The sequence below is a fragment of the Centruroides vittatus genome, unplaced genomic scaffold, assembly GCF_030686945.1.
Source record: "Centruroides vittatus isolate TY-2023 unplaced genomic scaffold, ASM3068694v2 contig_900, whole genome shotgun sequence".
NCBI lineage: Eukaryota > Metazoa > Arthropoda > Arachnida > Scorpiones > Buthidae > Centruroides > Centruroides vittatus.
This window is the reverse complement of record NW_027122591.1, coordinates 632,110-920,467: the sequence shown is the minus strand read 5'-3', so window position 1 is coordinate 920,467 and position 288,358 is coordinate 632,110. Positions and strand designations below refer to the sequence as shown.

At 27.0% G+C, this 288,358-nt stretch overlaps 3 protein-coding genes across 6 annotated transcripts; 1 reads left to right on the top strand and 2 right to left on the bottom strand.

Annotated features, from left to right (window-relative positions):
- The first annotated feature begins 4,370 nt into the window (after nucleotides 1-4,370).
- Rgl (Ral guanine nucleotide dissociation stimulator-like) lies at nucleotides 4,371-40,140 on the top strand. Of its 4 annotated transcripts, XM_067280982.1 has the most exons (17): nucleotides 4,371-4,476; nucleotides 4,660-4,750; nucleotides 23,009-23,113; nucleotides 23,385-23,581; nucleotides 23,712-23,774; nucleotides 23,851-24,029; nucleotides 27,263-27,393; nucleotides 27,472-27,690; nucleotides 31,500-31,603; nucleotides 31,686-31,770; nucleotides 31,850-31,936; nucleotides 32,016-32,260; nucleotides 32,355-32,429; nucleotides 32,511-32,643; nucleotides 35,873-36,052; nucleotides 36,123-36,231; nucleotides 39,642-40,140. In XM_067280982.1, exons 2-17 carry the CDS (start codon nucleotides 4,679-4,681, stop codon nucleotides 39,788-39,790), a joined length of 2,133 nt encoding a protein of 710 aa, XP_067137083.1. In that variant the 5' UTR covers nucleotides 4,371-4,476; nucleotides 4,660-4,678; the 3' UTR covers nucleotides 39,791-40,140. The 4 variants fall into 4 exon arrangements, with proteins under 4 accessions (XP_067137083.1, XP_067137085.1, XP_067137082.1 ...); XM_067280981.1 differs by lacking the exon at nucleotides 4,371-4,476 and having other exon boundaries at nucleotides 4,515-4,750; XM_067280983.1 differs by lacking the exons at nucleotides 4,371-4,476; nucleotides 4,660-4,750 and adding an exon at nucleotides 6,655-6,816.
- A 7,394-nt stretch (nucleotides 40,141-47,534) lies between these two features.
- Nucleotides 47,535-51,971, bottom strand: LOC136984011 (uncharacterized). The gene is made up of 4 exons (XM_067280919.1): nucleotides 51,939-51,971; nucleotides 50,675-50,762; nucleotides 49,783-50,115; nucleotides 47,535-47,623 (listed from the first exon to the last, which is right to left on the bottom strand). Exons 1-4 carry the CDS (start codon nucleotides 51,956-51,958, stop codon nucleotides 47,573-47,575), a joined length of 492 nt encoding a protein of 163 aa, XP_067137020.1. The 5' UTR covers nucleotides 51,959-51,971; the 3' UTR covers nucleotides 47,535-47,572.
- Nucleotides 51,972-59,839: 7,868 nt separating this feature from the next.
- Nucleotides 59,840-257,287, bottom strand: LOC136984012 (tyrosine-protein phosphatase Lar-like). Its single transcript, XM_067280920.1, is given in 38 exon segments — nucleotides 59,840-61,954; nucleotides 62,021-62,156; nucleotides 62,228-62,382; nucleotides 62,469-62,594; nucleotides 62,926-63,060; nucleotides 63,620-63,696; nucleotides 65,734-65,827; nucleotides 68,242-68,527; nucleotides 68,604-68,761; nucleotides 68,855-68,968; nucleotides 69,206-69,511; nucleotides 70,771-71,020; nucleotides 71,343-71,560; nucleotides 71,630-71,812; nucleotides 71,966-72,135; nucleotides 74,249-74,465; nucleotides 76,821-76,915; nucleotides 77,077-77,263; nucleotides 78,476-78,683; nucleotides 81,001-81,187; nucleotides 81,312-81,404; nucleotides 81,489-81,686; nucleotides 82,480-82,791; nucleotides 109,816-110,124; nucleotides 112,938-113,222; nucleotides 119,500-119,695; nucleotides 120,449-120,549; nucleotides 123,749-123,769; nucleotides 131,091-131,378; nucleotides 131,447-131,699; nucleotides 131,701-131,720; nucleotides 138,675-138,785; nucleotides 144,053-144,235; nucleotides 159,688-159,972; nucleotides 160,632-160,670; nucleotides 162,679-162,775; nucleotides 207,604-207,720; nucleotides 257,157-257,287. Coding segments are annotated over 36 exon segments (6,141 nt in total). The 5' UTR covers nucleotides 162,755-162,775; nucleotides 207,604-207,720; nucleotides 257,157-257,287; the 3' UTR covers nucleotides 59,840-61,885.
- Nucleotides 257,288-288,358: the final 31,071 nt, after the last annotated feature.

Below are 288,358 nucleotides of genomic sequence, written 5' to 3'. Positions count from 1 at the left end.
AACTTGAAATTAGCAATAGAGAATTAACAAAGAGTGTATTGTAATATAATGTAATGTATCAATATTTGATACATTAAATATTTGTAGCTAAATGTATTTTGTGTAGTAATAATATCTATCTATATTTCCTTCTCTTGAGCATTATCATTTAAAATTATTTCAAATTTGTCCCAAAGAAAATCTCATTAATAGTAATTGTAGTAATTTTTATAAATAAATATTTAAAGACATGCAATTTATTTCAATCTTTATTATAATATTTCTCGTAATGTCAGTACGATAATAAAGCTTTGATAATGATTAATATTTTGGAAAATCACAGAATTTATTTATTTATTTATTTATTTATTTTTTTTGTCTAAAGAAAGAGAAAGATAAATTTAAAATATATTACATAATTATGTATAATTTGTTTAAAAGCTTTCCTGAAAGTTTTTGCTTACAGCTGAATATATATATATTTTTTTTTTATTCCTTTATTCCACGTAAATGTACTTATTATAATAATAGCCCGAGCAACAGAAAAAGATTTTATATGATAACATAACTTGTAATTTATCTGAGAAAATTCATAAAAATAACATATGTAAACTTTTAAATTCTTTTATCCTCTCATTCATTTGGTTCTTTATACTTTTTTTAAACGTCAGAATAAAATTCTATTCGTTATTTTCATTCCATTAATAATAAAAACTCATTCCTCAAATCACATTTAACAGCAAATTAAATTACGAATTTAAATTAAAATTTCTATTAAAAGTGCATGGACTTTTCATATTCTTATGCAATGTACTTAGAGCGATTTTTGTATATGTAATTATTTAAAACGTTAATGACAGAAGCAAGCACTTTTATATAATTTACAGTAAAATTGAATTCAGAGAAAATTTTATGATATCGAAAAATCGAGACGTGAGTGAGTAATAAAGATTACAATATTGTAGTTTTTAAATTTTAAATATATAAAATAAATCATTCATCAATGAAATTTTTAAAAATAAAATCACTTTTACAAAATTTAAACCTTTATTTTTATATATTTATCTTGAGCAATGAAATGAGAGAAGCAAATTCTAATATAAAGTTTCAAAATAAACATATATAACTTACTGTATATTGATTACTACTAAAATAATATAATTTAAGTATATACGATGAATATGAATATAATGGCTTTAGTATATGTGTGATATTTCAATCTTTTTATGGACTCTTTCCGCCCCGTAGGCACTAAGAGGACCTTTTTTCATACCATGGGCCTGGCCAAACCCATTACGATGGGCCTCATTCCTATCATCCGGCCACCCATTGGTTGCAGGATGATGAGGAATGAGGCCCAGTATATCCGGAACGGACTACCCTCCGAAAAATTTCCTGGAGTTTTTTGATCCTCACAGATCGATTTTGAATTCTCAACTCCACAGAACAGTAGTCAACGCCCAGGGCCGCCACAAGACGGGCGTGTAGAGTGTTGAAGGGTGTTTTGAAATGGCAAGAAAACGAAATAAAATATTACTTTGTAAAAGTAAACATGCGAGCATCAACAAAGTATTAACGCATATATATTTATATGAATTTATAATATTGAACGGTCAAGCATGTGCAAAATTGCCCCGGTAGTGGGTTCCTCGTCCGATAAAGAACTAACTTGTACGAACGAGTGCCGGTACATAACAATATTGCCAGATGTTCATACCATTCAAATTCAATTCAAAGAATTTTTGAAAATAGGACCCGCACGCGGGCGCAAAATACCCTGGCTAAGCTTGATAGTCGAATCGGTTAGTGTGTCAACAGCGAAGGCCTGCCACTTTGAGAAACCCAAGATTGAATCCGGACGAGCATTCCTTCATGTTTTTTTACTTAAAATTTTTAAATCTCTTCAGTCTTTAAAATTATTGTATATTATATTGAACCTTGACCTTTTATCTATAATGTTATATAGTGTTTATAAATGCAGTAATATAATCAAGGAAATGACAAGAAAAAGATTTGCATTATAAAATACAGAATCTCTCCCATAAAAATGAATTTTATAGCATGATATTATGTAGCATCTCTGACAATGTAAGTCATAGAATGTACTGTACTTTCTGAAGAAATTTCTCCCTCAATTAATGTTGAATCACTTGATTCAATATTAACTATGCAAATTCTATACTTATCATATCATTCTTATTTCGTCTTATAATAAACATTCTGTTTCAACATTCCTATTACACAGTTTTGTTGAGTGACAATTTTAGTCCAATGATGGGGACATTGACATAAAGTTGATTATTAATAGAATTCTGTGGAAAAGGACGATATTCATTTGATTTAGAAACAAATATTAAGTTGATTAACATTGTAATGACAGTTGTTTATTTGAAACGTAATACTTGACAATGACTAATATTTAATGCAATAACACAGTTGGTGAAAGTTTGAATTTTACTAAATGCTTAAATACTAATATTTTATAGAAAATGAACAAAGGTGTTAAATTCTTATTGTGATTTTAACTTGTTAACGTTATTTTGAGCGAATTTAAAGTTATTTTGTATTTATCATCTGGGCATTTTCTACAAAAATCCATTATTGACAATGAAGCAATTAGTTACATCAGAGTTATCAGATTTTGAAACAACTGAATAAATATCCGAAAGATCAAAATTTAATATAATTTTAATATTATAAGTTAAAATTATGAAAATTTAACACAAATATTTATTTTATACTATATTATATTTATGAAAACAATTTGTATGAATCATACAGTGTGTGAACAATTAACAGTGGTGTCAGCTCACAATGCAAGAGTTATTATTGTCTAAGGACATTTAAAGCTGATATACACGCTATTATAAAGCTATATATTTTACGTTATATATGCTACATATATATGCTGTATAGATAAGTTATATGTAGAACCTATTGTATATAGCTAATTTAGTATATATTTTGATTTATTATTGCATAAATAATTGTAATTCTAAATGAATTGACTTTTTCAAATTTCTAAATTTAACCTATTTTATTATAAAATGTATAAATGAATATATTCAACATTCAGTTCATTTGAATGTATAAAATTTCAAAATATTTACCATTATCTGTAATTGATATTTATTAAATTTTCATCTGTTTTTATAATCAGTTAAAGTAATGAATGAATAATAATAATAAGTACAATAATTAAGTAAGTATTGATGTGTAACATAATGAACAATAAGTTAAAAATGAAGAGACAACGCTCTTGTGGGATCGTCATTTTTCATTCGAACTCACGTATGGACAATGCCCTTCTTTTGTATACGTGTTTGAATCTTTGTTCTTTCAATGATAAAGATAGTTCCTTTGTAATATATATATATATATATTTATACAATTGTGTTATTAATAAATTGAATTTCGTAAACCGTGGAAAAGACAATAAAATTTAAACATTCACCAAGGTTAAAGCGCATTGTAATTTCATCACTGGAAAAAATTTCAAAAATATCTTCCAAGTATAAAACATTTCAGTTACTCTCACTTTTATAGATTAACATGTGATAAATGAATCTAAATTCCAATTTTTTAAATTTATACTTATATAATATTTATTGTATTTAACTTTAAATGTGAAAAAAATACAAAACTTTTAATATAAAATGCTTATTTTTATGATCTTAGTCAGGGAAATTCAAATTAGCAATAATAATCACTTATATAAATAAGCGGATTATGCTATGTGTCATTATAACACGTAATATCCGCTAATTATACTAAATAATCTATTTAAAAAAATAAAAAAAGACCTTTACTGTTAAAAAAAGAAAGGCGACCTTGATATTCATTTCTTCCATTTAGTTTTAATATTTTAATAATACGTGTTGCAGCAATAGTTTATTTTACTAAACATTGTCTCAAACGTCACAGAATTGAGTAATTAATTATAATAAATTGAATGCTTTATTCGTTTACTTTTGTTAGAAGTCTTCTTACTGAATAAATTCTATTGTATTGAAAATATTTGCTATGCCCCATTAATACTTAATACAGATCACGGAAGTAAAGGGAAAAAATGTATTTTTTGACGATTAAAATTCAACAAACATGAAACAAAAAACTTTAATTGTCATCATACCGGATATTTTTATCAATAAAAGTTTTTTAATTGAAATGAGACAAAATAAAAATTATCAAGATAGATGTCTCTTATTTCTTTTCCTGTGGTTCCCACAGGTAAAAAAATACATTCTAAGTCTATTCATATGTCATCTCTAAGCCGCACCAGTAGTTATATTTATGATTAGATTAACCAACATATTATACTTAAACATCACATGATTTCTTTTGAGAGACATTTACTGCCACGCATAATAAATTCTACTTGGGAATATTGCGTCATAAACGATAATTAAAATTGATGAAATTATAAAGATAAGGTCACCTTACTTGATAAAAACATGCGGTTACAGAATATCCTTTTCTCTGCAATTTCATTCTCTGGTAGAGTACATCACACTTCCTTTTTTTTCTCTCTCTTTTTTTATTTTTTTATTTTTCTCATTTCCGTAATGACGGGAGACAAACGGATATGTATTAAATCTGTATTTCTGACTTATTTTATCAGACGTGTGTTGTTCAAGTGCGGTTTTTCAATGTGTTTTATATTTCTGCTACATCATTTAGGTAACTTATATGAACTGTTATGTACGGGAAGAAAAAAATCATCCTTGGACGTTCCCATTCCGAAAGAATAGTACGAAAAAAATCGAAAAAGGTAGGTAAACATAATTCATTTCATTTTTTAATAATTAAATCTTATTTATATTTACTTTACTTGTAAAAATAAATTTATGCTAGAATTAATCTTGCCTTTTAACATAATAAATACAAGGAAAGATTATATAAAGTATAGTTTTTATTTCCTTTAAGCCTTATATTTAATACAGTACTGTACGATACAATATAGCATATATTGGTTTTCAATGTCAACAGGAAATTAAATGATACGATAAATACTTAAGAATTTAAAAATTAAAAATAACCTAATCATTAAATTAACTAATGACTTCAGTACCTTTTTAGATTGTCTTTATATATATATATAAATTGTTCACTTCATTGAATAATCGGGACAGGATAATACAGTAAGCTGTTCCAGTCTCCTTAATTCTCTCAGCCGTAGCATAAAATACAAAATATAAATATGTTTTAATACGTTTGAATCCTTTTAGGATTTTTATTATAATATTTTTCAATTGCACTAAACGTCTTTAAATTGATTTGATCTTTTCGTATTAATTTTAATAAAATCTGTAGACTAGGTACACTATAAAAGAATTTATTCTGTATAAGTCGGTGACAAAATAGCTATATAATATATATTATATTATATAGCTATACTATATATATATATTATATTATTATATTATATAGCACATATTATATTCATATATATATAATATGTGAATTAAATCTATATACTTATATTCATATAGATAATTAAATAAATTGTTCTTCATAAATTTTTAGGTTATATAAGCGTTACATTGTTTTAATGTTAAAGTTTGCCTTAGTTTATAAATTCAATATTAGTCGTATGTATATTTTCCATTATGTTTACCCTAAGTATATGTTGTACAGTACATACAAATAATATTATGTGAATCACATCTTATATAAAAAAATTTACCTGTTACTTACAAAACATATATACATGTACAGTACAGTACACTGTATACTTATAAACATGCATACATAAATACAAGAAGTTTTAGTTACTAAGTGCTACAAATAATATAGAGTGTGAATGACTCATACTCTATATTATTTGTATATATTAGCGAGGTTGCGGCCGAAGTTTTCATCTCTAAAACGTGAACGTCGAACGTCGAGCGCCGCTGTCTTGTAAGTAGCGCTCGACGTTCGACGTTCGCAACCTCGCTATATTCTATATGTGTATATTTGTGTGTATTTATACACATAAAAAGGCTTTTTGTATAAATATCTGTAATAAAACAAAATTTAAAATCTTGTAAACAAATACTATTGCGTGTATGAGTCATTTCTTATATAAAAAACTGTTTATATAATTCTTGCTTTGTTTTCTTTATTTTTGTTTAAATAAATTTTAAAATATATTCCATCACTCTTTTATTTTAAACTTTATAATATCTGTATTTCTTTAAATAAATAATTTTGATACAAAAAAATTCCAAAATTTTATAAATTATAATTGATTTTTTAAATATTTTACCTCGATCTGCTCCAAATATTAGCAACCGCGTCCCTGAACTGTGTTACGTCTAACTTGTGCAATCTAAAAATGTATTTTTTTTAAAAAAATCAATAGATTTTAAATATATATATATATATAATTAAATATAACGTTATTTAATTACTATTTCCTTCGTTAATATATTTTTCCTTTTTTTTTTGTTTTTTAAATTAATAATCTCGACAAACTTTCAAATTAATAATTGGCCACCAGGTGAGACAATTTCACGTATCTTTCGTATCCAAAGGATATTATCGTAATTAAATCCATTACCATTACGCGTGAAATTATCGAAGACTTTTCCGGAATTTTTTACTTTACAATAATAAAAAATAAATAAATAAACGAAAAATAGTTCCCGTTTAAATGCACCTGTATCCGTCTACGACCATGTGATCGCGTGACGTAAGGCCGAGTGACGTCATCGAGTCTTCAAGGTGGACGCTTGAATCCAACAGGTGATGACTCTTGATCGTTACAAAGACCGTTTTAAATTGTTTATTTAACAATAAAATCTACGGAGAGTAGAAGTTTACCGAGGGATGAACCCCGTTATCGATGGAGAGGTAATAAATACAGTATATTTTTCTTATAATTCTTTATGTAAGCTTATGATTAGGCCTAAGTCACTTGTCTTAAAAGAAGGTCGATGATCAGAAAGGAAAATTAATGTATTTTATATATAAAAATTTTCAAACGTTCCTTCAGTAAACACAAGTTTTAATTACCCAAAACGTATTACAGTATTAAATTGTCTCATCATCCTGTTAATTGTCAACAGTTTTATTAACAAATTAAATCAGAATTTCCTCCTTTATAGATAATTGTAATTTAATATAAATCATTCCCTTCTGTAACATATAACATTTATCTAGAATCTGTAACCAAAAAAATTAAAAGTGAAGTGCTGCCTGGTGTTTTATCAAAAGATGATAATGTCAATATTGATTCTTACCTTTGGGCTATATAATACAGAAAAAAAACAAAAAAAAGGTTCATTCAATTTTAAATTTTGTAATATAAACGATGGAAATATTGCAATAAATCACGAGTTTTAAGTATGTAATAAATACAAATGATTTTCTGAATTTTACTTTGTGTAATCAGCTGATTTAAAAGTCTTGTTAGATCGAGTAACTTTGGTTTTTTGTCCAATGCTTCGACATTCTTCTCTAACTCCAGTTAAATAACAAGCAAACCTCAAGAAAATACCTTTAAAATGTAGCTTTTTATTACTTTTCGAATGTTTTTGGCCATTCAAATGACCACCTTTGGGAATAAAATCGAATGATGGATGCTTGTGCGCTACGATGTCGTTCGAATGGCTGAAAACATTTGAGAAGTTAATAAAAAGCTTCATTTTAAATGTTTTTTTCTTGAGTTTTGGATGTTTTGACATGTAAAAATACTGAACAATCTGATAAATTCTGTATGTGTATATTTAAAAATCAGTTTTTATTAGTTTAAGTAGTTTCTTTATTAAATTTTGTAATATAAAAAGTTATATTATGTGTTGTGAAAAATCATGTGAAAACATTTAACTTAAACTGTTTGATTTTATTATATTTTAAGTAATTTGGGTATTTTAAACTTTGATACAGATAACGTAATGTATTATAACATTGTACTTAACTTATTTTTTTACTGACAATATCCAAAGAAAATAATTTCGCTTAAAAAATATTTTTTTAAGATTCTGTTTATTTACATATTGTCTAATTGTAATTACTAAACTGTAGCGTAATCTGGTTGATATAATTTTTTAAAATTAAAAATTATTAGTTATTTAATGTGTTTTGTGAACCATGGCATTTTGTATGTTAATCAATATCTGTTTGTAGAATGTAGGTATTGCATCTGCATTGAAGGTAAATTGAACTGGAGTTTGTTTAATCATCCTGCGGATTATATATAATAAGCGAATAGCAAAAAATATTCATTTTTAATTTAATTACTATAAAAGTAAAATACATTTTAAATTTTGATGGTTTATAACTTAATTATTTTTCCTTATTTTGATTTCATTGATCGAATTAAAATCAATTAATTTTGTAGCATTTTTCTTGTTTAATTTTATTGGTTTATATATTATTTTGATGTTATTAAAACTTACTTTATGGAAATTAAAATCTATAATTATTAAAGTAGAAAGACCAAAAAATATACAATTCAAGAAGTATAATTTTGTAATATTCTAAGATTGACAAAGTACAGTAGATAAAAAAAAATGCAGTTTTGATTTATTTTAATATTTCTTTATCAATCTAAAATATTATTTAAATTAATAAAGTTAATTACATGAATAATATATGTGATAAACTTTGTTTCTGGAATTTTAAATTAATTTTTGAAGAATATTCTAAGAACTCTTTAACAAAGGTTTTTAATCTGTTATCAGTTTAATTAGCTTATGTACATTTTAAATTGTCAAAGTTACAAAGTAAAATCTGATAACTCAAAAGGCTTAATATGTAATTTGATTATACATATCTAAAAACTTTTAAAAATAATAAATCAGATATTTGTTATATAAGATTTTAACTTAATAATTTAAAATAATGTAGAAAATAATTAATTATTTTATTTAATAGGAAATTTTCTTAATAGAATTTTTGAAACAAAATTTCAGTTAGAAATTTAAAAAAAATTGTTTTTCATTGCTTGTCATATCTGAATTGGCTTTTGTTCCTGTAATAAAAACAGAGTGTGAATAAAGTTACTTTTTGAATTAAATAAAATTTATCAAATCTGGATCAGAATTTTCCTTTTTATTCAGTTAAGTTGATAATTTTTTTTAAACAAAGAAATGCATTTGTTATTCATTAAATGGAGTATTCACTTCTACATGAGTAACAATGCGACTTTTGTTTTATCTTAATTCCTCAACTCTATGAAATAGTAGAGAAAAAAAATTTCTAAAGTTAATCCTTCATATGTAGGTAATCAAGTGTTTATCTCAACAAACCTAGCAGTTATGAATCATTAAAAAGTCACTCACCTAATAAACTGAACTAAAAGAAAATGAATTTCAAATCAGCTGATGTATGAAAAACTTTGGAATATAAAACATATTCAGAAATATTTTTGCATACAATTAATGTATTTTTATTTGATTTCTTAGTACATCATTATAAATCTATTCTTATAATAAAATTATAAGAATGATATATGAAAAATCAATTTTTTTGTATCTGTTTAATTTTTTAAACAGATATATATTTTTTAATAAATAAAATAAAATAGAATTATTGTTAAAAAATTGTTAAATTATGCATTGATTATAAATTTTAATAATTTTTTTTTTTTAAATCAATTTTCTATTCTGTTTCCATAAAATACTGTAGTTTAAATTTTAAGAATTAAATTTTAATGTATAAGATAATTTTTAGTTTTTATTATATGAAATGATATGTTTGATGAAATATTATCTGCATATTTTCTAAATTGTGAAAACATATTTTAATTTTTAAAAAATGAAAACTTAAAGTTGTTATAGCAAATTCTTATTTAAAATATATATATATATATTATTAATGCAATATACCTGTAATTTAAAAACTTATTATTATAAAGTTTTGAATTAGAAAATCATTATTATTATTTTACTATTATTCAAAATTTTATAATTTGTTATGATTATTGTAGTTATGCATGATCATTGATGCTTCAAATAATAAATGCATTACAAAATATTAAATTTAAATAACTTAAATTTAAGGACTTTAGGATTTAACATGAAAATTTTTTGAAGTGACCAATATTGAATAAATTTGTTATATTTATAATGAAAATTCCATTGTAGTCATCATTGAAATAAACAATGAAAAGGTTTAAATTTCTATTAAAAAAATTATTTAAATTCAATATTTTCAATAAAATTTACATGTAATTTAAAATATTATATAGTATGATTTATTTTTTAACAGTACTCTACAAACTTCAAATTTTTCTGTTAGCTGTATATCTCTTGATTGAAGTTTTAAAAAATAATTTTTTAATCAGTCAAAATTCATATAATATATATAACTGTAAATCATGTTCATGTAACATATATATATAATAAGTTTACAGAATGTTTTCTCTACCTAAAACATGGATATGTTATAAGTAGAGAAAAAAATTTGTTTACAATAGTTTTTTTCTTCTAATCATAGAATAAAAAATAACTCTCTTTATACAATTGGAAAAAGATTTATGAGTTTATTTTTTACTAATATTTGTTTGTGTTTATATCAATTACTGTATTTAAACTTTCAATTCAGCTACTTAAATGTTTTTACATATTATGCTCACATGGTACTCTGATGTAGGATGTATTAACTACTGTATATTAAAAATAACTAAAATGATCCAATTACAAAAGCAAAATATTTGTAAATATTGTAGCTAAAGATTAAAAAGAAGCTCAAAATCTCATTCTTTGAAATTTTGAATGTTAAAAATTTTTTTATTAAAGTAAATTTTTTTTCTCTCTGATTGAAATTTGGAATAAAATTGAATTTTCTGGAAATATGGATGTACAGTGCAGTATTAGATATGTTTTAAAAAGATATAATGTATACATTAAGTATCAGATGTTACTTTATGATTCTATGACATGTAAAATTATATTTAATATTAAAATAATATATAATGTTACTTTTTCAATTATTATGAATCAGAATTTTCACAAAATTGCAATGGCATACAGCACAATAATATGTGATAACATACAGTAGATAAACTCAATTTATTCATGTTAAGAATCCCAGTAACTGTTGTATAAAACTCAGTTTTCAACATATATAAAAAATTTTATGAGGAACAATAGTAGATCTTTTGAGTTCTGTATAACAGTTGCTTGTGATTCTTATACATAAACAAACTCAGTTTTGGTGTTAACATAGAATATTTTAATGTCTTTTCTATTTCAGCATTTTTACACACAAAATACAACAAAGAATTTGAAATTTCAATATTTTATGTGTTATTTTTGCAGATATTTTGTATAATATTCATTTAGAATGAATAACATCTTATACAGTAAAACTGTCCAAAACAGATCCTGAATAAAATGGAAACATGCCTAAATGAAAAAAACTTCTTTGGAATGGAGTAATTTCCTATGTAAAATAAAACTGTTTAAAACAGATACCTGCCAAACCAGAAAAAATATTTGGTACTGTATTATTCTGGTTTACACAGGTTATATTCCTATTAAACAGTGACAAGAGTACTGAGTAAAATATGAGGAGTGTTCAAAAAGTGTCATTCATTGGTTGGGAAAAAGTACAATTATCCACCTGGAGATTAGAAACCCTAATTCCCTTTAGAATAGTTTTCTTGGCCTTGCACATGCTTTTCTCAGTGGTTCCTCCATTGTTGGAAGAACTTCAGATCATTTTGGAAATGTTGTTTAACTGTGCCATGACATTCTACGTAATACCTTCTCAAGACTCAAATCAGGTTTCTTTCAGCAGCATCTTCAGCTTTGGAAGCAGCCAAAAATCACAAAGAACCAGATTGGGAGAGTAGGGAATCTGATAAAGCAGAAGAATGTTGTTTTTGGCCAAGAAAATCTGAATCAGATATGGAGAATGATTTGGTGCATTGTCATGGAGCTACCAAGTTCCTGTGTTCAAAATCTGGTTGTTTGCATTGCATAGTGCCAAGAAGGTGATGGAGGATGATCAGGTAGTACTCTTTAATAATGGTTTGGTCTTTTGGTATGTACTTGAGATGCACCACAGCATGGAAGTCAAAGAAAATGGTCAACAAGACTTTAATGTTTCTACACACCCTCTATGCATTTTTGGCCTTCAGAATTGTGAATCTTTCCACCATGACAACTATGTTTTGGTTTCCGTGTCATATCCGTAAATCTATGCCTCTTCCCCAGTGATCACTGCATCCAGGAAGTCGCCATTTGCACAGTTTAGCATGTTCTGTGAGACTTCTAGTCAGAGTTGCTTCTTCTCTGTTAACTTTTTCAGTATGAGTTTGGAGGACACATACTACATGAGAAAATTCTTTCAATATAGTGTCTACCAAACTGATTATCCCTACCTTGTCTGCAAGTGCTTGAATGGTGATGGTCTTGCATGACCAACGATGATCTCATTTTGGCTTGTTGCAAGCATGCCAGAGTGTGGTTCATTCTCCACTGGTGTGCAGCCATTTTTGAAGCGATTGTATCACATCCTAATTCATGAGGGCTCATGGTATTGTTGCAGAAAGCCTGCTGAATCTTTCGAATGGTTTTACACCAAACTTCTGGTAAAATTTGATACAATAATGCTGCTCATGTCATCTAACCATTTCAAAGCAAATGAAAAATAATAGGCATTCTACTATATGCACTCAATCATATGCTGACTGCCAGTGACTGATGCTCTCTCTGCTGGTGGGAAAAATTAATACATATATGAAGGTTCCCTATACCTCTCAGCCAGTGGACATGCCCTGAGTTTATTTGCTTCCTTGGGAAAGATTAATGATCATTACTTTTTGAACACTTCTTGTATTATATTGATTATATCTACACAAATGTGGGAATTAACAAATTTTTATTGTGCTTGGAATATAAATTATAATTTAATATATTATAATTTAAAAATTTTTTATTTTCTATGCAGAAATATGATATAAAATAGTCTGTAAAATAAATTTAATATATTTATTTTTTTATATGAAAATAATTTTTATGTTCTTAGTATTTTTTTTCAATTTCTTGAAACTTGCACAATAGATACTTTGACAAAAATTTAGTGGTAGTTTTGACAATTTTGGAAATAATTACATTGACTTGTCTTGGTTTCTCTTTATGTAATTTTAGTGGTTTTTTTTTTTCTATGGATGGCATTTATAGTCTCTTTTAGGCAATTTTTAGTAACTAAGTTTAGTTACTAAAAATTGTAATTAAAATAAATATATAAATCCCTAATTAAATGCATATTATATAAAACATAATTATTGCAAAACCTACTACTATAAAAAAAATTATTATACAAAACTATGACATGTAACTAAGACTTGAAACATTAAATGTCAGTAGCTATTTTAAAATGTAAAGATTATATCATTTTATTATCAAGATTTAACTTTACTTTTGCCTATTTAGAATTTTTTTTTAGTTTTTTTAACATTAATATTCATTAGACAGCTATAACTGGTGTAAGTAGGTTAACGAATGGATTAAATTCAGTTAACCAGGTGAAATTCAATCAAACGGGTGTAATTCAGTATCAGTACAAGATTAAATCTTACTTTAATATTTCAACATCTCATTAAATACTTACACTTCAAAAACAGGTGCAAGAATTTAATGAGATGCTTTCACCTGTTTTTTTTTTTTTAAGTATAAGCCAATGTGATTTTATTTGCACGTAAGTACTGCTGCTAGAATAATTTTCCCTTATAATATAACTTAATTGTCTGATACATATATGGTTTTTTCCAAATTTTTGCCAATGAATTGTATCTAAAAACAAATTTAAGTTTAATTTCAATTGAAGTGTTATATACTGGGATTAGTGCATATTGGAAAGAAAAAATATAGTATAATATTTGTATTTAAATCAAGATTATATTGATTTATATAGCTTGAAGAGCATCAATATAATCTTTTAATAATTGAATTTTTTTAACAATTTTTTGGATATTTTTGTAAAATTACAAATGATGACATTTTTCCGAATAATTACCTAAATTACCTTTTCATGTATACATACTAGAATTTATTATTATTAAATAATATTTTAAAGTAACAATAATAGAAGAGGTAATTTTTTTCTGTAGTTATGCCTTGACTTTGGTTTGGCATAACACTTGCACTGGTATACACATTGTGTAGGAAAATCTCTACCAAAACCATACCAATAATGAAGTATTTTTACTTTTGCAAATAATAATAATTTTATGAAGAGTATGAACTTTATTTATATTTAAAATGCTATATTCAAACTCTATTATTGAAATAAAAAAAATGTTTCGTTTTGTTTCAGACAATAATAGATTCAAAAGATATGTTATATTTTTGTAAAAGATATATAAATGAATGTCAAAACTGATTTATTGAATAATAAATAAATCAGAATTATAATTAGAATGAATTTATAGATTATTATGACAGTAACAAATTATAAAATTTTGATTTAAACTTCAGACTAAGTAGTTTTATTGAGTAAAAATGATGAAAAAAAATGACTGAAATAACTTACTTAAGTGATCAAAAAAGTCTTTAAACATTCAAGTCTGTATTGACTCAAATGTAGTCTTTAAACAGTTGAGTCTATATTTATTTAATTGAAACATTCATAAACAGAATAGATTGTTCTTTAAGATCAAAGCTGCCAAAACTAGGCTTCCATTGAATTTGAATTTCTAAAAAGAAATACTGAAAATACAAAGAAAATCTAATTAATTAAAAATTCCTATTCCTATTATATATTATATATATATATATATATCCTCACTGGGGACAGCGATAGCTGGCTGAGTGCCGTAGAGGAGATGCTTATTGGCCATGGACGTAGGAGTCATCTCCAGCCAGCACTGTTAGTAACTGTGAAAGGTTATATCGAAATTTAAGTATGTCTGGAAGCAATGACTGACTTGGGGTCTGGGTGGCACAATTGGTAGCGCACTGCACGGCAAGTGGAGGCTGTGGGTTCAAGCCCTGCCCTGGGTCAGCTATTTTCTTCCAGAATGTTCTAAATTATTTATTAAATTATTAAAAATTATAATTATTAATTTAGATAAGAGATGGTGCCTAACACTTACCTCTATACAAAATTCATTTGTATTTATTATTTAATTATAGCCATATAGTAGCTTAATTATTTAGGCATTTGTTGGTTTATTAATTCCTATTCCTTCAATACTAAAATCAGATGTACTGTACATAAAACTTTTTAGAGAATAGTCTAATTCAAAATGTTATGATAGTAGCAGTATAATAGGATCATTATTGCAGATTTAAAGCATATGAGAACTATTGAAAAGGAAGAGATGTTACAGCACTTCTGAAATCCATTTTCAATACAAATGAATGAATAACAGAATGGTCAGGATTGTAAATGGCAACAGCATGGTCCCAGATTTGAATCCAGACCTGGACCCTAAGGAATTTTTTGTGGGAGGATGGACCTGTGTATGTTGGAACCTTCCACTCAACATTTGGTCATTCCCATTCTACAATGGGAGTGACCAAATGCTGAACCCATAATGCCTGCCAAAAATCACTCTCAGTGCCTATAGAGTGGAAGAAACTTAAAAAAATAAAAAGAGAATTGCAATGGGACAGATCCTAAATTGTTTTTGAAAGAAAAAGCACACCATTAGTAACTGAGAATTTATTTTTAAATTTAAAGGTGGTAATCAATATAAACATAGAAACAAGAATTTAATTTCATAGATATGGACCACAGGAAACTGAGGAAAAAATGTTCATTTTAATAGAAATCATATCTAGTTAAGTCTCTTTAAAAATTTGAATTTTTTAAAAATTTTTTAAAGCATTTAAATTTATAGTTTTGTATTTTTTGAGGCAAAACATAATATCAATAGATATAGAACATGTATTAGAAAATTATAAGATATGTTTAAACTGTTACAATTTATTTGGAATTTCTGACAAATTTTTGTAAGAAATTTGAATTATAAACAAAAAACCCACAATGCAATGTTTGAATTTTTGAAATTTTATTCTGTTTGACTTTTTCATCTTCATTCTATTTTTCAGTTTTTATTCGATTTTCCTCAGAATGGCAGAAACTGGATCATTCAAATCATCTTTATGCTATTTCAAAAGTTATAAGAAAAGACAATGTTTATAATACTTGAATATATATAAACCTTGTTAGAATACTTGTTAATACTAAAGAAATACTTGTTAATGTGGGTAGCCATCTGGAGATAGGACAAGGTCGTACCTCTTTGTTGGCAGCAGGTTGGTTAAACCTGCCCACTTGTCAGAGGATGGCTGGTTTATGTTCTATGATCCTGAGGGGTTGGGATTCTTTTTGTCAGGTTGAGTGGAGGAGGAGAGAGGGGTCGTTGTTAAGGCGTAGGCAATAAACGAGCAAATAACTCCATTTAACAAGGAAACAACGATTTATTAGATAACAAATAGATGATTACGATATCTATCGAGAATCTATCAACTTTGTTCTCTAACTTCCGAATACAAGAAGGGGGCCGAGAGAGAGCTTACATGAATTGTTATCATATCTCTTTGATGATTCCATGGAGGTTCAAATTCATTCTTGTTTAATTGTTTGCACAAATTTATAAAAATCGTGACTGAGATACAGATCGCTCTTAGTAAAATGATGCTCGGAGATATGGCTCTTCGGTAGGCTCCTTGATGTCACTGAGCTGGCATTTGCCGAGAGACTCCCCTGAAGGGGAGAGGCTGTGGGCTTTTACAGATCCGTCTTGGGAAAATATGTCATGTGATTAACTGTTGTTGGAGGTAAAGGTTGTTGTAGCAGGTGTGGAGGTTAAAGGTGTCACCGGGACCCAAAATAAAGTGATGAAATCAGACATTAATTGTAAACTTATCTTACAATACTAGCTTTAAGATGTTTGAGACAAGAGAATGTTGACATTTTTAGAGGAGGGTTGTATATTTTTCCAGCTGAAGTTGTTTTTTTCTCAAATTCTTTAAGCAATAGGAAGGAAAATAATTAGAAAAAATATTGATAAATTCCAGATCTCACATTCATATGTATGCTCTATTGTGAGAACAAAATTCATTTTTGTTAGTTGAGGCAGCACAGCAGACTTCAATTAAGACTGTTGTCAGTTTCAAGCACTTTTATTGTGAAGAAAGAATGGAATTGATTATGTAAAAGTGGAGTTGGTGGTTAAAAAGAAATTTCATGCAAGAAAAAGACAAGATATGAAACATGATGAGTTTGTTTGCCATTACCATTAGAAGCACAGTTCATTAATTTTTCTTTAGAAATGAGCTTATTACAATTAATCTGATTATTGATATAGTATAAACAATGTAAAATGCAAAAAAAAAAACAACCACCTTTACTTTATCCAGCAATAAAATTTTAACAAACAAATGTTTTTGAGTCACTTATTGACTTGTTAAGTTCAAATATATTATGGAATAAAACTTGTCTGTGGATGTTCTGTTGGATTAAAAAAAATAAGAATCAACTTGAAAATGTTTGTTCATTAAAATTTTATTGCTGGATAAAGTAAAGGTTGTTTTTGTTATTTTTTTAAACCTGATCTTTGTGAAATAATGATTCTGATTTACCAAAAATAAGCAAGTCAACATTACATTGTCTATTAAAGGCAGTTTATTGTATTTGATTGTCAGAATTAAAACTACAAGACTTAACAGAATTGGTCATATGGAAGCATTGTTATTTGAGAAGTCTGTCAATATAATCAAGGAAAGAAGAGTATTTATTATCTGGATGAAACATTTATTAATGCTGATCACAAAGTTTTTAAATATTGCAAAGACAGTACTGTGGAATCTTACTAAGGTGCCTTTCTTCATGAGTTGTCAAGTATATTAAAAAGTTCAATTGATAGTGCTAAATGCATAATCTGTACCCATGCAAGCAATAAAAACAAATTTGTGGATGGAGCTTTTCCACTTTTTAAATCAAATAACAATGGTGATTATCATCAGGAAATAAATAAATATTCATTTCCTGATGATTTCCTGATGATATTTCTGCTTCAAAGAATGGTCTAAGCCATTTATTACTCATCCTATGTTCTTCTATGGCTAGTGAAATTTTACATTTGGTCTAAGAATCCATCCAAAAATTTGTGAAGAAAAGAAAATTTGTGGCAGATAACTGAGAACCGAAACTAAACATAATGGGGCTAAAAACATCATCTTTCCATTTTATTTATATATAAATGAATTAATTATTAATTAAAAATAGAATGACACTTAAAATATTTTTTAAGGAAAATTCCAGAATTTAAATATAAGAATTTTTAATGCTCAAATTTTAGAAATAGAACAAGAATAAGGTGATTGAGAGATAGATTCGAAAATGTTAGTCAAAACATTAAACTGGCACTGGAAAAGGAAAGGTTGTGTATGATATAATTCTGGGAAAGACTATAATCTGTAATTCTTTCTACCTTCTATGGTAAATGGGAGATCTTTGGATTGTGTCTTGTTAGTCATATAGTATATTCCACATTTATGACAACTGACAAGTTTAATTTTTAAATCGAAGAACTTTGAACTTTATTTATCCTATATTCCCCATATACACAAAATCAAAGTTAACATATACCAATATCTCTATTCTGTACTTGAGGCCATATAAAGTATTTTTACTAATTTTAAAAATATAATACAAAGGTCACTGCAAAAATTTCCAGACATGGAAAATGTGTTAGGTATACAGAAATACCTGTTGCATATATAGTAAAGCAATCCTGTTATGAATATGACAGTTCATAACTTGATAAAACATAACAGACACTGTGAAATAAACATTTAAATCCTGCAAAAATGATTTTATTATAAAGCTAATGTTTTCATCTATACTGAATAGCATCTTCAAGCTTCTAATATAAGCCTGAAAGTTCCAAAACAGAATCAGAACAACAACAACATTCAAAATTATAAAAGATTCCAAAGTTTGAGATTTCTAAAACTGTAAAAACAAAATTGTGAACATTTTTGCTCCCTAAACAAAGACAAAAACATTGGCAATTTTATTTTTACATCAACTTCCACTCTGGAAACATATGCAAGATCAATGTGAATTAATAGTGAGGTTGAGGCCAAAGTTTTAAACGTGAAAACATGTACATTTGACATTCAGCACCGCTTTCCTGTAAGCCTAGAAGCTTGACAATGGTGTTTGGAAAGTCAGTGGAATCATGCTTGATATTCCAAATGCCATTGTCAAACTTCTAGGCTTACAGGAAAGTGGTGCTGAATGTCCTACATACACATTTTTACGTTTAAAACTTCGGCCTCAACCTCACTAATTTTTTAATGGGCTATTCCAACAAATAATTTAAATTATCAGGGAGATCCCCCAGATAATTTACAAGATTACAAACATTTTGCAGATTGGATTGGCAGCAGTGTGCAAGTTAACACACACCTTTGCGTAAGGAAGATCTTATTGCTGGCTGCTATATTCTTTCACTGAAGAGCAAAATAAGATTTGTGTGGAAGTATGTTGCAACATAATTGAAAAATTTGCAAATGGAATGTCAAAATGTTTGTGGGATATCATTACAGGCGAAGAAACATTTGTCTTATCAATACAAGCTAGAAACTAAATGGCAATCCCAAATTTTGATTTTTTCCAATGAGGAAATTCCTCTGAAAGTGAAGCACCCAAGAAGTGTTAGTCATCAAATTGTTGTCCATTTCTTTGGGAAAGCTGGATATATTTGCACCATTGTACTGGTGTAAAGAAAAATTGTTATTGCTGTATTGTTACACACCATTGTTTGCCTAACCAAGGTCTTTGAGAAAATTTGCAAGAGGCAGTCAAAGACTGGACTTTTCTTTACCACAGTTGTGCATGTATATTTGGTATAGCAATTTTAAAGTAGCTGTATAGAGAAAAGAAATAAATACAGTAGTGTCGTTTATCCAAATCAATTGGAGACTGGGGTTGTTCGGATAACCGATTATGTACGAAAAAATATATTAACCTATCCCATGTTGAAATTCTTCTCTGTTGTGTTTCGCTTCACGTTGAATTTTTGTCAATTTTAAGCCTAACGAAAATTTTTATAATAATAATTGTGGCTATTGTATCGTTAAAAATTATTTCTTCATTTTGTACAAACTAAATATAGTGGGGGGGAAAAAATTATACTTTAGAACTTAATCTAATATCAAAAACGTTCAATTCAGCATGGCACAATTCGACTGGAAAGCTTTCAGTTAACCAACGGCTTTCAGATAAATGACACTCTACTGTATACTGAACTCTCAAGAAATGGAAAATGGATAAAGTCCATACCATATGTATTGCTCTCTCTGCCACAGGAGTTATCCTATATTCATTACATAAAAGACAATAAACATAAAAGAAACCCTTCTAACCTTTTTTACCCGGTGTGGTTCTATTTTTAGAATCGCTTCGTTCTATTAGCAAACGTTTTCACAGCCCCTCCTGGGCTCTTCTTCAGGCTTCGTCGAATAGGCCGTTAACATTCGAAAGTATTCAATTTAAATTTCTTTCCGGAATATTATCACGTGCGGCAGTTGGATATTTGTACTGCGCATGCTCGATGCTCCTCTCCTTTAAACGCTGTTTTCTAGGACAATAAACATTTACTCAAATTTATATAGATCCTTATTAAAAACCATCATTCTGGCAACTTGCCATATTGTCAGAAAATTTTTCCAAACTGTTTCAAGTTTCATACCAATTTCACTGATTAATACATTGGGCTTTGGGATATTTATAAATATACTGTATATAATTTCACAGACTTGGCTCTCTGGCCCACCTGTGAGAGCATCCCAGGCACAAGCCAAGAATGATACCTGGTAAAAAATAATAATAAAAATAAATTCGTTTTTATATATTTATTATTTGCTTTTGTAGTATATCGACTAAAAAGTAAATGTCATGGCAGAGGGTGTTAGTAAGGGAAGCACTTGGTTTGGTAATTTTGGCACCTTTTCAGTTAGTCTGACTGGTCTTTTGTATGCTCATGCCATCAATGAATAAAGGCTACTTTGATTTGTTTCTGTGTGTTTTATTGTTTCTTACCCCAGATTTATCAGCTTTACAAAAAAATTATAAAAATTAATAATTTTTATAAATCAAATTATAAGTGTTTATTTTTTTCCTCTGTTTATCCTTTTTATTTTTATCATCTGTCACCTGTATTTTAATTACATGTAGATAATCATATGCGTAACTTTGAGCAATGTTTTGATAACTTTTTTCCAGTTAAAATGAAAAGTTTTTAACCTACATGTTTACTTTTTTTATGATGCATCATGTTCTCATAACTTGTAGCAACATTTATTTCTTAATGACAAATTTATTTGATAAATATAATTATTTATGATTCATGTTACTTGGAAAATTTTTATATACAGTGCATTAAAATATTCCTATATTCTTTAGATGTATTCTTTAATGTATAGAATCTATTTCTATTACTTATCTAATTAGAAACAATTATTTAAAAATTAACATGTTAAAATTTAGTTAAAATATTTAACAAGAAACAGTTTAAAGTTAATTCTAATACATTTTAACTTCTTTATATTCTCTGAAAGTTTTTTAAAAAGTGATTTGAAGTCAGGAAACAAATGGTAAATAAAAATTTTCATTACTTTCTGTGATATTCTATAAATTAGAAATATATAGAATGAGCAGAATAATAAATTTTTTTAAATGTTGAAGATTTATTAAGCATACGTTTGAGGATTTAATATTATTTAGTATTTGTTACTTTCAGTTTATCAGTTCAAAGCATTATGGATATATTAATATTTTAACTTTTATCTGGCAGTGGTTTATTTTTATGTATATGATTGCAATATATTGAAAAGTTTTTAAAAACGTATGCTATTCTATTTAATAAGTTTTTTGATAACATATATATTTTTAATTTGATATCTCATTTTTATATGAACTTATACAATTTTATATCATACTGTAATTAGATTAAATAACATTTTTATTATCATATTTCTCTATTTTTAATTATGAGTAATGAAATATTAATGTGTTTGAAAAGCATATATATTAGCTGTGTCTTGTTAACAGTAATAATTTTTTATATATGTCTACCAGTGATGGGCTCAAATATTAATTTATCATTAATAAATGAAAAGGAAACTGTAAGAGTGATGATAATTATAATTTTGATTAAATAAGTAAATAGTTTTTTCATTTAATTAGATAAAAAATAGACATGCTACTCAATTATGTAAATTTTTTATTGTAAAACACAATAAAATTTTACATAATTGAGTATCATGTCTATTTTTTATAATTGCAAATTTATAAAGCTTGTGTTCTAATTGTTTCCTTTTGATAGGAATTATTACTTTTGATGTTTCAAAAATTAAAACTTAACAGTAATAAAGCTTTCCAAAAGAAAACTTTTTACCACAAAAAGCAATTGTTCTTTTCTTTCATAACTTTCGAGTCAGTGTTTTTATATAATTTAATGCTATTTCAGATTAATATAATTTGTATATTAATCTGAAATAATTTAAAATATATTTTCACGAAGTTACATTATTAGATATTAGCGGAAACAAATACATTGAATAGTTTTATCGTTCAATTTATCAAATCATATGTTTTGTATGTATATATATATATATATATATTTATTTATTTATTATTATTATTAATACTTAATTTTAAAATAATTTAAAACAAAAAAATAATTGCACCTCACAACAAAAAGGATATAATACACAATATAGATTTGTTTACATATTTTTAAAATGAAATATTCTTTATATTTTCAACTTGTCAGTTAGCTTTAAATAGGTTAAATAATATGAATCACAATTCTTGATAATATACTTTAATTGATTTAACTTACAAAAATCTATGATCTAATTTTTTTAATTATCATATTTGAAATTGTGTTAAAGTTCCTTTTTTTTATTTAATTAATTAAGACAAAATATACTCAGGAAAATATAAGTTTAGTGTTTATCATTTTATTAATTAAATTATTTTATACAGATATTTCTAAATAAATTTTGTAATAAAAATCAATAATTTTTTAGTTGATTTACATTAAAAAACATATTTTCCTAATTATTAGCAACCATTATGGCGTTTATGGGGTGAAGAAAAGCAAGATGATGCTGTTTATACTGTATATCTTAAAAAAGTTCGTTATCATCCTGGATCAAGTTTAAGTTGCAATGTAAGTATTTCTAAACCTGTTTATTAAATATTTATGTGTTTTATAACAAATGTGGGTGGATCTTTAATAATTTCCTTGTATGCCTGTGCCTGTTTCTAATTTCCTTTTCTATATTACTATCATTTCCTTTCTCTCTCTTTCCTGTATAATTTAAGTAATTCTGTTTATTAAAGTTTAATTATTTATTCATTTTTATAGTTTTTAAATTATTTTTTCTTAATCTGTAAAGTTTTAAAATTTTATACTAAATTTTCTTTTAAAATTTATACAGGATTCTAATGATGTTGTATCTCATTTGGAATGGGAAACTGTACGAGTACGGTTAATCAAAGCAGGAACACTAGAAAAATTAGTTGAAAGCTTAGCTAATGATTCTGGAGAACTTGAATCTACATATATCAACATATTTTTTGCCACTTATAGATCATTTGCTACTCCTAGACAAGTGCTTATGCTGTTGTTAGACAGGTTAGCCATAACCTTGAGAACTAGTATTTTGAATATAATTGTTTATAGTAAATCGTAGATGACCTGCTGAATGCTTGAAATTATTTAGATAAGTTTTCTTAATGTAAATTATTTTTGAAATTTTATTTAGATATAAACAATTGGGTAGCAAGAAAAATGACATGCCAGATTTTATGAAACAACAGCATAGAAGGTAAACTTATAAGTACTTTTCATTATTAGTCATAAATTTACATAATAATACAGTCTAAAGATAATTTTATTTTTAGAACATTAATTCAAGCACTTCTAGTTTGGCTTGATATGTTTCCTGAAGATTTTTATGAACCACCTCAGTATCTTAGTTTACATCAAATTGCTGATTTTGCAAAAAAGTATCTTTCAGGAAGTATGTTGGAATTGAGAGCACTTAACAGAATTGAAAAATACAAGCAAGAAGAAACAATAGGTATTATTTTTAATAATATAATATTTAAAATGCATGAAATCTTGTTTTTATTGGCAAAAATATTGTTTTGAAAAATAGAAATAGAGAAAACAATTATGATGATATAATTTTCAATTTAATTGATATTATAATATATATATTATTATAGTGCAAATTATATAAATAAGAAAATCTTTGAAATTTAATGTTTAGTGTTAAGCGATGCATAAATAGGGGATTCAAAATCCTTTCACTTTTCTAATCAAAAGAACACTATCATACTACAAAATATTAAAATTATATCTGACGTTGACATATCACAAGCATATGCAAGCATTTAGATCAAACTATTTGTTACCACAGAAAATATGTGAAATTAAATTATTAACAAAGTTTTTTTTCTTTGTATTCATTTGATATAATTAACATATTTTTTCCAATAAATTAAAACAAATTATATTTCAGAAAATAAAATGTTCAACTGTAGTAAATGAAAACATGAGTGCCTATTATTGACAGTTTAATAATGCTGTTATAATTAATATCATGTTCTGAGAGAAAGACAGCAATAATAGGTGCCAAATATTTTCTATTGAATATATTATGTTGAATTTATTTCTGTAATTCTTTCAATAAAATTTGCAGGCCAGAATTATATTTTATTTATCCTCTATTATAATTTTAACTAGATAGAAAAAAGAGATTATCAAAAGTGATTAAAAATAATATCACATACCCTATAATAAACCACCATTGAAGATGTCATCATCACAATTGTATTGCAATGTTCTTCCTAGAAATTCTTAATAATTGGGTTGAGTGAAGAACTAGCCACTTGAAGAATCAAAAACAATATGCAATATTATAAAATTTTTTTATATTTGTAAATACAATTTTTCTTTCTCTAAAAAACACACATGCGTTTGTCATATATAATATCAGTTTCTGTAATCTGATGTCTTCTGATTTGCAAAGAGTTTTTCCACTCTGTTCTATTCATACATATTTTTCCCCTCCATCATTTTTCATCCCTTTTTAGGTATTTCTCAGTCTTAGTCTTTCTTTCTTTCATTTTTTTCCCTTCTGTTCCATGGCAATTTGTATCCTATCCTCATATAACTACACTATATTAACTGTCATATTTTTATCTCATTAATACAGTCAATTTGCATTAATACAAGCAGTAGTTAGTTTGCTTTATCTAAAGTTTGTATTAATGAGTTTTTGGGTCAAGGTCAAATAATTTAGGGAGTTAATGCTTATCAGGTGATTGAAATCTCTAAAATATAATACAGTATTTTGAATTAATTTACTCAATATAGGTAAATAAAATTAAACTTATTATCAAAAGCAAATTCTAAATGATTTTTCAAATCAAACAAATTGAGGAGGAGACAATATTCACTGTTTAAGTATGGAGTAGTATATCAGAGTGGTTAAACAAAACAAAGCTAAAAGAAATTCTTACTTTTTTCCTGTTGAAGGTTATTTTAAAAAGTAGAAAATATTTTTGGGGTCAAAAGAGTAAAAAAAAAAAAAAACAAATTTTGTGCAAAGTAGCAGAATATGCAGCACATTACTGAATATGCAAACTAGCATGTGTTTGCATGGGACCACATCCCTTTTATGAGATGATGTTCTTAAACTTTAACTCATATTTTCTGAGTACACTAGTATGGTCTAATAAAACTAAATGTTTGAATTGCTTTACAATCAGAGGTCAAACTTGTCTTTGTTTACTACAAGGAAAATCTATTCTTCTCAAAATAGAACATTTATTACAGTACTAATTTTTATTGTTTACATCAAAAACTGTACTTCCAGTTATAGTTGTTTTTAGAGTTATTTCTTGAGGGTTGTGGAGTTAATTTACAGTTTGGTTTAACCTGTCCTGTGCTATTTGCTATTCCTGACATCTTGGGGTCGTGACCTCTGACTTCAACTGATTAGCCCGAGATATCTTATTTCAGCATAAATGTCACTAGATGACACTAGAAACTAGATGTCGCTAGTTGTTATAATTTTTATATTAAAACTAAGTTTCAAAATATAATTTTTTTGGTTATTACATTTATTAATATATCTATTTTGTTTGTGCAAAATAAAAAAAATAATTTCAGATGATACAATAGCCACAATTATTCTTTTCAAAAATGTGTAATTTTCATTACGCTTAACACCAATGAAAATTCAACATGGCATCACACACAACGGAGAAAACTTTGAACAATCCGATAGGTTAACAAATTCTGGTAAAATATTGTATGAAAATTAACGTTGTGACAATGGCATTTTCCCAGGGCAATAGCAAACTTTGCTTTATCAGTTTTCACTTTAAGGATAGTTGACTGTAATGAAATGATGAACTTAAAAGAATCAATTAATTTTTCAGTTTTTTTATTTCTTACATAAATAATCTATTTAATCTTGTCAATGCATTCATTTCAACCACACTTAGTCTTCTTTCATCTCTTTTTGATACTCTTTACATCTTGGCTCTATATACTTATCACTATTAAGTTACATATATCCCATTTTTCTTTGAGATTTTGGTATTCTACCAGATTCCATTCAACCTCTTAAACTGACTTTCTTTGCTTTTTTCTGTTGTCCAATTATCTCTCCTGCATGACTTAATTCCACTCCTAAATATTTGTAAAGGATAATTCACACACACTTCTATTGAAATATGGAGATTGTGCAGAATTTAATTTGCCCAATGGACTAGCCTCTGAAAAGTCTGTATGTGAAATTTTTGTTGTTGATTTGATCTCACCACCATGCTTATTAGTTTTGGTTTTCTTAAAATAACTAAAGAATATTGTTTTTTTTTTAAAGGCTTAATTCAAAAGCAAAGTTTAATATATACGAAGTAACAATATTATTTTTAATATGAAAAATTGCTGATTTGTGCACTGACAGAGCTTAGTTCTTATTTGTGGAAAATACTATTGAAAACAAAAAATTTTCAAGCAGGGAAGTATTATGTAAAGGCCTAGTTCTCATTGTGGACAGATTGCACAAATGGAAATGTTGGAAAACAAACAGAAAATAAAAAAGTATTCTATTTACATGTTGTTTCCATTTTCTGAAAATGTAGGATGTCTAGAATAACATCTACTATTGATGCCATTTTAAATGTGACTTTTGATGTATAAAATTTCAATTTAATGATACGTAACTTAACAATTATAAACAAAAAATTGTTATTAATGCTTACATTTGATTTTAATTTATTTTGATTTTTGATTTAGCACCACTGTCAAATAAATTAGGATGGTGTATATCATGTGAAGATAATAACAACACACTCACATGTTTTCCATATGAATTTTTAGAATTACCAGTAGATCATTTTGCACGCCAGTTAACTTGGATTGATGCAGTGAGTATTTTTGTTACGTTTTCTATCTTTGTAACAACCATTAGTTAATGTTTTAAAACTTGATTGTTTTTTACTTAGGAATTATTTAAAAAATTAGTCCCACATCATTGTCTCGGTTCCATCTGGTCAAGAAGAGAAAAGACAAAAGAAATGTATACCTCTTCTACTACAGTAACTGCAACTGTTAACCAATTCAATGCTCTTTCTAGTCGTGTTATTTCTACTGTATTATCTGTGCCTAACATGAAAGTTGCAGCTCGATCTAAAATAATCTCAAAATGGATAGACATTGCCCAAGTAAATTTCAAATTTATTATTATTAAAATTGCATAAATATTTTAATAGGCATGATAAACATTTTGTTTATTATGAATATTAAAATTACTTTTATTATAATTATTTCACTTTACAGAAAAAGGTCAGTTTATACATTGGAAACAGGAAAAAAAAGATAACTTATCTGTTTTTCTTCTCATATACATTTTATATTTTAAAACAACAAAAGAGAAATATGTACATGCTTATGCAGCATTTAGCTACATAAGCATACATCATACATTAACAATCTAACTAACTTGTCAAAAACTTAAAATTATAAACTGATAAGAGATTAAGGAACATCCTGAAATGCAATTTTGATATTTTAGAGAAACATAATTAATATTTATTTAAATTTGAGTTTCTGCATTTAGAAAACTTAAAATAATTGATTATTATCCATAATTTTTTGTTAATAAATATTGTTTTATCAGTCTTCATGATTAGCAATACAGAATTGTGGGTACAAAGTGAGAAAATATGAAGTGTAGAAAAGTAAAATCCTCTACCTTAAGAATGGATGCTTGAATATTGCTCAGTTTCTTTTCCATCTTTTCTGTCCATGAAGTATAACCTAAATGGTTTAATAAGTAAAGTTTGTTTATTTATCATTAGATATTGAACTCAGCAAACAAATGTCTTATTTAACATAGTATAAAATTCAGAGAAAATTTAATTTGGATTTGAATTTAATACTTTCTATAAAAACTTATTTTCTACTAAATATTATATTCAATTCTGAATTAAACATTTTCTGATATATATGGTGGAAAAAATTTTTAAAAATATGTATTACCGGTATTAATGATGTCTGTAATTAAATTCTGAAGTAATTTTAACGTCATTCTAGTAAATTTTTTCCTAAAATTTACTAGAATTACTTTAAAATTACAAACATTTTCTATAAAATAATTAAGAAAGACAATTATGCAAAAAATTGATTTTCAAAACTTCAGTGAAAGTGATTTTATATTCAGGACAAGCCTTAATAAAATTTCAGAAATTAGTAATTACTAACTTTAAAAATATAATGTAAATAATATTACAAAGATAGTCTATGAGGTTTTTCATATTAATTACAATTTGTTGCTGTTGCAGAATAGATATTCTTCTATATTTTATGTAAAATTATGACAGCATACTACATTCTTTTCTTCTGTAAATTAATCTAGTAATTGTTATTACTAGAGAAAATGTTATCATCATCTGCCCTCTAGACATGAAGAGAGATTTAACATTCCATGAAGGTGCACTATTGGAAGGCACAACAGAATATGAGGCATGGAATTTAACATATTTGGATCAGACCATATATTAAATTTTAAAGAACTGAATTCAAAACCAAGTCTTTCAGCAAAAGAAGTACATGCCTTATCTCCCTTCAGCTAACAGTTTACCTGTAAAAAAGATTAAGAAAATACAAAAGTCATACTAGATTCAGGTTAATTATTATAATAGTAACAATGGAGAAATTGCCATCTAATCATTTGTGAAATTTATCTGAACAGATATTTAATACAAATGATTGTGTGGAGAAGCAAACCTGTATGAAAATTGGTACAATGAGAGATTTCATCTGTACAATGTGAAGAAGAAATGTTAGAATAGTTTTTTGATACATTTTTCTATTATCATATTATACTGATTGGATAGGGATTTGTTATCTATTTACTTATTTCTATACTGTATGGAAAAAATTACCTGTGTAAATATATCTTTTTGAAACAAAATTTTAACAATAGATATTATATTTTATTTAGATTTTTAAGTTAATGTTTTTATTAACTTAAAATGTATAAGTGAAATATTAGAAAAAATTACAATAAGGCAACAAGCAATTATTTATTGTGACATTGCCACAATGCTGGGCTGAAATTTTTAATCATATTTTTAATTTATTTAACTTGAAATATATGCTCTCCACCTCAAATTAGTAGTGTCATACCCATATTTTTCTGTTAGCAATAGAGTTGTGTCAGTCATTTATCTAACTCTTTTCAGGGAAAAATTTTTGAATTGAAATAACACGACTTCCAGTTTGCATTGGATATTCATATATAGGTAATTGGTGCCTCGTGCCCCTAAGGTTTCCATATCTGGTCTCATCTTTTATCTATCTAACTCAGTGGTTCCCAACCAGTGTTCTGTAAGCATCTCCCAAGTGTTCCGCAGATTTAGTCGCAAATCGGAAAGTGTACAATCGTATTCCAGCCGCCAAATATCAAAAAATTAAAATCATAAAATTTTCATAAACTTAAATATATATGTACTGTACGACTCGTACTTATGGAGTGTACTACTGTTTCGAATAAGATAAAGGCAATGATAAAAACTGAATGAAATATGTAAAAAACATCAGGCACAAGTTTCCCATTAAAGTTATTTAGGTATATTTTTTCCTGTCTTAGAATTGGCATTAATAATATGAGTAGAGATTTTGAATTATAACTGCTCAATTCTAATAAAATAACTGATGACAAGCTTATGTATTTCATATTAACTTAAGTAAGTGTTCCGCTAAAGAAAATTGCTCACAAAAGTGTTCCGCATCCTAGGAAAGGTTGGGAACCACTGATCTAACTCCATTCTCGAGATTAAGGAAAGACAGACAGATGGACGACAGTGGGAATTTTATAGGTTACAGTTTTTCAAATCGCAGCCTAATAACAGTAGACAAATTGTTCTAACAGTTCTTGTATTGCACATTGCTACATCCTGAATTTGATAAACATGTCTATTTAATAATATCTGTCTGTTTCTTTTGTATTTAGTTTGGCATAATTTTCTTTTTTAATCATTTTCCATAGAAATATTAAATTTGAAATAATTCTAAATTAACAAATAAATATGTAAATAAACATGTTTTCTCTGCAGGGGTATCAGAATATCTAGAATTTAATTTTAGATACCCTCAATATCTGAATAGTGTTTAGAATTAATAGAATATAAAATAATTATCTATACAAAATTTTCAAAAATAAACAGTGATATTTATCCAACTATCTTTTCATTAATTGTAATAGAATCTTATATAAGGCTGAGACTCCACTAGTGTAAAAACAGGCGTAAAACCCCCCTCACCATAAAAACTTTTAATCACGTGACCTGTTTGTGCTTGGATTACGGTGGAGGTCCAGCTAGTGAACTTTTTACGGCAATGGTGCTGTCGAAGTTACACCTGTATGGTTGTTTACGTGCTATGTCGATATAAAGACAACGATTATATTCTATGAGTTTTTTCTGTACTATAATTACAAATGTAGTAAAAATAATATCTTTACTTTCATATATTAACTTTTATTATTGTATTATTAAGATAATATATAGCACTTATAAGCTTAGCTTTTTTATTATATACTCCTCGAAATTGAAGGATTTTCCTTTGGCTGTCCATATCACGTGTTTTAGGCATCCATTATTATAATCAGGATACCTCTTGTCGTAGATACACGAATACTTTCAGATGTTTTTCAATCACAAATCTTTATAGTATTTCCATGATGTATTGTCAATTTTTCTAACATTTCTTGTAATTTTGTTCTTGTTATGGTACCAATTTTTACTTCACATTAAATTTAAAACTATTTTTTTATGATTAATAATATAACTTTTTAGTATTATAAATTTTAAAATTACTTCAATAGAGATTTTACTAAAGTTTAAGAGTGATTTGTAATAATTAGCATTGTGTGAGATTTTGCTATATTTATTGATATAATTATTTTATTTTGAAATAAAATAACTTTATCTTCTTTGCTAAATATAAATTTATGAAACTATTTTTGCAGGAATTAAGATTTTTGAAAAATTTTTCTTCTCTAAAAGCAATTACTGCTGCATTGCAAACTGTTCCAGTTCATAGATTGAAAAGAGTTTGGTTATCTGTTCCAAGGTAGTTTTACAACTAATTTTTATTAAGAATTATTGAAAATAAATTGAAAATTATTAATTAATTCAATTTATATAATTACTAGGGAAAAAGTTGAAGTATTTTCAGAATTAGCTAGGATTTTTTCTGAAGATAATAATCAAATGAATTGTAGGGAGTTATTAATTAAGGTATTACTATTATAGATTTGAATGTATTTGAATTTTTATAAATGACGTTTAAAATTTGATATTTTATTTTATGCTTTAGGAAGGATCAGCTAAATTTGCTGACACTGTAGGAGAAAATGATCGTCAGCTTCAGAAAGCTTTCCAGAAACAGTTATCAAATAGTGCGGTATGTAAATTATGAATTATCTAATATTTCTGTTTTAATATATTTGAGAGTTATAAGTTTTTTTTAATATATATCATAGATGTCTATTATGCAAGGGACCATTCCTTATTTGGGAACATTTTTGACTGACCTGATGATGATTGATGCTGCAATTCCAGATACATTACCAGATGGATTGATTAATTTTGATAAAAAAAGAAAGGAATTTGAGGTTTTGGCCCAGATTAAATTACTTCAAAGTTCTGCAAATAACTATAATATTGTTCCTGATCATAAATTTCAAGCTTGGTTCGAAAATTTACCAACCATTGATGATAATGAAAGGTAAAAATATTTTATTACTTACCTAGGTTATAATTAAATTTTTATTAATCAGTTAAATTTAATCAGTTAATAATTCAATCTTTTGATTTTATAGTTATCAACTGTCATATCTCATAGAGTCCCATGTGCCTGCTAATAATGAAAAACGGCCTTTGCACAAGTCTCGAAGGTTTGTAAATTTTGAAGTAATTTTTAAAACTGTAAATTAATATAAATTTATGTACATAGTTTTATTTTTTTATTTTCTTAGTTCAAACAATACATGTTATCATAAGAAAAATGATTCTACATCATCTACGTCAACTTCTTCATCAAATAGCCAATTTTACGATCAAAGTAGCAGTGATGCTAGTATGGCCAGTATAACAATGGATGGTGTTAAGGTATATTTTGTTATATATTAAATTATTTTTGATTAAAAGCTGCTAGAAATAGATTCTATACTTTCTTTTATTTTTTTTTTAATATTTTTAATAAGTTGTGTCGACATTTTTTCAGAATAAGATATGACTGTAGGAAAGAAATTCTCATATTATATAATGAGAACAATATTATCATATGAAGAATTGATGCATAAATTTAATCAATTAGGTATTAGCTGTTTCATTTAGATGTCATAACAATTTGTAATTTCAAAATAATCTTGCTGAAAGGTTAGCTTGTTTTATTATTATCATCTTAATTGAGAGGAAAAATTAAGAATTACAGTTTATTTTATAGTGAAATTTTATATCAAAAACTTTTGTATCTATTACATTTTTGTATACTTTTTATGTACTATTTTAGATAAGACATTATCATTTTATTTTTTCTTATTTTATACTATCAAGGTTTATATAAAATGTGTTTTTGTAGATTAAAAATCATGCCATATATTTGACCAAGATCTGTCCAAAAAAACAGCATTTTGCATTTGAATTACTCTGCATAACATGTGAAATGCTATTAGTTATAAATTAAAAAATAGATATGATAAATTTTTAATTAATCATTGACATATGCATCATATTAATTTGTTTTTTATAAAATAGCAGTTAAATTCCAAAAAGTTATATAAATCCAATATAATCAGAATCTTTTGACAAATTATTATTTTACAAACTTAATTATTATTACTTCAAAATTTACAGTGAAATCAGTTAGCAACAATATGTAATTTTTATGTAAAATAAATATAATTAATTTTAAAAAGTTATGTATTTGCTTGTTGGAATTTTTAATTTTAAATAAATCAAAAATTCCAAAACAAGACTGACTATACATGCTAAATACAGTAAGACCCTGCTTAATGCAGGGATACATTCCTGGACAACAAAGTACTAAACGAAACAGTGTTAAACAAGGTCATTTTAACACAGAGTAAATAGGGAATGGGGACACGTAACCAAAAATAAAGAGATTTTACTTTAATTTTAAAGTTATTTCTATATTAATTTGCATAATAATATATGTTAAATAACACACAAATGTATGCACACAGAAATCTAAAGTTCATTTTTTGTGATGAAGGTCCTAGCTTTTCTGAAATTCTTGTTTTTGTGATAAAGTAACGTAGTTTCATTTGTCACTTTTTCTTTCCTTAAGCAAATGTCGGTAGCAGGAGATCGCATCCAAAACAACTCATTTTGCTTTTGCACTTCTTTCAAAATCTGCATCATTTGCTACAATTTTATCAACGATTTCGGTTATCATTATCAAACTTTTATTACGGAAATCTGTAGAGAAATTCTTTGGATTCTTCATTTTCAAAATCTCTATTTTCCAGTTCTACATGAATTCCTTGTTCTGCCAGTTCTTGAAGGTCGTCATTGATAAGGCTCTGACCAGAAACCCGCAGTAACTCCTTGATATCCTGCTCGTCTACATCTGATTGAATCTAGTCCTGCTGTATCGATTAGGTTGACAATTTGGTCAATCTAACGATACAGCAATAGGTTCTTCTCGTTGAGAATTCTTGGATAGCTTCTTCCAAACACCATTCATGCATGTATCAATTCTTGCCTAGCAAAGTCGATATTGCCTATGGCAGGGCTTCCCAAACTGTGCATCGCGGCACTAACCTACGGGAGTCGCAAGACAATGCCCACAGGTCGCCTGCATGTGACGCATGTCTCTCATTACCCCGCTATTCCCCTCTCATTCAGTCTTTTCGTCGATTATAAGTGTTCATAAATCAGTGTTTTGATTTCAAGTGTGCTGTATTTAATTTATGCATTGTAAAATGGATAACTTTATTCAAATAAATAGAAAACGTGTCGAAGACTTAGGAAAGAGTACAAAGAAGAGTAACCATTTCAAAACTTCAGCCCCAATTTGAGAAGTTATGCTTAGAAAAGCAAGCTCGTCCTTCTCATTAATTGTACTGTTATGTTTTCTAATAAATAATAATTATTAAGATTCTATATTCTTTGGAGTTTTCTTTGAATAATAAAGTAATTTTAATGTCTGCTAGAGCTACACGTAAGTATCTTCTTTAGAAGGGCGTCGCAAAAAAATTACAGCCTGTAAAGGAAGTCGTAGTATAAAAAAGATTGGGAATCCCTGGCCTATGGCATCCATGACATTATATTTTGTCTAAAATTGCACCAGTTAAACATAGATTTAAGGAAAGTACAGTGCTAAGACAAATTACCACCTTTTGCTGATTGGATCACGTTCGTAAATAATCGTATCATATACGAATCAATGAAATGCTGCTATAATTTGAATTGGCATAAAATTTGAGCTTTTTTTTTTTAAGGTTTCAAGCAGACCGTGTTATATCGAATCAACGTTAAGCGGGGTCTTACTTTATTGGGAACACATTAAGAACTCATTGGCCTGAATCTTTTCATTAGAGGCTACACATCCGTCTTTAGAATTTATCAATGTTAAAAATGTTTTAAACATTGATTATTCACGTGTGTTTCACTTCTTAATTGGCAACAGTGAACCCCATTTCTGGATAGAACAGTAACTGGGGATGAGAATTGGTTATTATACACTGATCTGAAATTATATAAGAATAATGTTTCTTTAAAAATTGAAATAGATTTGTTTTCATGTTCTGTTTATTTCTGTAACTTGATATACATTCATTTTATTATATTGAATAAAATTTTGAAATAATATACAGTAAATCATTCTTTAATACTACAGTAGAGCGTCGTTTATCCGAAATCTGATCAACCGAAACGTCAGTTAACCAAAAGCGTTCCAGTCGTACTGTGTTGTGCTGAATTGAACGTTTTTGATACTAGATTAACTTCCAAAATATAATTTTTTTGTTTTTATATTTTTCAATATATTTATTTTGTTTGTACAAAGTAAAGAAATAATTTTTAACGATACACTAGCTACGATTATTATTATAAAAATTTTGTTAGGCTTAAAATCGACAAAAATTCAACGCAAAGTGACATGCAACGGAGAAAAATTTCAACATGGGATAGGTTAATATATTTTTTTGTACATAATTGGTTATCCGAAAAATAAGTTATCTGAACAACCCCAGTCCCTAATTGATTCAGATAAACGACACTCTACTGTACTAAAAATTTTCTCTTAATTTTTTTTAATAAATGTTTCTGATGCATTGATGAATAGTGCAATGATTTAAAATTTTCTATTTAGCCATCAGCATCTTGTTCATCACTAACATTTGGATCATTTGGTTCAACATTTGCTTTAGCGTCAGATATTGTTAACTCAGGAATTTCTCAACAGGCTCCAGAATTTTATATAATTAGAGTGAGCATTGAGCAAGATGACAGAAAAGAAGTGGAAGGAGTGAATCTTTATAAGAGTATAATGGTTGGTGCTTTTTCTTAATACTAAGTTATATTTTTTTCAAAAATATTTACTTTCTTTAATTGATTTTTAGTTAAGCAACTGTGATCATACACGGACTGTAATATATAATGCTATGATGAAGCATGGATTAGTGGGTAATCCAGATGACTATGAGTTAGCTCAGCTTTTGCCAGATGGAGGTAAGATATTTAATAAATTTTGTAGAGTACAACTAATAACTTTATGAAATTTTAATATCTTTTCTTTATTATAAATAAACTTCTTCATAATTTAATTCAAAAATTTTCTCAAATATCTACCATATTTCTTACATATTGAGAATTATTGCAGTTTATCATTAGTAAATATCCATGATAAACTGCAATAACTCTATAAATAAGATTGCTTTTAAGATGCATAGAAAATGATTATGTATTCTTAATTTGCTTTTAATTTTCAATTGGCCAATAAGTAAAAATCATTCAGTTTGTCTCAATTAGTTTTTATGTGGGCATATTAAATCTGTGCTTTACAAAGCCTTGCTTTAAATGACATTTATGTCATAACCAAACTAAAATAGAGAAGTGTTTATGGAATTGCAAAATACATGATTACATATCATGATTTGATCTCATATGAAATATATTAAAAAAATAAACTACAAAATGCATAATGACTATAGAGTTCCTGTGTTATTAAAAAGCATTTCTAAGATTCAGAAGTTAATGGTGCCAAGATTGCCTCGTGTCATTAGATGTCACAACATGAATCATTGATGACATTGATATTTAAATTAGATTTCAATGCACATGCAGGAAAGATACTACTACTATTTTTAGGTATGCACCACAGTTGAATTTAAATCAAATTAATTAATAAAAACCATGTTAATTGACATTTATGTAACATAAAATGGCATCCAAGAATTCATATTTAAAGATACCTAAGTCAAATTAAATAACAAAAATTTATTAATATAATATATATAATATTACATTGTATTTGTAGGCATTTTTATGCATAAAATACAGCTAAAAAGATAAAAAAGGCTTTATTTTGGAAGTCAGGAATGGATTAATCCATTTTATATTGTTTCATGTGGGAAAATTTGTTTTGATTTTAGAACAAATCTTTTTCAAACAACTTTTAGGAACAAATTATGTTTGAAAAGCAAGGTTTGACTGTAATTAAAAATTCAGATAACTTTATTTTACTACTAGAAATTAGAGTTATTTTGTCATCTGCTATTAGAGTATCTATCAGTATATGGATGAGAAATATTGCTGAAAAATTGCTTGCAATTTTTGGTTATTAGCAGCTCTTTTATGTCTATTCAGAAATAAATTTTTTTTAAATATTATGTTAAACACCCTGTAGACAGTTTTACTTTATAAGATGCTAGAAGTGTGTTTTCCACTTTACTGACTTGTAATAAAAGTTTATTTTTAAAGCATTAAAAAGGCCCCTTGAAAAATATGCTTCAAATAAAAATTTGATATTTTCAAGTTATTGACTTGTAAACCACCTTACATGGAACATCCTGTATTAGCCATTACAAAAGACTTCCAGATAATAAGGGTAGGAATGTGTAAAGAACATGTCAGTGTTTTAAAAACTACACCATTTGCTATCAGTCAGTCTACTTCATATATCCTCTTTATAATTTGTTACTTTTTAGAAGAACAAAATTGAATCTATACTTTGCAATCACCCTGTATAAGAGCATGATGCATTATCTTGGCTGATTAGCCAAGATAATGCATCATGCTCTTCTAGTCAGGTCAACTTTTGGTTCCTGCAAGAGTCAATAACTTTTTGGGATTCATAGCACATTGCAGTTTGGGCTGCAAATATTTATTTAAATTATACCAGAGAATCATCTGTAATAAAAAGAATTCTGGGAGTTTAAATAATAAAAGCATCCTAATTCTCATATATTTTTTAAATGTGAAATAATTATAAAGTTTTATTACATAGAATTCTGTTACAAAAATTAGTTGAGGGACATAAAATGTGCATCTTGTTTGAGTTCTGATAAAACTTTCTTCCTTCTCATGCCATGCTGCAACCAACACTAAAAGCCATGTGCATGCATGCATGTGCAAAGCATGTGTACCACCAAATATTTTGATTGAGTACCTATTAATGAAATTGTTAAAAAAAAAAAAATGGAGTAATTATAGCAGGAGCCAGACATCAGCAACCCACACATAGCTTCTAATCATTACTTTTATTCCTCTCAGCCCACAGAAACATTTGTTTACATATTTAAATGTAATCTCTGAGCTGTTGTCAATTTTAATTCATAGAGAGGCTTCTCTAAAAATAAAGCTCATGGAATAAAATTGTAATTTGTGGCTATCATACAGGCCAAAGGTTTCAACATATTAAATTGTTTGCTAGTAATCCATCTACATTTTGATAATGATAGGACACACTGTATACTTTTGAGTCAACTTCCCTTATTAAATGTTGTTTTCATAGATGTACTTGGATAACAATAAATTTTACATTATTAATATAATCTTCAAAAATTAATCAAACAAAATAAAAATTCCCATTTTCTGAGTACTGTGATCATTAAGTACCATATCTTTGTTTTATTTTATTATTTTGGCTAGTAATTGTTCAAAATAATAAAATTATGTGTAGTAGTATCTGTTATATTTTATTAACTTTTAAAAGTAAATTATGTAATTTTTATAAAAATGCAAATGGCTTAATTTTGAAGGTAGAGATGAGTTTTTTAAAAAAATTATAAAGGCCAATAATGAGTAAAATTTTCATTACGTGTGACACACTTGGGCTATGATACATGACCTCCCTCTTTTTCCCCAACCCTTGACATTTAATTTCAAAATTTAATATCATCATATGCCCTTATACAGATGCATCCATGCCAAATTTCATTTCTTGATCTTTACTCCATCTTGAGATATCAATCAAAATGTCAGCACATACAATCAATTTTTCCTTCTTTTTATTTTTATTTATGGGGTCCCAAAACATCAAGATTTGCAAAAAATGCAGAGGTTCAAATTTGACACGATTCCAATACTTCATGTTATATACATAACAAAAACACTTACTCTAACACCTTATAAACATGCAGCCAAATTTTATTAACTTCTAATGTTTTAATTTTAATTTATCAGGGGAAAATAAGCATTTAAAAGATTTTCCATTGAAATTCTACAATATTCTTCATAAATACATGAAAAAGCTGTTTATCTATAGCAAATAAATTGTATTAATAATAATGTTTATTCAAGAGTTGGCTATTATTATATTTAATTAAACTAGTTAGAGCTTATCTTGTAGCTTAATGAAGGCCATTTCATAAATTCATTAGTCTGTGGGAGATTGCAACTTCAGATATAAGATATAGAGTAATTTGTCCAAACAAGAAGTTATACTGTAAAAGATGGCATATTACATATATCTTATTTCTGAAGTGATGAGATTATTTTGAAAACTCATACAGTATAATACAGAATTTTATATGGTATTATAGTGTACTAATTTTATTTATGTACTTGCATTATTACACAATTAAATGTAAAACCACATTTTGATTCCTTGACATTTAATAATAATTTTTTTTTAACAGAAATAGTTTTTCCCAGTTCTGCAAACGTGTATTATGCTATTAATACAGCATATGACCTGAACTTTATTCTGAGAAGACAAAATAATATATCTCAGAAGAGATGTAAACCTACGCCTCTAGTGAAACGCATATTGGGAACCGTGACGTAAATCGTGTAACGAGAGAGAAGAATTGTAAATATTATTTATGTAAATGTGCATGTAATTGTACATGACTGTTAACGATCATTGCACTGCAGATTAATCGAATCGATGTTAAATGCAGCTGATTTAGTACGAGCGAATCAAAATATACCGAAGATTGTAAATAATTATTTTTAAAGGTGTTTGTATTGTAGCTGTTTTGTAAATATAGAATCATGAACAAATATCACTATGTATATTTTGGTCTTCCAGAAGAACAATCATTGTGCCATATTGTGTAAACACTGTCTAAATATTTGGGACCACAATATTTGTACAGAATGGAAATATATTTTATTAAAATATTTTATCTTTAATTTGGCTAACTGTATTCTTGTCAGATGAAATACAAAATCTTGAATATAGGTTTTTTTTCTTTTTCATGTCTATTGAGAACATGTATACAAAATTATTTTTACAGATTTAAATTTTTGGTTAATGTTGTCTTTTTACCATTAATTTAAACAAGTTAAGTAACGCTGCATCAGCATGTAGTCGGAACGAAGCTGCTCGCACCTTTATTTTCTAGATTATGAGGGAAAAAGAAACAAAGAATCATTCGTTCTCAATAATATATTTGATTTCTATTGGATCATTTAAAGGTACAAATATAAGGTCAGAATAAGCCATTAATTAATTGCTATCCCAACGTTTCACGAAATTCTGTCTATCACTATGGGCCTTGGACTTACAGATTGACTCGTAGCGATCTTTATTGTAACTCTTTAAAAATACTGAGTCGGTTATTTTTTCACTCAACTCAATGTAACTATGTAAGACCGATAGCTGTCTCTTTTTTCCCTATATCTATTTTGATTTTTGGAAGAGTTAATCCCTGTGATTTATGTATAGTCATCGAGTATGCTAAGGTAAGGGGAAACTGTCTACGAGATCACAATATACTGCCATCGTTCAAAGAGCATGTTATGGGGATTATTGGAAACAGATTACCATAGATGAATTCCGCTAAAACAGAGGAAGAGCTGGAGGGCAAGCATTAGGAGCATATAGAATGTAACGTATCATTCCTAGTGAACCATTGATGAGACCTCCTTGCACACCCATAAGTTGACTCAGCATGATTCTGGCATTAACTGAGAGATTCAAATACTTGGAGAGGCCAAGAGCTGAGTCATCTTTGGACGAAGGCAGGGCAATATCTGGAGTGTTTTCAGATGCTATATAAGCAACAGGGTACCCAGTTGACTGCAAGTAGTCTTCGTTACTTTGTTTAACTTGCTCGTTTGTTGGATATAGCCATTTAGAACTGATCAAGTTCATCTCTGGATAAATAGGCTCCATTTCTTGTCGTCAGAGTGTTCAGATCTGTATCAGAGAAATCACCCGAAGCTAGATGTTGTAAGACATCTGTGAAGGAACTATCAGCGCTATTTTGTCTATGAGAATTACTAAGTTCAATGAACTTCTCAAAAGAATCAAATGCAAATGTAATGTAATGTCCCAACAAGGTAGGAACCTTGTTGGGACATTACATTACATTTGCATTTGATTCTTTACAAAAATGATCCGTTTTTATAGAACTGGAGATAGGAGTTTTCCTTTAGTATGGATCATTTTTGAGAGTTGAAATTTTAATCAGTTCGTCCTTGAGTGATGATGAGTCGTCCAAGAAAATTTCATCAAGATCGGACAACTCATTCCAGAGTTATTTTGTTGACAAGGAATGCACGAAGTCAAGTATTAGTCGTCACTACGCTCCAACAATTACATGAAATAGTTTCTACATATCAGTTTCTGTACACTTCTAACACACAGGTCACTTACAAAACATGTGTTCACACGTTGAAACATGTCTAACTAAGCTTGTAGTTGTAAATGTACAGTACTTCTAAACTTTTTGCAAGGTTCGTTGTGAAATTTGAAATTGTCAACAAATATAAACAATAATAATAATAACAACATATCTATGTTGTTATTATTATTATGTAAGTCAAGGCAATTCAAGCTGGCCGGTAAGTATTTAGCTTTTTCGATCAAAGGCATTAATGGAATTAATCTGATTTTTTCGATGTTTACAATTCATATTTTGTCGTTAATTGTTGTAATGGCGGATCTCGGAAACATCAACATTTTTTGGGCAAAAGTGTGCTTCAGGTTTTTTTTCCATTTTATAGTATTGGAATATCCCGAATTTAATTGTGACGAGAAATACTTCAGTTGGTATGTTTGCCACGAAGTTTTGTATGCAATCTGCAGATGCAGAGTGTTCGAAATGTGATGGTCGTCGTAAAATTAAATCATCGAAAGGATCGTGATTCAGTTTCTTTTAGATGTCATAAGTACAACAAGATGTCATTTGAAGTAATTTTTAAACGTAAATTTGGGGGAATTTCTCGGGGAACTACTTTTTCGTTTATTTGGCATCTAATTTGCATAGAATGCACGTTGAGCGTCAGTTGTTTGGCTGTGGACGTGAGTAGTCGAACAGCTGTTGACAGGGCGAACTTCATACTACACATTATGATTGTTTCGTAGTCTAATTTTACCGAAGTGAAAATTGGATGGACCTGGAAAGGTGGTCGAAATCGACGAGATTGTTGTGAGCAGAAGGAAAAAACTAAGAACGGTTCGACCTGTTTGTTCAGCATACGAGTAAGTTTTATCCAGGAGCGAGACGTGTTTTAGTTTGGAAAGAGCCAGATATTGTACCTTCAGTTCTGAAAGTAAGTGCCAAATAAATCCGAAAATCGTAAGAGGAAGAATGTAAACTTGTATGTTAAGAATGAGAAAAAAGTTTCTACCACGGAAAAGGACAAAGTTACGATAGAATCATCCGAACCATGTTTTTTACCGAATAAATCGGAGAAAAAGAATTAGAAATACGTCAACGGTGAGTGAAAGATTATTTCTTTAATTAAATGCCGGTGTAGTAAGTAGCTGCGCCGGTCGCCATCTTTATGGACGTCGCGTTCACAAACAAGATGGCGACCGGAAGTGTCGTCATTGGGACTACCTAGGTAAACTTATACCAAGAATTCTTATAATCAATTATAGAAATTTACTTTTTTTTTTTTTTTTTTTTTTTTTTTGAAACGCTTGGTTATTCTATACTATAGTATATCCAAGCGTTTGCAGTGATTCTTAACAGGGGGGCCGTGGCCCCCTGGGGGTTTATAAGAAGTTTGCCGGGGGGCGCCAAATTATGCAATATTTCCTTCGGAATATAATAATAAGAAAATTGATGTATAACCGAATATCGTATTGAAAAGTGAAATAAGAAAGATAAAGTTTTCCTATTTAGTTTTTTTTATTTATTTTTTATTTCTTCTTACATACAACTTTGTTAGTACAGAAGAAATAAATGCGAATACGCTACTTATACCGCAGTATTTACTTCTTTTATTCCAAAGCAATTCTAAGAAACTATTAATGCTTGGAATTTTAAAAATAATTAGGAAAAACAGTAGGCTTTGAAAATTTAAATATTTTTGCAAAAGATATGCAAAATCCTTACGACAAGTGGGCGTTTTAGTTTTAGTTTAGTTTTAGCATCGACATTGGATCGATTTATCGACATGTTTCTTATTTTATTTTCTGTTAAAAATTAATGAGTTTTCATGTTTACTTGTGAAGTTTGAATGTTATTTAATTAAATAGATAATGAAATAATAAAGTTATGATTTACTTATATAAAAAATAAAGCAATAATAAAAAAATCAATTTATTATAGATAAATTATCAAACATAAATTAATATAAATATATTATCATAAATTATCAAAAAAATGGGGGGTCACAAAAAAGTTATGAAATATTTGGTGGGCCGCGAGTATAAAAAGGTTAAGAACCACTGTTCTATAGATATAGAATTTCGGGACTTTACGATACCCTACTTTTGGACCGGAGACCAGAAATAAGAAAGTTGTCATATTTACGATTTCTTGCCTTTCACAATGCATTTTAGAGTTTTCCACTAGGTGGCGCTGCTTGTAGTTCAGTATTAGAGCCCTATATAAACAGAGTATGGCCACTCTAACGTATGGACGCCATTTTGAGGCCAAAGTTGCAGTGTCACACAGTACTGCTTAGCATTTAAATGAGCAATGTTAGTTAAAAACAGAGATTCAGAAAGAAGTTATATTAAGTTAAACATTTTTAGAAATAATTTTTAATTATGTTCGGAATAATTGTAGTTTATAAGTGATAGACAAAATATATAACAATAACAGGGCTAGAAGCAAAAAAGTGAATATATTAAAAAATTATATTTAGTGGATCACATTTATTCACAGCACTATTGCAATATAAATAATCTGAAAAATATGTATTTAAATTTAAAAATATAATAACTAAAGACAAAAATTATAAAAAAAAATCAATAAAGTTTATTTTTCAACAAGAAAAACTCAAGTAACATAGTGTAACATAGTAACAAATAGTGATTCTCTGCATTTTTTGCAAGGAATGCAGATAATTACTAAATATCAATCATTTATTAATAAAAAGGGTAATTTTCCTGTTACAGGGGGTGTTCTGTAGTCGTCTTTACAATGTCCGTAAAGAGGGAAGAGGCGAGCCTTGTTCAATTAACATTTCATAGCCTGATCTTCCACAAGCAAATTTTAACTGCAGAGCCTTTCTTATTGTATTATTTTGCAATTTTATTTTTCGTGTTGACACGTTTCCAAGGGCTGTTATTTGATCAGGATTGAAAATTAATTTTATGTTTGTACTCTGTGTGTTGACTCTAGACTTTAATTTTCTTATCTCTTCATAGAGATCCTTATTCTTTTCTGCACTCTCTTAACTCTATGTAATGCATTATGCAATTGAGATTACAATTCATTAATTTGTTTTGATTTTGGTGACAGTGGCTGGCTAACAAGATTACCAGAGTCTTGAAATACTGGACCAGATGTCTCATTGTCTTCATCTTCATTCGTGCTTTTACATTCTTCAGCATTTTCTTCAAAAAGAATCAAAGTATGCAATAAAAAAATAGAATATTTAATAAGAATATTTTAAATTTATATTATAAATATACCTGTACTGGACTGCATAGATGTCATAGGAGATAATTTGTAGCATAACTGTGGTTCGAGGTCAGATCTATACGCTCACAATTGTTTCTATGCCCTGTTTTTGATTCAGAGCATCTTCTCTTAGGTGCAGATCTGTGAGAAAAAAGTGTAGGACGGCATCAAGCTTCAGCAATCTTCTTCCATCCTTCCTGTGATTCTCACACTGATCTTTCTCAAAATGAACCTATGAGAGTTAATTGTAAACATTCACATCACTAAACCAATATACTTATAAAGGTTAAAATCTATTAACAGACTTAATACTCTTTAGCTTTAGTTTATTAATGTGCAATGTACAGTACAATTAAATAGGTAGGCAAAGCAGAAGTCCTTTCTCATAAAAATTCTGATTCTTACCTCATAAAATTCTGATTCTTACCTCATAAAATTCTGATTCTTTCTCATAAAAATTCTGACAAAGTAATGCATGTTTTCCAGGAATCCATAATTTCTTATTTTCATCCAGCCTGTTTTCTTTAATCGCCAATGCTTTTTTCCTAGCTTTATCACTTGGAAATCGATGCAGTTTGAATTTAAGAGCTCTATTTTGAGCAATTAATGGCTGATCAACCCGGCATGATCTATTTTTATGTGGTAGCTTTAAGAGCGATATAGATGTATCGATAGATCTAAAGGCTAAAATAATAATTTCTAACGTCAGTATAGCAAAGTAAGAACTAACTTGATGTTTAGAATCTATTTTAGATTGGAACTACCTGGTATATAAAGTTTCGAATCCTGTTATTTATCGTAATAAATAGCTGATTGACACTCACTTGTCATAAGCGGATCGGAAGCTGGCCTCATAATGGCGTCCACAAACCACGTGATCGGCAGTAGCCAATCATATTTTGACCCCCAGTTGACCATACTCTGTTTATAGAGGGCTCTATTCAGTATATATATATATATTTTTTCTGTTCAAGAACTACCGTGAATCAATAGAGAGGTCGAGGCGCACGTATTCAGCCCAAAACGTGAACGGCGGACGGACAAGCGCCACCATCTGGAAATTCTATACGGTCGATAATGGCATTCGCTACGTCTAGAATGGCGAGTAGATCTACTCGGCTTAAACTTCATTTTTTTTGTGTTTGTGGTTTAAATTATGACGTATTTTTTAAAAATGATGATTATTTAAGCATTTACGAATAAAATTGTAAAGAAACAGACGATTTTAATTCAGAAATTATTTAATTATTGGATTTTTTAGCAAGTAACGCGAAGTGCCTACAGAATTTACATATATTTGTTTTCATAATAGCTTATCTTAAGGTAGGTTTGTTCTTCCACGGCATCTTCTACCATCAACAGTGTAATACGTTTGTAAATTTTCTAAAAATTAATTTTCCGAGCTGCTTTCGAATTTACATAAGCCACTACTTTCCTCGACAAAAGTATGAGGTAGTCCTATCGTCCGATCGTGCGGTAGGAGACACGACGCTAATTAAAAATAATTATTTAGTGTTATTAAACATCCTATAAATACTTTTAAACAATTTAATTTCTTTATTTACCTTTACTGGTAACCCTCGATGTTAAATGTATTCGCCATTTTTTCAACAAATTTCCCGTGAGTCAATGCCCGACGTTCACTGAGCCACGTGATGTTGTGAACGAGCGCCGTAAGGTCTTTTACTTGGACTTAAAACGTCAAACGTGTACTTCTGCTTGCCGTACAAGTTTAACGTTTGTACAGTACTTGCGCCTCAACCTCTCTAATAACTAGTGACGTTAAACACTGGGCAGCCTGCCGACGGCTCCCCTCCGGGAGGAATCCGTCGAGAGCACGAACAGTCGAACGCACCTAGTGGAAAACTAACTCTAAAATGGCGTAGAATGCATTGTGAAAGGCAAGAAATCGTAAATATGACAACTTTCTTATTTTTGGTCTCCGGTCCAAAAGTAGGGTATCGTTCAACTCGTCTCGGTCCCGAGTTCAAATATATAGTCAGTCCCGAAATTCCATAGGAAGTAATCTATAGTACACCCAAACGCTTTGTAATCTCTGCATTTACGAGGAATTTCATCTATGCTTCTACGTACGGTACATTACTATTACTATTTACTTCTTTACAAACTAGGGACTGTCCATAAAGTATCACCACACTTTTGTTGACATTTTTACTTCTTCTCCCCCCATTGCCCAGTTTGTCCAAGTTTCCGTAACCCTCTCCAACGGATGTCCAACAAAACCCAACCCCAAAATCTTTATACACTTTATTATTCATAAAGTATAACATTTAATGAAATAAAACGGACGTCTATTGAAGTTCAACCCCTCCCCTCTCCCTTGTCTGACTTTGTCCAACTTGCCATAAATAATAAATCGGGTTGCGATGAGCTTGTGAAAAAGCTATTTACTAAAAGATATTTAATAAAATAAAAAACACTTTTTAAAAAATAATTACGGAAAATCGATATAGTCTAACCTCTGAACAATGGCCACTGATGGGAATATAAAATAATAATGGCCGATGTTAAGAGGTTATTTTGTATGCATTTCAAAGGGAAACTTTCCTGAAAAAATGGCCGCCGTTTTTGGAGGTTCGAATGTATTTTGTAAAAGACGACACACTTGTATGATTCACAAATAGAAATCGCTAGAAAGGTTTATTTATAAAGACTTTTTAAACTTTATTGATATTAAGCACATTGTTTTTATAATTTTTTTTTTCATATGAAACGTTAACGGAGAGAAAGTACCATCAAAAACTTTTAACTCTCGCAGCCGATGAAAAGGAGCGTTCAGAAAGAGACTAAAAAATAAAACAAAATACAATTTTAATAAATGTTCTTAATTCTATTTTTATTATAGTATATTAATATCTTAAATAAATAATAATAATTGGATTAGGTAATACTTGGTTAATCTATGAAACCAGAATGGTGCCGGATTAACGAACTTAGTTAAATATCACTATTCCGTCTTAATCATTGGCGTGACTACTCCAACGCCAAGTGAAAAAGCTCGCTTGGAGAAAAGAATTTCTTTATAAAATACTGTAACAAGTTATATTATAAAACTAGCTGGTAAGCCCGGCGTTTCCCGAACAAAAAATAAGTACAAACATTAAGATTATTAGATTACTTCGTACTTCTAATCCTTATATTATATTATAATATTTGATTTATATAATTACAAAGGTTATCTTACGTAAGGGTTCATCACACCGAGTGACCAATCTAACACATTTTAAAAATTCTTTCAATTGTGTACAGTAGACGAATAAAGAGTTTGGTTATTTCAGCTTTTTTTTTTTTTTTTTTTTTTTAACTCTTTTCGCCCTGTGGGCACTAAGAGGGCCTCTTTTAGTAGGTCCATTATGGGTTCGGCCAGGCCCACAATGGGGCGACCGGGTGGTGAGGGACGGGGCCCGACATATCCGAACGGACCACCCCCCGAAAAATTCCTGGGGATTATTCGACCCGTTCGGATTCGATCCCGGGTCCCCCAGAGCGGTAGGCTGCCACCTTTACCGCTCGGCCATCCGGCCATGGTTATTTCAGCTTACCATTATCATGTTTATCGCGATACTCGGATGGTATGAAATGGCACAACTTTATTGCTCAAGTAGACACCAATTGAAAATATATTTTTTTCCTTCACAGCCAAATATCAAATGGTAATCTGCCAAGGAATCAAATTTCGCGAAAAGTGGATCAAATATTTAGACTTGGCACCCTGGAAAACCACTTAATACAATGTTACCGACGAGCACAAAATAGGTTTCATGTAATTTTCCAATTCCAATTCAACCGTACCACTGGTCCGATAGAAAGAAGGGGCTTGAAGTAATTCGCCCAAAATTACGTTGACTCCTCCCGGAAGAGAGGACAGTCAACGACCACTAATTAATACCGGTCTACTATTAATCTTTGAAAAGAGATCCGTGCTGGGCAGATTGTGATGGCCACACATGTGATCATACTTGATAACCTTAATGTCTAAAAGACTTCATAAGACTTGTTTAAATCAAAAAATCTTGTAAAAATATGAGAATAATTACTTTTACGTGATAATAAAGTGTTTATACAATTTGTTGCCAAAATTTAAACTACGTGGGAAGTATATTCTCGTAAATATCGCATTTATAGAAAAATTATTGGGCTGCAATTTGAAAAAATTGTAGACCTATAAATTCTGACCATCTGTAATCCTTCTTTAATCTCGAGAAAGGAGTTAGATAGGTAAAAGTCGAGACCAAATGTGGAAAGCTAGGGACGGGAGGTCTAGAGTAAATATATACAAACTTCTGGTCCAAACCGGAAGTCACATTAATTCAATTTAAAATTTTTCCCTGAATGGTGCTAAATAGATGACTGGCATGACTGTATGGCTAACAGGTAAAGTATGATGTGCAGGGACAAGAATTGAGAACATTGTAATGAAAGGTTACAGCCCTGCATTGTGATGATGTCACAATAAATAATTGCTCGTTAAAGGTATTAATATATTTCCACTTTTAAAAAAAATAAGAAGAAAGTTACCTCTTTTCCGGGCTGCAACCAATAAAATTGTTAAATAAATGCCTTATCTAATTTTTAAGGTATTTTCTGTTGTTTAAAATAATTTTAATTAATTAAAATTAACTGGTAACGAGCTATTATCTATTGTGACACTGTCACAATACCGACCCTCAATTTTCAATAATCTTTTAGTGTAAAAATCATGTAACTTCCGGTCCAGATCGGAAGTTAGTATATAGTTAACTGGGCCTCCGGTTCATAAGTTTCCCATATCTTGTATCGGTTTTCGTCTACCTAACTCCGTTCTCGACATTAACGAAGAACAGACAGACAGACAATGGGAATTTATGGGTCTGCAATTTGAAAATTGCAGCCCAATAAATTTACGTGATGCAACGTCGTAGAAGTATAAGGTGGTCTTATTTAAAATACATTAAAGATGACTCACTATATTCAATCTAGCAAAAAAGTCATCTCCAGTTTCAAATAATTTATCTTCATCTTCCCGTTTTTCAATGTGTTTTACATCATCTCTTCTGCACCTCTGACTTTCTTGGAGGTATCTTTCTAACATATCCACTTTTGACCCACTTATTATATCCCAAAGTTTCAAATGTTTGACTGTTAAATCGTAAATCTTAGGTTTACGTTTAAACACTGGTAGGGCATGTGTATCATTTATTCCAGTTTGATGCAATGTGGGTAATGAACCTAATTTCATCTTCGGTTTATCCCACTTTTCCGAATTTTTGTGATATGTCTGCTCCTTTCTGCAACCTCTCTGAAAATTGGTACAAAATTTTAAATTATTATTATTATTATTATTATTATTATTAAGGAGTAGAGTCTACTCAAAGATCTAGAGGAAGAGAGAGAAGGCATCGGAAGACCTACAAAGTAATTAAATACTGACCCAAACCTCTGAACAACGGCCATTGACGAAAACATAAAAATGACCATCTTTGAGGGTGGCCACTGTTTGGTGGTCGTTTTGCATCCATTTTTGTTTAGCGTTCCATAAAAATGGCCGCCGTTCAGTGGTGACTATCGCTAGAGGTTTGGCCGTATTAGATCAGGCGATAAGAGGGGGGAAAAGTGCTGAAATTAACATTTAAAATATTCAAATTTGCTTTTAATTTCATTCAAACTCTGTGTTTCTTAAAGTAAATTTTAAATTAATTGTAATTAACTGAACGCAAAAGGGTTTATTTATTGATAAACTCCTTGTTTTTGTTATTTAATTTATAAAAAAAAAATTATAAACAAAACATTTTTTTCAAAGATTTATACAGATACATAAATTTTAAACATATGTTCGTTTCCAGAAAAGTGAAACTAACCTGTTTCTGAAATTTTATATTGACATCAGTATAAACTGAATTTCCTGAATTCTCCGCACGTTCCTTCTTTCTAGAGTCATTTTTAATTCTATAGAATAAGATTAATAGCAGTTAGAAGATACTTTAAATTATCACCAAATTGCTATATAATGTAACTAAGTTACAATTTTAGCTAAATTACATGATGTACTGTACAAGATAATGCACATATGTAAGACATTAATTCTCCATTTTAACAGTAAAACTGAATCGATAATTTAATACAAGGAAGTAGAACAAAGGAAATAAAAATATAAAACACATAAAATGGTTTTTAAGCAATTTATGTTAAAGATAATTCTTAATTCTTACGACTTTCAGTAGTTTGTCTTAAAACGTGACGTGTTAGTCGCGAATCCGTACCCGGTCACGTGGTTTCGGTTTTTTCCCGTGTGTCTAACACCTAACAGGGATCAGTTTTCCATAGAAAGTCCTCCCGAGAGAGTCATCTCCTTGATCACTTGATATTTATCCAATTCAGTTCCAGAAATGTCAAGCCACATTCAAAATCACCTGGCTGTCCCAGGTGACTTTAGGCCTAGCCGAACCCACGATAAGTATGGAAAAAAGACCCTGTTAATGCTCACAGGAGTAAGAAATGAAAATATGAGTCATAGACAGGTGTATGTATACTGCTCGAATCTACATACACAGTATTTACAGTGTATACATACAAAACTGTATACGGCATACATATGTAGTATACGTACAAAACTGTATACGACGTACAGTACACTACCTATGTATATATACACAGTTTTGAGTAGGGTACATATTTTCATCTCTGATTATATATACATTTTGGAGGGTGCCAAGGGACCTCTCCCCCCCAAAGAAAAAGGAAAGAACACTAAAAAGTTTTCCAAAAATATTTTCTAAATATTTTTATTTATTTATATTGTGTCGTGTCTTCTATTTCTATACTATTCATATACTACTTATGAATTAGCGGTCACATAACGGTGGGAATTTTCGTTGAATTCGCATTAAAAAGTTTTATACCGGTTTAACTCGGCCCCTCCACGGATAAATGCTGAGTGCACAACTGTACACTACACATCACACACATCCACTCACTCACACACAAACACACACAATATACAAAATGTGGTGTAAACATTAGTTAACCATGCCATTCTGTTCTTTTTATCATTAACATAAATTAGATGAAATAAATTAAATTAACCTATTCAAAAGTCAAGATAACAGCAAAAATTTCACTTACGCCAACATTTTCGAATCCATTTCATCGGATATCGCTTATGGAATTCGAAATTCGAACCACATTCTTTTTGAATATTCGAAACCAACGGGTTGTCGTCCGCCGATTGGAGGAGACGTTCCCCATATATAATCGTGGATGACGAAGGTGGAAGAAAAATTCCCTCATCTTTAAAGATGACCACAGTTCTGGAACGTGTGGTCATCTTTAAAGTCGACGGCCTTCTTATTCAACGCTGCTTTGTTTATTTCTAGCAGCTCAAAGTAGCGGAGCTGCGCTCTGTCGGACATTCGGTGGAGGACCCAGGTCCTATTCAAATGGTCTTCCACATCCGGATCGGAGGCATAAGATGACTGTGCGGTGGAAAATCAATCCATTGAAATGTCCGTATGGTGTTCTTTTATGCGTGAGGCGACTGTCTGCCGGTGCTCCAATGTATTCCAACGCCTTTCCGGTTCGATCGTCGATAAGGGGGATGGAGTATGCACTTCGCGAATGTTACCAAACTGATGAGTGTTTGGTATTTCTGACGAGAAAAGACGTGTGGGCTCTTTTTGCGGGCCAATTTGATAAACACCAAGTTGGCCTACAGTTTGGCAACATTGTGAATAAGTATGTTCTATAAACATCCTCTGTAATCAGAATAAAGTATTAACTGTATCAGAATGAAGTATTATCTGACAGTAATAACTGAATAAAACTATCGCTTTCGACAGTTTCCTGCTAGTAATATCTAATTCGTCGCTCAAATTCTAAGCACTTATGTCAGTTTCATTTCTAGTATTGTCAAATAGTTTATTTTGTAAATGTAAGCAATATTTCATTCTTTTCTATGGGAATGCTTCATAAACAGGATTATAATAAAAAAAACCAAAATTGTTACGTAAGTTAGAATCGTGTGAACGGAACTGCCGAGTTTCCTAGCAACTGGTCAAACGGCCAAGAAGTAAATAGCGAATAAACAAACACTGTCAAACATTCTCATTTATCTGTATATACAAACATTTTTATTTATATGTTTGTTTGTTTATTCACTATGTATTCGTAGGCCGTTCGACCAATTGCTACGAATTCTCAGCCGTTACGTTTACATACCCCTAACTTAAATAATGTCGTATATTCCACCCCAAAATATCTACTGGGTTTCTGTAAATCAATTCATTTCTATCTCCTTCGATTTGCTGCTATACACATACCGCCATCTATTGCCAGTAAATTTAACAAAATAATAAATATAATTCTTATATTTTTTAAAATTATATCCTTTTTATATTATATTCACTTAATTGCTGCGACAATGATATAGCGCGTCTATTTTGAGCTATTCGCATTTTTCACCGGATGCTCGCCCTCTGGTGTTTAAAAACAAAACTATTCTATCTGGGTAGTTTGATTCATTCTTGTGTATTATCGGCAGTAAAGATGAATAGCAGTAGAAAAAGCAAAGCTTTCTGTTGCGTTCCAAATTGCAATTTCAAAGCCTCAGGCTGATATAAGTTTTCGTATATTCCCACACGAAAAACACATGATTATTCGGAAATCGGTCGGTTATATTTATGAGCTGCTCTGAATTCTTCTGAAAGAGTAGATTAGACTGTTAAGAATGGGCGGTTTTCTCGATTGTCCAGCTTTACATAAGTTATGCTGTCAATTTTAAAAGATATTTTCTTAAAGTTTAAAATGCCAGTAATTTTGTGTGGGACACAGGGTCGGATTTAAGCATTTCGAAGCCCTAAGCTGAACTCTGTAAGTCCCTTTACCAACTCCTCCACAATTTTAGAAGTAAATCATAAAAATAAAAGAATTAAACCAGACTCTCTCTCTGATTCAATACGGTTATTGGAAGAAAAAGATGTGAAGTTTCACGTCTTCTGTTTTATACCCATTCCATTAAAAATCTTTTTTAAATTTTTTTTTTAAATTGATAAAAACCAAACATATGTTAATTCTTAGGAAAAAAATTAATGAAATACTACACAAAATAAAAAGAAAAGTATATTGTTGGTTTGTAAAAAAATGTTTATTACAAAATTTGACTGAAAATATTTGCCGTCCGCGTCTTTTGTCTTCAACCGAGGTAGCCTTAAATAAGCGAGACACAGAGCCTTCGACTTTCGTCGACGTCTCCTGTCTTCTCTCGAGGGGTTTTATAGATGCGAACACACACTTAATAGAGCATTCCTTCGTTCCTGGTGCTTGGCCGCATCAGGAGTTTAGGTGCTCTGCTTTATTCCAGTATGTCCTGCTTCGCCAAGTTATGCAGGAGTTTACAATTTTTGGAGCGGTCGCAGCCGCATTACAATTTTTTTCCCGACATAAGTATGTTTTTTGTCATAACATTTTTCATACAGAGTTTGAATGAATTATATTAGAGACAATTAATGAATAACAAATAATGAATGAATAGTTGTCAGATTGAGAAGTCCGTGCAGAGTTATTATAAAACAGTCTTCGCACAGTTGTTGAAATCCCAGTTCTTATATAGTTGGAATATAGATGCGAACACAAAGAGTCCTCTTCATCTCCCGTCGGCCTTTTCGCTCGATTGTGTTTTCAAGAAACGGCACACAGAGAGCCCTCTCTTCCTCCCGGCCGCATCTTCTGTCTTCATTCCGCGGCCTTAAAGATGCTTGGACACACAGAGCCTTCTCTGCCTTCCATACATTCCTGAAGTATTCTTAATCACAAAATTTCCGGGAAGGCTAAGAAAAAGGAAGAAAAAACGTGAAAATCTGGAACAAGTTTTACGCTTAACAATAGCTACTTAGAATGTATTGTTGGCTTTTTCTATTGTAAGAATTCGTTAGGTATTGTTGGAATATATTTTTAACAACGCGTGACGTATTACGGTTCCGTCATATTTTTACGTTACGTGTTACGTAAAAACATTAATGGATTTGAAATATTTCAGAAACGATTATTTTGTTAAAATAATATTTATTAGAAAACTTTTTAAAGTTGAAATAATTTTTTTTCTAGTAAATAAAATTATAGAAATGCCGAATTATTCAATGCTTCTAAAGTAATGTTATATGTATTTTTGAAAATCCAAAGAGCAATTTGTAATGTTAAAAAAACAATTAATTATAAATCGTATTGTCGCATAGAAATGAAAAGAAATACCTTTTTGATGGAGTTAAGAAATATACGAACAAGAACAACGTTACATGAAAACATCGTGTAACGTTGTTCTTGTTGTTGTTTTTTCTTGAAAAATCTTAAGAACAGTGGTGTAATCATTATATCAGTGATCATACAACGTTAAAAATGAAAAAATAAATCCCGGGTATTTTCTGTTCCCATATATAAATTGCTTATATGAAAAATACAAAGGTCAGTTTAATCATTTTTCCGTTCATATTAAAGCAAATAAAAAGAAAGAAAGAAAAGACTATCTAATATAATAGAGAAGGAGTAAAAGCACGAGATCATCAATTGGATACCGCAGGAGTCATATACCTATCCATAGCCCAAATACTACATAGGAGAAACTAAAAGAATATTAAAAAACGACTCAAAGAACATGAAGCGGCCAGAACATTGAAACGTAGTGAATCACCTTGGTTTCATCTACAACGCTATTTCGTTGTAGATAAAAGCCGAAACAACCCCAAGAAAATATGATGGAGAATAGAAGACTTCCGTACATCACCAGTTCCTGTTTTTTAAAAATGTTTATATTTTTAAAGGACTGTTTGGTAGCCAGTAGCATAAAAGGAAAGGTCAGTCGCCAAAAGTTTAATGTCTGAACACAAAGTTAATAAATGGTGGTTCCTCTTTTTGGGAAGGAAAAGGAAGTTTGTCTTAAACTTTTTTGTTTATGGCATTAACTATATTCAACAATTTGTTCTTTTGTTTTGCCACGATACATATAGAATACTGTTTAAAAATTAATTTATATCTCTCATAAAGTTTATGTACATACGGAAATTTAACATATATAATATTATCAATATGATTCTTTACATTATATCTGTAATTTACGAATTGATTGTACCACTTACATAATAAATTCTTTGGATAATCATTCAATAAATATTTTTTAAAAAGTTGTTTTATTTCTTTATCTATGTCTTCTTGTAAGGATGTCCTATTCACTATTTTTTTGAGGTCCATAGTAAAGACGTTTTTCTTGGTTTCTACGGGACAGTATGATTTGTAATTAATGGCCTTTTTTGTATTACATAATTTTTCGTACTTACGGAATAGCAATCGGTTTTCCTTTCTCAATATAGTTATATCCAAATAATTTAATTCCTGATTTTGTTCTTCTTCACTGGTGAACTTTAAGTTGTTACTCAAACTGTTTGCATAGGTTTCAATATCTTTGGATGAAGTTATTTGTGAGTCATATATAATTAGTATATCATCAACGTAACGTGCATAGTACTCGATACCTGGAGCCTGTGATATATTTTCATCAATCGGTATCATGCAGATATCAGCCAGTTTTGGTCCGACGACCGATCCCATAGAGATTCCATTCTTTTGTCGGTAAAAGTCTGTGTAAATTTTAAAATATAAATTCAATAAAAATTAAAATGTGCTCAGGTATATTATATCTATTTATGGTTTCTTTAATCATTTCTAGTGTTATCGATGGATACATGGACTTGATATCTAAACTCATAAGACAATGACTTTTTTTAATTTTACCTTTTAGTAGTCCATTAATTAATTCATCTGTGTTTTTTATGCTGTAGAGTGATCTATCAATTTTCTGCAAGTAGATTTTCAAGATTATATAAAACTGTTTTTTTAAAATCCACCAATGGTCGACATATATTACCAGGTTTATGAGTCTTAATTCTTAGATTTAATTTTGGATATCGTATATTATTAAAGTCTAATATCTTTTTTACCTGGTGACTTGGGACTTCCTGTTTATATTTCTTCATTAATTTTGTAAGGTTTTTCTCTATTTCCTTTAACGGATCTATTGGTAACTGTTCATATTCGTCAGACGTAACTATTTCATTTTTCTTAGATTGTAATTCTTCTTTTGTTAATATAACAAGTTGGTGCGATTTATCTGCCTTTACTATGGAAAGGTTATGTTTCTTAAAAAAAACTTAATTAATCTTTCTGATTTTTTAATCATTTTATTTGCTTTTTTATCAGTTATATAACTATTTTTACCTCTGTACTTGCCCAAGTCTTTACTTAAGTTGGCTCGTAGCTGTGCTTTATCCTCGTTGGATCCAGATATTTTCCGTATAACATTCTCAACTTCTGCTACTATCGGATAAGGTTTAGCGTACATTGGTAAGTTCATATTAAGTCCCCAGGACAACAATCTCAGAAAATCCCGTGGTATATCTACAGAAGTAAGATTAATTACCAATTTATTCAACCAATCTTGTTTTTCTAGTTCAGTAGGATACTCAAATTTAATTTTCAATTTCTTATTTTTGTTTATCAAATAAGAATCTAAATTATTGACAGTTACTCTATTTCCACTAGATCTTTTCATTTCTTTTAATTTTTTCCTTAGTAAAAATACTTTTTTACCTTTTATCTTGATTGCTGACTTTATAATCATTTTTTCTATTTTCTTGACGTCACCTAGTTGACTCACAAATAACTTCATCCAAAGATATTGAAACCTATGCAAACAGTTTGAGTAACAACTTAAAGTTCACCAGTGAAGAAGAACAAAATCAGGAATTAAATTATTTGGATATAACTATATTGAGAAAGGAAAACCGATTGCTATTCCGTAAGTACGAAAAATTATGTAATACAAAAAAGGCCATTAATTACAAATCATACTGTCCCGTAGAAACCAAGAAAAACGTCTTTACTATGGACCTCAAAAAAATAGTGAATAGGACATCCTTACAAGAAGACATAGATAAAGAAATAAAACAACTTTTTAAAAAATATTTATTGAATGATTATCCAAAGAATTTATTATGTAAGTGGTACAATCAATTCGTAAATTACAGATATAATGTAAAGAATCATATTGATAATATTATATATGTTAAATTTCCGTATGTACATAAACTTTATGAGAGATATAAATTAATTTTTAAACAGTATTCTATATGTATCGTGGCAAAACAAAAGAACAAATTGTTGAATATAGTTAATGCCATAAACAAAAAAGTTTAAGACAAACTTCCTTTTCCTTCCCAAAAAGAGGAACCACCATTTATTAACTTTGTGTTCAGACATTAAACTTTTGGCGACTGACCTTTCCTTTTATGCTACTGGCTACCAAACAGTCCTTTAAAAATATAAACATTTTTAAAAAACAGGAACTGGTGATGTACGGAAGTCTTCTATTCTCCATCATATTTTCTTGGGGTTGTTTCGGCTTTTATCTACAACGAAATAGCGTTGTAGATGAAACCAAGGTGATTCACTACGTTTCAATGTTCTGGCCGCTTCATGTTCTTTGAGTCGTTTTTTAATATTCTTTTAGTTTCTCCTATGTAGTATTTGGGCTATGGATAGGTATATGACTCCTGCGGTATCCAATTGATGATCTCGTGCTTTTACTCCTTCTCTATTATATTAGATAGTCTTTTCTTTCTTTCTTTTTATTTGCTTTAATATGAACGGAAAAATGATTAAACTGACCTTTGTATTTTTCATATAAGCAATTTATATATGGGAACAGAAAATACCCGGGATTTATTTTTTCATTTTTAACGTTGTATGATCACTGATATAATGATTACACCACTGTTCTTAAGATTTTTCAAGAAAAAACAACAACAAGAACAACGTTACACGATGTTTTCATGTAACGTTGTTCTTGTTCGTATATTTCTTAACTCCATCAAAAAGGTATTTCTTTTCATTTCTATGCGACAATACGATTTATAATTAATTGTTTTTTTAACATTACAAATTGCTCTTTGGATTTTCAAAAATACATATAACATTACTTTAGAAGCATTGAATAATTCGGCATTTCTATAATTTTATTTACTAGAAAAAAAATTATTTCAACTTTAAAAAGTTTTCTAATAAATATTATTTTAACAAAATAATCGTTTCTGAAATATTTCAAATCCATTAATGTTTTTACGTAACACGTAACGTAAAAATATGACGGAACCGTAATACGTCACGCGTTGTTAAAAATATATTCCAACAATACCTAACGAATTCTTACAATAGAAAAAGCCAACAATACATTCTAAGTAGCTATTGTTAAGCGTAAAACTTGTTCCAGATTTTCACGTTTTTTCTTCCTTTTTCTTAGCCTTCCCGGAAATTTTGTGATTAAGAATACTTCAGGAATGTATGGAAGGCAGAGAAGGCTCTGTGTGTCCAAGCATCTTTAAGGCCGCGGAATGAAGACAGAAGATGCGGCCGGGAGGAAGAGAGGGCTCTCTGTGTGCCGTTTCTTGAAAACACAATCGAGCGAAAAGGCCGACGGGAGATGAAGAGGACTCTTTGTGTTCGCATCTATATTCCAACTATATAAGAACTGGGATTTCAACAACTGTGCGAAGACTGTTTTATAATAACTCTGCACGGACTTCTCAATCTGACAACTATTCATTCATTATCAAACTACCACATTGAAAAAATTTAACTCCTTTAGATAAGGACCCGATTTTACATGAACATACTTCAGTTTCTTAATCATTTACCAGAAAAAATTTAGTTTGTATGTTATTTGATTTATGGAATACTACTGTTAAGCGATACTCTATTACTAGATAATTAGTATTTATGTTAAATCTATCCATTTCTCAATGGTACTCAATATGCTTTGATTTTTAGCTAAGACTGAATTTATGACAACTGCACAAAGCAATTATGTTTTCATGACTATGGCAATCGTAAAAATTTGAAATTTTGAAGTGAATTTACTATTTTGTAATTAAACTTAGGTCTTAAGTAGTTGTGATTATTAACAAATAAGAAATTCAACAGACAGATTAAATATTTAATCAATTTTTATTATCAGTAGTCACAATCACTTTGTAACTTTAATAACTTTCATTTACTGAGACATTTTTAATAAAATTTATATTATGAAAAAAATCATTTCCATAAAAGAAGTAAAAGTAATTCATTATCATTAATCATATCTTCACAATCGTCTTTCTCTTTTATTTTTTTCTTGATTTAAAACACTTAATTTTGGCTTTAAAATTTAGAAAGCAAAACCAAATATTCCATTTTTTGTTTTTTTAATTTTGTATAACACATGGTCCACCAGTGATACAGAAGTTTCCTTTTACAAATAATGATTTAAAATGATTGTCTGTCTGAAAAAATAATAAAAACTCTGAAAGGAGATTTATATTATAATCAATTATAATAACGATAATTTGTATCAAATTGTATAATTGTATATCAAGATACAAAGTAAGAACTAATTGCTAATTTTCTAGAATCGTAAATGCGAAGAAAGTGATATGTATTTGGAGTAAGATAAAATGTGCCAATTTTTTGAGTGAGTGCTCAATAAATAGCATTGACTATATTTAAGATTTGTACAGATTATTGAGACAATCCGTTTACTAGTGTTTCGAGAATTAGAATAACTGTTAAATTTCTTTTTATGATGAAAATATTTCAAACTACATAGTTATGATGTGTAGTAATTAGATAATATTCATGTTTTAAGAAAAAAAAAAATTTATTTTATTTGGTCATCTTCCTGAGATAACTAAAAAATCAATAACGTATAAAATAATTGTGATATGTTATTTGTACACGCAAGATTATTATTATAAATCTTAGAAAGAAAATTATATTCTTTCTGTAATTTTTTTAAATGTACAGTACATATGTATATATAATTTATAAATAATTGTATAATATTCTCATTTAAATATGTATGTAGTTTCTCCTCATCTACTTTAAACAAAAAATGGTCAATAAAAAGTGTTTTCACTGTGGACCTACTGTATATTAATGGAAGACAGTGGCAATAAAAACAATTTTCTTTTTTTCAGCCATGAATACGTTTTAGAGAATAGTTTCGAGTGAAATTATATATAAAAAGGCACTATATCGTTAGGCTTTTTTTTTGTCTCGTTATAATAATCTATCTGAAATTTTTACAATGATATAAAGAAAGATTTTCTTTTCCAATTAAAAAAATTAAAAAAGTTATAAATGGATGCCACTGAAATAATTCGAGGAATGTGTGTATATATAAATATAAAATTAGTTATAATATAAACAAAATTTGTATATAAAATGCCAAATATTTACACATTCAAAAACCATCTCCAAAGCTTTCTGAGAAGTATTTCTTTTGCGGATTTTTTCTTGAGATGATATAATTCAATACACGACACGATACAATCTATTCCGAAAATTGTTGAATGCTGCAGAATTCACTTTGAGCTATAAAATATTAAATTGCCTGGAAATGATGAGATCTCACTGGCAAAGCACTCAAATATATCTATTAACAAAATGTGAACATTTAGAATATTTGATGACGATGGTGGTGGATGACGGTGATGATGATGATATCTTCAGTAAATCTGAACACGTTTTCTTTTTTTAAAGAATGACTTATAAGGAACTTGACAAGGCTTATATAAGTGTGACAATATGCCACATGGAAGGAATGGGATCCTGCTGCCTTTTAACAGACAACAAATAATGATTTTATATATCAGCACCTATGTTCACTGTGCAATTTGAAATTGTCAACAAAAAATAAAAATAATAATAATATATGTATCTATGATAAGTTTCTGCTATAATTTGTATTTTAGTAGTCTATGTTTAGAGGTATTTCACATTTGAGAAGTTGAGTTTCTGTGACTCAAGTAATTTATCCATTGTAAATCTTGCTGCAGAATATTAATGTTTTCTTCTTCAATTGTGACTTGAATAATTATGTTGAATTTTAAATAAACTGATTTGTTCACTGAAATGATGATAATTTGGTGACATACTTTTTTCTTTTTTTTTTTTTTTTGCTGATTTCGTCATGAAAAACAGGCAGTGTGATAACTTCAGTTTGCATAATGGTCAAATGAACCTAAGTATTCGAGAGCAGCTCTGTAGCAAAATTGATACTGGTCCTAAAATAAAGTTTGATAGTTTATAATTAGTTATTTTCATAGAATCTAAAGTTAAACAACATATACCTCAGTCTGTAACATCCCTGGCCTTTGAGTTCGAAGAGTTCTGACAGTCTGAAACATGTCCACTACTCCTTCGTATTGCATTCTTTCTAAAACTATGCTTAATGTAATAAATACGCCACTTCGACCAACTCCAGCACTTTAAAATATTTATTGTTATTAAAATATGTCAGTTTAAAACTGAAAATTATTTTGAAAAGATAAGCTCACCTGCAATGAACAGTAATTGGTCCTTCTTGACCAAACTGTTCTTTTGTTTTATGTACTTGACCAATGAAATCTATAAATCCATCTCCGGATTTAGGCACACCCTGTTCTGGCCAATCAATATAGTGGAACTGTCGTATTGTACGAGATTGACCATCCTACATTATAAAATTTTATTAAAATTTAATTTACATGTTATGAAGATTATGATAAAAATATATATAAATATTTATTCAATTATTACCCTTGCATCTGTTACTTTGAATTCTCTAAGTATGTATTGTGGCATATTATATTCTGTTATCGGATCTACTACGAAGTACAGGTAACGCTGAGACCGCTCACTTGGCCAATACTGATGACATTTATCCTAAGAAAACATTATAAATTTAAATCAAGTTTGCATAATTTCATGTATTAGGAATGTACTACAGTACATATGAATGAATAAATATCCAAACATCCAAGTTTTATTAAAATAAATGGAAACTTAAACTGCTTTTAAGGAAGCCAAAAACAAGAATTTATTAGGAAAGTTTTTAGATAATTATACCCAACTAAAGTAATGAGCACATCTTCAGTTAGATGGTAGCTGAAGAAGGTTTAACAGTAGATTGAAAACTTTCTTAATAAATTATTATTTTTGACTTCCTTAACAAACAGTTTAAGTTTCTTTTTATTTAAAAATGATCTTTACTTACCCTTCCCATTTCTTTTAATTTTGTGAGCATAACAACTATATTAGAATTATGTTCCCATAACATTCTCCAGAAATCTTCAGTGGTTTCTGGAAGTGGACCTTGTGTTGCTATATAAGCATTTCGATACCTATAACCCTAAAATATAGAAAAGTTATACTATCATTTTATTTCTTGTATCAAAGAATTTTATAAGTACAGATATAATAGGCAAAGGGCAATTCTAAATTTATGTACTGTGTTAATAATACAAACAGTGATTACTGAAATAAATGAAAAATTATTCGTTTGTGTTAAATATTAAAAAATTAAAATATATTTAATTTTTATGTTAACTTATATTTACATTAATACTAATATTTTAAATTACCATCTGAAAAATAATTTAAAAATCAAACAATAACCAGATAATCTGTCCTAAATGTCAGTGCATGAAACATTTCATCCTTTCCAATAAATTAGAATGCTTACTATATAGATTAGATTTTAAAAGATTATCATCAATTTAATTGAATAATAATACATAAAAGAAATGCTTTAGTATTAACTTTAAATGTGTTTTTTATGCCAATTAAATCAGAAAAGAAAATTCAAAAATTTTATATTGATGCAATAAAACCCATTAAGTGAAATTTAAAACACTTGTAGCACAGGATTATGATTAACAATATAATTGAGTCATTAAGTAAAGACTTACATCAATGAAACTAGCATTTATATAATCAGAACCTTCTACACCTCTAACAGGCTGCAGGCACACACGTGTTGATTCATCTAAAATAAAATAATTAATTTGTGAAATTCTAAAAACAGATTTAATTTTAAATATTATTCAAAAATTAATAAGTTTGTAATTCTGTATCCAAAAGCCATATGGTTTATCATCACATTACATTAAATGGATTTTATTTTATATTTTAATAATGATCTTCTAAGTATGGAATAAATATTTCCACAAATATTTTTTAATACAAATAATAATTAATACTTAGTTTAGTGAATGGTTTTTATATAATTTAATTATAAATACAACGCACCAACCTTATTATGCTTTGCAGTTATTTTGGAATGTAACAAAACGTGATCCACCTTAGGACCTTCTTCAGGCAGATTTATAAAAAAAAAAAATATTTCTTCTGGTGTGATTGGTGTTCCATTCAATTCTGACATATTTTAATTTTGAATGCTTCTATTTTTGAATTTAATTTTTTAAAAACACGTATGCCTGTGTTGGCTGTTATAGCATCAGGTCATACATAGTTTGCTTAGCCTTTGAGATTTGTTATTTGTCTTTAAAATTGATCAAAAGGCCTTGGCAGTTTGCTTTAAAAATCTCTAATGCCTCCAAATTCTTAAGTTGGCTTATATGACTACTGCCTTAGCCATATATGCCAGTGAAAACGAGGTTACACCCGAACTACAACAAGCTATCATAATCTGGCAAACTAGTCATATAAGCCAACTTAAGAATTTGGAGGCATTAGAGATTTTTAAAGCAAACTGCCAAGGCCTTTTGATCAATTTTAAAGACAAATAACAAATCTCAAAGGCGTGGCAAACTATGTATGACCCAACGCTATAACAGTCAACATAGGCACACACATCTAAAAAAAATTAAATTCAAAAATAGAATACGTCAGAATGGAATGGAACACAAATCACACCAAAAGAAATATTTTTTTTTTAGAACTCTGCCTGAAGAAGGTCCTAAGGTGGATCACATTTTGTTACATAATATTAAATTTAAAAAAATTTTTATTTTGGAATGTATTTTTTACTTTAAATTCAAAATTACAACAGTATTTCATAGATTAATTTGCAACAAAAAACTAATAATTGTTTTTAATAAACTATTTTTTCATTATTTCTTATCATTTATATGTAATAAATTTCTCTGCCTTACCCTTTTTAGTATTGTATTAGAATTAAAATAAATACATAAATAAAAAGATACCTTTAATAATTTTACTTTATTTCATAACAAATGTCATTAATTATTTTAAAAATCTGCCAACGAGTTGCTTAACTTTCCTGATAGTACTTAAAATTTTGGTGGCACCCTCTGTTATATTTTATTTAATTAAAAAATATAAAAAGTTTTTTATTATAAAATGGCAAAAACCTTATTATGAAGTTAGGAATGAGTTTTATAAAAATTGTAAATGCTAATGAGTAAAATCATCATTAAGTTTGACCCTACTCAAAAATATGACACACTGCCCCTTTATCTCCCAACCCCTCAACCTTTAACAACCAAAATTTAATAGCATCAATCCCCCTAATATGCAAACCTCCCTGCAAAATTTCAGAAATTTTTGACTAAAAGCATAAGAGTTATTAGGCTTCAAAGAGGATGAACAAAATTGTGTCCTCACCACACACGCTAACATCCATACAATAATCCAGAAAAAATAAGGTTTTTTTTTTCATTTCTCAATGTTTCAAGGTTCCCAGAGTTCAAAAATGTAAGTCTTGAGGAGACATTTTTTGACCGATTGTTATATATTACAGAGGAAAAGTAAAAAAATCATTTCAGCTAATTGACATACCACTGTATTGTATTTAGAGAAAATAAACAAATTCTGTGAAAATGTCAAAGTATAATAATATAAATTGTTGCACCTAAAGAAGATTATATTTATTAATTTCAAAAGATAATTTATTAATTAATATTTATTGTTGTTAAGTGTAAAAGCTTAAAATCTTGGAATAAAAAACTATTTAATAAATCAAATTTAATTTAGATGATAATCTATATAGAGCAATAAAATAATATAGAATAATTAATTTTATTTACTAATAAATACTTACATGGCAATATATTCATCAGTCTGTTTTTAAATTTGTTAACAGGTAAATTGGCACTTACAAATTTATTAGGTTGACTTTTCATGGATGCTAATTTCTAAGTTAAAAATAAAATTTCATTATAATTGAAATACAGGAAAGTTTGGTATTTGAATTTTATTAATTAAAAATTATGATAAATATTTTACATTTTTTGAGACACCATATTGCACATAATGTGCAATTTTATTGGTACTGTATCCAATGTAAAAACTGGAACTTTCCAAATAATTCTTTGAATGAAAATTACATTGAGTTTTAGGAATTTTTAACTTGTTTACTGTACAAGATGGTTTTTTATTGTTGATTTACATAAAATCAAATAAAAATTGCTGTAGAGAATGTGTATCAGCCAACAGATGAAGGGCACCAGCCCAAAACATGTATTGGTAATTGAAACAATTAATTTACAGACTGCAAAGTACATTAGAAAAATAAAGTGAAAGAGAAAAAGTCTGGTGTCTAGTGTCAACACTTCACAGTGTTTCAAAAAATATAACATTAAGAAGGGCAGGTTTTAAACACAGAGAAGAGATTATGATAAATACAAAAACTAAATGTAGGATTCAATATAAATTTTGTTGTTAACTATTCAAATTTGTAATTTTTAATTTATACATACAGTAAAACCTCGTTATTTCAATATTGGATAATTCAAAGTATCACATAATTTGAAGTCAAGTCTAGTCCCCAGCCAAGAAAATAGGATTTTGCATATATTTTAGTTCAGATAATTCAAAATACACATACAATGAAATTTGAAGTCATTATGTGACCTGATTTCAAATTAAACAATATTTTTGCAGGCAATCTTCCATAATATTAATGTGTTTATAAGAAAGTTTCCACCAATTATATATTGATGATTTATCAGATGTCAGTTCAAGGTCATTTGGACATCATATATGTTGCCAATGAAGAAAGAATTTCTTTTCTTTTTTTTTTTAATGGAAGAAATCTGTTTGGAATTATTGAAGCAATACATTTTTGCAAAAAATGCCCAAAATAATTAAATGCCAAAGTCCATTTAATACACATTTGTACTCATGATACTTATAGCTTTAGCCTTTAATAGAGCTTGTTTTTATCAGATCACATGATTTTCATAATCTCAAACTCAAGTCACTGAATTCTTCATAGAACTAACCACTGGTCCTCTTGATGAATTTGCAAGTAATTCTTATTGAAGCACTTAAGCTTCCTTTGAATGTAGTTTTGTTTTCATTAAGTACACACCAACTGACAAATTTTTCAAAATAGCCTAAATTACTAAGAAAAAACTCATAATATTAATGCATTTGTAAATGAACAAGTGAAATTATATAAGATAATGTCAATTTTATTCAATAATTACAAAAAACTTTGGATAATTCAAACCCTTGTTTTTTTTTGGTCCCTTGAGTTTCAAAACAAGGTTTTACTGTAATGTAATATAATATAATATAATATAATATAATAAACACAATTTTATCTTGAATTGAATGCCAATTTATCTAGAACTGTAATAACTATTACTACTGTTTTTTAAATAAAAAAATGTCCAGAAATGAAAGTGATTTTACATAAACTGTATTTCATGTTGAAATATTTAACAGATAATAATAATAACTTGATTAATTCAAGTTTATTATTAATGTAAGAAATATCTTACATTAAGCTAATTTAGTTAGTTAATTAATTTTTAAATAATTCTCTAATATACTTTGATAATACAATAGTTATGAAGTTGCTTTTCTGCAATATATAACTTGAAAGAAGGATAGAAGTTATAAATCATCAAATTTATAAAAATGAAAATGTTTTGAATGTCAGAGCCAAATGATTGCTGTAATGTATTGGGTTATTTTTCTGCTACTATTAATAATTAAATTTTTAAGTACTCTGATTAATAACATCAAGTTTTGAGATGTTTATAGATGTTTCGAATACATAAAAATTGAAGTAATTTTTAAAAAATAATAATAATCTAATATTAACATATTAAATCACTAAAAGACTAATGTTTAACAAACTTTGAGTCAAAAAATTTATTTGATAAGTCTTGATAAATATTTAATCCATCTTATCTTCAAATTCAGCCAAAATATATTATTCAAATAAAGAATAATATATAGGGGGATGAAGAATTTTCCTAACTATCCTTTGGATGATAAGCTCTCAACTTATGAATTCGATCACAACTTTCCCACACTCAATATTTGACAACAGGTATAATTTTATTTCAAAATATGTTTCTGTGAACCTTGGAATAGAAAGGGATGTCTGTCTAGAGAATTTAAAGAATTATTAAAATTTTAAACTCCTTACCTATAACTCTACATTACCCTATACAGTACAGTACTTTAATTTGTTTCCTATGCTTAGAACCCAAGGTTTATTTTTAACAACACCTCATTTCCAGGGTTTATTCAAAGACTAGGGTTTGAATGAGAAAATATGGTATAAAAAAAATTCAAATCTGATAAAATATACCTTAAATTCTGTTTCCATTCCTGTACATGTATCACCTGGAATAATCTGTAATAAATGTTGTATATGTCCATATAAATTTCCTGCAGGAATTTCTGTATTTCCTGCTATCACAGCTTCAAGTACAGCATCATGAATAAAAATATATTGATCTTCAGTCTGAACCATATAATTACGTTGTGCTCTTAAACATGTTACATGTCCATATATATCTACAGTATTTTCATGCTTTAACCTTTCTAGCATTGAATCAATGACAATGAAACAGCCTGTTCTTCCAACTCCAGCACTACATTCACATATTAAAAGATTATTAGTATTATTAGATCTGATTAATTTTAAAATAAAATTAATTTTGTACTAACCTACAATGTACAACCATTGGTCCAGCATCAGCTGGATTCATTACTCTTACTCTTCGTAAAAACATTAAAAATGGTGTTGGATGATCTGGAACACCATGATCAGGCCACGCCGTAAACTGAAATTGGCGAACTTCTCTTTTCTCAGTTGGGTAGCCTATCTTTATAACCAAAATTGAAAATTATAGAAATTAAGGCATTACTTATCAAATTTATTATATTTTAAAACTTAAATTGTTGCATCATCAATTTACCCTTTGTAAATGAAATGTTCGAATACAATATGTAGCAACTTCTTGAATGTCAATGTGGGTGACTTGAATAACTCCATATGTTTCAGTTCCCCGTGTTGGCCAATATTGATCACACTAAAAATTTATTCATAAAATTTATAAATCTTTGTTTAAATAAATTATCAAAAGATATATATATATAATTAAAATTTAAAAGACCTAATAGAATAAGATTTATTAATGCATATATTTCATTCTTCAGTATACAAATTTTTTATTTAAAAATATTTGACTACATTTTTTAATAAATCATTTGTCTGATTACAAAATAATTATATATATATGGAATGTTATAAAAATTAATTATTTTACCTTTATCCTTGTTCTTTCTTCTAACTTTGTCATCATAACAATTGTTGCACTATGTTGTTCCCAAACCATTCTCCAAAAATCTCCAAAAGTTTCTGGCAAAGGACCTTGAGTAGCAATATACGCATTTTGTTTTCTATATCCATCACAATAATTAGCATTTAAATAATCAGAACCTTGAACATTATCTAATGGTTGCAATACTACTCTACTATGATCATAGGCAATAACATTAGCATAACGATTCTTGGGCTTATTGACTTCAAAATTTGAATTTTCCCATGTAAACTGTTGACCAGGTTCAATAGACTAAATATAAAAAAAGTCATTTTTAAACATGTTATATACACACACAATAATAAGGATTATTATTATTATTATAGTAACTTAATATGATGATTATTATTAATTTAGTGACTAAAATATTCATTAAATAATTTTAAAGTTGTGAGCTTCTGAAGATAATTTTTAAAATATTTATTTTTTGCATACTGCAACATCTAATAAAGCAATTCTGGCTAAAATTTATTGACACTAAGAAGAAAAATGCATATTTTTCTTCTTTATTAATACCAGTTTCAATTAAGTGAACAGTATTATCTATTTCTAATAACAACAGTTTATTAAATTGTTATTAATGATAGCATTATCTACTGTAAATGCTAACAGTTAATAGTAATAGTAATTTTAGTGACTGACCAAAATTTAACAGAAATATCATCTCCATAAAGACAAATGCTAATGTTCTAAGATAAAGGTGCCAAAACTCCCATTCCTGGGCCAAATCTGACCCACAACATATCTGACACACAAATTATAGAAATGGGGCTATTTTATATACATACTAGCAGGTAGACCCGGCATTGCTCGAGCAAAAGTAACGATAGCGAAGATTAAGATGATTACGTTATAGTCAACGTTACCTGTTTTCACAGAATGCAAGAATTGGCTGTTTCCAGACTAATTAGAGAATTTTTAGATGGTCTAAAAATATGTTCGATATCCCGCAAAAACAAAAAAACTGCATCTGCGTCTTGCACGTCACTTTCTCTTAACAATTCCATTGTTGATGGAAGTGTTAAGCCTTAATCCTGTCCCTCCTCCCCGTGGAGAGGAATTTCGAAAAATCCCTTCTTAGTGTGCATTCTCGTGACGTACCCTAACTGTTTACCAACTTTCAACTTGTAACCGTTTGGGCTCTGTGCTTATTATTATTATTATCAACTTGTCTTGATTATATATATAGATATATGTATGGAATTTATAAAATATTTGCGGCTTGCCTATGTACGACTTATGCACAATTTGACCTGCCAATTGAAAAGTTTGGCACCACTATTCTAAGATTAGAATAATAATAAAATTTTTTCATAAAAAAATGTTTCCATATTATGGACCTTCAGTAATATGAGAAATGCAGCCATGCAAACAATTATTTAAAAATGGCCAAGTCCAAATTAATTAAGTTTTAATTTTTTTGTCTTTCTCCATATCTACATATAAAAATATACAGAAATTCTTTGTTTTGACATACAAAAACATAACAAAAAAAATTATAATTTGTTTACCTCATATTCTTGTGAAAATTTCATATTATCATTAGCTTTTAACCTCTCAATATGATTTGATAACTCAGTAATAGGAATGGGTGGATGATTAATCATTCCAGGTGTTTGATAATTTAGTCTTCGCATTTCTACTGGATCAGTTGGATGTGAAGTAACATCTCTTTCTGTAGTATTCATTAAAAGTTTCATAGTTGTTTCACCTCCCGGCATTTTTGCTAATTGTCGTCGTCTAGAGAAGGCAGGGAAATTCCTGTAACAATGCACTTATACAATATATCTAACAAAAACTACAGAAATAAAAATAACATTTATTTGAAAATAAAACAAAGAAAGAATTCATTTATATGTTCCTATTCTCATAAAATAAAATATAAAAATTCAATAATTTTCAATGCAGATTAAATAGTAGTATCACTAGTGAATAATGATTACTCAAAGTTATTCTTTTGAAAATAAAAAGTAAAATTATATATAAATATTAGTTTTAAATAAAAACAGAAAAAATAATGTAAAATAAAAAAAAAAATTCAGATATTATAAATTACATTTTTAAATTTTCTATGTAAACCAACCTTCTAATAATAATCAAAACAACAATACAAAATGTGATCAAAATTATTGCAATAATTGGTCCTATAATCCAAATAATTCCAGCCTCACTTGTACTGTAACCAATATGAGATACATCAGGTGTATCAGGAGAGCTTGAATCTGAAGCTGGTGCTCTACCTGATGTTGGTGACATATTCAAACTAAGAATATCAGAAAATGGACTACTTGTATATAAACTCTGAAAATAAATAACAAATATCATTTTTTTTTGAAATTATAATATATAAATAATTTATTGAAGACTAACTTTTTGTGGTGTATCAACTACAGCACGCACAAATATTTTATATTCTTCTCTTAATAACAAAAGTCTATTAACAAATCCCATGTACTCTTTTCCATCACCCAAAATAAATTCTTTGGGCATATTATGACGTAAAAATTTTGCTGCAATATATGGACCAGACTGATCCAGGGGAGTTTCTGTTAACTGAAAAATAGAATTTTATATTGTTAATTCTTTAAAGTCTTGGGGAAATCAAACTAATACATATATATATATATATATAAAATACTAACTAGTATTAATTATAATCATTTCTACAACAAAAATAACAATAATATAAAATGTAAAAAGTTTTACCTCATCTATAGTATAATGATCAGGATCTTTAGTAACATATTCCAAAGGAACTACAGCCAGATAATAATGACTAATGGGACCATATTCTTCAGAGGCTTGAGGTAATATAACTTTGATTTCTTTGAGATTAACAACTCCAAAAGAATCAGGTTTCACCATAGGTTTTGGTGCTTAAAATAAATTTTTAATTCTTTTATATTGACATTTAATTTAAATTACAAGATTAGAAACTTTAAATTTATTATTTATTAATTTGTCAAATTAAAATGCTATTCCTTAAGAAAAATTATATCTTCAAAAAAATCTTTTGAATGTTTTTTTAAATGTTCAGAAGATTCTGTGGTTAAAAAAAGTATAAATCTTCTTATGGAGAAAGTTTCTAATTTAAAGAAACAGGATTTTGTAAGGTTCTGTTGAATTAAACTCTGTGGTAAAAAAAATGTGATTTTCTTTTTCTGTCAAGTATCTTGTCGTGATATTTGAAGCCAATTATTTTATGGATCCACTATTTAGAAATAAAAGTAATTGTTATTACTTGATTTCCAGAGTACTTTTAATAAAATTTTGAAATGACTACAAATTTTGTACTCTCTTTGAACTTATACTATGACTGTTTAACAAGCATTAGACCTAAATTACACAAATTATCTTTTCTATATTAAATGATGTGACAGACATGTTTTCAATAGGCTATAAAGGAGTGTTATCTTAATTCAACTTTAAAACAAACTTTGAGTTTCATTTTTCACTCATTGATTTAAGATGATTCCATTTTCAGATGCCAATTAAGGCATCTGAAAATGGAAAGCTTTTGGTCTCAGATAATAATGAAAATGAAATAATGAAAATGGAAAGCTTTGGTCTAATCTAATAGATAATTTAAAACTACCACAAAAGTTATGCAAACATTTAGACAAAAGTTAGTTAATCCACTTAATGATTCTCCACTATATTTATCATCAATTAGTATGTTTAATATGATAGCTATCTTTCTGGTATCTGTATTGCTGCTGATATTCAAGATACATTAAAATCATATTATTATTTGATCTTTTCTTGACATTGTTTTTATTTAGGAGAAAGTAACACTATAATCACTTATATGACAATATCAATAATGATCTCAGATAGGCAAAATGAAAGCATTAGTTTTGTGGTTTTTTACTGTTTATCAAATTAAACTTATACTTATTTGTACAAAGAATTAGTAATTTTCATTAAAAATTGGAAAGTTATTGAAACAACACTTTATCACTTTCATCATCAATACTTTTCATTATTGTTATTCCTGTTTTCTATTTCATTGCCTCCTTGAACAGTACATCATCCTGTTTTGTCCAAGTTGTTGGTAACATTACATTTCTTAAAACCCTTTATAATTGTGTCTTCACCAACAACCTTTCATAATTCTACTGTTGTTCAAATTTTTACTCATGCACTTGATTATGAGAATTAGTATGTATTCAATTATATTTCTTTCTTTCAAAATTACTTTAGTTGTAAATAGAAATATAATTTTTTTGAATTTGTAAGTCTGGGAATCAATCGACATAAATAAATTTTTAAATGTTTTATAAAATTACTAAGAACACAATCAAAGTTTAGAAAAACTAATTAGAAAATTGTACTCAAAAAGTTTGTTTAATAGAAAGAAATATATGCATTAAACACTTAAGTTACAGTTTGTCACTTATAATGTATTACTTCTTTTTTGTTGATATCTATAAAAATTAAATAAATAAAATTTATAGAGCAAAATCAGCACAATCTCCTATACACCAGGTATTAAGCTTCCATGTATGTTTCATGTGGAAATTATGTATTCAAACTATTATGTAGTTTAGTTTAGCTGATTGTTCAAAAACAATTGATGAATCAATTATTTACAATTGTGCCAAACACTTAATTCCTACAAATACTTTGTGGGCTGCAGCATAATAGGTCACAACTTGATTGTTTAGCAATGCTAAAAGTCAGCCAACACATCAAATTTTAGCACCAGTTTAAGTCTATATAAAATGTACCACAAACAGTCATAATTGAAAAACTTTAATTAGACTTGAATATAAATTGAGACACTAATATAGGTCAAGAGCAACTTTTTGTCCTTTTAAAACTGGTAAAAAACATTCATTCAGGCCAATATGTTGTGTGTGTGTGTGTGTGTGTGTGTGTATTTTTTTTAATTGCAATTTAAAAGTATTTATATTGTTTGTTTATTTTTTTATTTTAAAAATTAATTTGTATTGACATCTTGAGAGTTAATAAAAGTTGAATACATACCAGCCATTGAAGTTGTAACAGTAATTTTAGCAGCTGGTCTGAAACTTTCATCTGCAGGAATGGCAGTAATATTAACTTCATAACTAGTAAATGGCATTAATGTTTTTACGGTAAATTCTGTAACATCATTTTCTACATCAATAATTTCAGGTGGAATTGGTAATTGTTGCAAAGTTCCACGACTATCAAAAAATTCTTTATGAGCACCATAAGAAATCTGGAAAATATTAACAGTCAAATTTATAAATTTATGCTGTAGATGGTAATGAGGATTGATTTTACTTAACCAGAAATATAGTTCTCTTTTTATCTGGAACAAATAAGTTAATATAAATAACTAATATTATATGACTATATAATTCGATGGTGTCAAAGCCTTTTATTTAGATAACACTGAATGTTGTTCAATCAGAAGTATTTATCATCAATTAGTATGTTTAATATGATAGCTATCTTTCTAGTATCTGTATTGCTGCTGATATTCAAGATACATTAAAATCATATTATTATTTGATCTTTTCTTGACATTGTTTTTATTTAGGAGAAAGTAACACTATAATCACTTATATAAAAGCAAAATAAGCTTGTATACAAAAGCAAAATAAGCTATATTATTATTTTTTTTTAAATGTGTAAATTAACTTTTAAGCCTTTTAAATAGTTAAGAAAAAAAGAGAGGCAAATACAATAATCTGAAATGCAAAACTATTGATACACACAAAAATATTTTAAGAAAATACAAGAATTTTACAAATTAATTGAAAATTACTGATAATTGATATATGGATTGGAATATGGCTTTTAAAGCAAAGAACTGGAAAATAAACTTTAAAATGCTAATACAATATTTTAAATATTATTGCTAAATATAATAAATACTGATCTAGTAATAGTCTCTTTAATCCGAAAATATTGACGGTAGACTGCCTCACAGCTTATCAGGTTCCAAAAAACTCCTTTATTGCTTTTTTACAAATGCATTTCAGATCAGTATTACTTTTTCTGACCCCTCTTCAGTGCTATAAAACAAAATCTATATATTAACAAAACTAACACGAGCAGAAAAAAGAAACACTTGTAAAAAACCGTTTTTCAATACCTTAAGTTCTTCATATACTCCTTAACACTTATACAGTACTTTCGAGTTCTGTTTACATTCCCTTCTAAAATACGGTTATTTTCTCTTGTAACAGTGCACTAGAGCAATACTACAAGTAATTACAAAGTAACTTATTTTTTAACATAAATTTCCAAAGTGTTAATTAGATGTTATACTTTGTAATTACTTGTAGTATTGCTCTAGTGCACTGTTACAAGAGAAAATAACCGTATTTTAGAAGGGAATGTAAACAGAACTCGAAAGTACTGTATAAGTGTTAAGGAGTATATGAAGAACTTAAGGTATTGAAAAACGGTTTTTTACAAGTGTTTCTTCTTTTTTCTGCTCGTGTTAGTTTTGTTAATATATAGATTTTGTTTTATAGCACTGAAGAGGGGTCAGAAAAAATAATACTGATCCGAAATGCATTTGTAAAAAAGCAATAAAGGAGTTTTTTGGAACCTGTTAAGCTGTGAGGCAGTCTACCGTCAATATTTTTCGGATTAAAGAGACTATTACTAGATCAACATATAATACAGCTACCATAGGAAACTTAACTAATTTTTCTGTATAGTATTTATTATTTTTATAAAATAATATTTATGATTTATTTTATTTGCATTATAACAAGAGTAAAAGCTACAAATAAATTTCTTCTTGTCCTTACTATTTGGTTTAAATTTTTGTCACATCTTTAACAGTTAAATTTAAGGACTTAAACATTTTTCAAAAAATGGTGTGGCAAGTAAAAAACATGAGACCAATGTTTGTTATGTTACTTTTATTTGATTAAAAATGCATTTTGGACTATTATCTCCCTTTTCATTTTAATTTTGTTTGTAAAACACTGCATTCATTTCTTTCAGGTTTTACTTTACTATATAATATTTGTAATATTATATTTTATGTAAAAAATATAATTGTAATGACTTTTTAAAAATAAACTGTATTAACTTAAAAACCTGTAAATCTGAAAGAAATGAATGTCATGTTTTACAAACAAGATTAAAATGAGAAAGATAACAGTCCAAAATGCATTTTTAATCAAATAAAAGTAGCATGGCAAACATTGGTCTTTTCTCAATATGTAATTGGTTCAAATACCATTATTTTCTAGGAATTATTTCACCCAGATACATTTCAAAAATTACAACATTTCCTTCCTCAGTGAGTTTTTTTTTACACCTTGTTAAGCTTGTATTAAACACTTTTTCAATACCCTCTCACAATTTCTCAATTTTTCCACCATTCTGGCTACTTTTTTTTTTAATCTCAAGAAGAAACAAATAGAAGCAAAGCAGATTGTTCCCTTGTTTTCTTTTTAAACACTTTCCAAAAATTGGTGCAATAAGTTCTTAAATTTAACTGTTATAGATGTGATAAAAATTTAGATTAAAAGCTATTATATATTTATTGTTTCATCTTTTTCTTAAAATTTATATTCTTTGAATGTATGTTCCAAATTTATATCACCTGATATTTAATAGGATCTAATTTTGTAGGTCTTCTCCATGACAGAGTCATTGTGTGAGTTGTTACACCTTGAGCACGTAGTTGAGTTGGAACATCTAGTAAAAAAATATAGAAATCTTTCACTTTTATAATAATTTAAGTTTACAAATAACAATAGTATTAAATCTTGTTTTTATAACTATTAATGGCATCAGTTTAATATTTTGGCATTAAAAATAAATTAAAAAGTTGTTACTTAAAATCAAACAGTTTTTACCAGTTGGTGATACACGAACTGTAATGAGTTCTGACAGACGTCCCAGTCCAATCTGAGTAACTGCAGCAACACGTACAGCATAAACTGCATGGCTTTCAAGACCAATCAGCTCTGCTGACCATGTTAATGGTACTTGTTTACTACTCCATTTATCTAAATCCTCAACAGCTTCTTGGGTATAAAGTACCTAAAAATATCAATCATATTAGTATAATTTCATAGTTTAATTTGCAAAGGTGTGGAAAAACAATTTGAATATATAGGGTGACAGACCACCCGTATACCCTTTTTAAAATGAAGGGAAGCAAGTTTCATCAAAAATCCTAAAAATTTTGATAAGTAAATCAGATACACACTATTGAATGGTGATATTTTCAATTTCTGTACTGGCTGGAAATGGGTTATCCAGACCAAAAGTCAAAGTTTTTAAATGGAATATGACTTTTTTTAGATTCATAATAAACTCAAAAAAAAAGACAATTTTATCTTGAACATTTTTTCAGTAAACACCTCCACTGATCATAAAATGTTCTTGAAAGTGATACACACAGAAAAATGATACTGAACAAGCAATTGTTTATTGTGACATTGTCACAATGCTGGGCTGCAATTTTTAATTGTATTTTTAATTTATTTCATTTAAAATATATGCTCTCCACCTCATACTAGTACTGTAGTGTCTTGTCCCTGTACATCATACTTTTCTTTAATAACAGAATCATGCTGGTCATTTATTAACTCCTTTCAGGGGAAAATTTTGAATTGAAATAACATAACTTCCAGTTTGCATCGAAGTTCATATATAGTTAATTGGGGGCCCCTAAGGTATCTGGTCTTGTCTTCCATCTATCTAACTCTGTCTGTCTTTCCTTAATCTCAAGAACAGACAGGTGACAGTGAGAATTTATGGTATTTATGGTCTACAATTTTTTCAAATTGCAGCCCAATGAAGATACTTCCTTATTTTCATTTTATTTATGTTAGAAAATATTTTTATTAGAATACTACCAGTTTAGGCAAAACATAATAAAAATGTTGGCATAATAATCATATTTAATTGTTGCCAAACTGATTTTAACAATTATTCAATCAAAATCTCTTGCTTAAAGAACTTCATGGAACATGGCTACATAGATCACTGTGACATCTTGATAGACATGTAACTGAAAATGAAAATTTATTTGAAATGAAAATGTAAACATGAGCATAATGTGTACCTGATTTACTTATCAAAATTTTTAGTATTTTTAATTCTGCTTACTTCCCCTCATTTTAAAAGAGGTGTACTGGTGGTCTCTGTCATAGTTCCGTACACAAAGTTTTTATTTAATACATTTTAAGTAAAATATTAATAGAAGAGAATATTCTATTTAAACTGTAAAATATATCAAAATTTTACCTGATAGCCTAATATATCAAGAAAGTAAGGAACTTCATCCCACCAAACTTCTACTGACTGTTCTGATGTTGCCATTGCTTGAACATTTGTCGGAGCTGGTGGTACGTCACCAGGAGTATTTAAGTTTAAACGGTTGCTCCAAGGTCCTGGTCCTTTTGCTGTGTAAGCTCGGACTCTAAAAACATATTCTGTGTTTTCATCCAATGAACTGCAAAATACAAAAGAGAAAATGAATGTACGGTGAAATGCTTGTATAACAAAATTGAAGGGATCATCAAAATATTTTCATTATACTGAAATTTCATTATATCAAAATACAGTCTAAAATGCAAGGAAAAAATAAATTTATTGATAATAAAAATAAAATAAAAAAATCACATTTTGAAGTAATAAGTTTTTACTACAGATTAATATTTATTCTATATTTAATATAACTTACATTCTGAAAGTGTGAAATTTGATTCCATATTAATACTAATAGATATATTTTGATAAAGTTTTTAAATGAAATTTATCAGAAGAAAACGGCTAAAATAATGCTATAGTAGTACCGATTAGTTGGAATCCTGCCTAATTGTTATTTCTACTTGAAGCCTTTATTTTCTGTTAAAAGTAGTTTAATTTTTGTGTGTGTTGTTTCTTTAATCAAAGTTTTTTTGATAAAATCCAGTACTGTGACACAACATTCCAGCAGCCATCAGGCACATCTTTTTGTCTAATAAATTATTAGATAACATGCAAAAAGAAATTATTTTCTTCCAAAGAAAACTGCTTTTGTTTTTTATTTTTCTCCATTTTTTTTTCTTGTAAACTTGAAAAGAAATAAACCATAGAGTAATAGCATCAAAACAAAACCATAACTAAAGATTAAAATTAGTGTTGTCAGTTGAACTAGACATTAAAATTAATGTTGCCAGATTGTTTATTATTAATGAATGATTTATGCACTTATAAATTTTGTTATAATGAAACTATTCTTTTGTAATGGACAGAATTTTTATTATGCTAAACTGTTAAACTGAAATTTTCATTATAATGGTATTCACTAAACTGAAACATTTTTTCATTGAGCTGAATAGGAAATTGGCAGGGATTCAAGATATATTTTTATACCGAAAATTTTGTTAAACTGGTGTTCATTATACTGACATTTCAGTGATATAAATTTTTTATTATTTTTTATTCTATTTGCTAACTTCACTATTTATCTTTTTATACAGAATAAAAAATTATAAATAAAATTATCCCAGAGATATCACATACTAAATTATAATCAATAATGCAATCCAATCTTAATTTACCAGAAATAAAACTTATTTAAAAGGCCCTAAAATCAGAGACATATTTTGAAATATGCTTTCTTTCAAATTTAACTTTAAAATTTAAGGGAAAATTAATAAAAATTTAATATTTTCAAAAGAAAAAATATTATTTAGTAACATGTAATTTATTCAGTATAAATATAAAGACCATATTTCAAGACAATCTACTTTAGCATATGCAAACAACAAGCTGGCACTGTATTCAAAATTACAATAATATATTATTAAAAGTTTAGTTATTTTATAGTGTCAACTAATTATTTACTTTCCTGTCTGTAGCTTTGATTTAATTTAATACTAAGATCAAGGGCAAATAAACATCTTTTCTTAAATATTTTCGACGACTGTGGTCTATCTATTCATGTGTATCTATTGAACATATTCTACATTTTTGATTTAACATATTTTTATTATTTTTCTTTTTAGTATTACATATTTATTCTTCATTGTCACTTTTTAGAAAGTATACAAATTTTTTTATCATGAATAAATCCAGACAATTGCTTTTATTAGAAATTTCAAAAATATAAAAATTTAAACAGTCTAGAACAATTTCCAACATCAATAGATAATAGGTAAATCAATTTTGTTGAAATGGCAACGTTATTAGGATTGCTATACTTAGCAGAACTATATAAATCAAGTCAAAAATGATTTTGATTTCTGGAAGTCAGATTGTACAGGGACAACTATTTATAATGAAAACAAATAGATTTCAATTCTTTCTGCGAATGTAATTTGATAACAAAAACAATTAGCAGTCTCTTTGGAACAAATGCTATTCTAGTGCACTTGTTGATACCTAAAAATGTTAAATATAAATGAAGAATCACAATATCTTGAGGTTTCAATGTTCATTTTTCTTAGAGTCAGATTAATCTTTTTCCAATTTAATTTTATTGTTTTTAAAATCTTTAATTGACAGAACTAAATTTAATAAAAATGTAAATACAACTTTGCATGTTGTCCTCCTTGTCCAGAACTAAATTTATTTATGGCTTAATCTATAAAAACATCAATTTTCATATACATAGCAAAATACAGAAGATGGAAATGATCTATTGGTATAAAACTAAAATATTTTAAAAAGTAACAAAGCAAACACTATTATGGATACTTAAATTGTATATAAAATATCATTTACAATTATAAATCCATTAGTTTACATCACATTAATTTATAAAATAAGACATAGAATTTTACCTATAAACTTTTCTTGTTTCAGTAGTATTATATTCAATTGGAGATTGATCTGATGATTTATGAAAATGTAATCCATAATGAGTTATTTGTCCATTTCTATATTGTAATAATGGTGGTCCCCAAGTAATCACAATTGTTGTTGGACTTTGAAGTCGATAACTGAAATTTTGAGGTGGAGCAGTAGGAGCTAATAAAAATTAAATTGATATAATAAAAGAATTTTAAAAAGCAGTTTTATTTTATAAATTGTTATAGATATCCAAAAATACATAAAAAATACTAAAAATACAGTAAAAAGTATACTAATATACCTCCTTCAGGTGTTTCAAGAAAAACAACAGCATCTTGTCCCCATCCAATATTATTTCTTCCTGCCAGTCTAAATTCATATTTTGCACCACGGTCTATAAATAATTTTATATTTGATGGAATATTAATTCCTTTATTATCTTAATAAATTATGATATAATTTTTAGTAATGTACAAACCTAAATCAGAAATGGTAGCATGATGATCAAGTGGGTTAATTTCTGTTTCCTCTCTAACATCTCTATCAGTTCGACCATATCGAAGTCTATACATCAATAATGGACCATACACATGTGATGGTCTAGACCACTGAACTTGAACTATTACATTTGGATCATCTTGCATTAACTGAACTGTTAATTCTGGACGTGTAGGTACTTTGTAATAATAGTAATAATAAATTATATTGATTTTTGATCTTCAAGCCGTAAAATAATTAAGTTACAGATTCAGATTTTTATTAACTTTTTCAAATGTATTAAAAATAGATTATTTTAGATAAAAATGTTCTTAGTACAACTATCAAATGTATTAATTACTTTAATATACTACTTAAAATTTTTTAATTTAATATAAAAAAATACTACCATCATATACTAAATATTTATTGCAGATTGTTTGAAATAATCTGAATATATTAAGGTTTAATAATTATAACATTCTATTAATATATAATACTATATTATAAATTCTTTTATTTTATCAATTGGGTTAACTAATTAATTATGAAGTTTGATGTTAAAAATTTTTTCTGATGGTTTCTTTTATCTTTCAAATATTTTAATTTATAGATATATACTTATCGTTTTACAAAAAAGATCATTTCTTTTGATCTTTAAAATGAAATTGATTAAAATTCTACGAACAAAAATATAAATTTCTAGAATCAATGTAATGCTAATAGTATTGATTTCATAATATTTGGTGATTTTTTTCTTTCTTATTTATTTCTTATAATAATATACTCTGAATATTTTTATTTTTTTGCTATTTATATATTAAAAATAAACTTTTATTAAAAAAATATAATTTTTTGGATGATTTTTAAAAGTTTATTACATTCATTGTGATATTAAATCTAAGGAAAAAAAATTATCAAGAAATAGTCTTTCACATTGTTTAATTAAAATATTTTATATACTGTGTATTATTACTAAATGTATTACCTACCACCACCCAATGTTCTAACAGTCTTCACTCTGCTCCGTGTGCCATCACCTTTTCTAGTAACAGCAGCTACTTGTATGGAATATTCTGTATCTGGCTGTAGTCCAGTAACATTATATTCTTCAGCATCCTCATTAGCTACATCGTATCTTCGAGGTTCATTTACTAAATCGCCCTCTTTGGTCACTTCTTGTACATGAATCTGATATCCACGAATTAATCCATTTCGATCTTTATTTGAAGGAGGTTTCCATCTGACATTTATCGATGTACTATTTACAGCAGATACTTTTACCTGCCTTGGTTCTCCGGGAACTATATGTAAGTAAGATAACAATCTTATGCAAAAATTTATATTCATTTATAAAAGAGCACTATTGATTTAATTTATTATAGTATATTTTATGGTTATAATAAATTTAATTTTGAAAGTTAGAAAAGATAAATGTAACATCTTAATTTTCAATTGAGATTATTTAAATTTTTTAAAAAATAACCATTAAAATTTGTAAAACTTAACACAATTTATAACAGATGTCCAAAACAACTTGGATTTTTAAAAAAAAATAAAATTCATTACAATATTTTATATTTTAATAACTCACTCCATTTTTGATTAAAATATAATATAGGAAAATAATTTTATAAGTTTGTATACTTTGTATACTTAAGAAGAAAAATTGTTTTAAACGGTTTTATCTCTATTTCATATGTCAAATAAGCTGCTTAAACCAAATGAATAAAAACAAATAAATAAAATAAGCAATTCATTTATTATATTGTGATTACTATAAGAAATTTGTTTACTTTGAGGCAAATCAGAATTCATTACTGGTAAAGTTACTCAAAGTATAGTGCTTGTTTGTCTACTTTAATTTACTCTTATCAATAATATAATTTTTATTTTCTAAATAACATTAAAAAATATTGCATAAAGATAATACATCTAAAAATGATTATGTTGCTTAAAGAGACAAAACAAGTTGTACTTTTCATATATAAAGCATAACTAACAGTCACAGATAAAATATATATAAATCAATGACTAAATTAATTTACATAAATTAAAAATTAATAATAGATTATAAAATAATTGTAATCTTTTGCTATTAAATGAAAAGTGATATATTAAAATAAATATGTATACATAATGATATTTCTAGATTATTCAATTAGGTTCTCTCATAAACTTTTGCCTGAAAGCATTATTACCTGACACAACAATTTAGAATATAACAAAATAAATTAAACTTGATAAGTATCATATTAAAATTTCTAGGTTTTAAATGTGTCCAATCAAATTGTCTTTTTTTTCCAATTATGCAGAAAGTCTTTATTATGTATTTAATGCAAAACAGAAATACTTCATTTACTAATAATACTGTTAGTTAAAACAATTTTGTGGCACATTTGGTCATGGGGTCATGTATATTTTACATTTAAAATATTAAATTTAATTTGTTTCATTGAAAAGTGATCTATAATTTATTATTGATCTATCTATAATAATATCCATTTAGAAAAAAAAATTTCAAATAGAAAATAAAAACAGAGTAATTGGATTATTGAGAAATATTACAAGCAATTGATATCAGATTTAGAATTTTTTGCCAGTCCTTTTGGCTCTATTAAACAAGAAAAATTATTATAAGATTTAGTATGAAATTTAGACAAGGATTTTATTTTACTCCATTTATTCATATCTTTCCCAAAATTAAAATTATTTTTGCTTCTATCTGCATTATTACAATCCTCATTTAAATCTGATGATGATACTTTTAGTTCTGAAAAACTGTCATAAATAAATAGACTAAGTTTTCATATTAAAATCATCCTTCCCTTAACTTCCAAAACTGCCAACATTCAATTCATCCAATCCATTAACTAGGATCAGTACTAATTTGACAATCAACTTTAAAAAGTTACTAAAAGACAAAATGAAACCCTACACATCTAAAAATACAAATAATAATAATAATAATAAAAATATTGCACTGATGAAAGTAACTATAGAATGAGTTGAAACATAAATAGTCACATGGATGACTATTGTCTTCCAATTGAATCAGATATTTGTTATTCTATTTGTATAATGCACAATGTATAATGTACAGGTATACATCGCCTTACGTCAGTAATTGGTTCCAGGAGAGGCGACGTGAGTCGAAAAATGACATAAGTCAAATTTACTTGTGTAGTTACGACGCAAGTCAAAACTATGGTGGAAAATGCCAATAATGAGCACTTAAAGACCACTAAATAAGACAAACACAGAAACACAAATGTTTCGTTCTCTAGGATTTATAATGATTATATTAACATTTACTGTAAATGTACATATTTTAATATGATTTTATGTGCTTTTAACGCTTTTCTAGTGATATTACGACTTCAATATTTGTGGCGGACGGATGTAAAGTCGAATAAAATGACTTAAACTTGATTTTTATTTTTCCTTATACTTTTTTGACAAACGACGTAACTTGAAACGACGTAACTTGAGGTATACCTATATTTGTATAATGCATTTATCAAAAGAAATATCTAATCAAATAGAAGGAAGAATGTGATGAATCTAATATGAATCCTTGATTCACCACCTTCATCAGTAAGTTTTTTCACGGTTCAAATTTTACTGAAAAATTGTCATCCATGCAACTAACCTAGTGTTTTAAAAATATATCATAACAAGAGTTAAATAACTAAAAATATAATACATTATTCTTCCTGATGATTAGCATGCTGAATATTAAATATCTGTTTAGAAAGTTAGTTTATGAACTAAATAAGTATGATAATTCAGCTAGTAATTACTGTTTACTCATTGTATTTTTTGTGATTATAATAAGCTTCTTGAGAATATATTGGAGTATAGTAACTAAAAACTAAAATCAAAAGTCTTATTTGTCTAAAAAGAAACTTCTAAAGTAAATATTACAACCAGCATAATAATTATAAAAATAGACTATTGCAATACATTTACACTAACATATCGTAATGTTATTTTTAGTAAAACTGTTTGTTATTCCACTAAAAAAATGAAAAAATACTTTATAATTTGAGGGGGAAGTTTAACTAGGTAAATTAAAAATTAGAAACTAAAAAAATGAGTTTAATCTATATATATATATAAATGTTACTGTGAAAGACTGAAATTAGAGAATGTCGATATTCTCCGGTGAATGTTGACACATGCAAAATATGTCTGTGAAAGACTGAATATTTGGTTATATTATTGTACATTCGAACGATCACCGGTGTATGTTGACAAGCACAGATAAACTTTGGTAGAGGTTGAAACGATACCCAAGAAGCCGATGTCAATGGAGAGGCAACAGTCTATCGCCAAATCCTTTGTGGGTAGCCAGAGGTAGGACAAGGCTGTACCTCTTTTTCTGGCAATGGTTTGGTGGAAACCGCCCACTTTGTCACTGGATGGGGTTTTTGTTCTTTTGATCACGAGGTAGGGATCGGTTTGATCTTGATAACAAATTCTCCAGATTTGTTATCAAGATTTCTAACGTGATTGTACTTTCAATATAATGGACGAGTATTTAACCCGATAAAAACGGGCTTTTATTATAATGGACCAATTTCTTCAGCTCTGTGGTGGTCCGTTATATCGAGTTTTTACTGTATATTGACAAACCAAACTGTAGCTGCTATTTTTTAAATGAATAATCATTTAAAAAACAGGAAGTATATTTTGGTTACACACATTCAGTGGCAGATTAGTCCACAGCCTTAAATACAAAAGGTTATGTAGATGGGCCCAATTTTAGGACATCATAAACTAATAAAATTTAATTGTAGCTATAGAATTAGCCAATTTCTAAATTATGACACAATTAAAATGGTAAAATTACTTTATTTTTACCATCTCGGGGCTCCCATGAATGTGCATAGTACAATGGTTCTCAACCCATGTTCCGCAAACTTGCCCAAAGTGTTCCATGAAAAAAATAGCTTCAAAATCTTTATTGCAAATTTATTCCAATGTACAGTACTATAACACCTTACTTTATTTGTAGACAATTCCGTGATTACTATTTTATTCAATACAATAAAGTTTATTAGTTTATTGCTTTGTTGTTTCGTTAGAACAGTAAACGTGGTATTGCCTATCGATTTTTGAATATATTGATGCTAATGATCCGTACAATAAAAAGTATGTGAATGGTGCTCCATGGTCTCAGAAAGATTGAGAACAACTGACCTAGTAAGTATGGCATTGCATACAATCACAAAAATGAATACCATTTATTTATTTATTTAGCTACGTCCGAAAAGTTTAGTTGGTGATACCCATAATCAGTTCGTAATTTGTAACAAAAAGTTACTTTTCATAGATGAGATTTCTTCTCAAGAAATATCACCGAGAGAAGCAGCTGCAGCTAATTCGAGAAGTGGAAGGCAAGGTTATACATGCTGTCATTGCAAAAAGAAGTGTTCCACGAATAAATGCAGTTGTAAAAGCAAGGGACTCTTGTGCAATTCAAAGTGCCATAACAGTTTAAGTTGTTGCAATAAATAAAATTGAATAACATTAATCACATAATTTATGTGTAAGTTTATTAATGCTTTAGAATGTACTGTTCGTTTTAGGTTCAACAGTTTATTTACACGTGCTGTTACTTAAGTTTTCTCCTATTTTGACATTAAAAAGTTGCATTTTTGTCTTAACGTAATAAAAATATTTTTATTCAACATTCACCATCAGTGCATGCTGAATGCCAACATTTGCCGGTGTAAGCGAGAAATAATGATATTTAGCAAATATTTTGTACATACACGAAACGAGTGTGCGAATGCTGATGCAACATTCATCAGATATCGGTCATTCACAGTAACATATATATAAATGAGGATGTTTGTTTGTTCACTACACACTCCTAGGCCATTCGACCAATTGCTACAAAATTCGGCAGTTACGTTCACATGCTTCTTAGATAATGTTGTGCATCCTCCCAAAATATCTATTGGATTTCTGTAAATCAATTAATTTCTATCTACATTCGATTTGCTGATTTATATGTAGCACCATCTATTAGCCAAAATTTTAAAAATAATAAACTAAATGTAATTCAAAAAAAGGATATAATTTTTTAAAATATGTATTATATTCACTTAATTATTGCGACAATGACATAGAGCAAAATAGATGCACCATTATACCATTACTGCAACAGGTAGCACATAGCACTTGTCTGCTTGGAATCGAAAGTATTACCCTGTGAAAAGTCTATAAATATTTAATTTTCCACATCTAATGACTCAGGTTTTTTCATTTTTGAATGGTACTTTCTTAACTCTAAAAAGTGCCCTCCAGTAGCCAAGTGGATAAAGCTGAACAATGGTAGTTAGTTAGTTGTGGGTTCAGGCATTGTCAATGGACTGGTCATGTGTTTTCTGGGTTTTCTTCATGTTAGTAACACCTAAATAGGGTCCAGCTTCCAATAAGTCTTCCAAGGATGCACCCCCCTCAGCAGATCGCTCACGTATCACATTGCTGTAACCAAATGAACCAAACCAATTCTAGTGAGCAATTATTTATCATGACAACATCACAATACAGGGCTGTAACTTTTCATTACAATGTTCTCAATTCTTGCCCCTGTACATCATACTTTACCTGTTAGCCTCACAGTCATGCCAGTCATCTATTTAGCACCATTCAGGGAAAAATTTTAAATTGAATTAATGTGACTTCTGGTTTGGACCGGAAGTTTGTATATATTTACTCTAGACCTCCTGTCCCTAGCTTTCCACATTTGGTCTCGACTTTTACCTATCTAACTCCTTTCTCACGATTAAAGAAGGATTACAGATGGTCAGAATTTATAGGTCTACAATTTTTTCAAATTGCAGCCCAATAATTTTTCTATAAATGCAATATTTACAAGAATATACTTCCCACATAGTTTAACTTTTGGCAACAAATTGTATAAACACTTTATCATCACATAAAAGTAATTATTCTCACATTTTTACAAGATTTTTTTGATTTAAACAAGTCTTATGAAGTCTTTTAGACATTAAGGTTATCAACTTTGATCACATGTGGGCCATCACAATCTGTCCAGCACGGATCGCTTTTCAAAGATTAATAGTAGACCGGTATTAATTAGTGGTCGTTGACTGTCCTCTCTTCCAGGAGGAGTCAACGTAATTTTGGTCGAATTACCTCAAGCCCTTTCCACAACAGTCCCTTCTTTCTATTGGACCAGTGGTACAGAGGAATTGGAATCGAAAAATTACATAATACAAGGTTATCAACGAGCACAAAATAGGTTTTAAGTGGTTTTCCAGGGTGCAAAGTCTAAATACTTGGTCCACTTTTTGCAAAATTTGATTCGTTGGCAGATTACCACTTGATATTTGGCTGTGAATGGTACAGTTTCTTAGAGTTAACATTAGGAAAAAAATATATTTTAAAAAATTTTAAATATATTTTCAATTGGTTGACCAATAAAGTTGTGCCATTTCATACCATCCAAGTATTGCGATAAACATGATAATGGTAAGCTGAAATAACCAAACTCTTTATTCCTCTACTGTACACAATTGAAAGAATTTTTAAAATGTGTTAGATTGGTCACTCGGTGTGATAAACCCTTACATAAGATAACCTTTGTATTTATATAAATCAAATAATATATAATAGAATAGAATAGAAGGGTTAGAAGTATGAAATAATCTAATAATCTTAATCTCTGTTATTTTTTTCCTGGGCAACACCAGGCTCATCTGATAATTATATTCTAAATCTACTGCACTCAAACAGAAACAAATGTCTTCAAATACATGCAATTCTTTTATAACAATAATATAAATCATATTTGATTACTTTTCCTCCATATATTATTACTGTTATGAAAAACATATGTACTTTTCTTATATATTTTTCATTGCAATTTATTAAAAATTTATATTTCATTTAATACCAAATGATGATTATTTTATAATTTATTATAAATAATAAATTTATTTAATTCATGAAATACTATTTCATTTACATTTTAATCTAAAAATATATTATTCATAACTTAGAGAAAAATCATTTGATTTAAGCAGTCCATTGTTTATTTAAATAATAAACTTCTCCAAGGAAAAATATATTTCTTGTAATTTAAAAAATAAACTTCTATAAGATATAAAAAATTGAGATGACTATCCTTAAGGACATCCATAGATTAAATGCAAATTTGTATTGTGAAATACAATCAAAGTAATAAAAATTAACTTTAAAATATTCAATGTTTGTCTTACAATATACTCTTTCTCTCAATAAACATCTGAAAAGAATTCTCTTGGCTGTTTTATAATAAATTTATTGTGACATGATCATCTTAATTTTTTATATATTAGAAATTTATCAGTTTCGTAAGAAACACAATAAAACACCTATTTCAATTGTTTTATTACTAATTTTAAAAATTTTCTTTTTGAAACATTTAAGTTAGAACAAACTTCAAAATTTGTTTTGCATCCTTTTAGTTATATAAATAAAACTTCTGTAACTAATAGATAATGGTATATTACAAGAAACAATATATAATATCATGTATCTTTTCAAATTTTCATTATATAATATTTATTCTGTACAGCAATAGCTTTATATTATATATTTAAAATCATTATTAATAAAATAATAAAGTATTCAATAAAAAATTTACAGTTTCTTTTTTATAAGTGAATCAGAAAATACAGGTTTATTTATCCTAAATTTGTTTATTATTTATTTATTTTATTTTCTGATTAATAAATTCCTATATATATTTATATATCACTGTTTATAAATACTGTCCAAAGAAAGTTATATACAAAACTTGTTTTTTTTTTTGTTGTGTTTTATGAATACCATAATAATGTATTATTTCAAATGTTTTTCGTTAATAATAAAAAATTTAAATAACATATGTTACTTAAATTTGAAATTTGATGATTATAACATAAACACACAGTATCTGCCATGTATTATATCATATTATCACCTGTATAAATTTTTAAAAATTAAACAGACATCAATTTACAGTAAAGAAAAAGCTCAGATCAATTTACAGTAAAGAAGAGCATTCAATTGCTCTTCAATTTGTTTATAATAAATTAATGGTAATATCTCTCTATGACAAATGATTCTTAACCCAGAGCAGTGTTTTCCAACCCATGTGTGACAACACATTTGTAACGAGAATGCCTCAGATATGTCATGAAAATTATTAAATACTTTTTTAGAATTTTGAATAAACTCTTTTAAAATTTGATTTATCTTTCATCTCTCTACCACTGGGTGACTGAAGGGAGAAGGACTAAAATGCCAATTGTTGCAAAATTTGTGGCATCAGCTTATCCCTCTCACAAAAGTTGCCTGCATCTATGCATATGCCAGAATACAACTTTATGTAGATTCTATAAATGTTTCAGCTTACTAGCTGAAACATTTATAGAATCTATAAAGCTATGAGTCAATGTGTAAAGAGCTAGCTCTTTACACATTGATTCAAATAATCTTTTCACTTTTATAGTATATTTGTAAAATTGTGACTTTTTGTCTTGGTAAGTTCAACTTCTGTTCTGTATTATAATTCATTTTTAAAAATTTTGATAATTTATTTTAAATTTCAAGTGTTTTTATTTTAAAAATTACAATGTGTTGCAGGAATCTTATTAAATTCAGTATCACTAGCCCAAAAAGGTTGGAAACACTGACCTAGAGTGTAAAACACCTTTTCTGGGGTTTAAGACTTGGAAAAAAATGCCCTGTTAAAAATTCTAATGAAAGAAAGAAATAACTTCTCCTATTCTATAGCAACTTTAAAAAATAAGGTATACAAGATAAACTTTGCAATGATTACTTAGTATTGAACAATACAAAAATTACTTATAGTTTTATGGAAAAATTGGTTAGTGCCAATAATTTTTTTACTGATCTCTTCTTTACAAAATCCAATAACTTAAACATAAGTGAAACTAAGATGAATGACAATTCTATTAATTTTTCAAAAAATTTAAATGTTGTAGTAATGAATTTGAACTGCCAAGGATTAAAAAATAAAACAACAGATATAGAGTGCATGCAATTGACTACAAGATAAGACATTTTTTGTTTATTAAATGATTGTGTTTCAGTCAGTTTTAAAAATTAGTTATGAATATATAATAGAATCAACACTAGGCCAGAAACCAGGATATGGTTGCCCTTCTGGAGGATAATGTACATTAATTGAGAAAGAACTAGGAACCATAAAGTAAATTCAAAACTTCAATAATTTTATATTAACATTATTACAAATTAGCAAGAAAAAATGGAATTCCTAGTCAATAAATTAATATGTAAGAAGACTGCTGTTTCTAGCAATCTAGCTGTTTAAGTGTGTCTTTTAATAGTTCAGAATAATCTGAAAGAATATATAACAACATTATTAATCTTAAGAGATTTTAATTCAAAGGTATAATTATTAGGTAGTTAGTATAATGGGATAAATGAATTAATATTCAACAGTCACAAATCTATAAGTAATAAAGTATAACAGACATCTGGAACTATTAAAGCAAATCCATGACTTACAACTATATACAGTCAAACCTGTTTTTATGCAGTCTTTTTTGTGCGATTTTTAATGCAATTTTTTATTTGTGCGGTATAGTCGGCGACTAGTCTCATGCGTTTTGTCATGTCTCATGTTGACTTATTATAGCTAAATAAACTTATTATAGCATAAATGAACTTATTATAGCAATATTATTTCATGAATATGCAAAAAATGAAATAATTTATTTTTTAAGTCAACAAAACACCACCTGGACAAAAATATGTAAAACAGACAATAGACGAGACGATGCAGTCAAGTGCTGACATCTGTTGTCAATAAATTCTATTTTGTACGGTTTTGAGTTATTTTCTATGTGAGACTTTTTTATGCGGTCCCTATTGACCGCATAAAAAAATATTTTTTTAATTGTGTTGCAAAAACTATTTTTTATAGCCACTCGTAAAGTTTCGTGCGATTTTTTTTATGCGGTCCCTATCCACCGCATAAAAACAGGTTTGACTGTATATTAAATGATCATATATAGAGTGATTGTCCATCTGAATTTACTTGTGTTACAAATAATGGAAGATCAGTTATAGATTTAATTATATGTCCCAAACTAATGCTTGACATATGTACTAGATTTAGAGTTTCGAGCTGTGATATAGCAAATCATTTTCTAACATTTACAAAATTTGCTGGCTTCATTTTATCACAAAACTACTTACACATCCTTATCTTTTCAAAAAATAAAATTCAGAAACTTCAATTGAAAATATCTAATAAAATTAAATTCTTGGAACTGAGTTAAATTATATATAGTTCATAAAAAAATAAGATAAAAATGACTCTGAAAATTATCAACCAATTGTTTTATGTCAACTATTAAAAAATGTTTCACATCTACACTTGCAAATAATTTCAAAAGCAGCTGGCTACAAAAAATTCAACTTCTAATATCTAATTTTCAATTGCATACACAGTAGCCCCTTGTTATATCACGCTTGTCAGGAGACAAAGAAAAAGTGCAATATAACTGAGTACTAAAAATTTTGGGTTTTTACTAAACATATTATACATGCTATGGAATTTCTATCCTCTATTCCATCATCAGCAAGTGTTTCTGATATAAAATAAGCTTAGTTTTTTAATAATGAATTTTATTCGTGGTTATATCATATTAATTGATTTTTACGTAAACATCGATACCACAAACGTCCATTTAGCATTATTGTTTCTTTAGCAATGACATTTAAAGACAAATACTGTGGATATAAAAACAAAGTATCAGTTGTGATTTTATTATACAATACTATATTTCATAATAAATTGTTTATTAAAAATTCGTGTAATTTATATCTTTTAATAAAAATTATAAATACAGCAATTGAAAATTTAAAGAATAAATATTGAACATAGAACATCAAAACTTATAAAATTACAGAGTAAAAATTCTCTAAAAAAGCAAAATAAAGTTACTACTGTATAAAAAGTTTAGAACTTTCTGTTCAGAAATAAAGAAATCTTTTCCTTACACATTACAGTAAATTTGAAATTTCATATAAAGGTGTGAAATTCACAGAAACTATTAAATGAGGAGACAGAACTTAAAACCAATAAATACAAATTTTAACATCAAAAGGAAACATAAATGATAATTGATCTGTCCACCTCTTTTGCTTATTTAGATCTTGACGAATTTATTGTTTCACCTGCAATGGTATTTTTGAAGACAATGGTAGAAATGAAATACCATATTTCACTGCAAAAAGAACTTCAATGGCAATTGATAATTTAAAATTTATCGACTCAAGTGCTTTTAAAATTTGAGGGGAAAAAACCATGATATAACAAGGGGCTTCTGAACTAAAAATAAAGATACTGAAACAACAATATTCTTTCTGCTATCATTAAGCTTAATACAATTACATTTTATAATAATAATAATAATAATAATAAACAATACTGTCTTTTGGTAAAATTTGACACTATTTGTGAGTATATTTTATTTACAACTTAAAAAGCATTAGAAACTGCTGCATTTGTTTATATACAAAGATTTGATTCCCTCCATATTGAAAGATTAGTTAAAATACTTAGAAATGATCTAGAAGAAAATTTTCACTTTAAATTTCAAAATTACTTTGTGCATATATAGTTCAAGGCAATCATATATTTCCTGAATTTATTCTTACTCAAGGTATTCATCAAGGTATTCCTACCACCTTATCTATTTAATTACTTTAATTAACTTATTTAACTGATCAATAAGTTAATTATTGATCAGTTATTTTTAATAGTAGTATAGAAAATTCAAATTTTTGATAAGACATATTATTATATACTCTATGCAGATGACGTGACTCTCTTGCTCCAACTACAGAAGAAAATTATAACCTTATATACTTATTTAAAAATTCTACATTTGACACTAAATACAACAAAAACTAGAATTATGATATTTAGGAATAATGCTAAAATATCAGAAAAAGAGAAAAAGATTTCATTTAGATGGTTAGCCTTTGATATTAGTATATGAAATCAACTATTTGGGAGTAACATTTTTTCAGAATGGAAATTTTCACCATCATATAAACAAACTAAGTGCTAATGTTAAACTGTTAATAGATAATATACTTATGTTCTTCACTTAAAATTTCTAACATAAATTTACATATAAAGTTATATAATTCTTTAATAAATTTGTCAACATACTATACTAATCCTATATGGGACCTTGACTATTTGTACAGTACGATTTAGAATGTTTTCATATTAACAGATTGTTTAGTGTCAAAACAACAGTGCCTGGTTATGCACTTCACTGTGAGACAAATAGATATAAGCTTTACCTCTGTATTTAAAGAAAATAATAATAATGAAAATATTAACTTTCTCCATCAAATCATGTGATAAAATGAATATGTTTGTTTGGTTACGTGAAATTAATTGATAAAATTAAAAAAATAAAAATAAAAATCTTTGGCAGTTAAAATTTATTTTAAATAATTTATATGAAATGCCAAAATATTGTAAAAATTTGGAGGATGATTGGAAATATGGATATACACTACTGGTGGAAGCAGCTTTTTTTGTCTGTAATTGACAATCAAAATTCTTTAGTTCAATTGTCTTTAACCCATGGTATCAAATATCAATATATCCAAAATGTAAGACATCCCTCCCCAAAATAAAAAAAAATTTCCATGGGGTATAAGGATGTATTTTAAAAATTTAAGTAGTGTAAGAAGTAGAAAAGGTTAAGATCTACTGACTAACAAAAATTCTTTATACAATAAATTTCTATTAAAAATCTGACAAATTATTCATACATGATATAGCAGAATCTTCTCAATATAATCATTTTGGGATGTGCTTAGAGGAATGATGATAACTGATTGACGACATTAAGTGAGCTAAGTAAATAAAACTATAGTTAATAAATTTTCAAGTTATAATTGTTTTAACATGTCCTTTTATTGTCACAGACAATAAATCAGACTTTTTATTAATTATTATGCAATTCATCCAGTATTGCTTACATGTTGCCATTTTTAATAATAACTAGAAGAGAAATAATTGAAGAAAAATACCAGCAAATGATACAATTAATGTTTAACATTTAAAATATTGGTTAAGACTTAGAATGATAATTGATAATGATTATATATTATCAACTATTAGTTGAAGCTGACAGTGTAAAAAAAATAGCTTAAAAAAGATTATCTGAAGATAATGATGATAATCAAATTTTGATTACAATAAGTGAAGTTTTTATAGCATACTTTAACTTATTTGTCTGAAGACGCATTAATTTTGTTAACATTAAACAACATATGATAATATTTATGATTACAATATGTGGAATCTACTGTATTTAAATTAAGATTTGAAGTTAAACAAAAAACAATTTAATTTATAGTCTTTCAACGTAATAATTCTTCAGAAATTTACTGGATTGTTTAATATACTTTAGAATAATTTTGGTTAGTGACTTATTAATTATATAAATTTAAAACCATACACAGACATGTAACTATATATTGATATTAATAATTAATCTCTACTAAACTTTAAAATAATTACACACAGATCTTGATATGATCAAAACAATCAAAAATAACAGATTTTTATTAAACTTTATTCTGTATTGCAATCTAACTGATTATTAAGATATGTCCACATCCATGCAACATCACAAATAATGTACTGTTACCACTTGATAAACTAGTTTGGATGGAGCAAAATGATCCTTTACATTACATCTCATGTCACTTGAAAGTTTGCAAAATGGTTTGCCACTGTTCCATTTCTTGTTGCTTTTTCAACCAACCACCACAATCACAGCAAGAAACATGCTTCAGGGTAATACAGGTGTGGACACATTTTAAGCAGGTACAGCAGATTGCATGTTACTGGACAAAATGGCTTGTTTAAATGCTATGCAAAATGGTATGTCACAGTGTATGACAAAAAACCTACATCAAAATGATTGTATCTCTGTTTACAAAAATGATACAAGCTTTGGCTAATAGTATGAGATAATAAAACACCATCCATGATGCTATTACATAGATGTAGATGTAGCTTTATATTTTAATTCAGTGATTTTGAAACTGTGGTTTGCAAACCCCTACAGATCCATGAATGTGTTGATGAGGGTTCATAAATTAGTAGGAAAAAAAGTATATCATATAATAGAATTTTAAAAAATGTTTATTGTAATATTTAACCTTTACTGAAAATCCCAATAAAATTTTAATTAAAAAACATAATCATTTAAATTAACCATGGACAAACCACAATCCCCTCCATTAACGGAGGGGATTGTGGTTTGTGTATCAGAAAGTCACGAGACAGCTGTCAGATTTTATTCTTTTATCATTTTTATTTTTAATTTATACTCTTTCTAAACACTTTCTATAATTTATGTATAATGTACCTAATAGCTTATTTTTTTTTACCATTTATATGTTTTTTAATACTCTTTCTGTCCTAAGGCACTGAGAGGGCCTCTTCTAGCAAGCCCATTATAGATTCAACTAAGCCCACAATGGAATGGCTGGGTGGTGAGGGATGGGGACACACATCCACACAAACCACTGCCCAAAAAATTCCTGCAGCATTTTTGACTCGTCTGGATTTGATCCCAGGTCTCCCAGAGAGGTAGGCTGCCACCTTGACTGCTGTCATCCAGCCATCACCAATTAATATGTTCACTACGTAAAGAATGTTTTTAGTTTTCTCCATGAAATATATATGCTATTTGTCAGATGTTGTGTATTTAAAATTGGTTTTAGAGCACAAAAATTATACTTATGGTGAGTTAAGTTATGATAATCCTTTTTTTTTTTGGGTGTCCATATGAAGTACATGGCTTTTATTATTATACTCTAAATTTTACCCATCATGCACTATTTGTGGCTCATACTAAAAATAGATTTATAAGTAATGAAAATAAAAGCTTTTTTTAATGCTAAATTTTTCAGGGTGTATTTAGGCTAATAATTTAATAAAATTAGCCAATTAGGCCTGTATCTTTCAGCAAAAAATTATGGTGGAAAAATTACTTTGTTATTGAGTACATTATCATTTTATTTTTGCATAATTTTAAAAAAATAAAAATTGGATGCATAGATATATAAATGTTCTATTATGCTATAAAATAAAGATAAAATTTATCTTTATTATAAAAAAAGAAAACAAATTTTGTTATCAATATAAGTGCATCTGGTATATCTCACTTCATATATAATCTCTGTCATCAAAAGAAGTGCTTGTGCTCCAAATATGGTATCAATGTTTGAAGTGCTTTATTTGAGGCCATATATCAAAAATGAACTCCTAATATAAAAATGTGGCTGTTGTATAGATTACTCCCCATGGAATTTCGGGACTTTGAGTATATATCTGAACTCTGGACAGACGAGTTCAACGGTACTCTACTTTGGACCGGAGATAAAAAATAAGAAAGTTATCATATTTACAATTTCTTTCCTTTCACAATGCATTCTACGCTATTTTAAAGTTAGTTTTCCACTAGGTGGCATTCAACTGTTCGTGCTCTCAATGGATTCCTCCCAAAGGGGAGCCACCAGTAGGCTGCCCAGTGTTTAATGTCACTAGTTATTGATTCACGGTAGTTCTTGAACAAAAGAAAAAAAAAAGGAAACGTACACTGAACTACAAGCAGTGCCACCTAGTGGAAAACTCTAAAATGGCAAAGAATGCATTGTGAAAGGCAAGAAATCGTAAATATGATAACTTTCTTATTTTTCATCTCCGGTCCAAAAGTAGGGTACCGTTGAACTCGTCTTGGTCCCGAGTTCAGATATATACTCAAAGTCCTGAAATTCCATGGGGAGTAATCTATACAACTTCCAAAAATGCAGCTGAATGAAGTGATAATGAATTTTACTATAATGATGAGCCACTAGTGGAGACCAGTGGCTGATATGAAAGATACAAATGTGTCATCATGGTATACAAGGTCACAATTGTGTTAATAAATATAAGAATCATGTTATAAACTAAAGACTAATCAGGAAAAAAGATGTTTTATCTTTAGCAGCCCTTTCTCTATGATTAGATTCAAAAAACTATAGATGACACTGTTTACATCAAAACAAAAATAAAATGGCTGAAGCAAGTCATTTTAATGCCTATATGAGTAGTATACAATAGTCTTTAAAATTGAAAAACACAAATGCCTTAAATGTAAGTTTGGCTAACATTCTTTCTTATATTTAAGGTATTCATGTTTTCCAATTTTAAATAGAACTGCACCCTACTCGCACAGTATTAAAATCACAAGTAATCTGAAATGGATATTTGTTTTGTTTTAACTTGTTTTATAAAATTATGTCTTCAATATTTCTTTTCTATTTAGTCAGACAATATCTTTTGGGACAAACTGATTCCAAAAGCCACCCATATTCTACCAAAATTTGTCATCATCAATTACAATTTTATCTATCCTTGTTAATGGGAAGATTAAATTCAATATCTTTGTTATATTATTTAGTTTAATAAGAATAAATAGAATATATTAACAGAAAATTATGTGTATTCTCCATGACAGGACCAAATAAGAGAAATAGAAAAAGACTGAGAGATGAGCTTTTATACCTAATGCAACAGTGCAATATGCCCGAAACTGTATATCCTGCATGCCTGTGGTTTTGATTTCATCATCCCATCTATCCAGAATAATGAATGTAATCATCTCAAAGAACATATTTTACACAAATGGATTTTGAATCCAAGTGCTCCTTAGTTGGGTAAAGAGGTGATGAGGATTAAAAACAATACTCTCTTTAGAATAAAAATTCTGTTCTAAGAAATACTGGTCATCTAAAGAGGTTTTACTGTAGTTGTTTTCTAATCTTTAGCTTTCTAAGCCATTGTCTCATCAAAATTTTGTTACAGATAAGAAATTTATGAAAGGAAATGTTTTTCATATAATAAGGTGAACATTAACAGCACTACAGAAAATTTTGCTTTTGTTTAGACAATTCTTTCATATGCTCAAAATAATAAAACAAAACAACTAAAAAAAAATCACGTATACAAAAGTGCCTAATTGTAGTATCTAGTTAGTTATAAATTAGAACGCATCAATATAAATTCAATAATTTTAGAATTAGATAGAAGAGACTAATACTTTTCAAAATATTTGATGACAATTTTTTAAACAATCATAATAATACAAAAATATTCCATCATTTTTCATTATAAAGATTATTTGGTTTCAAAATAAGTACTCTAGCCAGAATAAACGAAAAAAATACAGATTGGTAATTACAAAAATACAGACTTATGTGATGATTTTTTGTTTCTTTTTTTGACAAATATAACTAATGCATAATTAAAAATATTTTTCTTTTTTGGCAGAGCTATAAGAATAATAATTTATTCTTACAGCTCTAGCAAATTTGATTAAAGTCAAAATTTAAAATTATACATTATAAAAGCATGTATAAGAGTAAGAGCAGATGTAAAATAAGCAAATAGTGATATATCCACTTTATTTATTCTTATCACAATTTATACTTAACAGTTATTTACAAATATTTATCAACAAAATTTTGTGCACAGACTGCCCAATTGCTTATTTTTTTCTATTATGATGCTCAACTTTGTAATCTATAACTACAAATTCTCTCTCACTTCATGTCAAATTTTTACTAAAAAATTGTTATTTGTAGTTTCCTCACAAAAGCTATTGAAATTACATCATTTATAGCCAAATTTATTTCAGGCAATAACTTTGGATACTAAATTAATTTATAATAATTTGTCCTGACAATCATTCTGCCATCTTGTAAAATATTAAATTTTTATTATAAATAAATAATGTAATTATAATAATTACCGTATATCTCGGCAGATAAGACGATAGTTGAATCATAAAAAAAGGTCCCAAAATCTGTGGTTGTCTTATACGACAGATACAAAAAATCAGATTGAAATTTATATAAATTAAAACCATTATAAAAAAATGGACAAATCGTAATTATTTACTAGTAGAGAGTAGGGTATGTGCACAAAATAGAATAGCCCATACGACGTTTTTGTGAATAGTCAAGGTCATTACCAGAATGCCGAATCAGTATGAATGCTTGCAACAATCACAAGGCAGTGCTGCCAGATGCAAGAAAACAAATTTGTTCATTTGAAAAATTACAAATAGGACATAATTCTGTATACGCTATACAGTATTATTATTCAGATGATGATCACTGATCTAAACTAAATTCATAGACCGTTGATAGTTTGGGGGCCGTCTTATAGGACAGATATAAGCTAAAACTATAAAACTTTGACGAAAATTTATACCTCGTCTTATCTGCCGAGATATACAATATATTAATTTTACACTAAATTTAATAATTTAGAATATTCTAAAACAAAAGGTTAACCTAGAGCAGAGTTCAAACCCTCAATTTCTCTTGTCATGCAAATTCATTTACCAGTTATGCTACCTGACACTATGTTCCAGTTGTCTCTCAGTAATGAGAAATAACAACTAGAATACAGTCCTTGGACATCTGAATGCTTTCAGAATAATTAATTTAAGAAATAAAACCATTTAATACCATACAAGTCACTTGCTATACTGAACACAGATGACCTCACATCCACAATTCATCACAGCTCACAACTGACTTAAGTATTCATTCAATCATTATACAAGGTGAATTAAGAGTCCTTTGCACTCTTTTCATTCCAAAAGTGAGAATGTATTAATTTTGTTAATGTAGTTACATAGGAAATTATGTGGAGAATCAGATGGAACCTTTTTGTTGAACTTGAAAATGATTTTCAATTCACTTATGTTGTAACTTTATAATCTCTGTTCATTATAAGTTCCAATAACAAAGTTAATGATTAATCTAAACCATTTAATTAATGTAAAACCATTTTCTAGATTTTTAATCAGCATTGTGTAAACAGATTTTCAAGGCATTAATCTTTTCAAAAACTGAACTTTAAATTCATGCTAAACACCAACCAAATGCCGAAATTCTATCGGGCTAGTTTAAGGCTAATTACTAAATAAATTACGTAAACAATTTGATTTTAGAGGAAGGTGTTAGGCGCCATTTCATATTAACATTAATAATTATAATTTTTAATTAAATAATTTAAATAATTTAGAACAGCTGGGTAAGCAGGAGTTGTGGGTTCGAGTCCCACTCCGGGCCGATTTTTTTCCCCAGCTGTTCTAAATTATTTAATTAAAAATTATAATTATTAATGTTAATATGAGATGGTGCCTAACGCCTCCCTCTAAAGTCAAATTTCTTACATAATTTATTTAGTAATTAGCCTTAAACTAGCCCGATAGAATTTTGGCATTTGGTTGGTGTTTAGCTTTAATATATCGCATTTAGAGATGTTGTTTATATATATTTAAATTCATGAGGAGTAAAAGTGATTGTTTGAAAATGATTTTCATGATCACTTAAATGTCAACAAAATATAGTTCCCATCTGATTCTTCATGCATGCATGGCTTCCTACATAATTCAAAATTAATATATTTTCAGTACTTTTGGAATGAAATGGGTGCAAGGGAGTTTTGTATGTATACAGTACCTGTATACATAAATGAGTGGGAATGAAGGGCCCAGTGAATAGAGCCACTTGATCTGAGTGTAGGAAAAACAAATGGTGTGAAGTTAGAGAGAGGAAAGGACAGGAAAAAAGGGGAGGAGAGAGAAATTTCAGACTGTAAAGTTGTGACTTGGAAACATACCATCTTGTTTTTTCTTGTTGATAGAACAGCGTAAAATTCACTTTCAATATATATATAAATCCACTTTTTATATATATATATTACAGTGGGTGATTGTTATCCAATTTGTTCATTAACCAAACACTTTTGCAAAAGATTTTTATGTTCAAACAACAAACATATGTTTGGATAACGAACACCTCACAGAACAAACACAAGAAGAAGCAATGTAAAATAATGAATACCGATTGGTCTTCCCTTGTCTTCAGGCAACAATTAGAAACTTTTCAGAGTGCGGGAGACATCGACATCCAACTGTCAGATAGTATTCCTCCAAACTTTAAAACTCTCCCTTGTAATTCCAGCCTTTTATTTTTCTGACAGAAACAATTTTTTTATAGTATTTGCAAGACTGTTGAGTGGGCACTCATTAAGTTTTGCGTCGGTTTTTATTTTTGAAAGGTGAGAATATAATAGCAAAGGTAGAGAGTGGGCAGATGATGTCTGATGTTGCTGGGCAGTATGGCTTGAACACGTCTACAGTAGGCTGCAGTTCAATCTTATTAAAAAAATAATACAGCATAATCAAGAAGATTCAAGCAGCTAAAGGAGTAAAAAAAACCACATCTGAGAACTAAAGAGCATTGAAAAGCACATAATGGAACCTGAAATGGTCTGGTGACAGAAGAATGTCAAGAACTTTTGAATGAAGAACACCAAGATACTCGGTGAAATATGTTTTCTTCTGAAAAAGAGGATTAATGTCGATATCTGCTATTAAAGATCTTTAAGAAGAAGTGGGAGGATGTCAGAACAATGGTCTTAGAATGGCATCCAAACGAGGTTGAGGTTAATAGGCTTGGGGATCTCTACAATTACAATGCTATTAATTACTTCTGAAAAATTCTGAAGAATCGAGATTAGACAGATTCTTTAACCCCACAAATGGAAAAAAACATGACAATAAAAATACATATATACACAGTCTTGCATTTTTATTAATTACATATAAATAAACATAGTAAGAAAGTATATATTTTTTATTTTTGGGGGTCTCCAGAACAACTTAATCAAATTCTCATAAAAATGTATGGTAACTCAATAATCGGTTAACAAACAATTCAGATAGCAACCAAAGTCTTGGAACAGATTATGTTCGTTAACCGATCATCCACTGTAGTTACATTGCCATCTTGTACTAAATAATTACATTAATTTTTGTTTAAAATTGTATCTTGCAGAATATTCTAAATTATTAATGCATTAGATACAATGAATGAATATGTTACTATAATAGGTAGCAAATCTACACAGCAAGCAAAGTTGCAGATTTGAAATCCTGCTTTGTGTTATTGTCTTCCAGAATATTCTAAATTATTAAATTTATTCAAAATTAATGCAATTGTTATTAGTACAGAATAATGGTCTAACTACCTTCCTTTAAAATACTTTGTAATTTATTTAGTAGCCAGTGTTAAAATCCAAAATAATTTGACATTAAAATATTGAAAATATTACAAATATTCAAGCTTGTTTGTTTACATATGAGAAGTTGAGTTCAACTACTGGCAAGCAGTGGCAAAACTAGGGTATGGTAAATGGGCAATTGTCCTAGACTCCAAATTTCAGAGTATCATTTTTATTATTATAAAACAAAAAGCAAAGAAAATTACACTTTCCCAACATTTCCAATATCTTTATTTTTTGTTTTCAAAGTAAAAACATGCTCTTTTGGAAATGTACTGGAATTCAGCCAAAATTTTAAAGAACATTATTTTCTTGTGGCATCATTTTTTGATTTGGAACAGGCACCATCAACACATGTTATATCTCTGCTGAGAAGGCAGGCTCCATTGCAAAAAAACTATACTTCAATTGTGGAAAAAATTTTTGAGACTGAGGGGATTAAGCAAATGGAACAGCTACATATACAGAATGCTATTTTTGTTTATTTATATTATTAATTAATTAATTGCAGATAAACAGTAGTACATGTTTCGTGAGAACCTCATACATTCCCATATGGTTTTATAAAAAAACAAAGCAGAATTCCTTGAAATGTAGCCCAAATTATTTTTAAAGTAGCCCAAAAGTAGTGAGACACCCAAATTTAGTAGCCTAGAGCCCTTCAAATAGCTCAATCTGCTACTTTTTAACCCAATCTTGCAAACCCAAAAAACCAGCCATATTTTATCAGATAAGAGAAAAAATGGATATTCCATGGGTAAGGTGACACCCAAAAATGTGTTACTGTAAAAGCAAAGTCACATTGACCAGATTAGAGTTGTTCTTGGTCTATTGTTCACTTATAACATGGAGGCACTTCAATCTAAACGAAAGAGTTAACATCTGCATATCACAGTTTGGACTGAATTCTCATTTCAAATTTCAAACTAACTGAATTCCTTAACATGCGAATCTCTATATCCCTGGCCAGGACAAAAGTGCAGTTATGAACGAATGGGATTTCGAACTATCTGAGTTCAAATTAACGAGGATTTCCTGTATTTCGCTTACCTTCTTATTGTATACTTTCAAGAATTTGTTGCTCCTTTTATATGAGTTTTTATTGTTTAATTAGTGTAAAATCTCTGGTCTGTCTGCAGGGACAAATGTACAGAGGACAATAGTGGCTTAAGCCCTCCCGTGGACACAAAAAAATTAAAATTTGTTTGAACTTCAAAACATTGTTTTTAAAATCATTTATGATGGCAAATATAATTTATCAGACAATTTGCAATACACATGTCAATAAAAGGTATTTATAATTATTCAAATATTTTCAATTTTTGAGTTAGCTTCCCTTTTTGATTCTTCTGTATCTGCCACTGGACTTTACAGTAATAAACTATTTTTTGATACTTTTATTTATTCTTTATGTTTCTTTTAAATCAAATATTGTGTGAAAAGCAAAAGTTATATTAAATGCATCAAACATTAAGAATTTTAATTATCATCAATATTTTGCAATCAAAATGAAATATGAGGAAAAGATAAGCAATTCAAAAATCTTCTCACTACATCATATTAAACAAATAAATAATTTTTTTAAATTTTATTATTGAAATATTACATAAAAAATGGTAAAGACAATCTGAATAAGAGACTATCACAATCAATAGTTTAAATGCACTTAGAACACATTATCTAAAGAAGATCTCATTTTTATTTATTTCTAAATTTATATATTATATACATAACATAAATTTATACATATCCATTCATTTACTATACATACAATAACCAAACAAGAGAACCTGGCTATATAATCATTGTGTGTGTTTATTAGATCAATATTTTTAATTATCAATTAGTACTCTTATAATTCACATTCAACCTTTTAAAAACCAGTAATAAAAATTTGAAAACAAACGTTTTCGACCGTTAACTCGGTCTTCATCAGGTTCTAACTATTGAGATTCAAAACTGTTCCAGAACGTATTCAAATTTTCGAACCGTTGCGCATTCGTGTTACGTGTTGTTGGCATGCGTAATACGTGTGGCGCAAAACACAACGAAATTACAATCCATATACAAACGAATTAAATGGGGAGTACATTAATGGAGCTTGGGAACATCACCTTCGTAACAAAACTTCCAAGCTTGAGAAATGTTACACGCATCTTTAGAATTGATGCAGGTTGTGTGCAGTCCAGCCTTGTATATTTCCAGAGTTTCCAGGGATTGCAGATGGTCCAATCGGTGGGATATTCTTAATCAATTCCGATTGCGATCCCTGGAAACGTCTGGAAATATACAAGGCTGGACTGCACACAACCTGCATCAATTCTAAAGATGCGTGTAACATTTCTCAAGCTTGGAAGTTTTGTTACGAAGGTGATGTTCCCCATAGCTCCATTTAATGTACATCCCCATCCCTTCGTTTGTATATGGATTGTAGTTTCGTTGTGTTTTTGCGCCACACGTATTACGCACGAACAACACGTAACAACGGTTCGAAAATTTGAATATGTTCTGGAACAGTTTTGAATCTCAATAGTTAGAACCTGATGAAGACCGAGTTAACGGTCGAAAACGTTTGTTTTCAAATTTTTATTACTGGTTTTTAAAAGGTTGAATGTGAATTATTTGCTCACACCAGTACAGAAGTCGAACCTTTAGTACTCTTATCTATTTCAATATAGATATACATTTTCCTTTGCTTTAGATTTGCTTGCATCTAAATTTTGAAGAAAGTTCCTAAATTTTAAGAATATTTGTACACTTATCTATTAATACTTTCATTTTATCCATGTCTCCTATAACAAAAAAGGCATTTTTATTATGAAAATTATCAAATTATCAAATAAGTATTTAGTAATTTTTATTCTTTTTAACTAGTAAAGCTATTCCCCAACTTACATAAGGGCTGCATTCTGTGGAACTTAATGTAAACTGAATTTTACATAGTTGAAATAGTTTTAACTACTTATGTAGCACTTCCTACTATCATATGCTGAATTTTATTAGAACCAAAAAATATTTTACCAAAAGGTAAATAAAATCAATTTTTCAATGTTTTACTTCACATGCAGGAAAAACAATAAAAAGATTAAGACAAGTGTCAGTACAAATATCTTATATTCAAAAATAATATGGAAAGTGCAAGATAGATAGCATAATGGTGTTTGTAGAGTATTGATCAGAACCTAGGAAATATGGATATGGAACTACAATAGCTTATTTTTTAAGTTTGTACAGATAAAAAATTAAAAAATATATATATATATATATGACAACCACTCTTCAACTTATGCAAATTCAATATTACATTAATCTATTCTATGCTTTATGGTTTCTTTATCCTTTTGAATAAAGAAGCAAAAACCTTTTCATTTTGATATCAGTAAATGAATCAATTATTCAAATAGTTACTATAGTGAGAATCTTAAAAATGAGCTCAAAATTCACAGTTTACCATTAAGTCTTTCCCTTTCGATTTAGGCTGTAAATAAAATAGTCAACTGTTTTGCTTTATCACTATGTAAGTTTATGTAAAATAGGATAAGTGATTTTTGTTTAACCGTCAAATATTTACAAATAGTATACCACCAAACCTAATAAATATTTATTTCTTTTTGTTTACAACCTTTTTCTTATTTATTTCTTATTTTCTTTTTAGCATTAAATAAGCATACTCTGTATTATTAGAAGAGCATGTTTAAAGCTTGCATTAAAGTAAATAGAAAATGTTTTATTTCTTTGATTCTTCTCAGGATGAAAATATGAGTTAAAGAAACTTGGAAATTTATACAGCTTGTACTATAATTTGAAAGCAAATAAAATCCAATAATAAATTAATAATCATTGTATTCATTTCAAAACTAGGATTATTGCAAACAAATAAAATTTGAAAACTCCAATAAAGCATAATTGATTTCCAATAGAATTTCATATGGCATTATCATGTTGATTTAATTTGATATTTGTCAATAGTCACATGATCTTACATCACCATAAATTATATGGTTACTTAAAACAGCAACTTAATATAACAGCCATTATTGAATGTTTGTTACCTATTGAAATATAATTTTTTTAATTGTCACTAATTTTCTTCTGTTGTTATTTTTATATAGGTTTACTGTTTTTATTATTGTATTATTAAACAAACATAATTGACAATATACAATACTAATAAATATAAGTATAGAGAACAATTTATGTATTTGGAAATGTTTTGTTTTGTTTTGTATTGTATTGTATATTCAATTATTTAGTTATTAGCTATTAATTACAGGTGCTCCTCACTTTACGACCAATCGAGTTTCGACCTGCAATTCGGGGAATCCCCTTTCTCAGCTTGAGTGTTGGTCAGTGGCGAATGGTGACATGTGCACTAAGCATACTATAATAGGCTTGCGCGTACTATAATAGTCTTTTTATGAATAAATTTGTAGTTTGTTGCATAATTTGTATAATTTTACAATGATCCTATATTCCCGGTGCAAGCTCCTTGCTTATCGACCAATTCGCTTAACGACGCAGTCGTTGGAACGGAACTCGGTCATAAAGTGAGGACTACCTGTACTAATTTGTTCAATTGCTGAGTGATGCAACATTTACATTTTTAAATACAAAATATAATAAATTTCAAGTTTTTTTTTCAATAAAATAAATAAGACAGCTACAAAAGTATTTTTATTTTACATTATATGGAAACTCTGTAAATACAGACTCTAAGATGAGGTAGACAAACATACTTATCATTATATCAGTTAATGTGCAGTAATAAAGTAAATTTAGAACTCCAAAATTAACAGAAATTTTTTATTTACTAAAAAATCAGATTAAATAAAAACTTTTAGAGATTTTTTAATGTAATTTTAACTAGATTTTAAAATGCTTTTAAGTAGTTAATACCCAATATATTATAACTGTTTTGGAAAAAATAAATTACAGTAACATATTTGTCAGCCTCAATCTTTCATTATGGAAGAAATTACATATAAAGCTACTGCTCAGAAAATTTTGCTATATATTGTAATATTTTTCAAACTGAATTACAAAATGAAACAAAAATATTTTAATTGCAAGCTATTTAAACGATATTATGCATTCTGTAATTCAGTAAATTCATTTGAGAAAGGTTTAAAAAATATCAGACCTATGTTCAAACTAAGTATTAACAATGTACTCTATATACAAGTTGGATTAATTTGGAATTTAGTATTAAGGAATAAGCAAAATTAGAGATTATTAACAAAAATTATTGTGCACTTTAGAAATTGCAGGCAGAATATTTTTTTATAAATTACAAATAAAATAATAAGAGTAAAATGTATTTTTAAAAATTTATGTATAAACAGATAAAGACTGAAAATAATCATCATGCATTTTACCAAATCATGCAAACAAATTTGTTAAAATTAATAATTTAGCAATATTTCTATATTTATACACTCTCTTGTTCAATAAACATAATTAACATTTCAAGTGAAGACATGAATTTTTATATGCATTACTTATTTAGTTCTTTTACCTGTTTCCTCTGTAAGCTTGTAACTGTAATGACATTTAACACCAAAATTGCTACAATAAATTATGCTCAGAGACATTACTAGAAAACCATTATTTTTATTCCTAAAATTAAGTTATATAATAAAATAAAAAATTTTTATTCTAGAAATGCCTCTGGATTTAACCAATTAGGTTTCACAACATTTAAAGACAGGAAGATAATAACAGAAACAGAAAACAGAAAGACAGTCTGCTTGTTTTCCATTCAGTATCCAGTTGACCTGTTGATAAAAGACAGAAGTGATAAAAGGAACACAATATGGCATAGAGTTGCCAGCTGATGATCTATAAAGGGAAGGTTAGGTTTGAGGAAACATTCAAAAACAATAATCATGCAACATGCATTTGTGCATTGATTTGAAGCTAGGATATGGTATTTAACTTTCCCACAAAAAATCATCATGAAAAATTGGTTGTTGAAAGCTTACACTATATCTACAGTACAAATGCTTTTATTTAACATTTCTTTGCATGATTTATATTTTTTGTGAGAAAGTTTAAATTAATTTATAAGGAAATACAAGGAGGGGAAAGGTGATATACATACCATCTTCGTCTGTCTTGACAATAATTGGTGGAGAAGGTGGGCCATCACCTACAGAAGTGCCTGCAAGTACCCATACGCGATACTCAGTCCATTTCTCCAGCCCACCAATGACATATGATCTTTCGTTGGGACCCACCTCGACTTCATGGGTGAGAGCCAAATCATCTCCAGCATCAGCTTTGAGGTAGTTGATCTTATAGATGATGATGGCACCATTCTGTTGATCACGGGGAGGGGGTTTCCAGGAGATGCGTAAGGATCGGGAGTCTAGAGCAGAGCCAGTAACATCTTGGGGAGGGGCGCCGGGCACTGTGAGGGATAGGAAGGAAGGAGGGCAAAGTGCCAGATATTGTGCAGTGGGATAATTTGGTAAGATTAAATCAAAAACTAATCAAGGATCTAATACAGGCAAAAAGCCAAGGTAATACCAACAAAACTAATACATAAAAATAAAATTTACATAACAAAACTAAAAATTAGTGGCCACCATTTTTTAAATCATTTTTAAACTTAAAATATATTAAATATTAAAAATTTTACATTAAACTTCATTTTATTAAAAAAATTTACTATTTATTTACTCAATTTATTAAATTTTCATATTCAGTATAAATAAATAAATAACATCAACAACAGAATTTTTCATTTTTATATTTAATCTAGTTAATTTGCCACTTTTGAAAATAACATTTAAAGATTATTTGTTTTATTCTTTATGTTATTATTATTATTATTAAAATATAATTAATCTTTAATAGTATTTAAAATACAATAAATTTCTTTATAAAGATAAGAAAATAATGCTGAATAATACAAATAATCTTTAAATAATAATTAAATGTTAAAAATAATATTAAAGACTATTTCTAAATATTAAAAAACAAATAAATCAACACTAGGCAGAAATTACACTTGAGATTTACACAAAGGACAAAACAGACACGCACACACATCATAACTGAAATGGGATGGTATCAAAAATGTATGTATAATACAGATACCATGCCCTAACAACAATGCAAGTGTCTGGTGCACAAGACTTTTTAGCAGGAAAGACAACCTCCTTAACAGGAGTAGTGTGACACAAGAGGCTTGGCACAACATGCGTGCAAATACAAACTGGGAATAAGGTTATCATCATGCGAGATTAATTTCACTGTAGGTGTGAAACAGACATGTTTATAACTGCTTGAAAGAATTCAATGTTATTGTAGATTTATCCAATAAATAACAATGACTGCTTCCAAACAATTATGAATGGACAGCTATCACACACCTTCAGTTAGGTATTATAAAGGTATGTCTGGAATAACTGGGAAGCACAGCTGGCAACCCACATCCATAATAAAACTGTGAGCTTTCAGCTTTGTTATATTTTAATAATTCTATTTATTATATATTCATGAAAAAATAATTTATACTTAATATATATTTTTGAATTTCTTTATTAATCCTTATTATAGCTTATACATAATAAAAATGTATAATGCACATTACAGTGCACAATTCATAAATTCAAATTTTTTACTTACATACCAACATTTATACGAAACTTTCACAGCAAAAAAATATATTACTTTAAAATAGGTAATAGAAATAACTAAAATTCATTTTATATATTTTATTTTTAATATATTACTTACTTTGTTTAATGATTTAATGAAAAAAATTAATTAATGAAAACTTTCATTTAACATTAACCCATTTGCTGCTAATTAAAAACTGAAATATTTCAATTATATGCAAGTTTTGATAGTCGCTACAGAATGCAAATGTTGGAGTTTTGAAGTTGATCATGCTTTTTTAAAAACTATTTCTTTTGATAAAAATCAATCAGGTAGTAACAGGAAGTTTATAGTGTTAATACTTATATACAATATTATTTTTTACTGTTTATTTTCATGTAGATTAATATTTAAATTTAAACATTTTTTTCCTATTTACAATTTCAAATAATATTTTAAATTTATTTCTATAAAACACTTTTTTGAAGATTGTTTGTTTAATTAGCAAGTCAAATCTTTCATTTGAAATATTTCAATCAAGATAAATTCTGAAAAAAGATTTAACTCAATTTATTAAATTTTTATATTCAGTATAAATAAATAAATGAATTTTTTTAATTTGTTGATTGATAACTTTCATATCAAAAGCAGATATATCTTATAAAAATTTATTGTTGTAATATATTCTAAATATTTCAAATATTTAAAAAAAATTTTCAATTTTATTATTGTAGTAGTAAAAACAAGTAGCAATTCGTTTGGTTAAATTAACAAAAAATTTTGTGTAAAATTTTAAAAAAACTCTCAGACTTTTTGTAAGGTTCATTAAAAAAATTTAGAATAATTGATGTAATATCATCAAGCAATAAATGGGTTAAAAAAATTACTACATTTAACGAAAAAGTATTAATGTTGTAGTGAATCTATAATAAATGAAATCATTTTTCTCATATTTAATGAAATTTTAACAAATGCTTAAGTTGTAAAAACAGGTAATTTTATTTAAAAAAAGCAATAAAGTGAAATAGGAATTTTATCATCATTTTACATCAGTTAATTCAAAGTAATTATGTTTAAAATTACATATACTGTACAATTTAAAAAAAATGCACCTACTATAATTTGATATTATATAATGAAACATTATTATTTCAAATTTTTTAAAATTCACTAGAGATAAGTTAAAATTTTTTAATTAGTAATCTTTTATGAACTAGCATTCAAATAAAGATGTGCTATGAGAAATTGATTTCATTTCAGATTATGATTTTATGATTTAGAATTCTTATTATAATGGAATCTAAGTAATTTTCATTAAAACATTATGGAATAAGGAAATAATAGTTCTTTCAAATAAAATAAGATTTTTTTAATATTTTAAATAGAGTATTATATTAATATAACTGCTTAATACTTTGAAAGTTATTGAATTTTTAAAAATAATTTACTTTTTAAAGATGTTTTAGGAATTATTATTTACTTTTCTCTTAAACGATTATAGTTTATTTATAAACCGAAATACATACAAAATAAAAAGATTTTTGATTTGTGAAAGAAAAAAAATTATATAGTCATTTACTAAGTAACTTTATAAAAAGTAATTATAAAATAACTTACCATACTGTTCTGTTCTAACAGGTACAGGTGGTGTCGCTGCACCCTCCCCTTGCAGAGATTTGGCAGCAACCCAAACATAGTAAGTTGTGTCTGGGTATAAGTCACTTAATTTATAAGTCTCCACATCAGGAATACTTATATGATATTGATGTTGGGTGAATGTATCATTCCAATATAATTCATATCCAATTACTTTCTCACCAGAATGTGAAGGTTGAGTCCAAGTTAATTGGACTGTAGTTGAAGATGTAGCCACAGCACGAAGATTACTTGGTTGACTAGGAACTAAATAACATTTTTATTTAAGAAATTAGAACTATAAAAAATTAATTTTTTAAGGGTAAGACTAAATATTATATAGATATAATGCTAGACTGCAATGAATGATTGAATATATGTATATGTTACAGTCAAAACCCGTTTTTAGTTAGAACACGTTTTAACTAGTTGAAACTAGTTTTAACTCATTCATTTTTGACTAGCAGTAAATTCTAGTTATAACAAAGACATCCAGTATAAACTAGTTTCAACTAGTTAAAATGCATTCTAACTAAAAACTGGTTTTGACTGCAACATATAGAGTGATTCGGAATAAGATGATAAGCAGGGGAAGATGCCTACTTTTTGATATTTTCAAACGGTGACGTCAGATATTGTCATGTGTTTGTATGATGAATTGTTGGGCCAATATTGAGTGTGGAAAGCTGTAGTTGGCTACAGTTAACTCATTTTCTACATCTGAGAAGAATAAAAGCAAGATAAGAACGAAGTTTTTGTTGTGAAATGTTTCTAGAATCATTTTAAAACTAAAAGTTAAAATAGAATTTATTAAAAATTGCAAAAAACAATTAATGTGTGATGTAGTTAAGGTTCTACAGTTTCCATTATGAGCTACTGCTGATCCCAATCGGACACGCTAGAACACGTGACTCCGCTAGGCATCTTACCCCGACAAATGGGAAAGGTGCCACATTTTTCTTGGGGTAACATGATGCCTATTTTTTGTTAATTGAATTCCAATATGCCTATTTTTAATAAATTTTTGTTTTCTCGTTTTATTGCAGGATATGGATAGAAATTATATAAGGACTTCTCAAAAAGGTTTTAGGACTGAAAAGAACTTTCAGCTAGCTATAGAGCACGTTAGAACGGGCGGAAACTTAACAATACTTATACTGCACTGTTATACTTACTATGAAGTACTTTGTACTACATATGCAATAAATTAAATTTGGTTAAGATATTTGAAAATTAATTTTATGCAATTATATTTGTTATCTTACCCTAATGGCATTTGGCATCTCACCCGGATACTTGGGGTGAAATGCCTAAAATGCCAGACAGTAAAAAAGTCATCATTGCAAACACAATATACAATTATTTTTCATATACTCCAAAGTTTTATTTGAAAAACATGCTCAAGAATATGATATTTTTGTTAGAGGCCTCCAAAACCCAAATTATCATTATAATTTTCTTCATAAGCAAAATGTTAGGCATCTTTCCCTGAATCACTATACATAACTTTAGTTAAAATAAATACGCATGTTGACAAATCTTTACTGTTGTCTAGCAATTTGTAGATTGTGGCATTTCTTGGAAGCATAAACTGGCATTTAAATATTTAGTAATTTGTTTATAAATCAATTTGAGTCTATTATCAAAATCTGTAATTATTCATCTAGTTGTTGGGAGGCATGGTTGTTCATTGGTGACCTCTGGTTGTGGATGCTTCATATATTTGTTTTCTATTTTTTGTGCCAGGTTTTGTATAAACTTCTTATCATATCTGTGTATTCTGGCTATTTCTTCCATATATCTTCCAAGGTGTTTGAGATGTCTGAACAGTGTGTATATGCTCTTCTAACTAGAGCTCTAAATGCCGTGATTTTATAAGAAAATGGGTCATGAAAATGGGAAGGTATTAATAACAGGTGATATGGTGTGTACAGGCACAATGAAGTGACGTTTATTTTTTCAACACTAGGCTAGTTGAATCTTTATTTAGTTAGAACGTGTTTTTCTACATCGACGTTTCGGGCTTCAGCCCCTCATCAGCTAACTAAACATATATAAAAAAATATATTTTCTACATGACATAAATAAAAATCAAAAAACTAAAAACTCACATAAATTCTTTGTAGACTATACCTTGCTTTAGCATGGGTACTATACACACAGCAGAAATCGGACGACACTTAGGTTTTACATTTTCAATATCAATTTTTTCTCGCAACTTTAACTCCATAAAAAACGAAACCGTTTTTTCATTTTATTACATAAATAAGATAACTTCTGTAGAAATTAAAAAATTAAAACCAAAATTTACAAATTCCAAAGGTCATTTTTGCCACCTCATCGACCAATCCGACAATTTGCATATAGCACTGTGTGCCGTAAGTTGCACCTATTAACAAATTAATTAGCCGACATTTAGAAACCCTTAAGGGAATTACAAAGATTTTTAATTTTCAATTTTTTATATTACAATAAATCACTATTTGGCTTAACGTTTACTCTGTATATTTTTCTCTTTATCTAATTTACATGACATTAATACGGAACATTATTTCATTAAATAATTCTGTCTTTACCATTCGATTATCGCAAATTATAATAATTTAGTACATTTCTTCATATTATTTTCATTATATTATTTTTAACCAATTATTATGAATTTTAACACTTAAGTTTTTATTTATACAACCTTGGTTTTTGTTTCGTAGTATTTCAACGCTTTCTTTAAATTTTCTATCATAAATCCTTTTCTCTTTATGTAAAATCTGTATATTTGATTGATTTATATTACAATTATTGATTACACAATGATCATAAAAAGCTGAGTTCAAACGACTATATTTTAAATCGGATATGTGTTCTTTAACACGCGTTTTTAATGTTCTTTTGGTTTCGCCTATGTAAAAACTATTATTCTCACAAGTACAGGGTATTTTATAGACGACATTTTTAATTTCATTTTTATCTTCTATATTATTTGTTGAACGTTGTTTCTGATTTAATCTAGATATTAAATTTTTATAATTTGGTGCAAGCTGTATGTTATTTTTTCTAAGTTCTTTATTAATTTTTTCATATACACATTTTATATATGGAAAACTTAAGTATTTAATTTTTTTATTATTTGCATCTTTTTTGGAAGGGAAAGGGCCTTTATTATGTATGTTTTTTTGCCAATTGTTAATTAATCTTGTAGGATATCCATTCAAACTAAATTTCTTTTTTAGACCGTTTATATATTTCTGATTTGTTTCCTGTTCGCTGGTTCTACTAAGTATATTCATATATTCCATATAAAAGATATTCCTTTTTATATGTAAAGGGATATTTGAACGATAATTCAGTGTCTTATTAACTGAACATTGTTTCCTAAACGGTTCAAGTATTAATTTTCTATCTTTCCGTTTAATCATCACATCAAGGTATGCTATGCTGTTATCAGTTTTTTCTTTTTCTATAGTAAACTTAATTTCATTATGGATACCGTTAATTAATTCTTCTATCTTGTCTATTGTTGTTTCAGCTTCGTTATATACTATTAGTATGTCATCAACGTATCTTCTATAAAAAATCTATACCCAAAACTAATCAAACACAACACGGTTTCGACAAAATCAATAAACAGGTGATATGATAATTTGGTTTGTAAAACACCCATGTATTAATATACCTACATATAAGCTCCTCCTGAATAATGAGGTGAACAGCATTGCCTTGTTCATCACACTGATATTCCACAACCCATGTGTAAGAGGAATTGAAATTAGTAGGTCTTCACTATGAGAGACCAGTATATTTGCTGATGGCACATTAGAATAGATTACACAAGATTTCAGTTTTCTTGACACACTCACTATTTATACACATATTTTAGTCATTATAATGATTAGATTGTTAATGCCATCCCAATGGCTGCTACAAAATTTATAGATTTGCATTTTTCATGTAATCTACTGTTTTAGGTTTATCACAGATTATGCAGCAGAAATGAGGCACTCAACTTTTGCTAGTCTTTCCAACAGCACAGCCGAAATATAATGAGTATGTAGTTTTGTAATATTCATTATTTTCTTCTGCTGCAACTATAGAGTGAACTGTCCCCAAACATAACAAAAGCTACCTAAATCATTCAGCCACTTCCTATGCTTTTTCACCTCCATTTTGTGTCACACAGTACAGTTGTGAGTAGGAACCCTTGACACTGCCAATACCATATCCTTCCTTCTATACCAAGTACTTTTTGTATTCGACACTCTTGGTCCGATACCAATACTGGTATCAATACTTTACTTCAGGTATCAGATTTGATATCATTACATTTTTCACAGACTGGTAAGATCCAACCAAAACTGGATTTTGCAGCAGAATCAGAAATCAAAATATAATTTTACACTATTTTCAGTTAAGTTAACCTTATGTAAAAAAAATATTAATGGCCAAAAATCAATAAGGTATTATGTCAAATTTCATTTCCACAATCTATATATGCTTCTGATTACTATTTATAAATAAATATTTTGTTAAATTTTAAGCAACAAAAGTACTGCATAATTAATTTTGATCATTGGGATGTTTAAAATGAGCTACAATTTGTATATACTTATATGCACTGATATTTGTAAAATTTGAACACAATAATGACACTGTTTTATTTCTTCACCAATGATTTCTTATCCACCCCTATCCCATATATACTAGACCATTGCAGGACTGTGCTCTGTGAGTATTAGTATACAGTTATAAAGCAGAATCTGGATTTATTTTGTGTACATAGACATCATTTGAGTGTAAACTGAAGTATTGACTGTTGCACTGACTTCTGAATAACAGGGATTCAATCCCTTGAGTAAGCAACAAAACATTAATTACTGCTCTGGAGCCCAAGCAGCTTTCATTATAATGAGTACAGTAAAAACAACTGGAAGGTGACAACAGTCCAAAGAGCGACATCCATCAAGATTCCCAATTTCAATATCCAATGCTGATACTGGCTGGTATTGATACTTTGAGACCGATACCAATATCAATACTTTTGTGGTATCAATACTAGATGTGAGACACAAACTGGTCCTGTTTGTCAGCATCCAAACAGCTGACAAACAAGACCAATGTTGCCACTCTCAGAAAATGCTCATAACATTTTCCCAGTAAATCATTGGAAGTAGAGTAAAATGAAATTGTTCATGTTTATCCATCAATAACTGCTATTTTTCAAATAATATAAATTTTCCCCATTAGGTTCCCATTGAAGTTTTTGTGGACAACAGAATTTGTTTTATTTTAATATGTTCATATGATTTACATTTTCTTCTTAAAAATTGAAAATATGAAAAACTGTTGTGACAGAATTTTGAGGGTCATTTTTGTTTTCTGTACCCAAAATACATTAAAAACAGTCTTTAAGTTAAAAGGGCAAAATCATATTCCCTAGTGACATTAATAATCTTGTTATACCAATAACTGAATGTTTATACTAATCATTTATAGATATCATTAAGATAAAGAAGTAATGTCAATCTTTTAAGTTAAATAATTTTAAGGTATTAAATTATGATAGACCAATATTAGATAAAGTTAAAAGAAACATGTAGTGGATAGAATTGCCCAGACAAGCAATTCCCGCTCTGTTTGTAAGATAACGGAAACTTTCGTAATTCAAAATCATAGCCGTTACGGAAGAACCATTAGAGAAGATCCGTTGGGAAAGCCGTTGTGGTTTGAATCGACAATCAATGATTGGCTGTTGGAGAATGGCCATTGGACGGACTTTATGAAGACATCGAAGCTGATTGGTGGAGAATTTGAACGTCGGCTACTATATAAGAAGCAGTTTTTGGCAGAAAGAGCTCTCTTTGGAACCTTGCTGAAACCTGGTGTAAGTGGACTCCCATTGGACTATCACAAACTTTTTCCTGACTCAGAGGTGTTGTGAGTACTAAGTCTGTTAGCGGAGGTCGTAAGGTGTCCTTCCAAACTTGTAGGGAGCATAGTCAGTCGTAACTTAGATTAGTGTATTGTGGATACCTAGTTGTAAACATTATTTTGTATTTATTTTGTATGTTTGTTTCATCAATATAAACGTTGTGTTTTGTCAACCCGACTGGTTATTTTTAACTTTACTCCCAAACAATTACAGATGAATACATCAAAGAATATCTTTAGACTTAAGAAAATAGATTTATATGAAGTGATAAAAATAAAACTGACAATTAAGATATTTTCATAAAATTTATCTAACATTATGTCTTGGTTACATATTAAAATATTAAATACTGTATTCAGAAATATTTGTTATATTCAAAAAGACAAACATTAGCAGAAAAAACATAATACATGATCAATTCCAAATCTATCAGAATATAATTATATCTAGAGTTTAAATTTAAGAAATAAATCAATGTTATTTTTTTTCATTTCTAAGTTATGACTAATCAAAACTCAAAATAGGAATTAAATTTGAAATAGATATAGAAATGTTGCATAAAATAAAAATTTTAATTTTCTAACTGATCTAAACTTTTTATTTATCAATATTTACACTTACCACCTTGTTGTGTTTTTACTTGTACTGGAGCTGAAAGTGGTCCAGGACCACGACTAGTAAAAGCTTGAATGCGTATTGTGTAAATAGTACGTGGTGTTAAATCACTTATTGTTGTTAAATGATTATTGTCTACTGTTTGAGAATTCCAAGCAGAAGTTGGCAGATTTGGCTGTGTAGTATAAAACACTTTGTAACCCTGAAAATAAATTACTTTTAGTTTCTGATTAAAAATAATAATAATAATAATAAATAAACTTTTATCTGTATATTTTATTATTTTCTTACTTCTTTTTTTAAATTTTAGATTTTAAGATTTTTGTCTAAACAATGTATTCATAAAGTAAATAAATATTTTTTAAAATATTTCGAAGTATATTTTAAGTCAACACATTTTGATTTTATTAATTAAAAATGATTTAGAAATAAAAGCTTTTGTATTTTTATATAAAATGAGTTATGTTGAATTAAATTAATTTAAAATATAGTAATGCAACTTGGCATTCTAACACTTATATAGGTTAAATTATATTATTATTAAAATAAAATATTCATTCAAGATAGTATTATAAGCTATAATAATTCAGTTAGATGTAGTGCCGAAATATTATAATTTATAATATTAGTTTGCATAAAAGTTTGTTTACCAAGTGTATTAAAACATAATCCTATACAAGATTTTACAAATATTTTAAAAATTACTAGAAGAAGAATAAATTGCACACATCTTAATTATAAGAAAGTCTTATAATAATCAATGTTTTAAAATATGATATATTTTGTAAATTTTTAAGTAATCAATTTATAATTAATGTGAAAACTTAATTGCTGAATTTTCTAAGCTATACTTTGGCTAGTAACTAATTAAGTGAAAATCTGGCAACTAGGTATTTGTATATAGATATTGTCATGATAATTTATGTATGTTTATATATATATAATTTATGCTCACTGTAACTTGTCCATTTGGTTCTTTTGGTGAATCCCATTGTATAACAACTGTGCTTGAACTTAAAGGTCTTGCTTGAACATTTCTGGGAGCACTTCCTGGTTCTATTCATAAAATAAATTTATAATTATTTATAAAGTATTTATTATAAATTTATAAATTAATGAAATTTATTAATCATTATTTATTACTAAATTAATATTCAAAAATAAAAAATAAAAATATTTTCAATTATAATATTTACTTGTTTTATTACACAAACAACTTCTATATAAAAAAAAAATTTATGAAATTATATATCAATGCATTTTAACTTAAACTTTCTTGTGACTTTTAAAATAAAAAGTCTAATGAATTCCTTGTACAAACATAATATAATTTTTTAGTTTGAAACAATCTTCCTAATTTCTAAAAATAAACAACTTAAATTCAACTTCATCTTATTATCATTTAATATGTAAATGTTTCTGTACAATCTTTTATATTAAGATTTTTATTTTGCCAATTTTTAATATAAAAATAAAAAATCAGAATATTTATGTTTTAAAATTTTTTTATTCTTAATAACAATGTTAAAATAAAGGTTAGGTGTCAACTTATTTGAAATATTAACAATTGTACTTTACTATACAAATGCAATAATCTATAAAGAAAAAAAATTATAGAAAGACAATTCTCTTCCATGTAAATATTCTTATAGAAGGATATTAATGAAAATTTTTTTTAAATTCATTTTTGCAAAAAACTTCATGCTGTAATTATGTAAAACAAACTTTTTAAATGGAAAAAACTTAATGACAAATTTTATATAATCAATCTTTTTTATATCATCATATCAACATTGATTATATTCATTAATATTTTAAAATAATTTTCATTTTTGATCTTCAGTCATATTAATCATTATGTAAAACTAATATAAAAGATTATTACTAATCCTCATCACATCCACGTATATAGAATGTATATCAAACTTATCCCCACGGGGGAAGTGTGATACATTTATAATAGATACATTTTGAGCCACAACAACGCGTGGCCGGGTCAGCTAGTTATAATATATAATTTGATTGAACATTAATATTCAATCAGTTGCATTTAAAAATATAAGGTTGTTATTGAGCATATAAATGAATTTTGATATTCATAATAATTCATTAAATTCCAAAATTTTTTTGGCTATTGAAAGTAATGACTATAGCAAAAAAATAGCTACATATTGAACATGACAATTAAAAATTATATGATAAAACTGGCAATTCAAACATTGTCCAAATTAAAACAAAGTTAAGTGATTAATAAAGTTACATTTTTTTAAAATTATATATTGTATATGTTCAAAAACAGTATTACATATAAAATCAAAAAAAATGTCATATTCAAAAAGTATCAATATCAAGTGTAATTTTTATGATAGCATATAATAAATCATTAAGAGTAATATTAAAAATGACAAAAAGCCTTCTCTAAACAAGACAAAAGTATTGGTCATGGATAAAAGTAATAACAATACAGTTTTCATTCTAGGTAGTACATGCCACATATTAGCAACCAAAATAAAAGAACACAAGGGAAGCCTAAGGAAAGGGCAAATATCAATGCCCCTAGCCAAAGAGCTTTTTTCCAACCAGAATACAACTCCAGATAGCAAAAAGCCGAGATTATCAAATTAGACACAAGTTTTCTCCCTCTTAGAATGGCTGCAGAGCTTTTTATAGAGACATCTACCGTTCCTCTCATGAACAAAAGAAGTGAAGATGGTAACCTAGATCTGTGGATATGGTTACTTTCTTCACTTTACAACATTAACGTTAAACACATGACTGTCTATTAGTAACATAATCTGCTCTCTTCCCATGTTGTGATCTGAACTAAATTTTCATCATTCCCTTACAGACTTCTAATTGAGTCTAAAAGTATTTATTAAGCATGTTGTGTTTTCTTATAATTGTGTTATTTTAGTTTATTTCATTCTTTGCTTTACTATTATTACTGTTTATATTTTTTATATCAGTTATCTATGTTCATTTATTTTTATATTTATTCTGTCACTATATATTATATTACTGTTACAAATTCAATTGATTTGACATGTTTAAAATCTTTTCAAGAATTAGATTCAAGAATAATTTCAAGAATTTAATCAACAATTTGTATTTCAAAATGCTCAAAAGAAACCATATGGAAATTTAAGACCATAAATGGAATCTTTGTAGTCTGAATGAGTCCTAAAAAACATTTTGCCAATAAACTGACTCTTATAATTTCAATGATTTTATTTTTCCTCCTAATCTTGAATGAAGTTATTATACTCCAAAATTTGTTGTATGTTTAAATGTTAAATCAAATGGTTATATATTCAACTGTTAAACTGAACCAATCCATGAGACATTCTATACTGTAACAGTCCATTTAATTAATGTTCTGTAGTTACAACCTGAAGAGGACTGATAAAAGCAGCCAAAGACATTATTTCATTAAAAGTAATATGTTGCATCAAAATGGTTTTGGATAGTAATATTAACTGAATCCATTGTTTACTTCATGTTTTACTGAATATATCATTATCTAAAATTGTTTGAATTTTTATTAAAAAAATAACTGAATTTAAATAATAATTATATAATTTTTATCCTAATATGACAAAACTACAGATTTACTCCTTTCCAGCATATAATTTCAGTCTTGCTCTAATGTTTGACTCTTGAGAAGTGCAAGACTGAAATTATTTGCTAGAGAGGAGTGAAAAAGGCTATAGTTTTGTCATATTATGAACTGAAGTTCAAGCTGGCACATTTGAAATAATTTTTATACAATTATCTTTACTTTGTTAAAGGCTTATTTTTGCAACATATTATTTTATACGTATGATGATTATTTAATTTTTCTTAATTTAACAAAAATGTGATGTTAGTTATATCTTTTTTAAAATTTAAATTCTTAAATCTTACAAATTACATCCTAAGCATTTCTAATTGGCACATTCATATAGTTGATTCTTCATAATCATATTAAAAATCACTTAACCTTTTGAAAAAGCATCTAATTTTTGTGTCTAAACTTTGTAAACTTTGTGAAAATAAAAATTAAACCATAAAATTCATTCATTTCAAATTTTATTATATTTATAATCACATTATTTTATATTTATTAAAAATTTTATATTATTATGTAAATTAAGAAATATATAAATATATATATATATATATTAATTATATATTATTCCTTAGTTTAAAGCATGCAGATGAGAAAAAAAAATTGCAAAACAGAATAGATGAAAAAACACAGATATACTACACTTACTGGTGCTTCCTGGAGTTTCCACTAGGAATGGAAATAAAAAGAAAAATATGCTACAGTGCAATATGAAAATTGTATTTATACAGATGAAAGGTGCATCTAATTTTTAAAACTTTTTATAAGTACAGCAGACCCCCCTATAACATGGGTTTGTATAACATGGCAAAAAAATTGTGATCATATTCGTGTAACGTGCTAAAAGAGATTCATATAACACAGTAAAACGTCATCGCCGACTCGTGTCGTGACAGGATTGGTCAAATCTGGACCAACAGCGAACATTGTACAAACCGTTGAGTTTAAATGGGCAGTGGACCTACTAAAAAACATTTATTATTTAATGGCCATAAAAATTATATTTATATTAATGATGTCTCCAAAGTTCAGCAAATTTTTTGCAGCAAAATAACTTATCAGGAAACATGCGCCTGCCATTCGATGAGCCACTCCGCAACGAAAACAAGCTTAAGCAATAGCATTGTTGAACAGTGCACACTCGGTAAGTAATCCTACAATTTTTTGTTTATAGCATAGTTTATATGGATTATTCCCAAAAAATTATACATGATTTGGAAATGTTGAGTCAAATTAGTCTAGAATCTATTAATTTTATAGAAGAAAACCTTTCAAACAGCCATAGCCCCTAAACTGCACACATGAAGCTGTGATTGGCTCACGTATTTAAGTGACTCATACAACACGGATTCTATAACATGGAACGTATCTACCGTGTTATAGGGGGGATCTACAGTAATATATTTTCACAGAGAGAATAAAGAAATAAAAACTTTCAAATATTAATACTTTAATACAAATATAGAATAATATAAAATATGAAATACATAATACTGCCTTTTGCTTAATTTGAAAAATATTTCATCTGAATAAATTTAACTATAATTATATAAAAATCAGATGATAATAATAATAATAATACATTATTTAATAAATTTACCATTAAATATTTCTGTGAAAATATAACAAATAATAAAACAATTTAAATGACTACAGATTTTTTAACATTACAGTGACATTAATATAATTTAATTTTTAAAAAAGGAATCATAACACTTATTTTATTTATGTTATAATTCCTTTTTTAAATAAAATTCAATTCATTTTTAAATAAAAATCATTGTTTTATTCAAAAAGATAAAATAAAAATTCCTGAAAATAATTTATAATACTTAAAAAATAATATTAAAAGTGAAAAATTAAGAAGGTAAATGATATATTATCCAGTTCATTAGCAAAATATAAATTTTAATTTATTAAAATTATGAATAATGATGATGATATTATTATTCAAATGAACAATTTATTTATAGTTATGTGCTATTTACAACACATTTTAATTAGTTACAGATTATTGTAAATCATGATATATTTAATTACTACTTATTCTAAGTAATTACTTCAAATTATTATACTATTACATATAAATTGCACTCACATGCTGATTCTATATATAAATTATGAATTCTATTTCTACAAATTTCAATACTTTGTATAGTGATATGAGAGATTCTTAAAAATGCTTTTAAAATAAATTGCAACTTTTAGAATTGTATACCATATTACAGGGATAGAGCTACTAATATAATTATTTTTACATATATAGTATTTAATATGATATTTATAAAAATATATTTAAAATTTAAATTTTTTCTACATATATTAATATACAGGTAATTGTGAACTGCAAGCCATAAACTATTGATATTGGTATATGCTAGAACTAGACAGTAACTAGAGAGACAAATTACCTTATGTACTTTTCCAACAAGTTATTCTTTAATCAAGCTAACATTTTTGGCTTTATTAATACACCATCAGATTTTTTTCAAAACTTTCTAAAATTAACAGAATTTTAAATATTGTTTGAAATTGAATCGCTTTTCAAAAATCCCAATAAAGACTTATTAATAAAGCTAAAAATGTTAGTTTGATTAAAGAATAATTTACTGGAAAAGTACATAAGGTAATTTGTCTTTCTAGTTAAGCCATAAACTGTTTAATTTATTCTTATGTTAAGTTTTTAGATGAGATACTATTTTAATATAATTACGTTACATAGATATAATCTATATTTGTTATAAAAGTAAACATAAAAAGTAAATCTGGATATTTTCTTTTTATTATTAAATTATTCAACTTACAGCACTAATATATAATAAATAAATAAATACTTGCTTACTGGAACCAAATTAAATAAAATAAAGACAAAACCTTCAATAGTCCAGCAAAGTGTTTTAATATCTTAAAAACGTTTTGCTGGACTATTGAAGGTTTTGTCCTTATTTTATTTAATATATAATGCCACAGAAATTAGTGATGGCTGATAATTGTTGTTTAGATGCACAATTAATACAATAATATTTTATTCTAATGATCATCAATAGCCCAAAATCTTTGATATAAACTGTATAGTATGAAAGTAGTGGTACATATATTTTTATGTTTATATGTGGATATTTTATTATATAAGTTGCTATTTATTAAAAAAAATATATATTTTTTAAATTTAATTTTATTTAATATACTATATATTAATATATATATATAAATTAATATATAATATATAAAAGTGCATAATTGAAAAGTTTTTAATACTCATTTCACTTCATAATTAAGCATTCAATAGTTTTGAGTTGAATTTTTACATCTGAAGGACTCTTCTTAACAAATGCATTACTCGGAGATTTTGCTAATAAATCCATTAATTATGTTTTAAAAACAACAAAATATGTTATACTAGTAATCAATAACCAAATTCTTTCGACGTTCTCAAAATTATTTTGTAAGTTTATATTCATTCTGCTCTATTCTTTACAATCTTCTTTACAATTTGTCCTTCCTTGCTTCTCTTGTAGATTTAGATAATTTCATTTGATTAATAAATATCAAATTATAACATATTGCCTTTTTGACAACAGCTGAATGCTGGTTAAAATATACTAAATAAACTGACAAAACCTAGATTCTAAACCAGCAAAATTTCACTTACTATTCACACAAACATTTTCATCTGCATTCAATTGGACATCTACAGCCTGAAATTGTCCAATTGAATGTGGATGAAAATGTTTGTTTGAATAGTAAGTGAAATTTTGCTGGTTCCTAGGTTTTGTGTCAGTTGATTTAATATTACCTTTTTCCATTTAATTATTTAGTTTGCCATAATTCATATTGATATCAAACCAAACTTGACAGTTTGAACAAAACTAACTTTTCTAGCAAACTTTATTCAAGAAACTAATTTTGAGTAAATGATTTTCTATAGATAATTTCTATTATTTTCAATGTTGTCAGGCCCACAGCCCTTTCATATGGCCAGTTATAGCAAAGTCAGCTAATGTCTGCAGGACACAAGTCAGCCTAGAGAACAGAAATGTATTCAAATTAGCAACCCCTATGTGGAACTCATGGGCCAATAGGAGTCCAAAGCTGAAAGAGCTTATAAATACAAGGACAAAACAGGACTATAGGTTTGAAATTCTTTTTCTTGGTACCAGACTTTAGATGGTTAAAAAGTGTTGTCTGACAAAGCAAGAAAGGAAACAAAAGATTATAGACTGTGTATCTTAGGGCAAAAAAGACAATACCATTGGAAAGTGGCAAAAAAAAACGGAAGAGATTGCACACATTCTTTCTTGATTGTCAGGACATAAAGAAGTATGGGACAGATCTGATGTAACCTTTCTTGACTAATGTTAACAATTTAAAAAAAAATCAAAAATTTGTAAGCATCCTACAATGAAAAAAATTATTAAAAAATAGTCTCTTTTAATTCTTAAGTTTTTTAATTCAGATTTTTTTAGAACTATTAAAAACCAAAACTGAAAAATTAAACTTGAAAATGAGAGATTTTTGAAATAATAAAGCAAAAACTAAAATTCATATTAAACAAGTACAGTCAAACCTGTTTTTATGCGCTCTTTTTATGTGCGATTTTTATTTGTGCGATTTTTTTAATGCGAATTTTTAATTTGTGCGGTATAGTTGGCGACTAGTCTCGTGCGATTCGTCATGTCTCACGTTGACTTATTATAGCTAAATAAACTTATTATAGCATAAATGCACTTATTATAGTAATATTATTGCATGAATATGCGAAAAATGAAATAATTTACTTTTTAAGTCAACAAAACACCACCTGGACAAAAATATGTAAAACAGACGATAGACCAGACGATGCAGTCAAGTGCTGACATCTGTTGTCAATAAATTCTATTTCGTACGGTTTTGAGTTATTTTCTATGTGAGACTTTTTTTATGCGGTCCCTATTCACCGCATAAAAAAATTATTTTTTTTAATTGTGTTGCGAAAACTATTATTTACAGCCATTCGTGAAGTTTCGTGAGATTTTTTTTAATGCGTTTTTTTTAATGCGGTCCCTATCCCCCGCATAAAAACAGGTTTGACTGTAATATAAAAAAAAATTTTTTGAAGTCAATTCCTACTGATTGAGCTACTGCCTGTTGTTTTCAATTTTCATTACAAACTGCTAAAACTCTATTTAAAGTATTAATAATTAGGGTAATGTTACCCATGGTATCAAAGATGGCAACAGGGAAATTTATTAATTTGCATAATGCGACAGATAGTACAGGTACACCCCCTAACATTTAGATCACTCGGTATTCTACTTTGAGATTATCCATTGTTAATCTGCTTCCAGATTATCACTCGAGAATCTGATTCGACAATACCGGAAGCGCGGCCATCTCAAACGTAGGGGAAAAGAATTTCTCCGTCGCCGTCTAGTATCTAGGGAAAAAATTTCCTGTCGCCATCTTCAATACCACAGGTAATATTAACCAATAATTAAATTTAATTAATGAATTAATATTTGAAAAACTGTATTAACATCAAGTGTCAGCCACTACAAGTTTTAAAAAATGTATTTGAACTTGAGTGGAAGAACAGAAAGTATTTTATTAACGATTGAAAATTTGAACAAGAATATATATATATATATATATATATATATATATAGGGAGAGTGTGAACTAATAGTAGGAATTTAAAAAGAACACACCACAAAAACTTCAGTTCAGTCCAGCAATGAAACTTCAATGAAATGTTTTTGGATTCTTTCATCACAAACTTTTTTGGATTCCTTCTGAATCCTGCTTAACACGTTGACTGCCATCTACGAGATGACTCGTAGTTACCGTTTCTGCCTAGGACGCCACCTACGAGTTATATCGTAGTTTGTTTCCTTGCCATATTTGTGCAGCTACGATGTAATTCGTAGTATATCAGTGTAAATATGAATAGATAGCTTCAGGGGCAAGAACAAAAAATCAAGTTTGGCTTACATGAACAGAACATTTATTAATAAATGAACAGAAAATATAATCATAAAATGTTTATTCAAAATCAAAAGCAAAACGATATTTTTATTGTTTGTGATAATTTTTAAAACAATCTTCTACGCAAAGGGCTGGCTTCTCAAGACAGATTGGACAGAAATAACGCGTTTCTCGGCGTTTTTTAGCTTTGGTACAAATTCGACATGGCTTTGTCAGATGTTGTTTTTTCTGAGTAGATGGGATACTCTGTAAATAGTGGAGCTTCTGCAATTTAATTTTTTTTGAAACTGGTTGAATCTCTTCTCCAATCAACGCTTTGACGAATGCTTCTCTAAACTTTATAAGTTTTATTTTAAAAGAAGTTGCTTTTTGAAAGAGTTTGTGCGCATTATGTATATATATTTCTATAATATGTAATGCAACCTTTTTGGGCCATCTAATAGTCTTTCTTAGAGCTGTGTAGTACGATAGCATTTGATCTGATCGTCAATGCCAGACATTCCATGATTATAATCTCGAATTATATTCGGTTTCATCGAACATTTTCCATTGCGATTGAACACCTCTACCATTTCAACAACGTGCATGTTTGAAATGGTAAGGACTTCTCGTTTGTCTTTCCATTTACATACAGTAACAGGACCATTTCGCTGCCAAATAAACTCCCCCATCCTCACCAAAAATTTTGTCAGATTCTGAATCACTTAGATTAGTGTAGTAATCAAGTTGTTTTTTAGTCAGTGGTCTTTTCTTATCCATTTTGGGATATTTATAATTTGATTATAAAAATAAATAAAAAATAACACTCTCAAAAAAGACGTAAATGTGATGTGCTCGCCTCTATATCCAATTTATTACTAATGAATTTAGACGCACATCTCCGATTGGCTGTAGCGAAGTGACAGGACGAATCGTGTCTGTGCACGAATTAACTCGTAGTTTGGCTTTAGCAAAGAGCTTTCTGTTACATAAGCCAACTACGAGATAATTCGTAATACCTTTATTTTAAGAAAAACACATTTTATATGCTATTTGATTATTACTATATACTCTGATTAGAGTTTTTAATAATATAATATAATTAAATTAAGTTGGCGTTTTACAACAGAATCCTAAAAAGTCACATGGCAGTCAACGTGTTAAACTCATTCTACAAATAGAATTCTTCAAAAGAACATAAGTAGAGCATATTCCTCCTCCAATAGAAGAAAGGAAGCAAATGTAGTGGGATACTTTTGGATACTGATACAATAATCAGACCACTCAAGGAACCCTTCAGAACAAAAATGAAAGAAAGAAAGACTAATAGAAAACACCAAGACCTGAACTTGCAGAAATGAGAAGAACCATATTAACACCAATGAACCAATGGAAAGAAGAATCACTAATTTCAATAATAAATACTTATAACTTGCTCTCCATGCTGATATCATATTGTGTAAAACATCATGTTGTATAATATGAAAAATGTATATGGGAAAGTATAAAACCTCCCCTAGACTGTCAATGAAATCTATGTTAAAAATGTGCTTTTCAGTGAGTCACTTTTCATCCAGACCCATGTGATGTAAAACTTTTTACAGAGGCCCATTGTTATATAAAGTGTGATTTACCATTTGGCCAATCAGGCTAAGGCAATACTGAGAACCAAACATGGCATGAAAAACCTTGCAATTGCATGTAGCACCAAAAGTGTCATTGTGGTGAGTTTTGGTACAATTGTTTTTATAGAGGTAGCTTCCACGTGTCCTGAAATGTCACCATGCCATATTTGATCGTGCTTGGACTTCTAATTATTTCTCAATAGCATTGAATACGTATATTTTAATTAAATCATACAGTATATATATGTTTGTTTTTCCCGTTATGGGATAAAATATTTCCACATACACAACATTAAAAATAATATTTATTGCTCTATTGTTAAATTATAACTATTAAGAATATGAGAAATATATTTCAAATAAGATTAATTCTGTATGTAATAAAAACTTAAAATGAATATTTTAAATTAAAATTCTATTTACCTGTTTCTCCTGTAGTAACAACAACTGGTGTACTGGGCGATCCACGACCAATTACATTTACTGCAATAACGTAAAATTCATATTCTGTGTAAGGAGTAAGATCACGAATAGTATAGAACATTGTTGTAATTCCACTTATTTCACTATATTCTTGATTTGCTTGTTTTGGTTTATACTGAATAACATAATATTGAATATTTTCTACACCAATATCATATGACCAGGAAAGTCTGACAGAAGTAGCAGTAACATCAGATATTCTGACATTAGTTGGTGGTCTGGGTAAAGCTAAATATAAAATTAATAATAAATAAAATATAATAATAAAATATTTTTAAAATAATTATAACAATTACCTTGAACTATAATCTGTGTCAATTGTTCAATATTTCCTAATTTTGAAGCAGCAACACAAGTATAATTGATAGATTCTCTAATATTTTCAAGAATTATAACATTTTTCCCAATTGGAATAGAATGTTCAGGTGTAATATCTACAGATCCTTTACGCCATTTAACATAGGGCATTGGTGATCCCACAGCAACACAAGTGATATTCAAGCTGGTCCCAGGCATAACTTCATAAATGGGCTCAGGTGGAATTGAAAAAATACGGTGGAACTCGACGCACTAAAAAGATATTTATACAATACAATTAATTGTACACATTAATAAATTTTAAATTAATGAATAAATAAATAATATTAATAAAGTACATTTTAGTTAGTGATTTCATTTGATAAAAACCTAAAGTAAAACCTACTAGGGAATAAGTTATACTTGTCAGTCTATAAAATAAAACAATAATACAAATCATCTGTGTAGTATAACATTTTGCTTATTAGAGTTTATTAAGGGATGTTCAATCATATAAAATTCTTACAAAACTAAATAAAATAACTTTTGTAATGCCCTATATTTGTAACATTAATTTCATTTAATTAATATAATTTTAAATCTACATAAATTATTCTCATATAATAAATATTCTCATATTGGATATTTTACATAAATTCTGCCTTGATGTAAACTCTCTACAACCATCCATATTTTCTACTCCTCATCTGTACAGAAATTTTTTTGTCTATACAGTAGAGAGTTGTTAATCCGAATCAATTGGGGACTGGGGTTGTTCCAATTAGTCATTTGTTCCGATTACAGACTTTGTACGAAAATATATATTAACCTGTCCGATGTTCAAATTTTTCTCCGTTGCGTGTCACTTCGTGTTGAATTTTTCTCCATTGTGTGTCACTTCGCATTGAATTTTCATCGATTTTAAGCCTAACGAAAATTTTTATAATAATAATCAAGGCTATTGTATCATTAAAAATTATTTCTTTATTTTGTACAAACAAAATAAATATATCGAAGAATATAAAACATGAAAATTATACTTTAGAAGTAAATCTAGTATCAAAAACGTTCGATTCAGCACGACACAGTCTGACTGAAAATCGTCCAGATAACTGGCGATTCGGATTACCAGTGTTCGGATTACGACTCTCTACTGTATATTTAAGTAGCAACCAAAAATCATTTAAGATCATTATTTTTCTATCTTAAAGTAGAACTTGAAAACAATCAGAACTATTTGTATTTTTGTTTTTTAAATGAGCAAATTTCTCACTATTTGTTTATTTTATCATCACGCTCTGTCTAGATGTCTGGTGTTAATCTGGTATTTTTTTCAGAATAATGCTATATTTCTTTATGCAAAACATATGTTTCATCATAAAAGAAAGCTGCTTTTATAAATATAATACATCTCAAAGCCCAATGAATTATTAATTATTAAAAATGAATTATTAAAGATTATAATTATTAATTTAGATAAGAGATGGTGCCTAATCCTTACCTCTATACCAAATTAATTTGTATTATTTAATTATAGCCATATAATAGCCTGATTATTTAGGTGTTTGTTGATTTATTAAAACTGCTTTTATTCCCATTTTTATAAATAACTTAACAGCTTGTTCATCTTTACTGAAACATGAGAGAAAAAATCCCATTCATTTGATATAACTTCAAATATAAGCAAAATGGGTTTTAACTCAATTTCAATAGATACAGATCTGACAGGAAGTGACATTATAATTGTATCCAGCTTCTATAATAGCAGAAAGAATATTCAAATTCGCACACTTCATTCTTACTGTGAAAATAAATGCATTCTGTTATTTCTTATTAATAATCTATGGAATTCATATTAAGAGAAATGAATTTTTGTTTTTCACTTACACCAATTCATGCTTAATCTTATAATCTCCCATTATTTAACTTCTCCTTTGCACAGACTTCAAGTTCTCAACAACTGTTATATGGGATACTCTCTTACTATGCTTCTGGAGCCTCAACTATGCCAAATCTTTTTTATTTATAATATTTTCTTACTTTTTAATTTGCCATAGAATAATGCTATATTTCTTTATGTATCCTTTCCTATATGATTAAATTTGTTTCAATTTGACCTTCTCAAGTGACCTTCAAATAGTTACAGATCCTGCTCACAGCCTTTACTCAGATCACATCACTGTTCAAAGCTACTCCACTATATCTCCAATAAATCGCAAAAAAAAATTTATTTTGGTATAAAAATCATGTGTAACATGTACAAGGTGTATATGGGAAATTATGAGACCTCCCTTTGACAATCAATAAAATCTTTATTAAAAATTTATTTTTGAGTAAGTCACTCTTACAAGGAGAGAACGCAGCTAGCTACCCATGAATTTTGATCAGCTTGGACACAGTGAAAGTACATCAAAAATGAGCAAACGTGTCCAAGGTTTTCATTCAATGCACCTTGCAGATATTAATTTTTGATGTTTAAAAATTCAAAATTTGTAGTGAATGGTTTTAGGCTATGTCTTATGCCTACCGAGTTTCTCCTCCTTGCCATGACAGAATGACCAGCACAGTTGTGAAGTCCTCGGAGAAACAGAAAAATGGGTTGAAGAGAAAGAGGTTTTTCAAGGTGGTGGCATGTGTGAAGTGCAAGGAAGCAATTATCAAACAGCTGAGCAACAGGAAGTGAAAACTTATCATAGTGGATTGTAAAACAAAGGTGCGAGGGAGTACTTTAATAATGGAACAAAGATCTCCGATAAATTTCAAGTCTAAGAAAAGAGGATGGTGAGGATTTAAATTCAAATTTTTTGTTTCTACCATGTAAATCTCTAACAAAGAAAGACTCTTAAGATTACTGTTGGGATTCTAATGTACTAAGCAAAAAACTCTTGACGTGCTGTATGTCCTTCGAGATAAAATTGTCGAAAAATTAAATTATTGTTCCATTACATTTTGGCTCGTTTCCTTTGTCTCACCCAAGCAGTGGATCAACTCCCACAAGTGTCTGGTTTATTCTGTTCACTTGTTTCTTTTATTGGCCCATTGTAGAAATTAACGATTTTTTTCGCCTTTGATTTGTTCTATCCCCAATCTCACAGCCATAGTCTGTTTGTCAGCCACTGTTAATTAATGATCATTAACTAACAGTGGCTGACGAATAGGTATTATTCTGGTATTGATTCCCAGAAGTTTTTTTAATATTTTTTATTTATTTTTATTTTAAATATTTTGTCATTTATAATATTTTTTTTTATATGGTAAAAATTATAAATTTTTGCATTTGCATATTTAATAAAATTCTTGTATAAATAAATAAATAATCAAAAATAAGCGAGTGTATTTCTTGTATATCTTATTGTTAATTTATAAACTTTATTATAATGGCTTACAGTTTGTCAAATGATATATATCATAAAAACATATAAAACATAAATATTTCTTAGAAACTGAATATTTTCTCTCTTATCAAATTCAGAATTTTAATTTTTGTATCAAGTGATATGTATTCCACTTTCAAATTTTTAGATTCTGGCTCATAATCTTCACACTCTGACACAATTGAATAGAAAGTGCTACTAAGTTAGATGGAAGTGATTTTTCTGGTGAAGATAATTCGGAACTGTGCAGAATGTCCAGTCGGAATGTGCAGTCTTTTCCATCCTCCTTTTTGGGATGTTTTCTTCTAGCAGGAATAATTCTTCTATTTTGTCAAAATCCCATTCTTTCAAAATGTCAATAATAGTTGTAAATTTTTCACCTAAAGCTGTTCGTTTTATCAATATGGTTTTACTTGCTAATCCTTTTATTACATTTAACTTTTCCAAAATTTAAGTACAAAATTTTAAACCACCCATAATATCCTGTTTTTCATACGACACAATACATGCAAACTCATCGCTTTCAATTGCTTGGGAATTCTTCATTTGCTGATGGTCAATTACAAAGATTTTCCTGATATAGTGCCATTTCACAAGATTTCAAAACCAAAAAAACTGCTAGAAATATGAAGATTAGAGTGTGGTTCTGATTGTTGACACAAGTATTTTATTAAATAGGCAAATGCAAAAATTCTATACTTTTTACTTGATTAAAAAATATTATAAACTTTCGGGAATTGATACCAGAATAATATCTATTCAACAGCTGCCATTAATTTGACAGATTATGCTACACAGCACTTGTGGAATGTATCATCTATTATGACTCATAACTATTCACTACAAATTTTGAATTTTCAAACATCAAAAATTAATATTTGCAAGGTGCATTGGATAAAAATCTCAGACACATATTTGCTCATTTTTTATGTACTGTACTTTCACTATGTCCAAGCTGATCAAAATTGGTGCGTAGCCAGCATACCCTCTCCTTGTTAGTCAAATATATTGGTCACCTACCTATTAACTGGTCTGCTCTTTATTGTCATTTTTGCTCTCTTAACTAGTCATATTTAGCATATTTGAAAATTTACATTTTCTGTCAATTACAGATAACATACAACCATTTACATTCTTCTTTAAATAAATATACACCATACAAAGACTTTAATCTCAACTTCCAAAAATAGCATTCTCTTTTTCTAAAAATATGAAAAACAACAAACTTCTAAAAACAAAGGAAAACCAGTGTCAACCCAAGATTTTTGTACAGCCATCATCTAACTAAAAGAACTACCACCAAGAAAGCAAAATTTTTAACTTAAAGTATTTAAATAGAATTATAAATAATTTTTCTTGTGATCCCAGGATCAAGTATAATTTTATATTAAAACTTTCAAAAAAACATTCTTTTCGAAAAACATAAATCATTAATAATAAAATTTCTACTTAGAAGCAAGACAAATATTTTTGCTATCATACAAGATTCCAATTTTATACCTTTATCATTACATTTAGAAATGAACCAGTATTTCATAGGCTGAAATACTGGTTAAACCTCTACCTAATATAAAATTTTATGTCAATGATCACAATTTAGTCAATCTTGAGTAACTTGACTCTAAACTCATCTTTCATTTGTAAATAGTAAAATAGATATCTGTACTTCTGCAACAGCAATTCTACAACTGCAATTTTACTTCTTCCAAAATTATTCTCCAGTTACTATTTTTCACTAACATTCAATCACAGATAGATTGCTTTATCACACGAATCATCAGCATCTTCCTCACTGTTCACTAAACTAAACACAAAACATAAATAAATTAACTGTGTTTTTTAATTAATGGTGTACAGGGCTGTTGAAGTTTATCTGAACATCAAATTTATTTATATAGTAAATATTTAAATATCTCAAATCAATAAATTACTATAGTCTCTTATAGTCAATAATTAATATAAACATCGATTTGTGAAAAATAAACGCTAGTGAAAAAAATTAGAAGTCACTGTGTGAAATAATCTAAAAATATGTTTTATCAATTTATATTAACTTCAGTTTATTAATATATGTAATTTAAAACAATTAACTATACCTGTTTCTAAAAAAGTAAAAGTAATTAGACTAAAAATAACTCCATAGCATATTAACTTTACAAAAATATGAATTTTGTATTCTCTCATTTCTTATTTTTTTTAATTTTAGGTTATTCTTTTTTTATTAAACTACAATATTTAATAAAACACTAATACTCATTCTTATCTTTTTTATTTGTAATATTACACTTTCAATTGTATATTATCAATATATTATTAATTGTAATAATTATTTTAGAATTCAAATTAGGAGATTATAAGTAATTTATATAAATAGGTTTATTAGAATTAGAGCATTAATAAATTCACTTAGAATTTCTTTATTTTTAGCATTTCATAGCATAACTTTGTATAGCAAAATTAACTGAAATATATTATTTAATATTTCACCAAATTGAATGAAACTACCGCTTTTACAGCATACATTCACTTTTATAAACACTTCTTTTCTTTTATATATTTAAAATGTTGATTTGTGCTATGTTTTATTCTGTAACTATTTATTTCTTTAAAATAATATGACAAAATACAGTAAAAACTGTCTTATCAATGTGAAAAACATCTGCTATTTATTACAGTAAAACCTGTCTAAACCAGACTGGCACAGTACTAAATATTTTTTCCAGTTTGGTAGATTTGTTTTAAATGTTTTTTTTTTTTTTAAACCACAGAATAAAATAGTTGTGTTCTAAAGAATTTTTCCCATTTAGGCAAGTTTCTGTTTTATTAAGGTTCCATTTTGGACAAGTTTTACTGTAAGTAATTTAAAAAAATTGTTTAAATTAGAATATCATAATAAAAAAGCAAACATAATATCTTAAAATACTGAGAAATTTTTAGTTTTCAATATAAGCCAAAATTTTCTGCAAACTGTATTCATGTATCATCTTTGTTAATGAGGTATCCATCATCCCAACCATTTTGTTCTCTCTCATCATTTATGATTTATTTATGGAAAAATTCAGTTAATGCAATGAATTGGCTAAATGAAAATTTGTTAACAGACGATTTTATTGTATTCGCATTGAATAAAAGTATGTTTGTAGAATAACATGAGTTGCTTGATAGTGAAATCAACATGAAGTAAATATGTAGGATATTTTTTTTTCTTTCTTTTTTGAAATATAAACTTAAGTACAGTTTAATAATAATGTTCTTAGACTACTACTTTAACTAAAACATTTTTTTTTTCATTAACAAAAGAAATATCACTTTGATTAAATAAAATTTAAAAGTAAATAACAATTCTAACAATTGCAAATGAGAAAAAAAAATTAATGTAATAGGTGATGATATGTAAACAACAGAGAATTATTTGTTATTTGAGGAATAATTAATGATGATGATGATGATATCATTTCAATCATCATTTTAAAAAACAATATCTTTTGATTACTAAAAATATTGTCCAAGAAAATTATTATTTGAAAAAAATTATAAAATACGACAGACAAAATATTTTGTTAAAAAATTCTACTAACTGTTTTCACAAGTATAATTTATACTAAATTTATTAACATAATTTTTAGTTTTCTTCTACTTTTGAAATTCTCATTACTATTCTAAAAATTTTACCTGTAAAAGTACAAAAGATAAACAAAATAAAAATTTTTTTATTTACTTTGAAAATAATAAAATATCCAAGCAAATAAAAAAAAATTTAAATTCTTATAAAATTAAATTTAAAATAATATTTACTTGATTATTTAATAATTATTAATTATTAAAATATTTTATATAAAAATAAAATCTATACCTCTAACATAAAGAGTTGCCATATTTGAAAAAGCTGTACCAGCAACATTTTCTCCAACACATTCATAGCTGCCTTGATCTTCTTCTTGAGCATCCACAATTTGTAAAGAAGCTATTTAATAAAATAAAAAGTAAATGTTGAAATAGTTGAATATACAAAATCATATATATTAATGTTCAATCAAATACAACAACATATTAGAAAATGTACGGTCAAAGAAAAATTTTATACTTTAATGAATGAAAGGAAAAATTATACAACCAACTTGTAGTTGGTTGTAAAATTTTTCCTTGCATACATAAAGTATAATTTTAATAGAAAAAATTATTAATCAATATATATTATAAATGTAAGTGCACAATGTGTGTGCCGCTAAAACTCAAAACGAGTCCTGGTATGATCAAGGGAGTTATATGGTGTGGTAGCCCTCTATCCCTCACCCATGAAGAAGGTTCCCTGTTTTTAACTTCCAGCCCTTATATCTTCAACAGCACGCCCTGAAGGGCGTGCTGTTGAAGATATAAGGGCTGGAAGTTTTGCCCTCTAGAAATTTCTAGAACAGTCCAAAACATCTGAGAGTATTCGAGAGCATTCTGGAACATTCCAGAACTCTCTCGAATACTCTCAAATGTTCTGGACCCAGCACAGAGCCCAAACAGTTAGGAGTTGAAAGTTGAAATTTGGTACACAGGGTACGTCACAAGTACGTTTAGAAGGGATTTTTCGAAATTCCCCCATGAGGGAGAGGATTATAGCTTATCCTGAAGAACTCTGCTTCTACTGTACTATTTTAGATGCAGTTTTTTGTGTTTTGACTGCATTTAATTAATAGGGTATGCTACAAGAATGCACACTAAGAAAGGATTTTTGGAAATTCCCCTGTGGGAGAGGGAAAGAATTAAGGCTTATTCTAAAGAACTCAGTTTCTACTGTACTATTTTAGATGCAATTTTTTTTTAAACTGCATTTTAGTAGAGTACCACGTGGGGATGAAAGAAGTTTATTCCTTAACAATGGAAGTGTTAAGAGAAAGCGGTGTGCAAGATTTACAGGCACAGATGCAGTTTTTTGTGGGAAATCGATCATACTTTTAGACCCATCTAAAAATTCTCTAATTAGTCTGGAAACAGGAACCTAATTCTTGCATTCTGTGAAAATGGGTAAGATTGGCTATAATGTGATAATTTTAATCTTCACTATCATTATTTTTTGCCCAAGCAACACCGGGCTTATCTGCTAGTTTTTAATATATATAAAGTTTCAAAAAATTTTTGTAGCCATATTTATATTAATAAAAATCTTTAAAATATAATACATGTTTTAAAAATATAATATAATATTATATTATTAAACATAAATTACCATTGGCCATGTTAAATTTATTTTAAATTTTACTTAAAATCTTTAAATTTCAAAATTTTTAACTTTATGCATAAGAAAAAAAATTAAAAAAATCAAAATGAAAAAGTAATGTTAATTTTTTTTTATTGTGGTATCAAGATTCAAAAATGTCAAAAATATTTTTATATTTTAATTTAATTTATTAATTTAAAGACTTTTAAATTTAAAAATATATTAATTTATTAGTTTTAAATTTGATCTTTAAATTTCAAAAATGGGATGATGTCAATCTAGTAACACGGATTAAGAGCGTCTTAATTCGAATAAACAGGGGGCAGCACAATTGAGTTTGAACAACAGAGAATTTTACATTGATTTAAATAAGAATGAGATGGGAACTAGTGTCCAGTTTAAACTACCAGAAAATTTGAATTATATGAGTTTAATTAACGAGTCTACTATATAAAGCAATTTGACTAGAGGTAGGCAGTTAGATCATCATCTGTTCACAAATTTAATAATTACAGTTGTAACTTAATATTTATTTATAATTATTAAATTTATCAAGAGATGCAGCCTAACTACCGATCTCTATTCAAATTACTTTATATTTAATTATTAAAATTAGCCCAATAATCTGGCAGATTGTCTGGCTTTAATTAAAATTTAGGTTATTGGATTACATGTTTATACCAATTTGATGCAAAAGCTGGGTGACAAAAATCAAAGAAGAAACTGTCTCATTTGACCAAAAAAAGTGCTTTTCCATCACTGGTGTATACTTCTGTGATAGCGATAGCCAAAATTCATGAATTTTCAAATTATTACTTCATTTGTCCTATTCACCAGATTTGGTTCACAATATATTTTTTTTTTTTTGTTTCCTAACCCCAAGAAATTGCTCAGGAAAGAGTTTTTCATTGTATTACAAGATAATTGCTGCAGTGAACGAGTACTTCAAGAAGCTAGATTCATCAACAGAGGGAATTGCCACTTTGGAGTACTGTTAGAATGTGTTGAGCTAGCAGGTGATTATATTATTAATAAAAAGTAAAATTACTTTCTAACCAAAAATCATGTTTTCTGTGTAAGGCTACATATTTTTCAAATGGCCCTTGTAATATAAGTAATGATTCGATCAATGTTATGCTTTTGTCTATATAAATTTTATTTTATAAACAGGCATGTTTTCTTTCAAGATGTTTTAAATCAAAATTTTCTACTGAAAGTTTTTCAGAACAAATTATACTTTTTGGATAATTTGTAATTTTATTACACTTAATTTTTTTAAATTTAATTTTATAAATTGATGCACCAAGTATTTTTTAAGTACAACTATTTATAATTTTTTATTGTAATGTTACTTGTGACCTTTAAGAATATGTATATTGAATGATTGTCATTTAACAAATGTATACTAATAAACTACTGGAAAAATATCCCCCTGTAATAAGGCCTAGCCTTAATGGAAATAAAAATATTTATTAAAATTATTTATAATTTTTTCCTAAAACTAGATGTCAACAATTACAAATTTACTTTTTTTTAATTTTATCACTTTTCCTTTAAAAAAGTTAATAAAATTTCAAATGTTTATTATATACTATCATAAAAACAATATATATTAATACTAAAGATTTAAATACAATAATTGTAATAATTAATTGCAATATTGAATTTTCTGAATTTACTTCATTAAAGTAAAAAATATTACTTTTTCACTTCAGACTAAGCAATTCAATTACATTTCTTTCTTTCATAAGACTAATTACTACACAAAACTCATTTTTGCAACATCAAATATCCATTTAAAGTTATGTCAAAATAGTCAGATGTTTGCTAATTGGCTGACAAAATAAATGGTGGATAAAATCTGTGTACAGTCTAATAAGCAGTCAATTATTTATGAGAAATCAATATCTAACTTAGTATTTTTTATATTAAATCGTTTGGTGAAAATTTTTTGAATGTGTTTGATCATATTCCTGCTTACTATGCAGATGCATTGCCAGTTACTCTACCCAGACTTCTATCTGATCTTTGCTTCCAGCTCTTTATCAGGTGTGTCCAATTACTAAATATCATATATATATATTGAAACTTCAAAATCTTAAAATTAAAAAAAAAAAAAAACATTTTTAGCTTCCATCTCTAATCCAACCATTAACATCATATACCTGATTACTTTAAAAAAATTTTAGTTTTAAATCAAAAAGTGCCTTTTTGATATTTAGTGATATAAAAAAATTTAATAAAAGTTAAAATAAAATTTGTGCACCTGTAAATTTATTAATTTTCTTGAAAAGTCAATAAATAATAAGTTATAATTTTCAAATCTTTATTTTATTAATTACAACTGAAATATTTTTTGGTAGTCCTTAACTGAGCAAAAAGATGATGACCAAGATATCAATATTTATAGTAATAGCAGTGACATTGCTGCCATACACAAATGAATGTGTTTATTGTTATAAAGTGATAATGAATAAAGTATTACTTGTAACTCATTTTGTCAAATTTTTGAGTTTATGAATTAGTAACATGTTATTTTTCTTTTCAAACAAATAATTTACTTTATGTGAGCAATTATTTGTTGTGACATCACCACAATGCCAGTCTACAATTTTTAATTTTATTTTTAATTTATTTAATTTAAAATATATGCTTGGTAAAGGGTCTAAAACCACAAATAAAAAATATATATATATGCTAGGAGAGCATATATTTTAACACGTTCACAGCATTACGAGGCACATGTGACTCGTATGGACATGTCTAGTTAGGGCTACAGACATAATTGCTTCTTTTTCCGTGGAGTGGCGCATATGTTTTGATAACATAATTCTTCAAACATCATACTTGATATATCAAAATTATTTTATTAGGTGCAATAAAATATATTAATTTAATAGTACGAGGCAGCACTGGTGATTCGTGCCGCCCGATATTAAAATAGACTACGAGTCACGGGTGACTCGTAACGTCCAGCAGCTGCCTAAACGTTTATCTACTGACGCCATGAATGTGTTAAATTAGTGACTAGTGGACAATGACCCCGAACATCATACTTTTCCTTTAATAACAGAATCATGCTGGTCATATGTTAACTGCTTTCAGGGGAAGTTTTGAATTGAAATAACATGACTTCCAGTTTGCATCAAAGTCATACATAATTAATCGGGACCTCCTGTCCCTAAGGTTTCCATGTCTGGTCTCATCTTTTATATATCTAACTCACATTCTTGAGATTAAGGAAAGACAGACGGACATACAGATGACAGTGGGAATTTATAGGTCTACAATTCTTTCAAATTGCAGCCCAATAATACATGTTTATTTACATGTGCAATCTTTATGAAATAAAAAGTGCAATCATATAAAAATGATAAGATTTTAAAATGATTTTTAATATGATTTATTGTACTATTTTTGCTGATTTTGTTAGGTCTGAAATCAATCTTCTATTTTCCCATATTTTATATACATATTCTTCAGGAACATATCTATCATTTAAAAACATAATTGAATGTACTTGCATTCTCAAACCAGTCTAGTATTAACTTGAACATAAAATGAAGCAACAAGAAAATAACATATACTAATTATCTCCAGATTATCTAAATACAGGATTTTTTCTAAATAAATCAATGAGTTCAATAATAAACTTTAAAATAAAGCTGAAAACAGCATGCCTTTCAAACACTGATAACTAAACAACACAGAGTATTTCAATTATTGTTTTGATGATTAAATAAATTCTTTTTTATTTGATATATTCCAAATTTTTTGAATACATCTAAATTTCTGATTATTGTTTTAACGACCAAAGTAATATATACATAAGTTATTATAACAAGAAAAAATTAATAAACCATATAGTAAAGTGAAAATAAAATATTTAGTATTAACATTTTTTTTTCAAATCTTAGATGAAGATAGAGATAAAGACATGGAAAACAAAATTTTAAACTGAATATTAGCATTATTACTGTATATTATACATTTTTATATTTATATTTAATAGATAATAGATATACCTTTCTGAACGATTGAATATCTAGGATTTGTCATATCCAAAGGTATCATATCCTTTAACCATCTGATAGTTGGCTCTGGATAACCTTCAACTTCACATGGAAGAATAGCATTTCGTCCCTTTTCTACTCCTTGCATTGAAGGATGAGTTTTAAAATCTGGAAATCCTGGTGGCAATGCATCTTCTAAATTAAATAAATTAAAATTATTTTAAAAATAAATTCAATGTTTCATATTACTTGAATTTAAAACAATTTAACAAGCATAAAATATTTATCTATTTTCCATCTTAAAATTATTTTCAAAATAAATTTACTCAAAATAATAGAGAATGAATTCTTAATAATAAAATGTTACTTAATATCTGATGATTTAATTAAAAAATTGATCCTCAAAGCTTTTGATCAAGGAATAACTTTAAATTCAAAATTATAAAAGAAAAATAAGACTGTTTTATGCAATGATGAATTTTGTTTTCCATCTTTAACTAAATTAAAATGATTAAATAAATGTAAATTAATTATTCAGTTTTAATAGCAATAATAATAATAATTTTAATGACTATAATAGTTCATTTAAAGAATTGTTAATAACAATAATATATAATTCAATTCGTGTCAGACTATCTCTGAGTGTCACATGAGAATAGTTGAACAGATTTCAATGAAACTTTGTAAATAGATTCAGAATAGTACCAGAAAGGATGTAAGCTAAATCTTATTTACAAATCATTCTATTTTACAAGCTTTGACAGAATTATGATTCATTTGCAAAAGTAAATAGCTAATATCTAGTTATTATCAGGTCTTTATCATGAATAGGAAGTTTGTCTGGAAGCTGATGGATGTGAAGTGAACCATGAAATTTAAATACAATCAGCTAATGTTATGGTCATTAATGGGTAAAAGTGGACATCTGTGACAATCATTAAAATTGGTCAGCCTGTTATTTGAGCAAAACATGAGCATTTGACTTTGAATCGTCATCATCAGGTTAAAAAGCAGTTGAACACACATACAAAAATTCAATCATCACTTATGTTATACATCAAGTTTTGAACAAGAGTAAATAAATAGTGAATGTAATTGTCATTCTAAATATTCTTTGAAATTAGATAATTTTTATAAAATTAAAAAACCAAATAACTTCTACACTTCAAAATGGATTATAAAAAGTCAAAAAATATTCAAAATACAAAGTTATCTGCTAAGTAGATCTGCAAGTAATTTATATTATCAGAAGCAAAAATTTTAAAGACAACTGGTCAAATGATGAATTAAAACTAATAATGTTGAAAAACAAATCAATTTTATTGCTATTTTTATTTTATTCATTATAAAATAAAAATAACTACTGTTAGAAAATTAAACTAGATACCAGCTGAACTAAGCATTATTCTGACATTATTAAGATCATCAGCAATTACTAAATTAAATTAATTTAGCTGTCAGAATTTTCAATTCTACTATTTATTTTTTTCATAACATTTTCAAAAGAACATGTCTTAACAATAAATTTTAAAATATTTCTTAAAGTTTATTATTTTTTATATTTTATTAAAAATGCACAAAATAAAAGTTATTGTATGAATGTTGATTATGTTTAATTCTTTCTGTTAAATAAATAAAATTCATTTAAAAATTCCTATGATTGTTTTTATATTAATCTTTATGTTAAATATAAAACTTCATACTGACATTATCTATTTACTTCAACTCCATATCCTTAATATACTAATTTTTAAAAAATACTCTGTTGAAATTTATTAATCATTTTTATGTTTAAAACCACCATTTAATTGGCAGCAATATGAAAAAATTGTAGACCTGTAAATTCCCACTGTCATTTGTCTGTCCTCAATCTCAAGAACAGAGCTAGATAGATGGAAGACAAAACCAGATATAGAAACCTAGGGGCAGGAGGCCTCAATTAACTACATTTGAATTTCTGATGCAAACTGGAAGTCATATTATTTCAATTCAAAAATTTTTTCTAATTGCATTAGACAGATGCTGGCATGACTGTTGTTAACAGGAAAAGTATGATGTACAGGGGCATGACACTAATAATTTGAGATGGAGAGCATATATTTTAAATTAAATTAATTAAAAACACGACTAAAAATTGCAGCCCACACTGTGACATTGTCACAATGTCACAATAAATAATTTCTCATTTATAATATTTTCTGTTACATCGCTACTCTTCATATTTATGTCAGATTACTTTTGTTCAGTTAAACAAAAATTTAACACCTTGCTCTAACCTTATTTTTGTATTCCTTGTATATACAGTACACATTTATACAGTATACATATACAACATATACACACAGTTATATAATAGAACCCTGATTAACCAAGGTTCTGCATTATCTGTGGCAAACCTGTAAGTGAATATACCATTTCTCTTATTTGTAAAAGAAAGTTTAAAATGTAACATGCATTACAAAATGATTTGTTTTTGTTACTTTTCATCATTTAATTTCAATGGGAGACATTAAAATTTAACTATAATAATACATATTTTTTATTTTTAAAACTACTGTATATGTATTAGCTGTGTAATAAATGATGTAAAGAAATCTGTTGTTATACTATCTCAAATGTCAGTATCTCAGAACTCAAATGCCCCAGAGGTTGAACAAATTGGAATTTGAACACTTTTTTGAGGAAGTTTGTCCCAAAATCAAACTTTTCTTGGAACTCAAGCACAAAGAAGGAATACGGTATGGTATATGATATTTGTACATGTATGCATGATGAAATAGTGTTGCTAGATTAAGTTAATTTTCATTTTGGACTACTTGCTACTTTTTGGGCAGCAAACAATGAAAATCCATTACTTTTCTAAATTCATTGATATGAGTTTGAGACAAGTTAAATGAGCCCAGCGATGCTCAGTTCATCTCTTGCTATCAGAAAGTATCCTTACACAACTTGTTTTTTTGCTTGTTGTTTTATTAATAACACCCCAGTGCATTCACCATAGCACCTAAGAAGTGTTGAGGCTATGAAACTTTAGAGGAAGCTTGAAAGAACAACAACTGAGTTTAAAAAAGGAACTCATTACTAAGCATGAAAGCAGTATGTGTTTTTGATTTCACAATCATGTTTAGTATACTGAAGTCAACTGTCTTTTTGCTTCAGAATTGTATGCAATCAATAAAAATAGCAGATGTGGTGAAAGGAATTACAAAATTAATCTCTAGGAGAATGCAGACTATGAAGTAGATGGAAAAATTGCTTAGTATGGATAAATGAAAAAATTGGCTGTTGATAATAAAATAAATGAGATTAGAATACAGTTTTCATTTTATTGTATTATTTACTTTTTTCATTGTTTTTAAGCTATTATTATTATTTTCTGCATTAATTAGGGCATTTGCATGTGTTATTTTAGATTAAATTATGATTTTTTAAAATTAAGGGTATTTTTTAGGTTTGGGAATGAATTAATTCATTTTTACATTAATTCTTATGAGAAAACTTGGAACTCTTAAGTTTCTGGCTCTCTAACACATACAATGGTATCTCGGAACTCAAATTCAATTTATTCCCAGGGGATTCCTTCGAATAAATTGAATTTGAGTTCTGAGATTGTATATGATTAAATTGACTAAGGTATAAAAAGAGACTTAAAAGTTCTATGGGGGAAAAATGCACATAAAAAAAGTCTACCCGAAAACTGTACACAGAAAAATCCTATTGTCATATATACACATGAAAAATTGCTCACGCAGAAAATAGTCACATATAGTAATATTCACTTACGATGGTAAGGATTAGGTGACGATGTATGCACGATTTCAAATATATTAGAAATATATTAATTCATTGCTATACAAAAGTGGCCTTTATATGTAAAGAGCTCTACTGCTCTTGAGTTTGTGAGAGAAAATAAAAGTAAACAACTTTTTTATCAACAAACTTTATTCAGAAAGAAAAATAATAATATAAACGAGTAATTATTTATTGTGACATCATCAGTCAATGCTAGGCTGTAATTTATCATCATAATTTTAATTTATTTAATTTAAAATATATGTTCTCAATTTTAGTAGTGTTGTGCCCCTGTACATCATACTTTTCCTGTTAACAACAGGGTTGTGCCAGTCATCTATCTAACTCCTTTCAGAGGAAAATTTTTGAACTGAAATAACATGACTTCCAATTTGCATCAAAAGTTTGTATACAGTTATTGGTGACTCCTGCCTCTAAGCTTTCCATATCTGGTCTTGACTTTCATCTATCTAACTTTTCTCTGTTCTCGAGTATAATTCTATGTCAATACAAATGAACTGGGTTTAATTGTAATAGAAAACATCCACAAAACCTTTGTATCTCCAGTTGTGAAGTTTTTTATTAGCAACTAATGTTTTCAATTTTAAACAGATCTCCTTCAGGTCCTAATACACAACCAAAATTAGAATGAGAAATAGAACATACTAGTTTAAAAAATTGGAACAATTGATTGATAGTAATTAATTGGTTGTTCCAATTTCTGTTCTTAAGAGTAAGGAAGAACAGGGACGGACAGAAAGGCAGACATGGATGTCAGTGGGAACTTACAGATCTTACTCTCAGAACTTGTTGGGCTACAATTTAAAACTTGCAGTCCAACAAAATAAATATTCTCAAAAAAAACAGTTATTAAATGTCAGGACCCTTTTGAATCCCTCCATCCCAATTAGTTCTGAAATGTCATGATTCTATGTAATTATGATAACAAAACCTTTATCCAGGTCCTTTACAACTACAAAAGTTCAAAATTTATTCATTTTTCTCTGGAGGATAAATAGTTGGGTTTTTTTAATGAAATTTAAAAAATTTACTTCAAACTAAATAAATTTAAAGTGTTTAATTTTATTTTTTAAAGTATTTTTATTTAGAATTTAAAGATCAAAAGATATTACTTTAAATTAAATTATAAAGCTGTGTATAGACTGTATGGTATACACCAGGGATGGCCAACACGTAGACCGTGGTTGACCAGTCTACATGTTGGAAGGTTTTGAAAGTAGCCTGCGAAGCTAAAGTTGAACAATTTGCTTTCACTTAAATTAATGTTTAAAAATCTTAATTTGATAATTTATTCTTACAATAATAGACTGTCTGTGCAATGTACCCATACTGTTTGTATTTATCCCAACGAACAATGCAAATGAATGTTAACTTTTAAATTAACTGTAGGCGCAATGCATGCACATATAAATGGTGCAAAATCATGTATCAGACAGTAACATGACAGCCCCTGGCTTCAATCCACTTGTTACTCCTTGTTTGTGCACTTGTATTTACTTTCAATTTTAGTATTTTTTACTTATTCATACAGTGAACAGAAGCAAGTATGTTAGTTTATTAATTATTGTTTTAGCCAAATTTTGAAAAACTTGCTGCACTTATGCAATGTCAGATTTCGTCCAATTAAAACATTTTTATTCATTTGCTTAGTCACAGTTTATTTTTTTTTACGTTAATAAGTATTTCATCTCAAAAAATAAAAAAATTATAATTAACATTTTTTTCTTTATTTGCTAAAATTTTTTTTGTGTATTTATTTCTTTACATTGTAATTTTTTTAATTTAATAAATATTATTGTGCTTCATAAAATAAAAAATATATAATTATTTGTTTTCTTTATTTGACATAATATATTTTAATTGAAATTCTTGTTAATTATTTATTAAAATATCTACAAAAAATTTGAAAAATCCTAAAATTGTTTGCCCATATTCATAGTCGCCCGCAAACTATATTTTACCGAAAAAGTAGCCCCTAAGGGATAAAAGTTTGGCCACACCTGGTATACACAGTTTTATAACAACTATATGGCTTAAAATTCTTCAAATATTTATTTATTTAATTATTAAAAAATTAAAACCATAACATAACATTTAAAACTATTAATACACTTTAACAAGACAAAACAGTTTAAATTAATTTGCTTTTGTACCTTAATTTCTCTTTACTTGTACTTTAACAAATATATAGTGGTATACCAAGTGACTTCATGAAAAACTAACTCTAATAATAAAAGCAACAATCATTTAAAAATAAAAAAAATTTAATTCATAATGAGAGAGGAGACCTATAGAGAGCAGAAAGAAATAAACTATACTATGAAACAACTGACTATAAATGGTCACAATAATTTAATTTGTTATAGTTTTCTTAAAAACATAATTCTTTTATATCAATAAGAATATTGTATCTTTGAACTTCACTTCTAGCAGATGTACAGTACATAATTTAGATTTTATTACTTTGTAATATTATGAATATGAGAATTTCTCTGTGTGGGCATTTTTCTTGTGTGTTTTTTTTCTGGTTACTATCATTTAAGCCTTTTAAATTCATATATTTTTAATCCATAGTGGTCACAGCCATCCATCCTTTTTATCTGCATTTTCAGTTATCTAAGGTAGCATCAATTTACATTATCCTACTGCAAATGATTGTAAGATAATCCTTATGTAAAATGATCTACTATTAATACTTGCTTAATCAAGTCAATTCCATATTTCAAAATTATTTTAATGAATACCTTCTATCTTTAGAATAATAAAGTAATTAAAACTGGATAAATTATTCTAGTCATTAAAACTTTATTTATTAAAAGTTCTGGATTGCATTGGAAGAAAGAGAATTTTCAGACAAATAAAAATTATGAAAACTCTTTCACATATAATACTATACAACAAGTACTAATAGAAAAAATAATTTACTCAATTTCATTATTTCAATCAATATCTTATATTAATTGAAATAATTAAAATGTATCAATATATTCATTTCTTCTATATGATGTGATATAATTAAAAGCAAACTATGCCCTTGTATTAATGAATTCAGCCTATATCTTACAGGAAACAATTATTTTATATGATAATATAAATAAGAAATTTTTGTTTGTATTACTTACAGAAACAAACAAAATTTTAGGAGGAAGAAAAAAAACCCAAGTATTTATCAATTAATTTGATTACAAATTTGAAATTAATTAATAGCTGAAGTAGTTTGTTATTGTAGATATTTACACCATCATTTTTTAATTAACTATTAATAAATTTATTATTTTAATACTCAGAATAATTCAAACTTAAAACTTTTTACACACTGAATGAAAATATTTTAAAACTGATTAAAACTGGTCAAGAATTGTCTTTTGGTGTTAATATTTTAAATTAACATAAAACATATACAAATAAATTGATTAAAATCATATTTGCAAATACCTGTCATAAAATTACATTGTATATAAGTTTTCAATTTATATATTTATGGATGTTTTATGTTGCTTTAGCATATTTACATGAGAAGACAGTCCTGTGATAATTTTATTTAAAAACTTTGGTGCATAATGTCATGCTATTTCTATTCATGTACACACATTTTACATACATATACAACATGACAAAACATTAACTATCAAAAATATGGAACAACAACACATGAATAAATTTATTATGTCAATATTTTTGTCAAACAATATTTCTCATAAACAAATCAATTGTTCTAGTAAATTATATATATATATATATCTCACTTAATTTTTTAAAGATAGGAGAGGGAAAATAAACAATGTGCAAAAACTGCAGTAATGGACTATATATATAATAAATAATAATTTCTATATTATATAATATATATAACTATTGAATTGTTGCTAATAATTTCAATAAAGAGATTAAAAATTGTAATTTATAATGAATACATAAAAATTAAATCACAGAAAATAAATTTCAATGTTGATGATTAGTGTACACAACATTATGTAACCAGTGAGACAACACAATATGTACAGTACAGTACATCAAGCTAAACACTTTGTCATAAACCCTTGAGATGAGGTAGCTCATTATAAAAGAAATTCATACTTGAATTGTTATAAAAGCCTGAATATATTAAATATTAATATGATAGAACAAATGTATAAAGAAATAATTATTGTAGTTTATTTTCAGTCAATTACTTTCTATTTGCCAGGAATTTATAAAATAAATTTCCAGCAAATAGTTAAGTGCAAAGTCCAACAGGAAAGGATTGATTTATTTCAAAAATAAGCAAAGATCAACAATTTAAATCCATTTGCTGTCATTTTAAATGGATACAAGTAAAACAGAAAGGCCGTATTTGGGACAAGACTATTCACGGCAGGTCTCGTTCTCATTCTCCAATCATCTTTCGTATCACTGGTTTTGAGCACGATCATTCAAACTTCACCAGCCACAGCCACGACCGCGAGCTCTTCCATGATGCATTTTCATTGAAATTAACCTATCGAATGTTGCAATTTCTCTCCGTTGCATGACGCCCCAGGTCAAGTTTTTGTCAATGCAAAAATTTCCTGTTTTTGAAAAAAATAATGGTGGCTATTGTATCATTCACAATTATTCTTTTATTTTGCATAAACGATATATATGTGTTACTGTGAAAGACTGAAATCCTACGAATGTCGGCATTCACACAGTCGTTTCGTGCATGTACGAAATATTTTCTAAATATCATTATTTCTCACTTAAACGGACATTCAGCATGCACTGATGTGAACATTGAATAAAAATATTGTTCCTAGTATTTAGTTGTAGAACAATTTTTTTTTGCAATTACAGCATGTATAGCCTTCCCTTCCATTTCTCGAATTAGTTGCAGCTGCTTATCTGAAGTACATTTTTTACCTAACCTAACCTAAAACAAACCTAAACCTAACCTAAACCTATACTAACATAATGTAACATTAATAATATCACCAAATATTTGGTCTTTCACCAATGGGCTGTCGTATGTGTCGACATTCACCGGAGAATCTCAACATTTTAAACGTAAAAAGATAAAATAATTCTATTTCAGAAGTTGGTTTTAATATAAAATTATAACGACGTGCCGTCTAGTTTCAAAAAGTTTCAATGATGAAATAAGATATCTCCGGTTAATCGGTCACGGTTAGCACATGGCAATCAGAAATATGTGGGGAATAACACAGACAGGTAAATGGGATTTTCAAAGATTCATTTGTCAAAATTTGATTTAGCAACATTCGCTTTTCGAACTTCCCAGCGCACGTGTTTGTCAAAATTCAATTTCCCAATATTCGTATTTCCAACTTAGCAACACATGTGCAAATCTCACACTAGTGCCAGTTTGTAGAGTGTGTCGCCATTTTGTATTTTATTGTGTTTCAGTTCTCGATCCCCTGACTGCCTACAAGTCTGTTTTTTTTTTTTTTTTTTTTTTTTTTTTTTTTTTTTTTTTTGCGCATGTGATTTGGGTACCTAATACTCTCTGCCAAATTTCAACTCCTGACATGTACTCCTTCATACCTCTAAGCTGATAAGACAGCAGGCAGTACAATTTTATAAACAACACATAGTCTGTCAATAATGGATTATATGTAACTTAATAATGAGAAAAGATATATGTTAAGTTTTAATGAATCATTATTCTTGAACATTAATGTGTATCTTCTCTCATTATTAAGTTTTATATAATCCATTATTAAAATTAAAATTTCTAAATTTACATTAAAATGATTTTGAAACATTTTTGAGTAATGGTATTCATATAAATTATTCATATTTACTGGCAACTATTGGGGCAATCTACCTGAAGAGATAAGTGTGGGTTGATTTCAAAAGTTTGCAGTCTGAATCTATTTACAGTTACCATTTATAGATGCATTTACTTTAGCAATCAAATTTTAATCAAAATTCAAAGACTATTAAAATGACTTTATTGACTGTTTCTATTTTTAAAGATATAAGAAACAACATGCAAATCAAAACATAAAAATGAATTTGTTAGTTCATCTAATAATATCCGATCTTTATTTCAATACATTTTTAAAAAGTTATTGATAATTCAATTCACTCATCAAACGGTTGTTTCTTTATTTCATATTGTAAAGCTGATTTCTATGGTCAGCTCATACCATTTTAAAAAACTCCATTTTCAAAACAACTAAGAGATTTTTCCCAAACTAAGATTTTCAGTACGTTTTTAATGCCTTAAAAAGTTCATTTTTTCTATAAAATGTACAAAAATAAAGCACAACTTTAAACAAACAAAACAGTTTATTTTAAATATATTTACAAGTGTCAGAAGCCAAATGGAATAAGGAATGTTATATTCTTGAAGAACCCTTGATAATAGTAGCAAATATAGATAAAATTTACAAATTTAATTTAAAAACAAACAAATATCGAAGTAAAAATCCAATTTATATTTGATTTAATTTTTCTTATATATTTACAAAATAAGGTTATCTGAAAAACTGTGATCTCATATTACAAATTTACAAAATATTGTTTACTGAAACCAAAGAATTCTCTAGCATGGAAAGCTGTTTAAAATGAGATCTGTTCCATATTCTCAAATATCAAATAGATCCCAATAGTTCTATAAATGTATTAAAAACTAAGTTAATTGAAGAAGTTTTTATTGGAAATTTATAAGATATCACGCATCCTGGCTGAATTTCAAAAGGTTTCGTGACAAAACAAATGATCCTTAAATCTAGCAGTATATACTATAAAATAATTCAAAGTAGTGAACTGATTACACACAAACAAAATTTACTGTTTCTTTGTATATTTATTCAGTATTATTCCTACTGTAATCTGAAAATACTTTTAAAATATTTTATTTATAAATTATTTTTTCTATTTTTTTTATATTCTCTCTTATATATACAACCTTATATACTATATCTAACACATTAAATTTTTAATGAAAATAAAACATACTAAAAAATATTTTTATTTAAACACATATACTAAATACACAAAAATAATTATTTACTTTTGATATTATAATAAAACAATATTAATATTCATTTTTTCTTAATGATAGATATTTGTTAAACAGCAATAAACTGTTAACATTCAATCTTAAAAGTAAGAAGAACTGATTAAGTTTTTATTATTATTATGGTGGTGTTGATGGAGTTTATCCTACTATATACCAGTTCCTAATGCTAAGCTGAACCAAGGTCAGTGCATAGCTAGAGAAAAAAAAAGTTGCTTTGTTTATATGCTGTTTGTGTATGAATCTGTATTTAAGAATTTCCTATGTGACGCGTTTAATATGGCAGCTTTCTGTAATATGATATATGTGCTGTTGTAAAGTCCTAATGTCTCTAGACTTTTGTGTAGTTTATATGTAGAGCTGAAGCTGTTCTTAATTAAAACAACAAAAATATTTCTCTTAATAAATAAAACATTCTGCTTTAAGTAAAATATGACTTGAATGAAGAACCTGTCAATTCAGATTAAGTCTGCCAGTAAATAATGTGCAAAAATGTAAAACAAGTTCCTAACTATAAAAAATTCATGGGTGAACAAATTAAACTGAACTCTATCTTTCAAGGAAGTGGAATATTTTAAAGAATCATTTGATACATATAATGCATTGTAAACAATCATAAATATTTATCACAAGTAGAGACCTTTTAGCTATTTTGTTAACTTTAATTTGATGTATCAAATTGAAAAAATAAGCCCCAACTTATAAAGATGATATGTTTATTTTAAATAACTAAATAATTTAATAAATAAATTTTAATAATCCATACATTATACTAAATATTTAACAATTAAAATTTTATAGTAGATTGCATTTTATATTTATTAAAAATACATATATATTCGAAGCACAAGAGATTACTATTATTATATGCATTCAATGCTAAAGAAGACTTCATAAATTTACATTTAAATTCATTCAAAAATGAGACGTTTCAATAAACTTAAATCATTTGAATAACTAATCTGTCATTCTGTTTTGAAATCACACAAAACGATCTTGTTACAAGTCAAATAAAATAAGTGAATTATATAATTGAAGTGAAATTTTTATATTCTTGACAATTTCAAATTATTTCCCATTAAATATATGGACAGAAGTGAAAATTGTTCGAAACAAATTCGATAAAAAAAAATCGTTTTAAAGTGAATCTTTTACACAAATTTCATTTTAAAAATCATTTTGAGATTTTATCAAAAATACAATTTACAGATGTCAAAAAAAAACTCTTTTTTGGCAAGAATCCAATAAAGATTAGTTATTTGTATGCGAGTTTTAGGCAGTGTTATAAAAACTCGTGTTCGGAATACGATTAAATTTTACACTTAACATTCTTACAAGTCTAAAAGAATTATAAAAGTATAATACAAGAAGTTATCCTTTTTTTTTTTTTTTAGTATATAAACTTTACAATACCATCGGAAAATATTTCTAAATATTTTTATAATGAAAACAAAACAATTTTTCCATTTTTTTAATGATAAACATTAACTTGATTGTATGCAGAACAAATCAAAATTTGATACTTGCGGTTCGATTTTCAAGTACGCTTATCAGAACTGAATATCAATGCTATATACATTAAACCAGTAGGATTATCTAAAAATAGTGATAAAAACTGTACTAAGATTTGCATCGGTAAGTATATACGTATTATTTTTATTTCAGCACCATCGAGTTATATATAACGAAAGCATTGTAATGCTACTACTGTATATAAATGAAAGACGTTCTTCTTAAGTTTTTATTGCTTCACTAATCATTGTGTACAGTAGCATTCCTGTAACGATGTAAGATCCATTATATTCTTACTCTGTTAGATTCTTCAATTTTCGATATCCAATGCAATGTTTCTTACACACACACACACACACACATATATATATATATACACTACAACTGTCATTAATCATAAATACTGAAAGTTTTGCTATGTGTACATCTTGACAGGAACGACACAAACGAGAAAGTGTTTCTTTAAGTTTTATATTTATTTTTCGATGCTGAATTACTTTTTGTTCCGATTACTTTTAAACCACCCTGTATATCTGAATAAATTTACGTATACATACGTATATAAAACCTAATATTTTTAATTTTAAATTCTAGGAAAATATATATATATTTTTTAAATTCGTTTTCTGAACTGGCATTCAAAGAAAAATAAACTGAAATTTTATATGCAACATTGCGTATATACAGAAGAGGAGAAATATATACAAAAAAATAACCTTATTGTAATTAAATAAAACTAATAATTCTCATATAATTTAAATTTAGAGAATGCGACTTCGATAACCACTCCAATCTATCTTTCCAATACACGAACATGTGCGATTTCGAAACTTGTCTCAAGAGTTTAATCAATTTTCATTTTGGATGTGTGACTTTCATTCAAGTTTAAAACAATTTACTCAAATTTTAACACTATTACTTTTACGTGAAACTGTAAATTTAGTTAATTCTATTCTAGCTACGAAGAGGCTATGGAGAGATTTATAGCAAATAAATTGTTTCTATATATAGTATATACGTTTAACATTCATTTTTAAATAAAAATACTACCACTTTTAAGTTAAATTTTATAAAACCCATTTCGTATAGCTGAGTCAAAAATGGAAAAATGGCCAAGTAATTCGGTAAAAGTAATAAGACACTATCTTCTAATCAAACATAATATTACTGTAATAAAAATTTTAACTGTAATTCTTTGATTTATGATTTTTTTCTTTCAGTAAATTCTATGAGTGATCACAATAATTTCTAACTGGGTGCCATATACTTGATAGGTCATCCATCTCGATTTATCCGTAACATTCTAGATTTAAAATTTATTATTTTCTTAAATAAAAACTCGTTTATCTATTAAAACATCTGTAATAAATCATCAATAATATATTCTATGGATAATATACTCCAAGAAGGGAAACTAAATAAATAAAAATTAAATCGTTTTTTTACTTTTAAAACCAAAGTAACTATCAGTAACATACAAAAATAAAGCAAACAAGCATAAATTTGAGTGATGATAGCACTAAATTCACTATAAGTTTTTGGATGATTTTAGATTCTAGGCTAGATTTATTAGAGAAAAGTCTTTAATAATTAAAAAAGTAAGCTGCTTAAAAGAAATATAAAGTATTTTATGGAAGTTGCTACTATTTTTCAATTTTAACTTCTACTAAGCCATTTCTCTACATCGATTTGCAGATGCTCCATTATACGATATTTTGTTTTATTAAATTTATCTATGATAAATGAATTTCTGTAAATGTTGCATTTCACAGATAAATTTTATTTTTACCATTCACATCAATGATAGCGCCTTTTTTTTTCGAAATACAACCAATGAAAATTGATAGCACTGTCTTTCCTCTTAGGAATCACTCCCATCCACCAATACGAAATATTTAAACCCAGAGAGGGACTGCAAATCTTACATAAAATAACGATGGATATATATTTTTCACAAAATTAGAAGAAGAAAAAAAAACTGTGTATATTTTGTAGTACGTGAAGATCCAACTTCATACTTTATTCAGATACCAGGAAAAAAAAAAAAAGTTTTTATCAATGTTTTCAAAGTTGAAGTAAAGTAGAAGTGTTCGAAGAAAAGGAAAAATATACGTGCATTTTAATTTACTATTTACTAAATTTTTGCTACGTAATCGAAAGAAAAATCTTGTGTTTTGTAAATACCAGAACATCAGATAGGGTTTCCATTTAACCGTAAGTCAACATTCAGCATAGCACTCTGTTACCATAGCAACAGGTCACCGGGGTAACATTCCTCACCTTCCGTCAGGCTGAAGAAAGCGGAGACGGTCAGCTATAATATGGCGACATTATCACGTGACATGTAAACAAGACGAGTTTAACGCACCCTCGCAATACTAACGTCAACAGAAATCTCATTAAGTTCACCGTATGTTTTTACTCTGCCAACTTCAAAGAAAAACTTCTTTAATATACACGCACATGGCTAAACGTTCAATTCGAAGGAAAAAGAGCAATCATTACCGGAAGCGAGTTTAATATAATTGTTTATAAAAAAATAAATATAACACGAATTTTAAAATTATCTTTAGTTTCTAATAATAGTTAAATTTATATTATTATAAAAATAATTTTTAGTTAGAACTTTTTATTTATTTATTTTTTTTAAATATTTTTGCAAGCTTTCGTGGTGTGTATACATTAGAAATTGCTTTAAAAATACACACTACAATAAATTCTAACAAATTTAAAAATCTATAATAATTTGAGAATGACGAGTTTAAATTAATTTTTCATTTAATTTCAAAAACTTATAATTATACTATAAATTTAATTTTTATATTATAAAATATTCTAACAGCAAAAAAAAATTTCATATGTAAAAGAAAAGTAATTTGTTTAAGAGATTTATAAATATTTAACAGGCGATAAGAATTTCTATATTTATTATTATTTTTTCTCTGTAGTACATTGATATCTGATCAGATAAAGCAATGTCTGTACCTATCCAGTTCATTACTTTATGCAATAAATATCAGGAAAAGAAAAAAAGAGCTTTCTGGTGGAAAATGAGAAATATCCTAACTAATTTGTCGCAATTTAATGAAGAAATTATGAGATTCGTGTTATATTCTGCATAATAATACTGTGAGGTATTACTTAAACAGCTGCCTCCACTTCCACTAGATCCGCACAGCTGTGAAGTTTCCATTAGAGAAAAACAGATCGTAGCAGTATCAATGATAGAAACAACGTTATTACCATTAATAAATATTATATAAATCATGAGATACCGATTTTATCTGTATTAATTCAGGTAAGCAACAGTAATAATTACCTGGTAAAACAGTAAGAGATGCTAGGGCTCTTACGGGTTCTCCTACTCCATTTTCGGCTACGCACTCGTAGGTTGCATTATCTCTGCCAGGTCGAACGGGTTCTATTCTCAGAACCGATCCATTTGGCATATCCTGTACGGCGTAACGTTGAGTAGTTACTCTCTTTCCATTTCTCCTCCATTCAATCTGTGGTTTGGGATTTCCGACAGCTGTGCATACGAAACTAGCGATGCCACCACTGGCAACTGTCTGATCGTGAGGATATTCTTCTATTCTTGGTGGATCTAGTTAAGAGAAAAAGAAACTTCAGAGAAAAATTTGTTACACGAATAAATAAATGAAGGGAAAAAATCATCCTATGTCGACACGTGATGAGTTCTGAATATTTTACAGATGTCGGTGTTTGAGATCTTTAACGTTCGGAGGGAATCAATGAATTCTTAAAATTGCGTACAAACCATCTGAAAAAATAAACAACCTAGAAGAAGATGATTTATTATTTATTACCAGCGAACATTTTTTCCTCCTCCTTTTGATACATCCGTGTGAAAAACTAATTTATTTTCACTTATGGGATACAAAAACGATGATGTTCTTCAAAAAAATATCCAGTACAAATTCGGTAATAGTTTCGACTGGCAGACAATTTTCCAAACCGAAAATTTGTCGGTTAAAGTACGTATCTTATTTTAGCCGTTATACATTAACCGAACATGCATGCTACTTAAGTCTGACAGAAATATCATGACTGATATAGGTGAAAGTTATATCTCGACTTTAATAGCGCCGTTACGTTGTTCCGCTCGAAAGCGTTAATAACCAGCAAATTTATGCTAGAGCAAGTTTTCCTATAGACACTCCGGCATATTTTTAACCTCGGAAAAAAATGAATAGGCAATATATATATTAATGAAAATTAAACTCATGTACCCCTTTTACTTACGTGTCAAATATTTGACGTACTGTCTGTGCGAGTAGTTTCCTGTAAGGAACGTAGATAAGGTTCAGTAAAGATCAAAAATGTTATCTATAGTACGCTCCGTCTCTTCTGTATATACACAAGATAGAAAGAGAGACAGAAATAAAAGAACGTAACTTGTTCGAATCAATTGAAAGAATGACTTGCTTCCAATGTCAACAGCAATTCACTGCTATTTTCCTTCCTTTTCCTATTCCAATTTCCTAATGGTTTAGATACGACAATCGAGCTGAGTTGCAGGAATTTAATCTATTTAAACTAATGCATTCACAGATTTTCACTTTTTCATATTCCATGCATTACGACAGAAATGTATTTTAATTCGACTTTTTTTAACGCGATTATTTTCAAAATTATATAATTGTAAACGAATCAATTTGTATCAGTTTAAAATTTCAACAACATAAGTTATTAAATCATAAGTCAATTAAAAGCTTACACTTCAATATTTACCAATTTTCAATAATCCTAGCTGAAACGACAGCTGTGTTTAACTTTAATGATCTTCACAAAGTTTTCACACATACCAACGTTAATGTAGAAATAATATAATTCTATTGTTTTCCTATAAAATCTGCCAGCAAATGAATAGGAAAAATTGCAGTTTGTTGCTGCTGTTTGTTCGTTAAAGAGAGATAAATTATAAACAGAAAGAATCAATAGCAGTAAATGATAACAGTAATTGTATAACAATACGTATTTGAGCGGCATTCACATCCTTAAACAATATTCTTTTTTTAAATAAAACTACTTGTAAACTTTTACATCTGTTAGGATAATAATGAAGATTCGTCTGTTAGATATAATTCTGGTGAAAGCACTTTCAATACAGAACTACAAAACATCAAATTACGTCTACCCTAGTCCATAAAAGTTTGTGTAACGTTGCTTTTGAAAGATTTACAACCTTAAAACACTATAGAATTTAGATAATATATCTGTAATTAGTTTACTAATCCGGAAGTTAATTAATGTTTTATAATTACTTGCCGATTTTTATTAAGATCGTATTAAATGTACAATTTTTAATTAAAGCTCAAAAATACTTATTACTTAAAAAATATATATATATATTTTTTGTACATCGCAAGCTTCTTATAAAAAGTTTTGATATTTTGTAGTTTTCAGTGAAATATATATATAGATTGCTATTTATATAGGATTTTCTATATCGAGATTTCTGGCAGAGAACAATTATCTGTAACAGACAACAAGTAAGGGGGAAAAGGGGAAAAAAGCCATTCATGTCGGATCGGATAATCCCTAACACTTCGAAAGAAGTGGATTACGTGTAGCCGTTGAATGTCCGTTTGTAACAATGAAATAAATGATTTTAGATTCCTTTTCTTAATTATTTTCACTTTTGAACTAAGCTAACTTCTCAGTTTCTCTGGAGAGTTTCGTAATAACAAACGTATAAACAAATTATAATAGCGTCTTTGTGTTTCCCACTTCAGTTATGCACGAAGTGGATTCGTACATATGAAGGCTGTAACAGATTTTTTTCCCTTCTTTCATTCTTAATAGTTAAGTGAACTCCAAATTTATTTAACAGATGAAAGAACTAAGCAATCGTATATAAAATATACTCTTTCTTCTAAATACACTTTCTGTAATTCCTAGAGAATAACAACATCTATATTATTATTTATTAAGCATTTTACATTATTTCACAATGGGTGAAAAAACTCTCAAGGTCGTTGTCATAAATAAAATTCTGTCGGAGTTTTACAATTCGTTTATCTAGTTTAATTTTCCAAGAAACATACCGAAACTGGGTGTGGCACGGCTATGATAATTAACTAAAAGTTAGCTTACAGATTTCTAATCTAAAAAAAACACGAAAATTTTAAAAAATAATACGTGAATAAATGTATATTTAGCTCGAAATCAGTAGTCGTAAGACGTAGTCAGGTGGTGATAAACAACTTAAAGAAAATGATGATCAGCAGTAAGAGAGCAGGGAAATAAGTCTTCCTTTCATTAACTAATAAGAACAAAGTGCACTCACCTTCAGCAGATGTAGGACGGAAGAGCCATTCGATAACGAAAAACAATAGAAAGAATCCAACTTTGGTCATGAGCATGGTGGCCCTATTTAACGGTACCTAGAAAAGGAATAAATAATTATATATAAAAGCATACTGGCCTGAATTAGTCAAGTCTTCGGCTAAGCCCAATGAAAACCATGTGGAAACAGAAGCGTAACTTGTCTCCACATGGAGTAAGGATCGCGCTCTCCTATCCGCTGTCCAATAGGAAACACGTTGTCATGGTGATATGAAAAGTAAATGAAGAGTCGTCGGGAGCAGACGGATAATAATGAATTGTTTATTGATCTGAGACACGACCACTAGATAACACATCTAAAGCGCGGATTTAACAGGTGGCTGTTATCGTTTTGGACAGTAAAACCTGTCAAAAATATTCACGAAAACGACAAACATTATAATAATATCTAAAAAATTGCTATGCATTAAGTCATTATCTGAGAACTTTATAATTTCTATATAATTTTGTCCAATTCTTTTCACAGACGAGGAAAAAAAACTATTTTTTTGTTTTCTGAAAATGCACATCTATTTATTTATTTAAAATATAAGATAAATAAATAAATGCGCGATTTATTATTTAAATTATCAAATTTAAATTATTATTGTTTTTTTTTTTTTTGTCTTTCAACTGAAATATTAATCTTTATTTTTCTTCTATTTCCCCATTTTTCATTATTATTATTATTATTATAAAAATTAAAATTAAATTATAAATAATTTTTTTAAAAAGTATTTAAATTGGAATTCGATAAACGAAATCATTTTATATTAAATATATCAAAAGGAATTTCGTGTTTAAAACTGTATGTACGTAATTTAATTCTGCCTAATATTTAATGTATATGCTGATTTTTCATCTGAATCCGAACGATCGCTGCTAAATTATTCAACGTCGGAGAGAAACAAACAATTTCGAGACATCTCCGTACCGTTATAAAAAAAAAAACAAAACTAACCTTTAAAAAATGCTTTATTTAAAGCGAAAACAATAAGAAATCACGAGTTTTGCCTTATAATTAACGTAGAAAACGACAAGGAATACTTTACAACTCGCCAGAGACCACCTGATGCTGGGGGGGAGAAAAGCTTGCAATTTGTTAGATTGGTGTATGTACACACTATTCTCATAACTTATGTTACAACCCAGACGTAACCATAGCAACTGGGTGTTCCCTACCTGCAAGATTACCGTTCGAAGAACGAACTATACAGTTCGGCTACTAACCCTCATCTTACTCAGCAGAATTACTGATATATTAGAAAAGCGCGCTAAAACTTATATAAGGATACGACCTAATTCCCAACTTAACTTTTATATGGAAAGTTTGGCATTATTAAACGCAAGTTTTTCTCTCTCTCCTTTTATTTTTATTTTCTAAAATATATATCGAGAGGGAGGTTTAAAATCGAGTTCGGACTAAAAACGAATGATGGAAAAAAAAAGAATGTGTAATTCCAAAGTTAAAAGAACACAGACAAGCTTTTAGTGAGGCATTGTCTACTGACATTTCTCATTATCAAACTGACTGTTTTTCTTGTAAAATGTAGGCCGAAAACAGATTTATGTTCCTTTGTAGGAATGGATCGATATTGGCCACACAAACAGACCAATAGGGCCATAATTCTGAAATTGGATTCTTACCTATGTTAAATTTAATCTACGACGAAGGAAAGATTGTTATTGTTTCGAAAATGTGATATTAAAATGTAAATCGATTTATTTTTATTTTCTTGAGAACTATTATTATCTCTAATACTTACTTTTGTTGTTTTCTATATACGTGATGAAGTGGACATGAACTGTGCACGAAAGAATCGATAAAAGAACTTTTTGGCCATGCGACAATTTATAGATAATTACTACATTTGAAACTTTCATTAGTACGTGTCCTTTATAATCAATCGATAAAAATATTTAATACACAAACCCACATTTTGTAATTGTTGTGTGTGTTATTGTATATACATTTTAGCTTCTGTGTAATACAAATATTTTCTTCCGTTAAGTGTTCATACACGCAAACCAGTTTAGCTTAGATTTAAGTGGCACAGAATATAGAATTTATAAAATAAATCTAAATTGGTTAATTTAAAATTAGTTTTTTTTAATTATAAATTACGTCTCCTAATTTTATTTTAATTATTTTTAAATTTATTTATTTATTGTAATTCGGGTACAAGATGTAATTATGTACTACACTCGTATGATTTTGTTTTAATGTATTTGTTATATTTTTACGAAGAATTGTTACATTTCACTTTGGGGAAGACCTTTCATGCCAATAGAATTGCCTTTTGTTTCAATAAAATTAAGTAAATAAATAAATGTACATCTTTAATATAGAAAACAATCAATATATATATAAATTATATTTATATAAGTTATATAATACGAATATGTATGTGTAAACATATAAGTCTTGTTAATACATTTTTAATTAAACAGGAGATGGATTTTTGTTCAACAACCTTTCATCAACAAACAAAAAATATAATTTATCATATTATAAAACAACAAAAAATAAATAGATTTAAATAAATAAAATAATTTTAAAAACATATTTTCCAGATTAAAAATATCATTTGGGAATTTAAGATTTATTAAAAATTTAAAAAGTCGTTATTTGTTTTTTAAGTAAGTATCGATATAGATGATGCACGAGTATATCATACACTAACATTGCAATAGTAGTCCAGAGAGGAGGAGGAGGACTGATATATTTCGAAAAAATAAATAAATTCTAATCACTTTCTGACAAACAGATGAAAAATATTTACGATACAGAAAATAAAACCGCGTAAAAGATTAACAGCAGAGGGAAAAAAATGTATATTAGAGAAAGTAATAAAATAATAGAATGCTCCTTCTAGAAAAAAAAAACACACGCTCTAGAAAAATAAATCTCTTTTTTTGAGCAGTCCTATATAACACACATACAGGCAATTCCTAGAAAATTATTTTGGCATTTACCTCAATAAAAAAAATTGGAAATTGAAAGAAAATCGAGAAGAAATAAAATAAAAGCAATACGAAAACAATGCTTATAAATTGAACACTATAATTAATTCCTCAGACTGCAAAGCAGTTTCAAATACAACTGTATAAAAATTAATTATATTTTGTTTATTCCGAGTTTAAATTATGATAATGTAATGAATAAACAGGGAAAATGTTACGCTTTATTATTATTATTATTATAAACAAAGTTTCTCTACGTATAAAATCACGTTTAAATCAAATTTCCAAGCAATAGATCCAAACAAATACCTTTTCCTATCTACACCATGATTTTTAATGCATGAGCAATTTATACTGTTTAAATAGCGAATTTATTTCGACTGCCATCCTTTCAACTAGCTGAGACTAATTCACTTTTAATACATTTACACTTTCCAATATTAAAACCAGCCGAGTATTACTACAAATGTTTCAGTGCGATGTTTTTTCAATAACCCAAATACAATAAATATTAAAATATATCGCATTTAATTCCCTAGTTTCTCATAAACTTCCTACACAGATTCGATAAATCATGGCTTTTTTTTTTTTTTTTAGTCATAAATTCCTATTATATAATACATAACTGCATAAATCCAACATAAATTAGTTGTTTTGTAATATATAATTAATTTATGCCATTCTTTAATATTCTAGATTGATCAAATAGAATAAATTAAAATAATAATGTTTTAAAATAATTAAAAATTTAAAGATAAATTCAAGAATACTTTTAGCGTAGGATTAGAATCTGCTAAAAAGATAGGATTTCGAAGAAAATAGTAAACGAGATTGTTCCTTAAAAACTTCTATGTACGATGATACATTTTTATGTAATACCTAAGCGTTGTACTAAATATATATTATACATAATCCATTTATTACTAGAAACCCAACACAATTTCGTTTAAGTGTTCTTGTAAACAGGATTTTCTTTATTACACGTTTAGGCATCCATCCATTCTCCATCAATTCCTATATTTTCTATCTAGGATCTACAATAAATAATTTAGTACGTTGAAATTTAGAAAATACAAATAGTAAATTTTTAAATGTCCTAAAGCAATGTTTGTATATATTTTCATCTTGTATAAAAACCAATGAATAACTGATTTTTTTTTTCTTTCTTTCTTTCTTTGTGTGTGTAAATTCTTAATGTGCTTCGTCTGTCCATTTAAACAGATATATCTGAGAGATTTGATAATTTATTCTATTTTAATTCTATAAGATTATAAAATGTTGCATCCATTTTTAAAAAATATAAGAAATTTGAGAGCATTGAAGCCTCAGCGTTAGTAAATGGTATGCTTCAATGCTTTACAAATTGACAAAGTTGGTGCTATATTTTGGATATCCATGGCCCAAACAGTATTAATTTTTCAAGCGGTTAAATTGCTACTGGCTTTTTTTCTTTTTTTTTTAATCCTCCGGGGCTTTCGATACATGTAACATATTGAAAAGTCATTAAAGGATACACCTACGAGAATTTTTGTATACTTACTTTCTTAAACTTTCCTCAATAAAACCGTAGTAAAAATTTAATAATTGAAATTAAAAATAGAACAGTTTCTTGATGATAAACAGCAAAGAAACTGTATATATTTGAATGCATAAAATAGTTGGTATTTATTGGCACAAGAGCCGTATAGGCCAAGCTGAGCCATGAATGCATATAATAAAATTATAATGTCGATGTACCATTTTAGAGAATTTATATAATTTTTCCATCGTTGTATCATTAAAAATGCATTCTGGTGATTATGAATAGCTTATTTCCTTGGAAAACAGATACCGACATAAACTTTTAGTAATTTTCTTTGAATTAATATGATTACGAATGAGATTTTAATAAATTTCTATGAAACATGTAATTGCTTTAGAATTTTGCACGAGTTATCCCAGTTCAATAGATTATTTATGAGTTTTGAGTGGTTTTCTTTTTATTTAATATAATTATGAAAAGATTATAAAATTACAAATGCTCTCTTAAATTAGTGAAATTATAATAATTTTCCACTAAATCAATAAGATTACAGAATTTTTCTGTCCTTTTGTAGAGATGAGTTTTTAGCATAATTAAAAAATAAAATAAAATCTTTTTAGCGATTCTTCTTTACAAACTAAAATTATAGTCATATTATATTAATATAATTATTTGAAAAAATCGAATTGCTATATTAAATTTCTTTAAAAATTTTATAATTTAATCAGTTGGAAATTGTAAAATGTTATTGACAAACTAAGCATAAATCATATAATATAATAAAGTCTGTAAACATTAGTTTCAACTATAAACTTCAAATAAGGAGGAGGAGGAGGAAAAAACACAAGATTGAGTTTTTTAGAAGACGAAACCTTTACGAAAATGTAGAAATTTGCACAAAATAATCTAGTTAATTTTAATTAAACGAGTAGAAACTTCTTAAAAGTCGAAAACAAGAATTCCGAAGAGATTTAATTCCTACGAGGAAGAATGTTTAATAGCGAAGGACACTCGCGTTAAATCATTATTGATTTTCCCCAACGACAGCTTTAAACTTTAATCGTAATCGTTGCTTCCACCAACGGAACTAATACTGTCGACTTGTGTATCATTTAAAACTATTTTTGTCACGCTAATGTCGCGTTTTTATCGTTAAATCACAGCTATATCTGACAGCTTCATCGAATTAAAAATATAGTTTATATTTATGCTGGATATACACATTTTAAAACTTTCTTCGATATTTAGAAAATTTATCATCCGCACTCTTTCCGTGCTTCACCAAATGATAAAGAGCAACACGATAACAATTACCTTGTTATCAATTAATTACATTCGTTTTTAATGATGTAGACCTTCGCTATGTTAAAGAATAAACGCATTAATAAAGAGAAATATATTGCATTTATTGTAAATAAATTTTGATTATGTTTTTCGTAACATTAAAAATTATTTAATATATAATTTTTTGGTATAATTTTACACGACAGATGGCGGAACATGGTTCAACTGTGAGAAATTTGAACAGACCTACGTACAGTATTTCAAATTCTTCGATTTTTTTTTTTTTTTTTTTTTTTTTCTACGTTACGAATGAGCGCGATTTATTTTCCTTTGTTTTACGAAAAATAAAGCATATTTTTCTTACATTTTTCTAAATAACTAATTGTTATCTATACTCTAATCTGTGTTAATTGTATGAAGAGGTTTTTTTTATAAATGATTGTGTAGCAATTATGTAGAAAAAAAAAATTTAACTCGAAATATTCAAGAACTAATAGCGAATCCTGCCGAGTTTAAAAGTTCTTAAGTTACGATGACACTAACTTGACCTGGGATTTTTTCCCCTTTAATGTAACTCTATCCAAATGATAGAATTATGCAAAGTGTTCGAAATTCAGCAAGAGTATCTATCGACAGTCATTAGTGCGACTCAGAATGGAGTAGAATCAAGTGTTCGAGGAATTTTTTCTTTTCTTTTTTTTTAAATCTTAGTCAAAAAGTGGCACAAATAGGAGGTCAAATGGGCAGTTCAAGGAAAAATGGCTTTCAAGGTCGTTTCTGAACATCACTTAAAAGAACCGAGATGACACCTTGATCTCGTGTAGAACATTTAGAGAACTAATCAACATTAAAGACAGTTATGAAAAATACACTAAAAAACAAAAAAAAAATTCAATTCAAAAAGTAAATTTATGAACAAAATCGCGAGTGTTCGTATTAAAACTTTTTAAAATTTTGTATCCTTCACATTAATTTATTCTTCTTTAGAAAATTATAGGTTATATTGTATCGAACTTTTCAAGGATGTAAAAGTCGAAAGTTCAAGAACAACTGGTTCTTTAATTTTCAACATTTACCTCGGTTACTTTCTTCAAATTACAAGAACTTTTCCGAAATATACATTAAAATAAAGCAACTAAAACTGAAAAGAGCGCTGTCAAAGGAAAAAGCAAGATACCATTATTCCTTACTTGTAGGATTTATATTATTGTAAGATAAACTAAAGCAAATTGTCATAACAAAACAAAAAAAAGTAATCTGCTGCATTTATTTATACTCAGTGAATTTTGAATCAAATTCTCAATTTGCTAAGCTAATGAGCAAATAATTTCTCGAGATAAGAAACAGGTGATCAATACGGATTTTCTTGAAAACTATCGGATAATCAATGTTCATTTCCTTCGCAGCATGATTAAAACAAAGTTAGCAATAAGGAGAAAATAAAGCGCATCCTTTCTCAATACTTATGACTGTTTGTTATCTGTATATATGATACAAATGCCACCGATAGTCAATATCTAAAAGAAATTGCGATGAGTGGTTTTTGCCTATCTGTCCTTCATCCCAACGTGTCACCCCATAATCGCTGTCTGTCTGGCTCTCTTAAATAATATATAAGAGAAAGCAGATTTAAATCAAAAAAATGACAATAACATGTCTTCGGTTACAATTGTCTACCAAAAAAACCGTTTCAAGACTAGAATCTTGAATTTTTCAGAAAACTAGAACAAGTACATTAGAAAGAAGATACCGTATGATCACTTGATTTTCTTATACTTTTTGCAGCTTTTTTTCTGAAGTACAACGAGGTCGAATAGACTATGTATCAAATTAAATTATACTGTGTATTTCCTATGATAATCTTTCAAAAAAGTTTCCAAACTTTCTCTTACTCAAATGTGTGTGTGTATGTTCGAATGAGGATTATACAGCATTAATTAAGTAAAGATATAGGACCATTTCTTTATACTAATGTAGAACCTTTACAATATTTCTACAAAGTTTCGAATATATAAATCTTATCAGGGACGTCGAGAGGGAGGACTGGGGATTTTTCCTGGGAACGGAGAAAAGTTATAGAAATAAAAACCACTACAACCCCTAATTTTAAAGTTTTTTTTTCTACCGACAAAAAATAAAAGCTTTAAAACTGCTTTTTATTAATAAGGAAATATTCTACGTATTTCATTTGTTTAAAAAAACATGACAAAAAGGTGTCAGCTCCGTACAAGCTTTCCTCGACTCTGAATCTTATAAATCAAGAACATTATTTTTCTGAAAATTGTCAAAATATAATTGATCGAAGCATCGTAAATTTACACAGTTAAGAAAAACACTAACCATTTCGACCTAGAAAATCAATTAAACGTAACTATAATAAATAATTGTATGTTGATAAAACATTTAAAGTATGCTCAATGGTTTATCTTTCATTCGTATGTTCACTTAGAAATTGTTTGTCATAGCAGTTTATCACCAAATGACATTTCAAATTTTATTCTCTCTTAATATTGCTTAACTACAACTGAGAAGTTCACATTTTATGCAAAAAAAAAAAATGTTTTTAATAATACAAAATAATAGTTATATTTGAAAGAATCTTAGAACTTTTTAAAATAACAACAGATAACTGGATCAAAAAATTACAATTAAATTTAAAATCGACTAGTTTATTCTTCTATTAAGTTTATGAATAGACATTAATGTAAATTTTACTGTAGTTCTCTCATTAAGTGTGTAAACAAAAAAAAAAAATTACTAAACGAATAAAGGTTAGCATACAAATCCAATTGAAGTTTTTAAATAAACTAGCCTATTTAGAATGAATAAATAAATAAACTTATTCTGCACCCAATACAATGCACATGAGAAACCATAATAAACAATGCTACAGTAAAAGCACAATATATTAATGTGTCGTTTACTTTTATATTTGCACATATTTCAAAGACAATCTTCGTCCAGTTGCGTGTCCAACGACAATAAAATAAATTAGTTTATTGTGTTCTGAAATATATAGACTTGGAATTGGAAAACTGAATGCAACACAATTCAAATTATGTTTTCGCTAAGAATAAAGAAATCTTAACATGTACTGTACGAAGTACAGCCAATATTCAGTCTTACGAGGAGGAATGTGAATTAAATAACAAGGAATAATAATATAAATAAGGTAATAATTTCAAAACATTTTCCTCCTCTCTCTTATGAAGAATTCTTTTAAGAAAAAAATGACCTATTTTTCAATTATAGATCAGCCATAATACAGCTTTGACAGGTAATTAAAAAGCCCTTTCACTTTATGATCTTTATTATTTCCGTTTGACAATCATAAATAATAATTAAAAGTTCTGTCAAGAGTGGATTAATCCGGATATCGGAAATACGAACGCATTCTTAAGCCAATTAGTTTTCAATTTAATTATCACATCAAATTCTGACGCGATTACCACTTTAAATTAAAGTAATCCAAGTTAAGTAAAAACTGCTAACTTTTTAATCTGATTATTTATGTTGGCATGATGATAATCTGATTTTTTAGCATTAAAATAAATACCTCATTTATAAAATAGCGTTGTTTTCATGAAATTACGTGTATTACACAGGTTTTAAACGTGTTCAAAGTGACATATATCACCATCGCTTAACATTTACAATGCTTGCAAGTTTAATATTTCTCGTCCATCTATGGCATGTGTCACGTAAATCTGGCGAAATTCAGTTATCTGGGAAAAATGTTACCGTGCTTTGTTACAAATTGCTTTGGCAACGTAAATATTTCTCCTCCACCTCTATACCAAATTATATAGCAGAGGTTAACTAGCCTTAATTTAATACAAAACAAGAATTAGGAATGTCTTGTTAGCAAAATCATTTTTAATCTTAACTAAGGACGGAGAAAAATTTATATTCTCGTTCAAAGTTTGAAGTTGTAGTGTTGATTTTCACAATTTAATTTATTAGGACATTCGGATGTTTATGCAATTTTTTTAAATCAAAAATCTGAGCTGTTTTCGCTATGATTTTTTTCTTTTTTCTGCAAGTGACGAAAATTAAGTTATCTACAATTTGTAACTCGTTTGTATTATTTGGAAAATTACGCTGTCCTTATTTAACATTGTGTTAATTTCTATTGCTAGAGGAAACAAAATGATAATTACTAATAAAAAAGTATCTTTGGTTAGATTGAAATTCTGTTCGCTTTTATCGATATGATTAAGGAAACTGATAAGAAAGTGAGGTTAAATTTTTCTTCGTTCCCAAGTGAATTTAGTCAACATTACATTTTTACATATCCAGAAATTTAATGGCAGTTTTTATTATTATTCTCCTTCATTTTCTGATTAAAAAATACTCATAACTGCATTTTTCACTTTGGTATTCTAAACATAATACAGAACATTTCCGTTCAGCTTAAAAGTATAGAGTGTATATATTAAAAAAACTTATAAGTTCGTATCTTATTTTATTCATAACCTATGTCCTAATTAATTGACTGATTAATACGTTATCTTCTATTAAAGTTTCCGGAATGACATGAATTAAATAAAGATGTTTGAAAGGATAAGGGAATAAAAAAAAATAGGTTAATTTAACTGACAACTTTGCCAATACAATATGCATCCTTTCCTTCGAGATATTTGACATATAAACAATGTCATTCGTGTCAATTTATTACATCAAGAATAGAGAAAAGTAATAAATATTTCTGGTAGGATATTGCGCTGACAGTATTACATTGATTTTGCAGTTTTGTGTTAGTTAAAATAGACTACATTTATCAAAGTTTTTTTTTCGCTAGCGTAAAACAGTTTCATACAAGTTAAAAAAAAAAGTCTTATTATATGAAATATTAAAATCGATGATAAATTAATAAATTCAGTTCCTGTAAAGAAATTCAATTACCAATATAGCTTGGTCTAATTTATTCAGTCTGGTTCTCTGACAATCCAATAAATTGGCACAGTTTATTGAATTATTATCAATATAGTCATATCGATTTCGACTCTTGTTTTTTATCGTCATTTCTTGCATTTGTTTATTCGTAAATAATTAATTTAAAAATATTTTAAGATTTCTTCGCTATTAATTTCATTTAAGCTATGTCTGTAGATCCAAATCGATAAATGATATTTCTTTTTTGTGTTAAGTATTTGTTTATTTGTGTTCGTTATTGTATTGTTACTTATTAAGTATTTGTTTGTTATTTGTATTTGATTTTAGATATTAACTTTTTATATTTGTTCACATAAAAACAGCATTGACTCCTAATTAAACATATATAACGGGCGCGTTGTCTAGTAAAGCGGCTTTAATACAGTCGGATAAGCAAGCCAATGACATAGCCGATATCATTTGAAACAGACTATGTCATTGGTTCGTTTACCAAGCTGTATTAAAGTAGCTTTACCAGGTAATACGCTCAATGATATCCGAAGAGATAAATTACCAAATTACTGTTATAAAGATGGTATCTAAACTAAGCAGCGCAAAAACTAAAAACGATTTAGGGGCTTATTGGTTTGGTTAGAATAGTGCACATTTTTATCAATTTGATGTCATTACATCAGTTTTACAATGAAAAATTGACGTCAAATTTACGTAAAAATGTATACTATTCCAACCAATTGAAGTCCTTTAGATTTCTGTTACACCATATCAGTTATTAAATGAAATTGTTCTCAATGATAAGGTATTTGAGTAATAATTTTAAAATATATTTATTTCGTATTAATCAATAAGTTTTAATGTGAATAAATAGTTTAAGTTCCTATCACTATAATGATTATTCAATTAGCATTTGAAATATGATTAAAAATTTACAGGAAATAAATTTTTATTATTGAATTCTAAATATTTATATAGTTATTTAAAGTTCAATTTATCCTTATATTTATCAGAATTGACTTATAATTATATTACAAAGAAGATTAATATATTTTTTAAATTTATAATAAACTGCACTTTGAATTGTTTGAACGAAATAATTTTGATTAATTCATCATGTATCTAAAAGGAATGTAGAGAGAGTGGTTCAAAGTTCAAGTTTTATTCGTAAAATAGTTACTAATCGTTTTAAGAAACGTTCTCAAGATGTAATAACATAGCGACAGTATTACGAGTTGAGTAAAAATATGGTATTCCAGTAAAGCGATATCCCTGCTTTAACAGCGTTGCACTGTTAAATTTTTCAGTAAAAGAAGAATTAAACTTGCAGAAATTGTCGGAGGAACTCGGTAAGGAAAGTTTTCATGAAAGCTCGTTTATAATTATACAGAATTTTAGAAAAGGATTCGAATATTTAACGGCGGTATTCACCAACAAAATTCCAAATTGAGAATCTTATAATTCGACATTTCGAATTCGTATCATAATTCCTTAAGATAAATAATTAAGTATTTCTTAATTTATTTGTATTAATCAACTCAATCTAACACCGGATTTAAAAATCTCGGATTAAAGCGTGAGCTAAATAAGAAAATTTCTGATTTATCCAAATATGTTATTACGTATCAGCACAAGCTAAACAAAGACGTAGTTCGAAAGACATTTTTAATATAATTAAATACAGTAGTTAAATATATGTATATAATTTTCATTAAGAATTAGTTGAGAAATATAAAAATACAATAAAAATTTTTAAAAAGTAATGCAATAAATAGAAGAATCTTGAGAAACTACAGAATTTGGATATATTTATCCGAGTATAAACACGAATTATTTTTGTACAAAAACTTTAAACACTAAAATAAATAAAAGATGGAGATGATGAAAACAATACTGTATTTAAAATTGGAAATAAATTGTTTAAAAAGCGAATAATTACGTAACGATTGATTTTAAATATTCTGATAGATATTTTCAGTACTTAGTCCCAAATATTTGAAAAGCCAGAAATCGTCGAGGGAAAAAAAATGAATACGTCTACCTTGTTTTTATCAACGCATATTCTACCTATAATATGAAAATTAAATCGCTGATAATAGCCAATTCAGATTTAACAGTCAAAACTAAAAGTGACGCGTGATGAACTCTGATTTAAATCTTATTACTCGATTTAACTGTAATTTGAATATGGTCTTAAGTGATGTAAAGCGTGCAGGAGTGAAACGAATTTTACAGTTAATTGTTGAATAAAAATAGTTGCAATGCCGTGAAATAAACGATTGCCGAGAGAAAGAACAGTGTTACCAGTATCCAATTATCCACTCACTATCATCTAAAATTCAATAAGATCAAAGCACGTTAAGTATCGTAACTACTACCATTTTCAACTCTATAAACAATGAAATGGGTGCTAAATCATTCCATTCCCCTATTCTCAGATTTATCGCCAGAATAAAATCTATTCAGTTCTCTAAAACTCATAGACGATTAGCTTAGTCATTTTCTGTAAACATCAGTGATTTTTCAGCATTTTCCGTTTATTTACGATATCATTTCTGTACACGTCATTTTGAGTCTATTCCAAGGTTTCATTCGGCATTTTGGAATGCGATAAAACCTATAATTTATTTTCACATCCTTTAAATAAGGTAATTGACACTATTGACCTATTTCTCCTAGAGGATGAAATAGTCCATCATCATAGTTGAATCATCATTTAGAAAAGTTATCACATTGGTATTTACGATCTCTCGAAATTCGCGATTCGTTTCTGCAATAATCGGATGAAAATACTTCACCACTCTACAGTAAATGTTACAATATATGCATAACCTTACCAGGAGACAATATTAGTGATGGGATTCAGCTTCCTAAAGTATTTTTAGTTCGACCGGTTGGTAAAATTGTACTTGTAATATTTGTTTAGGCAACTGATCGCGAAAGATTGCATTTGCTTAAGACTGCAATGTTTTAATAAGCAATTACGGACCGGAGTAGAACGGAGAGAGACTGCAATAGAGCAGTGAATGCGAGAACTCGTCGCTATCGCAATTGCGATTGATCTGCGACAACCTATCACAATCAAGCATCTGACGATTTCTTCTAGACTCATGAGTACAAGTGATAAGCTCTGGGTACAAATGTGTTTCTGGATCCGGAAAATATAGGAAAATAAACGCATTTATAGGACAAATTTACTTATCAATATTAAGACATTGATTTTTATTGGTGGAGTGCCCCAGTTAAGAGGGGATAGGGATTAACCACAGCCGATGATTCTCGGATAAAACAAAGCAAACTACAAAATTCGCCAATCAAGAAGCAATATGAAAGTATTGTAAATTGTTGCTTTTTGTCGTCAGGGATATTTGAAGGGATTCACTATTTTTATAACCCTCTTTCTTACCATTAGTAAATATTTTTAATCAATTGTCTGATAACGTTTTTTTCTTATCCCGGTAATCGCAGGTGAACACATTGAAGTCTAGCCATTTTCAGTATTTGTTTAGTTTATTTGTATTAGTTTATTTTTACCACTTTTATTATTGTCATTTTGTATGTTTTTTTCAATGTGCAGGGTTCATTGCTGTGAAGAAAAAAATACTATAAGGCCTTATACACCTATTGTACTGTATGTATATAAAATACTTAGATTAAAAACGTCACGAAATTGCTTTTTATGCATAAAACGGTAAGTAGTGAAGTGAATCGATTGTTAAATTATTTGAATTCCACCACTAGATAATACAAGTAACTTATATTCAAATCAATCTGGCTCACGATTTTATTCCATTTGAAAAACAAAAAGAATTAAATATCATTTACAGTAACAATACTTGAATTTTCTTGATTTTTCTTCTTTATTTTTTAAACAGATGATGTTATTTGGTCGCTAACAGTAATCATGAAAATCAAAGTTTATAATCAGTATTCAAATGTTTGCTACAGTAATTTCAATATTTCAAAAGACTATTTTTGAAACTCTAAAAATAGTAGTGTTTTTCCGGACAAACTTCTGTATTTATTATTAAATTCTGAAGTGAAAGATAATATTGAACATACCTATTTTTAGATGATTCAATAAGTTCAATAGTAAACAGCTCCCTCTTCTATTTCATCATCGTATTTGATATCAAATTTTTTCATTATTATTATTATTATTATTTGAAAACAACTTCACACGAAACTCAACAAAAATCACAATAATCCGATCGGAAAATCGATGTCACTAATCTAATTATTAAATTCTTCATTTTTTGGCTGTGCGCGCTATATTATTTGCATCGTCGTCATCGTCGTCTTATTTACAAGTTTCTCAGTTTATTATTGTTGAAAAAATATTTTAAATTTTATTTAAATTGTAATAATTATTAAAATTCAACCGTACGTTCATTATACATATATATTATATTCATTTGTGGAATTTGTTTTCAGTAACATATTATTTTTCCTTTACAAAAGCTGGAAAAATATATATTTTAATGGTCTCATTCATAAAAAAAATGCTGCAGAAATATTTTATTATGAATAGACTCTGTTTTTTTTCTTTTGTTGTATTTACATTCACAAATATATAATTGATATAATGAATCTGTTCCTTCTTTCTGAAGTATTCCAAACACAATCACAGATTTCCTACTTTCATATTTTATTTTTCATACATCAAATTAGTTACTACAGTAGTTTTTTATACTCGTACTACAGTATAATCCTACTGCAATGTAAGAATTCGAAATTTTACCAGATAATTACATTGTAAATAATTACTTTATATAAAAATTAAATGAAATGAAATTGCGTTTTAGTTAGGAACATAGAAGAAACGAGAATAAATGGAAAATCTAATTATATTAATGTAACAAATAATAAGGACAAAAGTTATCGAAGAAACAACAATTTATACAAATACATCTTTTTTTTTTTCCTTTCAAATAATAAAATTAACAAATCCAGAAATGTCCTTTTATCCTTGAATTGAACCAACATTGCAAGAGAAAGTAATAGAATAAATAGGCCTACCTATTTACTTTTATTGGATTATTCTTATAAATAATTCTGAAACAAAATGATTTGTTTTCACCAATCATATAAATTGTTTAGTATATATTATACATTTAAATTTTGTTATTATATATATATATAAACAGGACGTTCTGGAACCAGAGTCGGAGTAGGCAACACCCCACCCACTTTTTACATGCCAAAAATTCCAAGTGTAAAATGTAAAGCAGACATATAAACGTACAGAACATATATAGTATAAACAATTTACTGTATATATTTAAGTTTTCTGTGCAGGAAAAAATATAGTTATTGTTTCAGGGCTTAATTAATATCACTTTTAAACGAGCGCTGGCCCCCCAATAAAGCTTTTCTTCCGTAGTATATGATAAACACTACGCTTTCTAAACTAGTATAATAATAATAAATGAAAGTGTCCTCGCAAGTTATACAGAAATAAGTTATACTGTAGGTTAGAAAAGTATACTAAAAATTTATAGTTAAACAACAGTACAATATCTACATCAGTCATTATTTTAAGAATGATATTTATATGACGTTATAAATTACATACACAGTAAAATCACAGAACTTTGAATTGTTACTATGGATATTTTTAAAAATCACTGGTCAACGATAGTCGATAGTATGGTAGATCTAGTATGTTGTACAACAATTATCCGAGTCTAAGTGACATACAATTTTGATAACCAAAACATTGGTAATCCTAAGAATGAACAGGTGACTCTTGACGTCATTCTGATCAATATGCATTGCTTCCCTCTCTATTTTACCAATACATTAATTTTGAAATTCGGTTGATGAAGCTGAATACTAAGTATTTATAATTATGTACGCTTACATTTTAGCGTTTTACTGTACAGATTATTATTAAACTTGCAGAAATTTTAAGGTATAAAGTCGTCAAAATAAGAATTCAGAAAGTGAAGATGGAATATCAAATCATTCCATACATAACATGGTTTTTTAATACAAGTTTGAATAATAGGAAGAAAAAAAATCGAAAGTTTCCACTTTTAATGAGCAGTTATTTATTGCCACATCGTCGCAATATTTTATATTTTTTTTTAATTTAAAATATATTCACTCCAGTGTCTTGCCCCAGTACATCACAGTTTTCCGGATTGTGACCCAATCAATTATGTATTCTACACTATTATTTATAATATACCACCTATTTATCCATTTTTTCAATGCAGTTGGAGTCACTTTAATCGTTTAATAAATACTGTTGATTTTAAATTCATTTAAATTTATGGATATTTCAAGCTGCATTTCCGAAATTCTTCGTGTTCGTAAAATTTTTCGTCTAAATAATATTGTAGATTTCAAAACAGAAGACAATCTGATGAAACCAGATCTGAAGAATGGGATGAGAAATCTCAATATTTTAATTACGTCGATGATTACTTTTCTCATACGCTGTAGTAATATTGTGTTGGGAAATCATATTTTTCTTCTGACAAAATATGATGTTTTTCTAATAAGGTGAAAAGAATATAGAGTCTAGCTATTGACTGTATATGTCACTGGTAATTGTCTGATTCCGGTTTAATAATTCAAAGTAAACGGCACCTTTCATTTGATAGGATGACAGGGATGAAAACTTTTTGATACAATTTTTTAATGGGATATTTTAATCAATCTACTGTCTCTTCTGTTACAAATGAATTTTTACAGCAATATTCTCTCCTGTAATTCTTTGATATAAAACCAGTTCTTTCTCTCTGTGGCCAATGACAGATGAACAAATGCTTAAGTGATGTGAGAAATTTGAGTTTATTCATGTAGTACTCAAATTCTAAGTTTAAAAATTTTTCCGGTTCAGTTCCTCTAAAGCTGACATAGTATCTTCATCAAATTCAACTGTTAGTTATCTTCTAAATTCTAAACTTTTAAAACCATCTTTGGCACTATCTGATGTCAAAGATATTTCTATAAACATCTGTTATGTTCTTTATAGCAACAGTAGCATTCTTTGTTTAAATTCACACAGTATACAGTCTTATGTTTCAATGTTCACAATTTTTTTGGAAAGGATATACGTTAACTCTTCGGCACAATGCATCATATAATGATAAACCAGACTATATGCATAGCAATTAAAACAAGATACGTACAAATGAGCATATTTATCACGTTTAGACATGACATTATTTATAAGATAATCTAACGATTAGACTGAATTCTTGGAGAGTCATTCTTCGTGTTACAAAAGAGAAACATCTGACTACGTGATTCAAAAGTAGCATAGGCGTCAAATATCTATTTTATAGTCTATAGGAACTCATGATCCGAAATAAATTCTGGCTGAAATTGATACAGATAGATAGATAGATAGATAGACAGATAGACAAATAGACCTGTAGAAGTTGCGGTGTTAAAAGTCAATGCAATAGTGCAAGATAAAACGCATCAAGCATAATAAACAATATTTCAATACACGAGTATTATCCCACTGAAATACATTATAATGCACTAATTTAAAATTCGCCAATATCTCCAAGAACTAATACAGACATAAAACGAGGGACGAGTGTAATTTCACTATTCAATTAAATAAAACAATATATTTCGTGTCATTTTATTTCAATATTATTATATATATGTTTAATGAAATAAAATAATTAAAAGAACATTTAGCTTACATATAGTAGAAATATACTTTAATTACCTACTCCATAATAAACTAGATAACAAAATATTCTTTATGTTAATACTGTTGACTTTCTAAAGAAAAATATGCAATATATCTTTCATAAACCATAAAATTCATACATCTTAAATTTTTAGCATTTGTTAATTTTACACTATTTGTTAACTATGAACACATGTATAACTAATCAAATTTACACTAAATATCACTTAAACAGTTTAATAGTTATGTAAATATATTCTAATTCATTAAATGAAAAACATCGTAATGTACAGTACCTACAGTTGGCATATAAAATGTTATCATACACAGAAATAACGGATTAAAGTATTCAATTTTTTTAATCATAAGCATTAATATGCACATTATGATTTATGTACATTAAATAAACTATTATTAATTACACGCAAATAAAACAAAGATTCCATCTTTAAATGCTTCTCTTCCATCAATACACATTTTTTTTCAATCGGTCGATTCGCGCTCATCATGCAATTAAACTAGTTTATCTATGGTAACAGACAAGATAACCCATGCTTATTATATTTCACTATAAATACAGTGGATACTGATAACGATTCAAATAATACAAAAAGTTCTTTCAAAGTAATGTACAATTCTTATTCTGTGGATATAATGTGATGGAAAATATAATTCTTAATTTGCAATATTTTCTATAATAAGCACTGCTTTAATATTTGATTACAGATACTTTACATTAAAATATCTAAAAGTAAATTTAAAACATGCTAAAATTATATGCCTTCAACAAGATCGAGAGAACTTTTGAAGGTATATTATTTTTCAAAGTTTTTTTCATAGTTCAGAGAAATTATAGAAAAATAATTTGCAGGTTCCAATTACATGTTAAAGTTAAATTTATACCCTTGTTATATATTATATATATTTTTTTATTTCATTTAAATTTCTAATTCTTGTTTTATTTCCTATATAACAAATTTTATTTTAAATTTACCAGCTTTAGATAAACAATGATATTTAAATAGTAGCAAACATTAAAATATTTATTTAAATTGTGTCTAAACAGATTGTGAAGAAAAGAAATGTCAAGAATATAATTTTACTAAATAAATTAAATAATAAATTGTCTTAAAAACAAATACTGTATATTATAACAAATCATAATTAGGAAAATGTATTATTCATAAATTCAACTCACTTGAAAATAATAAATATGTCTGCACGTCTCCACCAATCATAATTCCATTTCCCGCATGTCTATACAAGCCAATATAGTTTTAATTATGCATTAATATAAAATAACGAGCAATTATTTATTGTGACATCATCACAATGCTGAGCTGCAATTTTTAATCATATGCTTAATTTATTTCATTTAAAATATATGCTCTCCACCTCAAATTAGTACTGTAGTGTCTTGCCCCTGTACATCATACTTTTCCTTTAACAAGAGAGTCGTGTCATGTATAAACTGTTTTCAGAGGAAAGTTTTGAAATGAAATAGCGCGACTTCGGTTTGCATCGGAAGTTCGTATATAGTTAATCGGGGTCCCCTGCTCCTATTGTTTCCATATCTCATCTCGTCTTTCATCTATCTAACTCCGTTCTCGAGATTGAGGAAAGACAAACGGAGGGACAGACAACAGTGGGAATTTATAGGTATAAAATTTTCTCAAATTGAAGCCCAATAACGTAATTTTATACTTTTATGTACTAGTCACAAAGATATAAAAATAGGCAATTTTAGAGGAAAAAAAATCATTTCAAATGATTACGGTATTAACACGATTTCAGGCTGAGGATGGCAAACATTTCGTATTTGCCTGACATACATGGTGTCAAACTAATTTATTTCGTTTCTAATTTTTACTTAATAAATTTCAATTTATCTTAATTTCAGGTTTTCATTATGGTTTTACATTCAGTTCAGTATATCACTATCCTTTTCTCGATCAGTTTCTTTTTTAATTTATTTTAATTAAAGTATATTCATTTCATTTCTTTAAAAATAGTCGTTGGAATTCGAAAATTTTGGCACGCATAATTGTTTTTAAAAGTTAAATTACTTTTCATAGCAGGGCAGATTTTAAAAAAAAACATTTCGCTATTCCTTCCATAAGCTGGCTAACCATTGAACCGTGAATGAAATGTTAAGAATATTTTCAAAAGTATGAATTTTTAAATTGTGAAGTCAAATTATCCCGCGTTTATTAAGATTAAATTAATACATTGAAAAAATGTAAACATTTCATGTCTATTATTAAAATATTCATACTTTTTTTTGCTTTTGAATATGATTTAAGAGAGATATTACAAAGTTTAATCAGAAGCTGAACATAGATTTCGAGATATGAACACAATTTCAACACGTTTTATCGATTCTTGAAAACAAAGTTATGTATGTAAGGAATCATTTGTAAAGCCTGAAATCATATCCGTTGTGAAATAATTACAGCGAATACATTTTTCATTTATTATTTTATACGTTTATTTAAAACAGAAAAAAGAATAAACATATCATCAATACTAGTAATGATGATGATGATGATGATGATAAAATGAAATTTAACTTTTAAAAAGTTATTTACTGCTATTTTTTTTAATCGGAAAAAATCGAAATTCGGATTTATGTTTCGAGGTAAATCAACACAAAATAAACGATAACAGATACTGTATATGAATGAATCCTACAAAACAATAAACAGATTCTAGCACACGAAATCTAAATAACACTATATCAAGTATCCTGTGTTTACATTATGAAATACGATGAGCCATTTGAAAAAACTACCCTCTCCAAAATGATCGAATTTGAAAAGGTTCAACTTATTTTACTAAATTTGAGTGTAAAAATGCTTCTAAGTAGGTAAACTAAGCTAAGAGTTTAATAGAGATTCTGAAAAATTATCATCTTCCATAAATTTTATCGATATATGATTAATCGCTGTTAGTTCAATAATACATAAATAAAATTTATAGATTAGGAGATACTTTGAAAATCATTTACAATCCAATAAATATTTATTTAGAAATCCTTTATTTAAAGTTCTTTTATATTATTTTATTCGTCAAACATCAACAAAATCAAAACTTCTCATTAGGAAAAAGTTACAATATAAGAAGCTTGGGGAAGAGAGAGAAAATTCGGCTTATTCACTTCTATTTATTTACATATAATGCTAAATAAAAGTCCCGTGCATTCTCATTTGCTGGACTACAATATATAAAATAATTATATATTATATTGTACACTATTGTTTGTGATATTTTATTTTCTTACCACTTTATCCTGTATTATTACGTTTCTCTTGGTAATTCATATATGATGATGATTATGATAAATTTTCAATAATGCTAAAAAATTTGTGTAAAATGTATCATAATTTTCGGAAACTATACAATTATATTAAATAAAATCATTGATAATGCTCATAGTTTTATTAATGCATGAATATTTTTTCGATCTTTCTGAAGTAACTTGCATATTCTGTATAATTCTAGTGTTCTTACTGGGATTTATAGCCAGTAGCAACAAAAGCATGCCAATTTTTCCTGAAATCTTTCAGTTAACTTACATTATTAGTTTTTGTATTCTTCTGGAAATTAAGATGTTTACTTTTAATTACAAATTTAATAGTATAAATTAATTCTGATTTTCATGCTCTTCTTTTTCAATCATTATTAAAAGCACAACGAATGTTTTTTTAATCAGATAAATTACTTTCGTATTTTACGTAAAGTTCACTTATGATTAAAAGATTTAATTAGTCAAGAAGAGTTTCATTAGATCTTGAAATTGTTTGTTTATAACAAATATTTTAAATTAATCACAAGGAAATTTATAAATCCTCGAAAAAAAAACAATGTCAATACTTTATGATTTTTAATAAAAATGACAATATATTTCTCCATCACATTTTAAATAAATTGAATAAATACATTAAAAATTAAATTAAAGATAAAATGTTTATATTTCTCTTCCTGGATGTTCATTTTAAGTAATATTAACATGAATACTTTCTGAGCATTGCAAAAATTTTCCAATTAAGTTTGAATAATAGAAATAATTGCATATTAAACGATAATATAAATATTAATATTCCTCGTATTTACTTTTTTAATAGATTTAACGATTTTGTTTTATGTAATATTAATGTTTAATTTTGTAAAATAAATGTCGTTTCTAGTTCAATGGTGTTTTTTTGTAAAATGTTCTTTACATTTTATCCAATTTGTGTTATTTGCTGAAATAAACAGATAAAGAGTATTTTAATATAATAACTTTTCACTTTTATTATGAATTCTGAATATCATTTTTTCTTTTTTATTATTAAAAATTTGCTTTGTACCACTTCCTCAAATCTTGCAACTCAAATTTCATCCACTTATAATTAAGATAGACTGCTGAAACTTTGATGACAATGCATTTTAATGATGTTTTAGGAAGTGGCTTTCCCCACACCATTCTACCCCACTCTGAAATCCAATAACATAAACAAATGTAGAATTTAATCTCTCTCTCTGTTTTTTGTGTGTAAATAATGCATTATAGTATGCATTATATATGAAGGTGGCCCCACTCCCACCATCTTATCTAAAAAATCATGACCAATAAAAGCATTAAAACAAATTATTTTTAATACAATAAAATTATTCTTTAAATTTATTATAGTCTATTGACTTCTTTTATCTATGCAGATACAATTGAAAATATCAATTTCTTAAAGATCGTAGCAATCATAAATATTTAAGTGTGGTAACTTTGCACATTATATACGCGAATTATTATAAAAAAGAAATTTTTCTACCAATATGAAAGTTAAGATTAACATCTGATACAAGCTGACATGATTTGCAGAGATTACTCAAATTAGGATTTCTTATCTAATCCTCATCCATGTTAATCACTCTAATGAGGTATGTAACAAACAAAATTTGACCGAATGACCAATAAGATATAAATTAATGCATCAAAAATCCATTCCAACATAACCATAAATTTTCATTTAAGAGTTAATACTTAGAGTTATCCTGTGTTACATATTTTAGCACAAATATCTTATTTAGAAGTATAGTTGCTCCATTATTATTGATTAACTTAGATTGGAAGTAACACAAGTAAAAAAATTTTTTATTTTTATCACTTATAAACAGACATCACAAGGATACATGCTTGTAGGCAAATGCTACTTTTCTACTTCCCAATGAAAATTATATAATGTTTTAAAAATCACCTTCACACATTTAAAGAAAAATATATTGTGTCAATACAAGACATAAAGGAACAGAGATATATCTTCTGGACGTATTTCTGCTTTTAAATTCTTTAAAAGAAAATATAAAAAAAATACACATTTATTTTTTATCTGATAACGGGTAAGTGCTGTATTACATTTCTATGAAACTGAAATTAGTATAAAAGAATAAGATGTGCCCATGTACAGTACATAGTATATTTAATTTTTGATCTTCGTCACTCTTCTGAATCCGCCATTCCAAGGAAATATCTGAGTTGCCTAATGCATTACAGCTGCCCTGCTTCTAATATTAAAACATGATTATAAAATTTATGAACTTATACAATTAAAATAAAAAATAAATTGCTCTATTATTAATTTTTCAACTGAATGATTTAAATTTTGAAAATCATGTTCAAACTAAATCTGCTTTTAATAGTTTAAAAGTAAACGTTTATATATTTTATTCTAAAAACAAATTTCTAAACTAATTATAATGAAATTTTTAGTAATTTCCTAATTCTGATAAAAAACAAAAAAAAAAAATCACTGCTATCAATCATTTAACTAGCCTGATTAAAAAACTTATCAGTAATTTTATCAATATTAACAAAGTTAATGCATTATTATCTACTGTGTCAATGATAACATCAATGATAACTAAAATTGAATTGAAACTAAGTAACTTTTCCTGTAACAACAGAGAATATTTGTCAGACTTTATTCATGACTAGAATATAATTTATTCTTCATTAGCATAAAATGCTAAATTAAATAAATAATTATCTATATTATCATGAATAAAAATGATTGTCAAATATAATAAAAAATTAACATAAAATTTGTGAATTTAAACATTAGAAAGTTATATTCCTGTTAAATCTAATGTATAGTCTCCTAATTCAAAATTTTAATTCCTAAATACATTCAGTATATAGAATAACCTATCTATACTTCTAATATACATCATCATCATCGTGATATAATATTATATATTGCATTATTATTCTTAAGTACAAACATGCAATATTAAACTGCAATTAATATTGCATGCATTCTGAAATCATGGTAACTCATATTGTACAACTTAGAACTATGAAGCAATAACAGAATAACTTTGTGATAAGATTTTTCTACTTAGGATTTATTCTATCGAATTCTGATAATTTTACAAGAAACTGATTAATCGATAGTTGAGACTAATCTGAATAATAAATATAGTTGGATCCTCATACTGACCACATTATTTTTTTTAACAACTTTGAATTTATTTTTGTTTGGCATACCAGAATAAGCCTTTATTTTTATTTGAACTTCTTTTATTATTAAACATTTCTACCATTCATGTTAAGGTACTTCAACTAACTTTTACAAAATGATAATACACCAATTTGTACAAAATACAAATCTGTTCAGAACCAACTTTTGATGAAATGAAAATTTATTCATCCCAAAGCAAACTGTGAATTTGGCTTTGTAAAAATTTGAGTTTTTGTAAATAGAAAATAATTTATTTTAAAAATATTGTTTTCTACATTTTTGTGCAAATACAGAAAAATTAGTTGCATATATGCTTAAATTAATACATAATAAATTATTTTACAATTCTATACAACTCTATGTTCTTTAAACAGGCTTATACAGGGCTGGGTACCTTTTCCACTTAGCAGGCCCTTTTGCCATTTATTTTTTTAACAAAAAATATATAGGATGTTTCATTATTAATAAAAAAAATCCCACAACCTCCGCACGGCAAGCGGAGGTTGCAGGTTCAAGCCCCGCCTGGGGTCAGTTCTTTTATTCCAGAAGGTTCTAAATTTATTTAATATTTACTTAAATTATAATTATTAACTTAGATAAGAGATGGCACCTAATGTCTACCGCTAGTAACAAATTACTTTATATCAATCATTTAATTAGCCAATTTATAGCCCAATTTTTAAGGCGATCGTTGGTATTTCATTATATACTCATCGGAATTAGTGATGTTTATAAAAAAAAATCTTAAAAATTTTTTGTTACTAATAAATTTATTATTATGTTAGTTAATAGTAGAAGGAACACTACAGGTCTCTAAGCTGTCTCCAGGCCCAGGGAAAATTCCTAGCTAACCTCTCCTCTCAATGGCCCTGTCTTTAGATATTGTTCTAAATCCCTTGGAATGGCTACTAGTGCTCCATCCATAATTGGAACTATAATTGTCTTCTTTTTTCCATAGTTGTTATATTTCAATTTTTAGGTTTATTATTAAAATAAAATGTTCATTCTTCAGATCAGCATTGAAAACTATCTTCATAACTGTAAAATTCATTTTGATAAACTAGGTAAATCCTTTAAATGTTATTCTGTTTATGACCTAAGATCTCTAAATCCACCATTGAGAATATATGCTATGTGACTATGAATTTAAACATTTAGTTAATACAATAAAAATGAAACTCTTCACATCAAATATCAAAGCTATTAAAATAATTATAATACCAACACATCTGAATTTAATTTGCCGAGTTTTTTCTCTTTATTCCAAAAGTTTTCAGCCTATTTTGATTTGATTTTAGACTGAAATCGTTTGGAATAAAGAGAAAAAACTCGGCAAATTAAATTCAGGTGTGTTGGTTTTATAATTAACTAATATTGCTGGGAAGGAGATAGATAGCTATTAAAATATTTTTTCTTGAAATAGTCAAACAAAATCAGAAACAAAGTACACTTTTACAGAAGAATACAAAAAGGGACACATTCTGCTAAAAATAACAATAAAGAGAAAATATTTCAAATAATAAATGGAACATAATTAAATCTTATCCAAAGTATAACAGAGAAAGAGAAAGAGAGAGAGAGACACAGACGCAGACAGGGAGAAAAAAGCAAACATTAAAAGATAAGATAATGAATAATTAAAAAAGTAATATAAAAAGCTGTTTAAAAAAAGAGTTTAAGACAGCTTTACTAAGTCATGGTAAGAAACTTTCCATCTTGATCATTTTAAATTTTGAAATACGCTCAACCTTATCAAATAAATATTTATATTACTAGTTTTATAATTTGCTATAATAATGATTTATTTTTATAAACAAGATTCCTTATATATCCTTTAAAGTTTGTAAAATACAGTATATGAAAACTCAATTTATAATTAGATTAAAATTAAAATTTTAATCTAAAATTGTTTGTTAAATCTTAAATTTTTCAGAATTAGTTAAATTTGCATTTATTTCAGGTTTCAAAACTGATTTCAAATACAAAAGTTTTTATTTCATACATTTACAGTATAATTATATAAGTGAAAATACAAATAATAAATTTCTATATTAATTTTAATTAATTTAACTAAATATTCTTATGACTCCATTTTAAGCTTAATTAATCCATTTATTTGCTTTCTAATAATTGAAAACTAATATAATACTAATTGTATGATTTCATTGATTATGTGTTAATTATATATTATATACATATATACACACACACAAAATTATATTCAAATAAGAATATAATAAAAGATATTCATTCTGTTTGAATAATAAACTTGTAGTCAACCTTTAATTCTCTCTGTATTATTTAATGCAATGAAATGCATTTTTGAAATATTTATAAGATGTAACTAAAGTTAATTAAGTCAAGAAAACTCTTCATTTCAAATGAAACAATTACATATCCATTTGTAATATGGACACTGGCAGGAGGATCAACTCAGACAATTGTCTCCTGAATAATGTAATTGCTAGCAGTAAGATAAGAGATTACTTCCAAGATGACATGATCTAAAAATAATTTGCCAGTATTACAAATTTTTTGATGTCTACTCTATTAGTAACAGATTTTTTTTATAATATAAGTGTAATCAAATCCAAATAAACAATAATTAGAAAATACAAAATAGAAATTGGAATATTATATTATTGATTAATACTTTATTTATTCTATTTAAGATTCAGAGTTTTGTCAAAACCGACAAGTCATCTGTGATATATCAGTTCAGACCAAGCTATACAGATACAGCCTATTATATTTGAACTACCATAATAAACATACATTATGCTTATTAGATTAAATATAATATACAAAAACTATAAATCAAGAACTTGATTTTTCACAGAAAATAAATTAATTACTGACTAGTAAATCTGAAATGTAATTAATTGTATTCTTTCATATTTTTCAATACTCAAATCAGTTTTACTGAACAATAAAAAACTAAAAACCTAATCCTACTGAAAATTTCGTTACATATATTTGATCTAAATCTAAAGTTTTTAAATCTAAAAAATTAAGTTCCATATAAAAATACAAATTTAAAAATTTACCATGTATTTTTTCTTATGACTTAGTTTTTATAAATTACCGGTATTTGGTACTGTTATGTTTGTTTCCTACATGTGGCATCGCTTCACATCGAATAGCATCGTTTCAGGACAAAGTTAAAAAACTACACTATTTGGGAATTCAAAATCAAAGTTTATTTAAAAATAACCAAATTGAATTTGTAAAAATGTTACAACTAAGTAATTTTTTGTTAATTTGTTACTTCAATTAAAGCATGGGTTAATGTTACCTATGGTTCCAAGATGGCAGCCGTCTGATTCCAGCAAGGAAACAGTGGGGATGCACGTTCTAACCTAACCTATTCTAATAATTTTCTTGGTAATAATTATGGTAATTTATTAGAATAGGTTAGGTTAGTTAGAACGTGCGTCCCCACTGTTTCCCTTCTTCTATTTGCTGGAATCAGAGACGAGTCGCCATCTTGGAACCATAGGTAACATTAACCAAAGCAGGTTACTCAATAAATCGAAGGTAAAATTTATTTCGAAATTAACCGAAATAGTCACAGTATTCTAAAAACTTTAAAAGTATTAACTTTTTCCTTATTTTCTTACATACAAACATTAAATTAATACTGTACTGTTAAAATGACAATTTCCTCGAATATTACTTACTACCCTCAGCTTATTTAACAATTCGTATATAAAATTTACAAGAAAAAATTATATTATAACACTACAAAACACAAAACTAAACAAAAATAAAAAAAACTAATTGTTCTAAACTTAATTATTCCACAAAACAAACTCACACCTACAAATTACTTTGTTGCAACTCTAACTAGGATGTTAATAAAACGATGTTATTTTGAGGGTATTATCTTTTTTTTAAAAAAAAAAACGTTGAAAAAGAGATCATCATTCGAAATCAAATTGAAAATAGCTAACAAATACATCATTCTCCTCAACAGTATGCATACCATGAGACTGGAACGATAGATTTATTTGCATAACCGACAGGAAACAACGGGTCATTTGCAATATAAAACTTTTGTTAATAATTAATACGTTAATTAGTACGTTATGATGCATGCTAACAGCTAAACAACAATATACTTCAATTTATATATTATATGTATCTTTTAACTATAACATGCACTTTATTGCGATTAAGGTAAACAAAACAGATAACTTCTTAAGATGTTTAATTTTCCCATTTTCTTTAAACTCTCATTACGACGCTCACTGTCTTTAACACCCGAACCCTTCTTTTACTGTATATTTAATAGTTGGGCTAAAATTATAAATTTAATATCAATCAATCAAAAGTTTATTAGTTATTTTATGGCATTTACTACGCAATCTTAAGGCATAAACAGAGCAACAAACTGTATTCTTTCTATCCATGCCGATCAACGGATTATATATAATAGAGCTTACGATTAATTTCTATTTTTGAACAGCGTAAAGTTCATAATTCAGCCGAACGATTATGAATTTCAACTAATTATTATGAATTATTATTCATTTAAATAATCGGAGGAAAAAGAGTGACACTAAATTTAGAAAATAATTGAAATAATATACAGTATCTATAGAAAACTTAAATTGGGTGACAATACAGTATATTTAACATAGAGAATAAATATGTAGCAAAAATATTGTAGCTAGTTTCAATATAATACACAGCAATTGCAAAGTAACATTTCGATTTTTTTAAAGAAAAATATTCGTGAGTATCGCGAACTGTCATTAGTTTTCAAAAATCTCAAGCAGAAAAATTTCTTATTGCTTTCTTTAATACAACCACAATAAAAATAGGAAAAAAAATTGTGCACAGATTAAAACAATAAATAAATAAAAATTATCACATATATTTCCGCTAGATTAATTTCTTCCTATTTACTTCCTGATTTTCACAACTTTGCGTTAGTTCCGTGATTCAACATCCTGTAATTAATAAGTGTAGAATGAAAATATTCAGTATCGATATTCTGGTCCGTGCGCAAGATTTAAAAAAAAAACTTATTTTTTCATAACTTAATTTATTAATTTTTACAATATATACAACTTTTTAAGTTGTTTCCAAATAGGAGATTACACTCCCAAATTCCCCGTATGCACGGCCTTGTTATTCGTTTCTAAGTTGTCATTGTGTAAACTTTCTTATTCGTTAGTAATTTTAAATAAAAATCTTTCTTACGTAAATTTAATAAATAAAAAGAATTTCTTTAGTAAAGTAACACGATTTTTAGATAAAATTGCATTTATAAAATCCTATTAGATGGTTCATTTTTATGACTTGCGTTTTTTTTTTTTTTTTTTTTTTGCAATTAACAATGGTGCATCATTACTGTAACCATTATAATTCAGTTTTATTATTATTATTATTATTATTATTTTAATGTATTTATATAAATTAGAGAGAAATCACAATGAAATAAATGAGAAATAAAATAGAAACGATTCTAGATAAAGAAAAGATTTACAAAAGCTATGCAGAAATGCAAAGTACAGACATAAAGGCCAAGAAAAAAAAATCAAGCAACGAGTTGCATAACTTTCCTGGCATTTAAATATGCGTCTGTGGCGCCGACTGTTATGACATTTTAAAAACTTTTTACAATTTTAATTATTATAAAATGGCAAAAAGCTTAATTTTAAGGAGTGGGTTTTATAAATAAAAAAAAAAATTGTAAATGCTAACGAGCAATTACTTACTGTGACATCGTCACAATGCCGGGCTGCAATTTTAAATCATGTGTTTAATTTATTTCATTTAAAATATAAGCTTTCCGCATCAAATTAGTACGATGATGTCTTGCCCCTGTACATTAATTATACTTTTCCGTTAGCAATGGAGTCGTTCAGGTCATCCGTCTAGCTTCTTTCAGGGAAAATTTTTGAATTGAAGTAATGTCACTTCCAGTTTGCATCGGAGGTTCTTATATAGTTAATTGGAGTCTCCAGCCCTTAAACTTTCCATATCTGGTCTTGAATTTCATTTATCTAACACCGTTCTCGAGATTAAGGAAAGACAATGGGAATTTATAGGTCTGCAAATTTTTTTCAAATTGCAGCCCAATAACGAGTAAAATCGTCAGTAAGTCTGATCCTACTCGAGATATGACACACGACCCCCTTTATCTCCCACTCCGTCGATCTTTAACCATCGACACTGCATAGTATCAATGCCCTAATACACAAACCTCCATGCAAAATTTCAGAAAATTTCGACAAAAAGCACAGGAGTTATTAAGCTTCAAAGAGGGTGAACAAAATCGTGCTCCCCACACATATACACAGAGATCCGTACATGCAGAAAAATAACTCGTTTCAAGGTCCAAGTTCAAAAATGTAAAAATTTTGAGGGGTAATTTTTTGACCGCTCGCCATACTTTCCCTCTGTTATATATATAATAGAACCGGAACAGCAATAAAAGTAAATAAGTGAAATTTATAGATTTGTGATAAAATGAATAATTTCTTATTTTATCGCTTATTACATACAGTCAGCTTGTGTCATAGATAATTTTTGAAATAAAAATTAAAAATTTCAGACACGTAAAAACGAGTCAATTACCATATAATGCCGAATCATAAATCATTAGTACGTTTGTTTATGGTTACTGATTTCTATTACACTAAAGTTAAGAGAGTATTAAATTAGGTGTGAAATACTGTGATTAGAATTACTAAGTTACTTTACCGATCTATTAATTTTTATTATATCTACTCAGTGATTTAAAAATCATATAATATTTTGTGAAACAAAATATAACAGTTCCTGTAGTTATTGATATATCAACACATGTACTATACATATTCACCGAATAATAAATCTTTCGAGAATTATTTAATCAAATTTTTATAAATAATGTATCAAAATACTTCAACTAAAACGAAAAATTTAAAACACAGAACGTGCCTCTTAGAAAGAACAGCTACCAGATGTTAAATTAATTAAATCGCGCTTTTTTCACGGGCAAGCAATTTAAATTCGGAACTTCTTGTAATGATATTTGAAACTCTCCTACTAAACATCTTTCGAAAGAATTACTTCTAACAAATGAATGAAACAAGTTTTCCAGTATTTTATAATAAAAAAAAAAAAAATCCAGTTTTAAGAAATTCTATACTTTTAAATGCTGAAATTTCATTTATTATATATTCAGATTTTGTATGTAAGTACTATAATAATAATAATAATTTAGAATTATCATCAACTTAGCAACAGTTTTGATGATTAAATAAATCACTTAAAGGATACTTAGAAAGATCTAATAAATACATTTCAGATCAGAATTTATATCAGTTTCAGTTATTAATACAACAAACAAAAGCCTAATAAAGTCAGAACATTATAAATTTTTAATCAATTACCATTGTACAAGGTAAACTACTGTATCAACTGGAAATATCACAATAATTTTACATTCAAATCTATTGTTTAATACAGTTTCTTCTTCATATAAAATATTTTCACTTAATATCCATTTTATGTATTTAGATATTTAAAACAGATAAGTGAAATAATGTTCTTATAAGCTCTAAAATAGTAAATATTTTGAAAATAATTATGATCTTTCAATATTACATAATATTAATATTTCAAAGTATCATATAAAAATGTTTTTTCAATTATTGATGGAATGATCATCCTAATAGTAAAAACTGACTATATAAAATAATTCATTTTTACAATAAAAAACAAATGTTTATTTTAAATTAATTTTAAAATAGAAGTTTTAATTATTGGAACAAATGTATTAGTGCGTACACATTACAAAGTCTACAAAAACAAAAGTTAAGTTTTTAAATTTGAATAAAAATAAATTATAAATAATAGAAAAATTGTTTGTGTTATTGTTTTATAAAAAGTAATAATAAATAAGTTTTATTTCTTAACAACATTTTAGAGAGGAAAAATAAAATTAGTATTTAAAATACTATACATTAAAAGTATGAAATATGTAATAAAAAATATCAAACAAGGTATAGTATTAGAGATGATAATGGGCTGCTACAAAAATATTAAGTATGGTTGCAATAACCTTAATGACATAGTATGAAAAACACATGAATTCAGATCAGTTTTATTGCTAATACTTGTAAAAATAACGGTAACACATTTTTAAAGCTATAACTTTATAACATATCTCGTAATAATTTAATCATATTTCAGATTCCATTCTTGTTCATGCATACATATAATTTGTTCAAGATTAATTACATAAATTAGTTCTCAGGTATTCAATGCATTATTTCAAATAAATTACTAAAATTGCAGCCCAATTAAATTATTTAAGCCAAAAATAAGATTCTAATTTCTTATTAGCTAATTAGATTTTTATTTTTTAACAAATTTTAACAAATAAAAGTAAATTTCAACATTTCTTTTTAAATGTTAAACTTTAACATTTAAAAAATGACTTTCTAGAACTACTAATCAGTGCAAAGTTCTGATCCAAGCTTATTTTTAGCTTTTTGTTTAGGAACTTGTTAATCTGTTCTGTAGCACCATTCGTATACATCAATAAAATATCAATAAAATGATTTTTCAATCAATCAATCAATTTTTTTTTTAAGTTTAATGTTTTATAAATTACTAGAATTATAAATATTTCTTAAATAATGAAATTTTCAAACTAATAATGCTTATAAATATAAATTGTCATAAGCTCTTAATTTTTATGAATATTTATAAAAGTATATTGACAGATTGTATTTATCTACAATTTAAATATAATTTGCAATGTTCATACCATATTTTTGTGCTTATAATTCTTGACAGTATATAATCACAAAAATTGCAAGAATAAAAATAAAATTTTTGCATAACCTACCCCACCTCTCAATGAAATATGCAGCCATTGCTCCAAAAGTCTAAGTTCATAATTGCACTTTAAAATCAGCACATAACCTTCTCCATTGCATAACTAAATAACCCATCCCTCTTTCAAATTGTCTTTTAAACACAAATTTTGTGCACATATCCAATATTATATGCACAAAAATAAGGTATATACAAATATGATGTTCATAAACAAATATACAATGTATAAACAGTTGAACTTCTATCTCAAACATGTTTATCTCGAAAACTTCTTTATCTCAAAACTTATTTTTCTCCCTGCATTTTCAGCCTAAATTCAATATATTTTCCATATTTATCTCAAATAATTTTCTCCCAAACCTCTCTATCTCAAATTATGGACTGAAGTGTCAATCACAGATTCAAAGCTCAGAATAACAAATTGTAGTTGAGAAACATCTCTTGCAATACAGTCTATATCTGCAACTAATGTTACTTTACTCTGAATTTTTTGTTTTATTCTTTTAATCAATAGTGACAATCTTCACCACAGTGGCATAGCGAGGGGGGCAAGGGAGTGTATCATGCACTGGGTGCCACTTGCAGAGAGGTGCCCAAATAATCTCCAAGGCAAACTATATGTATTACAATAAAGTGTCGTGCCCCGGGCGCCAGTTATGTTCACTATGCCACTGCTTCACCAAGCTCTGAAATCTACTTAATCTCCTTGAAATAAACAACAGTAATTCAAGAACTAATGACTAGCATAAGAGAAGAATATATGATAATGATTACACATCAGTAGACTATACTACTGATCCTACAAACAGCAAGATAATAAAGATATCATTTATCTATTATATTTGCTATTGAAGAAGAATTCTATTTAAAATTTTAAAATTAAAACACTTAGTATTAAAATATATCATTTACAAAGTATAAATATTGCAAAAAATAATAATAATAATAATAATTTCAAATAAGAATATCTCAAAAATAAATTTAAAATATCTCAATTCATAACTCTCATTTTTATATAATGAAACAAGAAAGCAATCATTATAATAAAAAAAATGATTTATAAAGAAGAGATATTTATTTTAATTCTTTAGAAATACTCTATTTTCAAATCTAATTTGTTAATGTAATACTTAATAAAATCATTCAAATAGCATTTGATTTTACTAGCAAAAAAACTTATCAATAATATATTAATCAAATGAAGTGGTTCTGAATTTTCAATTAGCTTTGTAAAAAAAAAAATATATCTTGAATTTTTAAATTTAGTAATATAATTAATTTTTTTAACTGCTATTATGTCATAATCAAATAAATTTTGAAACTGGAATTAAATACATATTTTAAGTAATATCATTATAATGCCTGACAAAATACATGTATTAAAAAGAACAGTCAAATCTGCTTATTTTGTAATCACTTTGGAACTTGTCTTAACTAGCAATAACCAACTCCACTAAGCAGAATACATTCTAATATGCAACTGGATGCAAGTGTGTTGTGGAAACTTTGAAATGCACAGCAAAAATACCACATTTGTGTAGTAATTAATTTTCCAACTCTGGGTTTTATAAGTATTTCTTCTGGTTATGTTAAAGTTAAAATATATATGTATGTATGTATATGTATATATATATTTTTTTTTCCAGCCCATGAAAAAGATCTACAGAAGAAAGGTTAATAGGATTTAACATTAGTATCAAATATATAGGATAGATATTATTATGCAACTGCAACATCAATATTATCATTTAATAGCACCCATGTAGATCAGTCTTGATCTGAAACATTGATCGATTATCGGGATGGAGTAAATTCCCATTGTCAAATTATGGTTATACGGTTGTTTATCATTCCTTAGAATATGTGGGTGCCACTAGGCGCAACTTGCAGCAACGGCTTAAAGAGCATAAATTATCATTTAAAACTATCACCCACAAATCCACAACCTCAATAAATTTATTGTATAGTAAATTATATCATATGCAGGCACACAGTGCACACTGCATATGTCTAATGATTAAGAATGAACAAAAATTGAAATTAATAACTAATTATAGATATAAATGAAAATTAAAGACAATAATATAAATTTTATGTCTTTTAGAACAACTTAGTAGCACTAGGATTTATTGGCTCGGCCAAAACAAAACCTATTTGTGCAGTAGGAAAAAACTTAGTGGAATTTGGGTTTTATTCATCCTTGACATTAAAAGGATGTGTTAAAAAAACTTATAAATTGCATAACTTCAATATTTATAAATTACATTAAAAATTATTATGAGGAGTAAAAACAATCTGAGACTTTTTTCTTGCCAAAAATATACCACTAAAATTCTGGATCTATATCACTTTAAAGAACAGTTATCAATGCATATGGCAAAAAAACTGTTTGAAAATATATTTTGTTTTGACATTACATCATGCATACCAAATGTCATCTCCTTCCCATAAACAAAATGATAAAAGATGTTTTTGGACAAAAAATCTCAGGCAACCTTCATCCACCATATAGAGAGTGATCATCATGTGAAAAATAAAATCTCACTTTGTTTTAACTCTCCCTCATCATATTATTTTTCAATATTTTCATTTTGCACAAAACTTTGCACCATAGTTATTATTTAACACTTATTTAACTGCTTCTTATGGTAACCAAATGTTTTTTTCAAATTAAACATTCCCAGTTCTAATCAGACCATTTTCAGTTTTTTTGGCAGTCTGTAGAACTTCTTAGTAATCTACCACAAATATTCTATAAACTTCATTTTAGAATTATTACTTTGAATTGCTTCTTTTTGATATGTTATGGATGTTCTTTGCTTGTAAAACATTATATTTTATGGAATGCTCAAGAACATGTCTTTGACATTTGCATGTATCATGTAATGATTCTAAAATAAACTTTACAGAATATTTGTGATAGATACAAAAGTTGTACAAGCTGCAAAAGAAACCAAAGATGGTCTGATTAGGACTGAAAATGCTTTTTCAAATAAAATAAAGCATTTAGTTACCATAAGAACCAGTTAAATATGTGTTAAATAATCAATCACATACCTGGAACCTGTTACTGGTGTGGGTGATACAACAGATAAATATATCACAAACGTTTTTGAACAATAATAATAATAATAACAATAATAATAATAAAATAGAACATGAATATTTAAAATTAGAATCAAATCCATGTCTTGTAAGAATGTTGTGTTGGACCCGTATGAATGTGCTGTCCAAAACAACATTCTTACAAGACATGGATTCGATTCTAATTTTAAATATTCATGTTCTATTTTATTCTATGTTCCATCGCTTGTTTTTTGTATCGCCTGAGGAAAACTATTATTGTTTGAAAACATTTGCGATATATTTATCTGTCGATGCTGATGTCTGCTGATATATTTATCTGTTACTTCCAATAATCTGATCAAATTATTCTATTTTAAACAAAGTGATGCTTAGACAAATTGTGAGAGTTGAATAAATTCTTTTATTTTTTTTCATAATACAAAAGATGCAAAATTTAAATCATGTTTAGCAATCTAAAACTCACACAATTTCATTAATATTCTGTATAACAAACACCTTTCTCAATATATTTTCTCCCCTATTAAATATCATACCTTTCATTCTATTATAGAAGCTGCTGTCAAGTATACAGAAGTGCTTTTTAGTTGCCATAATGACAGCATCATCATTAGCACAGTTTCATAGGTAAAACATTGTTCACCACAAAAAAAGAAAATGGTTGTAGTCTCAACTATTGGATAAATATATATGATAAAAATGGTTTTTTATCGTATATTCATCTTGTATAATTTTGTGGTAACAGTTTTGTTTACACACACAGTTGTGAGCAATATCATTGTTGAAGAATTTTGCAATTTCTTGTCATACAATTATAATATAAAAATAAGCAATTATTTTATTGTGACATTGTCGCATAGCTGAGCTACAATTTTTAATCATATTTTTAATTCATTTAATTTAAAATATATGCTCTCCACTTCAAATTAGTACTATACTGTCTTCCTCCTGTACATCATAATTTTCTCACAACAGACTCGGGCTAGTCATCTACTAACTGCTTTCAGGGGAGGAAGTTTTGAATTGAAAAAAACATGACTTCTAGTTTGCTTCGGAAGTTCATATATTGTTAAATGGGGCTTCCTGCCTCTAAGCTTTCCATATCTGGTCTTGAATTTCATTTATCTAACAACATTCTCTAAATTATTCAACATTCTAATTATACAAGATAAATATATGATAAAAAAAGACAGAAAGACACAGACAACAGTGGGATACATTTTTTTTTTCAAATTGCAACCCAATTAAAGAAATGAAATGATAAAATATAATACTGTCAAACTTCAGAATAACAAAAACAAGAAAAATGTATAGAATTTCATGTATTTACTACATAATACTAAGCTCCAAATGCAAAATTTAGTGATGAATATCTCTAAAAAATATTTCAAAAGAATTATTATAGGAATCAAAAAATGACTACATAAGTTTAACATTTAACTGAAGTTTTATAATTAGAATATAGAATCTAGCTCATCAATAAAGTTAATATATCAAGAAGAGTAGTGATTATATGAAACAATAACAAGGATCAACAATATTTCATATAAATTTTTGATTATTAGATTAGATAATATTAATTCACTGAGCTCAAAAGATATAAGAATTATACAATCTTTCATTTTTTTTTTCCTATGTTAAGATTATAATTGCCTCATATTATGAAATAATGAAATGCTATATCTAATGTAAAAAATATATCCTTTTTTTAGACCTATAAATTTAACATTTAAATCATTTCATAATTCCTAGCAAATAATTTAATATATTCATTTTATTATTGAATAAACTAGCTATATATCAATATTTTCTTAATAAAAGTTGGTATGTTAAATTCATGAACCTGTTAAAAAAATCTATTCATAGAATTTTCAAATTTAAATATTGATGCATATTTCAAAACCATCGGTGTTAATTTCATATTACTTTTCATGCATTTAAAAGTCCATAACTTTATTAAACTTAAAGTTATGCACTTTTATAAAACACAATAAAACCTTTTTAAAATGGAACACAATGATACTGCCAAAACTTTCCATTTTATATAGGGTTATGCTACATAGGTTTAATTAACTCTTCCAGAAAGCTGGAGAAATGGTGATATTGTATTGTCATAGCTACTTTTCATAATATTAAAGTACAATTTTAAAAAGAAAAAAAAATCATAGATTAGAAATCATCACCAAGCTGGTCAATCAGGATCAAACCAGTAAGTTATAGTTCATTATCACTTAGAATTTACATGTTGTTATGCCAAAAAATTCCACTTTATTCAGGTATTAGGATTTCTAAACATACTTCCACTTTGAAGTATTCTAAGTCTGACTTACAACAGCATTTTACACAGAAAATCATTCCAAACTTTATTTTCCATCTAAACAGGTTTCCATTTTGTTCAGAAGTTAATTTTAGACATATTTTACTAAATATATTCAATAACATTACAGTATCATTAAGCATTTATAATAAAACAATGGAACAAGAATTATAATGCCTGAATATGATACTTGTAATGTTGGCAAAATATATTTATTATTTAAACAAGTTTATTTTTCTTGTATTTAAATGCTCATAATACTACAAGACAGTTTTATAATATTAATTGGTAATTTCGTTTAGTATGCTATTATTCTCTAATAAAATTTCATTACAAACAAATTTTATTAAATAAAATTATTAATATTTTACAACATATCTTACATATAGAGAAGTTTTTAAACCAAAATGCTTAAAACCACTGATGAATTAAAAATTTCAACAGAATTTAGAAATAAATACATATAGATAATGAACTGTAAAGTATAAAACATAATAGACAATTATGTTCATTACTCTATAAATCATAAATATTGTGTAATATCAAAGTATTTTAGAAAATTGCAGATTTTACTTCTAATACAACACTAAGTAGACAATACTACTTTAACCAAGTTTGCCTAGAAAATATTTTGTATTTCTTTCAGAATTAAATTAAAAACATTAACACATTAAATGTAATCATTCTTACATATAATAAATGCAATTTTTGAAAAATATAAAATTTAAAACAAATTGGAGTATACTTGAAGCACAGTTTATAAATAAAGATTTATCAATGTATTTCATACATCATCAATGTCAATTTCCGAAGAAATCTTTAACTCATTATTCTGTATATATTTTTTCTATCACATGATCTGTTATAAATATAATTAAATGAGTTCTTTATATTATTTGGCTTAAAAGAAATAAATCAGAACATGAACTTATGTTAAAGTATAAAAAATAATGTGAAAAAGTATTTATAAAATTCTAATCAATTGAAAAATAATAGCATATAAACATCAAAGATTGAATCTAAATTAATTATCATATTCTGGATTCAACTAAAAATATAACAGCAAAACTACAAATTAAAATTAATCGTATTATATTAATTATTTAGACAAATTAATAATCTCTATAAAAGTCATCAAAATCTAGAAGTAATAAAATAGTTATTCATATTAGACTTTTCTGACATTTAATACAAAAAATTTCTGTAAATGAAAATTTCTAGAATTTATAACAGTCTATATTAAAAATTTTATTACATACCAAATAAACTAAATGATCTAAATTTCAGCAGAATAAGGAAGTAAAGATCTAATAAGTAATTACTTTATTAAGTGGCTAAATTTTTAATTGGTTATATTTCCACTTTTTAAAGTAATTCCTTGAAATTTCTTGCTTTAGTAATTATGTAGAATTATTAGCAAAATATAAAATTCAACGTGAAAAACATGAATATAATAAGAATAATAGCTTTTAATATGGAACATGAGGAAAAAAAAATACTAAAACAATAGTTTTGAAATTACTTGTCTGGAAATAACACTTGGTTTCTCTTGGATAAAAAAAAATAATGAATAAACAATATTAAATAAATTTAATCATAAACCTTTAAAAAAAATTTAATCTTTAATTTTTTAAAAACAAGTGAAATGATTAAAATAGCAATTCAGGAGTTTTCAACTTCAACCTTTTTTAGAAAAAATTTGCATTACATTAGCTATTGGAAGAAAATCCATAATCCAAAACAACAAATTAAAGTAATATACAAGATAACTTATTAATGTAGAAAAAAATCAATAGTGATGCAATATTCAAAAGTAGATATACTTAATATATATTTATATAGTGAACATAAAAATTATTATATCTAAAAACTCTTTGTATCTGTATTTTATAGAAATGATAGCTTTGTATAATGTTCATTTATTTTCTATATTCCTATCACATTGAGGACATTAATTTTAGCTAATATTTCTAGTCCAATCTTTTTCAGTTAACTTGACTACAATGATAAATCCAATACAGTTCCGTTACAACCATATTTTAAAAATATAGTTTTTCACATTATGACATAGTAATCCAATAGTGATAAAATATAGTTTGTCACCTTACAACAAAACAATCCATTTTATGACATTACATTTGTGATGATGAACATTACAGCAATAACCAAAAATAATAAGAAAATAAACTACAATAGAGGAGGGGAAAAAACATTTGTGAGAAAAATTTGTTTTGCAAATATAATATGTTAATGAATAAAATAAAGAAATTAATCTGTACCAAATAAATCACTGAGCGTCTGTTTATATTCATCGTTAACAGACATGGCTTATTTTTTTCTTTCACATTGTTTAACTGTTTGACAAGTTATTTCCATTTGTATGCCTATTGGCTGATTGATAGATGAGTCATCATCAGATTTATTAAAGGATATTTATTTTTCTTCTTTTCCAGTTCACAGAACATTTATAAATCATAATAAATAACAGGGTTATAAGAGAGAGACAATTAATATTTCTCTCATAATAGTTTTGTTTATAGTATTGTCATTTTTAAAAATAATGTATCCAACTATTCCATGCTTTTAGTGCACAATCTTCCTAATCTAACTGCAGTAAATTATTATTATTATATATCAAAATTATTAAAAAACTTAATACTATAAATAACAACTATCATCATTGTCTAAATGTAATTTTAATAATAAATATTTTTAATTAAAGTTTTGTTTTATAATATGTATGTATATAAAATCAAAAATTTCAAAAATTTATTTGTAACAATAGAAAATCATAATAAAAACACTATTGTGATTTCTTGTTCTTATAAATTAGTAGTTTTTGAGGTTTATCCATCTGTTATTAATTTCTCATTAAAACATTTATAATAAAACAAAAATATTTCCATAAATATAATAATCAGGTAGCTATTTTTATAAAGCAAATTCAATTGGAATCTATGCAATATCTTATTCAAAGAATGCTAAAACTTAAGAATAATTTATTAAATATAGATACTTGGGTAAAAAAAAATAAAATAAATAAATAAACTGTTAAATATTTATGATTTTTTATCACAGAATTCATTTTTCAGGATGTAGTTTATCAATGTTTTCAAAATATTCTTAAAAAGTAATATTTTTATTTCATAAATTTAAAATATAAAATCTAGAATAATTGCTACATTGTTTTAATTACAAATTCAATAAAAATATAGACCAAGAAATATGATATATGAAAGTCGGACTTACAATTTTCAATAAGTTTAGATGATATACCAGTCACAGGTACATTCTTTATTGATATATTGAGGTAATACTGTTTTATCCTTTGTACAGAATTCAAAATGTCCATCAAACTGTTATATCTTTATTGATATAGCAATACGATAGACATTTCGAATTCTATATGAAGCTTGAAATTCCAATTTATCATCAAACAAGTATTATATAAAAAATGACTTTCTGTTCAATAATTTTGCAATACATAAAAATATTATTTAATTATTTTTTATTTTAGGATAACCGAAAAAAAAATAAATTAAGATATCTTGTTTTCATTTTATAATACAATTAAAAGTTAATTTTTAACTTTATAACAACTTACTCACAAAGTTAATTTTGTATCTGATTAATACAGAATGTAGTATTTTTTTCAAACTTTACTTTCTGAATTTTATTATTTATACTGAATTTATTTAGATTATTTGTAGAAATAACTTATATAAAAAAAAAATACAAACTCATTTATATACAAATACAAGTAAAAATGTTTTTTTATTAGTTAAAATTTCAAACAGCTACAAAATTTAAAAACTTATAGAGTATTAGAAAATATCTCTATATGAATCAAAAAACATTATACAATTATACACACGTACGTACAACTGCTTAATGAAGATGATATATGAATATTTGTAAAGAAACATTTTCAACTTCTAGTGCAACTACTTTCGGCTCTAACGAATTTGTAAAGAACAAAGCTGTACAGAAAATTAATTCCAAAATTTCTAATTTTATGGACAGTTTCTAATACACTGTCCATAAAATTCATGTATGAAATTGCAAAAAACTTCAAAACAAGTAGTCAATCATGTTATTTAAAGCAATAATATACTATTATTCAATTCAATTGAACAAAAAAATAAAACTGTTGTTTCATTTAAAAAGTTTAATAACTAAAACAATTTTAATAAGGAGTTTAGTCAAAACTTCTAAGTGCTACAAATTAAACTAACACATTGCTTTTATTTAATAAACTTTTTTCTATTTAAAAATAATAGTCACTAATTTCCATTTTGGCTTTTTGCCAGATTCACCCAGATTACCTTAATGGAAGTTAAAATACAATATTTTAATCAAAATGGATTTAAGAAAATTTCTTTAGTTATGTTCCATACTGTAATGATTACAATTTAAAGTTTGTTGAAAATTTTGCAACATAAAAGTACATTGCACCATCTACGAGATATGAGAAATACATTTGAATGCATTATTAAAACCTTCACCAAGAAATAAAAAAATAACTAAGTTATACATTGATATATTAATCTGTAACTGAAAGACTCTTTTGTTAGAGTATCTACTTGTTTTCTTTTTTTTTTGTCAAACAAAATAATAAATTTTTAAAATCACATTGTTAGAACCAAACAAACGAAAAAACTTTTAAGGTTTATTTTTTGATTCCTACGGTTATAATCCTACACATACTTTTGCTTATTAAAATTTATATTTATATATATAAAGTAAATATTTTACCAGATTAAAAATATTTAAGAGTAAAATTTCATAACAGAAATTATAGCTTAACTGAGTCAATGCATTTTTAAGTTTTATGAATCATTAAGTTTTTAGAAAATATTACTTAACCATTTATGAAAATATAAAAACTTATGTTCTTGGTCATTAAGAGTTAAAAGAATTACTGTTAAGTTATTAATGCAGTCTAAGAACTATTGGCAAGCTTCACTGAAAGGAGTCATTATAATTTTAGAATAATTTGTTCTACGTAACTAATATTAAAAAATTTGTAACTACAAACATTACCAGTTATAGAAAAACTTAATTAGAATTTTCAACACTACAAATAATTAAAACAAATTCTAAAATAAATTAATAAATTAATTTTAATAATTTCTTTTGGAAAATGTCTTCTTATTTGAATCGATATTTAATAATATTCAAAATGAATTAATAAAAACAAACTTAAATCTGAATAAATAAAATTTTATTGATTTTTTTAATAATTGCTTCTATAAAGACATAATAAATAATATGTTAATTATTTATATTCAATTGGCAAAAATGCAAAGCACGAATTTATAAATAAGTTAAAAGCTGTAATAACATGTCCTCTATTGAAATAATTAATGAAATATTTGAAACAAACTATTTTAATATTAGTTTATTTGTTTCTCTTAACAAAAGAGTTTGTATAGATTATTCAATGTGCGTGATAGTCTGTGTAAATTTACAAAAGCAGCACATTGATTTGTCCTTGAGACAAACAGACACACGCAAATTTATGTGTAATTTCACTTTCACTTAAGTGAAAGAGACAATCAAAATTATAAACAGAACGACGACCCTAACAAAACCACATGTCAATGGAAACAGAGATCAAAACCATACTGTAAAATTGCCATCTGCTGGAGAATTTTAAAACTAAAACACGCCACACTTAAACAGAGATAAAAACAATTTAAACTTAAACTGCATAATTTAAGACTTTGGTCATAATTTAACAAAACAACACATATTAGTGACGGTGCGAATTACGGCATATGTAGTAAAAAGAAATTATCAGCAACTAAACCATTAAGAAAGTAACTTACCAGTCAGCTATAAGGACACATCGGTTAGTGATGCCCTCTATAGACAGCCCTTGGTACTACACAAGTCGTCGACGTTCCTTCCGCAGGTTACTCCTCCTCCGGTACCATGACAACTGTCTGTAAAGGAGCACATGTAATAATCAATAATTGCATAGAACGATTGTTATATTTTATCATCTAAAACTTAAAAAAAATCAATTTTTATATTTCTTACAGCTAACTTTTATATAAAGTTTCCATTTTTTAGTATCACTTCAATAATAACTAACGGTAACTCGTAAGAATTGTTACATATGTCTAACTTTTTTACGATCAACTATACAGCTGAAGGAATGGATTTTTAGGTAATTACAGAGTTTTTATAATACTTTTATATATTTTATATATCGCGGTGTAGAGAGAAAAACAGGTGTAATAATTTTTCCATTTAAAATCCTCCAGAGTGCGGCATTATCACGTACAAACCGCATTGGGTTGCCACAGAATTGTAGAATGACTCATTCCTCCCGCATCGTTCCCTTTCTCAACATGAACTCTCCCATCTGATACATAAACTACGACAATTCGGTTTGGAGAGAAGATACTTGAATCCTGAGTCATTTTTATAACGATTTCTCCCTTACAATAACCATGTATTCATAACGAGCGCGTCAGGTTCTTTCTTTAACTCTGCATTATAAAAAAAAAATGGAAAAATAAAAATAAAAAAAATTCCTTAACCTTCCAGTAGTAAACTCACTTTTAGACACATGCGATTGGTTAATTTTAAATTTCATCATTCATCACCTCAGAAAGAATACGGTCATAAATTATTAAAGATTTATTATTCTGAAAGAAATTAGATTTAGATACTAATAACTTAAGAGCGAAATTTTAAAAGAGGTTCTAATTTTACGTTAACTAGTAATACAGGAAAAGTAATATATATATTTATTTATTTATTTCTTCGTTTTTTAAATACTTTCAGGAAATGGGGATGGGATTTTAATAAAAGACAACGACCGGATAGAAAGGAAAGAAAATTATTCATCAAGTAACAATAAGAGATGGCTTCTGGGCGAAATTCAAAAAGACTCAACAACTTTTCAGATGTAGTAAAGATAATTCTCTTATCAGTGAATGTTGTCATTTCTTTCACCCTCGAGTTAAAATCGACTCAACCAGGGAAAGACAGATAATGAAGAGGAGACACGCGATTGCCCCCACAACTTTCCTTCTCCATCTCCTCGGAGTATACAATCGATAAGCAGACAGTAGTAAATGTCAATGGATTGTTGATATCTTCACTCCATTTTTTATGAATAATCAATAATTATTGAACAAGTCTGGAAATATTTTCAATCGCGACGAAAAAAGAATGCGCCAACCATATTACTATTTTGGTCACGCCTAGAAACTCGATGATATTTTGTCAGTACAGAAACCAAACGCACAAACACTGCATAAAACTGGGAGTTATGAGTTTACGAAAGTAAACAGTTTTGATAATAAAAACTAATGCTTTCCAACAAACAAAATAACTCACTCTTAGTTATTAATCCATTTTAATCCTAAAAGATTCTCTTCGTGTAAATATTTTGCCAGTTTTAAAAGGGAGATTATAGATTTCTACTCCATATGCTTAATAATAATATTTCCATCTTGGTTGTATATTTGAGGATTTCGTCATCTAGTAGTCTGATGGTCTCCAGCTACTATAATACGTTACAGATCATTACACGACTCGCCAAATTTTACGTTACACGGCTCCTGGTTCATTCTAGATAGCCAGATATTGATGTGGATGGAGTTACGGTATTTACAACATATACCATTCCGGTGTAATGACCTAAACGTTGATAAATAGTGTGTTTATGTGCAGTATTCTAGTATACAGTACACTATATTATATAAAATGTTAGTACATTTGCATAAATAGACAGTTAAAGTTTAATTTCTCTTAATAGAAACTAATAATAAAACGTGCTTCCGGTTCGAAGTCTTCGATATTTTCCTAAATCGCATCTTCTGCTAATTTGCTTTTAAAATAACCTTTTATAGAATTAAAGTTTATAATATATTGTCCTCTGTTAAAAGGATTGCAAAAGGAAATAGCTGTCTCATTGTACAGCATCCGATTTGATAATCGAAGCGAGATAATCAAAAATGGTTACCTGCTTTAGTTAATGATTTCACCAATCGACTAAACAATCTCCAAGTTTTAAACTCGTTATTTAGCAATCGATTTTAAAGAAATCCGATGGAAAAACCTCTATAAAAAAAGATGATTTTTTTTTTCTTCAAAAGAAACTATAATCAAGCAGAACTGTTACAGAAGTTTCAAAGCCAAAAACTAGCATCCGATTATCCGTTGAAAAATTTTAGAGCGGAAAATGAAAATTGAAAATGATGAATCTTCAATCAAGATACCATTTACAATCATTTTCTACGAATTAAGCCACGGGATTACATGGATCGAATGCATTAAAATTGAGAGAACGTCATCTTGGAAACAAAGAGATTTTAAGTGTTTCCAGTAACGAAATTATATTTTCATTAGTGAACATGTTTCTAGTGTTTACCATGCTAAATTCGTAAAGGGAAGAATCGTAATTTTCTTTTATGTAATTCCACAACAATCATACAAAACCAAAATTAATATCGCATTATGAGTTTCTAAAAATAGGGCGCTTTGTTCTTGTTTCGTGAAACGTTAAAATCACATAAAGAGAAGAAAAACAGAACAAAAAATAAGCTTTTTATTCGCCATTCTGATTTATACTTTTGTCAAAAGAAAAGTAACATGAAAAAAATTAGCCACTTTGTAGATTTAGATACACCATCATTATTTTGCCCATTTAATATATGATGGATTATAACCGTAAAAACATTATCCAATACCATTATACTCCTTTTTTTTCCTTTGGATAATAAAGCTTTTACTTTTATCAATAAAAACAAATCGATTATTAATAAATAAAAAGGACGGAAGGAAGAAGCTTACTCAAGGTCAAAGATGCATTTCCTACGACAGGTTCAATGGGATCAGCATAATTGTTCTAACAAGGGGGGAAAATTTACAACTGTTCCAAATTGTAAATTGAGGGTGGATACCAGACAGCATATACGTGGGTGGAATATGAGTCAGACAAGGTGTGAAACACCACCTGTCCAGTTTCCACTTACATCATTTTATTAAGTGTATTCGGCATATCGTTGAAACTATCATATGATATTACTGTAGTTTGGATTCTTAAGAATTTTTTTATGAATCATTAATATATATTATTTCTTTAAACATTTGCAATGAATATTAATAGGTGTGGTGTGTATTATGTATATATATATATCATAACAAGTATTATTTAATTATTCAAAACAAGTGATTATTTCGAATTTATGTCAAAACTTATCAGAGTGTGCCATATATAACCTATACAATACAATGTCTATGCACCATAAACGAATAGCATATAAGCAATGAATTTATTAAAATTAATTTTCGATTTGCAAAGTTTTGAAATCGTAAACCGAATATTTATTGAGTATTTTGCAAAGATAACAGATGACTAACAATTATAATTAGCTCGTGAGTAAATTGCTACTTTGTCGGGTTTCCGAAACCTTAACAATAACCATGGCTTTTGGGAGAACAAATATGAGTAAAGGTCATACATTTACTTTAACAGTGAGATATATTTTATTCTGTAATATTTAATTATCTTCAGTAGCTAAGATCAAGGTAGATTAATATATCAGTTTAAGTAAATCCAAATTTGCTATATCAGTCAATCGAAAACTTTCCACTTTCGCATTAATAATCCACTAAAGTATAAAATTAATGAATTAATTTCCAAGTAGAATTATTAAAGTTCGATGAAGCGAAGCATATACTTAGCCTCTAGCTGTTCGTTAAAGTATGACTCATCCAATATTCGAAACATTGTCAATCAGTATACTGACTCACAATCTAATTAGTGCTTATCAAAGGACAGATCGCCTGCACGATTCCAAGAGTATTTAGATTTGTAACAGCTCTATAATAATTGAGACAAATAAGAAATGCTCAATAGGCAACTAGATATTTGCGGTTTATTAAATAAATATTGCAAAAATTATTCTCAGCTAGTGATCAGTATCTAGAAAACTATATATAACGGTAAGGTGTATCATTAAAATTCGCAAATATTCATAACAGAATTTAACATTTCAAAATCTTAGTAACATGTATTTTCATAGTTTCATGACACATCAAATATATACATATAAAAGTTCATGTTGATTAAGTGAGGAATTTTATCGCAATTTGATATTAAAAGAAAATAAACTATCTAAACAGTTAACGGAGAGAATTTATCTATAAAATGTACTGTACATTTAACTAACGATTTTCATTATGGTTTAAATACAAACTGCTGTTGATTGTAATAATCCATACTATAAATTGTAATTAACATTAACAAGTCATCTCAAGGAAGCTGAGATTTGGATAACTCAATAAAATTTTTTAAGAAAATCTATTCATTAATTGTTTTATTTTACGCTAATTTTTAATGTTTACATATTAAAAAATAAATAAACTTTTCATACATATTATCAGGATGGATTAGAAATACAGAATAGAAATAAAAATCAAAAGTTTTCTAAAGCATGATACTAATTGATTCTTTTCTTCTTCTAGAATTACAGAAAAAGTCTAAAACTTTGACTTAAAAAAGGTAAAATTCAAATCTAATTATTAAAAGTTTGTATTTCTCTTAATGTCTAAACATTAAATACAAATGAAATTATATACACGTTTTGTGTGTGTGTGTGTGTGTGTGTGTACGTATACGAGAGCGGCGGATTAAAAAAAGCATCAAATCCTGGCTACATGCCAACTATCACGTGACATAAGGGGTTCGTGTGGTCCACCCTATCGAATTTCTTGTGCACAGCTTTAGTAAATGATGGCCCCCGGGTCGGACAGAAGGGTGTATTGACCGCACGATAGAGAAGCTAGACGAAATGGTTCGAAAACGTACTTCTTAACTTTTACGGAACCGTTACATTATCCCTTTAAAATTAATAAACTATTTATTTATTAGTGAAATAATCAATCTAACAATGAATGGGAGTGGCCGAATTATTTTCCTTTTTTTTCACTTTTGCATATCAGGTTAGATCACGTGCTTTCATTAAATGGTTGGTAGAAAAAAAGGGGGGGAAATAACAATTCCAGGAAATAATAATTTTCATCCACTCAACAATCCAATAAACGTAGCTATTTTATATTTAAAATATTCATCATTTCTAATGGGTTATTCTAACAATTGCAACAATCAATTCGCCCGAACTGTAATATAAAGAATGTGGAATGTAAGTGGAATAGAATAATTTTCAGCAATTTTCCATCGAAACTCTTTCTCTTGCGCATAAAACATCTCGATCAATTCATAAGATTCACTAAAACAACATCCACATGATCCTTTGGGACAACTTTACAGAATATTCTCCATCTATCTCACAACTCGACAAATCCTCCATTGAATGTTATGTTACATTATACAGTCTAAACAACAAGACAGAACATTTATCTTGTACTCGACGGAAAGTAGATGCCTGTCAAAATATTCAGCGTAATTTCCAAGGAAATGAATAGCAATTGTCGTTTCATCGCTCTTCTCTTAATCGCATCACATTAACTAAATTCTATTGATATTTAAACAAATCAGCAGTTTTAAGTTAACACGACTAAACGGTACCATTCAACAAATGTGGAACTACAGTGCTTAGGAATCTTGGAGAATTTTGATGGACTGTTTGCCCTTCTCGTTAATAAAATTAGAATACATATTATGTACTTAGCTGCCAAACCAAGACCAATTTCTTCTCCTTACATTTAATAGCTTTATGATCTTATCTGAAAGTCGTAAAAACTATTTTCTTCTTTCTGTTTGAAAAACTATTTTTCTGATTTTCAAATATTTTAAATATTTCGTATTTCAATATTTATATTTATGTAAGTTTACATAAAACATTTATAATGGAGGCAATATTTCTGAAGTATTAAAGAGAGAGAGAGAGAGAGACTCCCAACTAAACTAACTGGAATTTTTCGATTTATTCAGAGTAAAATATGGATAATTCTGAATGAAGTTGATAAAATATTCATAAATAGAAAGAACACATTAAGTTATTTTTATTAAACAGTTCTTTTGTATAATATGAAATGTTACCTATCTAAAAAACGTATTCAATTAAAAATTCTCAATAGTATTGAAGGCAATATGCATTTAAATATATCATAATTACGGTGAATGAATCAAATAATTACCGGATTCTTTGGAAGTACATGTGAATAATTTCAGTAAATCTACATTTCGCTAAATATTTTTCAATAAATCTTTCAAAGTATTTATTTTAAGTTGCATGTGGAGTTAAAAGCTGTTGGAGGAGAAAAGCCTTATTAACTAAATGGACATTTTGTTTAATTGCTTCCGACCACTTTTTTTAGAACTTGAATTTTGTTTTTATAATTCGATCGTGACCCAACAATTTTGTTACAATGACTTTACTTTTAGAAGCGTGATATGGCATTGATTTTGGCACACATTTCCATTTATAATTACAGAATACAATTTTTAAGGCGGTGAATTCACATTATTTCTTCTTATAAAAAAAAAAATTGTTGAGTAAAGATGAAAGTAAAACATTTATTGATATAATAAATTCGCTTTTAATACGAAATATTGTAAATTTTACTTATATAATTATTTCTAAGTTTTATAACATGACACTTTAAGATTTCTTATATTCTCCTGCTTATAACCGATTCAAATAAATCTCTGCGTAAACATATTTCACACCATGTGTTTAAATCGAAATGGCAATTATAATATGCTTTCCAGTGTATTTTTTTAAATGGCGACCTAATTTTTGCAAAAGAAATGATGGTCGTATGAAGTAGTTGAACCAGAATGCAACTGTTATTGCTTATTAACTGCACGTTTCTATCATAAGAGAGCAAAAAAAGGCAATTTTCGAAAAGGCATTCTGCCTGAATGATTTTAATATACGCCATCTTATTCCATTCTATTCATTCACCTAATATAGTTCAGAACTGCATTGCAGATTCTGTCATCCACTTGTCAACTTTATCTGCACCACTAATAATATATATATATTCAATTTTTGGTACATATTTCATTCAATTTTCAGTTATACCTTTTATGAAGATATTAAAAATAGATTTAATTCCATTCAAGAGGAAAAACAACATTCATTATTTAACTTAATATTTTCACAATACTTCTTAAACTGTAATAACAACAAAGATTTTAAGGATATCATTAGATATTATAGGATTTAAATAATTTTTTTCGAGTGTTTATATTTTAAAAAGTTATTTATATAACTTAATAATAGTGTAGCTTTGATATTAATATATCAAAAATGTTCATGGTCTAGTAATATTTAATAAATCTAACAAGTTATTAAATTGTTAAAATGATATTAAAAAGCAAAATATTTTCATTTTATATTTTAGAATTACAAATATAAATTGGATATGTTTGTGTATATATCTTACAAACTTTTTTTAAATTAAATTTTATAAAACTATATCAAAGTTAACTTCAAGAGTTTCATGCAAATTTTTAAATTAATAAAATGTGTAGAAATAAAAAATTATATACATGTATAATATATAAAAATATAACTATATTAATATGTATAATAAATTTATCATATAATTTGTATCAAAATTATTGAATAGCCATTTCCTTAACAGGAAATACATAAGAGAACTACTGTTTTTAAATGAATACTTCATTCATATTCACTAAAACCTTGGTACATTAATATGCTAAAGACTGAAGTAGATGTGTCAAGCATTAACAGTAACAAAAACTTATATCATTAAGAATAAATACAAGCTCTGTAAGACATATATACCGTATTTTACGGACTATAAGACGCACTTTTTTCTTCGAAAAATTGCCTCCAAAATTCAGGTGCGTCTTATAGTCCATTGCGTCTTATAGGTATTTTTTTTTTAAAATTGCTTAAAAATTAAGGTGCGTCTTATAGTCCCTAGCGTCTTATAGTCCGTAAAATACAGTATATGAAATTTACACGTATATATTACCTATAAATTATCAATATAGAGTTATAATGTGAAATATATTTATTATTCATGTTGTCGCTGCACGATAACTGTTTAATGATGGTTTTGTAGCCTAATGTGTGTATATGTATAAATTATATAGAAACATATTAATATATTAATAATAACTAATCTTATATATTGTAATTTCATCAAGTTTATTTATTATATACTATTTTCTAAAAAATATGAGAGAATTAATAAAATTCTAAACTGATTTCCACATTAAAAGCACACAAAAACAAGATTTATATAGACTACATATGTAACATACACTTCATTTTATAGACCAGTTTAAGCCAGGTTACTGTTTACATTTATAAATATATAAGAATTTTAATTAATAAGGGCTTCAATGTAAAAACATGATTTTGAATATAATTACACCAGCAAATTCTAAAAAATATGAGAGAGTTAATAAAATCCCAAACCCATTTCCAAGTGAAAAGTACTCAAAAATAAGATTTATATAGAATTTACATGTAATATATGCTTCATTTTATAGATCAGTTATAAGCTATGTTCTGTTTACATTTATAAAGACCTTAATTAAAATGATTTAATTAATAAGGGCCACAATGCTAAAACATAATTTTGAATAAAAATGAAATACACGAGCAAATGAATATATATATATCTTTTAAAATAAGCAAAATTGAAATTATTAATCAATGATAAACAGTAGCCATTATTTAAATTATAAATTAATTGAACCGATTATAATTAAATGGTTATTATTATAAAGGCCAATACACGTTTGACAAGTGAAGAGACCTTTTAGACAGGCACCATATGTTAAACTACAGTTTTTTATACTGGATTTACAAATAATATTAAAGTAGATACGTTGTGTTATACGTGTATAAGTTAAGACAAGTAATATATAAAGTTAAACGAAACAGAAACGAGTGTAAATATTAAAAAAAAAAAGAAACAGAAATCAACCATTACCGTAGTAGCTCGGAGCAAAACTTGACTAAGGCAGATGACGATTCTTCCTCGCTTTTTCTCCGTTTAATCCATGAATTCGTTACCCCAATTCGTTCAACTCTCGTATATATTCAGTAAAATATCGTCTAGTTAAATTGTAATTGATGAATTTAATCGTTAAAAGAAGAGATGTTAACGAACTATAAGCAACCGTGACCCAAACTACACTCTCCTCCTTTGGCCATTGTCAGACGGAATACCGAAACGCGCCATCTAGTGTCGAAAGTTTGCACGATGGAATTTTTAATGAATCAAAGTTTCCTTTTTTTTATTATTATTTTTTTTTTTTTTAATATTTATTTTCCTGTTAAAAGTTTTGTTTTTAATATTAATTTATTTGATTAAATATTTATATTTCAATTATTTAAAATAATTGTATCATAATTAAATCACTTTTTTTTTTGTTTTACCGAATGATCATAATTATCGAACTAGTATAATATAATTACGTTCTGATGTATGAGACTTGTAGTCGCTTAAATAAACAATTTTTAATAAAAATATAAACAAAAATATTCGTGGAATTATTAATTTAAACGGAAGTTAATAAACTCGAGAATCTTCTCAATAATAGAGAACAATGAATAAAGAGAGAGAGAGAGAGAGAGAGAGAGATAATATAAAAATTCAATTCATAACTTTCTTTTATGATAAGAATTTCGGGGATTTTCGATTTTCAAATTGAATTTTTAGTCAAAAATTAAATATTAATTCTCTTCCTAACAAAATTAATTTACCATTTACACGTATATTGTTGCTTTTTTTTCCACTACTCTCTTTAAAAAAATATAATTTTTAAAAAAATCAGATTTTATGACAAATATTTGCATTAATAAAGCTCAAAAAAGAGAATTTTTTTTTAAAATTCTTAAGAGTAAACTAAGCGCTAATAGTAAATAAAAATAAATTCTTTTCGTGTTAGTAATTTTTTTTCTATATTTTTTCCTTATAAAAATACAAAAATTAGTTGAATTTTTTCAGTTCAATTATGTAAAAAAATCATTTATAAATTCACAAATCGTTCAAAGGAAATGAGGAATAATTGATGAATGTGAATAATTTAGACAGAAATAGATTTTAATGACTTTACAAATTCAATTAATATGAAATATCGTAGCATTAAGGCACTGTATGTATAACTATAGCCATTTTATGATATGAGATATTTTCATAAATTTTTCACATATCTTAATTATTTTAAGCAGATCGTGTTGCTATTACACGATTGATAATTAATCTTATAAAATTTATAACCGAACTAACGTGACGGCCAAATAGCTGAGGCGATTGGGTGTAGTAATTCTACCGCTCTGAGGGATCCGGAATCGAATTCACGCCGATAACTCCAGGAATTTTTCGGGGGTGGTCTGTCCCACATATGCCAAACCACGTCCCTAATTACCTGGTTACCTCAATTGTGGGCCTAACCTCTAAAGAAGGCCCTTTTAGTGTCCACAGGATGGAGAGTCAGATAATAAAAATAAAAAATAAAAAAACTATTATTAATTACGTATAGAAACCTTAACTTTAGGTAAAATTGTTTCCTGTATTTTCCGCTTATTTCTCATTTTTGAATTTAAATCTATTCAATTCTACACGTTTATTAAAATAAATATACCATCAAGATGGTTGTTATCGTTGAATGTTGAAAAGCTCTTTAATGTCAGAATCACCACAAATTGATGGAGAAAAAAGGAGAGAAAATATCATAAAATATTTATTAGAAAAATTCCGAGATTGATTTATAATGGTAAACAAAGTTGTAGTTTAATTTTTAAAGAGTGTCTACAACAATCTTATTTGATATTTATGCTAGCTTCAGGCTCTAGTTTAAATACCCGAGATAAAAGATATAAAATACGCATAAAATTGTACTTTTTTTTATTTAGTATTCGTAATAAAATGTTGTAGATTTTATTATATTATATTTATAGACTTTTCATTATATAATGCTTAGATTTTCGTCTATTTTATATATAAATATAATTTAAAGCGCTTATACATTAAAACTTATAAAGTTTTATAGCAATTTTTAAGTAATATCAGTTCTATAGAGTACATTTTTTAAAGATAAATAAAACATTTTACTTAAAATGGATACAATTTATCTTAATCAAAATATGAATTGTTTTTTTTTATTTGAAAAACTTTCTATAACTTAAAATTTCAACATTAAAAAATTGTTTAAAATCTACTTTTTTTAAATATATATAATAATCCGAGTGACTTTTCAACATTCTTTTATCGCTTAAAGGCAGAAAATTATTATTATGAAAGTAAAAATACATAAATACAAAAAAGCAAAAGTAATTCACGCCTCTTTATATATATATATATATATAAGATTTGTATTGAACCATTCAAAATGAATTGTAAAAGTATCTCCCTTTTTTTTCTTCTTTTCTAAACATTAAAGAGGATCTTGTAAACTTTTTCTAGGACATCGGTTATTGAATTGTGCAACTCGATGGCCTTTTGAACAATCTTTTATCAATAAATACCGGGATAAATATTTTAATATTATTAAATTATACTTTTTATAAGCCGCCCTTTAAAAAAAAATTATTTAATATAAATTTATCTACTTAAACGTTTATAAGCATTGAATGTTTTAAAGATAATTTATTTTAAATTAAATATATACTTCCTAGAGGGTTGTTATTGCTTAAGAAAGTAATATAGTTTTTATTTTATTTTATTTTTTATTTTTCTACACATTTTTTGCGGAATAAATAAAGTTTTTTTTTCTTTTTTTGTCATTCATATATAACTCAAATCTGGTAAAATAGCAATTTCTAAAAAGATTTTGACCATATATTCTCTGTTATTCCTTTGTTATAATGCCTGTTGTGTCGTACATAACAATTTTTCTCTTTCTTTACGACATTTTTTTTCTTAAAATTAACCCAGAAAACAAAGAGAATGTCAAGCTTTTAGTTCAATTTATATACTTTATTTTTTTCATATAAAAATCGGGCAGTTTAATTAATCTTATTTATGAGATAAAGTACAAAATTAGATTTTTATTCCATCGCTAAAAATATGCATTTTATTTATTTAAATTTGCAGAAAAATTTTTAAGTAATATTTAGGAGTTTATCTGATAAAGCAGTTTCTGCTAGAAAAGGCATTTTATTGAATAGTTCAATACACAACAGCTGAGCTTATACAACTATATCTAAATCACCTGAGATAATAGAGTTTATCCTTTAAAGCTGGAAAATGGCGGCAAATATTGACTTTTTGAATAGAAATAGAATATTTAAAGAGAATTTAAATGGTCATAGTTTATTCTATATACATTTGTGTGTTTATTTATGTAAAAAAAAAAATCAAATAAAATAAATTTTGCAGGTGTATCGAATCTTTACTGTATTTTGAATACGTTCAACTTTTATGTAGAATTTAAATATTTTAATTTAAATTTGTTAATTAATAAAAGTGTTTAGTAAAAAAACTCGTCTTACAATCGTTTTAATTATAAAATAATCTAATATTTTAAACACAGTTTTAATTAATCACCATTTAAATCAATTTAAAAGATTAATTACAAATCGACTTAGAAAATAGGAGAAAAAGAATTAACTAAATTCGCTTTTTTTTTCTAAATCAATTAATTGATTTAATTAAAAATTTTAATTAGAGTTTAATTTTTCCTTTTCCTAATTTAATTACAACAGTACAAAAAGTAGTATAGGTGTATATATATTAAAACATTAAAAAGTAAACTATTCTCTAACAAAATAAAAGTTAGAACTAATAAAAATTCAAAATGAAATATTCTAATTTTAATTTTAAAAGATGAATAACTTATAATTAAATACATTTTTTTAAATAATTGATAAAAATTAAATTTTATAATTAAACATTTATTTATTTGATATTACAAAACTAATTTTCTTACAGATAATTTTCAATAGTAAAAAAATAAAATAAAAAGAAATTTATATATATTTTTTCAAATTTTATTTTTCTCTTTGTTTTTCTATCTTTTACGATCCATAACTTTTTCCTTTTATAAACTGACGACAATTAAATAGTGACTTTTCTGTTTCAACTTGGAAGATGCGGAACTGCAGATGCCACCTTTAATACTCCATGACGATCCAGTCAACTGACTAATTACGTCACCGACCATCGTAAAACTTCCTTTTCTTCTTTATTTTCTCTTCTTCTCTTTTTTTCCCTTTTGTTTCTAATCTAATTGGTTTCGTGACGTGTGGGTGTTGATGGCACCTTTAACATTAACAATGTTTGAGACGTGTAGTTGAATGATTTTTGTTTTATTCTCTGGTAATGTTAGCTTAAATTAACTTCCCCCATCTTACTAATAGAATTTAGTAATTTCTTCGTTTAATTTTCTCTTCACTTTTTAATATTTATTAATGAATTGAAACGTTTTTCTTTCATAAATAAGTCGAAAAGTTTTATATCTATTTTAACGCGAATTTTTAATAATTCTAGTTAATAAATATGCATAAAAATAGAATACAGTATAATTATTTTAAATGTAATTATAAATTTTTTAAAAAAAAATCAAGAGAAAAAGTAAATTTCTGTTGAAAAACGATGCCAAGAGAAGATTGATTAAATCCGGAAAAGGCCACTTAGCCTTTGTTGAAAGAATAAAAGTCGAAAGTAATCGAGAAACATTACAATATTTGATACTGTAGTAAAAATAATGAGGAAAATGTGTATTATTAAGCTAGATTATTATCGCTAATGATTAGATCTCAAAACTTTATCAAGATGATCCCTAGCCGCATCATCAGCATCATTATGTTTCTCGTTATAATTCTTCTTCTATCAATTAATTTACGGAAAAAAATATATATAAACATACACTAAAACCTGTCTAAAACGGAAACCTGTCAATCCTATCCGGTTAACGCAAGTTTTACTGTATATATCATTCTTATATTTTTGTTCGACATATAAAAAAACATTTTTCGAGTCTATTAAACTACAGAATATCTATTTTAGTTATAGGAGATTATATATAAATCCTGAAACTTATAGTATAAGCTTAAAGTTGTCTTTAACTTAAATGTTCTTTAAACTTTAATCGTTTTATCTGAGAAAATTTTTCAAGAATCTGATAACTGTCAAGGAAATCCTGATTTGTAATCTGTTACACAGTTTATGTTCTAGGTAAAGAATTTTTATAGATAAGCTCGATTATTATTATTGATATATTCCAATAGTCTGATAAGGATAAGTTAAGCATATTTTTAAATTGGATATATATGTCTCATTACGCTCTTGACCGAGACATATAGATTAGTCTACTAATGTATTATCGATAATGTATCGTATAAGCTTCTATCAAGGATACTGTAGATAATATATTTATTGTGTTTGTGGAATTTTAAATGCAATTACATAAATAACGCTTTAATGATAAAAGTTTATTGATTTATATAGACAATATTTATTATTTACTCATAAAAATGTTAAAAATAATTAATATATATATAATTTTATATGTTTATCATGTTTATACTTATTTTAAACGTGCTTAAATACAGATGCAAAAGTAAGTATATAGTTGTAAATCTGAGAAATGCAGTTGTTTCGTGTTCATTATTATTATTTTTTATCTTTTATTATTTCGTATTCCTAATTATTTTTAATAAAAAATTGAGTTTTCTATGTTTTTTTCCATAACAACAGATGTATATCTACTTTTGAACCCCGTTATAATAAGTTAAAGCGGTCAATTTTTATATTTAAAATCTTTTACCTTATTTAAAATGTTCAATTATTTCGGCTTATAATTATTTTTAAATGTAAAATGATAAGTTTAAAATAAATTTATTTAAAAAAATAAATAAATGTTTATATTTAAAATCTCCTTATCTCATTTTAGATGAACGTACAGTACATAAACACGTGTTTTTAAATATAAGGTTATCTAATAATAAATTTTAAATATTGCTTTTTTATCTATTATTAGACCATACAAACGTACGAACTTAAAAAGCTATAAAATCTTATCAACAAATACAACGTTAACAAGTTTATTTTTGTTTAAATAACTCCATTAAAGCTTTTCTTTAAAAAAAAAAAATAATAATTCTTTAAGAATAGCTTTTCCTCTTTTACAAAGCTAATAAATTCACATAATTATGATTTTGTTCGTACTATATTCTAATCTAATAGTTTTAAATAGAAAAATGTTTATAATTGGTAAAGCTGAAAGTAGAGACGTCTGTATATCCGATTCTAAAATTGAAGAGATTGACGATAACGACCTGTCATCATCTTTCAAGAATGTTTGATAAAAAAAAATATATATGTATATATATAAAATGCCATTAAGATTCTCAAATTCAACGTGAAAGTCTAATAAGATACTTTAATGAAGTTTGCTGACAAACATAGTCCTTCAGTTCAATGGAGACTAAGTTGTAAAGCCGATTACTTCTAATCTATTGACTATTCCAAAATACTTCAATTCATGAAAAAGATGCAGAAAGATACAATTTGACATCTCGTTATACAAAAATTAATTAGAGAAAAAACTGATTTTATTTAATACAGAATACGATAAAGTAACTTTTCTTTGGTGTAGTAATTATTTTATATATATATATTTTTTTTTATTATTATTTATTTTTATCTTTTGTGAGATTGATAATCTTGAACATCTCCTCTAGCATCAGACAAATGTGATGAGTTTAATACTTAGATAAAATATTCCAAAGCTAAGTTTATTGACAGCTATTTTAATTATTCAGTTAATTTCGAAAGTTTTACAGCAACTCGTCCGTAATTTGTTTTAGTTAAACGAATACGGATTCTAAGAGAAGGTTTTGTAAACATCGATCAAAGGAAAACATATTAAAACGCGCTTAACTTGTATTTTCAACCAGATGCTGTTGTCATCGGTTAGCGACAGCTGTTGTCATCCCATAATATGCCCATCAATGATATTCTTCTGTTAATTCCATCAGTCTATAATCAGGTAAGACATTAATAAGACAAGAATGAAAAATTTTGCCTAAGATTATGCTTTACTATTAAATTTGAACTCGCATTTTTCTACGCTTTCAACACAGTTAATCAACAAATTTACATTAGACATTATTGTAAACAATATAAATCGTCAGGATAATGAACTTGTAGACAAAATAAATTTTACAAGACGTTCGAGAATTTCGTAAACTTTCGTAAGATTTTCTGATAACCAATCTTATTTATGCAACCGGACTCAACCTATATCCGTGTTAAAAAAAACCGCAAAATTATGCTTAATTCCTTATAACCTCTCCTGATACTCATAAGTTTTAAACTTTATAATAAACTCAACTAAATGTAGCATAAGTTGCAATTATTTACTGCTCCACATCATTAAGTATTACGTGGAGCATATAGTTTATAATATATTCTAGACGTTAACGAATACTGATGATACTTCAAGGCAGAAATCAAAATGGGATTCGAATGACGTTTCTCTTAATTGTACTCCAAGGAAATTTCCAAATACTACATAGATTTATGGTTTATTTAACATATTAAAATCGGTTAAATACAATATTTAACAGTACTTTTTGAAGCATAAGATTATTTTTGTTCTATCAGTTTAGAGGATGAATTTTCTGTCCGTTGTATAAAATATACACTGAAAATTTCTTCAATCAATCCAGATTATGCCATGTAATTAATTAAGAAAAAAATTTTCTAACAGATTTAACGATAATGTTAAATAAAAGCAAAGAAAAATAGAACGATCGATACATAATTTCTTCAGATTCTCTTAGATAATTGTTCTATATAGGCATAGAATAAACTTATCTCCATTAATTTTGACATTTAACCAATGGGACATTATAGTATAGAATATATTAAGGGAGAATTTTTGTTAGGGCCATTGTTTGTTAAATTACCTAATTTGGCATATGTCCAGTAAGTTTGATACAAGCAAAAAGAAACGATTTCACGCGTGTGAAAATAAACAGAATCAACTGCCTCATTCCAAAATAAAAATAAAAACTAAAGTTTATAGTCTCATAAATTGACGAAAATAATTTTATATCTTAAGCAATAATTAGAAAACTTATCATTTAATTAATTAATTTTATTTCTTTAACATCTATAAAATAAATTTAACTGTTAGAATCTTAAACATAATATTTATCTTAACTCTAACTCCTAAGCATCCAGCATAGACGAGGCATAGTTTATATTAGATAAACACGTTTACTGTATAAAACAAATATTAGTAAACACAAATTTATAACAAAAAGGAAACTCCTAAAAGTTTATTATTTATAATTAATTTATCGAGCGGATGATCTAATAAAATTTTCATATAATTAATCAAATTTTTATTTAATATTTATATATTCTTTTATACTAAAAATGATTTGTAAAGAAAATAATTCGCTCGAAACGAGACAATATTTTCACTGCAAAATAAATATTTCTTAGTGGAAAGTTAAACGACCAAATAAACCATAAAAATATTGCCTCACACAAATAATAAATTAGATGACAACTCAGAACATATAGGACGTGGTTGGCTTACTACTTCAGAGATTAAACCAAGCTTTTGCCATGGACATAACGTAAATTTTATACAATATAATCTTAACTAAGTACTTTTTTAACTTATATACTTTAAAGATTCAATGTTTTTAAAAAGATTTTACTTCTTAAAATGATTTTTATTATTATTTTTTAAATATAAGTTTTTAAATGGATAATAAATTTTATTTTCACTTACTAAATTTTATTCTTATCTTTCAGAACTGCTTAGTTTATTTTATATTAAATTTTATTTTATTTTAATAAATTTATTCTTATCGTTTTTATTTTAATATAAAAATAAAATTTCAAGCTTTTTTCTAGTTTTTTTTTTAAAATAAAAACTCTTGTAATATATTATTTATTTTATAGTAAAATTTAAAGATTTTAAATCAATGTTAAATTTATTTTAAGGTTTAAATATTAATTTAATTTGTATACAGTTAAATTATTTCCACAATTTGAATGGATAAGAATTTCTCATCAAAGAAACAGCGAGAAAGTGAAATATCATCATGATGCTCTAAGGTTGTGTTAGATCATATGTACATCACAATGACGAGGTTCCAGTCTCTGGCCTCTACAGCATATCCTGTGCAGATGCCAGACATCCATAATATTACATGTCTACTGAGTTATCTAACGGTAATGGAAGTAGACATCACAAACGACTAGCCAGACATTACTACAAAGATGAGTGATGTTAGATTAGTTACCAACAAGTATCATATCCTGGCCAGAATATTGCGAATTGTGCCAGGTATTCGTCTATTATTTCTTGTAATAAAGCGATAACGGCAACACTTCGCCATGCCATTTCTATCACCTCAGAAATCAGATGAAGATTGTCTCTATATAGAAGAAAATTGATGATGATCTTCATAAAAATGCGAAAGGTAAATCTATGATATTACTCATCTTGATAAGGCTATTAACTATTATTAATTGCCCACTAAAAAAACTAAATGATATATATACGTACGAGTTTTTTTTTATGCAATTGAGTTAACAATTCTCGATCTGTTCATTGTTTGTAATGAATGACCCATGAAATGGGTTAACGAAAAAAGGTCAGAGAACAACTTTTAACAGAAAGAGAAGCGATAAAATTCTTTCATAAATTGTTTCGTCCTTCATTAGCAACACTTTCAGACTATATTAATTACTCGTAACGACTTGTACGCTCTAATGAACAAAAACATCACTATGTCAACACAACTTTATCTATATTCAACTGAACTAAATATCAATTTGGTAGTGAAGAATTATTAATTAATGTTCGCATTAAAATTAAATTAATGGGCTCAAACTTAACCATATTTACACTAGTTTGAATTAGTAAAGTCGACTTTTTTTTTTCTATCTTAAATAAAGTATCGTATCCAGAATAATAAAATTAATTAACTATAATTTATGGCATATACTTTAAGAAATTATAGATTTACATTTAATATAATCTTACATTAATTATAAATTCTTGTTTATTTTTTAAAGTATTTTTAAAGTGCCTTCTATAGAGATACTTATAACATTTTTATAATTTCAGTTTGATTTTAGGATGAACTTCTTAAGCTGCATCTTCCTTTTTATCCAACGAAAAAACGGAGTTTCTCAGACTCCTAGAATCTGTTTTTTTTTTTAAGAGAAAAATAATGCACTTCTTATATTCCGCATGTTTCCATTATTCTCTTTTCAAAGGAACTTCTCTGAGTTAAAAGAAAAAAATAAATCTAAACAAAAAAATGTTTCGTATATTTACAAATTCGGGTCGATAACCTTGTAACCTTACTTAATTTAACCAATTGATTTTTTTTTCTTTTTCTAGTTTTTTGCCCGGATCTTCTTTCTGCCCTTTCTAGTTATAAAAGTTAAATCAATAAATAAAAAGAGATTCGTGAAATGGTTCGAGTTAAAACATTTGATCAAATTGTGTAAATCACGTTTACGATCATGCAACGTAATTCAGCCTGAACGTTGAATGTTTGTCATTTAGGATGTGATGACAACCGTGTTGTTTATGATATTTTCAGATATCTTAGAGTGCTACTAAAGAAGAAACATACTGGCAGACGTATCGAAAAAAACAAACAAAAATAAATGCACTTCCCAAAGAAACTTTTACACAGAAGATCAGATACTGTAAAGTTTTTACTCCTTATAACTAAGTACGAAAATCAGTATATATAGACCTGTTTCCAAGCAATAACTTTTATGAAATATTAAATAATATAACTTAATCTTTGCATTAATCAATTTTTGAATTGTTTACCTTATTTTCAAAGTATTTTATTGGAAATTAATTTGTAATTCAAATTAAATATGCAATTTTCTGTGCTTAGAATGTAATTCAAGATATTTCGTTGATGCTTTAACGGTGGTGCATTATCTCATGCCTCCAGCAACAGATGGCCTTAAACTAAAAAATTCCCTCGAAGAAAACTGTATATTGGGCCCCCTAATTCAAATTTTCCTGGGATCCCATAAAGCTCTAACTCGCTACTGTGCTTGAAAAATATTTATTCGTAATAATATTACATTTTTAATAGCTTTGAAATATTAAAGATCTTTGTATTTATAACGAAGACTCATATATTTTCTCGTACTTTAAATAAATCGAAATTGTTTAAGTAATGTTTGTAAGCATTTATTATAAAATAACTTAACTCTTAAGAAAATTTTAAATTATATTACTTAAAACAGGATCTCTCAGAGATTGGGAAAAGCTCGAACTACTTACCTTTTCGGATCCATAGTATAATAAAAAAATCAGCGTTAGAAATTGTATTTTATCTTTTAAATAATAAAATTTTAAAGATATTAATTTTTACACAAGAAATACAACAAAATAAATCATTTGTTACAGATGTCTTTGTGGCCTCGTAAAGGTAAGATCCGTGATAGGATATGGTTTAAAATTTCATAAACTAAAAAAGAAATTATTAACAATAGAAAATATATTGTTTTATCCAATTACAAACAAAATATAGTTGTTTTTAAATGAGTGTGAATTTTATCTATCTATTAAAAACGACACGCATTGTACTTTGTTTACGTCACGCATCCCACTCCAAATTGAAAATTATCGATTTTTGCCGAGCTCATTTAAAGATATGATATCGAAATTAACATTTTTACAAGTAATTAATGTAGTCTGTAATATAAAAAAATCTCTATTATTATTTATTAATACGCTAGAAACAAATTACTAACTGCCATAACCACCAGAGAAATAATAGGAAAAGTAAAGAAGAAGAAGACAGTTTGATATATTGCTAAAGAATTAGTTGTATTTACCGTATTTCCATGTATCGATAAACTATTCGTGAAAATTTTGATTTATTACATACTCTAGTATGCCTGAATGAAGTGCTCTCTCGCCAGATCAATTCACCTCTAGCAATGTGAAGACATGATGGATTTGTATGTCGAAAGCACCCAGTGATAAAAAAGAACAAAGTCTGATGAAACATCCTTGTTCTATCCTAAGTATTGGTACTTATGATAGAGTTATCTGAGTGTTGAAATGACACGTAATCATTGCTTCAATCCCACAGCCTCTAGCTATCTTTCTATATTTCAAATCATACTTCCATTTCTACAAGAGAATGATTTTGGTGTCAGAAGTCATTTTCTTTTTTTCCCTTTTAAGAACTTTGACTATCTGTTTTAGATCTTTCAATTATTAACAACATTAGAGAAAGTATACTACTAACAAGAATAATAATGAAAGTAAGAACGATTAAACATTACGTGCCTATAACTTATAACCTTACATTTTATAAGCCCTATATTTTTTTAACATAAAATAAACTATAATTTAAAAAAAAAATATCCTCCAATTTATCAAGGCGAAATATTTAATTTTTATGACTAGAAATTCTTCTATGTTATCCCCATTCTCTATTCGTGTATTTAATTTAAGCTGTTGTTTTTGTAAAAGTTAAAGCATGACGTGTTTTACGACATTATACAAAAAAAAAACTTTATGAGGTCTAGGGCCACTCTTCTCGGTCGGTGCATTCTTTTCTGGCTTACTTCCAATATATTGTATTTTTCCTAGCTGAAAGTTGCTGTTCTATCATCATTATTGACATTCTGTAAGTGATTTTTGTATGGATCATCACTTTATAATATACTTTCTATAGACGTTCATAAGATTCGATAGATTTATGGATGTTGGCATAATCGATTCTTAAGTCTTACTAACGTTTTCAAGATGGTGATATATGCTCAAAATTTCATATATTCCTTTATGTTATCCTTCTTCTATAATAAGAAAAACTCATAGAGTACAATGTAGCTGAATTATAAACCAGAATAAGGTCTGTTCCGGTTTGTAATTCAGTTGGAACAACGTTGGTCATGCGAGAAAATCTTAAAATTTTAAGAATATTCTGAAATTGTCTTCAATAAATAAGTATTTTGAAACGTATTTTTTTTATATCTTGGAGTCATGTCTTTGATATCAATAGGTTAATTGTCTAAATTTAAAAAATAAAATTTTAATTACATTATAATTACTCCAGTAAATTTCTTTAGTTTTAATATAAAATTAAAAGTAGACTAGATAAATTTAAATGATTAAACTTGTTGTTTAATTAAAACCGTTCTAAGTGACACTCAACTACAGAGATTGATGATGTTTAACAGTTATATTTAGTGTCTAATTAAAAGTTTTGATTTTCAACTTTTAAATTAACATTAAATTAAAAGTCTCTATCCCTTTAAATAATAATTATAACCTTTTTTTTAAAGTTTTAAACTATTTTTTAAAGAATTTAAATAATTCTAACGTTATAAAAGATTAAAATTAAAGATGAAAAAATATATATTTTTCATTATAATAAATTTATTTTTTATTTTTTATTTTATTTTTTTTTTTTATATATGTGTTAAAAAAGAAAATAAAGGTCAATGAGTCCCATCAGAGAGAAATTTCAGAACTTTATCTGCTAGACACACAGATCAATGATCTCTGCAGGATACAAGCTTTAGTGGAATTTGTTGGAATCATGCCAACAGCCGCCATGACGCCTACGTCATGTTACAAAATTATTTATTCACGCTTGGTAAGCTAGAAAAAGGAAGTAGGCTTGATTCAAGGTCTGATGGACTTTCTTAGTGGTTGATTCTCTTTAAAATAGTTTCTAACACTTCACTTTTATCTGATGATTAAAATTTCCAACCTTTTGAATATCTAATTGCATGCAAAAATGCTATTATCATGCGAATGATACCCATTGAATGTCATGTTATTCACGTTATAAAAAATTTTATAAAAGTATTTTTTTTTTTTTAATCAAGTTTTATAAGCATTTTACTGATTTAATCGATTTGTTATACTCAGTTGAAAATATATTTGCTAAATTTACTATTAAATCTGCTGTAGCAGATGTTTGAAAACATAATTTATAATTGCATGACTTTATTTATAAATTTAATAACTTTTTTAAATATTTAGATACATAAAAGTTTTATTTTTTTAATTAAATAATATATAATATGTAGAAATATATATATATATATATAATTCTCCAGGAGAAAATTAAAAAATATAAACTAAATTCTTTTTTCCTTCCCTTATAGCTTCCAGACTTAAGTGTTTGTTGATGCGACTTTAATATAAGTTCGCTGATTTCACATTTACTAGCCAAAGGCATTGAGAAAAGTAAATAATACAGTATTTGTAACATTGAAAGTAAGCCTATAAATATCTGTAGGCAAGATAACCCAAGTTTGAATAAGATAATAGGCCTACGATCTCGAAGTTAATAACTGTCAAAAAAAATATATATATATATTAAATTTGTTGTTGAAATCGTTTAATTTAAATCATTAAAAACATCTTACTTAAATTATAATTATGACGTTAATTTATAATATTACTGCTTTATCCATTTTAATAATATCCAAAATAATTATAATTAAATTTATTTAAAAGAGTAGTTAATATTTGAAACGTGATTTATATAACAAACCTTATTAAAATTTTCATTTATCAGTTTATAATAAAGTAATTTCTATCGTTTATTTTTAATTATTTAACAAAAATATTGTTTATAATTATAATGTTAATTAAATTTAATTACTTTGTTTATTATTATTTATTTTATTTTATTTTTTTGTTATTTTTCTCCTCTCAATCTTCCCTCTTATCTTGAAGTGGTCCTTTGATTTTAATATTTTATCATCTAGTAAAATAATTTATATTAATTAATTTACTTAATTATCTTAGTAAATATTCTAGTCAAAACTTAGTAGATGCTCATTAATTAGAATCGAACAATCGATCAGTGGAATAATAAATCATTTATGTGTTTGTGCAATTATTGCAATTGGAATGGTTTGTACTGTAATAAGCTAAGCACGATAACCTCTTTAGCTGTTAATATATCAAATAATGAGAAATGAGATAGTTTTTACAGAACATCATTAAAAGTTTAATTAACTAAAACTTCTTCACTTGATATGGAATGTATAACAAGTTTTGTTTCAACGTTTCCTAATGCAACAAATCTTCATCCAAACTAAGACTGCGTAATACAACTTAATCTGATTCGACGACGTACAGAAATTATATGTTATCTACTACGCTAACTGATACAACAGACCATAATTTGACATAATCCAGTCATACAAGCGTAATCCAGCTTTTAGTATGACTAGATTATGTGAATAAACCCTTGATTAAATTCAGTAATATTACTAATTACAACATAAAGCGGTGATGTTTAATTTATTTAAACAGCCTTTAAAATTATTTATTAACGTCCGAAATAGAGAATAATTATTTTAAAAAAAATAAATTAAAATATATTAATTATTATTTGAATAACAAGCCGTAGTTTACTCAATTAACGAACTATTCAGGCTTTATAAGGTATAGAGGTAAGGAGATTTTAGTCTATTGTAATTATGCCCAAATGCTCTTTTAGATCGCATTTAAATCAATTTATATGCCAAATGTATCCTACAGATCAAGTTTTAAATGATTTTACTGGCCAAAAAATCCATTTAGGTTTATACAAATTTGGTGTGAATCATCTAAGGAAGTTTGATAACGATTTTATTTAATGAATAAATAATAGACTTTATTTATAATTCAGTACTACAATAAATAAATTAGAAAAATCCAGTCAGTTAAAATTAATATCAACGTAATTGAGATTTTTATTACTTACACCCATGGGCGTACCGAGACATTTTGGTTAAGGGAGACAGAGGGGGGACAGAGGATTTTTTACACAAATAAAAAGACAATTATCAATTTTTAATTTGTTGATCATTTGTTAAATTTTTTTCTTCGTTTCCCTGAATTTTTCCTCTATTATTTTGCCTGAATTTTTCCTCTGTTGTTTTGCCTGAATTTGGGAGGGTGTAAGCATGGATGACTCATACTCTCATGCTTATATCAACCTTCTAAGTAGGAGTTATTATTTATATTGTCTTTTTTTAAGTTTATAAATGTTTTATTATTTGAAAACTATGAAAATATTTCTTAACAACGCATTTATTTCCTGTAAAAACTGCTTCAAATTAAATTATTGCCAGGCTTAATATTATTCTATTTTGTTTCATAGGCTCTGAAATAGTAATCTTTGTCTGTAGGAAATAAAGAAAATGAAATATATTTTTTTGGAATTTATCGATTTTTATGAGTATTTGCTGAAGTTTAATATTAAAGAAAGTAAGATAGGAGTCATATGCTGTTAGCTACCATATGGGTAGAGCAGCAACACTTATCACTGGCCTGAGGCTGAACTTTAATATTGGCTAGTGAAGCTTACTTGTTAATATTGTATAACTATAGGATAGACAAGTAAATTGAACTCGTTACTTTAGCTCCCTAAGAATATGCAATATAAAAGATTAGCGTAGAGATATTAGCATTAGAGAATACGTTCTATTGTAAAACAAAAATCCTCTTCAAGAGAGTAAATCGTCGGAGGAATCTTTTCTGTCGTAAGCCAGAGAAATCCCAAGATGGGAGATGGAATTAAATTACTATAAAGTATGGAAGATTGGTAAATTTAAAGAAAGAAATGGACGGAATCAGAATTTACATCCTTAGAATTAAAGAAACTAGATAGAAAGATGACAAAGATTTATAGATTGATTCAAGGATAATTCATTCAAGACCTATAAATGGTAACATAGGAATGGATTTATAGTCACGGAAAAACTATGACAGAAAATTTCAAGCATATAGAGATACGATAAAAGAATAATAATGATTAAAGTAAATGCAAAATTAAGAAACACAACTCTAAATAAATGTATCTATGACAAACAACTGGAAGATGTTTTCAGTGAAACTTGAAATAAATTAATCGTTGCGGGCGATTGGAGTAAGGTGCTTGAAGACAAAAAAGTATAAAAATAAAAGCTCCTGAAAATTTGACAAAAAAATGCAAGAGACGAGAGACTCATTGAATTCCACAGAAACCATAATCCCATCACTGCAAACAGGTCTTCAGGAGAAAATATGTATTATCTTTCAGAATATTGTCGATATCAATTGAATTCTTCATTATTTATTTACATCTTCCATAATGTAGCAAAATTACACTGAAATTAGGAGAGATGCTGATTCAACTTAACCTAGTCATAATAACAAGATTTTTACATCTTAAAAAAAAGCACACAATTCAAAATTATCTAGAATATAAATTCTAAAATATAACACCATATTTAAAAGCCCAATAAAAATTTCAAAAAGATCACATATAAAACTATCAACTATAAAATACTGACAGATAACAATATCGAAGAAAAACGAGAAATAGTGAAAAAGAAATCACAGAAATAACAAAAATATATTTTAGAAAAGAAACTAAAATAATATATAAACCATGGATCATGGAAGATATCCTACAAATGATGGATGAAGGAAATAAACACAGAAAGTAGAAAACATAGAGGAATATTAAAAAATATATATATATATAAAGGAAAATGACAAAGCAAGAGAAGAATGAATAGAAGAACTTATGCGAGAAATAAATGAAAATATGGTTAAAGGAAATGCAGAGATCTATACTGGAATTAAAAGATAGTTGAGAGAAAAACATTTTAATATTGTAATAAGGGTAAGAGGACTTATGCTAAATGAAGAGGAAATAAAAGATAGATAGTAAGAATATTTGAAAAAAGCTACTTGAGAACATAAACTAGATGATCTTCGAAAAAGAAACTTGGACAGAAATTGATAAATTGCAGCTACTAATTTCAAGTGAGGTGATTGACAAAGCAATAAAGAACTAAAACACAAGCAGACAAGATCCCGAGAGAGAGAGAGAGAGCGAGTATTATAATATTATAGATAAAAAAATTTATGAATTAATTTGTGAAATGTGAATAAAAGTAAATAAATCAAGAGATTTTAAGAGTGGTATGATAGAAATCTCGAAAATGAGGACTTCAGAATACTGAACTTTATTCGTGTTGCTGAAAAATTTTGACCGAAATAGAAAGGAAAATCGAAGAAAATTAATTAAAAACAACTTTAATCCACAATAAATAAATAAAGGAATACAAGTTTCCTAAGCTGTTTTATCATTGAACGTACCAAGAATAAATATATCAGTGTTGATAGTTTTTATGAATAGTGTAAAGTCTTTTGACAATTACTGTGTATGTTTAGAATACTGATAAACTGAAAATTGGTTACAAAAAGTAAAGATTAATTTAGACTTTTTACAAAAATTAAACCAATATTATACGGAGAATTGTAAAAGAAGGAATATATCAAACAGGTATGTAAACTTTCATCGTATTTTTTAACGTTCAATTAGAAGACACCACGAAAACGTTCATAGACACTATTATAAAATCAAACTAAATGGAAAACACTTTGTTAATTGTAGATAAAGAACAAGATCTACGGTGAATGTCTTTGGAGAAAATGAACAAGCTTTAAAAAACGAAAACATTTAGTGAAAATTAACAAAATAAGACACCGAAATAATGAAATATGTAAGCGATTTGGTAAGAAGAATAACATATAATTAAAAGCGAACGGATTTAGAATAGACATTTGAAAACTTCTAACTAAACGTTTCAGGCAGTTTAATAATATGTAATAGCAGAAAGGAGAAAAGAAATATCGTTCATATATAAGCAAAAAAATGCATTTAAGAAGAAAAGTTTCTTGGCATTTATCAAAATGTAAAATGTCTCATCATAGAGTGTTGCAGTATATGAATCAGGGATATGAACATTTTACCAAAGGAGAAAGTGAATCTCGCAACTTTTAAGTTATGTTACAAGCATCGTAAAATGAAAATTTTATAAGTAGAAAAGTAAAAAGATAAAGAAAAATTTGAAAAAAACTAAATATTACAGTGATAATTCAGAAGAGGATTATTGTAATCATTTGATACAACTCGGAATGACGTTTCATGTTAATACAACGAAAACAATGCAAAAGATCAAGAAGAGAATATCCGAATGAAGTTAGAATGGAAGAATATGCCATTCTGTATAAAATTCTAAGCCCAGAAAGGAAACTATATCAAAATAACTAACATATTGTCTCCAACTTTCATGTTGAGAAGAGCAATAAAGAGAGTTTACATGAAACTATTTTATATTTTAAATACAATCTACAAGGATTAGCATTTCGATTTCTGTCCTTATACACTCCAGATTTTATTTTAAAAATTACATATCAGAATTTATTTTCTTACAGTTTAGATTTTGAGTTACAAACAGAAATATCTGTTTACAAGTTGAAGGAAAAAAAGACATTCAATCTTATTGAATCTATCCTATAAGATAAAAATTCGATTAAATGTAAATTTCTCGTCTTCACACAAAAGAAATAAAATAAACAAATACAAAAATCGGTACGGTATTTTTTTTATGCCTGACAATTCCTTCAGATGCATTCGGGTTCTCTGAAATTGTCGTTAAAAAGTAACCTTTAATTGTGTATAATTAACATTTCTTCTACGTTAAGTAAGAGAAAATAATGTAAATAAAATTAAAAACAAAATTGTATCTTGTTTTATTGACACAATTTGCCAAGTTTACGGATAGAAACGATGAAAAATGTCTGTAATACATTATATCCAATTATATTACAGTAGACTCTTGCTAATCCGGCCTTTCAATTATCCTGTATACCCCGTTAAAATATATTTCCCTTATTTACGTTTATTATTTTGCAGTAATTGCAACTTTAATAAAGAATTAAACTTGCAATTACTGTATCCCTGTCCAATTTTACAATAATAAAATAAAACTCCAAAAAAAAGAAGGGCGATAAGATCTTCATTGCCTTTAATCCTACACACTCAGAAATCCAGCATTTCTCTGTGCAAGGAACGGCCGGATTAGCAACAGTCCACTGTATTATAATATGTATAATCCGGTTATATTATTCTCAATAATATCATTGACGTAAAAATGAGCTCGCTTATGAATAAATTGCAGATTTAATAGCCATTATATATTCATTTTTGATGTTAAAAATATAAATAAATTATAATTATAAGAAATAAAAAAAACACTACATAATCTATTACAGGCGGGACGTGTAAAAAATTCATTACATTAATTTATTAAAGCAATAAACTTAATGTTTTATTTAATAAAGTTTATTGCAGTATAATTATCAATTTAATTATATATAATTTTCATATATATATATATATACGCATTAAGTATAAAATATTTTTAAATTACAAAAATTCAAGTACAAAATTCTCAATGCTAATCTATATAAATGTATAATTTATGTATGAATTTAATTGTATAATCTCTATAATTGTACAATTATAAAGATTGCGTATGAAATTTTTAAATGAAATTAATTTATTAAAAGTCTTATTAATTAAATTTAAAAATTAGCTAATAATAATAATAATAATAATTTATTTTTTTATAAATTATAAAATTTAATTTAATTAATATTTTTATTATTATTTTTTTATATACAATTTCCAAATTGTCTACTGTTTTTTTTTATTATTATTTAAATGAAGATAAATGAAATTATATTTTGCTTATTTTATTTCAGCGGCATAGTTTGTCGAATTTGGAGTTGGAAACATATCTCTTATTATACGACCAGAAATGTCGTCCTTCTGGTAATTAAATTCTAACTGGTTTCATTCTAACTCAACTTTACAATTCTTTCTGCTTAGCGATAAATAACTTAATCCCTTGTGCTTGATGGTCTATCTCTAATGGTTTTCCAGCGATAAAATTTTATGTTCTGTAGAAAGGACAGGAAAAATATATATATATATATATATTTTTAAACTAAGTAACGTAACTTATCATTTTTTAACCTTTATAATAATCAAAGGATTCTACTGAATTGATTTGATAATTTAACTCTGTCTTAAATGCCGATTATATCCTTATGTACTCGTTTTAAATTAAAATTTCATTACCTAAAACGGAATTAAAATCACGAGAAACTTAGATTTTTTGCGAATTATTTAAAGTGCTGAGAATTAGTCTACGTGATCATCTATTCTGGTCATTTTATAACGCAGAAATCAATAATAATTATAAAAAATCCGCTTTTATCAGTCTGTGTAACGTAATAAGAGCTGAATATAGTATAGAATTTTCGATATTTCTCTCGTCTCTTCATCTATGAGTTGTCAGAACGTCACGCCAAGCGTGACGCACCCTGACGCACCTACTTATGTATCTGCTACGGATACGCCAAACCATTAAAAAATTTTCATTATAAACCGTGACAATATTAGATTTTTATCCATTTTTCAAAATATATATATAAGGAAATGTTAAGCTGTTAAATCGTATAAAACGAATTTCCCTTAATTGTATGGCAGCAGGTGCAATATTTCCGGATACGTAAATTACTCAAGTTTTCTTTCCTGTTGTAAATTATAAGGCGAAATATCTAGACACAAAGCATAAAATTGAAATATACAATTCGTAATACAGTAATATGTAAACGAAGCGAAATTAACAAGCAATTGTTACAAACATTCATACGATACCAACCGAGAACCAAAGATGGATGAGTCTTGCCATATTTTAGCTTGTTACTAACATTGGCTAGACAGATAAACACGGAAGTATGCACCGTCAATCCACTACATTATCTAGAAAGCCAGCCACCTTACTAATGGTTAGTGTATGGAAGAAGCAACACACAAGGTGGGTAGGATCTTGATGGATGAGAGTTGTGCACCAGTGAGTGTTCGATTTCTAACGTTTTTGTCGTTCAGATTCTAGATGGATTGCTAAAGGAAAACAGAAGAAAACTGCTTTTTGCCTTCACCGATTTTCGACAATCAAAATAACCTTTTCTATGTTTGATGCCGACGTTTGAGATATGTCATTTCCTATATGCAGTAAGAGATTTCCAGAAAGCATCCCTGCTCTTTGATAAGCCCACGATAAAATATATACCGCGTTAACCATTGGAGAGACGTAGACAATATAATTTAATTCATTTTATGTAGCATCACACATTTTAAAATTATTTTTCGTGTATATATATATATATAGAAAGAGGATGTTATTAGGTAACAAATTCACGTATTTAATTACAGGTGGATAACAGAAAATAGCCGATCAGATCGTATTAGGAAATATCTCCTGCGCTTCACTCTCCAATTATGTCAGCTTACTACTAGTTCGGTATAACAATAGCAATTTCACTAAATTAGCATTTTAATTAACAGAGAGTACAACATAGATAAGCATATAAAGATGCAAACTAAAGCTAACAAGTTTTCAATTGTGTTAATTATAAACAAATAACTCGGCAATCTTTGTTTGCTAATTAATTTTTTATTGGAGACATTGTATAAGATTCTTTCAAGATTTCTTTTTAAAAAAAGTATATTAAATTAGTTAATAAAAGACTAGTAAATTTTAAAATAATTAACAATTTTAGCTAATTTACGAGTAAGAAGTTAAAGCGAATAAAAGTTGAAGATGAATATTTTCAAATGGAGTTTTTATTCTTTTAAAAGGATATATTTTAAATTTAGTTATTGAAAAAAAATAAGTAGAAAATTAGTTTAAGTGAATTAATGCTAGTTCATCTTGAAACGTTTTTTTTATTTTTCTAAGAGAATCATTATCTATTTGTATAAAATTTTTGTTGTAATCTTATAAGATTGCTTCTGCTTGAGAGACCATGAGGAAGATTTTTCTTGGTAAGGAATTCCTTATCGAATTACTTCTTGCCTGGGTTCTGGAATTATTAACAACTAAGAAATTGGTTTTTCACCTTATTTTCCTGTTCATCAATAGGAATGAGATTGGCGTAAAGTTCTCTCAATTTATAACTTTTTTTCCTCTCGACTTAATTGCAATTTTCCGTTTCTATAAATACGTAAATCTTCACTAACACCTTAAAATATTCAGAAAAAATCCTATAAAAATGAATTCATTTCACAGAGAATATCGACAATATCGACTTTTCATTCGTACGTAAGAGTTAATCAAGCAGAAACGATAGCATTAACATGAAAAACCCGAATTATAGGCATACAGATAAATGCTCGTACCATTTTAAGCATATCGATTCGTTAATCTGAATGGTTTAGGAATATTACAGATGTGGTTTTCATTAATTTGATTGTCTATCGAGATAGACACCTTAACCAGTTAGTCAATTAAATTAACGAAAACTATATTTGATGTGTTTTTCTATCTTTAGATAGAATCCACGTTTGCTGATGGGATTATTTATAGCTGATTTTATCCACTGTTCTCTATTTTATTTATAGACACACTGGGTAATTTATACAATGTAAGGCCTTTTATTTTAACAGTATTGTTTTTATACACTATGCTAGAATTTCATCAATATCAAATTGATAAATGAAATTTTCATAAGGAGGAAAAATGAAAAAGATTTTCTCTAGAAGACGTTCGACAGTTTTAAAATCAAAAATATTATTTAAAATAGGATTTTTAATCATAGTTTTTGCTTAATAGAGTGGGCCAAAAGTCAGTTAAACATGTTTTTCAGATATAGATATATACATAGATCGTAAATTACGCTAAGAATATATTTTTCCTTTACAAAATCAATAGAAATCTATTTTAAAAAATTATTATTAGAGATATAAGCACTTGGATAAGGCAGCAAGTTAGCATTTATAATGATTTTTGGGCCACCCTTTATTTTGATTCGATTGAAGAAAGTTCAAAATTCCAATTATTAAATTTATTAAATTTTTTAAAAATTAAGAAAAATATAATGTAATGAAGTATCTAAGCATCTAATCAAGGCAAATCCAATCTCTATTTTTAGAATATTATGTGCCAAATTTCCAAATGAACATATTCATTTTACAAATCATTGTGGTTTAGTTTTGCAGAATTTTTTTTAAAGATAAATCATTTATTATAGGGGCTTTATATATATATATATAGCTAGATAGATATAATTTATATGGAATTAACAGTTTGAAATATTAGGGTCAATAATAGTGAAGATAGGTCGGGCGTGTCCAAGAAAGAATGAAGAATGACAATCGACAATTAGAAATGTAGTTGTAATAGTTATAGATTTTCTACGTGATGACCTAATTAGCGCTTTTGAAAGATCATCTTTTGAATATTAAATGAATCATCTTGATTCTTAAGTAAGAAAATAGCTTATTAAACAATTAAAAAAATCTCTAGAGTATAGAACACTTCTACAAGTCGAAAAAAAAGAAAAAATTAGATGCTTTACTTCAACAGAAAATAATTAAGTTTGAAAGAAACGAAAGAAGAAACTCCTTCAAATCTCTGAAAAACAAGTAATATCAGTTGCGAAACACAAATAAAACGAAAATAAATACAGTAAATACAGTAAAAACGCTGGAAATTCAGACAAATCAGACTTGCATTTGAGAAGCAAACAACAGAAAGTGTCTAAAGTCAATATCCTTACGTACAAATAGTTTCAAAACAGACTAACTTATCGATCATCTTATATATATATATATCCCTCTCCTTTTTTCCTCCCTCCCTCTCTTTCCTAGAGCTAAATTGTTTTCGGTTGACAATTTTTTTTTTTTTTTTTTGCTTGTTGGCTCAGCAATTAAAGTGAGCTAAATGGGTTTTTAGGAGTTTGATGCGAAATAAATACACCCAATCTAGTGATTCTACCAAACGAGCTGAGTAAGGAGGGAGAGAGAATTCGAGAAAGTAGATTAATGTACAGTTATAATTAAACTAGCTCCATCCTGATAAAGTCTAAGAAGAGATTTTCAAACCGGACCTTTATGTTAAATATAACATAAAGTAAGGGAAAAAAAATGGATTTATATAAGGTTAGCTTAATTTGTTTAAGGTTTATAAAATAGAATTTGTGTCATGTTCATATTTCTGAACCAAGAAAATTGTATTAGGAAGTCACGATTCAGCTTGGAAACTAAGTATAACACATGATAAAGGCCGAAATTCAATAGATAAAAAAATATATATACTTTCTCTCGTGATATTTTATGTAACTAGAAAGTATTTTTTTTCTCTGTTAATCTTACTCAGGTTTTCTTATCACAGTTTATATAATAAGGAATTAAATAAGGTTTTCTGTTTAGTCGAAAAACGTTTCTAAGTGCTTTAACATAAGGCAGGTTGTTAAAAATAAGTAGGTCAGCATTCTTATTTTTTTTCTTTATTTCTTAATTCAAGGCGTATACGTCGCTCAGGGCGAAGTTAAATGATATAAAACTTAATTTCAGTTTGTATAATTTCAGTTTTTAATATTAAATATGGCTTTAAAAAACTTAAGAATGTTATTAGATAAAACGTATTCCAAAGGGACAAACCGACCTTGAACATCTGGATGAGGTAGGAGGAGGGAGGAAAAACTTTAAGAATATTATTATTATTTTTTTATATATAAATTCTTTCTGTTATGCCTTTCATTAATAATAGTAATAAATTTTTAAACACGAAAAACAACCATTTTTATAAGCGAAAATTAAACTTCTGGCGAATAAATTTTTATGAGATTTGCTACAAAAGTGAATAAATGAATAGGTTAATATTTCACCTCTAAACGAATACATGAATAAATTAATATTCTAAATCGATAGGGAAAAAAACGTCTGTAGGGATATACAGAATGATATTGTTTCAATCTTTATTCAACACAGCTCTAGGCATAGACTTTTCAAGCTTTTGTAACAGGATAACGAATCAAAAACTATTGTTAAACACGTGATAGTTACGACACCCACTTTTGATAGAAATGTAGAATAAAATAAATTAATAATTTCACGTTTTGTCAATAATAAAGCGAAACAAATTCATCACTCTTCTGTTAAGTAACATGCAAAGAAAATTAAATATAAGCTGAAAATATAATGACGAGATATACGATACAATGTCATTTTGAATAATTATAGTGTGAATATATTTGTGACAGAAATCACAAGGTACGACAGTTATTAACATTGCAAAAGAGAATAATCATTCATCTTGAAACGAATTAGAAAGATTACATAGTTCTATAGCCTATCTGATGCTTTTTAATTTTCTCCTGAACTAATCAAGATTCCAAAACTTCAAGGTTAATTACTGTCTTTGGTATTTTTAAGCGAATTTTTATCGAGCGGTTTTTCTTAAATTTAACCTTAGAAAATTTCGAAAAATCTCTTATATAAATTGTAAAATTTATTGTAAAAATGTAACAAAGATCTGTAAGGTGGAGTTGAGTAAGTTTTAAAATGGATTCTGTTACATTTTATTAATGAATGTGGACATAAATCAGTTATATTACTCCTTGCAATGAATAAGAATTGTTACATTTGCGAACAGCAATTACAAATTCCTTTTATTTCTTTTTAGCTTGTTTGTAATTGCGTGTCGTAGATTAACTTCATATTTTTCCACATTTAACGAACATATACTTCTAATTTTCTACGCTATTTATTTCGTTTTTTTCCCTCCATCTTCTTCAGCAACATTCTTCATAATTTTCTTAGATGATTAGAAGAATGGAGTAACAAAAAGTCATTTTCTTTACTCAAGATAGCGTGACATTTTCGTTGGAAAATATTTTTTGTATAAAATTATTATTTTTATCAACTTATACCGATACAAATTTGTTGATTGACATTCGAAGTCTTCGTATATCTTTCAAGAAAAATGTTTTATCAAGCTTTCATTGTTAAACTCCCTCAAGGCAATCAATCTTCTTAATCGTTACGTAAATAGTTATATTGTTTAAAATTTTATGAGTTTGACTGAAATTTAATTTAAATTTTTTAACGTATAAAACTCTTATAAAATAAAAAAAATAAGGAAAAATACGATATAAAATCTAATAAATTCGATTCTTGAAAGCTTATTTTTTTCAATTTTAAGGCTAATTTTTATATTTTAAGCAGATTTTCGAGTACATTTTTATGAATTGTAAACGTTGAAAATCGAAAAATATATGGAAAGTTAAGGGGTAGGAAGCCCCGATTAATTATATAAAGAACTTCCGGTCTATATCGGAAATCACGTCATTTTAATTCAAAAATTTTTTCCCGAAAGGAGTTAGATGATCGACACGATTCCATTGCTAACGGCAGAGGCGAACCACTACTAATTTGAGGGTGGAGAGCATATATTTTAAATTAAATAAATTAGAAATTACAGCCCGGCATGTTACAATAAAATAATTACTCATACTATTCTCGAATTCTTGTTACGTTTCGGGTTTTTCTATTGTTATCGGGGAAAGGAAATCCTTTGTCTGTAAGACAATTCCTATTGTAAATTAAAATAAATAAATTCGAATTAGTTGTAAGAAGTTTTTTTTAAAGTTGCCGTTCTTTATTTTTCTGATGTTTTTAAGCTTTTCTCTTGTGAAATTCGTTCGAGTGAAAACATTTAAACAATCAGTAAACAGTAGTTTGTATGTAGATCAATAAACATATAGGAGAAATGTCTATGTTTCTAGTATAAATCTAGTATATCCGTAGAAAGTATTTCGATCATAAAATTGGATGTTAGCTAACTTTCGTCGAAACTTTCTCGACCACATTCTAAGATTTGAGTAGACGTAATTCAGAAAGTAGAGATGTGCAACAATCTGGAACATCAGAAGTTATTGATCAAATAACGAAAAAAATAAAAAATAAAATAAAATAAAATAACTAGAAATGGAATCTAGTGGAAAATCGGAGTTTTTAAGGATTACATAATATAAATCCTGACAAATTTCTGTTATTGATAACCATTTTAACAATAGAGAAAAAATATATATTTCTTCTCCCTTTTATATAAAGTATTATAAGATAAGAAACACAATAGTTTTATCATTTTATCTATTTTTATCGAAGCACGTATGAAATTTACTATTGAAACACTCGAATTTATATACGAACTTCATCTGTATCTGCACTTAAAAAGAACTAGTCCAGAGGATGAAACACGACACAAAATTAATGATCTTGCAGTCAATTTATTTAGATATATTTTCTAGAAAATTATATATATATTTTTTATTTACATAAGAATTTACATTTCATTACTTTTTGTTTGTTTATTTCTTTTCTAATTTACAATATTTTTTGATCCATCTCTTAAATAGCTTCGATGTCCTTTACATAGAAATATCTTAAATTTAAATATATTTGAATATTTAATGGGTAATTTTCTGTATTAATATTAATAAATTAGCTATTTTTATAGATTATTATAATAAATTTCGACACAATAGTTGTAATGTTTACAATGAATCATCTGTGATATCACTAAGTACGCTACTAACATTATTTAGGTATTTGACCTGTGTTAAATCGTGCAATAAAATCCTCATAAAATCCCTTTATATAGTACACTAACCAATCTTTAACTTGGTACGGTTGCAGATTTACATACGGTCGTGCCGTATGTAAATCCGTATGTATCGATCTTGAAATTTGTCGAATTTCTTTATTGATAATAGCTCGATCTCTCTCTTTATTCCGGAGAAAGAAAGGGAATAGTTCAATAAATATACGGTCAAGATGGTATGGCAATATTTCAAGACTGTCATATGGTTGCATGCAAGGTTTTCACGTCATCAACCCAGGAATCATGCAACGTGCTAGCTACACAATAAAGAAACTAAAGATGTACATCTGAATTGCTCTGTACATCAGCTGAAGGAATTTTATGATGATGTTCCTCATCAATTGACCAAGATTACATCAAATACCTTAACAATGAGAGAGATTATCTTGAATGAACACATTCTTCCCGTTTCAAATGGCAAAAATAAATTTGATCACTTTAATTATTACATACCTACAGTAAAACCTGTGTAAGCCGGATTTGCAAGATACGAGAACCTAATATTTTTTTTCCGGTTTGATAGGTTTCCTCTTTAAACAGGGGTTTTTTTTAACGTAGATGAAGAATTGTTTCCTTTTAGGCAGGTTCCGTTTTGAACAGGTTTCACTAAGTTAAATAATTACAATTAAAGCTTAATTCTTTAGTAAAATAATTCTACTTTTAAGCGTTATTCTTGAAAAATATTAGTAATTTTATAATTTATTTAATGTTAAATATATAATTTAGTTTATAAATATTGATTAAAATTTGCTTAAATATAATCTTCTCGTCACGGAATATAATTGTGTTTAATAAGAATATTCAGAGTTAAACAAATATTAGATTTCTGCTTAAGGAGAATTATTTTTATTATTTATCTCATAAGATTAAATTTAGCATAATTAAATAAATCATTAATGAAGTTTATTTAAGAATTAATTAATGCATTAAATTAAAAAATAAAAAAGGACATAAATTGGAAATTAATTATATGAAAAATTTAAATAAAATAAATCTTTAAATTGTAAAGTTTGTAAGAAAGTTTTTAAAATTTAAATAAGAAATATATATTTTAAAAATTATTTTCAAATTAAGAAAATTCTGCACTTACACAAATTAGAAAAAAAAATGAAAATATTTTTATATAGTTTTATATAAAATTATTATTAAAAAATATGTTTTTTTTGGGATGAAAAAGTTAAAAGATTCTACATCATAACTTACACATTTAGAAGAAGAAGAAGAAAAAGAAAATTAATTGCAGCTTTCCAGTTGTAAGTGCTTCTAATGGATAGCTTTATTTTGATAGAAAAGTAGGTAAAGTATTGAGTAAATGGAAATTAGTTGCATAAAGAATTTTTTAAGGAAACTAATTAAAAGTTACTTATAAATATTACTAGAAATATAAAAGGAAAGATGATAATGCCATTCTTAAGAAAGCAGTTAAAATTCTTGAAGGAAGAGAACATCAAACTGAGATTTAAAGTAGTAAATATGGTTGTATATACCTTTAAAATTACACATTTTTTTGTCATTCTTTTCTAAAAATTCTTATCTTTATACTTAAGAAAAGTAAACTTTCCCTATATAATGCGTTGAAATTTAACTATCCGAATTAAAAAATAGTATTAACCCTTTACCTATTTAACGCTACTCTTAATAGCTATATATTATGGAGACATAAATTAAGCAAATGTCTTTTTTAAAGTTAGAAAATCGATAATATACCCGGAATTTGTTATTTTATAAGCACGTAGACTCATAAAGCTGCAAACTCTGATAGAACAACTCATAAAACCGAATTTATTTAGTTCCATGGCAAATATTTTACTATAAAACATTTATTTATCTATTTTTTAAGCTACGACTCGGTTAATAATGTTCATGTATATTAAAAAAAATAATAATATTAAAATTTGCTAGAAAGATGAAGAAGTGGGAGAAAACCAATCAATAAAACGGAAGGAAAAACTTTAAATTAATTAATAATCACACTATCAATATTGAAAATTTACATCTTTCCAAATGGGATTTTAAGTTTAGGTTTGTTTATTATATAAAAATTATTTATAGAGAATTTATTTCTAAGTTTAATGAAGGTGGTAGCGGTTTTTATAACATTCCATTCGACCCATGACTTCTGGAGTCATGTCTGGTAAAGCGGAAGTGATCAACTTTCTTCTGAATGTCAGGAAAAGTACAGACTATAAATCACTAAGCGTCTGACTTTGAACACTGTGATGACCAGAAAACATCGTTTAGAAACGTTATAAAATTTTCCCAGATTTAAAGTTTACTTAGTGTTATTTTTAACTTATATAAAATATAGTTATTGAACAAATGAAAGGATCAGAGTAAAAATTCATCCTAGATTTTCCTCGCTTGAATAACTTTAAGCTTAAAATTTTACATAAATTATAATCTTATTTTTATGTATACTTTATATTAATTTTTGTTTATAAAAAGTTAATTGTATACGTGTTTGTAGCAACTAAACTGCTAATTTTTGTAGATTAGTTGCTAAATTCTTCGATTTTTAATCTTTTTTTTTAAATAAAATTACTTTAAACTATATAACTAAGTAAAGAAGATAAGTATAAGATAATATATTATAATTTTTATAAGATTTTAAACATAAAATTTTACGATCAAGGCAAATATAGGATGAATTTTTACTATAATCCTTTCATTTGTTCAATAACATATAGAACTTAAAGAAACTTTAATTCTGAAGTAAATTATAATGTATAATCTTCTATTTATCAGGATTATCTATTATAATTTATGTCTGAATTAAAGTTTCTTTGGTGTTACTTACAGAAATAACTCGATAGAAGTTTTATCTGTTATTGAACAAATGAAAGGATTATTATAGTAAAAATTCATCCTATATTTGCCACGCTCGTAAAATTTTACGCTTAAAATCATATAAAAATTATAATATATTATCTCATACTTATCTTCGTTACCGAGTTATACAGTTTAGATTAAATTTATTTTATAAAAATGATCAAAATTCGAAGAATTTAATAACTATTATCATAAAAATTAACAAAGATTCTTTGCTATACGCGCTCGTATATATTAATTTTTATTAATTTCTAGTATTAAAAAAAAACTTTCTAAACTCTATCCTCAAAAAATATCGTATAAATATTAATATATTATTGTTATAATTGGTTAAAAATCGTAACTAATTATCTCACTTAAAAAAAACTGTTTACGGAAGAATTTAAAAAGTATTACAAAATTTATAATGTTATTAAAATTATAAAAATTTATAAGTAGTCTACATCATTTTTATACAGGGGAGAGAGAGAGAAAGAGAGAGTTGAATAATAATAAAAAAAATATCCAATACTTTCAGCTGCATGCTGCAGCAAGCACTTTTTCTAAACGCAACTACTATCATCAATCATAAATTCATTATCTTTGACCGTATTCCTTATAAATAGAAGGAACGATGTGATAATATACTTTATATCACAGGTGAATGAGCTGATTAAATATGGAAGAATAAATAAATATTTCATGATCGGGCGAAGTTACATCTAAAATATAGCATATCTCACATGAAAGAGAGCTCGTCTCTTTCCGGTATATAAATAAATATATATATTATATATTTATTTTTAATTTAAAAATCTATAACTTTAAACATAATAATTAATAATTTTACAACAATTATAAACTATACGCTTGGAGAAATTAATAATTATCCTCTAAAGTGCGCAAGATAACAGTAGAGAGAGAGAGAGGGGGGAGAGAGAGGAGATGAATCGTGAGTTGACTCCATATTATCATCGAGCCAACTCCATCTCGTATTCATTCTCTACATTTTATTAATAACGGTCCAGTTGTTAATTAATTATTGATTCAGTAATAAGTCCGGAGATTATTTTGTGTGCAATGGTTTATCCAATATTAATACTGAGAACTCCAAATGAAAATAAACTGATCTTGCTCTTCACAAAAGATGTTTCCATTACACTCCTTATGCTTTAATTCAATTTAAATAACTTGCAACAGAGTTTAATAAGAGTAAAATCTGTAAAATTTACCTTCCACTAAAATTAAAATTATGTAAAATTAATTAAGAAACTTGTACAATATTTAACAGTTACGAAATAAAAGACTAATTTGTTTACACGTTATCCTCATTCTTAAGCTTAGGTAATTCGAAAATTATGCAGTATATACACGTGAATTTATGTGTATATGTTTATCTATATTTATGGGCACTTTATAAGCCCATAAATCAAAGAATTTTTTCTATAAGAGTTATAAAAGTTATGCTAGTGGAATAATAAAAATACAATCGATAATTCTATCAATTTTTTAAAAGAATTATTCATTAGTAAATACACTCGAATTTATGGTATAATTATTAATAATTATAATTATAACAGCCATTTCCGATCATTAAACTCAACAATAAAAATATCCCACGCGCCTATTGTTTGGCATAAGGCACGATTCTCTAGTGTGACGTGACAAGGGCTCACGAAATATATTCACATCGATAGTTTCGTGATTTGCTATCGAACTAGACGAGAAAAATGAGTTCAAAAACCTATTATGTACTTAATCCGATTTTATACCAGGCAAAACCTTATTTTAATCCACGTCAGCCATTTATAATTGTTCGGTTCAGTTAAGTAATACCCTGATTTACATACCTTGCTCATATGGCACGTAGTTTCATAATCCAGGATAGAATTTGCATAATGGAAGATACAACTATGTTACATAGAAAAATTTAAGTTTTAGATATAGATTAATTGGAACTTCGCGTGTGTCACTAATTATTTTTGTCACACCCCAAAGTGATTATCTCTATCTTTATCTTTGATTCTACCGGCTTTAAAGAATTTTTTCACGTGGTTTACAATATAAAATCGAATTTTTTTAAGATAAAAAAAGGAGAAGAATTTTTTAAAGAAGAAAGAAATTTGTTTAATCAATAAAAATTTCTTTACACTTTCAAAATTCTAGTGTTGTGCGCGTGTTTTTATTATGTTTTGCACGTCAACTTTCGTGATTTGTTTAAAGAGAAGTTTCAAAGTAGTCGCTTTTATTTAAGAAAAAAAAATAATAAATAATATTCTTAGATATTTTTTTTAATTAAAAGAAGATAATGTGTCTACATTTTTTTAAAAATTAAATTTAAATAATTTAATTTTAAATTAAAAGATTTATGTCCGAGTAAATAGATCTTGCCTTTGAATCTTGTTTTTGGGTATTTAATATGTGTATTTTTAACAGATTAAAAAATAAAATAAGTTTAATTATAAAACTTTTGCTCTTTTTTCGTGTTTTTTTTTTCTTTAATCAAGTGTGCTTGCTTATTTTTTTTTAAATTATGTGCATTGTTACAATATACTTAAACATTAACAAAATGTCTTCACGTGTAAAGAAAAATTCTTAAAATAAATATAAAATTTAAATTATGTAAAATAAAATATCTGTGAAAGAATTTTAATAATTTATAAATTATTCTAAATTATTTAAATGAACATTTTTATATAGAATTTATGTATATAATTAGAAAAAGAGCCAAAAAAATCCATTAAAATCTTCGATATTACAAATAAATATGCATATTATACTTAATTAAATTTATATAAAAATTTAGAATTTAATTATTTATATAAGGATTTTTTTTATTTAAAACTTTATATAAAGTATTCATTTTTTATTTAAGTTTTATTTATAGCTCTTAAAAGAATTAAACAGGAAAATTAATTTACTTAAATATACAATAAAATTTAATTTAAAAATAATTTTATTACTAAATCATTGTTTTATATTATATATTTGATAGTTATACTGTAAAAGAAAACATGAAAGTTAAAGCTGTACAGCATAATCAATAGCGTAACCAGGAAGCTCCTTTCTTTGTAAATAAATAAAGGAAGAAATCATAAAAGAAGTATAGTGAAACGATTTTAATGTGAGAAGTACACTTATACAGGTGTATATATATAACATCTACAACGGTACGGGGGTAAATGTAGGTTTGCACTTTCTAATTCGGGCTCCCAAATATTGGTTCTAGTTACGCTACTGAATATAATTGTATTGTACTGTACTATAAGTTTATAGCTGAACTGTACTGTTTGTAGTTTAGTTACACACTTTTACAGTTTATGTTGCTATATATTTACACTTTAGAGGTATGTATTAAAAATTGTAGTATAACTACACTATATTGAAATTATACTGTACAGTTTTACTTTCTCCGGCTGTTATATATAACAGAGGGAAAGTATGGCGATCGGTCAAACAATGACCTCCAAGATTTTTACATTTTTGGATTCAGGAAACCTTTAAACTTCCAGAAATGCAAAAAATTTGGGGGATTTTACTGTATGTATGGATGTTAGTGTGTCGGGGAGGGCACGATTTTGTTCACCCTCTTTGAAGCTTAATAACTTCTGTGTCTTTTGTAGAAAATTTCTGAAATTTTGTAGGGAGGTTTGTATGTTAGGGGGATTGATTCTATTAAATTTTGGTGGTTAAAAGTCGAGGGGGTGAAGAGATAGAGGGTGGCCACCTGTCGTATCTCGAGTAGGATCGGACTTAATGAAGATTTTACTCATTAGCATTTACAATTTTATATATATATATATAAAACTCATCTCTGTTTTCAAAATTAAGCAGTTTACCATTTTATAATAATTAAAAATATAAAAAAATTTTCAAAATAAAATCTCATAACAGATGGCACCACACACAATTTTAACTTTTTTTCCGGGAAAGTTACGCAACTCGTTGCTGGAATTTTTTAGTTGTATAAATACAGTTTAAAAATATACAAATTCAGCAATAGTTTGAGTTTGTTAGATCATATTAAATATTAAAATAAAAACTAAATAATCAAAATCTACTTATCAGCTTTCTTTATAGGTAAATTACAATAAAAACAAAGATAAATAAATAATTCACGATATAATTTATATATAAGTTATATTTTTTTCTAATAAAATAAATACGAATTTTCAGAATTATTCATAAATTATTTATAAAAAATATTATTAAGTTTTTGAATAAATGTATATAAATTATGCAAATTTTATTTAGTCAAATATTTACAGGCAAATTATTAATATAAGTTTGTTGCACTTTGTATTAACGTGTCAAGTATTTGTTCACATTATTTATAAGGAAATAGTAAAACATATTCAAAGAAATTATTTATATAAATTCTGCTGTGTAAGTACGTACAATTCTGTATTGATGTAGTCCTGCATGATGTAAAAATTCAAAATTATGGACTCACGAACATAATTTATTCAACGAATCATATTTTAAAAAATTATTTAATCAAATTTATCATAAAATAAACATTTAAATCTTTATTTAATGTACATTTTTACTTATTTAGAACATCAAATAATAATTTCAAGAAGCGAACAAGTCAGAAAAACTCGAAAGATTAGAAAAATAACATAATTTAATCTCAATTTACTGCAAATTTCTAAACAATTGTAAGCAAAATTATTAAACATTAACCATTTACTTAAATAAAAAAGTAAATAAATGTAATTTTTAAAATTTAATTCCTACTTATCCTGCCATCTGTCGAATAATTTTAAAATTATCCGAATAAAACTACTATTTTCTTTTTTATTTGATCCTTTCTCCTCTCAGCATCCTCCTCATCCCAGGAAGCTTCCATTACAGATCCAATTATCAAACATAATTAACATAAAAATATGCAATTTTAAAGTAGTTTAAGGTGTAATATTGGGAATGGAAATGATAAGACTCAGTGTAGAATATGTTATATTATAGAAAAGACGAGAATTTATTTTATTTTAAAGGTTCTATACAACTCTTAGAGAGTTATTCAAGTAAGGGATGTTGACCTCTGAAATGGGACTACATTCGTGGAATTGGATATTTCAGTAAATAGAAAAGAAATATATTATACGAATATTTTATATATTTTTTAATATAATTGTAGATTCATAAAAATAGAATATTTTATCAATTTTTTCTCCTTTCCTTCTCTCCTTTTACATTCCAACTGTATGTGATGCAGCGTGTTCCTTAATCTTAAACGATTAATTTTCTGATAATCGATATCAATAATTTCATAAGGTTATTACCATTACAGACGTTTAATATTTAGCAGATTAATTTTAATATAAATTAGCTGGAACATTGCTGTTTTATTATGAATCAATAAAGGAACCAAAATTCCTGGATTTATGTTGGATGTGCGGTCTGAATGCAATATGTAACTCTGATGTTTTCATTGCTCAGTTTAATACTGAATAACTGAATAACTTATATTAACTTAGTTATAAAATAAAACTAGAATTTTTCTGGAAATAATTAATTTTTTGGATAAAAAATTGTACGAAATACATAAAATCATTGAGGGATTTTTGAACATAATTTAAGGTTTTATAATTTAAATAAAAATAATTTTTTTTATTTAAATATGTTAAATTAATTTACAAATTTTTAAAATATATTAAAGAATTTTTAGTAATATTTTTTTTAGTTTATGCAGCTTAATTCAAGGTATTTTATAGGAATTTTTTTCTATTTTTTAAAGAATTTTAACTTTTATGCTAATTCTTATAAATTATCTTATAAATTCTATTATTTTCTACAAAATTACAATTTATTATCCTGTTTAACATGATTTAATTATCGATTCACATGCAGAAAAATTAATATAATTATTTAAACAATATAAAATACGCTTAAATATACTTTTTTAATTTAATTTTTTTAGGATTTTATATTAATTATTACTTCAAAAAAATTTAATATTTATTTTTAAATTAAATGCTAATTAAAAAACGAGGAAAATACTTTAAAATATACAATTTCTATACGAAATTCCATTTATAGAAAACATTTAAAAGCAAATAAGTTTTATAATATATTTTAAAATAGAATAGACTTATTTAGGAAAAAATAATTTAAACTAAAATAAATATTTTTATAAATTTAAAATAAGCTAAAATTCTCTTTAAATAAATAAAATTTTAAGTAAAAGTTTTTATTTAAATACATTAAATTTTATTATTTTACATTTCTAAAATTTAGAAAATCAAGAAGATGCCATTAAAATACACATATATATATATATATACACATATATATTAATATAAAACCCACCATACTTAAGTTTATGAACAAATCAAAAACATTATTTAAATAAATAATTCTATCTAAGAGTGCTATTTTTATCCAAAAAAATAAAAAAAATTCCTTTCATATCTCCATATAAAGTAATAAAAGTTATCATCATTTGCAGCAGTTTGCACTAATCTAAAAAAGAATCACGTAACTCAATTCAAAAATATTTTTGCAATAACTTTACTTCAAAAAAACACATAACTATCAAAAATAATATCTGTAAAACGTTATCATCATTATTATATTATTCACCAAAGGTTACTTAATCATTTAAAAAAATACTTCCTTTTCTTTAAATAATAATCATAATAATTTTATATTTAATGTTCTCAATTTTTAGATATAGAAATATTTAAAAAAATAACATTAAATTCTTTTTTTTATTATTATTGATAAATATGTATATTTAATTTATACTTTGAGGATGCGAAGTAACGACGTTACGTATCGAGAAATATCTTTATTTCTAGGTAAAGAATAAAGGAAAATAAATAATAAAAAAGAATTTTTAACTGTTTATTTCAATTTGAAACCATTGTAACTTGATATATTCCCATCATCAATAAATTGTAATTCTTCTAAAATTCTTTCAGAAACCACAACAAATCGTCGCCTCGGGAGCTGTGAAAATTCTTTATTGCCAAGCAAAGGATAAAACTAACAAACAGTAAACTGATTCTTTGCTTCAGCATGACATCAGTGTACGCATGATCAGATTATGATCATGATCGACGTGCGAAGAAAGCGTATCAGTTACTATGTTGCTAAATGCTAACGTTGTCACTCATTGCAACGCTCTCTCCTTTTGTCACGATCCTTAAAACGATAATTACACTTCGTGTCCTGAAATAGCAAAGTTTTTCTCTCTACAAATTGGACCTGCCCGAAAAAAACACTTTTTAACTTTCCCATTTTAACATCCTTTGTCAACATCTTGTAATTTTTTTTTCATTACTTTTTCAATATTATAAGTTTTTTATATCTATAAAGGCTCTAATATAAAGGATGTTTTCGTAAATTTCAATTTTGCATTTCTATTTTTCTCGCTTTTAACTTTTTTTTTTTTTTTGAATTATTATATTTCAATTTTTTCCTCAAATTTATACTCTTTTGATACATCTCAAGTTTCCTTATCTGTCCTTTCCTATAGCTTAATTATATTTCAAGTTCGCTATTCCGAATTTTCTCTTCCTCCTCTCGTTTTACACATGCTCTTATTTGATTCGTTTCAAGTTTTCATTTTCGTCTATCTTGATATTTTTTACAGTCGATTCTACAAGCATTTTTACTGTTCAAATTTGATTTATTAAAGTAATTTTCTTCACTTTTCCTCCTTCCTCTCGCTCTCACTCTTTCACTTTCTACTCTTGTCTGAAATTTATATTTTAATTTATTTTTAAGCCAGAATAATTTATAAAAGAATTAAATAATACTTTAATGCTTTAATTATATATATATAATGTACATATACTTTATAATTTATTTATTTCTAAGAGGATATTTTTCAGTTGAGTGTATCATAAATTATTGTTTCGTATGGAAGATTAAGCTGAAGTAATTAAATTCTTTATAGCGACATATTATATATACAAGCATCAAAAAATTTAAGTATTATGTTATAGAATTATACCTCATAATAGACTGAGGTGTGAATAAATTATAGTTATGAGATATTATTGTTATATATTAAATGCATCAATATTATACATTATCATAATTAGATTCGCGGATAAGTAGTAAACAAATGCATAAATTGTGTAAAGAATCGCACCAATTTAACTCAAATGTACATTATAAATTATTATTAAGTATTTTTCTATAAATATGTATATTATATACATTAACATATTGCCCTCTTTCATGGAAAAAAAGGGATTGAAGATTGTCATTCATCTTCAAATTTTCATATTTTTCTTCTTTAATAGAAAAATTATCATATTCATTTTTTCAAGCCTCTTCTGCCTAGATATATATTAATTAATTATGCATTCACTTATTAATTATGCATGCATTTTTCTACTAAAGCAGCATAACTCCTTAAAAAAACTTTACTTCCTTTCTCTTACTTTTGTTTTCTTATTTATTACGCATAATTCATTACTTATTATAAATAAGTAAACAAAGAAAAAATATATATAATAAACACGAGAATTTTTAAATATTAAATTTAATAATTATTAGAAAATTACTAGTTTGGTCCTCTATGCGATAAGAGAATGATAAAGTAGAATAAGAGGGGAAGAAATATCATTTTTATCAACGGCAGCAATTCTTGTGGTCGTTATTAGCCTCGAGTCATTTAAAGATATTTGTAACTTTTCCCTTTATTTAAAGCTATTTTAACATGAAATTTCGAGCTTTGAAATGTTAAATTTTATAATAAAAACAAAAAAAAACTAGTGAAAGGCTATTCCAAATTTCCACAGAATTATATTATAAAAGTTAGCATTTATCTAATTAAATATTATACAATTTCCTCTTCGTTTATATATAAAAAAAACTTAAACTTCAATTAATAAATGAAGAACGTTTCCAGTTTAATCTCCATACCATCACGTAATATAAGCGATATAATTACAATTTTCTCACTAAATCTTTAGTAAAATAAACACTTATAAATTATTAACAAGCATCAATAATTAAAGAATATCATTACCTTAATTGCAAGTTTTATCTATAAACATTAATATATTAATTAATATAATTTAAATGTATACAAATCTATTATTGAGATTAATATATTAAGCATTTAATTTAACAAAAATATTTTATTATTTAAAAAAAAACAAATTAATTCTAGCGATATTAAAAAAAATAAATAAACTTTCTGTTTTTAAATAAATAGAAGAGATTAGACTTAACTTTAATTAAATTTACATTACGTGACGCTGTATTTAATTACGTAAAATCGCTTCTTAATTGAACAACCTGTTTGAGATGCTTAAGGGAAAAAAGAAGAGATAACTTTTTAAAAATTTTTTAATAAAAATCTTACCTAAAAGAGGAAGCAATAGATGTTGAAGCTGACTTGTTCGAACACACCAAGCTCTATGAAGTTGGACGATTCAAATTATCCGTGTGCGTTCTATCGAGCCACAGATAGGGATGTAGGAGGCAACACACTTCTACTCTTGTCGATTGCAACGCCGCTCTAGTGACGAAATTCGTTTTAGAGGGTATAGTAGTACTTTAAGGCGTGCTATAATAGTGATTATTACAGTTGGCGAAGTCAATAGAATAACTACTATTCATAGCAGTTTCTTTCTTCCATACAAATCAATATCCAATTAGAGCAGCATCTGTTATTTCCCAACTTTGTGTTCGAACTTCTCTCCTGATTGCGACAAAATGACTCAATTAGCAAACTAGAAAATTCCTTTTTTTTTCTTTCTCTTTCTCTCTCTGTTTCGAGTGGTGTCGAAATCTGTGTTTAAATCAGAATTTTGTTTGTTTCCTCTCGAGTCCATATGCAGTTTGTTTTTCTGCACGAGAGCGTAAGAGAATAAAAATTTTAATTATAATTAGAATGATAAATTTTTATTAATTAAAGCTTCAATAACAAACAATACATTAGCAAATATCGTTGAATAAATTCTCTTTTTAAAAATAACGCAAGGAATTAAAAAAATGAGGTAATTTTTAAGTGTAAAATGATGAAAATATGTAATAATTTTTATTAGAATATAAGAAAAAGTACTCTACAAACTAAATAGCTTTTTATATAAAAAGGAAATAAATGTTGTTAACGTTAATATAAATTTTAGTAGCTAAGAAGATAGCCAAAAAGAAATTATTCTCCCAACTAAACTAACAAGAAAGTCAAACATAGGGACAGAAAAATAGATTGTTCACTTGAATGAAAGACGGAGAATAAAGAATAAGGTGTTTCATCTTTCGCTTTACTAAATGGTATTCTAGATTGAAACAAAAGATTATTTAGACTAGAGAAATGAATGAATGTCAATACTCCCGACCGTCGTCATGTGTTATAGCTAGACAGTTCTTTTCTCTAAATGGAAATATGTTTATTTTTCAAAAAGTAATTTTTAATATTTTGACAATATTCATCATTTTTACTTCCCCCCTTTCTTTTTTGTATAATCTAAAAATACATAATTTCGATTTTTTTTTATTATTGTATTTTTTCTACTTTTTTATTTAAAATTAACATAAATATTTAACATTAAATGCCATATTGATTTAAATTATATTTTAGTAATAATAGTATCACTCTTAAGTAACACAATATTTATGTTTTAAATAGAAAATATCGATATGCTTCACTGCATAGCAATTATTTATGCGGTGGAGTATCATTTACAGGAGTAATTGAAACTACGTTTTAGTTTAAGATTTCGAGTTAAATTTTTAATTTTTTCTTTTATTTTTTTAAAGAAATGCAACTCGCGAAAGTTGTCAACACAGAAGTAACACCACATCAATAAATTTTTAAGTAAAAGTAAACCATATATTTATATTTGAAAATAATATATGAGAAATTTATTGAAAAATCAACTCATCAAAAATCCTCTGACATTTCCATTATACCATCTTTTGTTGAATACACTCTAATGTACTTCTAACCTATCATCAACCGAAGATAAAAATCATCGGTTGTCGTGGAAACGAAGATTTTTTTTCTAACTTTTCAAGTAACTGAAGCATTTTTTTCCCCTTCTAACAGGTGATAAATTAATGAAGATGAAACGATATCATGCTTCTAAGAATTGACAATGTAACACTATCTTAACAAAGTTTTTTATCTTTATTAATTCATTTGATATTTCTTTTAAGAGAATTTGATACTTTTACAATAATATAAAATCTTCATTTACATTTTTTTTTCCTTATTGTCTAACTGAGAAATTTCTATTTATTAATTAAAAGTTTTATATATTTTCACTTTAACCTTTTAACTTTTTTTTAAATATTATTAAATCGGACATTTTTGTATCTAAAAATATATTAAGAAATTAATTTTAAGTGTTAGTGTAAAAAGTTTCTAATTAATTTAATCAGGCATGGATGACAGAATGATTGCAGCCTGCTGTTGATATGTTATTAAAAGAAAATAGAATACTGATAATATGTGTTATGGAACGTATGATGATAAATATCAAAACAAGGATGCACTTCAATCAATTTTGGAGTTTATTCTGACCAAAGCAACTTTCTGTATTTTCTGTAAAGAATTTTAAATAACAAAATACTTTAGTAGAAATATTAAGGAATGAAAATTGTAGCAAACTTTTGAATTTGTTTAAGAGAATAATGAATTAATCATGCAACAACTTAACATAAAATTTATAATAATTTTAAAACAACTAAATAATTAAAAATTTCTTCTGAATATTTAATATTTTTACACAGTAAATTATTAAAAATTTTAATAAAGAAACGAGAATCTGTAAAACATCAGAATTATTTTTTTTTGGATAATATACAATGCCCTTGTTTTCTTCGAAATTAAAAAGTTTCTAATTATAAAATGAATTTAATTAACTTTGACAGGTATAAAAAATCTTCTTAAAGATGAATCTATAATAATTTAATTAAAAATTTATATAATTTTTTAATAATATTTGTAAATTTTGTCCAAATTATGATTGATAAAGAACGTCTAATAAGATTAATAAAATTCGTTTATTAAATTGTCTAATAATATTATATTCTGATGGAAATATTGTAAAGAGACGTCGAAATCATCTGTTAAATTTAATATCCATGTTTTTTTACTCAAAATTTGATTTAATTTCTCACTTAAAAACAAAATCATGCATCTTACAAGACTTTTTAGAGAAAATATATGTATAAAGTGTAGTGCAAGTTAATATTTATATAAAATTTTAACTATTGTTATCAATTTAATTGAAATAATATTATTCTGAAAAGCATTATGGGGTAGTTAGTAGAGCAAGTGACCATTATCAGTTTATCAGCTGGAAGTGACAGTTCTGAGACAATTCACACTGAACTCCTTACAAGTGAATTGTGCAATCAATAAACCGATTGTTTGAGTGTGACATGTCTTCACCTAGCTAGTTTCTGTCGAACTTTTTTTTATATAAATGTGAGTAGCGTGTCTACAAGTTACTGCACTATGAGGTATCAACAGTATTAAAAAGTCCAGCCCTGTAAATAGCACTTTACCTCAAAGAGAAAGTTTTACAAAACTATTTTAATATCAAAATTTTATTCATTTATCTGTGTTGTTGCTGTAATATAATATATCTGTCATCATAAAGTAATTATAGGAACCATTGTTGAGTTATATAACAGGTTTAGTTGTTTATATTTTAATAGTATCTGAGAGTTATTAGAGCTAAATCGTTGGCTATGGCTGTGTGTATGGCTGTGGAGAAAAATTATTTTATGTCCCGTTTTCATGAAAATTTCGTTAGATTTGTAATCGAAATATCCACGATATTTAACATAATCAAGGAACCATAGGTTATTATTTATGAAGTAATATAAAATCTTCTCCAAATACTAAAGTACGAATCGCACTAAAATCTGTGATATACGCTTGACAAAAGTAAACATTTTTATTTTTCTTGTAAACGATTATGCATCTAACAATAGTAATTTTAAATATATTACATCAAATTTTCATAATTACAGTAAAACCTCAATTTAACGAACATTCCTCGCATCAATTAATCCGTTAAATCGAGGTTTCACTGTATTATTTAAACTTTCAATTAAGATATTTTGTTTACGATTTATCTTACTTAAGAACGTTAAAAGTAATGTTTTAGACTGAATTTTGGGTTCGATTTTCTAAATAATTTTAATAAAAATATGTACATCCTGCAAATTATTTACGTTTCTTTTTGTAAAACCTTTTTTTTTAAAGAAAAAATTAAAGGAGATAAAATTAATTCAAGTAAAATTTCTGTGTTTTTTTAAACAAATAAAACATTAATTGGATTTCTTAAATTATAAATGGCATTCTATAGTTTAAGATAATATAGGAGAGTCACAGTTTAATGAATTAAGTAAAACTGAATAGTGATAATTGATTACATTAGAAGCTTATATGTAATTGGATTAATATTTGGTGAAGCTTGGTCGATGTTTGGTTAAACCTAAACCCAACAGAGCCAAATCTTATTTCGCTGGCATATTGTTTCACAAATATTTATAATAACTGCTAGAGGAGATAATGCCAGTAAAATCATTTCTTCTGAAATATTTATAATAATTTTATTGCTAAGATAAGGTTTAATTCTATTTAAATATCATTTATTTATGAATTATTTATTTTTATCTACAGTTTTAATACCATGAAGTACGCTTCATTCTTAATTTATTGATGATGAATAAAGAGAAATAGTGGAAAAAGCATATATGAACGAGCAATTATTTATCGTGACATCGTTAAAATTCCGGGCTGTAATCATATTTTTAATTTATTTAATTTAAAATATATTCTCTCCGCCTCTAATCAGTAGTGGCTTGCCCTTGTATATCATACTTTTCCTGTAGCAATACAGTCATACCTATCATCCAGGGAGAAAATTTTTGAATTGAAATCACTTGATTTCTGGTATATATCGGACGTTCGTATTTAGTTAATCGGTCCTCCTTCCCCTAAGCTTTTCACGTCTGTCTCGGCTTTCATCTGTTTAACGCCATTCTTGAGATTAAGGAAGGAAGGAAGGACGGACTGACAGACGGACGACAGTGGGAATTTATAAGTCTACAATTTTTAATTGCAGTCCAATAAAGTTTCTGTTAGTAATTTAAAATATTCAATTGAATTTTTATTAATTTAAAGTATCTAATTTGCTAGTATTGACAGGTAAATATTTTAGAAGCGCTTCGTAAATGAAATTATTCATTTATGGAGCTGTTTATCGCTGTTCAATACATTAAATAACTATATTTATATAATTTTTATTATTATTCTAAAGCATTTTTTAAATTTTTTTCTAAGTTTTAATAGTTTTAATTACAAATAAATTCTAGTAAAAAATCAGAAGATAAATATCCTATATTTAGCTAAAATACAAAGGATATCTCCATGACCAGCTTTACTAAGACTATATAAACCATGTTTATAATCACCAATTTAAGTTTCTCTCGCATGCAAAATTGATTATTTTCTGGCAGTTAGCGCGAGCCTTTCAACTAACTGCCATTTTCAATTTTGTTAAAATATTATACATGAAAACACTATCGTGATAATGGCAATTGGAACGAAATTTTATGTGCAAAACAATTGTATAAGAATTTAATTCTTGATAACGCTTTATGATAGGGCATCATAAATAAAAAAATATAAAGTGACGTAAATCTGTCTTATTACCACTCTTACCACTCTGTGTTTTTTAAAATACGTATGCTGCTTGTACTACACGAAAAACATCAGTATGAACATCTCAGTATAACAGTAAAAGTTCAGTAAGAATCTTCCCTGTTATAATGAGATAATTCCAGTAAAAATTCACTATGAACATCGGCATGCAGTGGTACCCTAAAAAAGTTTAGTATGAACATCAGTAGTATCCCAATAAAGGTATGAATAAAGGCAGGATTTGTATGCATGTGCATGTCTTTTTCCTTAAATGTTAAAATGTTAAAACCTTGATGTAACATTTGGGTCAAAGTGGATCAAATTAAGATCCTCCGATAATGCATATTTTGCAGATTTGGCCATTTTAGGGACTGAATAATTGCTTTATAAACTTAATTATTATTACCTTACTGTCCTTTAGTTTCTTATTATATATTTTGTCAACGTGGACATTAATTATTAATAGGACAATTATACTGGTTTTAAGATTTTACGCAAGAATTGAGGAAAAAGTTCTTAAAAGAAAACAGACTTTCTTTATTAAGCTACCTGTACACATACATTGATTCACATCTGTGTTTCGGGCTATCATGCTCCTCACCAGCAGGATTACAATTGTGATAATGTTTTAAGATATACAAGCATCCGATTCCCGATAATAATTGGTTTTTATATTGAAATGTAAATTCTTTCGTAAAATCTAAAAACCAGTATAATCGTTCTATTAATAATTAATGTCCACGTTGACAAAATATATAATAAGCTTTATAAACTTGTTTGCGTGATTGCAAGCGCTATTTTTTCCAATGATCTATAATCCGTTTCTGCTATCTGTGCAGTGAATTATTTTTGCGCACGCACAGGTCACGCGAGAAATATCATTTCACCAATGACAGAAATTTACAGAACTTATTACTACCCAATTACAGAAGAGCGCGCAAAAATTCAAAATACTTTAAATTTGAATCGTCTAAGTTGCATTCTTTTAAAGTTCCACCAACGAATACGTTTTGCGTTGCTCTGAAACCTCTCCTATTTCAAATTCTTAATATCCTTTGAATTAATTAGATTAAAATTTAAATATCTGAAAAAGTCTTCTTGACCAATTGGAAACAAGACATTATTATCAACTTCGATACGAAATCTGTAATTAGCTAATAACTTAATAAGAGTGTTTACTCATTCCTCATCATTTGTACAGGACTACAAACAAGAATATACGTGTGACGGAAGTTTAGGACGAGGGAAACTAGGGTAATTCAGTTATCCTAAAACATGGTGTAAACAATTGTATATATAAAAATAAGTTCAATGATATTGATTAGATAATATAAAAAGTTATAAAATGTTATTTAACATGTAATTTTATTAGTAATTGACTTGATTGCGCACCTTCTACGTGAGACATTATTCTAAGGTGATGTCATAACTTTTGAAATCCTTGTGTCACATGTTTACCTCTTCCCACTTAAAAAGTGTGACATAACAGACGTTATTAAAGTTTACTCGCCTACAGAAGAGCGTACGCATTACAACCTACAAATTTTAGTGAATTTTACTAGCTTTTTTTTAAACTTGCATAAGGCATCTCGCATTTTAAAGCGTATATAGATATGAACATCAGTATTCCAATAGAACATGTCTATCTAAGAACTGTCCTACTATGTTCAAGCGTAAATTGCAAGGTTTATCAGTAGAAAGGATACTTAAACACACAATATTTTATCCTAAAATAATTAATTTCCTTTCTAAAATTGAACTGATATCTAAAGTTCTTACGTCTTTCCCTGATTCGCGATTTAATTTATAGAAACATAAATTATAAAATCGTTTATAAAGTTAAAAAAAGTATAGAATTTACAATTCAATTCAATTATTCTATAATGTATAATTATATTAATGGCTTAGAAATGTATGATTAGAATTACTCTTAGTACAAGCAGAGTTTACTCTTTATATTTAAATTTTACCTGTACATTAAAAATAATTTAATATTTTAAATGAATATTTATAAAATTAATCTATTATTTTGACAATTAATTAATAAAGCAATATTAATTACTTAAACTTTTATTTAGAAATAATTAAAGCAAATAATTAATATAAATATATCAAAATAAACAATTTTTGTAGCTATTTCTTGATGATGATGTAGTTTCATATCGAATAAATCTTTACAATTTATATTCTATAAAAAGGGGAATCAATCAAAAATGAAAAATGGAACCAAACTCGAGTCTTCGTGATGGAATTTTGAATCACTTTCGCATCACCAGCGGCTAAATTATTGAAAAATAGTTAAGAAAATCCGAAATTTGTATCCATAAACAAATTAAAATTAACTTCAGATACAAATACGCTTGCTGATTCGGCCTCTCAATTATCCGGCATATCACCATTGTCTCTTATTCATTTTTAGATACAACGTCAAATTTAATAAAGAATTAAGTTTACGGTAAGGCCTACAGCTTCGAAAGGCAACAGGCCATGCCATTAATTGTTTTTAAGTCTATGCAGTCTCCATAATCAGGCGTTCTTGTTAATCTAGAAACCCCGATTGCAAAGGGATGGTCGGATTAGCAAGAGTATAGTGTATTTAAGTATGATTCTTTCACATCCGATATCCATACTCTACTGGAGAAGCTAACAAAAAAATGGATTGCATATTTATTTAAATTTTTGGCCATGTTCTTTTTATATATTAAAATACATTTGCATCCTTACGTAATTTTTTGTATATCGAAATTGCATTTTTTTCCGTGTATAAGGATAAATTTTTTATATAACGCGCAATTAAAATGTAAGGTACATTCTTAATTTTATAAATATAATTTGGTACATTTATTTCACACACAACTTGCGACTATTTGTTTATAACAGAAATTTGTTAATTTTAATAAGTAATTTAAAAGAAATTAGGATTTATTTTTGAAGAATTCAACAGATAAGAAAAGATTTAATGCAGTTTAACGGAAAAAAAATCATAATAGATATTCTATGGTAATACGTCATTCCTCATGATTTTCTGATCATAGTGTTACAAATCCTTTGGAAGTTGGAAGGATTTTTAAAATCATTTAATGTATTTCTAATGTTAAAAATGCTCTGAGTTTTGCATAACATAATGATCTAATCCCCTGCATCTTAACGTTGATATTTGTATAAATATATTGTTTTATCTGTGAAAAAATTAGGTCAACAATACATTTTAGATGAATATCTACTAAATAAATGTTCCACTTCAAGTGTTGAACACTTCTTAATATTATAATTATGTAAAAGACCTGTTTTAAATTCATGGATAATGTAATTATTGTTTTAATGTTATTGGTTTATAGTTTACTCTGTGTAATTTTAAATTAAATTTATGACGCCGAAGAGGGGTGTTCACAGGAAATGTATTGTCTTATTAGTAAAAAATTTTAGTGGAAAGGTTAATTGTTCACTTATCCAGACACTTGAACACCGACGAAGGATAGAAGTAAAATTATTGTTGATTACAAGTTTGTTATACGCAGCTTACACTTATAGTAAAATACAAAATTTTAAACATTTTCTTTTAAAAAACAATTCAAATGTTTGGGTTTTCATAGATAAATTAAATTTTAATGCGCTAATTTCTCATCATCCCGAAATTTTTACACGTAATGCTTGATGCAGTGTTGAAAAAATTACGCAATTTTTATATAGTATTAAGCACTAAAAATACGTTATAAAATACAAAAAAAGAGAGTATATGGGCAATATAAACGGATAATGATTAATTATGATGTTGTCTGTTGTGTCTTAATAGTGTGAAAGATAATTGTCTGAGACCAAGAGCATATGGCCTGTGTTCCTAGCTTTACCTCGTTTCCGTTCTCACTCCTAATCTACCAGCTCCCAGTCTCAGGTATCGATGTTTCTCACTAATATGACACAACTCTCATTAAATACCACCTGTTCATATCGTTTAATGCTTTATATACTCTTAAATTCCTATCATTTTTTCTATCTGCTCCATTTCGTTCCCTACTCTATAATACCATAACACCATTTAACTTAACACTTATTACACGTCTGATTATATAAAAAGTTAGTAAATAATATAATTTTGAAGTGTGCTTCTATCAACAAAATTAATAAACTCTTCTATTTATAGCACGAAGCTTTGAATTTTTGTAATTTTTTTTATTATTAAATTATAAATTATAAAAAATAATAATTTTTTTCGTTTATCTGCGTGTTCGTGGATGATTTAGCATCGTTCTTTCTGGAGTTTTTTCTATTAAGAATCGAGTGTTTTGTCTTACTGATCAATATAAAACCTTTCAAACGTTTATTCTATGATTTTATAGATAAAAATACTTGATATTTTTATATTATTTTATTAAAAAAATAATAAAATTTAATGATCATTAGATGTGTGATTGAACTTTTACTAGTGATCTGTCACTTTGTTATAGCATTCATCGTTCTTTTTGATAAATATCTGATTTCTTAGAGTAGCATTTTCTTTTACTAGCGTAATAGAATAATTTATCATGTAAATAAATGTTACGAGATCAAGATAAGAATTAATGGATCTTGAAAATACGAGATTTATTTAATTAAATATGGAAATTTTTACTTTGGATCAGTTGAAAATTAAATTGTCTTTAATTATGTAAAGTTTCACACAAAATAAAAATTTAATTTGTTTTATAATTAAGTTAATTAATTGCGAAAAGGGATTTTTGTTTTGCCATTTGTAAGATGGGAAAATCAATAGGATCTCGTGTAGAAATGTAAAGCTTCAAGCGTTTTGTAACATTTAAGTGGGAATTGCAATAATTATACTTTTACTGCCTTAAGGTGGAAATTTTCAAATAATTATGATTTGTAAGAATATTAATTAAATTGATTAATATTATTTTATTTTTTAAATCTTTATCGTGTGAAAATTTCTTATTTCAAATTACGTAAATGTTTCTCTTTTCTTTCATTGAACAACAGTTTTTATAGAGTAATTAATTAATTAATATTCATTTATAAATGAATTGTTCATTTCTGATAAAGAAAAACTTATTACTCTACTAAAATATTAAGTTTATTTGAAAAAACTTCTGTTAAAATATATATTATCAATACGAGTATAGGAGGATAATTGTTTTCTTTTAATTAAAACTTTCCTCTACTTATACCAGATAAATATGGTCATTAACTTATATACTTATATAAGTTATACTTATAGAAACGTAGCATAATTCTATACTCATGCTATGACTATACTATTTTCTACTATATAGTTATAACTTTTTTATACTTTATATATTTACTTGTGCAGTATATTTTTATACAGAGTGCTTCATGTACGGTGTTACATGTCAGTAACTCAGAAAATATACTTCTAATATAAAAACTTTACAGATAGGCATTAAAAAGGCCCCTCGAAAATATTAAAATTTTATACTTTAATATTTTCGAGGGCCTTTTTAATGCCTTAAAAATAAAGCTGACTCATTCTTCCTTCTGGATGAGGCAGGAGACCAACTTTGTATGTTTTGAAAGGTAACGGTCTATTAAAAATGCAACTGTTTTTACGAGCTAATTAATTTAAACATATTTTAAAGTTTCTAATAGTTAATTGTTAATCAATTCTGAATATGGTTCGCATTCATTTTTGAATTAATTTCCAAAGTGAATTTAAACGATGTTTGCAGAACGATGGATAGATGTGGAGGACCAATTTCATGGCCAGCTAAATCACCGGATCTGACGCAAATTGATTATTTCCTATGGAGGTTTCATAAAGATCGAGATTTCTTTCAACATCTGACCACGATTCAAGATATGAATGTATGAATGTACTAAAATAACACCAGAAATATTAACTCTATTAATGAAATGTTTAAATTAAAATAAGCACCTTTTTAAACAACTGATAAATAACTAAAAAAATAAAGAAATGGAAATTAATAAATTCATATTTACGGCATTAAAAAGGCCTCTCAACAATATTAAACTTTTATTCTTATATTACATCTGTGTTTCTGATATTTTTTTTTATTTAGGAGTATATTTTCCGAGTTATTGACTTTTAACTCTAACCTGAAACACTACATATTCATTATATTATAAAGTTTAATAAATTATATTTTAGACGAAAATTTGGACTATAATCTGTAAGAAAGATTAAATTTAAAAAATACAGTATACATTATTTATTTTATTAATATTTCATCTTTAACAATGAATTAAATTAAAGTATCATTTTGTTAAATTATACAGTTTAAATAATTAAAAAATATATTTAAAAATTAAATTTATGTAAATTTGATATATGTATTTAAAATTTTTATATATTTGACTGAATTTAGAAAAAGATATGTAAAAATATAGCAGAACCTTCAATAACGGCCACCTCGAAACAACGGACGTTTTTTACGTTCCCGTCAGTGGCCGTTGTTCAGAGGTTTGACTGTATTTTGTTCCAGCTAAGTTACAAGTATTTAAACTGCATCACGCAAACATTTTCTCTATCAAAGTATGTTTTGCTGTAGAAATGCCAGTTTCGTGTCATGTTACAATCTGTTTAGTATGAGAAATGACTGCTTATCACTTTATTGTTTCTGAAAGAATCTACAAGTTTATCTTTAGTTTAAAAAAAAATAAAATTTAGTTTAGAAGAAAATAAAACATCCTAAAATTATAAGAAACTTTTTAAGCTTTTATGTAATACATCTTTAAACTTTTCGCAACTCCCTTAATCCGATTAACTGTCGTAATATTGTATGATATTATTAATTATTCGATAGTTTCTTATAAATAAATATATTATTTTAATTAAAATAAACATTTTATAATTAACTTTTAGTTATTTTTATTAGGCAACATATTTCTACACGTGTTCTACAACATGAAAAGATAGAAAATGTTGTATGTTTCACTGCAGTACACCTGTGAATGCAGTGAAGCAACATTTCAACGAACTAGACTATTCTATTTTTAGAAGTTATGCAATTAAAGAAATAAATAAATGAAAAAAAAATTAAATCCTTATTTTATCGCAATTTAAAAAGATTTTATCGTTACAGCTATAATATGATAAATAATAAAATGGTTTTTCAAGGAGAGCCTGTAATAAAACTGGTAGTTTCCTTCAACAACATAAATCACCTTATTTGTCCAATCCATTATATCATGGTTCATTTGATGTTACAGTTGATCTTTACTACATTCACTTCTGAGGAAACTAGATTGGGCTTTGCGGTTCAACATGATGAGTGTTGTTAAGACCCAAACCACTCCATCTGATTACAATCTCTGTAATTGAAGGAGCAATTTTAAATACTTTTTAAAAAACTAAATCAGCCCTAATTTATCTTCTATTCAAAGCAGTTGAAGTTTGTTATATAAATTTTACTCTTCAGTAATTCGGTTTGAAGAATATTTTTATCCGACTATTTTTAAGTCTATCTCCATGAATACGATGTATATATATATATATTTAATATAAAATATACAAGTTATAATGTCACATATAACATTCTTTTATTTCTGTTTTTAATAATAAATAACAAAACTCCTCGACTGTTTATAAAAATATAATTATAAATATAATACTTTTTAATAAAAGACAAAATAAATAAATTTTTCGATGCTCGTTTGTCTCATTATCTGTGAATTGGGGAATGCATGAATTTTCTAAACTAACGAACTCAGTTAAATAAAAAAAAAATGAAGGACCATAGGAACCTCTCAGTACAAATATTGATCCACGTGTCACGTGACTGGAAAACCTGACGCCGCATGTCCCAGGTTTCCATAGAAACGGGGACAATATGAACAAAATTTAGCTTTCATTTCGTTCACAGATTCACTAGATTTTAACCTTTTATTAATAAATTATAATTATAGAAAATTATAAACAATTATCTTAAAAATTCAATTTGGATTTATATGAAGAGTTTAATAACAAAATTTGACAACGTTACACGCAATATATTCATCAGGTTCTGTTTTGTTCTGTACGTGCTGCTGCTGTTCATCATCATTGAAGAGCCTATGTCTAGCTTATCCCAAGAGGGTTTTAGAAATAAGAAAGAACTAACTAATAGAAACTGAAGGGATTTAAAATTGATCTGATTAAATTTCAACTAGAAATATTAAAATTTTTATTTAAAAAATATAAAAATCTTTTCTTCTATAAATAAAAATGTTAGTGTGTAGTAATTAAATATTGGAAAAAAAAACTTTTATTATATTTGAATTCATAGAATTTAATTTAATATAATAAAAAATATTTAATTAACATAGTTTAAATGGAAATGTTTCATAAAAATATAAAAAAAAATCTTATGAAAAATAAGGTAAATATTTAAAAAATAAATATATAGTTTTCTGAAAAGTAGATCAAGTTAAACATTATGAACAGTTCACTGACAGTTTCAGATAAAAAGTAGGATGATGCAGTAGTTTGTAGAAGTCACAACAACAGGTTGCCTTAGGATTATCTTGGCAATAACAAGATTTCTTTTCGACTAACCTAATCAGATGACCCGAAGAGTAAATCCACTTACGATTTCTCTTCCTGTTATGTTTTTGTACTCCTGATGTGAAAGGATGCTGTGTAGGAAAGTAAGAGACGTAAAGAGATAGCAAAAAGATTTACGATAAATATACATTATTATTTTCAATTTCTTAAATGTAAAACAGCAATTTTATTACATGTGAATTATTTTGGAGACGATATTCGAAAAAACTGTGTAGTTAAGGAGATAAAGTCTAAAACATGAATTACAAAGCATTCTTTCATTAACTAACAGCATAAAATAAACTGTTACATAACTTTATCTTTGAAAATCGATCGAAACTTAATTTTTACACGAACATGAGCTAAATGAAAGAAGATAGGAAAAAGTTTTTTGTGTCATAGCCTTTATTCATAATTTTCATTGATAAAACTTGCTGTAATAAATAATATTTTGTGGCTAATTTTAATGCCTGTCACTTACGGTGTGAAAGACATAACGGTATTTAAATCTATGTTAATATTTTATATAAAACCTTTGCAAACAAATGTATCAGAAAAGCAGTATTTCTGTCAATGACAAATAGTACAACATTGTTACTTTTTGTAAGCTCATAGTATATCGAACAAGACTATAGATCAAGTGGTAAATAGCCAACTGTCACCAACTCATGCTGTCATGTTTCAGACTGCTTCAAATAACTGATATCTGCAACTTATCCTTTGTTGCTAAATTTGACATTGTTAATTTTAATTAAAATCTCAATCTTTGTATTAAAATTAAAGTTAGAGGCTTTCTAAATAGTGTATTCTGCTTTAAAATTATAATTACTTCAATTAAAGGTTTACTTTATTCATTACTTCAATTTAAATATGTAAATAAGGCATTCTACCATCTTTTGTAATTTGTCATTCGAACGCAATATGAAATATGTGTTTAATGCATTCTCTAAAATTAATATTTAACATATTTGTTATAGTATCCATTATTAAATTCGTAATTTATGTATTGGTATAGTGTTGAATATTTCATAGATTTTGCCAATGTTTATCATCATATGCAACTGTTGGTAAACCATTTTAAAAAAGTAATTCTTCTTATCTAACCGCAGAATCAATTTTTTTGTGTATTCTAGCAACGTGACTTGTCACTTTAATGTAAATATTTACATAGAATTGAACTGTACACGCGTAGATGTCATCTTTCATTACTGTACACATTGATATGTTATATAACAGAAGCTTCTATACTTTGTAAAGGGATGCCATATATAGCCTAATGAGGAATATACTCACTTTAAATCTTATAAAATTTCTATAATTATTTACTATATATATATATATATATATTTATTACAGATATATTTACATTTCGAATGCTTAAAATTGTAATTAATCCCTATATATATGTGTGTGAAAAATTAGTCAGTTTATATATATAGGCCTATAATATGCTTAAAATTATAAATATTAAAAATAGTGAATGAGATTAAGATAAAAATATAACGTGAAAAATAATTATAGAATGTTATCGAATTAAAATTTCGAACAGAAATACAACATTTCTGTCGAAAATTCGAGTTGTCGTCCAATATATGCAAATGACAGACATAAATATGAATGATAAAGTTAGCAAGAAGATGTCAGATATTTTGAAAGTATAAAGAAGTTGCGAGAGATTGTTGAGACGAAAACAACTGTACACAGCAGTTGGCCACAGATCAATCACCTACATACAAGAATGTATGGAATAAATTATAGAAATTCCCAAGATAAAAAAGAAAAAGAAATTGTTGTTGAAAAATAAACAATTTTACGTCGTAACGACCAAAATATAAATATTAATAAATATATTTTTAGAAATATCATTATTTTATTTAAATCGAAATCTAATGAATAATTAATCAATTTCGAGAAAACTAAACAAATCGTTTTATTGAAAACACACGATGAAATCAACGATAAAGTTCTAATTGGTTGATAATTTTAATTACTCGATGCTGATTGGTCGAAGCTTTTAATTTTTTTTTTCACGAGAGAAACGAATTAAAAATTTAATTGGGTCGTCTTTTGATAACTTTATCGATGATTGGCAGCTGACTTTTGCGAAACGGAATGATGAAAGTTTAATTGGTTTATGCCATCTCGACGTCAAAAGTAGGCGTTCGTATGACTAATATTTCGTTTACAAATGTGAAATAGACAATTCGTTGGGCGGGGTTTAATTAAAACTTTAAGTATAAAAATAGATTAATTTTCTCTGAATTATTGAATTTATTAATATGCAAAATAATCAAAAATAATTGGATTTTCGATATAAAATTAAATTCTTTTTGATTTATACAAAAATATTTTAGCTATTAAAGAGTAAAATAATTGTCGATTTACACCATTTTAAAGGCTTAAACGAGATAGAAGAGGGGATGGATGATAGAAATTATGAGAGTAAAGCATATGGACACACCCAAAGAAATAATAACTTATGCTAAATTAATTTCGATAAAAAATTATAAATTTTTCAATAATTTTCGGATATAAATGATTTTATCTTCTAGCATTTATAGAAAGAATATTAATTGTCGAATTGTACTATTTTGATAATTAATGCAACACCATTTGCTAAATTTAACTTTCAATTAATAAATGGCTTTAACACTCATTAATTTCATTATTAAATTAAGCAATAATTAAGTATTGACATTATAAAAAATGAATAATTTTATTATGCATATAAAGATAATATAGCAATAACGTCAAATAATAATATTATTAATGATTAAAGAGTAGCAATATTAATACCAGATGACAATGATATTAATAACCGAGTAATAACAACATTAATTAAGTTATAACAACATTAATGTCCAATAATAACAATATGTGTGAGGAACGATAAGAGTCAAGTTATAATAATTTACACGATAAGAATATTAATTATATATAAATTGTTATAATCTTACTTATTGGGGTAGAATGATATGTTTCTATTAATCAATCAATCAATCACTCGGTATTTTATGAAAATAGAAGGTGCAAATTCATGTTATAGAAGGTGAGGACAGTGCAGGACTTGTAAATGGGCTGGTGGTCATAATTTAGAGCCCCAAATTTTGGAACTAATACCTTATTTTCGCCTTACTAGTGTGTGCATTTATAATAAATTATTAACTGAATTACTATGCATTTCGAATACAATGAAGAAGTGATTTAAGTTATAGTCATTTGAATGTCTTGTAAATTTCAACAAGAGCCATATGGATTTTGGGGAGGAGGGGTACCAAAATCATCTGCACTCAAGCGGCTAAAACTCTAAATTTGGGACTGGGAAAGAGGGAAAATGATACAAGAATTTTACCGTTTGCATTAAGTAAAAATATTAATTTTAATACTTTACGCGATTAACGAATTCACCAAAGGAAAAGTTTAACATAGCAGGAAATCTACAAAATTTATGAACCTGTATGATATACGATATATACAAACAAAATATATAATGTATAGAATGACAAAATAATAGAAAAAATAGTCTAGACATTATACGAAAAATAAAACTAAGGTTCTGAATAAGAGATGTTGTTTAAAAAAATTAGAATAATAAAAGAATAAAATTGATTTATAAAGCGAAAGGAAAATGTTTTGTTTTAGACTAAAAATATTTAAAAAATAAAAACATGAGATAAATTAAATATAAGCTTTGAGCTAAGTGAAAGTAACAAAGAGTTCGATAGAAAAAAAATGAGGTTTTTTCCTAGATGGAAGAGTTACATCCTTAATATTAAAGCCAATACATTAACTACTATTGAGACACTCTCATCATCTCTCTTTCTATAGGATCATTTAACTTTATCTCGGGAACAATTAATATTAATCATGTAAGACCAACATCGAGTAAACCTGAGTATCTGTCTTTACTGTCTTAGTTTCTTCCTTCTGATATATAGAACGTTTTAAATTAATAAACAGCATTTAAAAATAATTAATCAGAAATAAAACGTAGGAAAATCGATACGTGCCAATAAAAATGGGAAATTTTATTTAAAATAGCAATTATATTAGTTAAGAAACCTTGGAGTGAACATTGTTGCATATCAATCAAGCGTAGAGCAGTATTAACAACGTTCACTCATCCGTCTTCTAATTAAAACAACTGTTGATGTGTTCTCTAATGAACAGTCACAATCACAGACAGCAAAGTGATGTGAGTGACTCACGAGTCTAGTCTTCAAGACGCCCGAAGTTAAGAATGACTCCAGAACGACTCCAACATTTATCAATCCCCTTTTTTCTCTACTTCTATTCATTGAAAGAGCTGATAGAACACGAAAATTCCAAAATATTTTCTAATTTCCTATTTTTTGATAAGATTTTTTTCTCTTCGTCAAAAATTTCCTGATTTTTGAAGTTTATGAAGAAAAAATAAAATAAAATAAAATATTAAAAAATCATTTCGTTGAAAGATTAGAAAAAAATTCCTAGTCTGAAGTGAGACTAGAAAAACTTGAATACATGCAACCAATAATAAGCAACGTTATTTTTATTTTCCGTGCTTTTATAGGAAAAATATTCAATTATTGGGCTGCAATTTAAAAAATTGTAGGCCTATAAATTCCCACTGTTGTCCGTCTGTTTGCTGTCTGTCCTTCCTTAATCTCGAGAGCGGTGTTAGATAGATAAGAGTCGAGACCAGATACGAAAAGCGTATAGGCAGGGACCCCAATTAACTATATACAAATTTCTGATCTAGACCTTCACATGATTTTAATTCAAACACTTTCTCCGGAATGGAATTACATAGATGACCGGCAGACTCCGTTATTATCAGGAAAAGTATGATGTACAGGGGCAAGATACTTATTAATTTGAGCTCGAGAGCATATAGTTTAAATTAAATAAATTTACAATGTGATAAAATAGAAATTCTAACCGGTATTGTGAAGATGTCACAATAACTTTTACTAGTTATATAAATAAATTTAGTTTTTTTTAGTATTTAGATATTGTATTGATGTAAATTTTCAATTTTTAAATTGAAGTTTAGTATTTTACTACCCTACTAACTCATTAATGAGCTAAGTAAGTAGTAAAATATTAAATAAACTTAATACTCGTACTTACAGTTAATAAAAATTTTATAATGATTCAATAAATAAAAATTTAATTATACATTTATTTTTTTTCTCTCTCTCTAAGGTATAAATGTCTTTAAGAATAGAAAACAACTTTAAAAAAATTAATAGATAAACTTAAGTGAAGTCTTTTGAGATAAGAGTGTTATTTCCTGTAAAAAGAAGAATCAAAGAAAAACAAGAGTTGATACAAAGTTCTGGATTTAGTTCATTGCCTGGAAAGTTTAAGGTAAGAAGATAATCTACTTTATATAAACTATTGTTGTTTTAATAATATTTTAATACAGAACGAGCAGTCATCGTCACAATGCAGGGCTGCAATTTTTAATTATATTTTTAATTTATTTAATTTAATTTAAAATACATAATCTCCGCCTCAAATTAGTAATGTCATGCCCCTGTACATCATACTTTTCCTGATAACAACAGTCGTGCCGGTCCGCCGGTCAGCCGGTTCTCTATGTAACTCTGTTCTGGGGAATATTTTGAATTAAAATCACGTGAATTTCGGTCTTTGCCAGACATTCATAAGTAGTTAATCGGGGTTTCCTGGCCCTATCTGATCTCAGATTTCATCTATCTAACTCCGTTCCTCGAGATTAAGGAACGACAAACAGACGGACGAACAGATAGAGAGACAGACAGACAGCGGGAATTTACAGTTATACAATTTTTTTTTCAAATTGCAACCGAATTAATAAAAATAAAGTTTTAACGTTTCACAAATTTATAACATTTATTATAAACATAAAATTTAAATTAAGCGTGAATATAATCAGATTTATTTGTGATTTTTTGAGGAGAAAAATAGGAAAGTTTTACTTGATAGCACAAAAGAAAGACAGGTTATATCACTTTGTGACAAAGTAAGTTCTCTTGTACTTTCCTAAGTAAAAATAATAAAAAATTTTTATTGAACACCAGAAAGTGGCAAGATTTTCGGTAATTCAAAAACGTATCACCATTTTCATTTCCTAAATTAAACGACGGATAAACTGTATCATTTGTCATTAATAATCTGTTTCTAGTGACGTCACGATTGATTGAAAACAATTGATTCCTCATCCAGACAATAGTAACAGTTGTTAAACTTTAACAATAGTTAAGATGATTTATAGAACAGGAAACAATGTGGTTTGCTCTGAATGTCACTAAACGGTGTTTATAGATAAGAATGAACAATGTTTGTGGTTGAAAAATCGTTAAATTTACTGATGTAGATCGTGCTAATGAAAGAGCATTGTTGGGATGAATGGTCTCGAAATTTTTCAAATATTATCATTAAAGTGAATAGCTTTATTTATTGTTTACCATGTTTTTTATACAGTTAAGTTTTAGATAGATAAATTAACTTAATATTAAAAAATAAATAAAACGGAATAGATGTAGAAAGACGTCATCTCGTTAATGATTCGACAAATTTATGTATTTAATTACATCTTTAAAAGTTTATCGTGAAGAAATCTGTAGAAAAAAAAATCTAAGAAAACCGTTCCATTTACTTTTTATAAATAGACTTCATTACAATAAATGAGGAATTTCTTGAAAGGGATCGTGATCCACATGCTTTTCTATTCAAATTGCAAGCAGACAAGCAGTTAAGATATAAACCAACAACATACAAATGCAGAATAGGTATACTTTTGAAGGAACTCCTTTTCAGGTTTTCGTTTGCATCCTGAATGTAAAGAATGCATCAGGAGTCTGATCTCGTCTCTCTCAATATATATTAAAAATATAAAAAGATGTATTATGTTAAAATTTATGTAAATTTAGTCTTTTAAATGTGGTATAACTTAACTATAAATCGAATTAATTTGAATATTAGCAATTAATGGAGATAAGTAATTGAAAAGAAAGATTTATTTTGGATTTAATATTTAAGCTACGAGAATTAGTGGCATGAAGTACTATAAAATTAGATTTTATGGTCAAACAGAGACCACAGGACATCAGGGTACATGCAACTGAACAAAACGTTACAGACATCCTCCAACTGTTGCTAGGCTTTTTTTATTGCCCTCCTGGATTACATCATCAAAAGAAACAGAATTTTCTATATTCTGTCTTATTTCTTACAAGAAAGCGATCCAGATTTACTTTTAGAATTTTTATTCTATAAGTTATCTGGATATCTTTTTATTTATTTTATGTAAAATATTATTCTCTCTTCTCTCCTCTTTCTAAATAATTAAAGAACAAAATATCAAATATGCATTTATTTAATTTTATAAAGGTTTTTTTTTCCTAGATTGATGCTTTGCATGTTAATGCGGATGTTCAGCTCGTTTATCATGTTCTGTCTCTTTTCTTATGCAGAAGAATAGAAAACTAATATTTTCGGAATAAGTTTTGAAGTTAAATTTAAAAAAAATTATTTTAAGATATATTAAAAACTAAAATTGATTAAATTATTGATTGTGTAAAATTAATATTTTAAAAATTATATCTTTAAATAAATATAAATAATTCAAGTTAAAATCTATAGGCATAAGTTTACATTTATTCTTTATATATATATAATAAATAGTAGATGATCCTAGAACAAAAGGGGCCCCCTACCCATATACATTTATGAGGCCCACTATATTACAAATAACTAAATAAAAATGCAAATAAAATAAATAATTTGTAAGTTAACAAGTGTTTTTGAGGCCTTCGGTAAATATGAGGCCCAAGCCAAATGGCCCCCTTATGATAGGGTCTGTAATAAAAAAAAGGGCAATTAACAAAGTGTTAAAAGGAATGAATATCCTCATTAAAGTATATTCACAAATTAATTATTGTAAAACTATGATTTAATACTACTAAATTGTATTGCCAAAACAAATCGAAATCAATTAAAACTAAACAATTGTGTTTAAATTTGCTTTAGACAGTTAAATTTAATTATTATTTATCTTGAATTTTAATTCGAGGAATAATATTCTTTAATAGGGTGCATTGAATTATTAATAAAATTGTAATTTTATACATTTACAATATTATATATTTAACTCTAAACAATAGAAACGGCATCTTTAAGCGAATTTTAATTCAATTTGGAGCGATACGGATAATGTTTCCTTACTTTAATTACGTAAGTGAACACTAAACAATACAAGTCTTGTTTTCAAAATTTATAATGTGGGTATTATAAGGCAGTTTTTATTTTTTATGTATTTATGAACGATACATTTAATATATTTTAAATGTTTTAAATACAGTTAAACCTCCAATAACAGCCACCTCTCAACAACGGCCACCTCCAAACAGCGGCTATTTTTTCAGAAACTTTTTTGGTACAAAAATTCATACAAAACGAACAATTATTTATTGTCACAGCACCACAATGCCGAGTTGCAATTTTTAATCATATTCTTAATTTATTTAATTTCAAATATATGCTATCCACCTCAAATTTATAATTTCTTGCCCCTATATATCATACGTTTTTTGCTAACAGCAGAGTCATGTTGATTATCTATGTAACACCATTCAGGGGAAAGATTGAAATTGTCTTGACTTTCATTTACCTAATACCGTTCTCGAGATTAAGGAAAGACAGACAGACAAACAAACAGACGAAAGACAGTGAGAATTTATAGGTCTAACAATTTTTTTTCAAATTGCAGCCCGATAACCTTTAAACAGCGGCCATTTTTAATGTACAGTGCCTGTGAGTGGCTAAAATTGTTTTAAACTAAAATAAATAAGAAATTTAAAATTTTTAAAAAATATACAAGTATAAAAATAAAAATAAGCTTAAAATAACATAAAATATTTTTAAAATTCTAATTAATTTACATGCAATATACAATTATTTAACGCACACTAAGCGCAATAAAAAATAATATATATTTTAAGTGCATGTTTTACGTAATAAAATACTTTTAAAAAATATAATTTTAAAACAATTTTTAATTGAAATTATTCGTGAAAGAATGTAACATAAAGATATTTTAACAAAAACCTATCAAAAGAAAGTCTCTCTCTCCTAAACCTCTTGCTGCAGCAGCAGCAGCAGAAGCATTGATGCAGCACGTAAAGGTTCTCCAGAAAAACTCGAGACTAAATATATTTTATTTTCCTTTTAGAATATATATAAGTAACTTTAATACCGCAAAAGTAATAGCATTTTAATCCAGTAATAAGAAATACGTCCCGAAATTACTTCTGTCTAACAAAAAAAAATCTGAGATACAAGTTATTGGTTTGCAGTCAAAACACGATTTGTATTCTCAGACTGATAGAATGTTCCCATTTGTCGAAAAGAAATATATTAAAATGAATAAAGCGTTACAAAAAAAGAGAAAGCAATCTAGAACCTAGTCCGAAGAAATGAAAGGAGATGTAAAACCAACGTTTGCGGTTAGTAGAAAGCACTTCAAATACTTCCTAAGGTTTTGGTATTCAAGACGAGAAAAAATCTCACACGTGACCTGAAATTTAAGGCAAACTGACGTGTTTTGAACCCATCTAGACGTTTTGGTAAGGTGAATTCGGTGACATGTTGTTGGGTCTGTTGTTTTCCGCAGGTCTAACTCCTTTGATTTTTTTTATTTTTTATTTTTATTTTTTTCTTCCTGTTCGTCCTCCACTTGGATGAAACTTAGTGGAAAAATCGTGGCGTGCAGCAAAAGGATAAAATGGTGACTGATACAACAATAGCACGATACACAGATAAACACAGTTATATATAACTTATAACACGATTTAATGTTTAAAAAATTAATTAATTGGACCTTATTTAAGAGGTTAAATATTGATTCCAATTAAAAAAAAATATATTTTAAATTTAATAAATTATTGTTAATATCATTATCTCATCAACAATTTTAGTAAAAAAATTATTATTTTTTATAATTTATTTTTAGTGGAAAAATATTGTCGTATACTCACATAATTCATATGAAATTAATAATTTGTTGACTTTATAAACTTTAAACTTCGTATGTAAAAATTAAAAAGTAATCAAAAGTGATTGAATAATCGATAGAATTTCTCTTTAATAATTCTATAATAAATTATTAAAAAATTTTAATTTAATAATTAAACTTTCAGTAAATTATTACCCTGAAAAAGCTTCTGTTTGATCACTTATTACACTAATCACGTCATGGTTCTTCTATGATACTCCTAAATAATGTTAGAAAAATCATGACATAATTGGATAAAAATGCTTATGATGTCAATATAATAATAAAAAGTAATTAGCTGTGATGAATTAATAATTATTATTATTATTCAAACATTTTTATGACATCATCTATATGATAATTATTAAGGCTATACATAATTATTGTGATGCAGTAACAAATACTTAAAAGACGAATAGTTATAACGTCACTATTATCATAAAGCAGCAATTGTGACGTAGATTTTTTAAATAAATAATGACTTCATCACCATTTAAACTCTAAGTTACCTCACAGAAGTATGTATGACATCACAATTATTTACTTTCCTCACAATTCTTATACAAAAAATGCATTATTTTCTTAGCTATAATAATAAAAAGTTTAATCTATGTATATTATATTTTTTATGAAGTGTATTGAGTTTGCACGAGAGATAAACTAGTATAGATCTTTCAACATCAGGTGCTTTCGTGAGAACTTTCAAAGATGCTCTTATGTTCTCATTCTAGCAGTTTGTACTTTGCTATGTTTTCTGGTCAACTCGTTTGTATTCTGTCAGTGAAGCTGAGTCTATTCTCCGTTCAAATTTACTACTTTCTATTCTCACAGTGCTTGTCGAAATGTTGCTGTGTCAGAAAAAGCGCTACACTTTCTCCCTTCAACGATAATATCCACCACAAAAGACTAGATGCATCCACTGTTCAACGACTCTCTGTAAAACATGATTTTCCTCCTCAACTGTATTACAGCTTTGTAACGAGTACTAAAAGTACTTTTTACTGAGATTTTTTCGATTTATTCTCGATACAATCAACCGAAAATATTTCAAATAATCCTCTATCATTAATAATATTTGATTTATTTAGATTTTAAAGCGCTAATTAAACTAAAACTAAACAAACTCTCGACTTGAAATATCATTAAATATTGCTCCATTGTTTCTTAATTGTCGTTAATGTCAATAAGGTAATTATCGAAATTTGTAGTTTTAATAAATATTTTAATGATTACTTTATCGATTTATTCGTAATTAATTTTGATTTCCCTAAGAATATTTTAATTAAGTTTGTTAGTTAAAATTTGTTGATGTCGCAAATGTTCAAAGAATTATTTGGTTAATTGTTACATCACAATTCTTGTAAAATTATTTGAATAATTATGAAGATAAAAATAATTATCATTTGTGACATCACAACTTGCACAATTACTTCCTACGTTTATTAACTCACTGTATATTTAAATTAAATTTAAAACTTGATGAATATTAAAATTTTTCTAAAAATCACGTCAACACATTATAAAATTGTTGACTTAACAATATTCACAACATTATTTCATTATTTTTAAAATAATTGCTATGCTTTATTGTAGATAATAATTAATAATTGAAATTTAAAGAACGTTTAATTATTTATTATTTTAAATAAACGATTAAGAAACATTCATGCAATAAATGCAAAACAAAAAAAAATTTTTTTTGTTTAAGTTTATAATTATCAAAATCGCTTACAAATTTAAATGTTTAATTGTCAAAAAATCGATAATTATATAGAAAAATTCAATAATTTAATACAATTATATAGGAAAATATATATATATATATTTTTTTTTATATACAGTAAAACCTGTCTAAAACAATAACCTGCCTCTAAACTGAAAATAAATTCGGCACTCCGGCTTATACAGGTTAATCATCGATATTTTTTACAATTTTTTTTTGTTAGATTCTGGAAGATTTCTTAACAGAAAATAATACTAAAAACTACTTCTATTTATTGTTACGTCAAAACAATTGAGGAAATCCTCCCTAAACGATCGATAATAGTTTTTTGTTAGTTTGACCTTTGATGGTCGAGTCTCGGGTTCGAATCTTATTTTGAGAAAAGATATTTGTTTTTAATGAAGATTTATTGTTGTAGAAGACGTGTAGCTGTCTGTAATGTGAGTTACCTTGTAACTATCTAATTACAGTAAAGGGCTATTACATCAAATTACTTCGACCTCTACGTACAGTGCATCACACTTCTTAGATTTTATTAAATAATATCTGATATCAGATTGTTATAAGGTATATAATTGTTATGCCGAATGGTATTGCGAATTAATTGCTTAATTAAAACAGAAATTCTTACATTATTATTTAATTATTTCGTGAAATGTAACTTACTGTTTCAGTCAAAATCTTCTTAGAGATAGAGAGAAGACCGAACCACCTTTCTGTTTGAGGCCTTTAGTATATTAAGAAAATTGTGTTATACTTATTTTAAATAATAAAATTTGACGAATTTAACGGTGTTTTTTTTTCTTAAAATACATTAAATGCAACGGAATTTATAATTTATAATATATTTTTGAGGCCCTTTTAAATCTGAGACCCAAGCAAAACAGCGCCTGTGATAGGAGCTAATTATAATTAGCACTGATAAAAGTAATTTTTATAATAAAATAATAAATAAATTCTCTTAAAAATTGAAAAAATTTAGATTTAAGAAAATTAATAAAACGAACAAAAAATTTACAAATCTTTATTATTTTATTCAAAAGACAATTTACAACAATTAAGCAAATTATATAACGATGACAACTAATTAAAATTTCATTTACAGACAATTTACAATATTTAATTCTAAAATTTAACACCCCCCTTACACATCGACAAAATTATTAGCATTATTATTATGAGCAATTTGATTTTTTTAAACATTTAATTACGTTTATATCTCATTTAATGGTAACAACATCTACAAATTAAAGAATTACAAGATATTTAATTTGATTAAGAGGAGAAATATTCAAGATACAAGCCAAGAAGAAGAAGAAGAAGAAGAAGAAAAGAAGAAGAAAGTAGAGAACGAAATTATAATGAATAAATTTAAAGTTGGACGTAACATCCTTAATTCGTCATAAAGTCGACTTGATGTTTGTAATAGTAAGGTTAGCTTATTAAGTAATCACAGTTTAAATTTCTGGGTTTACATATTCATTCTGCCGTTTTGCAATTAACTTGGCCATCTGTGACAACTTGCGTCACGACGGTAACGTCACTAATGTTTCTGGTATTAAGTGGTCTTGAAGCTAATTCATTTAAATATTGAAATTAAAATGTGCTCCGTTGGAAAGATAACAAATGGCATTCGGGGTTATTAAGAAATAAAACTAATTTTATCACTTAGAACAGAAGTGCACTTGCATAATTCATGCAGTAACCAATGTATACGTTAGACTATATATGAAGTAGAAGCGTATATAATAACTGTTTATATGTATATACATTATATATAAATCTGTACTTTGTTAGTTTATACATAAATTTATTATCTATCTTGTAAGTAATGTGTTATCATTCTTGAAGTAAATGTTAATTAAATATTATTCAATAACGACACACATTTATTTACATATTTTAATTAGTTCGGTTGATTAATTTTAGTTCAGAAAACTGTTTAAATTCGCCAAATTTCTCTCTCTAAATTAATTAAATTATTAATTTTTTCGATTAATAACACTTAGAAAAGTTTAAATACAGTCGAACATCCGATCGGGGCCACCTCTAAACAGCGGCCATTTTTAATGTCCCATCAGTGGCCTTTGTTTACAGGTTTGCCTGTATATTTAATATTTAAAAGAATTTTCGAGTTTTTATTGCATTCCAGCAAAGTTTTTCTTTAAAAAATTATATATGTATATATATACATAAGTCTTTTTTTATTTCAAATTTCGTTTTATCTATTCACTAGTCTACGACTACTTTTCAGTTCTGAGATATTTTTATATCTTTAAAAGATGTTAGAAAATGTAGTAGAAATATATGTTTATTATATCTTTAAAAAGTTTAGTAAATGCATTGAAAAAATACGGTTTAAAGGAAATTTTCTATCGTATTGCAATTACATAAATCGAATATTCTAGCAACTTCTTCGATCGATTAAACGTCTTATATATATATATTCTGCAAGTCAACGTTAATATCTACTCAAAAAATTTCTGGAGTGCAGATATATTTTGCTACTTTTATCTTTAAAATACTTTTCTATTGCAGGATTTTTACCGAAACGATATATATTTTATGAAATTTATTTATTTATAGAAAGTAATTTTTACAACTTCTCAAAAAAGTATATAAATATTCATGATTTAAAATATGGTAGCCATGTTTTTATTTTCTTTTTGTTGGGAGAATAGTTTCTACAAGAGGTATTCTTCTTAACGTGTTTTAGAGATTATGAGGAGCTTGTTACACGCATTATTTCGAGCTTGAACCATGGGTAATCATCAAGATCTTTGATTATCACGGAGTTTTTTTGGATTTCTCTAAGGGATGTTCGATTTAAGAAATCTAATAAGATAGAATCGGTTACCATTTACCACAAATTCTCTGCTATCAACTAAGCCATTGATTATCAGGTCTTGGTTGGTTGTGATGGATGGTGGAAATAAAAGTGGTTTCCATTGAACGCAATGCTATGTGCCCAGTCAATGGATCTAAGTAATATTTCAAGGAAGTCTTGGTGACAATCGCTTCGATTGATACAAAAATGATCTTCAGCAACCCTGATTGCTTCTGCTTGCAGATAATCGAACCTTCCAGACTGTAGAAAGAAATAAATGCCTCCTTTGTACTTCTATAAATATCTATTTAAATGCCTCTTTAAACAAAATTCAATAGAGAAACGTGATGAGAGCTTCCAAAGTTAAGGTTTGGAGAACGATTAGATCTGTGAATTTTTGATTATTATCTTATCTAAAAGTTTCGATAACATCTTTATGGGGTGGGTTATTATATGGAAAATAATAAAAGTTAGAACTACTTTTCGGTTTCTTCTAATATTCACATTTCTCAGGGGGGTTGCCAGAAATTGATTCTTCTTTCCTGACTCAAGAACTTTCCATTACCTTTTGCAGCAACTCGATAAATTCAAGACAGTATCGAGTTTCAGACTTAGTAATTATATCTTACGTTACCTTGACACTTAATGATCTAAATTATTTAACGGGCGCAATCAAATTTAATATGCAAAATGTAATTTATAGAGAAGATCATGTTATATATAATGCATAGATTATTATAACAAGTGATTACTTTATCACTCACAGGGTATAATACCCTGATGCATTATTCAGCTATATTCATTTTTAAAACTTAAATAATTATTTTAGCGATCGTGTTACACGTTTTTATCTAAATTATTATAAGTAGAATTCTATGTTTCCACATAAAAAAGTGGGAAAAAAAATTTTTATAGAAGTAAGCGTTAAAAGTGAAAGAAACGATATCGAACAATAAGTACTTTTAACATCTGGTGCGATTTTGTAATATATATGCAAATAATGGACGAGAGATTGTCATATTGTCGACTTATTTTATTAAAGCTTTCCCTCTTTAGTGTATTTTTTTATATTTTGAACAAGGAGGAGTGTAAGAAACTTAAAATAAGTGTCTTGATTTTACGGCTGAGAACGACTCGAAGGGAATTTTTCTTTCGTATGAGTTGTGGTTAAATTGTTCTGTAAACATATGAAATATTTTGATAAAAATTGCTTCTTAACATGATTACTACAACTGAATAAATATTTTTATTATTGTGAATATAATTGAAATATTAAATTTTTATTTTTTAAAAAAATATTTTTTGCATATATTTGATTATAAAAAAAGTGTTTTTAAAATTTTAAATTTCTTTATATATTATTCACGACCGGTAAAATATGTGGAGAGATGATATAAGATATTTTTCGTATAAAAAAAATACTTAAAATGGAATTTATATTATATTTATAAACATAGAATTTATACTGTTAAATGGAACTAATGCTAAAAATAAACTTAAAAAATATCTGAAATAACAATTTACTCGTTATATTTAAAGCTTTCTTATTGTCTAAGATATTACTTATTTATATTTCGTATATATTTGCATACATTAAATAAATAAAAAATAGGGGGAAAAAAGTGAGATTAGTTTCTGTACTTTCAGAAGTTAGCTGCAAAATAAACAGAATTTTTTTTTTAAATAAAAGATTAAATTTTAGAAACTTAGAAAAAATTATTCAAAAGAAAATAAGGGAAAAAAATTAGTAAAGATCGTTGAATAAAAACATATTTTTCAATACTTGTTAAGTAACTTTCAATGCAATATTTACAAAGGCCGCAACGATAGATATGAAATAGAATTTATTTGAAGGAAACTTCTGATAATTCTTCCAATTTTGGAATAAAAATACCAGAAGAATAAGACTAAAGTGCTTATTTTTTTTCTGCTGGAGTGGCCATGAAGGAGGAGTTGTAAAAAAATCTATAAATTTCTATCTGGCCAAATCGAATCAAAAGAAAAGTTTAGTGAGGTACAATGCATTGTAGTATTATTATAGTTGAGGAAAGGAACATTTGGCGAAAACGTTGCTTGTTCTTATTGCACTTATTCTTTACCAAAATTATTATATTTTTGAGACATCTTTTTTATAAAAATAACCAAAAAAATTTTTTATACGCACTTATAAAATCCATTCACTTAAACAAAATTTAATTTTTAATTCTCTTGTGTTTAAACAATTTTTTAAAAAATACCACTAAATTTATTAATTATTTTTACAATATTATTAATAAGTTAATTATAAAATAAAACTAATTAAATTTAAAACAGGTATTTCATTTTATTCTTCATATTATTATTATTGAGGGGAATATTTTTTCAAATTATTATATGAAATATGAGGGAAAACAAGTTATAATTGGTTTACTTATTGAAAAAAGAAAGAAAAAAAAACATTGAACATAAGGAACAAAGACATTTTTCTTTAGCAAAAGAAAAATACAGGAAATTGTCTCGGATGATGATGGAGAAGATAAATCTTTTATCTATGGTCACCATTCTTGGACATATTTTTATATCTGGATGGATAACTGCTTTAGTAAAGAATTACCACTGTGGCCTTTAACCACAAAAATTGTCCTATTAACACTAAAATGTAATAATTAATAGGGAAATAATTTAATAATTTCAATAAATAACATTTAAAAAATGTATTAAACATTATTTTTTATATATTACACGTTAAGAAAAGCATTATAATACATTAATTTTTAAAATTAAAATTTAATTTTTTAATAAAAAGGTATAAACACAAATTATTTTATTAAAATAAATAAAATTTACTCAATAA

Bases quoted from the DNA above. Each gene is read 5' to 3' on its own strand.
- Rgl (XM_067280982.1), top strand. From the start codon at position 4,679: ATGTACGGGAAGAAAAAAATCATCCTTGGACGTTCCCATTCCGAAAGA. The intron at 27,394-27,471 runs GTGAGTATTTTT...TTTTTTACTTAG, and splicing joins AGTTAACTTGGATTGATGCA to GAATTATTTAAAAAATTAGT. The intron at 31,937-32,015 runs GTATGTAAATTA...TATATATCATAG, and splicing joins AACAGTTATCAAATAGTGCG to ATGTCTATTATGCAAGGGAC.
- LOC136984011 (XM_067280919.1), bottom strand. From the start codon at position 51,958: ATGGATTCGAAAATGTTGGC. The intron at 50,116-50,674 runs GTTAGTTTCACT...ACCAATTTTCAG, and splicing joins ATATAAAATTTCAGAAACAG to AGAGGTTGCAGAAAGGAGCA. The intron at 47,624-49,782 runs GTGAGTCATCTT...TTTATTTTTTAG, and splicing joins TTTTTGCTAGATTGAATATA to TCTCTTTCTGAACGCTCCTT.